The following is a 288,358-nucleotide window of genomic DNA, read 5'->3' on the forward strand; positions in this document are numbered from 1 at the left end:
CTGGATACTAAGCTGCCTGTACTACGAGACAAGAGGACTTCAGTCACCATCTTCCTGAACTCTTTAATCTCTTTTTTAGCTGCATCGATTTTATAAAAAAGAAGAAGAAACCCTCCGATTTGTAGACTGGATTTGACCTTGTCGTTTGGTGTCCAACTATCAACATGCTCAAAGATTCCTAGAGTCTCTTTTTGCTCACTGTTATCACCATGCCATGAGTTGGGCTCTTTCCTCCCCCTCTTTCCTTTATTTATGGTCTCTTTCAGCACAAGTTGAGGCTATCCAGAGGTGGGAGAGACTTTATCACAGAGGGGGGGGGGGAACAAGGCCAAGGGACTTCTGAAGGGGAGGCCCCCTCTCTTTTTGTTGTTCATGTTTCGGAGATCAGTGGCAAGATATATAGTTCTCGCGAGACTTCCAAACACCAGGACAAGAGCCTTCATTATTTTTGCTTCAAGACGTCACATAGGCCCATTTTGCACGGCCGCCGAAACAGCGATTTCGGGTAACATGGGAAAATGTGGAGGGGCAAGAAGCAAAGCAAACTGCTTACGCACGGGACAGGACGCAACGGTGGTAAAACCCAGAGTAACCGATTATGCACACGGCGACTCCTATGCCGCTTCTGGTTGCGCCCTGGTCACCCAGAAGCTCCGCTTTCTTCCGCGTTTCGCTAATGCGGCTTTTTCGGCGGCCTGCACTGAATCTGCGGCCGGTTGCAGCCGGCATCATGCGTTATCGGTGATTTTAGGTGACGCCAGTCCACCCCGAATGCAGACCTTTCCTTCCATGCATAATGGGCCTGAAAGGCGACCCAGAAACCTGAAAAGTCTACTCTTCTTGATTGGAACAAAATTCAACTATCGCTTTTGGAATAATTTACTGCCTGCTATCAATATGCCTGTGATAACAAGGTGTCATATCGTCCGTCTTTTGGAAAAACAAACTAAGGACTTGAAAGCCTTTATAGAAGATTTGTTCAAGGATACTTCTAAGGAAATCCAAAACAGCAAGGAAAAAATTCTAGGAAGAAGTGATGAATTAAAGATAACTACTGTCACAAGTCAGTTACAAGATCAGGGGATCAGAATTGAAGAACTGCAAGCAGAAGAGAAACTTAATGTTTTGGAGACAGGAAACGGAGTGTTAGAGACTTTTGAAAAACAAGACCGGCAACAAGAATTCATTATTTTTTCTGAACAGTATTTGCCAGACAAGGACATCAATGTTGAAAAGGCACATAGCCATTTCAAAGCTACAAGACATAAGAAATAATCAAAAGAAAGCAATCAAAAAAGAGTTTTCCAGGAGAAAAAAACGCGCTGGATTGGAGATCAGGTGGTGCGGGTATCTCAAGATTTACCAGTGGATATTTTGTGGAAAAGAGCACAATTTCATTTTTTACGTCAAAGTCTAATTGGCCAGAGTATAAGATATCCACAGAGGATACTGTTTGCCCTGGAATTAATTTTACCAATGGGAGGGAAAATCATCAAAACACCACAAAAATTGCAGGAGGTAGTTGATTTCTTATTTCAAGGATTTGCCTTGTTACATGGGGAACAACAATGTACAGTAAGCCTCGATATGAGACCCCCCTAAAAAGGAATAAATGGAACTTTCTGATATCATGGACAACAAATTTATACTTATGGCAAGTGAAGAATCTCGGTAGAAATGGAGCCTTTATTTGAATTAGGGCTTCAAGCAAGAACGAAAAGACTGGGGTGGGCGATGAAACTTTCTTAAGAAATTGGGGGGACGTAAGGAGGGAATGGATGGGGAAATGCAGTGTTTGATTTTTTTTCTATGCTTTTTCTGTATACTTTTACATAGATGGTATATAATATAATACCCCAAGTAACTGCAGAGATTTCAAAATGATCTGATTATAGGTGTTGAAAATGTCATGACAAAGTGGGTTTTCCCTTTTCTCCTTTCTTTTTATAGATACTGGGCTAAAGTTTATACTGTTTTGTTGTTTTACTTTTCATATGTGGTGAAGTATTAATTAAAATTGCTGAGCTATTTAAAAAGGTAAAATTGACATCTATAGGCATCAGAAAACCAACAGAAGAATTTCAAGAATAGTGGAAATCTTCTCTGGAACATCCAGCAAAATGAAACTTCAAGGAAATAGGGACTCAGGGGGTAGAGGGAGGGGTGATATTGTAACTAATAGTGTGTTTTTTTGTACTTTTTCTATATATCCATATAAAAATTAAAATTTATTAAAAAATAATTGGGGCTGCCTTGTGGTCAGCTGACCACAAAATAATTGGGGCTGCCTTGTGGTCAACTGACCACAAGAAGGCAACTTTTCACTTCCTTGCCAAGCCATTTCTCAAAATAATAAAACAGCTGTGGCCATTTACATGCCAAAAATAAAATAAATAAAAACAATCAATTAATTATCCTTATTTATCCGTGTCCTTCTTGAATTGCATGTTGATCTCATTTGTCCACTTTTCCTACAGGTTCAGATCTCATTAAACTCTATCTGTGTGAAAAAGTTTTTATTGATTGATTGATTTGTTTGTTTGTTTGTTTATTTATTTAGATTTTTATACCGCCTTTAAAGTTGCCTCTCTAATGTAAGTACAACATTCTAGGACAAGGGCTTGGTCAATGTTGGGCAGATTTATGCAAGATATTTCTCAGCTTCAAATTTCATATAGGGAGGCCAGTGCTTTGTTCATGTTGGTTTCCTGGCCTCATCCGTAGGCTTGGTGGAACAACTCTGGCTTACAAGTCCTCTGGAATTGTTTGAGATCCCAGAGGGCCCTGATGTCACTAAGCAAACCATTTCTCTAGTCTGGGGTCACAGTCAATTTCTGGCCCTGGTTGAGGCCAGTGTTACTTCACTGGGACCAGGGACCCTGAGCAGGTTCTGATCATACAATCTTAATGCTCTCTGGGGGGTATAGCAGAAGAGATGATCCCATAGATACAGAATTTCAGACTGTTTAGCATCTTGAACAGAAGGATCAAAATCATGAACCTGATTTGATTTGCAATCTGGAGCCAATGCATCTGGGAGAGCACAAATGCATTATGAACTCTCCATGGGGTCCCAGGAAAGACCCACACTGCCTCATTTTGGATGGAGTTTTCAGAGCAGTTTCAAGGACAGACCTGTGCAGAGTGAATTACAGAGGTCTAGTCTGGAAGTGACCATTGCGTGGATCACAATGGCTAGGTTGGGAGTCGAGAGGTAGGGTGCAAGTTGTCATACCTGATGAAGGTTATAAAATTTCTGGCACACAGTGTTTGTGACCTCTATAGATATGGAGATATCCAGGATCCTGCCAGTGGTCAAAGGTGTTAAATGGACCCCATCAAGAGCCAGAAGTTGCATCACCTTCCTCCCTCTCAGCACATCAGCCTAGCTGAAGGACCTCCATCTTATTTATCTGTACAACCTAAACATAATTTATGATTTATGAGCCTAGCTGAAGGACTTCCATCTTAGCTGGATTTAGCTTCAGCCAACTCCATTTGAACCAATCCACCACAATGTCAAAACAGTTGGCCAGAAAATCAGAATGTGTGGACAGAAAGAGTTGGATGTCATCAGCATACTGGTGGCAACTCAGTCTGAAACTCTGGACTGGCTGGTCAAAAGTGGTGAATGTAGATGGTAAAGAACACTGGGGAAAGAATAGCTCCCTACAGGACCCCACATATTAAGGCTTGCTGCTGTGAGGTTCTATTCCCTAACACCACCGTCTATCCCCCGACCTTTAAGGAAAGACTGCAGCCATTGTAAGGCTGTGCCTCAAATCCTTACATCCACTAGGCATTGGGTTAATAGCCCATGATCAACAGGGTCAAATGCTACTATCAGATGCAATAAAAACAACAGCACCAACCCACCTAGATCCAGCCACCTCCAGAGAAAATCTGTGAGGGCAACCAGTGCTGTCTCCCCTCATTTTTCCATTAATGATTTGGATGAGGGTATATTGATCAAAATTGGGTGGAATGCTAAATACCCTGGAGGAAAGGACAACTATTCAGGGAGATCTGGATAGATTAGGAAATTGGGTCTAGCTAGCCAACAAAATGAATTTTAATTGGGGGAAGTGTAAAGCATTACATTGGGTAATAATAATAGGATGCATAAATATAAGATGGGGGATACCTGGCTTTATACTAGAACATTGGTTAGACCTCATTTGGAATATTTTGTCCAGTTCTGGGCACTGCAGTTTGAGAAGAATATTGACCAGTTAGAACGTGTTCAAAAAAGGGCAACAAGTGTGCTTGAGGGGCTGGATTCTATGCCTTATGAAGAGAGTTGGGCATGTGTAGCTTGGAGAAGAGAAAGACAAGAGATTTGAACAGTATAAAGCCCGGATTCCTTTAACTGCTGTGTTTATGCCATGTCTCTTTTCCTCGACTCTCAAGTCTGATTGCTACCATTGTCTTCGAGAGAATCAATCATTTTTGCCATTAATTAGAGGTTAAGTGACCAACGTCATGTGTAATAGAATAGCTAAATGCAAAACCCAGGGATCAAATGGTGCCCAAGTGTAAACTGCTTTGTTCTTGCTCAGTTGGGTATTAAAGTGCCTTTTCCAGGTACATGTAATAAGGCGTGTGCCAGAACAGGGAGGCAGGAAAAACAAAATCCTGTCTTGCAACAAATAAAGGGGATCATATGATTTTTGAGGGAAATGCATCCCAACACAAAAATGTTGATTTCTTTTTTAGCAGTCAAGTACAGTGTTAGGGATTAACCAAAGATACACGGTCAAACAAAAAGTTTAAGTGGTAAAACAAAAAGTGTGGTTAAACAAAAAACTTAAATCCCCATCAGGCTTTAATAATAATCTAATTATCAGTGCCACTTTCTCCCAAAATGTGTTTATCAAACAGGTACTCTGCCCATCCAGTTCTTGGCACACCCATCTTGCACAGACCGGTCACATGATCACCCAGCTGCTTGATAGTTTTGACCTGCTCATTCAGATAGTGTGTTTCAATGAAGTTACATAAATGGGGATCTATTCAAATGGTTAGCCATGTTGGTCTGAAGTAGCACAATAAAATCAGAGTCCAGTAGCACCTTTAAGACCAACAAAGATTTATTCAAGGCGTGAGCTTTCGAGTGCAAGCACTCTTCTTCAGACTAAGAACTGACCATCATAGCAGTAGGAATATATAAGCAAAAGTTAATCTTTATTATTATTTTTTTATTTTTATTATATATTAAGTGTTTACAGAAAGATGAAAAAGAAAAGAACGACCAGCTAGCAAAATAATTATTGATACATATGAGAATATAGTCTGTTATTATCTTTTTTTTTATAGAGAGTTTTTATTTTATTTTCCAGAGTTGAAGACAGTGAGATACATGCAATCTACATTGTTAATACAGAAAAGGAGAGTTATGCTCTTCATTTGATACACTTGGTTCCCCATTTTAATCCCCTTTGTAAATAGTTCAGGTAAGGGCCCCATTGTTCTTGAAAGGCCTCTTCTATTCTTCCGTTAACTATTAGTGTCAGTTTGGCCATCTTGGCAAAATCAGCTAGTTTATTCAGCCAGTCTTCTGTCGAGGGTAGTTCTTACGTTTTCCATTTCTTGGCCAATTCTAGTCTTGCTGCCGTCGTCGCATAGAAGAAGAAGCTCTGTATGTGGGTTGGGAAGCACTGTGGAAAAACATTTTGGTTCCCCGTTTCAATCTTAAAAACCCTCTTCTCTTCATTTAAGATTATAAGACTGGCTACAATATTATGGACTTTTACCCAAAGCTTATAGACTTTTTATAGACTTTTTCACGTTTGCACCACATTTAAAAAGAGAAGTCTACTTTGTTACCATCATTTCAGCATTTGTTTGCATAGTTTCTGACAGTTTTAACAATCATAAACAGTTTATACTTAACGTGGTCCTAGAGCCCTCCACATTTCCACTAGGGAAAGGGAAAAAGGAAAAAAAACAAGCCTGCTTAGTTGTACGGAAAGAAGAGAAACAAATATATGTTTATGGGTTGCTAAGGTTATTAAGTTATATAAGTGTACATTGTTAATACCAGAAATAATAAAATGGAGTCTTCATTAATTAGTAGAATAAATTCTTCGTTAGTTACATTTACACCTCCTCAGTTAGGAGCCTCCTTTTAGTTATGCTTTAAGTTTAGGCTGAAAGTCACTACAGAGATATGTTAGATAATTCAAATTCAGCTATCATAGGAAATCTAAAACCCCACACTATAATGTAAGCCCATTCCATTAGGTGTCTCCTTTTAGTTATGCTTTAATTTTGGGCTGGTAGACACTACGAAATTAGATTTAATAATACAAATTCAGCTTACTTAGAAGATCTTAGACCCCAGATTAACTTCTTAACTAGTTATATTGCCTATATAGCTACGGAAATGAGGGAAAAGAGGAAAAGAATGTCAACCACTGTGTTACATTTCCATTCCCCAAGCTTATTAAGGGGGTCTCATATCGAGGCTTGTTACGTCTTGTGGCTCCCATTGACTAATGTTCTGTCCTGTTGGTCTTTGGCTGGGAAAGTACAGTTGTAGTCTTTCCCTCCGAGTATACATCGATAAATCTTGAAGCAGTTGTACCTCCTGGACTCCAATATCAGTACAGATGTTTTTCCATGAAGCTCCTTTCAATCGATTGCTTTCACCGCAAATCCATATGTCTTTTAATTGATTCTTGTGTACTGTTGCTTTGGAGTGGCTGTATATCTTCTCAGGTAGGATATGCAAATTTTTTAAGCGAAAACATGTTCCAGGCTTGGAATTTTGTTAGACTTAATCAATTATGCATATGTTGTTTCCAAAATATATTTGCAATTTTGCAAAAAACCAGTAGAGGTCCTACAGAGTCCTAATAAAAGCAACAGTCTGTTTTGATATTAAAGCAATGTCTCTGGAGCTTAGTTCTCGCGAGATTCCACGGCTCTAATCTCTCTTATCTCCGAAGACAAAAACAGATGCAATAAGAGCTGTTACTTATTAGTTTGAGTTAATTTAAGTCCTTCTTCTGCTTAGAAAAGAAAATTAGCCTGCCTCATAATGAGGTGGCATCAAGCAGAGCCAGAAACGGGGGAAAAAGTAGAGACGGAGAAGCGGAAGAGCACTTGCATCTCTGCGTTGATTAATGACTCAATATCTTGGAATTTGGCAGTGTCCACCCCCTCAGTTGTAATAAATCGTCTTCCTGTCACTCTAGCTTGTTTGGATTAGCGAAAGCAACTCTCCACGCCGAGAGTTAATTCCAGGGAAGAGGGTGCCGGGGGAAACCCCACTCACTGTTTGTAGGCTCGATCTGATGTCTGCCAGATGTTTTCACTCCGGAGTTGTGGTGAGTCGAAGGTCTTGCTGGGAGGTATCCAATTAGCTTTGTAGATTAAAATAAGCTTTGTAGATTGCAGAGTTGAAAAAGGAGGAAAAGGAGGAAAGGATATTAAAATGGCGGACGGCGCTTGCTGGACCCTATGCACACTGAGCTTACGTTCCAGTGGGATATTAATTTCCCTGCGGAACAGAGAGGCCCCAGAGATTCACAAGGAATTTCTGAGAAGATTATGGGTGGGTTAGCGTACCCAAAACCCGATTCTGTCAATCACAGCAGCGATTGACCCTCAGTGGAACAGGAGCTCGAAGTATTCGAGCTATCCAAGTGCCATGGCTCCGCCTTCTTCCTAGTCTGTTATTATCTTAAGAAGTATATAGTCAATTCCCATCGCATATTAGCGCTAACCTAAAAGTTGCTGCTGTCTTTCTTAGCAAAGTAATTATTGATACATATGAGAATATAGTCTGTTATTATCTTAAGTGGTATATAGTCAGTTCCCTTCACATATTAGCCCTAACCATATAAAGCATTTACAGAAAGATGAAAAAAGAGTAAAGAACGACCAGCTAGCCACTGTTCGTTATATTCTTCAGGTTGTCGCAAAGAATGGAATTGTACTCTTTTCCATAATGTATCTGCTGCTAAGTCTTGAAAGATTTGTGCTTCTTGATCCACCAATTTCAGCGGCGTCTCCCAATGCTTTTTGAGTGGATTGTTTCTTGCAGCCTTGCTGTCAAAGCTTACAAAAATGTCTCTTAGTTGTTTCTTGCGTGCGGCCACCTTTGAATAAACACTGTATACTTTGTCAATCTGGATCTCTTCCTCCTCTAAATAGTCTTCCAAGCTTTCAGTGATTTCCTTCCTCAGGTTTGTTTTCCCAAATTCTTCTGAAACGCCTTTGATTTTTAAGTTCCTAGCTTTAGATTCTACTTCCAGGACTTCGAATTTGTCTTCTGCCACTCTCTCCCGCTCCTGTTGATTAACTTCCAGACGTTGGATTCTCGTTTGGTGTGTTGCCAGCTGAGTTGTGTTTTCATCAGCTACTTTTTTCAAACCATCGATTCTGTCTGAGAGCTCTTTCTTGGTGTCTTGAATCTCCTTTTCAACCTTTTTGACTACTTCCAAAATCTCTGAGCTGCCCTTGCATTGGTTAGGTTTTCCGTTGCAGTATTCATCAACTCGACAGAATGCATACACCACCATATAATCACAGTTCACGGACAGGGCGTCTCGAGAGAGTTCAGGAGATCAGTAGTTATTAGTTAGACAATCTCCGTGTTCTGTCAACAACTCCCGCTGGGCTCTCCGTCATAAGATCTTAAGCTCTTTCTTTTGTATATTTTAACGAGTATATTTAGCTGGCTTGCCTCCCATCCGAAGAAAGAATTCCCATGTGAATTGCTTGGGGGGGGGGGAAAGGGGGTCTAGTGCCTGGCTTTAAAGAAAGAGAAAGCAAACAGAGAACTCACAGTCTTTATGTTGTTAATTCGCCAGACTGCCACTCCTTGTGTGTTGATTGGTCAAGCTGGGAAGAGATAGCCTGAGAAGAATGCAGGATTTTATGCATCTGGTCGTTTCAAGATTAGAAAGTTGTTTTCGACAACAGCGCCATTATGGCACCGGGCACAAGCAGCAGTGATACAGAGAACTTAGTCTCTGCAGATCTGTAGGACCCTCAGGATGCTGTTCCCGGCTCCTGGGGTGACCAGCAAATGAGATTTGTGCACCTCGCTCAGGTCTGCCATGTGCTTCTGCTCCTGGCGCTCTGCTTGACTCGGGAGCTTGTTACAAAATGGTCTAGTACAGTGCCATCTTCCTGTCGTCCTCAGGAAAACTTAATCTTGTTACATTAGTAAACTGTGTCACACCATCCAAACACAGCCATATGATAACTCTCTAGAGTTACCTTTTAACTTTATAACTTTTGCTTATATATTCCTACTGTTATGGTGATCAGTTCTTAGTCTCAGGAAGAATGCTTGCACTCGAAAGTTCACGCCTTGAATAAATCTTTGTTAGTCTTAAAGGTGCTACTGAACTCTAATTTTATAAATGGGGAACGTTGTTTTCGTTTGCCAGTTTATACAGTTCCAGAGTGATCAACCCAAATTAACATATAAATGTTCTAAATTTTCTCAATGAATAAATAAAATGTAAAAATGACTAAATAATATAGTCTGATTTTTCAAAATCAGACAAGGACATTCTGGTTCCTGTTATCTGTTTCACATAATATTTCTGGTAAGGGCTTGGAGGAGAAGCATGTCTCATGACTTGTGCCACTCAGCACTTAACACCCACTCAGGGCATCTGTCCTGCCCCTCAGTGCCTCCTCCTCCAACCAGCTTGCCTGTCTGTCCAGTGGCCAATCAATCACCTTCTGTTCCACACCCCTGACTACCCCCTCCTCCTTCCAATTCCCTGTGATCCTTGAAGGCTGCAGATCCCTGCCACATGCGAATAGCCCCTACTGGTGAGTTCCCTAACAGCTGCTTGCAGCCTTTCCAGGTCCTGGGGAGAGGGGGAGTTCTTCCACCCCACCCACCCCAATTTAGCACCCGTTGTATTCCTGAATGCAACAGGCTTGACCCCTAGTTATATATAATTGACAATACGCAGGATTTGCAGTACTCACCAACTGTCCTTTGCTGGAATGCTGTACTACAAAAGATATTGTGTCATGCCTTTGGAAATCTCCTATATATCTTTAAACTTTCAGATCCACGTGCAAAGAATATGTGTGTCCTTTTCAGCAGATGAAGCAAAGGGATGTTACTAAGTTTAAAGAGTTTGTTGTATATATTTTGTAGACATTAGTCTAAAAAAAGTTAGGAAAACTTTTAATATAATACATTAAAAATAAAAGAATGTGGAAAAGCAACCATGGCCATTAATGTTTTGGGATATTTAGCAACATTAGTGCCACCTGCTTTTACCTTAGTCAAGGAAGATGATGCCCCACCTCTTTAGTATTTGAGAGCTTGTCTCCATGGAAGACAAGTTCTTGTGCTATCTTATTAACCTTCAATAAGAACTTTGTCCAGCTCGTTGCTTCAGTAGATCTTGTCCATCTTCTCTAATTTACTATTAAACTACCTTTTGTAGAAACATTGCTCAAAGATGTACTGATTGCATATTATGATTCTGACAGCTCCCATTGCCGAGTTTATTTTGTTGCTCATAATTGAGGAGACTTTTTTAGTTGAAAGGCATTAACTTTGACTCATTTATTCTTACCCTTTGCCTTCTTATCAGACTTGATAAAGTCACTATGGAACAGAAGACTTAGCTTGCAGGTCTGTTGTCATCGACTGGCACGCTGGCATTTTACCCCAATTAGATGCAGCACTCCAGTCTGGCAATCAATGTGGCCACAATTTTATTATTATTGCACCCCCCCAGAGGGTGCCAGAGGGTTGACGTGGCACACAAAGGGAGCGAGCCTGAACCCACAGCAAGCCAGCAGCTAGATCCTAGAATTCCTTGGTGGGCTAACATTAGTATTACACACTCTGGCATGGTTCTGCCACTTTGGCAATCATCAAAGCCCAAGGCAGCCAGTGCTGCAGCATGGAGAGGAGGGGTGGTGGTGGCGCACAAACGCAGGTGCAAAGCTGCGGGTGGGCTCCATGTCACGCACTGCCGCCAGCGCTGCCCCTCCCCTCCATGCCCCAGTGCAGGCCACCTTGGGCTTTGATGATTGCCAAAGTGGCCAAATTCTGCTGGAGCGCACAACCATAACTCACATCCAAGTACTAACTAGTACCTGCTCTTCTTAGCTTCTGAGATCTGATGAGATCAGGCTAGCCTGGGTCATCCAGATCAGAGCATGCAACCTTCAACCAGTCTAAATCCACCCCCTCCAAGCCCTATGACAATGCACTACTGCTCTCAGGAGAGGTAGTCCCTGCCCAGATGTCTGGCACATGGACTTCTGCAGGTAGGGGCCAGATATTCCTTGGCCTGGCCTCAACCAAAGGCCTGGCAGAAGAGCTACATCTTACAGGTCCTGAGTAACGGTGACAGCTTTGTCAGGGTCCTGAGGTCTTCTGGGAGCTCATTCTACTAGGTGGGGGCCAGGACTGGAAAGGCCTTGGCACTCTTTGAGGCCAGGTGTACTCCCAAGGACTGGGGTCAACCAGCAGATTCAAACCTGCAGAGCAAACTGCCTTGAGGGCGGCATAAGGAGATCCTTTCAGATATGTGGGACCCATGCCAAATGTAAGAACCAAAACCTTGAACTTGATTCGGAAGCTAATTGGTAACCAATGCAGCTGCTTCAGCTCAGACTGGATATGGACCCTCCAAGATGACATTGAGAGGACCCTAGCAGCCACATTTTGCACCAACTGCAATTTCTGGATCAAAGACAAGGGAAGGCCTGTGTACAGCAAGTTACAGAATTTTTGTCTGGAAGTGACTATTTCATGGATCACTATGACCAAGTGTTCGGGGGACAAGTAGGGTACTAATAGCCTAGCTTGGCACAGATGGGAAAATGCCACTTGCACTACCTTTGTGATTTGTGCCTCCATAGATAAGGAGGCATCAAAGACCACCCCCAAATTCCTGGCAGTAGGTACAGTCATAAGCTGAACTCCACCCAGAAAGGGGAGACATACTTCCTGATCCTGATCACCTTCTTCCCAGCAAAAGGACCTCCGTCTTGGAGGTATTGATTTACAGCTGCCTCTGCCTAAGCCATCCAGACACTGCTTCCAAACATCTGGCAAATGTCCATCAGGAGTCAGAGCTGGATGTCCATTAAGAGGGCGTTGCTTCCTATGGGCAGCTGCTCCAGACTCTGGAAAAAAACTGGAGTGTACAAAAAAGAGTGGGGGGAGAGGAAGAGAATATTTCTCAGTTTTGGTTTATTGGACCAAACAAAAGATTAGTATTTCTGAAAAATCCTGGATCCCCTTACTGATACGGTAATTCAGGTCCAGGTTTTTTTTTTCTTTTTTTGGAAATCCCAATTTTGAGGAAGGGTCTAACAGACCCAAGAAGAAGAAAACTGATATTTTAAAAGCCAGCTCTGGGGATTTGTCCCCAGTGTAGGATGAACTCATTGCTTCATATTGTCCACTCTGAACAGACCTATAATCATACCCTGCTGTAGGGGTCCTGTGCCAGGTGAAAGTCATCATAGTGTAATAATTAGTGTAATAATTAGAGCTGGGGTCCTCATCCGTTATGCCCATGAGCACATCGGGAAGTTTGAGTGCAAGTTGGAGGGCATGACAAGCAAAGTGGTTCTGCGGAAGCTGGCACCAATCTCAAAATTTTGCAGATTTCCCCAGGGTAAGGAGGTTCCAAGCTGAGCATATTCCTGCCATAGAGGCAGCTGTTTCCAATCTAAAGCTCCCTATATGGACACAAAGTTGATGCCTCCTGGGCTATATTGGAAAATATTCTATGTCAGTTGAATGGGGAAAACACAGAACTGGCTTTTTGATTTGACAGGGGCACACTTTGGGGCAAGAGCAAATGAGCACCAAGAAGCACACCAGTAGATAATGCTGACTTTACTTTCTGTGACTTCTCATTGGCTAACTTCCACAACTGGAAAGGCACCTGTGTATTAATTTTTGATCTTGACATTTATATCCCCTTAACAATGTTCCTTTCATCCAGCATTGAACTAAAAAGAAAGAGGACCTTATGGCATGAGTTTGTTTTTCTTGTCATGTCTGTGTAACTGTCCATCATCTTCATTGCCCGGAACCACGGGGCAATCTACCTCCTCTGGGTTACATCATCAGGAATACTAATTGTGTCCTATACTGATGCCAGAACAACTGAAATGTTGTTGGGTGAGGAGCTATATGTTTTAACCACCATTGCTCTGTGTTTTGTATTTTGGGGATGTTGTATTTAGGGTGTTTTATCATGTTTTATTGAATGTAAACCGCCACAAGCCGGCTATGCTGGGAGTGGCAGTATAAAAATGGAATGAATGAATGAATGAATGAATGAATGAATGAATGAATGAATGAATCAATGAATCAGTCAGTCAGTCAATGAATCAGTCAATCAGTCAATCAATCAAATCAAACCTGGTTAAAATATGTAAAATTATGTAAAATCACAATTTAACATTGTAGCATCAAAATTTGGATTACTGAGGTCAGGTTGAAGCCAGCAGATGTAAGCTTGTAGGGAAGGAGTGGGGAAGGAAAGGAGGGCAGAGGGGCAAGAGGGAGGCCCAATACTTGTTGTTGCTATTATCTCGCTATTATCTAGTCAACCTCAACAATAGGCCCAGCAGAAGTCCTTGCAGGCCCTGCAGAACTCAGACAGTTCTGGCAGGGTCCTGACCTTGCTGGGGAGCTCATTCCACCAGGCAGGAGACAGGGCTGAATAGGCCCTGGCTCTTTTTGAGACCAGCTTTATTTCTTTGGTGCCAGGGATCCTCAGATGGTTGGTATTGCTCGACTGAAGAACTCTCCAGGGAACATATTCAGAGAGGCGATCCCTCAGATATGAAGGGCCCAGACTGCATAAGGCCTTGAAGGTCAAAACCAAAACCTCGAAATGGATTCAAAATTCAATCAGAAGCCAATGCAGCTGCCACAATACCGTTGCTATGTGGGCTCTCCACAGTGTCCATGTGACAAGCAGGGTAGCCGCATTTTGCACCAGTGGTGCAAGGGTAGGCCAACGTAAAGTGAGTTACAGTAATCAAGCCTGGATAAATGCTCCGGGGCCAGGTAGGCGTTAACAGCCTAGCCTGGCAAAGATCAAAAATGTCTACTGAAGGATCAGAGCTGAATTTCTTGTTTAGTACCATCGTAGCAACATCATTTCACCCTGGTAATTCAATGAGCTGAAGAAAGCAGCTGTTTAGATAGAAACTAAGAATCTTGGCACCCCTCTTGGTGATAAGACCACTGTTGGGGGGGGGAAGTTTTTTTTGAAGGAAAGGTGAGAGAAATAGATGTTGATGCTGTCTTAGGCTTGGGTGGATGTAGAGCTCTTTTTAATGCACATGCATGTATGGAAATTGTATGTTTGGGGAGTATAGGGAAAAGAATGTGAGCCTGGCCCAGGAACACCCTGGGAAGGACAGTTTGGATGGAATTTTCCTGGCAAACTGTATAAAAGACTTCTTTGGAATAGCAAGTTTTGAGTAAGGTCTTGGCTTTCACCAAAGAAGCTAAGCTTTGCTCCTGTTTGCCAAAACATAAACTGCCTTTCTTACTGAAATTTATTCGGCCTTACACTACTTGAGCCTTCAACATGAGAGAGGCATCAAAATCACACCCAGGTTTGTGCAGTTGGGAGCTGCACCCCATCCACCCTGGGTAGGTATGCTTCCTGCTCTGGTCCCTTCCTACCCAGCCAGTGGAACTCTGTCTTTGAAGGGTTCAGTTTAAGATGTCTTGCTTTAAGCCATTTCATCACTGCCTCCAAGCACTGGTCCAGTACAGTCAAAGGAGCATCCAGACGATCATCCATCTAGAGATAGAGCTGGGTGTGTTCTTCAAATTGATGACACCCAAGCCCAAAGCTCTGAACTAGCTGGGTGAGAGGGCTCATGAAGATGTTAAATAATGTCGGGAAGAGAATCGCACCCTGCAGAACCCCACAAAGAAGTTGGCGGCAGTGCAACTGATCCTTCCCAATCTCAATCCTCTGACCTCGACCGTGGAGAAAGGAGGTAGCCCACTGAAGGGTTATCCCTTGAACTGTGTACTTATTCATGACTGACTTTCTCCTTATGTTTGTGGCCTGGTTATTTCCATTTCAGTGTCTGATGAAGTGTGCTTGAAAGAATTTTATTGGTCTCAAGGGTGTTGTTGGGCTCAAAATTTGTTCTGCTCCTTCAGACCAACATGGCTGCGCACTCAAATCTTACCCCACCCAAGCAGTATTTGCTAAACAACCAAATCAGGGAAAGTTTTGATTTGAAGGCCAGCACTAACAAATTCATAATTCCACAATGCAAACAGCAGCATTTAGGATTGAGCTGATCTTGTTCACAGAGTGGTTAAAATTCTCCATTAGCAAATCATAAACACAAACGTAGCTGGTATTTTCTTTTATTTTCTTTCTGCCCATGAGACAAGAAGTGTGACTGCAATGAGCAATACCAGACAGATTCATATCATTTGTAGCGTGAGCGGTGTTCGTATGATTGTCTTCCAGTGGCATCAGAAGAGGGTCACGAGCAGGCAATTGATTTGGATGTGGTCCAGGATCTTCAATATATCATGCCATTGTGGGAACTAGTGGAAAGAAAAATAATTGCTGTTAGTAAGAACATCTCCAAAGAGAAAAAGACTGAATACATTCATCAGTAATTTAATACAGTTTAGAGAAGTTCCTTAAAAGGCTCGTTTTGAAGAAAGATTATGGTGGTTAGGGCCACAACCTCCCACCCCCTTTGAATTGCAGTGTAAGGAAATATATCATAAAGGACTCACATCACAATCGGAAGAGGAATCAGGAAATGAATCCAGAAGGTTATCAATCAAGGAGAAACAAGGAAGGTCATGGAGGAAAGAAAAACAAACATCTCACTCTACATTGCAAACTTGACTAGTGTATTAAACCTATCTCAACGAGTTTCTTCTGTGCTTTTCTAGAGACCAATCAGAATTGATTTACTAACTCTGAAATGTCTTGTATATTTTGACTTGCAGTGCCCAATCGTTATGCTGATCTAAATGATCACAAATAAATAAGCATATGTATGATTTACTATCACATTTCTTTTTATAGAATTCAGGCTCATTTGTGCATTTGGCTTACCCAAACCTTAAAAACATTTCCAATAATGTACTTTAATGGTATTGTCTTGATGCTTCTAAGCCAAACATAGATTCTCTAATCTGTTTCAGCTGCTGGTACAGCTGACCCAAATAAAAGATGCATTTTCAGGCTTTTATTTGGGCGTAGATATCTGGTCCCCCTACAGACACCCTCCTCCATGATTGAATATACCGACCCACCTAAGGATTTCAAAGTTACTTTCTGTTAAAGTATTGTTATGGTTGTTGTACTGTTATATTTGTTATATTGTTGTGATGTTCCATGTAATCACCTATGATGGTCCAGAGCTGTATGGAAGGGCAGTATAAAAATCTAAATAAACAAATGAATAAATAACCTATACAGATCAGCTGTCAGTTTCATTCCCTTCCTCCATTTCCAAACAGGAGGAGTAAAAGGGATCCCTGAAATGGCTGCTGTCCATTTAAATATAGCAGCTTAATGATTCCCCCTGTCAGCCGTTGAGCTTACATGGAAAAGGTGATACATCACAGGGGTATGCCAGTGGTTGAGCAGAGTGAGAGAAAAGCTCCCTCAGGTGTTCAGAAAACCATGAAAGGCACAGTGGATGAAGGTCAAGTGATCAGAGCAGGCCTATTCTGCCACACCCTATGAGCACCCTATACAGGACTTCTTTGGAGATGCAACGCATTCCTTTTCTGAATAATTTAACAAATATGTGTGATGATCAAAATCTGGAAGTATATTGCATCTAATACGGACAACAGACATTATTTGCAGTACTCACCTATTCATCATTACTTCTCTTTCCATACAAAGAAAGAAAGGTTTTGTTAAAGCTTTGTCATATGAATGAATTCAGGGCAGGGTCAAAGAAAAGTCTCTCCCTGTCTGAAAGCCCCAACCTCCTTCTCCTTTTGGTTGCCCTACTCCGTACTTTTCCCATCTCTACAACATCCTTTTTACAGTGACCAGAACTGCACATGCTATTCCAAATAAAGCTGTACCATAGATTTGTACAGGGGAATTATAACATGGTTTATTTTCATTTCAATCCCTCTCCAAATAATCCTAACATATATTTTGCCTTTTCATTGCTACAGACTACTGGGCTGATACTTTCATTGAGCTGTTCACTAAACCCGAGATCTATTATGCCTCTCAGTATGAGTGAGCTCAGACTCCATTAGCCTTTATCTGAAGTTGCAATTTTTTTGGTCCTAATGTGCATCACCCTCCAATTACCCAAACTGAACTTTGTTTTCCATGCTGCTGTCTACTTTCCCAGTATTGTGGAGATCCACTTGGAGTTCTTCACAGTCAGCGGTTTTCACCAGCATGAATCGTCTGTGAACCTGACCACTACACTGCTCACGTGTAGTTCTGTATCATTTATGAGCAAATGAAATGGTATTGATGCCAATGTGTGAGACCTCACTGATTCCTACTCTTGCTTCCTGTCATTTAATCAAACCTCTTAGCCTATGATTGCTAAGTTTACTAAGAAGACTTTAGCCTGATTGCTAAGTTTGCTCAGAAGAACCTCATCAAAAGTCTTTTGAAAGTCCAAGTACACAATATCTTCTGGGTCACCATTATCTACTTGCTTGTTGACTTTCTCAAAGAACTTCAAAAGTTTGGTGAGGCAGGTCTTCCCTATACTGAAGCTGTGTTGATATTCTCTCAGCAGATGTGTGCAACAGAGAGTTATGCATCTTGCTGTGCCTGACCTCTGAAGATGCCACCCACAGATGCAGGTGAAACATTAGGAACGAAAACTACCAGAAAAAGCAGCCATGATTTACCAGCGGCTGCTGGTTAACGCTGCAGATAGCAGACCACTGCGCCAGCATGTCTGGTGTGGGCTAGTTGGCAGCATTCAGGCATGCACAGTGGCACAATGTGGGGGTGAGGCCACAGGTGCCTTTATAAGGCGTCATGTAGAGAGGCCCCACCATTCCGCTTCAGATCTTTGCCATCTTTGCCCTCGCACCCTCCCTATACTTCAGGTTATATGTGTGGTTTGTTATTCCAATCGTTTGTAATTTGTCACAGCTGTGGGAAATAGCACAAGGAAGACCCTTGGTTCAGGGTTCCAGTCCACGCACGGTGGCCCTGAGGCTGGCAGATCTCAATAAGAGACCGGCTCACCAACGGGGGCAGCTACCTGGCTGGGTAGGCCAGGGGCCTGGATTCAGGTGGACTGGGTGGCAGAATGAGATGGGCTTCTGTCTGTCACCACATGCTCTCCTCCCTGTGAGGACTCTGGGGGCAAGGCATCTGCCTTTCTGACTATATGGTGATAGGTCCCAGAGACAGATACAGAACAGTTAGATGGCTGTGGACAGGTGGGTCTTTCCTCATGTCAATAATGGGGGCCAACCCTCCAGCTGGAAGTGTGTGCTTGGCAAAAAAAAAAACCCTGTAGCCTTGTTAACGCTAATCTGGAGTTGCGTCTTGTGTGGCCCATAGTCAACAGGGCCCCACATGCACATGAAAATTTCAAAAAACAGTTGATTCCAGCCATGAAAGCCTTTGACAATATGATGGGACATTTCTTGATTCTGTGAGACACAATCACATTACTAGTTGTGATATATTTTTGTTATTTTTAACATTTGTATTTTCATTAACTAGAAAATACTGTAGCTATCAACCATAGTAGATGCTTATGAGAAGAAGAAGAAGAAGAGTTGGTTCTTATATGCCGCTTTTCCCTACCCGAAGGAGGCTCAAAGCGGCTTACAGTCGCCTTCTCATTCCTCTCCCCACAACAGACACCCTGTGGGGTGGGTGAGGCTGAGGGAGCCCTGATATCACTGCCCGGTCAGAACAGTTTTATTAACAGTGCCGTGGCAAGCCCAAGGTCACCCAGTTGGTTGTATGTGGGGGAGTGCAGAATTGAACCCAGCATGCCAGATTAGAAGTCCGCACTCCTAACCACTACACCAAACTGGCTCTCTTATGCTTAGGTTTTTACATTTGGACACCAGTTTGTTTTTTCTGCTATCATTGTCTCTCTGGAGGAAGTGAAATCTTTTCTCTCATGTGACTTATTCTCTGAACTAGTCTTCTTCCCATGATTTTTAAAAAAATTGTTTTTAATTGAGGATAGCTTGAAACTTATTTTTATGGTTTTTATGGCTTACAATTTGGATAATCCTCATATGCAATGCAGGGTCATACAAAAATCCATTTTGGAAAAAATAACACACGTGAAAGAAAAAAAAGTAAATATGTTTTTTTTTTAATTTTGGGCAAACTTATTTTGTGGTTTTTATATCTTATAGGTTTGATGACCCTCATATGCAATGCAGGGTCATACAAAAAATGGAGAGCAGTAATCTTATGGTGGGACATGAGATACAAAAGGCTATGGAAACATTCCACCTGGTGCCTAAGAGACTGCAGATCTGTTACCTGCTGAGTCTATGGGGAAATATAGGCAGTTCTTGGTGTCACAGTAATCTTATACAAAAGGCTATAGCAGCAATCATATACAAAAGGCTATAGAAAATAATCCAGTAATAAGCAGTAATCCATACAAAAGGCTAAGGAAAATAGAAACATTTCACTGGGTGTCTAAGAGATTGCAGATCTGTTACCTGCTGAGTCTATGTGGAAATATATGCAGTTCTTGGTGTCACAACAGACTCTTATCCTCACTCATCTGCCAGTGAGGGGATACCACCAGGAAGGCTTGTGTAGGAGGTAAACCTGGCCCACAACCAAGGGGGAGCTGGGGCTCTTCTACAGTCTACTTTTCTTTGCTTGTGTGTCCATCCTGCTTCACGTTTTTAAAGAAAATTCCGCATATGTTTGGGTCCCTCTAGTGGCCAATTCAATATTACATCACTGTTGGTGTCGCATAAAAACCTGCACTAAATCTACAGGGAAATCTGCATCACATATAGAGGTGAAATATCAAAATGACCACTAGAAAGAGGAAACCACATGTGAGAAAGAAAATACCACTAACACAGCAGCAGGACAGCGTTTATCCACCTGTTTACTTTGAGAAACTCTGGGCTAGGGCAGATAGATGACACTCCATCATCCCCACCCCAATGCCAGAAATAGACCCAGAGTAGGCCTATGCAGTTAAATTAAAATTAGAGTACTTAACTCACTGGATTCCTAGCGCTATAACATGTGATTAGCCTTGACAACAAGGATTTGTACAGCTGGGGCTCCTCTCCTTCCTCCCCTCGCCAGGGCCATCATTGGACTTTAGGGGGGAACAGTCACAATGAACATATATGGCCATATCACCCGGCACTGAACAGAAATAAATTAAAAATACATTTTAAATATTTAATTGCCACCCAATCAACGAAACTCCAGGGTTTCGTGAAAACCTGTGTGAGAAAGCTCACAGTAGGGACACACAAGTGATGAAAATGATAATTCAGAAGAGCCCCTAGAGAAATTTGTCTTGACCATCTGCATTTAGGAGTAGTTCAACCCAAATATAATCTGTGGACAAATGAAACCTCTTTCATTGCCTCAAAAATGGGAGGTGCTCTCTCTCAAATTCCTCAATAAAAGAGTCTTTGGGGAATGCTACAGCATCTCTTTGACCAATTTGGTTGAACAGAGTTGAAGGATATCACCTACCCTAAGATTCCTCCTCAAATTCTGCCCTCCCTAGGTATCACCCCCTCTCCACCCATATTCAGAAACTTCCCATGCCTGGGTTAACAACACTAGCAATGTATAAAGATCTAAATGACCAAATAATAAAGTCTAATTATCAAACACTGACAAAGGCATACTGGTTCCCATAATTATAGATCACAGATAATAGGCAGGATTTGCAGTACTTACAGAGCCATGGTGTTGATGCTAGATTACAAAAGAAAAATATTCTGTCAAGCAGGCTTGAATATCCGTTCTCCCACAGGAGTTTGCTGGATGGCCTTGGGCCAGTCACAAACTCTGAAACTAAGTTACCTGGCAGGGTGGTTGTGAGACTAAAATGTCAAAATGGGAGACTATGGGAATGTATATGGTCTAGAATTCCTAAGTTTACAAATAGCCAAATACTTAAAGAAAATGGCTATAAAATGTTCTACAGATGATATGTGACCCCCAAAGTGATTGCAAAAATGGCAAAAGCATGTGATAATAGATGTTGGAAATGTGAAGAAAAAGTGGGTTTCTTTTTTCATATGTGGTGGAAAGGTTAAAAAAGTATATAAATTTTGGGCTAAGGTCCATACTATCCTGGAGAAAATTTTGGTTCTAAATTTCCCCTTAAAACCTGAATGTATGGTTTTAATCATACCACTGCAGTGTCTTCCAGTTCAAACCAGAACATTCTTATTTTATGCATCAGTGGCAGCAAAATTGGTATTGGCCAGGAAATGGAAGTTGCAAGAACTACCTTCAATAGATGATTGGTTAGATAAACTGGCGGACTTAGCCAAAATGGTACAACAAACATTGATTGTTATTGGAAAAACAGAAGATGCCTTTCGATAACAATGGGGCCCTTATCTGAGTTTACTAGCAAAATAAATTACAAAGGGTCATTATATTGTGGAGGGATAGTGTCTAACTTTCAGAATTTTGAAATTATAGCAATTGGATTTGTTTCACTGTCTTTGTACTTTTCTATCTTGTGTTAAACAAATTAAAAGCACATTATATAAAATGGGAGACTATTGTAAGACAGTTTGGACCACTCTTGAGCAGAAAGCTAGGTTTTACATGGTGTAAAGAAACATTATGAAAATCAACAATAATAATAATACAGCAAAGAAAGCTATATGAAAGTGCTCAGCAATCAAACAATCCATTTTGGAAAATATAACAAATGCGAAAGAAAAAAAGTAAATATGTTTTTTTTTAAACTTTGGGTACTTTGATACTTATTTTTGTGGTTTTTATGTCTTATATCTCATATGCAATGCAGGGTCATACAAAAACTGGAGAGCAGTAATCTTATACAAAAGGCTATAGAAAATAATCCAGTAATAAGCAGTAATCCATACAAAAGGCTATGGAAAATAGAAACATTTCACTGGGTGCCTAAGAGACTACAGATCTGTTACCTGCTGAGTCTATGTGGAAATATATGCAGTTCTTGGTGTCACAACAGACTCTTATCCTCACTCATCTGCCAGTGAGGGGATACCACCAGGAAGGCTTGTGTAGGAGGTAAACCTGGCCCACAACCAAGGGGGAGCTGGGGCTCTTCTACAGTCTACTTTTCTTTGCTTGTGTGTCTGTATTGCTTCAGGTTTTTAAAGAAAAATCCACATGTGTTTGCGTCCCTCTAGTGGCCAATTCATTATTACACCACTGTTGGTGTCTCATAAAAACCTGCACTAAATCTACAGGGAAATCTGCATCACATATATAGGTGAAATATCAAAATGACCACTAGAAAGAGGAAACCACATGTGAGAAAGAAAATACCACTAACACAGCAGTAGGACAGCGTTTATCCACCTATTTACTTTGAGAAACTCTGGGCTAGGGCAGATAGATGACACTCCATCATCCCCACCCCAATGCCAGAAATAGACCCAGAGTTGGCCTATGCAGTTAAATTAAAATTAGGGCAGATAGATGCGACAATTAAGAGAACTGATATTTGAAAAAGAGGCCTTAGGCAATAGTTTCCATGAAAGACTTTGGCCGACAGGAACGCAAAAACAAAAGACAAGTGGGAACTCTTGGATTGATGGATTGTTAAAAATCTGGACAAAGTATGGTAGAAGATTATCCCCGACACCATCTGTACTAAAATCGCCAATCGAAGCTCTTTTCAGCAAAACAGAACAAAAAAGACTGACTTGTTTGCGATATAAAGATCTCTTAACTAAATCCGGCAAGCTTAAAGAAAGACACGTTTTAGAAAAAGAAGGAGTAGAAATCCAATGGTTGGAATATAACCAACTTCTATCCAGGTTCAAAGCAGAATTTCAGCCTCCATTAAATCTAGAAGCTTCAATACCAGAATTTGAAAATCTACTAATTCAAGAAAAACCATACTTGCAAGGACAAATATATAAATATAAATTTTGAAATGCATGTGACCTTAGAACAATGGGAATATATATGGACTAGGATTCCAAAGCTTAATAACAGTCAAATTCTTAGAGAAAACTGGTATAAACTGGTATAAAATGTTTTATAGGTGGTATTTAACACCAAAACTGATTGCTGCAATTGCAAAAAGTTGTGATAATAAATGTTGGAAATGTGTAGATAAAGTTGGTTCTTTCTATGACATGTTGTGAAAATGTGAAAAAATGTATAAGTATTGGGTTAAGGTTCATACAATAATGCAGAAAATGTGGGATTTGAATTTTCTTCTGAAGCCTGAATATATGCTACTAAGTCTACCACTGCAGTGCCTCCCAACACATACAAGAAGTCTATTCTTTTATGCGACGATGGCAGCAAGATTAGTTCTGGCTTGAAAATGGAAAACGCAGGAGCTACTGTCAATAGAAGACTGGTTGAGCAAATTGGTGGATCTCACCAAGATGGCTAAACTGACATTGACTGTTAATGGAAAATCAGAAGAAGCTTTTCAAGAACAATGGGGTCCCTATTTTAACTATTTAAGAAAGTAAAACATGGGGAAAGGAGGGGGTTCTGATATGTTCAGACTCGAAATAATTGCTTCACAGATGTTTATTATATGTATCTACTTTGTTTCTATCTTTTTGGGGAAAAAATAATTTTTTAAATAAAAAAAATGTTAAAGTCCAATTCCATTTAATCAACATCAAGTCCCACTGTCACTTTAGAATCATATCCCGTTATTTGCATAGGTAAAGTACTTTCCAGAAGGCCACTGCCGGTTTCATCCCATGAAGATGACAAAAGTGGAAAAGCCCCACTTACTTTCTAAGGACACTCAGTGCATACCAGGAATGGTTCTGCAGGCACCTTGGCTTAGGCCACATCTAAAATTTGGTTGGAATAGAGTGGGTTTCTTGAACAGACAGGGGTAATAAGTAAACTCCCCAGAAGGTAGAATAAAGGGATTAGCACAGGACATTAAAATAACTCATGAAGAACCCTACTAGGGATGTAAGGCATAGATGGAGTAGTAGTCTGGAATGTGAAATTTAAATTTTAAATTTTGGTAGGAAATAAACCTGGCTGAGACTCACCTCGGCCGAACATTGACACAGCAGAGGGCTTGATGGGACGAAGAAACGACCACTCACACTGCTGGAATGTTTGGCTATCTCGGCAATCACCGAGGCCTGAGGCGGCCAGTGCCATGGTGTGGAAATGAGGGGCAGCGGTGGCACACCAGCAGGTGACCACATGCAGGTGCAGAGCCCTGTTGCCTGTGTGTGGCCACCAGCTGGTGTGCCGCAACACCTTCTCTCCACAGTGTTGGCCTCCTAAGCACTGCTTCGGGCTTCAGTGATTGCTGCGGTGGCCAAACTGTGACAAAGCGTACAACCCTAGTGGAAAGTAAACAAAAGCTGATGTGGTGATTATTGCATGTCTCTGAGCTTCATCCCACAACCGGGCCCTCCCCAGAATCCCCCTCACATCTCAATGAAGAAATAACATTTTTTAAAATGACTAAATTAGAAAGTCTAATTTTCAAAATTGGACAAGCACATATTTTACCCAGTTATTATATTTTATTGTAGTATGCAGGATATGTGGTACTCACCGAACCTTTTTCATTTTTACGGTTCTGTATTACAAAAGAAAGATATTCTTGTTAAGCATTCATGCCACAGGAACTTGATGCATGGCCTTAGGCCAGTCACAAACCCTCATACATAACTATGGGAGAGTATTACAAGCCAGTTTGGATCACTTGGGCAGAAAGGGGGTGTCTACATGGCATAAAGAATTTTTATGACGATTCAGCAATAATGGGAAAAAAACAATAAAACAAAGAAATCCATACAAACAGCCCAATGATAGCATTGTTTAGGTATTCATAACAAAAATGAAAGGAAATAAAACCAACTACCCTGCCCAAGTCTAGCAAAAGCTATTTGCATAGAATGGTGACAATGACACCGACCCATTGAAAACACATTCTGAAATCCAAGATCCATTGTAGATTTTGTTAGGGACATAATTACTGCAAAGTGAACAAAAGTTGATGTAGCAATATTCCATCTAAATTGTAAAATTTCAATGAAACTGGGGGGAGAACTTCAATAGGTTCACTTCAGTTAGGTTCACTGAGAGTTTTAATGTTGAAGTCCATTAAATGTGGATTATAAATTTTTTGCAAAAATACTAACAGAGAGACTGAAAAGATGTGTAGGGGACATAGTACATCAAGATCAAACAGGTTTTATGCCCACAAGGTTAATGAGGAACAGGTTTGTCCTGAAAGCTGCCGACTACATGCGGAAGAAAAAGTTGAAAATGGCTTTTATATTTTTAGATGCAGAGAAAACCTTTGATAATGTTTGTTGGGACTTTTTATTTAAAACTCTTAAACTGATAGACTGTGGTGATACTATTTTGATTTGATCAGGCATATATACTCCAAACAAGAATCAAGGATATTAGTAAATGGAATGTTTACGGAACAATCAATCAACATAAACAAAGGTATCAGGCAAGGCTGTCCATTATCTTCATTATTATTTAATCTGGTACTAGAAATGCTGGCATCTAAGATTTGAGCCATGAAAGAAATCAATGGAATAAGAACTGAATGGGAAGAATTCAAATTGAAATGCTATGCTGATGATGTAGTCTGTACTTTGGAAAACCTGACAAAACCCTAACCACTATTAGATTTATTAAGAAATTTTGTACCCTACTTAGGATACAAAATAAGGGCTTTTTTAAAAATGACTAAATTAGAAAGTCTGATTTTCAAAATTGGACAAGCACATATTTTACCCAGTTATTATATTTTATTGTAGTATGCAGGATATGTGGTACTCACCGAATTTTTTGTATTTTTATGGTTCTGTATTACAAAAGAAAGATATTCTTGTTAAGCATTCATGCCACAGGAACTTGATGCATGGCCTTAGGCCAGTCACAAACCCTCATACATAACTATGGGAGAGTATTACAAGCCAGTTTGGATCACTTGGGCAGAAAGGGGGTGTCTACATGGCATAAAGAATTATTATGACGATGCAACAATAATGGAAAAAAACAATAAAACAAAGAAATCCATACAAACAGCCCAATGATAGCATTGTTTAGGTATTCATAACAAAAATGAAAGGAAATAAAACCAACTCCCCTGCCCAAGTCTAGTAAATAAATAACCCATGCAGAACCCTACTAGGGATTTAAGGCATAGAGGGAGTAGTAGTCTGGAATGTGAAATTTAAATTTTAAATTTTGTAGGAAATAAACCTGGCCGAGACTCACCTCAGGCGAACATTGACACAGCAGAGGGCTTGATGGGTGGAAGAAACGACCACCCAGAAGCCCTCTAGTGTGCACACTGCTGGAATGCAGCACACACAGTGTTAAGGGGAGGGCAGGGCCTGTGTCAACTAAGTCTTGCCCTCTTCACCAGAGACACCATGGGAGCCGCTATCTTCCCACCCACCCTATGTAGTTGTATTCAGCGATGTTCAGAGTTTTGAGGTGGATGTTTTGAAGAAGAAGAAGAAGAGTTGGTTCTTATATGCCGCTTTCCCCTACCCAAAGGAGGCTCAAAGTGGCTTACAGTCGCCTTCCCATTCCTCTCCTCACAACAGACACCCTGTGTGGTGGGTGAGGCTGAGAGAGCCCTGATTTCACTGCTTGGTCAGAATAGTTTTATCAGGGCCGTGGCGAGCCCAAGGTCACCCAGCTGGTTGCATGTGGGGGAGTGCAGAATCGAACCTGGCATGCCAGATTAGAAGTCCGCACTCCTAACCACTACACAGCAGTGTGTTTGCATGGGATGGAGCCTGCTGGCAGGGAATTCGTTGTGCGATTGGACTCCCTGGGGTTTGGGGCTTCCCTAAGAGGGGGCATGTATACGAGCACGGCTTACCCAGCTGGGAGGCCAGGGGCTCATTTACCAGGTAGCCTGGGGGCAGTCAAATCATGTTGGCGCCTGGTGGATCCCACACTTAGGTCACTTCCCCTAGTGGCAGACTTTGGTAGGCAAGGAGATCTGCTCTCCCAGCTGGGAATGGTGCTGGTCTCCAGGACACCTTTGGACTCTGTGGGTCATTGGTGCAGTCTGCTGCTAGGTCAGCCTCTCTCCCCCATGCTGTGCCAACCCTCCCGTGGGGAGGTAATAAAGCTGTGGCCTTGTTCGTCCCAACATTGGTGTTGCATCTTATTCCAGCACATAATACCCTCCTGCAAGTCAGTGACCTCACTGGAAGGGGAAATTTGGGAGGAACTAATCTTTGACTCCATTATTTTCCAGTTAGTGTATTTTATTGTAATAATGCAGGATATGTGGTACTCACCGAATGGTTTTGATTATTCTGTTGCTATATTACAAAAAAAAGATATTGTTGTTAAGCATTCTGCCATAGGAACTTGACGTCTGGCCTTAGGCCAGTCACAAACTCTCAGCCTAAGCTACCTCACAGGTTGCTTGTGGGAAAATACATAACTATGGGAGAGTATTACAAGCCAGTTTGGATCACTTGGGCAGAAAGGGGGTGTCTACATGGCATAAAGAATTATTATGACGATGCAACAATAATGGAAAAAACACTAAAACAAAGAAAACCATACAAACAGCCAAATGATAACTTTGTTTAGGTATTCATGATAAAAAGGAAAGGAAACCAACTCCCCCGCCCAAGTCTAGTAAAATCAATTTGCATAGAATGGTGGCAATGACACCGATCCAGTGGAAACACATTCTGAAATCCAAGATCCATTGTAGAATTTTGTTAGGGACATAAATAATTACTACAAAGTGAACAAAAGTTGATATAGCGATATTCCATCCAAATAAAACTGAATAAAACTGGGGGTGGGGAGTGGGTGGTGGATCAATCAATACATTGTGCAGTTAGGTTCACTGAGAGTTTTAATGTTGAAGCCCCATCACATTTAATCAACATCAAGTTCCCGCTGTCACTTTCCAGAAGGCCACTGCCGACTTCCTACCATGGCGATGACAAAAATGGAAATGCCCCAGCTACTTTCGAAGGACAATCCCACCCTCTTCCAAAGTAAGCACCCCCCCGTACCCCGTGCTGCCACCTCCTGCATGTGAGAAACTTTCTGCTGCCACTGTGTCCCCTATGGGGACATAGTACACTGCAGAGCATGCAGTTCCATAGCAGTGCACTGCCGGCTGGTGCAGAATCCACCTTGGAGGGCTTTACACAGGACTGACCAATCCCAGAACAATCAAAGCTGCAGGAAGAAGAGATCTGCACCCATACACAGAATTTTCCATTCCCTCTTTACATTGTATTCGTTTGCAAAGCATGGAAAACAAAGGGACATCTTCGAAAAGGCCTCAACTCTTGAGGAGTAAGGGGAAAATTGTGCAGCCCAGTTGACATGCAGGGGAAGTTAAAATAAACAAGCGGGCCAGAACTAATTTGAGAGTCAGGAATAATTGAGTGAAACTCTGGTAGCCCATCTGTTTCCCTGATTGCAGCTCCCAGATTACAAAATTCATTATGCTAAATCTTTTCTTTAATCGTCTTATGTCTTCCACTGGGGCAAAGAAACAAAGATGTTCAGAAACTTTTCTTTTCTGTTTGGGGCACCTATTGGGAGAAATTCTTTGTAAAGATGGTATTTACTTGTGCTAAAGTATTTAGTTATAAAGTCAAAAACAGGCCAGAAATGACTGGTTCTCCTCCCCCCCCCCCCCCCCGAGGACATATTAGTTCATAATGAATATATACAGGATTTGTAATACTCACGGTCACATCCTTAATGGGAGAGAAAAGAGAAAAAAAGAAAGTCAAGCATTAGATTAGGGGGTTCCAAAGTGGGCAGCATTCCTCGCCTGGGGGCAGTGGAAGGCTTGAGGGGGGTTTTGAGAGTTTCTGACAATGGGGGGCAGCAGTCTTTAGTCTTCCTGTTGCACCTGCATTTTCCAGGCAAGAAAACCTGGACTTCTTTGGTGGACTCCCATCCCATTGCTGACCAGGGCCAATCCTGCTTAACTTCTTGAAGGACACGACAGCTTCAGAAGGTGGGCCGGAGGGGGGTGCTAATCCTGGTGAGCTCTTTCCCCACCTCCTGCTTGCTCCTAGTCATTTTTTTTATTTATTCATTCATTCATTCATTTATTTAGTTATTTAGTTATTTAGTTATTTAGTTATTTAGTTATTTAGTTATTTATACTTTTCCTTTTTATCCCGCCACTCTTGGCATTGCTGGCCCATGGTGGCTTACAACAACATAACACATCAATATTAAAATAGAGAATAAAATTCATAATGACACAATACAGCATCCTCTACAGAATTGAAAAAAATTGCAGTTGACTCCATGATGTTGTTCTCTGCTCAGTAAAGGAGTGCCTTGCCCTTGGGGAGGGGTTCCAGGTGACATTTGTATCCATAAGCTGGCCTGGTGGGAGAGCTCCATCTTACAGGCCCTACAGACCTGAGCTACCTCCATCAGGGTCCTGAGATCTTCGGGAAGCTCATTCCACCAGGTAGGAGCCAGGACCAAAAATGCCTTGATCCTGGTCTAGGCCAGGCAGATATCCTTCAGGCCAAGGAAAATCAAGTTGTTGGTATTTGAAGAGTGAAGTGCTCTCTGGGGAGGGGGGCATAGCCAGACACGTAGTCCCTCAGATCTGTTGTAATTGGACCATAAATGGCCTTAAAAGTTAAAACCAATACCTTGAACCAGATCTGGAATTCAACTGGTAATCAATGCTGCTTCATCAGAACTGGCTTGTTATGGGTGCTCCAAGGTATTCTAGTGAGGACCCTAGCAGCCACATTTTGTCCCAGTTGCAACTTCCAGGTCAGAGACAAGAGTAAGCCAGCGGGATGGTAAACCTCATATTTGCAGCCCTCCTCATGGGAAACCCCTCCTGCATTATCCCTATGCCCCAGCATGGCTTTTTGCCTACTGACAAGGCTGCAGGGAAAACAAAATGAACATCTCCCCCCCCTCAGGGCCCCAAGGGTCATAAGGGCCATCAGAACCCAAGGGGGGCAGCCAGTGGGGGCAGAGGGGGCAGTGGGGGCACAGGGGGTGCCAAGAACCGGGGTGGTCCCTTTCAACTGGCTCTGGGTCTAATGACCCATCATGCAGGAGATGGCACTAGAGGAGCAGGCCACATATTGAAGTGGGTATGCCAAAACCCTGTCACAGCTGTCTAGCTCTGGAACGTCAGGGACCCTGATCAGTAGCAGCACTGAATCCAGTGACTCGAGCAGTGGTGGCAGCCAGCCTTGAGGAGTCACCCAGTAGGGGACCTCACGGGACCCGACAAAGAAAAGGAGGAAGAAACGGGCTGGTCACAAACAGCACTTCCATGGGCTTTGCACCCATTCTCAGGTGAGTCCTTCTCGAGAGCAAGGACACTCATAAGGAGAGCTGCTACTGGCTGGACGGTGCATTCACTCCGGGGATGCTGGTCTGGCTGCATAGCCGATGGGTGGAAGTAAAGTAGCTGATTGAATAGGGGAGGGGGTGGGGGCAGTGTCTGAGCCCCCAGAGAAATACGCTAACATGGATGCCGCTCCGGGCATTCGTTTGCCCAGGAAGCTCAGGAAGAGGGCATTAGAAGGGTACTACATGGATTTGTTTGAGTTCATTAATATGGGTAAGGGTGGTCACATGGGGAGCAAGAACGATAAAAAAACAAGGCTCCGTATTGTGAACGCAGCTTTGCTAACTGGCTGCGTGGCTTTGCCAAATGTTTGGCCCTCATAGCAGCAGCCTATCTGAAGAGGGGATGAGATTTGGCCATGTACCTCTCCCATCTTTTGGAGGCTAAGGAGTATGTGTGTGTGGGGAGGGGTGGAGACAGCCCTGGACTATGATAAGGAGTTCAGGGAGCTGGCTTCTTATAGTTTGGCTGTGAGGTGGGACCTTAAAAACCATGATACATGGTTAGTGAATGTGGGTCCGAGCATCAGGCAGCAGAAGGAGAAGGACAAGAGGGCTTTGTTGGGTGTAAAGGGTCCCAGTTTGCCATGCTGGGAGTAAAACCACAAGGTGTGCAGGTGCCTGCAGTGCAGATACACGCATAATCTGTGAAGTGTGCAGTGTAGGACACACAATCCAAACCTGTCCAAAGACGGGAAGATCCCAGCAGCTCCTTCAAGGGGCCTGATTCTCCTCTAAGAAGGATGGGGGATCGGGTACCGGAGAGTCTTCTGCAGCAGCCAAGTATAATTGAGCACCCCCAGCCAAGCTATGTAGCCTAGCATTGCTGCCAGTGGGGGTGCTGCCAGGCTTCCTAGATTGCTATCTTAACAAGAGGGCCATGGCAGGTATGCTAGCAGGCTTCACTGATAGGTTTCACATTCTGTTTACTAGCCAACAGGTTGCCACGGACTGCACTAACCAGCCAGGGACCTACCTGGGGACATCCTGGAGCAGCAGGAAGATTTGCAAGAAACGGGCAGCAGGAAGGATGGCAGGGCCATACTTTGTAACCCCACTGCCTAACCTGTGGGTTTCGCTGTTGGGTGTGGTCCCCAAGAAGGCCCCTGGGCAGTACTGGTTCATCTACTATCTGTCCTACCCTGCAGGGTCATCGGTTAATGACTCTTTTGCACCAGAGCTGGGCTCGGTCAAGTATGCCTCGCTGGACCATGCAGTAGCCATGGTTAGTGATGGACCAGAACGAATGGGATGAAATTAATTTAAAAGAAATTCTGTCTAAACATCCGGAAGTAGTTCCTGACAGTTGTAGTGGTTTCTCAGTGGCTGAGAAACCACACAGTGGTCATGATTAGGGATTGTGGCCCCAGGGCCTAAATAGCAAAGTGCGGTATACAGTCTGCATTCTGCTTCCTGCCATTGCACCCAGGGGATTTTTGCCTGCTAGGGTTTAAATTCCAGGGATGCTGGTATGTTGACAAAGTAATGCTCATGGGCTGCTCAGTTGCCTGTGTTACATTTGAAACATTCAGCAGCACATTCATGGAATAGGTGTTGAAGGACAGGCTGAGGTGCAGAGAAGCAACCCATATCTAGATGACTTTCTTTTTGCAGGGAAGGGTGGCTCATAGGAGTGTGGGGCATAGCTGGAGGCCTTCCAGGCCTTGACTGAAGTTCTGGGGATTCCTTTGGCAGCAGAGAAGACCGAGGGTCCGGCCACCCAGCAATCACACTTGGGGATCCAGCTGGATTTAGTCCGGGGCACCTAGAGCTTGCTAGGGGACAGGCTGGAGACTCTTAGGGTGGTGCGGCCCGCGGCCCGCGCGCGGGCCATGGCCACGCATCGGCTGCACCCGCGGGCCACGCCCCCGCATCGGGCCACGCCCGCGGGCCACGTCCCCACATCGGGCCGCGCCCGCACATCGGGCCGCGCCCGCACATCGGGCCGCGCCCGCACATCGGGCCGCGCCAGCACATCGGGCCGCGCCCGCACATCGGGCTGCGCCCGCGAGCTGCACCCACACGGCCGCGGCTCGGCCCCGATTCCTTCTCCCCGCCATCCCGCAGTAAGAAGCTTCCCGGGCCGCAAGCTTGCGGCCTGGGAAGTTTTTTACTGCAGGGGGGGCAGGGAGAGGGAGCCGCGGCCCAGTGCCATGGCCTTTGCGGCCCGGCAGCAGGCCGCGGCCCGCAGGTTGGGGACCACTGTCTTAGGGGACTCCTGGATGACATGTTGGGGAAACAGAATTGCATGACTTGGGAGGTGCAGGTGCTGTTAGGGTATCTCAACTTTACATGTAAGGTAGTGAGTCCAGGTAGGGCTTTGTGTTCCTGGCTGGCCATGCCCATGGCTAGGCTGTCAAATCCATGGCACTGTATGAGGGTATCGCATAGCGATGGGTGCTTTGGCTTGGCTCAGGTACCTCAGAGATCTTCACGGTCTTGGAGATCTCCTAGGCAGTGCTTAGGAGGCCATGGCAAGGAGGGCAGGGGTGGCAGTGGCAGCAGCATGCCGGCCAGCAGCCATGTGCTGTAGCAGAGCCCAGCGGAGTCTCGATTTGTCAGTCATCTCTCCCACTGGCGGATGCATTACAGATCCATTCTGACACTGCAGGCGGTATGGGGTTTGGCCTATTCTATAATAACCAATGGTGTGCCTGTCAGTGGCCTGATGATTGGGACATGGCAGTTCTCCGTGACCTCATGTTCTTGGAGATATTCCCCATGTTGTTAAAAGGCTGCAGATTGGGGGGCTGACCCCATATGGAAATGGGAAATCCCCAGGGAGTTCTCCAGTAAAACTGGATGAAAGGGGGTGGGCTGAAGGAGATATACGCCTCCTGAAGCATTCCCTGGATTCTTTCTACTGGGAGAATGCCCAGTGGCAAGGGGACCCATAGACCTGGAGGGGGGACCAGGATGGGATTCTCAGGGTGCTACTAAGGCTGAGAATTACCCAGATATTGAGGGATGGGCTCCATCTTCCCTTGCCAGCCAACACACTGGCGGTTAATAAAGTTGTGGCCTGCTTGGCTAAAAGATTGTGTTTGAGACTTATTCCTAGCCCACATGTGTGGTGCAGGCCTAGTGTGTGTGTGTGTGTATGTGTGTGTGTTGCTAAAGTGAACTCCTGAACACCCTGTTATCGCAATGCCAGTAGAAAGCACAAAGAACAATAGCTGCTTGTACGCTTACATGCAAGAAGCTTCTGGGTTTGAGTACCGGCCTGAAGGCCAAAAGAGATACATGGATACATGTTATGTGCAAGTGACGTTAATAAAAGATGCTGTTCTTCGGGGGGAGCTCGGCTGAAAATGGGCAGACTTCCCTTACACTCAGATACCTACGTGTGTGTCTGAATCTCTCTCATCCCACCTGCAAGTCAAATATAATTTGCAATACTCACCGTATTACCAAGAATGCCAAGTGCAACCTATATTGAAAAAGAAAGACTTTTTTTGTGCATGCTTTGTCATATGATTGCATTCAGGAGACTTCAAAGAGCAATCCCTTAGAGTTCAGATTTTGCTGTCTGGATTCCCAACCTCCCCCTACCTTCAGATATGTCTTCTGTTACTTAGCCCTATTGTTATTCTGAGAGCCAAGCTTAGGCTAAAAGAGCCATGACTTAACTTTCAGGTTTAAAATAGAAAAAGCATCATAAAGGACCCATGTGTCAAGATGAAAAGAAATCAGGAGGGACAAGGAATAACATTAAACATATTAGTGAGGGGAAAAAGAAGTTGGGAGGGGGGAGCTTACAGTATATTTTGAATGAACCTGCATATAGAGAATTCAGAAGTAGGATTTTGCAGACCTACCTCCTCCCCCCCCCCCCGTTAGCATGCAGGGTAAGTTAAACCAAACGAGGGGGGCTTTAGGCAGAATTGAATAAAATCCTGGTAGCCAATTTGTTTCCCTGATTACAGCTCCAACTTTATACGTTTTACGATGCTAACTTTTTGTTTAATCATCTTGTGTCTTCCCTGGAGCAGGGAAAAAGGATATTCAGAAAGTTTTGGGTCTGTTTGGGACACCTGATGGGAACTCTCTCAAGAAAATATTTGGGAAAGTAGCATATGAATGTGCTACAGCATTTATTTACAAAATCAAAAACTGCCCAGAAAAGACTGGTTCCCCCCTTATAGAGGACATTATAAGGTAAAGGTAAAGGTATCCCCTGTGCAAGCACTGAGTCATGTCTGATCCTTGAGGTGACACCCTCTAGCGTTTTCTTGGCAGACTCAGTACAGGGTGGTTTGCCATTCCCTTCCCCAGTCATTACCGTTTTATCCTCCAGCAAGCTGGGTACTCATTTTACTGACCTCAGAAGGATAGAAGGCTGAGTCAACCTTGAGCCAGCTGCTGGGATCGAACTCCCAGCCTCATGATCAGAGATTCAGACAGTATTTTGGCTTCCTTACCACCATGCATCACGAGAGGCTCTTTAGAGCAGTGGTCCCCAACCTTTTTATCATCGGGGACCACTCAACGCTTGACAATTTTACTGAGGCCCGGTGGGGGGGGGTAGTTTACTCCTCTACTCTCAACCACTGCCCTAACGCTCTCTGATTAAACATCCCTTCAAAATAAGATACAGACATGCCACAACAATGAACATAAGGAACATTTTATTTTCCTGGAAATTTTAACTCATGACAATGACAAATCAATGGGAACCCTGAGCTTGTTTCTCTGCAACAAGATAGTCCCATCTGAGAGTGATGGGAGACAATGACACCCGAAGTGTGTTGTAAAGGGCCGGGGGGAGATGAAGTAAAGGGCCGGGGGGGGGGGAGAAGGCATCCTTCGGGGCCCACCTCCAATTAGTCGACGGACCACATGTGGTCCGCGGCCCACAGGTTGGGGATCGCTATTTTAGAGGACATTATAGGTCATAACAATATATATATATACACAATTTGTAATACTCACAGCCGTATTCTAAATGGGGAAAAAAAAGAAAGAAAGATAGTCAGATATTATTTCATGACTTGTGCGAAGGGATAGAGAGGATGCTCATTAAATTCAGAAAGTTTTTGGGTCTGTTTGGGACACCTGATGGGGACTCTCTCAAGAAAATCTTTGGGAAAGTAGCATATGAATGTGCTACAGCATTTATTTACAAAATCAAAAACTGCCCAGAAAAGACTGGTTCCCCCTTATAGAGGATATTATAAGGTAAAGGTATCCCCTGTGCAAGCACTGAGTCATGGCTGATCCTTGAAGTGACACCCTCTAGAGTTTTCATGGCAGACTCAATACGGGGTGGTTTGCCAGTGCCTTCCCCAGTCATTGCCGTTTTATCCCCCACCAAGCTGGGTACTCATTTTACCGACCTCGGAAGGATGGAAGGCTGAGTCAACCTTGAGCCAGCTGCTGGGATCGAACTCCCAGCCTCATGGTCAGAGCTTCAGACAGCATGTTGGCTTCCTTAATTCCCTGCACCACAAGTGGCTCTTTAGAGGACATTATAGGTCATAACAAATATATATATATATACACGATATGTAATACTCACAGTTGCATGCTAAATGGGGGGGAAAAAGAAAGAAAGATAGTCAGATATTATTTCATGACTTGCACGAATGGATAGAGAGAATGCTCATTAAATTTTCCATTGATACTAAATGGGGAAGGTTCAGGCTATGCATTAATGCCACAATACAGATGCATTTTTTTTAGTTTAAAAATTAACACTTCTGCATTGCCATGGAGAAACACCACCATTCCCCCCCCCTTTTGAAGGTTGGTGGTATTTTGGACTATTTATATCTGGGTGGTTTTGCGAGATACTGGAAATGGTGACTGGACCCCAAACAGTACTTGTGACCTATTATGCACAGCAGCAGCTACGCCAGGCTGCCGCCATTCTGTTGTGGTAGGACAAGAAGCCCTGCTGTTCTCTGCATGTGCACGGAGGAGGGGCTCCCCCAGCATATGTGGGCCGCCCTACTGCTCTCCCACCATGGTGGGGGTGAGGAGACGACTCTGTCAGTTCCGCAGAGCCACGGAGCTGGCAGGGGCAAGAGAAATCCCTGCAGGAACTCCATAGGTCGGGGGAAGATCCAGGCCCAAAAGCTTGGCTCCTCTGATTACGTGCTAGGCTAGCCTGACCTAGCCCTCACCAGCGCCCACAGCAGCCCTGGGAATGCAGAAGACTCCACATTCCCTTAAAGCGGGTGGGCCTTCTGGGGGCCTGGGCCAAACTAGGGCTCAGTGGCGGCTAGGATGGCAGCAACTTTGGGCATAATTGAGGATTTTTCCTGAAGCCCTGTTGCCGCCATCTTGGGCATTCTGCCCCATGCATAATTGTTCTGGGTGTTAACAGTGGGTTTAAAAACAAAGCACACAAACACCTGGATGATCAGGAAAAGGCTGCTTGATCATGTGCCCTCTCTTCCCCCCTCCTCTTCCCCCACCTCCAGAAAACACAAACAGGACTCTGCTTTGCCTGCCTGATCCCAAAAAGACTGTGGACAGTTTAAAAACGATTTTACTTCATCCTGAGGCAAATCTGGGCAAAACTGGAGTCAGCCCCTGAACAGTTTCAGGATGCAGACAACGCCACATGGAAGGGCCTCTAAAACCTGCCAGCAACCAGAGGCTATCAAGGGGCAGATTCCTTCTGCAGAAATGGTCTGATAGTCTATTTCTGCCCAGAATTAAACTAGTCCTCTGCCCCTTTACAGAGCACACTGCAGATCATAACAAAAATATACAGGATTTGCAATACTTACAACAAGAGCGCCCTTGATGAAAAAAGAAATACAAAAATAAAATCAGATAAAGTTTCATGAGTTGGATGAAGAAACAGAGGGGTTACTCAATAAACTTGCAGAAGATACTTAGTCATTAAGGGTTGTAAATGCAGCAGAAGACATAATCAAGATTCAGAATTATATTAAAAGGCGAAAGATTTATGCGATCTGAAGAGAAACCAGAGTAGATCACCCCTAGAGTGCTGGGTAAAATGAAGCCAAATGAAGATAGCAGATGCTGGAGGTGTAAAAAAACAGGAGGGTCGTATTATCATATGTGGTGGAGGTGTGAAGTTGTTCAAAAATTCTTGGTGAATGTGTACCAGGTGATGCAAAAAATGATGAAATATATGTTTCCTATGAATGCTAAATATATGCTGCTATGTTTCTTCCCTCCCAACCTACCGAAGCAGCTACAAAAAATATTATTTTATGCAACAGCTGCTGCAAGACTAATTGTGGCAAACAGATGGAGACAACCATCTCTACCAGGATCAGATGGACAGACAAACTGAATACATTGATATCAACAGTGAAACTGATGAGCATTTTAAATGAAGAATCATCAGAAGAATTTCAGCAACACTGGTAATGTCTACTAAAGTGTTAAGATTCATAAAGAATAATGTGGTGTAACTTAAAGCAAGACTGTAAAGAGAAAAAATCATGAACCTCCCCTCTACCTTCCGCCATCCATATTTGATATCCCTGTGTCCTCTACTTTCTTTTGTATAAAAAATAAAACAAATATAAATATATATTTAAAAAAGAAGGAACCTAGCCTGTAGTAATGAAAAATGTATGTGTGAAGAGATCTCCCTAATCAGATAAATGCTTGGGAGGCATGTTATTACCACAAAACATTAAATGAATTTTGCTTCATTTGACCTCCAGAACACTCTAAGTATGACGGTGGAAGTGCCTTGCAGAGCAATCCTAAATAAAGTAACACTTTCCTAAGCCATTGACTTCAATGGACTTGGAAGGGTATAAATCTGATTAGGATTTCACTATGAATCTTTCATGGGATGGTGTTTTATATTGTATAACCCTTGGTATTTTTTTTTTTTACCTCAGAATAATTCTCATTTGACTGAGTTGTATTCTAGGTAAAATATTCAAAACACTTTTGTAGATTCTCATTTATCTCTGCTTATCATATAATTTAGACAGCATGTAATCTATCACTAAGATATTTTAAATTGTAAGTTAAATTATCATTGATATATAATAAATGTTCCTATGCTTAGCTTTCTCATTCAAAAAAAAAAGATTCAGAATTATATTTTACAGGTTGGAAAACCGGGCTAAAATGAAGACAACAAATTTCAATTTACAGTTTTTTAGTCATGCTTTGTCATAGGATTGAATGGGGGGCAGTTCAAAGAATGATCTCTTAGAGCAGTGGTCCCCAACCTTTATGAGGCTGGGGACCAGCAGGGCATCGGGCTGCGCCCGCGGGGACCACGGCCGCACGGGCCACGCCCGCGGATCAGGCCACACCCGCGAGCCACGCCCGCGGATCGGGACGCACCCGCGGGCCGCGACCACGGATCGGGCCGCACCCGCGGGCCGCGACCACGGATTGGGCCGCACCCGCGGGCACAGCCCGCACGGGCGCGGCCTGGCCCTGATTCCCTCTCCCCGCCCTCCTGCAGTAAGAAGCTTCCCGGGCCGCAAGCTTGCGGCCTGGGAAGTTTTTTACTGCGGGGGGGGGCGGGGAGACGGAGCCGCGGCCCGGCGCCATGGCCTTGGTGGCCCGGCACCGGGCCGCAGCCCGCAGGTTGGGGACCACTGTCTTAGAGCTCAGATTTTACTGTCTGGATCCCTAACCTCCCCTAACCTCAGACATGTCTTCTGTTACTTACCCCTATTGTTATTCTGTGAGCAAGGCTTTGGATAAAAGAGCTTCAGGCTTAAAGTGGTGGAAAGTATCATAAAGGACCCATATCAAAAGATCAGGAGGGGTGAGGAATAACGTGACATATATTAGTGCAGGAAAAACTAGTTCAGGGAGGGAGGGAGGGAGATTACTGTATATTTTGACTGAACCTGCATATACTAAATTCAAGCCTATCACAAAGAACTCCTGCATTTCTGGAGAGAACCATTGGTTTCGGATTCATTGACAAATTTGATTATGTAGAATTCTGGCTGAGTTGTACTTGAAGATCTCATTCTTGAAAAAAAAAGTCTTAGTCAAGTATTTATTTACGGTCATAGACCAGCCAGTAAAAAACATAAAATTACAAATATAGAATCAATTATAAATGGGTGAAAACTAGAAAATAAGAACAATTGTATATGGATCCAGTATAAAAGCACTAGGGAACAGGGTTGGTCCAGCTCTGCCTTATTTTTATAGCTACCCAAGCAAATCTAGCAATAATTTTTGTTAGATCTTTATTTGTGTCTGAAAGTAGTAGCTTAAGACGCTGTTTCCTCAAACCTCTGGAGCATTCTGCGAGCAATGGGGCCAGTGAATTTGTACGGAGGTGACTTGCTTTCTGCTTTTAAAACTAGTATGTCATGTCAAGTTTTCAGAAATGGCCACCAACACAGCAGATGTTAGCCTAGTTTCTCATTGCAGCTCTGGAAGGCCAAAGAGGAATAGGGATGTAGAAAGCTACTGATCCACCAGCTTAAACTTGGTATTTCCTAGCAACTGAAAACAAGTAGACAGTTGCAATTGTGCCCTTTTAGGATTGTGTAAGGAAAGGAGATGAAGAAATGAAGAAGTAGAGGAGTCTTTGCCTTCACACGTAGGGCATCCTTTAACCAGGGAACCAATACTGAATGTTGTCTTGCTCCATTTCCTCCTATCTTAGTCCCTTAACTTACTGCACTATGTAATATACAACAGATCAAATACCCGACTATAGCCAATTATGCATGGACAGGGAAGGGCGGGCTGGTGCCTGCATGCTAGTGGGGCTGTTTCCACTTGCACATGACACCGGTGCCGTCCAGGCCCCCTCCCAGCCTTGGCCTGCATTAGGGCCTCTGGTAGCACACGGCAAGGGAATGTGGATTCTTCCACGTTCCATGTTTTGCCACAGTGGCCAGCAGAGGCCCGGCCGGGGCAGGCCCGTGCATAAGGGAAGAGGAACCAGCAGTGGCCTGGCACACCCAGCCACGAGCATAATCTGACTTTGTGATGTACAACAGATCAAATATCAAAACTTGTTACTCCCTGTTAGCTTGTATCCCAGGCCTTTTCAGACCTCTCCTTCCCAGGTCTTCTTTTGGATTCATAAATGAATAAGTTTTGGTGGAACCATAGTTTAAGTATGAAAGGGTTACAAAAATAGAGACCATAGACAAACTCTATGATGGCATCTGATACAGACAATTTACATGATTTTCAATACTATCAGGGGTCAGGTTAACCAATATTAAAACACAGTACATTTTGTTCCCCTTTGTCATTTGATTAAATTCCAGTCAGGAGTGACCTAACCAAGAATAATCAAATCTGCAGGAAGAAAAGATTTCCACCAATAATATTTAGTATTTGCATTAATTTTTCACATTCCGTTTCTTTATTATTATTATTATTATTATTATTATTATTATTATTATTATTATTATTATTATTATTATTATTATTAGATTTATAGCCCGCCACTCCCTTGCGGCTCGTGGCGGGTAACAATAACTGCCTTTACAAGGCAGTTAAAAGTTAGGAAAGTGTATTGAAGAGGTTTCATTCCTTGAGGAGCATATTCAGAAGTAGGGTAGAAAAATTCTCTTCTTCCTGAGTAATATCAGGGCTCTTCAGCCTCACTTCCCACAGAGGTTGTCTGTTGTGGGGACAGGAAAGGGAAGGCGACTGTAAGCCACTTTGAGACTCCTTTGGATAGAGAAAAGTGGCATATAAGAACCAATTCTCTTCTTCTTCAGTAATATCTCCCTTCCTCCCAGACCTGTGTCCTCCCCAGACATCCCCCTCACATCTCCAGAAACTTTTCATTTCAGACTTATCAACCCAAGGCAGGATAGAAAGGATCCCAATAAAGAAATAACATTTAAAAACGATGAAATAATAAAATTTTGTTTTTCAAAATTAGACAAGAACATTCTTGGTAAACAATATAGGCAAAATGCATGATTTGTCATACTCACCTTTCCAGAGGTGCTCTGCAATATTACAAAAGAAAGATATTGTGTCATATTTTTGGCAGTCTCCTATATCTCTTTATACTTTCATGCGCTAGGAATAAGCACTTGCTCTTTTCATCAGAATGCATCCAAGTGGCATCATTCGGAACCAAGAAGCCAGTGACTTGGGGTCATTGTAAGGAGACCGAACCCCAGGGCTTTTCTTGTGGCAGTACTCATTGACAGGAAGTAACAGCATGTTTTGATGGCCCCTCCAAATCATGACAGGGGTGTTGGTAGAAATCTAGTGCAACCATATATATGACTGGCAACACTGTTATGCCTCCTTAGGTCAGCAGTTCTCAACCTGGAAGTTGCGACCCCTAGGGGAGTCAATCCTTTTCCAGTACTGCCACCGCCTTCCTAATGGCATGAGGGTTGTGCGCTCTGGCACACTCCAGATGCTTTGGTGATCGTGGAAGCTTGAGGCAGCCAACATTGCGGCATGGAGGAGAGGAGTGGCACTGGCACAGCCAGCCAGTGTCCACACGCAGGCACAGAGCTCTGCACCTGTGTATGGGTGCTAGCTAGCATGCCGATGCCACCCCTCCACACCACGCCACGATGCTGGCTGCCTTGAGCTTCCATGATGACCAAAGTATATGGATCACCAGCATGCTGGAATGCACAACCCTATGACCCTCTTTGGGTTGCCGAGGCCACTGCCTCACCACTGCTGCCACCACCCTTGGCAACCCAAAGGGGGTCACGCCATGAGGTAGGTTGAGAACCACTGCCTTAGGTGGTAGAACAGGAAATCTCTAAATAGGTAAAAGTCCCTTTCATATGGGCTACTTTACCCACTTTGGGTCCCAAAGGCTAATTGAATTTTTTTTAAGTTCTCGCACATTTTAAGGAGAAAACACTGCCCTCCCATTGTCAATATAGCTTTCGTTTCACTTGTCCCTTTCCTGCTTTGATTCGGTTGTTGTGTTTTGGCCTTGAGCTGCATGGAAACTTAAAAAAAAGTTTACCTTCATAAGCCTAAATAGATTTAAAGAACCCAAGCAGAAGTGATCAAAGACAGACAGGAGCGCCCTGTGCAAATGTTTCTGTGCAGTGGCATAAACCAGCACATGGTTAGCACTTCTACCATTTCACATTGACTTGCCTAGGGGGCAGTTCCTGGTTCCAAGAAGACACGTACATCCAAATTATTTGTTGGCATATAACAGGCCTCAGTTTTATTAACCAAAACACATGGGAGGTGTGAGCATGGCAGGGGACATGGAGCTTCCAAGTAGCCATTTGGCTACTGGTGTGCCCTACTTAAGCATCTTCCATGGATCCCAGATGGGAACATGGGTCTCCCCTGCTATTGTAGCCCCTAACCAGGGAAGTATCCCTTGAAATGCCAGAGGGAGTGCAAACCACTTCTGGACCCATCCCTGAGCCACCCAAGCCTGCAAGTCCCCTTGCCTTCCCATCCAGATCAGCACCCTCTCACAGGTTACCGCCTCTTTAAGGAGGCCCCTTTGCTGGGGAGTCGGCCATGCAAGACGGACTCCCCTCCAAACCAGCTCCAGCCCCTGACAACCCGCCACCCCACAAGCTGTGACGCATCAAGCATATACAAAATCAACCATTCACAAACCCCTTGCAGCCATTTCCCACTGTCAACTTCTATCCCTTAAATGGAACAGAAGGAACACAAGTCCTTTGTTGGTTGTCAGAGTAGTATGGGCTTCCAAATAAGACGTCATGTCTCTCAAGGGCACTTGAGAGACATGACGTCTAATTTGGTAGCCCATACATAAACCTTTTTTGGCTGGAGAGTAAAGCCTTCCTATGACCTGTTTTTGGCTCTGACAACCAACAAAGGACTTGTCTTCCTTCTTCTACACCAATTATAACCCACTTCCTATTATAAGAAATTTTGGTCAGCTCTTTGCTCCCTGGCAGAAGCTGTTGCAAAACAGGCAGAGCTGTTGGGTCCTGTTGGGAGTATCCACAAAGTGGGAGTTACTTGTATGACACATTATCATTCCGTTTGTATAAAGAAAATAGAAGATTAATTGTGTACCTTTTGCTAATTGCAAGATTATCTGTATACCTATTATATTTGTATAATTAATTTGATATTTGATATTGCATTGTGGTGAGTTTATTCATTTCTTGTTGAATTTGCCACAAGGTCCCCTGTTCTTTTTGTTAAACTTCTATTCCTTGGCCTACTGAGTTGGATGGTGGGTACGCAGGCTGCTTTACATGGCGCAAGAGGCCGAGCAGAGCATGCAGCTCCTCATAAAGGAAACGGGCTGCTCCATCCCCCTCCCAAATGGTCGGGCACATGCTGTGCTTTGCACATGTTTCCAGTCGTCCCTTTCTGCACTCCTTCTCCCCCCCCCCCCCGCACCCTTGCCACATCAATGGCAGTCCCCAGTAAGTCCAGGCTGCTCTTTCTCTGAAGGATCTCTGAGGAGTCCTTTAGTGCAGTGGTCCCCAACCCGCGGGCCGTGGCCCGGTGCCGGGCCGCAAAGGCCATGGCGCCAGGCCGTGGCTCCCTCTCCCCGCCCCCCCCGCAGTAAAAAACTTTCCAGGCCACAAACTTGCGGCCTGGGAAGCTTCTTACTGTGGGAGGGGGGAGAGAGAATCAGGGCCGCACATGCACATCACACATGCGCGCCGGGCCACACATGCGCACATCCGCTATGCGGGACCAAAATCGCGCATGCGTGGCACTTTCGTGCATGCGTGCATGTGCAAAAGTGCTGTGCATGCGCGATTACGGTCACGCATAGTGCATGTGCGCATGAGCGGCCACCGCACGAGCGCGATACGCAGCCACAGCCGCGCATGCAGGGCATGTGTGGGTGGGCAGTTGCCCTGCCAGTCCCCAGCCTCAAAAACATTGGGGACCACTGCTTTAGTGCCTAAACATATTTACCTGGCATTCTCCATAAAATACATGTTAGCCAGTTATTATTCCTTTCACAGCCTTGTTATTCTAGCATATGGAAGTGATGGGCGTATTTTAGCCCGCCCATGGAAACTTAAGGATCCAATTGGCTTCCGGAATGCTCTGTTGGACCCGATGCCTCCTGGCGACTCACTAGTGGCCATGGTGGAGGACTGGTAGTCCCGCCTGACAGCTGCTATAGATGAAATCGCTCCTAAACGTCCACTCTGCCCTCAACTAAAATGGGCCCCCTGGTACACGGGGGAGCTCCATGAGAGGAAAAGGGAGGTGAGACGACTAGAGCGAGTGTGGGGGAAGACTCATGACGAAGCTACAAGAACATCTTATCGCACGCTTATGAGGGCATATGAGATGGCGGTGAAAGTGGCAAAACGAGGATTTTTTTGCCACAGAAATCGCGTCCGCAAGCTCTCGCCCGGCCCAATTATTTAGGGTAGTTAGGTCACTCACAGCCCTTGAGGGGCACCAAAATGTTAGTCAATTGGAACTTGGCTGTGAGGCATTAGTGAGCTATTTTGTGGATAAAGTCTTGTTGCTCCGCCGTGACCTTCCAGCCACAATTAATACAGTTAATAAACTGGAGATCCGCTGGCTGCTTTTGGTAGTGAGGTTTGATGGCTTTAGGCGGCTCTCTTCTTCTGAAGTGGCCAAGTTGCTGGGGTCGGGCAGGATCACCACCTGTCCCCTTGATCCCTGCCCCTCTTGGCTTCTCAAAGGAGGGGGCCAGGAGATAAGAGGCCAACTCAGGGACATCATCAACCTCTCCCTGGAGTCCAGGGAGTTCCTGAGTGGCTCAAAGAGGTGGTGGTTTGCCCTCTCCTGGCTTCCGTCCTGGCCATGGGGTGGAGACGACATTGTTTGCCCTATTGGATGATCTCCGTCACCAGCTGGATAGAGGCAGGTCAGCCGTATTGGTTCTTTTGGACCTATCGGCGGCCTTTGACATTGTGGATCATGACTTGCTGGTCCACTACCTGGCCGGCATGGGGAAAGGGGGCACAGCCTTGCGCTGGATACACTCCTTTCTCCAGAACCGGACCCAGAGAATAGCAGTGGGGGAGGAGTTCTCAAACCCTTATAGACTCTCTTGTGGGGTCCCACAGGGCGCGGTTTTCTCCCCTACATTGTTTAACATCTTCATGCGCCCTCTGGCACAGCCTGGTGTGGAGCTATGGACTGGGTTACCATCAGTACGCTGATGACACCCAGCTCTATCTCCTTATGGATGGCTGCGCGGACTCCCCCCTGGAACCATTTGCCAGAAGTTTGGAAGCAGTGTCTGAATGGTTCGAGCAGAGTCGCCTGAAACTCAACCCCTCCAAGACGGAGGTCCTGTGGCTGGGAAGTAGGGGGCAGGATAAGGAAACGTGCTTATCCACCTTGGCAGGAGTGCAACTTACCATTGTGCCCCAAGCCAGGAATTTGGGGGTGCATTGATGCCTCCCTGACTATGGAGGCACAGGTCAAAAGAGTAGCGGGACAGGCATTTTTCCATCTTTACCAGGCCCGGCTACTAGCTCCCTACCTGTCCCCCAAACACTTATCCACAGTGATCCATGCAACGGTCACCTCCAGAATAGATCACTGTAACTCGCTCTAGGCGAGTCTACCCTTGTCCTTAATCCAGAAACTTCAGCTAATGCAGAATGCAGCTCCTAGGGTCCTCCTAGGAGGGCCCACATCCAGGCTGTGCTGAGACAGCTGCACTGGTTGCCCATTGCTGTCCGGATTCAGTTCAAGGTGTTGGTTTTAACCTTCAAGGTTATACGCGGGTTGGGCCCCACATACCTGCAGGACCGGCTACTGTCCTATGTTCCCCACAGGGCCTTACGCTGCACGAGGGAAAACCTATTGGTCATTACCAGGGAAGTGCACCTGCACCAGGGAAGTGCACCTAGCCTCGACCAGGGCCAGGGCCTTTTCGGTCCTGGCCCCTACCTGGTGGAATGACTCCCAGGTGAGCTGCAGGCCCTGCGGGATTTGACATCTTTCCGCAGGACTTGCAAAATGGAGCTCTTCCACTGGGTTTATGGTTGAGGCTGGGACCAGCGGAGGAGATCGGCTGCCCTTCCCCTGGCAAAGGGAGGTTGTGGGCATATGGACATCACACCGCCCCATGCTCTCAATGCCTCTAGTTGGGATGGGGAAGTAGGTTGGGAGATTATCCGCCATGTTATGGGTTTTAAAGTCTTTTAATGCAGGGGTAGTCAACCTGTGGTCCTCCAGATGTCTATGGACTACAGTTCCCATGAGCCCCTGCCATGAGCCCCTCCTACCCCACTCCAACAACATCTTCCATCTGGTCAACAGTTAGCTACTGGCCGGTTAAAAATGGTCAGCCAAGAAGAAGTACATTCACAGTTAATTTATGGATGGACACCAAAAAGGGTTTTCAAGGTCACTGACAAAGACTTTGCAATTGCCTAATTCTGCAGAGGGATCCCAGAATTCCTTGGGGGGGATCTCCTATCCAAGCACTAATCAGGGCCAGCTCCTCTTTCTGAGATGTGGTTAGATCAAACTATCCTGGGCCATCCAGGAGGTATTCTGCATGGAGCCAAATAAAACAGTTGAAAAAACAACCCATTTATATCTATTATAATCCAATTGTTGTTCTGCATTGAATATAGTCTGTTGAAAAACTACGTTGCAATGCTCTCTGCATGAAACAATTTATACCCCTGCCCCCTGTAGTTTTGCCAAGTTTGCTTTGTTCTCTAATGCAGTCACTAATCTGCATAACCAAAAGAGCTTCTCTGCATGACTTATAGGGCGTCTCAGGCAGGCAGGAGAGAAATGAATCAGTGAAAAGCATCTTTTAGAAACAACGCTTAAAAGACACTTAAAGAACCGAAGTTATGGCAGTTCACCATACAGAGCAAAATCAGTTTTGCTGACTCTTCGGTGCAGAGATCAGAAAACCAAGGAAATATTTAGTGAGTTTTCATCATCTTATCCATCATGCAGAAGAGGTCCAGGTCAGGACATGCAATCTTAATCCAGTCCAAACCTATTGAATTCAGTGGGTTTAGAACATAGTAGGTTTGCAAAGGACATGGAAGGATCTAATTCTGCTTAGAATGCCACTGAAAACTGCTGAGCCTTCATTATGGGCTGAGGGCCCAAACTAGTCAACATTACCACTTAAAAAAAAAAAAAGAGTTGTGATTGGGGTTCCCTGTAGGCAGCCACTCTGCAGCTGCGTGGAATCAGAAGGAGCCCTTGGAATTCTGCTGGGAGTCCTTGGAACTCCCAGGAGCCCTGCAAGGAAACATGCAAGGAAACTCAGACCCCTCATGCCAAAAAAGAGATGTCTGTTTGGGACCTCATGTGATAATACACAATCAGACTTGCCATTAATCATAATAAAAGGCCCATTGTGATACATTCCATACAGAGTATTTTCCAACTCAGACTCCCCATCTTTCCCCCGACTCATTCCTGGATACCATGACCTTCTACTGACCAGCTCACCAGCTACAGAGATGAAGCAGCTAGGTAAAGAATTTGTCCAAATAAATGGAGGTTTGTCCTTGTCTACCAGCTGGTTTCACAACATAGCTATCGTTTAAATGTGTATAAATCTTTATTTTTTATTTCCTGCCCTCCCTAAATGCTCAGGATGGGAGGCAACGTGGAATAACATCAATAAAATATAAAATCACGTAATATACACAATGAAACATTTTATGATCCCATTTCATTTTCATAGCATCCTTCATAGCCCCCCCCCCCCCTAAAAAAAGAAGACAGCCTTATCGCTTCACTTACATATGGGCAAAGGAGAAAGACGAAAAGAAGGATAACCAGAACACTCTGCTTCATCTTGGCTTCTCTCTGAGATCGGTCAAGTCTGAAGTGAGCTGTTTGAATACTGGGTACCCTCAGATGCTCTATTTATACCATGCATCTTGTCCTGAAATCTCCAGCCTGGTTGGTCAAGACATGCTGCCTCCATTGTCAAGGAGATCAGTTGTTGTTGCCAAAAAGCAGAGTTCATGTGACCATTATTACATGTACCTAAATGGCATGAATCAAATGGTGCCAAAGAGTAAACTGTTTTGTTTTCCCCTAAACTAGGAGTTATAGAGTCTTTCCCAGGTAAGTGTAATGAGGCATGGACCAACGCACCTGGGAGGAAAAACAAGTCCTGTCATGCTACAATGACTTCATAGAAGCCAAAATTTGTTTTTGAGAGAAACATTCTCCAGCATGGCCTTCATTTAGACAGTGTCTGTGAGTATTACATATCGTGTATATATATATTTTTGTTATGACCTATAATGTCCTCTAAAGAGCCACTTGTGGTCCAGGGTGGTAAGGAAGCCAACATGCTGTCTGAAGCTCTGACCCTGAGGCTGGGAGTTCGATCCCAGCTGCTGGCTCAAGGTTGACTCAGCCTTCCATACTTCCGAGGTCGGTAAAATGAGTGCCCAGTTTGCTGGGGGGTAAATGGTAATGACTGGGGAAGGCACTGGCAAACCACCCCGTATTGAGTCGCTAGAGGGCATCACCCCAAGGGTCAGACATGACCCAGTGCTTGCACAGGTGATACCTTTACCTTTACCTTTAGGGGTGTGTTTGTGTGTGCGTTTGTTCCTTTGGCCTAATAGCTGAGCTGGCTGGAGGAAGTCAGAGAAAGAAAAACAACCAACCTGTTCTCCCTTGATCCTGACTCCCGAACCCTCTCTTTCCCTGTCCCTCCATAGTCCTGGGCCTGGTCTGCACACTAAAGATAATGCACTTTCAATGCACTTTCGAAGTAGATTTTCCTGTTCTGCACAGGAAAATCCAGTTGCGAAAGCACATTGAAAGTGCATTATCCTGTGCGTGCAGACTAGGCCCAGGAAGATTCATCTTTATTCCCCCCTCACTCATGACAGAGCTGCCCTTTCCTCAGAGAGACTGGCTTCCAATTGCCACCAACTGCCTCAGAGATTGAAAAAGAAAACACATCCCATGACTGGGGAACAGAACCTATTGAAAGGAATAGCAGCCTTTACGAAAGAACCCCCGCAGGTGTGGCATAACTCACAAACAGATTGAAAACAGGGAGATCCGCTCCTCCCCTCTTTTCTCTTTGTCCTCTCACTCACACCACATGACCTTCGATGGAGACACAGGTGTCTGCAGGTCTCTCCAATAGAGACAAGGCTCCTCATACTCCCCCACTCAGGATGTCAGATTAGCTGGCCATTTGTTATAGGGAAAGTACTCTTTAGATGTTTTTATTTGTTTGTTTGCTTGTTTATTTATTTGACTTGTATCCTTCCACTTTCCGTGGACACATTGAGGGTTGCATGAAAACAAATTAAAAACCCAGTAAAATCAATCCTAAATCCTCCAATACCGTAAATACCTGGAAAAACACATAAAACGGCAGCATAATCCCCTGTCCTTCCCAATCTACAGTCAACCATCACAGGTATAGGTTCGCAGAGCAGTGTAGCATTGGCCAGAGGAGTGGACCCATTTGTCCTGAATACCCAGCCTTATCCATAGACCCGATTATGCTTCCTCCTCATCTTTTGAGTGCAATCTGAATAATAAATATAAGTTTTTAGCAATATATTACTAGGGAGATTTCTTTACTGCACTCAGTTTCATGTAAACCTTCCCATATTACACACCATAAGGATAAACACTGTCCTTACACAGGCTTTCCAAAATCTGTTTTTATTTGTTTTATTGTTGCTGTTCTGCTTTATCCTTTTGGTATATGAAATGGTTAAAAAATATATCTTTCTCCCCATAACCCAAAACAGGTTTGCAGGGCTTGTATTATGGGGACCTACAAAGCAACCTCTTCTAATACCAGGAATACTGTGAAACAAAACATCCATGTCAGAAGATGGCCATGCTTCTGCTGACTGCTCCACTAGAGGGCAGTGTTTCCAGACCAAATTCCTGTATTCAGTTGAAAACATGTTGGATGATAAATAAATATTTTAATAGGTTGACGTTAATATTGTAGAGGCATTCTGTGATTCGAGAAGAAATCTGACAGGCTACTGAAAAACCTGTGAACTACTGACATCAGGCTGCCACTGTTTGACTATTGTTAATGTTGATGTGGAAAGATCAAAGGAAAAAATCAAGGTTAACGCTGAGTGACTAAATTACTGTTGATCATTAGTAATTATATTCCTTTGTTCCTTGTGACGCACATTTTTACACAGTTGAGTAGTCCCTCGAAAAACAATAAATGTTTATACATACTTAAAAATGCACATTTCCAAATCCAAAATTCATTCAATGATTAACACTCAAATTAGATGTTGCACACCCATTTTCAGGATAAGCTTCTACATAACATAAATCACTGGGGGTGCAAAGTGCAATCAAGTTGCAGCCAAATTATGGGAACCTCATAGGGTTTTCAGGGCAAGAGACTAACATAGGTGGTTTGCCATTAACTGTGTAGCTACCCTGGACCTCCTTGATGCTAACCAGAGTTGACCGTGCAACTTCTGGGCACTGAAGAGATTAGACCATCAAGGCCAGGGTATAACCCACATTCCCCAGTAAAATAATTGTTAAGCTTTTATTGAATTTACCATTTTGATACCATTCCATCAGGATTTCTGCAGAATAGACAATACACGGATGACATCCAGATCTTCCTCCTAATGGATGACTGCCCTGACTCTCCCCCAGAACCCTTAACCAGATATCTGGAAGCAGTGACAAATGGATCAAGCAGAATAATCTGAAGCTCAACCCTGCAAAGACGGAGGTCTTGTGGTTGAGTAGGAAGGGACCATGGGAGGAAGCCCGTCTGCCCACCCTGGATGGTATGCAGCTCTCAGCAATGCACCCCGCCAGGAACCTGGGTGTGATCCTGGATATTTTCCTTACAATGGAAGCCTAAGTCAAAAAGTAGTGTGGCTGGCATATTACCACCTCTGCCAAGCCAAGCTACTAGTGCCTTACCTGGACCCAGAGCACCTAGCCACAGTGATTCATACGATGGTCACCTCATTACTGGATTTTTGCAACTCACTCTACACAGGCCTACCCTTATCCTTGATATAGAAACTACAACTGGTGCAGAATGCTGTGGCCAGGATTCTCACTGAAACATCATGGATATCCCACATCTGGCCGGTACTTCAACAACGTGGCTGGCTCCCAGTTTAATTCCAGATTAAGCTTATGGTTTTGGTAATCACCTTTGAGGTCATACACAGTTTGGGCCCAGTGTGTCTGAGAGACTGCCTCCCTGCCTATACCCTCAAAAGAGCCATATACTCTGCCATCTCCCACTGGCTGCATATCCCTGGCCCCAGAGAAGTGTATCCGAGACATCACCTTCCTGCCTATATCCCCCTTCCAAAAGAGCCTTATGCTCCACCACCTCCAACTGGCTGAGGATCCCTAGCCCCAGAGAAGCATGTTAGACCTCAACAAGGGCCAGAGCCTTCCCAGTCCTGGCCCGCACCGGTTGGAAAAAGCTCCCTGAGGAAATCAGAGCCCTGCCTGAACTCCCACAGTTCCTCAGGGCCTGCAAAAGGGAACTCCTCCACCAGGCATTTGCTTGAGGCCGACCAACTTGGAACATCTGCTGGTCCCCCCTTAGACACCCTTCCATGACTGAACAATTTGATCTCCCCAGTGTTGTTGTTATTCATGTTGTGTTGTAATTGTTACTGTTAAATTGTGATGTTCTATTCAAAATCATATAATGTTGTAGATTGTTATAATATTCCACGAAAATTTATGCAGTGTTCCATGTAAACTGCCTAGAGCCGCAAAGAATGGGTAGTATAAAAATCCAAATAAATAAATAAACAAATAAACAAATAAACAAATAAACAAATAAACAAATAAACAAATAAACAAATAAACAAATAAATAAATAAATAAATAAATAAATAAAATACTGCACAAATATAAACAACTGAGGAATGCCTCATGGCAAAAGCCCATTTGGTCTGGTTTACATGTATTCTCTTTGGTCTCCTTCCTCCTCTTTTTCTTCACAAAGGTGTGAAATGGGATTAATATCCCTCAGACAAAAGCTTCAGTAGCATCCCATATTGTTGAGTTCTTAACATTTAGAATATTGTTGATTTGACAGAACTCTTGAAGATCTGCTTGCCATCCTTCTAAATTGGTCTTGTCATCCAAATATATGGTCATTCATCCTCCATCTTCTTTGTCCCAGTCTCTGATAATTGAATACTACTTCTAGAGGATTATGATCTGCAAATGTATTAGGTAGTATTTCCACATTAATCACCATAGGCATTATACTTCTTGATATCCAGCACTGATCAATTCTAGTATATTTATGCTTTTTTAAAATTCAGCTGATTTCAGTAAAGCCTTTGATAAGATTCCACATGATATTCTTCCTGACATGTTGGTAAAATGCGGTATGGATACTATTACTGGTAGGTGGATTGATCTGGTTGACAGATTGCACATAAAGGGTGCTTGTTAATGGTTCCTCATCCTCTTGGAGGAGTGACAAGTGGAGTGCCTCAAGGATCTGTCATGGACCCTGTGTTGTTCAATGTATTTATAAATGGTTTGGATGAAGGAATAGAGTGGTCCCTATTAAATCTGCAGATGATACTAAACTGGGAGGGGTAGCAAACACACCAGAAGACATAAACAGGATACAGAATGATCTTGACAAGCTGGAAAACTGGGCTCAAATGAATAAAATGAATTTCAATAGTGATTAATGTAAAGTTCTGCATTTAGGTAGGAAAAATCAAACGCATCATTATAGGATGGGAGAGGCCTGTCAGGGCAATAGTATGTGCAAAAATGATCTAGAGATCCTAGTAAACTATACACAACATGAGTCAGCAGTGTGACTTGGCAGCTAAAAAAGCAAATGGGATTTTGGGCTGTATCAAAAGTTGTATAGTGTCCAGATTGCACAAGATTATGGTACCTCTTTACTGTGCTCTGGTTAGAGCTTACTTAGAGTACAGTGTGCACTTTTGGGCCCCACAATTGAAGAAGGATGTAGACAAAATGGAGCATGTCCAGAGGAGGGCAATGAAAATGGTTAGGGGTGTGGAGACCAAGCTGTATGAGAAAAGGTTGAGGGAGCTTTGTCTGTTTAGCCTAGAGAGAACATGACTGATATGATAGCCATCTTTAAGTACTCGAAGGGCTGTCACATAGAGGATAGAGCACGATTGTTTTCTGTAGCCCCAGAGTGTCAAACCAGTTAGAGTGGTTCCTCAGTGGAACTGGTTTCCTCAGGAGGTGGTAGGTTCTCCTTAGTTGGACATTTTTAAGCAGAGGCTAGATAGTTATCTGACTGAAACGCTGATTTTATGAACTTAGGCAGATTGTGAGTGGGTGGGCAGGAAGGGATGTGTCAGTGTTTGTCTCATGTGGCCCTTCCTTGCATGCCCAGGATTGCCACTGTGGGATGTTCGGTGAATTTCCTTTAGGCCAGGCTGGATTCTGCAGATGCTAGCTAATTTACCTACCTTAAAAAAATTATTCTCAATTTTCCTTACCAATTACAATGTATTACTTTTTAGGGGTAGGTTAGGGGTAGTTTTTTTTTAAATTGACTTGCAGGGAGTTTATTGCGGGGTAATAATAGATACTCACATGTGCTTGAGGATTAATAACAGCCACAGATTTATTTAACATAACACCTTTAGGGTGTTGGCTTGGCAGGAGGTTTGTGGAAGGATGAGGTGACCAATTTTCCTCCCTCTCTTAAAGAGACCATAGTGTCCAAAAATGGCAATTTTAAAGAATCAAATTTTGCCGTGAACTTAATAATAGGATGTTGTTGATTACACCACTGCATAAATTGGTGTAATCAATTATTATTCCTCTATATAATGAAAATATCGTCTAAAAATCTGGTATAAAAATTATATCCTTAAAAAAAGGGTTATTATTCTCATTGTATAGCCAGCTATGTCCTAAATTCAACATTAATACGTTCGCTATAGAGGGCACCCCATCGATATGTCATGAGTTTGTAGGTCTAATACATCCTCAAATACAAAACTATTATGTTCCAAAACAATATCAAGTGGATAAAGTAAATAATGTGTAGGAAGGATGTTGAGTGAGCAACTATCTAATGCATTCTGAGCCAGTAATCTAGCTTCTTCAAGTGGAATATTCGTGTAAAGCGCTGTAACATCCATTTTTAATAATACTGCACCCTGTGGAGCTGTCAACCTGTCTAATAATGTAATAAAATGTGTAGTATCTTTAATTAAGGTGTCCGATTTAGGTAAGCCTTTCTGAATATGAAAATCCACAACCTTGGATAATGGTTAAAGAAAAGCCCCACATTGTTAAACGATAGGTCTACCAATAGGGAGATGTTCAGTTTTATGTATTTTTTGAATCATACACGACTGTGGTGTCCTAGGTAAAGGTAAAGGTATCCCCTGTGCAAGCACCGAGTCATGTCTGACCCTTGGGGTGACGCCCTCCAGCGTTTTCTTGGCAGACTCAATACGGGGTGGTTTGCCAGTGCCTTCCCCAGTCATGACCGTTTACCCCCCAGCAAGCTGGGTACTCATTTTACCGACCTCGGAAGGATGGAAGGCTGAGTCAACCTTGAGCCGGCTGCTGGGATCGAACTCCCAGCTCATGGGCAAAGGTTTCAGACAGCTGCCTTACCACTCTGCGCCACAAGAGGCTCTGTGGTGTCCTAAGGGAATCTATTTTCTAAATAATTTGCTTCATTCATATTTATGTAACCTAGTCCCAATCCCTCATGCACCACAATCCTTATCATTCTCATAGTGTTTTTATATAGCTATGATCTATTCTCTTGTAGTATTTAGTATCATTAAGTTATCTCATAGCTTCCAGCCTGTAATCATTCATATTCAAAATAATAATCCCACCCCCTTTATCTGCTAGTTTAATTATAATTTTTGGATCCATTTGTAATTCATTTAAACAAACAAATTGTTCTTGAGTCAAATTAGAGGGCACTTTATTTCTTTTGGTCTTTAACCTATACAGATCCTTCAACACAAGCCTTTTAAAGGTGGTAATTTCTGGAACATCATTAAGAGGTATAAAGGTGGACTTGGTTCTAATTGTTGAAGACTGGTTACTATTAGGAACTTGTCTAGTAAGTTTAAACAAATCAACTTCAGTACGAAAGGCATTATATTTGGCAACAGGTACAAAAGTTAATCTTTTATTCAAAACATCATTCTGCACTGGTGTCAAAACCTTATTAGATAAAGCAAACACTATGTTTTGCAATTTCTGTGTTGACCCCTCTGAAAATCCAGTTGATACCAGTCAGGTTGTCTTGAGTGCTTTTGCAGTCTCATTGCCCTTCTTGGCACTTGTGCCTCCTCACTCATTGAACTCATAGAGTCAGCCTCAGAACTGGAGAAAGTTTCTGGGTCCCAGGTGACATCTTTTGTTTAAATCTAGGGTGTTTTTGACATAGTCATGGGTACTGATAAAGCTGTTCTGACCAAGCAGTAATTTCAGGGCTCTCTCAGCCTCACCCACTTCATAGGGTGTCTGTTGTGGGGAGAGGAAAGGGAAGGTGACTGGAAGCCGCTTTGAGAATCCTTCGCGTAGAGAAAAGCGGCATATAAGAACCAACTCTTCTTTTTAAAGTTTGTTTTTGCCTCTAAAGACATTTTATCCTTCTTTTGCATATTAAATGCCAACATTTTAGATTTCTGATTATTTATTTTAAGCCCTGATACTAAGCTAAACTTCGGAAATGTTGTCAAAACTTTTGGGGAAGATGATATTGGATCTTCTAATAACATGATGATATTGGATCTTCTAATAACAGAATATAATCAGAAAAAGCCCTAATTTTAAATTCTTCTCCCTTAATTTTTATCTCCTTAACCTCATTATCATCCCTTATTTTGTTCATTAATATTTCCAAAACCAAAATAAATAATAATGGTGAAAGAGGGCATCCCTGACGTGTACCTTTTGGTAAATGACATATCTGTGAAAACTGTCCATTAATCTTAAAATTTGTTACTTGTTCCGAATATATCGCTCTTATACCTTTCATAAATTTCTCTCCTAATCCCATTTTTCTAAGCATTTCTGCATAAACTTCCAATTAACATTGTCAAACACCTTCTTATATCTAAGAAATTTAAGGCTGCTGGTTTATCTATATGTAAATTCAAATATTTTATCACATTTATCACAATTCTTATATTATCTTTAATTTGTCTTTTAGGAAGAAAACCTGATTGTTCTTTCTTAATATGGTCTTTTAAAACATTTTTCAACCTTTGTGCCAATATAATCATTATTTAACAAAGCAATAGGTCTGTAGCTTTTAACATCCAATACCTCCTGTTCCTCTTTGGGAATTAGAGTTATATATGACGGTTTCCATGAACCAGGGACTTCCATTCCTTCCAATATGTCATTCATAGTTATCTGCACAAGCAGTAGTAACTCATCTATACATGTTTTATAAAAAATATTTAAGATCCCGTCAGGTCCAGGAACTTTATTTAATTTACTTCTTCTTACACTCTCTCATTTACTGTAATAGGTCAATTTAAAAGTAATCTTTGATCATCTGTAATAGACATTACATTATGTTGACTTAAATAGCCTTCAATTATTTTTTCATCTATTTTCTGATCCCTATACAAATTTGAAAAAAAATTGTACAAAACTTTCTTGAATATTTTTCTTTCCTGTTAAAACTGCTTGTCCATCTTTTAGTTTTCTTCTTCTTTTTGCTTTTTCTTGTCTCAATTTATTAGTTAGCCATCTACTTTGTTTGTTAGCAAATTTGAAGTTATTTCTTTTAATACATTTCATTTTCCCCTCCATATCAGAAACCATTAACATAGAGAATTGCCATTGAAACTCTTTCTGATTTTGCCTTAACTCATCATTAAATGGATCTGCTTTAATTTCTTTTTCAATTGTTCTCAGTTCACCTAATAATTTATTCTCCTTTTCTTGCTGTTTTATTTTTAATCTTGCACTCAATTGTATAAAAATACCCCTCATAAATGCCTTAGCAGTGTCCAATACAATGTAGTTCTTAACTCCATTATTTAAATTAAATTTGAAAAATTCTTTTATTTGCTTTTTACATTGTTCTGCCATAACTTTGTTTTTAAATATTGCTTTGCTTACTCTCCACATCCTCCTCACACTGTTCATATTTTTGTGTACCATTTATACAGCATTATGATATGAGAATACTTTAGGCTCAATATCTAATTTTAGTGTTTTCAAAACAAAATCTCCTGAAACTCAGATCATATCAATTCTAGAGAACGACTTATGTCTATCAGAATAAAAGGTATAACCTTTTGAATTCCCATTTTTCAATCTCCATATATCCATCAGATTCAAATCTTCTGTCATATCAAAGAAAGGTTTAGGAAGCTTTCCTTTTGTATTCTTAACCAATTTACTTACTTTTTAAAAATCTAGTTCTAAGTTTACAACCCCATTGAAATATCCCATTAAACACCAACTTTCATATTCCAAAGATGAATTTTTTTAGTTAAATCATAGTAAAATTTCTGCTTTCTCTCATTTGGTGCATATATTGCTAACATCATATTGTTGCCTAGACAGCTAATTTCCACCCCTAAATATCTTCCTCTGTCATCATTGATAATTTTTTGTGGAGATAATAACAGATTAATATGCATCACAATGCCATTCCTTTAGACATTATTTGAAGCTATAAATTCATTACCAATGATTTATTAATTAGCAAATTACTATTATTTTTCCTAATATGTGTGTCTAACAAACAACCTACATCTATCTTTTGGTTCTCTAAGTAATGAAAAACTTTTTTCTTATCTGTGGTTTATTTAAACCATTAATGTTCCAAGACCAAATTTTATAACTCATCTTTAAACGTCCTCTTCTGCTTCTGCGAGGTTCCTACTATTTTGGTCCCTTATCATACCCATCTTTGCATGAAACGTTCTCTTCATATCTCCAATTTTCTTGAAAAGTTCTCTGGTCCTCCCCATTCTATTGTTTTCGTCTATTTGTTTGCATTCGTGTGTATCTTTCTCTTTCTCCCTTGCCTTTCACTTCCCTTCTTAGCTATTTGTAAAGCTTCCTCAGACAGCCATTTTGATTTCTTGCATTTCTTTTTATTTGGGATGGTTTTACTCGCTACCTCTTGTACAATGGTTCGAACATCCATCCATAGTTCTTCAGGCACTCTGTCTATCAGATCTAATTCCTTGAATCTATTTGGCACCTCTACTGTATATTCATCGGGGATATGATTTAGTTCTTACCTGAGTGGCCTAGTGCTTTTCCCTACTTTCTTCAATTTAAGCCTAAATTTTGCAACAAGAAGCTGATGATCTGAACCACAATCAGCTCCTGGTCTTGTTTTTACTGACTGTATAGAACTTCTTCATCCTTGGCTGCAGAGCACATAGTCAATCTGATTTCTGTGTTGACCGTCTGGTGATGTCCATGATGTCTCTTGGGTTGTTTGAAAAGAGTGTTTGCTATGACCATTGTATTCTCTTGATAAAATTCCGCCAGCCTGTGCCCTGCTTCATTTTGTACTCCAAGGCCAAACTTGCCTGTTATCCTGGTTATCCTTTGGTACCCTACTTTAGCATTCCAATCTCCCATGATGATAAGCACATCATTTTTTGGTGTTGCTTCTAGAAGGTGTTGTAGGGTTTCATAGAACTGGTCAACTTCATCCTCTTCAGCAGCAGTGGTTGGGGCATAGCCCTGGATTACTGTGATGTTGAATGGTTTGCCTTGGATTCGAACTGAGATCATTCTGTCATTTTGGGGATTGTATCCCAAGGCTGCTTTTCCTACTCTCTTATTGATTATGAAGGCTACTCCATTTCTTCTGCGAGATTCTTGTCCACAGTAGTATACCTGATGGTCATTGAATTAAGTTCACCCATTCCTGTCCATTTTAGTTCACTGATTCCTAAAACGTCAATGTTCAGTCTTGTCATCTCTTGTTTAACTACGTCCAGCTTACCTTGATTCATGGATCAACTGTCGTGTCCAACTGTAAATTGCCTTAGAACCCTGACAGAACTGGCAGGAGGCTGGTGAATGCGCTTCCTCCCCCTCCCTTCAGGCCTGCTGCGAAGAAGCCTCTGACAGCCCCTGACTGAGAGGGGGAGGCGTTTCCGAGAGCAACGCAGGGGAGTCTAAGGGCATGGGGTGGGCATTCCTTTTGAGGGGGGAGCTTTCCCCTTCTGCCAAACAGCTGGCTGACTGGGAGGCCACAGAATAGCCCCTTCTCACTTAAAATACTGCTGTGGCCGGCCATGCTGCTGGAGGGAAGAAACAGCCAAGCAACTCTGCAGATTTGAAACCTCCCACAGAGGGTTGTTCTGCAGGTGAAACTGGAACCTGTTGCAGAGGTTCTTTTGCCTCCTGTTTCATCTGCACAAGTACCCTGTGCAGTAGGCCTCAAGAGTTTCAACTCCAGAACAACCTGTGTGGGAGACCTTAAATGTTTCTTCTCAACTGTGTCCAAACTCCATAGGAGCCCTTTCTGCTTGGGAGCCCTCTCTGCAGATGAACTGTAATTCCAGGAGTTCTCCAGGCCCCACCTGGAGGTTGGCTAATCCCTGGTTTGGAGATATTCCTGAAGGTTTGGAGGAAGGCCTTAAGATCATACAAAGCCATTTTTGCCTGCAGAGCTGATCATTATAATCTAGAGATGAGCAGCAATCTAGAGATGATGGTAGAGGCTCACAGACTGTGGTTGGGGTAGAGTGGTTGCAGCTGTGTCCCTCCTGGGCTATGGGCTTTGGCCAGCCCTTACCAGCAACTGTTTGTATTTTGAGGTGCAGAGAGACAGACAGACAGACAGACAGACAGACCAATATCAATCCTATGAGTCTGGAAAGTTCAGGAAGATCTAAATAAAGACTATTTACAGCCTGAAACTGTAAATAGTGAACAAATAAATGGCTGGATAGACATGGGAACTAAAGTGACTTTTTTCAAGCTTGGCCTGGTAAATAAAAACACCTATGAACTCAAAGACATAAGTGGCCCAGAATTTAAAGTGTAGTTAGTTTTACTGGAATGTAGACAGTGAGACTTTGGGGAATACTAGGTGATCCACTTTTATTAGGTAACGACTTGGCCTTGCAGACAACAACAGGGATGGCAGTTGCCAGCAGTAGGTCACAGGCTTCAGAAAGGCAGACATCACCAGCTAAGCAACCAAGTGGATTCTGGGGCCACATGCATTCCTTTTGAAGGGATGCATGTGAGGGGAGAGTGCTTTCCCTTCAGCCTAACTGCCTAGAGCTGTACTTCCAGGGGATTCTCGAACCCCACCTGGAGGCTGGCATCCCTAAACAATGCTACACAGTCCCCCCTCCAAAGTAGCCATTTTTGCCTGCAGAGATGGTCTGTATATTCTTGAGATGAGCAGCAATTCCAGGCTTCACCTGGAGGTTGGCTGTCCCTGGTCTGAACATATTCCTTGAAGTTTGAAAGTGGGGCCTCAAAAGTGTGTGATGCCCGCACAGCTACCTAGCACCTCCTGACCAATTTTAGGTCAACAAAACATTGCAGATATTTGGTTGCAAGATTGATGTAGATTCACACTACCTAGGTGTGCATAAACCTGACTAAGGTCAAGACTGCTGTGCACAGAGGGACCTCCTCTTAGGGTTGCCATCTTCCAAGTGAGGCTCTTAACCTCACCACCCTCACGGAGAGTCTGCTATGGGGAGAGGAAAGGAAGGTGATTGGAAACTGCTTTGAACACCTGAAGCCTGCTGGGTCACTGCAGCCCATTCCCAGTTCTCTCAGACCTCTCACAGCCCCACATCCCTCATAGGTTGTCTATTTTGGAGATATTATTATTATTATTATTATTATTATTATTATTATTATTATTATTATTATTATTATTATTATTAATATCCCATCTCCCCCCCAGAGGCTCGAGGCATGTCACATAAAAACCAATCCCCTAAAACAATAAAAGAAGAAGAAGAAGAAGAGTTGGTTCTTATATGCCGCTTTTCCCTACCTGAAGGAGGCTCAAAGCGGCTTACAGTCGCCTTCCCATTCCTCTCCCCACAACAGACACCCTGTGGGGTGGGTGAGGCTGAGAGAGCGCTGATATCACTGCCCGGTCAGAGCAGTTTTATCAGTGCTGTGGCGAGCACAAGGTCACCCAGCTGGTTGCATGTGGGGGAGCGCAGAATCGAACCTGGCATGCCAGATTAGAAGTCGGCACTCCTAACCACTACACCAAACTGGCTCTCAAAAAAGCACTCATCAAAAGCACAAGAAAACATGATAAAATCAATACAAAATGTAAGACGAGAATGGCGGCAAAATTCAATATAACTAACCCAATTCCACACCCACTAAGAAGGGAAAGGGAGGGGGCAGATGACAGACATGTGTGAGGGGGGCTAGATCTTCTTGCTGCCCGGCCTTAACCGAAAGCCTGGTGGAAGAGCTCCGTCTTGCAGGCTCTGCAGAATGATGGCAATTCCCGCAAGGCCCGCAGCTCTTCCAGGAGCTCATTCCACCACGTTGGGGCCAGGACCGAAAAAGCCCTGGCTCTAGTCGAGGCCAGGCGAGCTTCCTCCAGACCAGGAATGACCAATAGGTTAGCCCCCACAGAACGTAAGGCCCTGCGGGGGGCATAGGGCAATAGGCAGTCCCTCATATACACTGGGCCCAGACCACAGATGGCTTTGAAGGTCAAAACCAAAACCTTGAACCTGATCCGGACAATAACCGGTAGCCAATGAAGCTGCCTCAGCCCTGGCTGGATATGTGCCTTCCAAGGTGTAGCCATGAGGACCCTAGCAGCCGCATTTTGGACCAGTTGCAGTTTCTGGATCAAGCACAAAGGCAGACCAATGTAGAGTGAGTTACAGAAATCTAATCTGGAGGTGACCTCCATGGATCACTGTGGCCAAGTGTTCAGAGGACAGATAGGGCACTAGTAGTTGAGCCTGGCAGAGATGGAAAAATGCCTGTCCAGCTCCCTGTTTGACCTGTGCCTCGAGTGTTAGTCAGGCATTCATGGTCACCCCCAGGTTTTTGGCCTGAGATGTGATCTTTTCCATCCCGGCCAGAGAGGGCAAGCACGCTTCCTGGTCTGCTCCCCTACGGCCCAACCACAGGACCTCCATCTTGAAGGGGTTGAGTTTCAGGCGACTCTGCTTGAGCCATCCAGCCACTGCTTCCAAACATCTGGTGAATGGTTCCGGGGATGAGTCCGGGTGGCCATCCATGAGGAGAAAGAGCTGAGTGTCATCAGCATAGTAATGGCAACCCAGCCCATAACTCCGCACCAGTTGAGCCAGAGGGCACATAAAGATGATGAATAATGTGGGAGAGAGCACCGAGCCCTGTGGGACCCCACAAGGGAGCCGGTAAGGGGCTGATAATTCATCTCCCACAGCTACACTCTGTGTCCGGTTTTGGAGGAAGGAGCGTATCCAGCGCAAGGCTGTACCCCTTATCCCCGTACTGGCGAGACGGCTCGCTAGCAGCTCGTGATCGACCACGTCAAATGTGGCCAACCACTTTGGATAGCGAGAACTGCCTGAAGCCATCAAATGTTGCCTCCAAAGGCGGCCAACGGGACTCCAGTTTATTAACTGCATTAACCGTGGTGGGAAGGGAGTGGCGGAGCAACAAGACTTTATCCGCAGAATGGCTCACAAATGCCTCACAGCTGATGGTCAATTTCCTACTATTTTGGTGCCCTTCTTCCAGGGTGGTAAGAAATCTAACAACCCTAAATAGTCGAGCTGGGCGAGAGCTAGTGGATGCAATTTCCGTGGCAAAGAAGTCACATTTAGCCGCTTTCACTGCCATCTCATACGCCCTCATAAGCGCGTGATGAGATGTTCTTGTAGCCTCGTCATCCTTCCGCCACTCTCGCTCTAGTCTTCTCAATTCCTTCTTCTTCTCCCAGAGCTCCCCGGTATACCAGGTGCCCATTTGAGTCGAGGGTAGAGAGGACATCTAGGAGCAATTTTGTCTATGGCGACTGACAGGCGGGACTGCCAGTCCTCCACCATGGCAGCCAATGAGATGCCGGGAGGTTTCGGGTCCCACAGAGCATTCTGGAAACCAATTGGATCCATAAGTCTCCTGGGGTGGGAAAAGCTGTTTGTAAATCACTTTGAGACTCCTTTGGGTAGTAAACAACAGGGTACAAAAATCCAGCTCTTCTTCTTCTGAGGGAAGGGAAAAGCTTTTTGTAAGCCACTTTGAGATTCCTTTGGGTAGTAAACAACACGGTACAAAAATCCAGCTCTTCTTCTAAGGAGCAACCATGAAAGAAGCATTTGGGCACATAACATTTTATCAACAGTGAAAGAATGGAGACTAAAGAAGCAGGTTGGACACCTGTGTACTGTGACTACCCCATGTGTATTAGAGCAGGGTGACAAGAAGGGAAATGATGTTGAATGCAGAACTGGGAGGAATTGGTTGCCATGTAATCTCCCCCTAAGAAGTGTCTCCAGTCTGATTTTCCCTTCACGTATCTGAAGACATGGGTCTGGAAAGCTCATCTGTAACCACTATGCCACAATTCCCAAAGGTCAGTCCTCTCCCACACTCAACGAACATTCCACACCACAGATTCTTGCCACCCATATCTCCACACCCATGCGCTCATTTGTCTCCACACCACCACAACTTCCCACACAACACACACATTCAACCCCATGCCCTTACAGACTGGACAACTCCTCCCCTTTCTCTTCCTACTGCCAAGCTCTAGTGCCCATTGTATTCCTGGATACAATGAGCTTTGCTTCTAGTACCATTAATAAAATGAACCACAATATCAGTTGTATTACATTTATTCCAAGCTTCTAACACATTCCCAGGCTGCAGTAGGACAGCTTTGATTGCTATCGGACCTTTATTACAAAAGCAATGCATTCAGTACATGTCGCCAATTTTTTTTCCCAACTGGACTAATATGATTTGTGAATCAAGGTGTTTGTTTGTTTGTTTGTTTGTTTATATTTCTATACCACCCATTTCTATGCACTTTGATTTTCATGGGGCAACAGCACAGAAGAGAAGAAAATTGACATCCACATAATATAGGATCTTCATGATCACCCACCGCCAATCAAGCCTAATGAGAAAATAATAGTTATTAGCACAAATATTCCCATAGAACAAAGACATCAGCTATAGTTCAAGATACTTTGCCACCTGAAGCAATATAGGTCCACTGGGGCAAACCCTGTTGCACTCAGGAATACGTCCTTGTTAATGTTTGAATATAATGAGGCAAATGCTCTTGTATAATGGAGAGTCAAGGCTGTGAGCTCTCGGACTCATTGCCACTGACGAAAGCCAGACTGAAAATGGAAAACAAATGAATCTAGAGACCGTTTTGGCAGAGTCAAAGTCTAAATAAATGACAAGAGACTTTTTATTTTCTTATACTTAATTAAGCCACTGGATAGATTCTGTCTCTCCTTTGTTACAATTTTTGGAATCGTCCACTTTTTTCGTGCAGCACTCAGGAATACAGCAGGCACTAGGATACATGCCTGCACTGTGTCTTTTGTGGGTATGTTCCTTCTCTACCTGATTCCTTCTCAGTCTTGGGATACAGCACAGTGCAGAGGTTAAAGAGTGGCAGACTCTAAGCTCAAATCTGATCCCCTACTGATATTCTATGTGCAGGTAGAGAGAGGCCTCTACAGAACAAATCAGGCCCCATAGGGCAGTGTGCAGCCATGTCCAGGCTTTCCAAGACCCCTCTGAACATGCATGGGCAGTGGAGGGGCCATTGTAGGAAACTCGCTGTATTCTCAAGTATCTCGGGCACCATATCCACATGAAAGATAAGTCAGAGAAGCTTCCCACAGCTGCCCCAGGTCCCATAGGGTCAGCAGGAGGCCTTTCCTGCTGGGGCTCTAACTCCCTTCCCCAGGTTCTTGCATGGGCAGGCAGCCATACAGACTGCACTGTGCTCCCTGGAGTTGACCTGTAGCCTGAATCTCTTCTTCCCAGCCACCTTGCTCTCTGTCCAATGTCAGGCCATTTCCAGGCCTTCTGTGACCCCCTGAACTTTAGCGGAGCATAGAGAGACCTCTACAGGCCACCCCACACCCCATAGGGCTGGTGGGCTGCCATTTCCAGGCCTTCTGTGACTCCCTCCAACTAGAGAAGACGACCCAAAACTAATTATTGATGTTTAAAATACATGCTCTCCTTTGACTTTTGGCATCCTCCCTCATCCAGGTCAAATGGCCCCATACATCAGCACCCTTACCCACCCAAATCTACGTAAAGGTATTTCACAAGCAAGGCTCAATGTAATAACATCTGCTCTCCTGGAAGGTAGATTTAAAGGGATACCCTCTGAAGACAGACTGTCCTTGAGGTGGTGGTGCCAGTGAGTCCCTAGCCCAGATGTTGTTATACTGTGCTTTTTATGACCGTCAATGTAAATCTTCCATGGAGAGTTTTTTAGCTGGTGAAAAGCGATGAAAACTTAGCAGCAGCTGCTATTGATGCAGAGAAGGAGTGGGTGATGAGAAGACATGCGGGGGAGGTTCTAGGGCAGCAGGAAGGCGTGCACTGCATGAGAGCATCGCGCTTGACCTGGACATGGGCTCAGGGCACCTTAGAAGGTGGGTAATCATGGCATTCCAAAAACAGAAGGGGGGGTTCACGATAGTCATAAATGTAATACTTACTAGGATTCTCAGCGATAGGAATCTACATGTGAAAAAAATCAAACAATTATTCCTTGATGTTCATGTTCATGTTCATGCTTATGCTCAGTCTCTTTCTTTCTTTCTTTCTTTCTTTCTTTCTTTCTTTCTTTCTTTCTTTCTTTCTTTCTTTCTTTCTTTCTTTCTTTCTCTCTCTCTCTTTCTTTCTTTCTGCCTGCCTGCCTGCCTGCCTGCCTGCCTGCCTGCCTGCCTGCCTGCCTGCCTCCTTCTGAGTTAGGGATTAATGGCAGACACTTTCACAGTTGTGAAAAGAAGCAATTAAAAGAGATATGTTGCTAACTCCATCCATATCCACCCAAGCATGGAAGCATAGTCATACATCACTAACCTTATAACATTTATATTCCCCTTATGCTTGGAGGAGCTGGGAGAAGGAGAGAATTATCTCAGGAGCTGACTCAGGAGCTGACTGCTAGCTCTGCCCTCTGCTGAGTAGGCCTTTGTGCTATAAAAGGCTCCTGCTGGCCAGAGGAAGGCAGTGCTTGGAGTAGCTGGGACAAGGAGAACATTAACTCAGGAGCTGACTACTAGGACCACCCACTGCTGAGTAGGCCTTTGTGCTATAAAAGGCTCTTGCTTGCCAGAGGAAGGCAGTGCTTGGAGGAGCTGGGAGAAGGAGAGCATTATCTCAGGAGCTGACTGCTAGCTCCGCCCGCTACTGAGTTGGCCTTTGTGCTATAAAAGGCTCTTGCTTGCCAAACAATACCCAAAGGACTCTTGGGGTCTGATTAAACCAGAATGGAGCCAAGAGCAAGAGCTAAAGGACTCTTTGCTGTTGACTTTTCGCCTTAGGATCAAGCCGAAGGTTTCACTGAAGTGTAGGACTATTTATGGAGCAGTTCAGATGAATCAAAGTGGCATGAAGACTGAAGAAGGTTGTGTAGTGACATGTACCATCTGTGGAATGTTTGTCTTTTTACGTCAGGGGGACAATTTTTACAAATGCAGCAAGTGCAAATTAGTGGCTCTGCTGGAGAAGAAGGTCCGGGGATTAGAGAAAATTGATTACACAGCAGGAGGAGGAAATCTATCAAAACAAAATCAGGAGGACCTAATACAGGAGGGTGATAATTGGAAGGATATTACACATAGGAGTAGAAGAATAAGTAGAAGTTCTGACCCACTGATGATCAGCAATCAGTTCTAAGATCTGCTTGAAGAGGTTGATTCAGAAACACAGGAGCATGTGCAATCCCCCATGAAGAATAAGCCCCAACATAGACCAGGAAAAAAGTCACAGGCCTCCACAGGTGAGAGTTCTAGGTCTTCTCTCCCAGCGAACCCAAAAAGCTCAGGAAACACTTCACAGTTCCCCACAAGAAAGAGTTTTAGTTATGCTCCCAATTGTAGGGGGAAATTGATACTGGTAATTGGGGATTCCTTGCTAAGAGGTGTAGAGGTGGAAGTGTGTAGATCTGACTTGTTGTCTCGAGAGGTCTGCTGCCTACCTGGTGCATGCATCAAGGATGTGACAGAATGTCTGGACAAGCTCATCAAGCCTACAGATCATTACCCCTTCCTTCTCATCCATGTAGGAACAAATAATACTGCCCAGCAGAACATAGAGCATATTAAAAAAGACTTCGTGGATCTGGGGGGAAAAGGTAAAGGATCTGGGATCACAGGTTGTGTTTTCATAAGTCCTTCCTGTAGGTGGCCAAGGCATAGGAAGAGAGAAATATTATGCAAGTAAATTACTGACTATATCAATGGTGTCGACGGGAACAGTTTGGATTTCTGGGTCATGGTCAACGGTGTCAATATGAGGGGCTATTATCAGTAGACAGCATGCACCTCACAAGGGATGGGGAAAGTATTTTGGTAGGACCCTTGCACACCTGATGAAGAGGGCTTTAAACTAGACACAAAGGGGGAGCGAGATGTAAATTCAGAACTTGGTGTGATGGCAGGATCTGAACATGAGAAGATCTCAAATCTACAGGGAATGTTACATAAGCAAGGAACTACTAGCTTACAAGGAAGTTCAAAAACCAAAACCATGAGGCACACAAAGGATGGATTACGACGTCTCTACACTAATGCACAGAGTAAGGGAAACAAGCAGGAGGAATTAGTAGTCTTAATAGAGGAAGTGGGCTATGACCTAATAAGAATCACAGAAACTTGGTGGGATAATATTCACAATTGGAATACTAAAATCAAGGGGTACAATCTATTCAGAAGGGATAGACAAGAAAAGAAGGGGAGAGGTATAGCAATATATGTTAGGAATCGTTATACTTGTGAAGAAATACAGGTACCCGAGCATGAAAGTTCATTTGAGTGTATTTGGGTAAATATCAAAGGAGTAGGAAATGAGAGTGGTATTATTGTGGGGATTTGCTATAGACCACCAAGCCAGTTAGAGGACTTGAATGAGATACTGCTAGACCAAATTACACAGTTTTCAAAAAAGGGGGATACAGTGGTCATGGGTGATTTCAATTACCCAGATATCTGTTGGAAGACCAACACTGCTAAAAATGCAAACTCCGTTAAATTCTTAACTTGTCTTGCTGACAGCTTCATTTCCCAGAAAGTAGAGAGGGGAACCAGGGGCTCTGCTATTTTAGACTTAATTCTCATCAATAGGGAAGAACTGGTAGATGAGGTGGAAGTAGTGGGCACACTTGGTATCAGTGACCATGTGCTTTTGGAATTTTCGATTATGGGAAAGAGAAAACCTTTATGTAGTTGTACATATAGACTGGACTTCACAGACTTAAAGGTATGTTTTGTAGAGTTCTGTGGTCAGAAGGACTTAAAGAGATGGGAGTCCAAGAGGGCTGGGAGTTTCTTAAAAGTGAAATACTGAAGGCTCAGTCACAAACAATTCCCTTGAGAAGAAAAGATGGAAGGAGCCTAAGGAATCCAGGTTGGCTCCATAAGCAATTGTCAAATGATTTGAGGAATAAAAAAGAGTAATTTAGGAAATGGAAGGAAGGCCTTATTACCAAGTATGAGTATAAATAAATAACCAATAATTGTAGGGGGAGTGTTATAAAAACTAAAGCTCAATAGGAGCTTAGGCTAGTAAGAAATGCTAAACATAACAAAAAAAGGCTTCTTTAGTTATATTTCAAGCAAGAAAAAGAATAGGGAAACCGTAGGACCACTGCAGGGACAAGAAACTGAAATTATAACAGATGATGAAGAGAGGGCTGAATGGCTTAACTCTTATTTCTCCTCAGTTTTGTCTTGTGAGGAAAATCATGATCAATGTTGTAAAAATGTAACACAACACAGGGGACGGGAATGGTGGCCTAGGATCACTGTTGGAGCAGTCCGTAAACACCTAGTTTCTTTAAATGAAACAAAGTCTTCTGGGCCAGATGAACTGCATCCAACTAAAAGAACTTGCAGATGTCATCTTTAAAATTCTGTCCATTATTTTTGACACTTCTTGGAGAACAGGTGAGGTGCCAGAAGATTGGATGTGGGAAATGTTGTTCCCATCTTCAGGAAAGGGAAAAAGGAGGATCCAGGTAATTATCGACACATCAACTTGACATCTGTCACTGGCAAAATTTTGGAACAAATAATCAAACACTGCTTCCTTGAGCAGCTGGAACTGAGAGCTGTGATTTCTAAGACTCAGCATGGGTTTTGCAAGACCAACCTTATCTCTTTTTTTTGAGAAACTGACTACCTTGCTGGATCAGGGGAATGCTGTGGACATAGTTTATCTGGATTTCAGTAAAGCTTTTGATAAGGTTCCACATGATATTCTTGTTCACAAGTTGGTAAAATGCAGTATGAGTCCTAATTCTGTCAGGTGGATCAATAACTTGTTGACAAATCATACCCAGAGGGTACTTGTTAATGGTTCAGCATCTTCTTGGAAAAGAGTGACAACTGGAGTACTCCAAGGATCTGTTCTGGGGGCTGTGTTGTTCAACATATTTATAAATGATTTGGATGAGGGATTAGAGGGGATACTGATTAAATTTGCAGATGATACTAAACTGGGAGAGGTAGCAAACACAACTGAAGACAGCAACAGAATACAAGATAATCTTGATAGGCTCGAGAAGTGGGCTAAACTGAATAAAATGAAGTACAATAGGGACAAATGTAAAGTTCTGCATTTAGGTAGAAAAAAACAAATATAAGATGGGAGAGATTTGTCTTGGCAGTAACATGTGCAAAAAGGCTCTAGGAGTCTTAGTAGACCATACATTGAACATGAGTCAGCAGTGGCTAAAAAGGCAAATGGGATTTTGTGCTGTATCAAACGGAGTATCATGTCCAGATCACAGGAGGTGATGGTACCGCTTTACTCTGCTATAGTTCGGCATCACTTGGAGTACTGTGTTCAGTTTTGGGCACTCCAGTTGATGAGGGATGTAGACAAACTGGAACGTGTCCAGAGGAGGGCAACAAAGATGGTGAGGGGTTTGGAAACCAAGACATGCAGAAAGGTTGGGGGAGCTTGATCTGTTTAGCCTAGAGAGGAGACGACTGAGAGGGGATTTAAAAGGGTGCCATATGGAGGATGGAGCAGAATTGTTCTCTCTTGCTCCAGAGGGACAGACCAGAACGAATGGGATGAAATTAATTCAAAAGAAATTCCATCTAAACATCTGGAAGAAATTCCTGACCGTTACAGCAGTTTCTCAGTGGAACAATCTTCCTTGGGATGTGGTGGGTTCTCCATCTTCGGAAATTTTTAAACAGAGGCTAAATAGCCATCTGACGGAGAGGCTGATTCTGTGAAGGCTCAAGGGGGTGGCAGGTTACAGTAGTTGAGCGATTGGGATGTGAGTGTCCTGCATAGTCTGGAGAGTTGGACTAGATGATCCATGAGGTACCTTCCATCTCTATGATTCTATGATTCTATGTTTTTCTGAATGGCAATTGTACCAAAAGGACTGATTTGTTATTTTAGCAAGGAATAATTCTACGATTCTATGATTCTAATTATCTGAACGTCATTATCATGATGCATATTCGTTGAATATCTTCATTATGTTCTTTACTAATTTACCACTAATTAACTCTCTCCATATATCTGTACTCCGATTATTCCCATTTTATTTTCTGAGGAAACATGCATGCACATGAAAGCTCTCACTTTTGTTGCCCCTGGACTCAAATTTTGTTCTGGTACTTCAGACCTACATGGCTACGCACCTGAAAACTCTGTTCATCAATGGTGATCAGGTAGTCAATTCATCATTAATTTTTGGGGCTATTTATAATTTGTTTGTGCGCATTCGCCAGAACAGGCTACTTACCAGTGACTCTACACTGAGCAGTGACAATCCTGGAGGTATTTTGCATTTTTATTTTTTATTTAAAAATAACCAGTTTAGACCACTTGATTATACTATAACTAGTAATTAAGCCCGCTGTAAAAAAAATACAGCGGGCGCTAGCCGTTCCCAACCACCCTGGCAGTGCTGCCCGGGCAGGTGGGAAGGACTGGGCCGCCCCCGAACCACCACCACCACCCCGCCGTGGAAAACGCCATGCCAGGGCCCAGGCAGCCCGATCGCGAGCTCGGTGAGGCTGCGATCGTGCCGTGTGGGCCCTGGGGAGCCATTTTCTTCCCTCCCCGGCACAGGAAAAGCCTCCCCAGGGACCAGGCAGCCCGATTGCGGCATCACTGAGGCCACGATCAGGCTGCCTGGGCCCTGGGGAGGCTTTTACTCACACCTGGCACAGGAAAAGGCTCCCCAGTGCCTGGGCAGCCCGATCGTGGCCTTGGCCCGGGCCCTAGGGAGGCTTTTTCTTCCCTCCGCTGCCCATCTTCTGTCCTTGGCCCGGCCACTCCCTACCTCTCTGCTCAGCGGTGAGGTAGGAAATGGTGGCGGTTGGGCCAATGCACCCAACGTTGAAGGGGGGCGGATTCATCAGTCTGGCAGCAAGGGACCAATCGCGAGCCGCACAGAGCGTGGCTCACGATTGGTCCCTTGCCGCCAGACTGACAATTGGAAGTCCAAATTGGCAGGTGCTTTGCACCTGCCGATAGGTCCCTACGATTGTCAGTACAGGGGAAGGGGCCAATAGGCACCCTTCCTCATCCCGGACAGGGCCCGCCCTCGGGGCCCTTCCTCTTTTATTCTTTCCACTCCACAGGAGTGGTTAAAGATAGTTGTTCTGCATTGAATATAGTCTGTTGAAAAATTACGCTGAAATGCTTTCTGTATGGAACAATTCATAGCCCTGCCACCTGTTATTTTGCCATCTCCACATGCTAGACTCAATTAGAAACTTAGTGACATGCTTTGTTCCCTAATGCTGTTACTAATCAGCATAACCAAGGAGCATCTCTGCATGACTAATAGAGCACCTGAGACAGGCAGGATAGAAATGAATCGGTGAAAATCTTCTTTCAGAAACAATGCTTAAAAGATGCTTCAAGTACCAAAGAGGCAGTTCATCATGCAGAGAAAAATCAGTTTCGCAGAGTAAATTCACTCTCCTGTGCAGAGATCAGAAAAATCACAATGGATTTAGTGAGTTTTCATCAGCTTTTCCATAATGCAGAAGAAGACTTGGAGTTGCCTTGTAAAGGAGAGTAATAAACTTTCCCTCTCTCCCATTTGGGATGGGGGGGGGGAATCAGAGGCATATTGGTTCATGAATTTACTTGGCAGATTTTTATGTCACCTCTCTAGGGACCTCTCTAGGGAGGGAGGGAACGAGCTGTGGGGAATCCTCCCTCACCTGCCTACCTTCCCCCTTCCTTCCTGGGCCTTCACCCACCACAGCTGTGAGGGCTGAAGTGTTGCTAGACAATTGTGTGGCCTAGTCAGAACAGAGCAGGATGAGGCAGTGGTCACTCCACCTGGATAGCATTTGGAGTGGAAGTCTTTTGTCAGCCTGACCCTCCAGCCCAACACCGTTGCTCTCCGCAGTGGAGGGGGGCTTCCCTCATGTACTGCGAGTTGAACCTTGCAAGTACTACTGCAACCATCTGTGGGGTGTGCTGGGATGGGGTGCTGGGATGGTCTGAAGCAGCAGAACAGCATTCAGGTACAGGGGCATGTTAAAGATTGACAACCTTTCATTCAAGTTACAAGCTTATCTGGCCATAACCTTTTGCCAAGAACACTTATGCATGCACACAAAAGCTTCTGCTCAGCCATTGATAGGTGGGAGGGAAGAAGAAACCCAAAGGGAAGGGAGAGGAGAGGAGGAGTGTTTGTAAGAAAGGGGGTAAGAGGATGGAGGAGAAAGAAAAATGGATTGGGGGAAAGAGGAAGGAGAGGAGGAGAGAGAAGGAAGGAGAGATAGAGGAATTAAGAATGAGAGGGAGGGAAGCGAGAAAGGAATGAAGTTGGAAGAAGCACGAGGAGGAGGGAGTGACTGGGAAGGATAGAAGACAGATGGGGATGGGAGGGGAGAGTATTTTATACAATAGTGATTTAAAAAATGTGATATTGGGTGGGCGGAGACATGGCACTTAGATAGCTCGAATACTTCGAGCTCCTGTTCCACTGAGGGTCAATCTCTGCTGTGATTGACAGAATCGGGTTTTGGGTATGCCAACCTACCTACCAGCTACTCAGGAATTTCTTGTGAATCTCTGGGGCTTCTCTGTTCCACAGGGAAATTAATATTCCCTGGAACGCAAGCTCAGTGTGCACAGGGTCCAGTAAGTGCCGTTCACCATTTTAAAACTTTCTCCTTTCCTTTCAACTCCGCAATCTACAAGCTCTTACTTTAATCTACCAAGCTAATTGGATTCCTCCCTGCAAGACTTTCGACTCATCACAACTCCGGAGTGAAAACAACTGGCAGACATCAGATCGAGCCTACAAACAGTGAGTGGGGTTTTCCCCCGGCACCTTCTCCCCTGGAACAAACTCTCGGCGTGGAAAGCTGCTTTCTTTAACTTAAGCAAGCTAGAGTGACAGGAAGATAAGGGAGAGAAGGTAAAGAAAGGGGTTAAGGCAGCCAGAACATCCCCGCGCCACTGATTATAAACCGGAGATTGAAAAGCAGATACAAGAATCTCGCGAGAGCGGTTTGCCAGATGAGAAATCAGGCTTGGAAAAGCTTCAACAGGTCATTAAAGCGACAGGCGACAGCTGATGAAGAAAATAGTTTTGGTTTCCCATTGACAGCTACAGGGACTAGAGTGTGCAAAGAGACAAAATTCTATCTGGAGTGCTATCCTTGGTTTTTTTTTTCTCTCTCTGTTTTGCTCTGTCCCGTTCTGTATCTCTTTTTTTTTCTTTTTTTTTTGGGCTGATCTCCCAGGACTCTAAGTTTTATAAGGAGAGACTGATAGATTATCAAGACTTTGCTGCCATCTAGTGGACAAAAGGGGTCACTGCTGGCCTTCTCCTTAAAAGTGGACAAAAGGACATACTTTTTTCTTTTTTTTTGTTTTCTCCCCCTCAGGTTGCTGTGATTTTTAGTATATTGCTTTTTTATCAGTATTTTTATTCTATTTTTTAATCACCTTTTTTCTATTATTATTCTTTTTCTTTTTAAACCTTCTTTTTGCCCTGGATTTACTTTTTCTTTTTTTTCCCCATGCTCTTTTCTCTCCCTTTTGCTCTCAAACCATATCTAACACACCTTTATTTTTTTATCTCCTTCTGCTTCTAGAGGCACCTGACAGGTTAAGGTGCAGGTGCAGATAACCTGAACAAGCTCCCCATCTGTTGCTGTTGAGATGTTGTAGACAAGAAGGGTTGAAGAAGTGAAGTGGAGTAAAGCCAGAACATCAAGGAGGCACTGCAGGATTGGAGGGTAGAACACTGGTGTAATTATTTTTTATAACTTGGCTATAAGGTATATTGGGTATACCGGTATATATGTTGATTTAATAGTGTTTTGTAATAATAGAGTTTTAAGAGCGATATATACCAGGTGATATAACCACTTGTTGATTAATATAACTTGTATTCAATGTATGTCTGGAAAAAAAGATAGACAACTCCCCAAAGCTGATAGATCACCAAAAAAGAAATTAAAGGTTGATGTGACAGCCTTCTGGAGAAGAAAGAAGGATATGTCAACAGCTGCCAAAGCAAAGAAAATCAAGGAAAAAGAAAAAGAACTAGAAAGATTGAAACGGCAACAACAAGACCTAGAAGAATTGGAAGAAACCTCAAAAGAAGAAAGCATAGATATGGAAAAAATAGCCCGCCTTCTGGAGAAACAAAGCAAGGAGATAAAAGCTTACACGGATGAAGCACTAAAAAAACAATCTAAAGAACTCTCCAAAGAAATACAAGACATTAAGAAAGAACTCACAGATAGTATAGACGGAATAAAAACACTTGTAGAAGGAAATATAAAACAACTAAAAGAACACAATGCTAAAATTGAAAAACTGGAAGGCTGGAGAGCAGGAGCAGATGACAAGTTTGAAATCTTGCAGTCAGAAGTGAGAAGTAGGAACGTGAAGATCAGAGGGGCCCCGGAATCTTTTGGCAAGGAAGATTTAAAGAAAGAACTTACTGAGGCGATCGGTGCATACTTGGAGGAAGAAGAGGTAAAAACTGAGAAAGCTTACAGAGTAAATTCTAGAGCAGCCAAGAGAAACAACCAGCCAAGAGACATTCTCGTTGGCTTCGAATCTAAGTCAGTAAAGAACGCACTCCAAGGAAAGCATAGAGAAGATCCATTCACCCTGGAAGACCAAGAAGTTAAGATCTTTCAAGACTTGCCATCGGAGATACTACAAAAAAGGGCACAATTTCACTTCCTACAGCAAATTCTGATTGGACAAAACATTAGATATTTCTGGAAAATTCCATTAGCATTGGAAGTTATCTTACCAACAGGAAGAAGGATCATAAAAACACTACAACAAGCACAAGAATTATCGGATACCCTAGCCGAAGGCTCTGCATTGGCAGACGTACAGAGAAAACAGTCAAGCCAACAAGAATACAAGGGAGTAGCAAGAAAAGGTGCTGGGACCAAAAAGTAAAAATGGAGCTTCTGAAGATAGTTTCTGTTGATGTTAATGGATTAAATTCACTGAATAAAAGATCGAAAGTTTTCAATCAATTACGGAAACTAAAATGTGATATAATATGTCTACAAGAAACCCATATTGCACAAAGACATCAAAACTTATTGAAAAACAAAAATCTGGGGAAAGAATGGATTGTATCAGCAAAGGAAAAGAAAAGAGGGGTGGTGACATATATTGTAAACCCCAATATAAATGCGAAGATTATATCCAAGGACCCAGATGGATGCTTTTCTATCCTAAGGATTAAGCTCCCTGATGGTCAAAACTTTGTCTTGGTGAATCTATATGCGCCAAATAATGCCAAAGAGACATTTTACAGGGATTTTTTCTTGTCCAATTCGGATTTATTGGAAAATGAGGTAATGATAATCGGAGACTTTAATGCAGTCCAAGATCCATATTGGGACAAATCTTCAAGGAAAACAGGCTCAACATTTCCACCCTCTGCAAGATCTAACTTCAAAGACCTGGCTCTAGTGGACATCTGGAGAGAACATCATCCAAAATCGCGCCAATATACTTTTTATTCAAACAGACATGATGCTTACTCAAGACTGGATCAATGTTGGGCGTCAAAACAAATGTTACACAAACTGAGAACTTCAGAGATACTACCAAACACCTTTGCAGACCACAACCCATTACAAATAGAGCTATGTGTGAAAAGAGTCAGAATAAGAAGGTGGAAAATGAATAATTATTTTCTGGAGGACCTAAAGGTCCAGCAGATTTGTGAAGCAAGTCTACAAGAGTTCTTCCAACTAAATGTCACCCCAGACTCTTCATTGGCCACGGTGTGGGACGCCAGTAAAGCATATATGAGAGGTATACTTTTGCGACTTAACACTACAATAAGAAAAAGAAAGGAAAAGACCCTGAGTGAAATAAAAGAAAAACTGCAACAGACAGAAAAGCAACACCAAGAACACCAAACCAGAGGATTAGCAAAACAAATAAAATTATTAAGAATACAGAGAGACAACCTAGAGGCGGAGGAAATGAGGAAGAAACTTGATCATCTCAAACAAAAAAACTTTGAATGGGCAGATAAACCCGGGAGATGGCTGGCTCAAAGATTGCGGGAGAGCTATCAGAAGCATAGCATCACAAAGTTATCACATGAAGGCCTGAATTATAATAATGAAGCAGAAATTCATTCATGTCTTACCCAATTTTTTCAGAACATATATACAAAAAAGGAACAAAATATAGACCCTGGAACATTCTGTCAAAAAATATCAATGAGCAAATTCACAGACCATCACAGAAAAATTCTCAATCAAAGAATTACAATGCAAGAAATAAATGATACAATAATGGCAACAAAAGCTCAAAAAGCCCCAGGGCCGGATGGATTGAGTGCAATATATTACAGGAAGATGAGCCACGTTGTCGCCCCACATTTATTTCAACTATTGAATGAGATTATAGACAATCCTGGAAAATCCGTCCCAAAATCATGGCAACAGGCCTCAATAACACTTATTCATAAAGAAGGAGGAGATATGAACTCACCCAACTCGTATAGACCAATCTCTCTGTTAAATGTGGACTATAAAATTTTGGCAAAAATTTTAGCAGAAAGACTGAAAAAATGTATCGGAGACGTTATACACCAAGATCAAACTGGATTTATGCCAAGAAGATTAATGAGGAACAACATAAGATTTGTTTTGAATGTGGCAGACTACGTGCATAAAGAAAAGTTGCAGGCCGCTTTTATATTCCTGGATGCGGAGAAAGCTTTTGACAACGTTAGTTGGGACTTTCTGTTTGAAACACTGAAAGCAACCGATTGTGGTGGTACTTTCCTGGAATTCATCAGACAAATATACTCTGAACAAGAAGCTAGAATTTTAGTAAATGGAATGCTCACAAAACAATCCATTAAAATAGGTAAAGGTACCAGACAAGGATGCCCTTTGTCTCCATTGTTATTCAATCTGGTACTAGAAATGCTGACAACTAAGATAAGAGCTACAGAGGAGATCATGGGAATTAAAATCAATGATCAGGAATTTAAATTAAAATGCTATGCTGATGATGTAGTGTGTACTGTCATGAACTCAAAAGCGTCAATTCCCCCCCTCCTGGAACTACTGAAAGACTTTGGGCATTATTCAGGATACAGAATAAATGATAAAACAAAAATCGTTTTACAGGGAACTACAGATCTTGATGTGCAAAATATCAACTGAAAAACCAGATGTGAGACAAATCCCAAATGGGTGAAATATCTGGGAATCTACCTAGACAAAGACTTCCAAGAACTCTTCACTGGTAACTATGAAAGACTATGGAAGACTATGCAACTGGATATCAAAAGATGGAACGAGTCAAAACTGTCCTGGTCGGCTCGAATGGCCACGGTCAAGATGAACTTGTTGCCCAAATTTAACTTTTTGTTCCAAATGTTACCAATAGTGATCCAGGAGAAAACACTAAGAAAATGGCAATCAGTGATCAACAAATTTATCTGGAGTGGAAAAAGGCCAAGAGTTGCTTTTAAAATACTTCAAGATGTGAAGGAGAGAGGAGGCCAAGGTGTTCCTAATCTAAAACTATACAAAAACGCAGCAGCACTTACATACATAGTGGAATGGATTCGGGAACCGCACTCAAGAGAATTGGTATTTGAAAGAAAAACCATGGGTAACAGTTTCCATGAAAGACTATGGCCAGCAGGAAAACAAAAACAAAAAGCAGTAGCAAACATCTGGATTAGTGGGCTCTTGAACGTATGGTCAAGATATAATAAGAGACTATCCCCAGCACCATCAATATTGAAATCGCCAATTGAGGCATACTTTGGGAAAGCTCAACAGAAAAGGTTGACTTGTCTCCAGTACAAATACTTAATATCAAAGACCGGCAAGTTCAAGGATATACAAACAATAAAGAAAGAAGGAGTAGAAATTCAATGGTTAGAGTACAACCAACTAATATCTAGATTCAAAGCAGAGTTTCAGCAACCGTTAAATCTAGAGGCTCCAATACCAGAGTTTGAAAACTTAGTAATCCAAGATAAAACACATTTACAGGGCCAAATATATAAATTGTTATTAAGGTATGAGACAGAAATGGAACGGGTTAAGCCATGTATGATCAAATGGATGCAAAATATTGAGACTAATGTGACAATGGAACAATGGGAGTTAGCATGGTCTAGAATACCAAAGTATACTAATAGTCAAATACTTAAAGAAAATTGGTATAAAATGTTTTATAGCTGGTATGTAACACCAAAAGTGATCGCTAAAATTGCCAAAAATTGTAATAACAAATGTTGGAAATGTGATGATAAAGTAGGCTCTTTTTTTCATATGTGGTGGAGATGTGAAAAAGTTTATAAGTTTTGGGCAAAAATACATATTATTATACAGAAAATGTGGGGTCTTAGATTTCCTATGAAAGCTGAAGCTATGTTATTAAGTGTTCCTCCGCAGTGCCTCCCAACCCATACACAAAGCTTTTTCTTCTATGCGACTACGGCAGCAAGACTAGAATTGGCCAAGAAATGGAAAACGCAAGAACTACCCTCGATAGAAGATTGGCTGAATAAACTAGCTGACTTTGCCAAGATGGCTAAACTGACACTAATAGTTAATGGAAGAACAGAAGAGGCCTTTCAAGAACAATGGGGCCCTTACCTGAACTGTTTAGGAAAATAATACAAAAGGGATTGAAACGTGGAACTAAATGTATTAAGTGAAGAGCATAACCCTTCTTTTTTCTGTGCTAACAATGTAGATTGCATGTATTTCACTATAATTCTGGAAAATAAAAATAAAAATCATAAAAAAAAATGTGATATTCACCACATCCGGATTTTCAATGAGAGTCTGCATAAAAAAACATAAAGCAATTATTCCTTCATGCTCAAGGTTTCCTCCCTTCCTTGCTCCCTCCCTCTCTCCCTCCCTCCCTCCCTCCCTTCCAGTTTTTAATTTTCCAACTTTTTATTTTACCAACTTTTTAAATGGTCTGTTTCTGTGTTATGGATAGCTTCCTGATGTTTGTATCTGATGGCTTTTTTTCAATGGCTTGTTTTTAGAAGGAGAGTTGGTTTATATGCTGCTTTTCTCTACCAGGAGTCTCAAAATAGCTTACAATCACCTTCCCTTTCCTCTGACCACAACAGACTTTCTTTGAGGTAGGTGAGGCTGAGAGCCGTGATATTACTGCTCATTCAGAAGAGCATTATCAGGACTGTGACTAGCCCAAGGTCAAAGAGCTGGCTGCATGTGGAGGAGTGGGGAATCAAACCCGGCTCGGTAGATTAGAAACTGGCTCTCAACTATACCAAGCTGGCTTTTATCATTCCAATCTGGCTTTCAGCAATTGTTCTGTTACACTACCAAGCTTGCAATTCTAACTCACACTCAAATATAATTCTAAACATTAATGACATCATAGCCACTGAGGGAGATGCCTGGGCTCACGGAGATGCTGCTGATGCCACCTCCACCCAGAGAGACTTTGTGACAGCCCCCTGGGCCTGCAGAGGCTGCATGGCCACAGCTGCAATCACAGCCACAGCCACAGCCTTCCCTGCCAGCCACCCCCTGACTCTTCTAGCATGTTCCCCATGGGGGGGACTACGGACGTCATGTCCGTATTCACATCCATTTTAGAGGGCGCGTCAGAAGATGTGTTCCACATTAATAACACGAGACTGTCCAAGGTGGTGTGAAATTGACAAAACTTTTTGTTTTGTTTTAGAAAATAGAACTGGATTCCATGGGTTGATACTTTTGCCATGGAACTTTCCTCCAGATTCAGGCTGGGAAATTCCTGGAGATTTTGTGGTGGGCCTCATGGAGTTATTGTGTTACCAAGTAAAGCAGCCATAGTTTTGTTTTCTACATAGAAGCTTCACAGCTGAAGTACAAACCTGATCCTTCAAAACACTTTTATGCAACACAGGCGTGATAGGCATTTGCAGTTTCCTCAGATTGTAGGGCTGTGTTCTGAGGGTTTTGCTCCTAACATTTCACCTGTATCTGTAGCTCGCATCTTCCGAGGTCTGTCACAGCAAGATGCATATCTCTCTGTGGCAATGCACATCTTGGTGTGACAGACCTCTGAAGATGCCATTCACAGATGCAGATGAAATGTTAGGAGCAAAACCTACCAGAACATGGCCTCACAACCTGAGAAAACAAACAAACAAAAAAACAGTTGATTCCAGCTGTGAAAGTCTTGGACAATAGATAGAAGCCATGCCTTAAATTTACCACCCTGACTCATGAGACTCCCTTCTTTTAGTTTCTCTCTCACTTTCCAAGACCAACAACATTCTCTTGATTTGTTATATCTTAGTTTCATACTAAATCCAGTACAAAACATTTCCCTTCATTCATCAACCTGTGTCTGACACTGTGAATTGATTGAAACACTACCTCAATACATGGGTAAATTGTTTTTCAACTTAAATCTTCAAAACAACGAACAACCATTGGGTAATTGTGGTAGCACTGAAAAACTGGAAGTGGAAGGGGGGGTATCTTTCACAATAGTAATAAAAGTTATGATACTCACACTTTCTTGAGCGTCAACTACAGGACTCTATACAAAAATATAAAGCAATTATTCCTTCATCCTCATAGATCCTTCCTTCCTTCCTTCCTTCCTTCCTTCCTTCCTTCCTTCCTTCCTTCCTTCCTTCCTTCCTTCCTTCCTTCCTTCCTTCCTTCCTTCCTTCCAAAGTTCATGACTGATCTACAAGCTATTTCAATAAAAACATGTATTCCTATTGGACACAATCTATACATCTTCTCCATTTTAGGGTTAGATTTCACGGCTAAATGAGTGCCCTTCATTGGTTTTCAAGGACAAAAAGTCATCTAGATTAGGTATGTCAAAGGAACTTTCACACACATTAAAAATGCAGTTTGAATCCACATTCAAAGCACTCTTTTTCATTTTTCTTTTTTTTTCTCCCTTTTCCTTTTTTGGGAAAAATGAATCTGAGTTTGGGGATTGGCTGGATATTTGGCTCTTCTGGAAACGCCAGTGCATTCCAAATTTGTGGAGATGCAAGAGATTATGGAATAGATAACTCCTCTTCTTAATAACTAAGGGTGTCAGCCTGGAGTGGGAAGAAGCACGATTTCCCCCCACCCAAACGCATAGCTAGGACTGCAAAGAACAGGAGCAGATTTCTATTGTCACAGATTAAAGAGATATAAACTTGTTTTCCTGCTCTCTTTTGGAATGAGGGGCTCAGATGGAATTCCCTAGTGTCATATACTTGGCAGATTTTTATGCTACATCTCTAGAGTCCTACTTGAGTATATATTCAAATAATTTTTATTTTAAAAATCCAATAACACAAACTGGGGGAAGGGTGACATCTCATGTCACCTTTGCAAACCTGGAGAAAAGAAGCAGATCATTTCAAATGCCATTTATTTATTTATAAATTTATTTATTTATTTATTTATTTATTTATTTACTTACTTACTTACTTACTTACTTACTTATTTATTTATTTATTTATTTATTTATTTATTTATTTATTTATTTATTTATTTATTTATTTATTTATAGATTTCTATACCGCCACTCCCCGATACTTCTCGCGGCGGGTTACATCATAAAATTCTAAAAACAGTATAACCCAAATAGAGGTTAATAAGATGGATCAAAATCACAGTGCCCCCTTGTTTTCTTTTGGTAAAAGGTATCCCCTGTGCAATCACCGGATCATGCCTGACCCTTGGGGTGACGCCCTCTAGCGTTTTCATGGCAGCCTCAATACGGGGTGATTTGCCAGTGCCTTCCCCAGTCATTACCGTTTACCCCCCACCAAGCTGGGTACTCATTTTACCGACCTCGGAAGGATGGAAGGCTGAGTCAACCTTGAGCCGGCTGCTGGGATAGAACTGCATGTCTGCTGCCTTACCACTCTGAGCCACTAGAGGCTCTTTTGGACAATAGGCCAAATCCTAGAGTTTTAACTGATGTATTAATTAGGGATTATATTTTACTGACTTTTCCAGTGGTCTGCTTCTATTGTATGGAGGGGTTGATGCTGTTTGTATCTGATGGCTTGTTTTCAAAAGCTTGATTATATTTTGCCATGTTGTTTTAACTGTAAGCCAACTTGAGCAGGACTCTGAAGAGGTGCCACTGAAATATCCAAAATTCATAAAAATGTCTACCATAATATTCATTCCCATCTTGATCCATTCAATTGTTTAAATTAAAAACTGCCTATATTCCTCAAGGCCACTTTCCTGTCTGGAGTTATTTGGTGGAGGAGAAAGCTCCCTTTTTGTAATAGTTTAAACTGGAGCAGGCTAGTAACTCTTACCCCCTTAAAGTCCTACTGTATTCCTCAACATGGTGAGGGGTGAACTGCAGAGGTCATAGCACACAGGGCAATTACATAGGCATGGAGAAGGACATAGCAACACACCCCATCTTTCTTGCCAGGAAAATTCTATGGAAAGTACGGCAACTATGGTATGCAGTGGTAGGCCCCTCAGGCCATGAAGTACTGAATAAGCCACTGGGGAAGGGCGACAGCTCTCTACCAGTAACCTGGGCATCTATGGACACTTAGCTGCCAATGTAGCCCATGGAGAATGCAAAGGCCTGAGCCAAAGGAAAATCAGAAAGATTGCAACATGGAATGTATGTGGAATGTCACAAGGAAAATTGGCTATTGTGAAATCAGAAATGACTCAACTTAACATCAGTCTGCTCGGCATCAGTGAACTACACTGGACAGACAATGGCCACTTTCCATCTGAAGATTTTGCAGTCTACTATTCTGGTCATGACAGTATCAGAAGAAATGGTGTGTCCTTTATTGCGGATGACAGCTCATGCAGCGGAAAGTTACACAGCAGTAAATGACCGAATTATGTCCATCCGAATTTGGGGAAAGCCAATGAACACAACGGTTGTACAAGTGGATGCACCAACCAAAGCTGCTGATGAAAATGAAATTGAAGATTTCTATGTGAAAGTGCATGAAACAATAAGACAGGGGCCTCAAAAGGACATGATATATGTTTTTGGGGATTTCAATGCCAAAGTTGGAAATCAACAAGAACAGGGCATCTGCGGTAGGCTTGGACTAGGTGAGCGAAACGAAGCTGGTGACAGACTTATCCAGTTCTGTCAAGAAAACACTAACTTCTTCTATGACCTACTGAAATTCCGTTTATACACCTGGACATCTCCAGATGGCATACACTGCAATCAGATTGATTTTATCCTTTACAGTCAGAAAAGACGGAGCTCCCTTCTAGCAGTAAAAACATTTCCGGGAGCAGATTGTGGCTCTGATCATTAACTGTTGGTGGCCAAGTTGAAAGTCAGATTACTTAATATCAAGAAAAATGTACCTCCAAGGACGTTTAATGTCACCAGGCTTCCACCAACATATGCCATAGAAGTGAAGAACAAATTTGAACGGTTTGATACTATTGAGAAGCTACCTGAGGAATTGTGGCAAGAATTTCAGTCTAATGTCATAGAAGCTGCTTTAGAACATATACCATACAAAAAGCCGGAAAGAAGATGCAAATGGTTAACATCTGACACCATCAAAATTGCTGAAAAATGAAGAGCAGCAAAAGCTGCTGGTAATAGAAACGAATTCAGAAGGCTAAATGCAGATTTTCAAAGTGCTGCCAAACAAGATAAAGAAGTGTATTGGAGGCAACTATCCAAGCGACTGGAAGAAGCCTCTTTTCTCAGGTGAAACAAGTCCGGAGCACCTTCATGGCTCATAAAGTGACCATCAAAGACAAGAATGGAAATACTTGACTGAGAAGCCAACATCAAGGATCGATGGCGACAATATGCCGAAGAATTATATGCAAACACCAAGGTGCTTCAGTCACCAGCCAAAAACACCCAACATGAATTGGAACTGCCTATACTTGAAGAAAGAGCCTCTTGTGGTGCAGGGTGGTAAGGCAGCAGAAATGCTGTCTGAAGCTGTCTGCCCATGAGGCTGGGAATTCAATCCCAGCAGCCGGCTCAAGGTTGACTCAGCCTTCCATCCTTCCGAGGTCGGTAAAATGAGTACCCAGCTTGCTGGGGGGTAAATGGTAATGACTGGAGAAGGCACTGGCAAACCACCCCGTACTGAGTCTGCCATGAAAAGACTAGAGGGCATCGCCTCAAAGGTCAGACATGACCCGGTGCTTGCACAGGGGATACCTTTACCTTTACCTTTATACTTGAAGAAGAAATGATCTGGGCCCTGAAACAGCTCCCAAATAATAAGGCAACTAATAAGGCAGTTCCCACTGTCATGATGGTCAGTCCATAGTCTGAGGAAGAGTGCTTGCACAAGAAAGCTCACGCCTTGAAGCAATCTTTGTTGGTCTTTAAGGTGTTACTGGACTCTGATTTTATTGTGCTACTTCAGACCAACACGGCTACTCATTTAAATCTACTTAAAAAATAAATGCTTCTCAAGACTCTGTCGTGTTGCGGAGCCTGGGGAAGCATTTTTAAAAATCTTTAGAAAGAGCCATAGTAGCAGAAGCAGGAGAGGAGTAGGTGGCCTGAGTGAGCAAGCTGCTGGCTTTCCCAGCTATTGAGGGAGAGGAAGGAGGCAGCCCTAGGGGTAAACTGCACGGAGCTTTTATTCCAATCCCAGGTCGATTCAGCCCCATCCTCCTTCCTTTGTTCCTTCATTCCTTACACACTTCCTACCCCTCTTTCATTTTTCTCCTTCTTCCCTCCCTCCCTCTCCTTCCTTCCCAACTCTTCTCCCTCCCTCACTACCTCATTGCATTCTTCATTGCTTTTCTGGGGCAAAAACTGATCTAGATATGGGTATAATGCCCTTAAACTTAAATCTTCAAAACAAAAGAAGCTCATGCATTTCATGCATTTTCATGCATTTCAGAAGCAACATTGGAATGGGAAGGGGAGAATTTTTCAAAATAGTCATGAAAGTTGTGATACTCACATTACTCTGAGAAGGACGTTCACCCTAGATGTTTAAAAACAAACAAACAAACAAAAAAACAACAAGCAATTATTCCTTCATGCTCATAGTCTTTCTTTCTTTCTTTCTTTCTTTCTTTCTTTCTTTCTTTCTTTCTTTCTTTCTTTCTTTCTTTCTTTCTTTCTTTCTTTCTTTCTTTCTTTCTTTCTTTCTGCCTGCCTGCCTGCCTGCCTGCCTGCCTGCCTGCCTGCCTACCTACCTGCCTACCTGCCTACCTGCCTGTCTACCCTTCTGATGGCTTCTTTTTCTTTTGACATGTTATTACTGCAAGCTACCTTGAGCAAGACTCGGAAGAGGTGGCATAGAAATATCCTGAATAAATAAAACTGCCTATTGCAAAGTTCAATCTCTTACTGAACATTTAATATTTTATATGAACAACTGCCTTTATTCTTTAAAGTTCTGTCCTGTCCACTCTTATTTCATGAAGGAAAAAGTCTTCATGTTTGTATAGTTTAGAGGGGAGTATGCAACAGGCCAAGAGCCTCTTGTGGCGCAGAGTGGTAAGGCAGCCATCTGAAAGCTTTGCCCATGAGGCTGGGAGTTCGATCCCAGCAGCCGGCTCAAGGTTGACTCAGCCTTCCATCCTTCCGAGGTCGGTAAAATGAGTACCCAGCTTGCTGGGGGGTAAACGGTAATGACTGGGGAAGGCACTGGCAAACCACCCCGTATTGAGTCTGCCATGAAAACGCTAGAGGGCGTCACCCCAAGGGTCAGACATGACTCGGTGCTTGCACAGGGGATACCTTTACCTTTACCTTTTATGCAACAGGCCAAAACTGAGGTCAAGGTCAGGCAACAGGCTGTGTTGAATAATACTATGAATAATGCATAGTATCACAAAGTTCATTCTTATGCCGAATGCATCATGTTTTATGGGGGAAACAGCCATTACCCCTTAATGTTCAGTCCTGTCCACTCGTATTTCGTGGAGGAAAAAGATTTCATGTTTGTAATAGTTTAGAGGGGAGTATGCTACCATGACTTATTTTTCCCCATTCTTCTACTCTTAGAATTCGTGACAGAAAATAAAAGAAGAAAATAAGAGAAGAAAATAAAAGTTGTGATACTCACCTGAAGTGGCCCAAGAGCTCCCTACATATAAACAGTAAATAATTATCCTGGTGTATTCATAGTATCTTCCCTCCCCTTCTTCCTTCCCTTCCACTCTTTCCACCTTTTATTCTGTTCCTTTTCTGGGAGAGAAAGAGAAGCTGAATTTCAATTTACCTGGGAGTGACTTTCACTGAGACACTGAGTTGGAACAACCATTTAGCCTTTATTAAAGCCTCCACTCTTAAAATAATTGGGGCCATACTAAGATTCTATGCATCTAAGGGAGGATCTATTATTGATCCAGCGATAAAACTATTCATGGCCAAGGCCTTACCCCATCTCCTTTATGGTATCAAAGTCTGGGGAAGGAGGGATCACCTGATTCTAGTTGGGAAGTGATTCAGAATCACTTCCTTAGACGTATTTTGGCCTTACCAAAAGGAACTCCTGCTGCACATATGCGTGCAGAGTTAGGGCTTCCATCAATCAAGGCTCAAGTCCACTTTAGTAAAATTTTGGACACAACATAGGAAAAATACTACCAATTTAATACTCAAGCAGTGTTTTGAGCTAACCTTGAATACTGATCCTTTCCGACTTGCCTGCTATGTTAAAATACAATTACGGCATTCCATCCCAGATAATTTATTAAGAGCACAATTTATTAAGAGCACTAGTCTAATCTGAGTGATTGGATCTTTAATACTGATGCCTTGTTCCAGCTCCATACCTGTCAGACCTAGAACTTATCACCCATAGAAGGGCCTTCGCCCAAGCAAGATGCTCAACTCTACCCACTGCTGTGCTGGAGGGGCGCTACCAAAAGAAACCCCTTGCTCAGAGACTCTGTCCTTGTGCCAGCGGATGGATAGAGTCAGATGAACATGTGTTTCTGTTCTGCCCCATTTATGACACTATCAGACGCACCTTTATCCAGCCAATTCTGAACACTTACACGAGATCTTCCACAAAGGAGAAAATCAAGGTACTGCTTCAAGACGCAGATAAGCAAACAACTCTCTGCACAGCTAAATTTTGCACTGCCGCCATGAAATTGCGTACTCGGTATATGGATCAAAAAAATTATTTATGATCCAACCCTATAAGTACAAAGCCATTTTTTTTTAAACTGGTAACTTAAAGTATGTTTTAAATACTGACTATGATGTCAGACTTTTAACATTTTTATAGCATTGGCAGTTTTCCTGCTTTTTGGATTGTCTTGGTTTTAACTGCATGTATTTGGGTTTTGGTCTGAATGACCGTGAATAAATATTGATTGATAATACTGATGCCATACTGGATAGACAAACAATAATAAAATCTACTTGATAGCAAGGATCCTGAGCAGATCGCCCGCATTGCAAAATTTTTAGCAAAGGTTTTTAGAATCAATTCCTTGTTTTTAACAAAATTGAGTAACTCTGTCTGATTCTTATAATTGTACTATTTTGTATTTCCATACCTGTATTGTTCTTTATGCTAATAAAGGCTTTTGTATCTCTAATAAAATCTAATTTTTCTCCTTTGTTTAAACTATTCAAAATATTCCATCTCAGATCAGACTATTTGGTCTTTTTATTATCGGATACCAACCCCCTAATTAGTTATAATGTTTCAGTATTTGCATTAGCAGCAAGGAAAATGCGAGCCAAATTTATGCCATCAGACAGCTAGAAACCTGAATTCTTATTGTCTTTTATTATCTATGGACTACTGCATGTATTGTTCTAATTCTTTTACTGTTTTTATATCAACTGATATGATATTGATTGTATTGTAATGGCCTACGGCTGGAAACAATGAAGTCTTACACTTTGAAGATTGGTTGGATGTCGGGCTCCTCTAAATTCCCATCCTGGAAACTTCAGTATATTCCAAATATGTGGAGATTCAGGAGATTACGGAAGAGATTCCTCCTGTTCTCAATAAGTAAGATTTCAGTCTGGAGTCTGAATCAGATCACGTCTATTCTCTGCTGATCAAATCTGTTCTTCTCTGCCCAACCTACCAGCTAGATCTGTAAAGAACAGGAGCAGATTTCTAGTGCTCCTGAATAAAGGAGAAAAACAAACTTTCCCCCTTTCTCTTTTGGAATGTGGGAATCAGACAGAAATTCCGTTTTCTTCCCGGTTTTTCAGATTAGAGTCTTCTGGCTCTAAAAGACAGTAAGCAAAGGGACCTAAAAACTTTCAAAGGTGTGAATCAGAAGTGTTCTGTAAACCACCATACCAACAGGCCCCTAGGTAGCAATAGCTTACCAAAAGCAGAATAATGATGGGATTTTTCACCTTAGTCATAAAAGTTGTGATACTCACCGAAAGTAAATCAACAGGAGCCTGCATATAAATAGTAAGTAATTATCCAGTTGTATTCATGGTTTCCTCCTTCCTTCCCTCCCTTCCTCTCCCCTTCCCTCCTCTCCCTCCCTTCCTGTATTCCTCAAAATGTCATGACTTATCTGCTGAGTTTTTCAATGAAAACATTAATTTCTGTCGAATACAAACTGTATTGGGCCCTTCTGATTTCCCATTCTGGAAATTTTAGTGTATTCCAAATATGTGGAGATGCAGGAGATTATGGAAGAGATTCCTCCTGTTCTCAATAAATAAGTTTTCAGTCTAGAGTGTAAATCAGATCACGTCTATTCCCCGCTGATCACATTGTTTTCTTTTGATCACAATAGTTTCAAAATCAGCCTTGATTTTGCTACTTTATTGTTTTTCCTGGGTAAAAAGGTCATTGTTAATTGGCATCTCAAGGGAGCTTTCCCTCATACTGAATATTGCACCTTCAATCCATTTTCTCTCCACTTGCAAACATATTTTCCTGTGTCATGACAAAATACACTTGCGTACCATTGCTAAGGTGACCATCCTAAGTATTTTGACCTTCATCCAGCTGCATCGGTCAGTATAAAATAAGTGGAAGACCGAAATAATATATATTTTTTCAGCTGAAGCAAGAGTAGCAAGAGAGAGATAAGAAATTGTGTATCTTTCTGTGTTTGAGACAGGAGGGACATAGATAGGAAGCAAAATTTAAAATCATGTGTTGTGTGTGTGTGTGTATGTGTGTGTGATGCGGGGGTTATTGGGGGATGAGTGAGTGTGTAGGTGTGTTTTAGGAGACATTGGGGATGCAGAAAGAAGGGGTTACAGAAAAGGTTAGGGGGAAAATAATGGGAGGAAGACCTGCATTGGGGAGGGAGACTGAAAGAGGGATGACTAAGAGAGACCCTTTATGCATGGCGGCAGCTACTCCATGCTTCCGTCATGCTGTTGTGGTGGGGCAGGATGCCCCACCGTTCCCCATGAACACACAGGGGCGGGGCACGCAGGGCTGCCTTGGCGTAGCGTGTGCACATGTGCTTTGCACCGTGGCTAGCAGGGTAAGTGGCAGCGGCTGAGGGGAGGTGGGGAGAAGCCAGGGGGACTGGGGAGGCGGGCCCCCTCCACATGCTTTGGCGAAGGCATGGGGATGCCCCTGCCGGCTCCATGGCTTCGCGGAGCCCGCAGGGGCGTGCAGTGTCCATACAGGGACAATGTAGGTTGGGGCCAGGCGGGCCAAAAGGCCCAGCGCTGGCAATTATGTACCGTGCCGGCCCCGCAGGATCCAGGAAGCTGCAGAAGTTCCCTCGTTTGCATAACACGGGCCTTCCATGGCCCTGCGTTGGACCATGCCCGCACTGGTGGCGGGAGCTTACATAATTGGGGATTTTCCCCAATGCCCTGGCACCGCCAGTATGCCTGTGCATAATGGGGTCACAGAGAAGAAAGGGAGAAAAAGGGTAGGGGAGGGAAGAAGCAAAAGCTGAGGAAATGCAGTGGCCTTTCCTTCCAAGTTCCCAGTTGTAGGTAAGTATGTACACATGCTTGTATATTCTGAAAGACTGCAAGTATAGATCATATGCTAGAATGAGATAAAGGATATGTGGAAACCCTGCATTTCACCATGATGGCTGCAATCCCAATGACACTTTCCAGGGATTAATAATAATATGGGACTTACTTCTGAGTAAACCTGATTAGGCTTGCTCCCTACAGCTTTCTTAGGAAAAGTGAATTTACTTCATCTATAGTTTCTTGGTGATTTATCTTACTCTAGTGCTGAGGGGGAAATAGGCAAGTGCACTTCACTTTTCCCAGTTTCTTTTCCCTCATGGGATTCCTTGTGTTGTGCATAGACCCATTATGCAAAGGCTGGAATGCCCAAAATGGTGGCGACAGGGCTTTGGGGAAAATCCCCAATTATGCCCGACGTCACCACCATTCAGAGCCCAGCCCGACCCAGACCCTTGGAAGACCCACATTAACAAAATCCGTGTTCTTCCGGAGTCCTGGGACTCCCGAGGGCGCAGAAGAGGGCTAGCCTCTCTGAGCCCTGTGCATAATTGTAACAGCCGGGCTTTTGGCCCGGCTCTTCCCCTGACCTCCCCTGACCTGCAGAGATGCCTCTCGCCCCTGCCAGCTGTGCAGAGTCTCCACTCTGGTGGGCAACCCCCGCGGGCAACCCCCGCCATGGTGGGAGAGCAGCATGCTGCTCCCCACCATCCTGCAGTGGGGGGGGGCCTGCCCCCAATCCACCCCCCAGCTGCTGCCGCCACTTAGAAGCACTCCCGGCTCTTCCGGCCCTGCGTTGCGTGCACAGGGCCATTGTGTGGGCACAGCCCCACCCCTGAGCGTACATTCTAACTCACACTAGAATATCATTATAAACATTAATTAAATGAGGGACCATCCAGAGCAAAAGGCAGCCTTACCGATATGGTTTCCTTTAGGCAAATGAGAAGGATGAAAATTTCAGCCACAAAGTACTGTCTCATCCTGTCTTCTTTTGGATGTCTTTGAGTGGCAAAGTGAACAGTGAACAGTGAATATCTTCTACCTGCTGTATTTATACCAAGAGTCAGGCTTGAAATCTCAGGCCTGTTTGCCAGATGTATTTGTTCCTTTGTCAAAAGGGACCAATCAGGAATAGTTAACAATATTTTTTTCATAGCCATAATTATGTGGAAGGTAAACACAGACTCCAAATGCCAGGAGCCAATTCTCTGGCCAACCACCTCTACCCTTTGTCTTAAATCAGAGGGCTCAACTTCATATATACGAAAGGGAAATTAATCATTGCAGGAGTTGACTGACCTCCTCATCACAGAACAAGTGAGAAGAAGGTAAACTCCATACAATTACGGACAGGCTCCTTAGGTTATCAGACTGCACTAACTTCTATGCATCAAAACCAGAGCTGAATCAAAACTGATACACGCACATTGCAGAAATATTACTTTATTCACAAAATGTCACAAGCAGGCTTAGAAGGAACAGGCTTCCTTTGGAGGTGGTGGGTTCTCTATTTTTGGAAATTTTAAAACATAGAATGGATAGCCATCTGACAGAGAGGCTGATTCTGTGAAGGTTCAAGGGGGTGGCAGGTTACAGTGGATGAGCAATAGGATTGTGAGTGTCCTGCTTTGTGCAGGCTCCCTTCCAACTCTGTTATTCAATGATTCTATGATTTTAAGGGACTCATGACATAGGATTGCACCATCAAAGGCTGGCGGAGGAGTTGCATGTTAAGTGCTTCTGCTTAGTAACACAACACAGGGGATGGGAATGGTGGCCTAGGAGCACTGTTGGAGCAGTCAACAAACACCTAGTTTCTTTAAATGAATCATAGAGTTGGAAGGGACTTTCCTCTGCAGCCAATGGGAACAGCATCCTGCCCCACTCCAAATGACAACCTTTCAAATACTTAAAGTGGTCTATCATGTCCCCTCTCAACCTCCTTTTCTACAGGCTGAACATTCCCAAGTCCCTCAACCTATCTTCATAGGGCTAGATCCCTTGGCCCCAGATCATCCTCGTCACTCTCCTCTGTACCCATTCAATTTTATCTAAGTCCTTCTTGAAATGAAACAAAGTCTTCTGGGCCAGATGAACTGCATCCAAGGTACTAAAAGAACTTGCAGATGTCATCTCTAAACCTCTGTCCATTATTTTGACACTTCTTGAAGAACAGGTGAGGTGCCAGACAATTGGAGGCAGGAAAATGTTGCCCCCATCTTCAATAAAGGAAAAAAGGAGGATCCAGGTAATTATCGACACATCAACTTGACATCTGTAGCTGTAGCTGGTAAACTAATCAAACACTTGTTCCTTGAGCAGCTGGAACTGAGAGCTGTGATTTCTAAGACTCAGTATGGGTTTTGCAAGTACAAGTCATGTTGGACTAACCTTATCTCTTTTTTCAAGAAAGTGACTACCTTGCTGGATCAGGGGAATGCCATGGACATAGTTTATCTGGATTTCAGTAAAGCGTTTGATAAGGTTCCACATGATATTCTTGTTCACAAGTTGGTAAAATGCGGTATGAGTCCTAATTCTGTCAGGTGGATCAATAACTTGTTGACAAATCGTACCCAGAGGGTACTTGTTAATGGTTCAGCATCTTCTTGGGAAAGAGTGACAAGTGGAGTACTCCAAGGATCTGTCCTGAGGCCTGTGTTGTTCAACATATTTATAAATGATTTGGATGAGGGATTAGAAGGGATACTTACTAAATTTGCAGACGATACTAAACTGGGAGGGGTAGCAAACACAACTGAAGACAGCAGCAGAATACAGGATGATCCTGATAGACTCGAGAAGTGGCCTATATTGAATAAAATGAAGTTCAATAGGGACAAATGTAAAGTTCTACATTTAGGTAGGAAAAACCAAATACACCAATATAAGATGGGGGACACTTGTCTTGGCAGTAGCATGTGTGAAAGGGATCTAGGAGTCTTAGTAGACCATACATTGAACATGAGTCAGCAGTGTGACTCAGTGGCTAAAAAGGCAAATGGGATTTGGGGCTGTATCAAACAGAGTATCGTGTCCAGATCATGGGAGGTGATGGTAGCTTTACTCTGCTCTAGTTCAGCCTCACTTGGAGTACTGCGTTCAGTTTTAGCCACCCCAGTTGAAGAGGGATGTTGACAAACTGGAAGGTGTCCAGAAGAGGGCAACAAAGATGGTGAAGGGTTTGGAGACCAAGACATGAAGAAAGTTTGGGGGAGCTTGGTCTGTTTAGCCTAGAGAGGAGACGACTGAGATGGGATCTGATAACCATCTTTAAGTATTTAAAAGGGTGCCATATGGAGGATGGAGCAGAATTGTTCTCTCTTGCTCCAGAGGGACAGACCAGAACCAATGGGATGAAATTAATTCAAAAGAAATTCCATCTAAACATCCGGAAGAAGTTCCTGACAGAGCAGAATCTCAGTGGAACAGGCTTCCTCGGGAGGTGGTGGGTTCTTCATCTTTGGAAATTTTTAAACAGAGGCTGGATAGCCATCTGACGGAGAGGATGATTCTGTGAAAGCTTAAGTGGGTGGCAGGTGACAGTAGATGAGCGATAGGTTTGTGAGTGTGCTGCATAGTGCAAGGGGTTGGACTAGATGACCCATGAGGGACCTTCCAACTCTATTATTTTATGACTAGGGACAAGAATACAATGGGTGCTAGAGCTTGGCAGTGGGAAGAGGAAGGGGAGGGGTTGTCCAGTCTGTACAGGCATGGGGTTGAATGTGGGTTCTTCATCTCTGGAAATTTTTAAACAGAGGCTAGATACCTATCTGATGGAGAGGCTGATTCTGTGAAGGCAAAGGAGTGGCAGGTTACAGTAGATGAGCATTTGGGATGTGAGTGTCCTGCATAGTGCAAGGGGTTGGACTAGATGACATATGAGGTTCCTTCCAACTGTATGATTCTATGATACTATGATTCTAGTAGTTCATCAAATACCCTGAGCCATCTGTAGATGTAGTTGTGAGTTTCCTGCATACTGCAGGGTGTTGTACTAGATGACACCAGAAGTCCCTTCCAACTCTGTGATTCTATGATGTTAAATAACCAAGCTAGACACTTTACTCTGACCAGTTCAAGGGTCTGGGGGTGGGGGTGGGGATTCATCAATAACTTTTTAACAGCATTTTTAACAGCATTTGGGCTGATAAGGTTTTGTACAGCTGCTTTATTCTCCAGGAACACAGATCTGTACAGATCTTACTCCTCAGTAAAGAGTCCTGTAATGTTAATGGGGCTTTCTTCTGGGAAAGTGTGTATAAGGTTACAGTCCTGGTAACACTTCATTTACTGAAGCAGAAATTATATGATATGTTTTTTAAATGCTGAAGCTATTTTGGGTGGGTGTTGATGTTTGATGTTGCATTTAATTAGTTGGGCACAGATTATCTGTTACATGGACCAAGGTTATAAAAATCATTGACTGCATTGTTTTGGACAAACATTAATTATGTCCAATTTCCTTTGTTCTTTGAATTTGCAGCCTCAGGGTTTGTTCTTCTGTGATTCACTCAGCAAACACTGAGAAGGACATAATCTTTGTTTACAAAGGATAGTTCCAGTTTTTGGAAAATAAGTGTCCCTGTTACGTCAGTCAGTATATTGTTATGGTCCTCGTCAGTACAAACACAATGTTTCACAATTGAAAGCATGCTAAAATCAAATACATAAAGGAGCAGAATGAAATAAAACTGCTTCTTTAGATTTGCCTTTAAAATTTTGTATTAAAAATACATGTAACACAATGCTAATAAAGGTATTTTATGAGTGTGTGTATATAGAATCATAGAATCTGTCCCTCTTAATAAAACAGTAAGGGCTCTTGGGGTGGGCTCAGTCCGGGATGGGGGGTCCAACAATTGGCCCCTTGGCCCCAGACTGACAAGAGGAGGGGACAATCGGAAGGCACGAATATGGCCCCTCACTAGGACAGACCAAAATTCCATCCAGTCAGCCCAGCCAGGGGCAATCTGGAGACATCGCTGCCAGTCTACCCCTGACCACCTCAGGGAGAGGAGATCAATAGGGCTGTCAAGGGGATGAGAACGGAGGCTTGGACAGGCTGTGCCAAAGGATAGGCTGTGCCCTTTTCACCCAAAGCTGTCCTAATTGTCATGTCCAACTGTAACTTTGCCTCAGAACCTTGACAGAGCTGGCAGGAGGCTGCAGAGTGCTCTCCTTCCCTCTTCCTTCAAGCCTGCTTCGAAGGAGCCTCTAACTGACTGAGGGGAGGGAGGCGTTTCCAAGAGCAATGCAGGGGAGCCTGAGGGCATTCCTTTTGAGGGTGGGGAACTTTCCTCTTCTGCCAAACAGTTGGCTGACAGGGAGGCCACAGAAAAGCCCCTTCTCATTTAAAATACTGCTCTGGCCGGGGGTTAGACACAGCCAAGCCATGTGTCTTCTTTGCAACTCTCTGCAGATTTGAGGCCACTGCACAGTGTTATTCTGCAGATTAAGCTGGTTCTTTTGTCTCCTGTTTCATCTGCACAAAACCCCTGTGCAGTAGGTCTCAAGTCTTTCAATTCAACAACAACCTGTGTGGGAAGCCTTAAATGTTTCTTCTCTACCACAACCCTGTCCAAAGTAGCCCTTTCTGCCTGGGGAGCTGATCTTTAAACTCTGCAGGTGAGCTGTAATTCCAGGAGCTCTCCAGGCCCCACCTGGTGGTTGGCTACCCCTTGGTTGGAAATATTCCTGTAGGTTTGGAGGTTGGACTTCAAAATCGTACAATGCCCCAGAGTCCAGCCTTCAAAGGAGCCATTTTTGCCTGCAGTTGGGAGGAAGTGCTGCAGGTGTGTCCCTCTTGGGCTATGGGCTATGCCCAGCCCTTACCAGCAACTGTCTGTATTCTGGGGCGCAGACAGGCAGACCAACATCTGTCCTGTGAGTCTGAAAAGTGCAGGAAGATCTAAATAAATATTTCCAGCCTGAAACTGTAAATAGTGAACAAGTAAATGGCTGAAGACACATGGGAATTGAAATGACATTTCATCTTAGGGTTGCCAGCTTCCATGTGAGGCTCTCTACCCTAGCGATCCCCAACCTGTGGGCTTCGGACCACATGTGGTCCTTCGACTAATTGGAGATGGGCCCCGAAGGACGCCTTCTCCCCCCCCCGCCCCTGGCCCTTTACTTCATCTCCCCTTTACAACACACTTCGGGTGTCATTGTCTCCCATCACTCCCAGATGGGACTATTTCGTTGCAGAGAAACAAGCTCAGGGTTCCCATTGATTTGTCATTGTCATAAGTTAAAATTTCGAAGAAAATAAAATGTTCCTTATGTTCATTGTTGTTGCGTGTCTGTATCTTATTTTGAAGGGATGTTTAAACATTACCATAGTGATCAGAGAGAGTTAGGGCAGTGGTTGAGAGTAGAGGAGTAATCTACCCCCCCCCCCACCGGGCCTCTGTAAAAGGCGTTGAGTGGTCCCCGGTGATAAAAAGGTTGGGGACCACTGCTCTACCCCACCTCCCTCATAGGGAGTCTGCTATAGGGAGAGAAAGGGAAGACGATTGGAAAATGCTTTGGGACACCTGAGGCCTGCTGGTTCACTGTGGCCCATTCCCAGTTCTCTCAGACCTCTCACAGCCCCACATACCTCACAGGTTGACTATTGTGGGGGGACTAATGGAAAAGGTGTTTGTAAACCACTTTGAGACTCCCTCAGGTAGAGAAAAGCGGCATATAAGAACCAACTCTTCTTCATCATCAACAGCAGCAATCTGAGCCTTTTGTTAACTGAAGATACCTGGGATTGAACCAGGTATCTTCATGCAAAGCAGATGCTCTACCCCCTGAGCCATTGCTAAAATCATCGATCTTAAAATTGAAAGGAGAGGACCGAGACAGCAACGATGCAGCTGAAGTTTTCTTTTATTATTTTCGCAAAGCCTTGGCCATCCTCCAGGGCAGTGACAGGACAGTTCTTATTGCCCACAGCTCTTTGTTACACAATCAACAAAATCAGTAAGCATGGCTGGATGTCTCTAGGATTTTACTAGGATGATTTTCATGTCATTGGCTGGAGGTGGGAGGGAAGCAAGCAGGTGGGCAGGAAGTCATCATCAACGGGCTCCGCCATCTTCTGATGGTCACCTCACTGTTTGGCCTAGGCAGCAAAGGACAGCGATGAGCACAAACATCTGCAAAGAACTACGGCTGGACACATTCAAGTCAATGGCTGTTTTGATCTGCATACAGCCAATCATTTTTAGTTCTCATTGCACTCAGGACACACCATGAACTCTCCCTCTGAAATAAATAGCCTGGAAACTGATAACTTTTCCTATCTTTCCCTCATTTGCTTCCTCATTTTCACCAGCAAATTACTTCTCCTATATCAGTTGCTCTATTGGGTACCCGGTAGAAATTAGACTAGATGGGACCTTTCTTCTGGGCTTTCAGTATGATAAAAGACAACAGGTACTTCTCCGAGGTCTTTAGGAGAAAGACAGGATAAAAAGTACTGGGTGAATAAGCATTTCTGTCTGTCTAATGCTCTGGAGTGATCTGGAAACCAGATGGCTGTGGGCAGTAGTTCTGTGAGTGAAGACGAGGGTGGATTTATACCTCAATATTTATTGGCTTGAACGCAAAAAGTCTAAAGTCCAGGTGTGCTCCGTGGTTTAAGACCCTTAAAAAAGATCACAGCAGAGCTCCGTATCTGGGTAATATAAATGTGAGCAAGCTAAGGGCAGCATTTTCAGCCCTGAGATTTCAGTCAATGCCCTCTTCTGTTCTGACTGGGAGATATGCTCAAATTCCTCTTTTACAACGTCTCTGTATTTGTGGGAACCCAGTAGTTGAAGATCTGCCACACTATCTATGGCAGTGGAATGTCCACTTTACACAGATCCAAGGAAGAAATTTCTATATAAAATCATTCCGGGGGCATTTTCTTCAGCTCATGATAAATTAAGGTATTTGCCTTCTGATATGGACCCATTTATGAAACAAAGGGTTGTCACCTTTGCTTTGGCTGCAAGAAAGAATTAAGCTGGCCTTGTGGCAAATACTGCGGGCTAATGAGCAGAAAGTATGGGTTAATGTATGTAATTTTTATTCTGCGTTTGTTTTTAACAATTTTATTGTATCTGATTTTGCTATGGCCTATAGCCTAGTGCAATGCAGTTTGACAATGACAATGGCAAAAAGACTAACTTTTTGACTAGAGGCCACAAACTTAAAATGACAAAATCTCTCACTGCATTGTATGGTTCACATAGCTGTGGTTTTAAATACCCCTAAGGGTATTCAGATATTTTGACTCCAAAACAGTGTCCAAAATTTATGCGGGACCTAAAATGATGCAATGCCTGAAATTCAGGGATGCCTGAAGTTAAACTCCCAAGATTTCAGGATTATTTGGGGTTTTGTTATTTTCAGAATTCTGTAGACCTGGCATCAAGAGACCCAGAAAAACCCTGTAGATTCCAAACACAAGTGGTTTCTCAAGGTCTGCCACTGTGTAGTGACCCCAGATTTCCTTGGCGGTGTCCCACCCAAGTACTAATCATTTCCAAGATCCAACAAGATTGGTCTAGCCTAGGCCTTCTTCATCAGGGATCAAAGGGCCTACCTAGGGCAAAGAGTCCAGGCAGTGGGAAAGAAACTCTTCCTTGTAAACAAGCCTAAATGTGTTTTTTTTAATGCAAAAAAAGAAAAAAAAACCTGAGCACATAAAAATATTTACAATACTTACTGGCTGCAATGACTTGATGATCTAAAACAGAAATGAAGAAGTCATTTATAGTCTATAGCTGTTAAAACCAGTTTCCCCAATATTTAATATCTTTAGTGGAAGTACAGAAGGGCAGAAAAGTTCTGTCCACTCCACTATAGACACCACTGTGGAAGGATTTCTGCTGTTGTGGTGTAATGATAATTGTATGAATTCTCCTTTCAAAAAAGAGCAAGGAGCTCGATATGAGAATTCTACCAATCCCAGTCTTTCTTTAAAGGTTTTGCTTCAGTACATCAAAATTCCCTTTTAAATTTAACAGCAGTTACAACAATATGGTTCTATTCAGGCTTTTCAAATTAGAGTACAGATTAGAGTAAATAGCAAAAGGAACCCGCTGATCCACCATGACAAATTCCATGTTTAAAACAATTAAAACTTTGGGGTACACAAAAAAGTTCTTACTTTCCATGCGGGGAGAAGGAGTAAAATACTACAGCTGTTCATTTTATGCTGCTATTGAGCAGCCTGAGAATTTTTTGAAAGTGGTTCTAGAGCCTGCAAGCCACTGAGAAGCCACTGAGGAGGAGATTTATATATATATATATATATATCAATCAGCCCAAACTCGTAGGATTTGCAATACTTACAGCTTGCAGATGACTGATAATTCCCTGTATCAAAAAAAGCAAACAAACAATCATTCCTTCATGCTCCTTGGTTCCTGATGAATATTGTTTCCTCACCATGACAAACAATAATTCTCAACAGCAGCGTTTACAATAACAATAACTGAATACTGGCAATAAGATGTAGGTTTTAAACCAGCATGTCTGAGATCTACAATTAAATTAATTTTTAGCAGACTGCACCAGGATGAGTTTTTTTTTTTACTTAGTAAAATATTGGTCCCTCTTGCTCAGTAACAAGGCCTTTCTAAGTGGCTTATGATAATTCCTCAGAAGAAAAATTTTAGGTAGATTTAGGCAGGGAGGTCAGCAAATCCCTGAAGTTATTCTAGGGCAGTGGGTCTCAGCCTGAGGGTCAGGACCCCTTTGGGGGTTGAACAGCCTTTTCACAGGGGTCGTGGCAGGACAAGCAGCTTGACCGAGGGGGGGGGCACCACTGTCGCCACGAGATCGGCATGGTGGAACAAGAGGCAGAACTGAACTGAGAAACCCCAGGAAAACAAAAAACAATTTATATACAATCCTGAACCATGGATCTTCACACCATTGGTCAGTTTCGGTTTAATTTCTGTGAAAGAACCCTTGCATAATTTTATGGCTGGGGTCACCACAACATGAGGTATTAAAGAGTTGAGGCATTAGGAAGGTTCTAGGGTGTCAACCATAGGCCCAATGGTACAGTTGCATGACCTGTCTAACATGACTTGCAGAACTGTTTAAGGTCCTGCAAGGTCCTGACATCATTGGACAGAATGTTCCACCAGGATGTGGCCAATGCCCCTTCCCCCACCGTGCTCCCATTGCAACTCAGAGCCTGTCTGGACACTCTAATTCTACATCCAGGGGCCTGTGAATCTGAATGGAAGTAGTGCCAGGACTGTACTTAGGAACGGCCCAAAGGATGGGAAGAACTTTAGAATGGCTAGTTTTCGTTCCTTGTAGGAACTTGTCTCGGAATCAGCCAGCAAAACGGGCAAGAAATGACTAGACCCCTGCAAGAAGGACCCTACAAGTCTTTCAGTCAGTACACAGACAATTCAAATCAATATACTCACATTAAAAACTTGAGCTGTCACTTTATCCTAAATATAAAAGCAAATGGTTATTTTTTAAATACTTCTTGATACCTTATTTGCAGAAAATCTTGCAAGGGGGAGGGGGGTTCCCAGGCTCATCTGGTATATACCAGGCAACCCTCATCTAGGAAAACTTGATCTCGGCATATCTCACTTGTATCTCATGCTCTCAGAATTAAGAGTTAATTGTAGAATGGAACAGAATTTATTACATGGTCAAAGACCAGCAAATCATAATAATCCAACAATCAAAAAATGTAAATTCTATTAAAATACATAGCAATTTAAGCCATGATTTAGTATAATAAAATCATAGGAACAACTTAAAATGGCAGGGTTTTTACATTAGCCTCAAGTCTATCCTAGCATTTATAAATGGCCAAATACAACAAGGTGTGGCCAAGGCTCTGCTCACGTTATAGCTGAGCCCCCTTTAGTGCAGAATTGCCCTGCGGATCACTTTAGCTATTAGAGAGACTGATTTAATAACTGACAGGCACTAATCGGATTGAAAACAAGAGACAGTGAAAAGAATACATTGTGGATCATCCACAGAGGACTTGAAATACTCACAACGTCTTGGCTGATTTTCTAAATTAAAAAAAGAAAGAAAGAAACATGCGTTTGTGACTGCCTTCTGCCAGGTTCAACTCAGGATCCAAGATGGGTAACATCAATAATGACAGGGACTATGAAACTGTTTGCAGACATACAATTAACCACTTTCAACATTAAAGGCAAATACAGCCATATGAAAACCACCGATCTCAAACACCTTGGGCACCGCTGGAAAAACATTCCCTTTCCTTTGGAGTCTGACTGCCCTCAAAGCTGGGTGGAATAATTCTGTGCTACTTTCTTGCCAGAAATCCAGGAGGCAATAGACCTTGGTAGAGAAAGCAAAGCAGCTGGATGGAACATGAAGCAGCAGTCGTGATTCTGTTGTGCCTTCTTACGGTTTCTGAAATTTTGCATGTTCTCAAGCTTGTTCTGTGGCTGAGAGTGGCCTAATTACTTCAGGGGGTGCTATGACTCAGTGGTTGTGCATCTGCTTGGCACACAGCAGGTTCCAGATTCCATCCTTGGCATCTCCAATTAGAAGGATTAGACCCCTACATGAGACCCTGAAAAACCACTGCCAGACTGGATAAGTATTTCTACCTTGATGGGGCAAAGATTCTATTCAGCAGTGGTCCCCAACCTTTTTATCACTGGGGAAAGGTCAACGCTTGACAATTTTACTGAGGCCTGGGGGGGGTAGTCTTTTGCAGAGGGACGTCGCTGCCACCGCCTGAGCCCCTGCTCCACTTGCATTCCCGACGGCGCCCCTGAATTCCCACCTCCTGCTGGGGGGCGCTGCCAGCAGCAGCTGTGTAGTGCCATGCCTAGGGGGAGCCCCAGCCATGGCGGCTGCTGGAGAGCACCAAGGGTGAGCCAGCGGCAGAGTGGCAGGGCAGCCCCCGAGGCAGCAGCCGGGGAGGAGGACGAGGAGGAGCCGTGGCCTGTTACCAACTGATCTACGGGCCAGTACAGATCCCCGGACCGGGGATTGTGGACCGCTGCAGGATTCAGTATAAGGCAGCTTTCTCTGTGTGTGTACTTTAAATTTACCCTTATCTAAATATTGGCTACATCAGCATGACATGACTTCACGATCCAGGCAGACCCAACTGCTATGGTGACTATTGACAGCTCATTGACAGCTTAGAATGATTCCCTAAGGAATTCTCCAAGGACAAAGAGAATATATATTCAGCTGCTGAATTCTGGCTGAATAGTGAAGCTTTTTGAGGCAAAGAGTCTTAACGTTCTAATACTGCTGCCCACAAAGCAGCCAATGGTGGTTTGAGAAAGCATGAACAACTATGGGAACATAGGCAAATAGCAACTGGAAAATACGAGGAAGCATGGAGAAAAAGTAATCCTGGGAACCACAGTGAAAACCGCACCCAAGGAAGACTAATGTCTCACTAATATTTTTGAAAAACATTAACATAATGCCCTAATTCAGAGAACGTTACCGATTATTTTGTCTGTGCACAGAGGAATTGTTATACTCACGTTAATTCCGTTCGCAATATTCTAAAACGGAGAGAGGGAAAAGGTAGTTATTGTTTCATGATTTTCGATGCTAGTTAAGAACTTTTCCTGCATCAGCGTTCATGATTGACAACAGATGGGGGGGGGCAGAAGACTGATCTATGATTAATATTAGGAGACGAAGAAGAATTGGGTTTCATAGTTCCACTTTTCACTGCCCGGAGGAGTCTCAAAGCAGCTTACAATCCGTTTCCCTTCTGACGGGACAGCTCATTGAGAACAGCTCTATCAGGACTGTGATGAGCCCAAGATCCCCCACATGGCTGCACGTGGAAGAACAGGGAATCTAACCTGGCTCAGCAGATTAGAAGCTGCTGCTCTTAACCACTACACCATGCTGGGAGAAGGCAGGGAATAACACTTCACTTCATCAATAAATTAGTTGTGTGATTGCATTATTCATTGGTTAAAGCATGCAGCCTCCTATTTCATGTACATTCTTAATGGAAAAATAGATGGGGATGTCATTTGACTGACCAAGTTCCTTCGTCAATCAAAATGACATTTAACAATAGTTCACACACACCGGCATGTGTGCACGCACCCCATTACAGAAAGGAAGAAAGGTAAAAGGTTTTGCCTTCTTTTCCCCTCCACAGGGTGTTGTGGCACTAAAGGGGTGTAAATATTTTTTCAGCACAATGGATTCCTTTCAAATGGCATGCTTTATTTGAAAAGCTTCTGCATTTCAAAGGAACTTGAAAGAAAATCCCCCAGATTTATGGAGTCACTCCATAAATCTATTAACACTTGAAAAATTCTATATTATACTAATAATGGCAGCAAGCTGTGTGCCTTAAAAACAAAACGACTCAGACATTTGCGTCCCGCCTTTTAGCGATGAGAACGATCAAAGTCGCTTGCAATATTCAAAAGCACTAAACACACAGAATGATAACCAGTGACCGGTGTAGTGTTTACAAACATGAAAATCGGCAAAACGGAAACCAGCCCGCCAATTCCACTATATTGCTTGAGCCACTCAAGTCAGCTGTCTGTAGCCAGATATCCAAAGGATGTGAAAATACAGAGGTTATCTTCCATTCAGACCTTTTGGGACAAGCCGGAAAAGGAAAACTGTGGCTTCTTCTCCTTAAAAGCTCTGTGGACTTCATTTTTTAATATTTATATGGTTGCGCATCTAGAGGAAGGCAAAACTCAAATTTGAAGGAGAGTGCCCATCAGGGGGCACTGTTCTCGACTTTTAACAATTGCAAAGCCTTTGGCAGGGGCCCCTTTCAAAATTAAAAGTCAGAATTTGGCAGGAGAAGACAGGCCTAATGGGCCGACAGTCTAGATCAATGAGATAGTACCCAGGATATGTGAAATACTTACGGTAAGCAGTTGTACGCTGACAGTCTAAATTAAAAAGAAAATTGGTCATTTCTTTGTTGCTTTTGGTAGCTGATCCACTTTCCCCCCCACAATGATACGTATTAATCCTACATACTTTAAGATCATTGCATTTATCTTAACTCACTGCAGGTTCTGTACAGAAGATTTCTTTAAGATTGCTTGAGTCATTGTTTCAATTAATGTTCAGTTTTCTATGCCAGAAGCTTTTAGTTAAGTTCCCCCCACCACCACCAACAAAGACTCCATCGCTCCCAATAATTCAATAGTGAGAAGACAGACCCCCCCCCTGAAACAGGACATGGTGGGTTTCATGTCAAAGTCTTCCTCTGTCATTTGACACTGCTTAAAGGCTCTACGTCAGGTGTCCTTTGGAATTCTGACAACACCAGGTGTTTACCCCAACTTGCTATACATCAAGAACATTGATCATTCAATGCCCCAGCATCAGTACTGCTTCCAATGGCAGATTGTAGTGAACAGTACTTATTACTCTTGTATGAAACTAGAGGCATATTTATGGCTGATGAGAATGCTAAACCTTGACGTCATGCAATTAAATTGATGCCTTGCTTTAGATGCAATTTAAATGCAATTCTACAGATGGCCTAATGACCCAGTTTCACAAATTCCCACGGACCTCACGGGGAGGGGTCCGGATCATCACCTCTTATTAAATTCTCTGATACCCAGTTTCAATCACATTTCCTGAGCTTTTCAGGAAGTATTTTGTTTGCATGGGAGAGGGGACTCCCAGGGGATGCTTCTAGGAACTGAAAGGGAAAACGGACCATGGAACACTGAATTCCTACTCACCTGCCCAACTTTGATTTCATTCTAAATAAAAGGGGGGAAAAAACAAGAAGTTATTTTGTGACATCTGAAAACCTTGCTTATTTCACAGGATTTACACAGACTTTTGCACAGCCTTCCTCATCAGGAAGATGGGTAAGGAATTCCTCTTCCTGCCAGCATTTATTGGGAAGGAAGAAAGCTAACTGGCAAACCTGTTCCTGCTGGTTTTCAGTCTCATGATAGTGGGAACCCTAACAATTTGGAACACCACATTCCAAGCAAATGTCTTGATCTTGTGTGTTTTTGCCCTTGAATGTTTCAAATCTGCATTCTTTGAAAAGGGCACTGTGTGTGTGTTTTGCTAGTAATTTTAATGTGGTAAATCATGCACCCACAATCTGTTGGATTGTTTGTCTGCCTTAAGTCCAAGGAGACAAGGTGGGATGGAAACGAGTTGGTTCTTACATGCTGTTTTCTCTAGGAGTCTCAAAGCAGCTTACATTCACCTTCCCTTTCCTCTCCCTACAACAGACACCCTGTGAGGTGGGTGAGGCTGAGAGAGTCCTGATATTACTGCTTGATCAACACATCTTTCTCAGTGCTGTGATGAGCCCAAGGTCACCCAGGTGGCTGCATGTGGGGGAGCAGGGAATCAAACCCAGCTTGCCGCACTCCTAACCACTACACCAAGCTGACTAATTCACAGAAGAGAGGCTCCCTCTTTGAAAAAGACGGACAGCTAACAAACTGCCCCTCCTCTGGTAAATGAAAGAATTTAATTCTTGGATAGAGTGAAAGCACCCATATTCTTTAGTGACCAAGAGGCTGCCATCCAATACAAAGCTCTTGGTATAGTGCTACTATTGTCTTAAAAATGATCTAGTTGTCTCTCAGGACGATTCTGCATGGTGGCATTTGCACCTGGCTGCTGGCAGTACATTGCAGCAGAGCAGCACACTACCTCACTTCCTGTGTCCCCCCAAGGGAAACATTTTGGTGACAGTCACTGTCCACCCCATATTTCTGCATCCCAATGGATGCAGCCAAGGCAGAAAGGTTCCCCAGCATGGGGAGGTGACATGGGGGTTGCAGGAGGTAGGACAGAGTGACACCACAGTCCCAACATCCTGCAAAAAAATTCCCCATTTGGCCCGTCAGTACCACGAAGTGCCGCAGAGCCAAGTGGGGGCATTTTCTGTTCCGTCCAAGCCTCCTTAGGAAAGGGAGGAGCTGGGCCTCAAAGGCCTGTCTCTTCCATGCCCACTCACACCTGTGGGTGGACAGGCCCTGTTGGCCTCCATGGTGAAAAACGGAATGTAGATACTTCTGGGGGCAACAGAGAGCTTGATCCATGTCAGGCCCGGGCTGGGCCTGGGATGGCAGCAATATTATGTGGCTACAGGGATTAGCCTCGCAGCCATATGGGCACTGACCTGGCATTTTCTGCCTGTGCAGAATTGGCCTCAGTAGTTACAGATGGAGTTCTAGAAAACGACCGGCACAACTGTGCAAGAAAAGTGACCTCTGAAAAACATTGTCTATCCTTCAGCATATACAGAAAGATTTGAAATACTCACTTTCCACTGGGTCAGCAATTGCTAAAGTAAAAAAAAAAAGATAGTTACTTTTTCATGCTCTTTAGTACATTTTGGAAAACCTGTTTTGGAAAGGTTTCTTAGCAGATTTGGTAAAAGCACTAATTGCTTGGACCCCCAACACCTCCTACTAAAGGAGTATCTATGTCACAGAATTGTATTGGCAACAAATGTGTATTGGTTTTATAGCAGTCCTGTTATCATTAATTGCCCCAAAGAATTTAGGAAATATAACTCATACAGTGGCCTTCCCATATCAGGATAGGAAATTAAATCAAATTTAATTCTGTAATGTAATTTAGGCTTCACTTTATCCATATTTTATTAACATCACAGATTACCTATCTCTGACATTATTATATTGCTTATCTGTGATGTTATTTAAAAATGGATAAAGTGAAGCCTAAATTACATTACATAATTAAATTTAATTTCCTAACCTGTAGAGGGAAAACTTTGTTCTTTGGCCAAGACTGGTAGGGACTTTAGGGCAAAAATAATCTACGGTAGAATCCTCCGATTAGTCAAATCAACTAGTTTTGCAGTTGTACCATTAATTCTCTTACAACAAGTAGGTCATATATACAATACTTCTGGATGAAGCAAAAATTGCTGATTATTCTCTCCTGCAAACCTATCGTGTACAGATAAATACTTGCTAGAATTCTTCTAACCATTATCCTATGCCTTAACAGAAGACTGGAAAAACAAATTTAGCTGTTGTAGATTTCCCCAAAAGGGGAAAGACAGTGATGGGTGCAGATAAATTTGCATCAATATATGCACAGTTTACTAAATATATTCAAACAGAAGGCATTACTGGAAAACCTCTGCACACAGGGGCAAATGGTCCATTTAAATTACAGGGAAATGTCCCAGTGGGCCTCACTGTCCTAGAAGACCACTGGTAGCCAAGAGCAAGTAGAACCAAGCTCTAGCTGCTCTTCTTTCAGGCCCTTCATTGACCACTTGTCTCAGACCTTTCTATTGGCTAAAGCCATGGGTGTCAGTTCACCAGTCGTCTTCCCTTCCCTCTCTGCTGTACATTTTCAGGAGCAAACAATGGGTAAGTACCTACAATAGTTAACTCTTGACTTTGTATCTCAGAAGCAGCAAATGCCAAAAAAAGGAAAAATCTGTGGACTATCAATAGCAGCATCAATGCCCCATTTCAGACCACCATTAAAACAGAAGGACAGGACATGTTGAGGGAGGGTGAGTTCCATAAGAACGAGAGTGACAACATCTCCTCTTTGAAGTCAACGGCAAGAGAGTTTTGTTAATTCCACATTGCCATTTCCATGTATATGGTCGTGAGCCATGAGAATGACTTTTTGCCTTGACTTCTCCATAGGGGCCCTTGTATAAAATTGACAGGAAGAACTATGCAGATTCCTCCCACCCCCATACCCAGAAAGTTCACAATACTCACTTCTGCACGGACTTTTGCTTGGCCTTCAAGCTAAATTTAAAAGGAAGGTGTTAGACTTTCAAGCTTTTTTTTCACACTTCCCCTAGATGAAAATCTTGTTTTATATTCCACCCTTCCCCTGGTTTATTCAGGAACCTGCCCTTTATGGTCAGCCCTAGTACTGTGACAGAGAGGCATTTAGGATACAGCCCAAAGGACACTTGTATGGAACGAGCCTCACTAAATACAGCGTGGCCTACCCCTGAGTAACAGTGCCTAGGATTGCATTGTTTCTACACTGGACGATATCATCTATTGAATAGTGCTGCAACTTGAATGGAGAGATGTAAGAGTGGCCACAGCCTAAAAATATATAGTAAAGACAGTTGGCTGTACTGTCAGCATTAAAACTGAATATATCAGAGGATTTGCAAGGCTCTTGATCTGATCCCAAAGGGATCTTCTTTATATCCTTATCTCTTATTACAGAAGCACTAAAAAGAAATCTGGAAGCTAAATGCTTGTCCACCCAGTCTGCAGTCTGATATTCCCAGCATGCCTCTCATTGTTGTTTCATGAAAGGGGACAAATTAGGGCATAAATCTGTTGATTCCCTGCTGTTGGTTTCACAGATTAACACTGAAATGTAGGAGAAGACAGTACTAAGCAACCAGATTAAAAGTATTTTCCCGAGGGAGACAGGCTTGTGTGGTTTACCAGTGCAGCAGCAAAATGGCTTCCACAAGGAAGGTTTCCCTGCCCCAGGCTCCCATGGCAACTATCCCCCGCATCAAAGGGCATCCAACAAAAATATCCAACTAATATTGCTGTAGTGTTATAAGATTCTAACCATGTGCCTATTGAGTTCTCTGAATGTCCAGCTTTTACTAGAAGCATACAGAGGGTTAAAGTTTTCCAGGCAGGCAGGAAGGAAGCTGGAACCCAATAAACATGCTGTTCTTATAACATTGAGTGATGGGCCGGGTTAGGTTCTGCCTCTCCCTAAGAGTGACCAGTGAGAACTAATTGGAAAACAGCAGGTGGGGGTTTGTAGCCAGAGAGGGAGGGGGGAAGTATGTCTGGCTGAGAGATGTAGTGGAAAAGAGCAGCTTAAAGCTAACTGAAAAAGAAAAGGGAAACAATTCAAAAACTTAAGAGAACATAAATGTTGTAACCTCTCAAGATGCCTGTCCACCTGGGTTCCAACCTGGCTTTTATGTGGCCTTTCTCAAAGTATCAATGCAAAGATGGTTGCAAACACAGGAAATCCTGAGAGGTCCAAAGAAGCACCGTGGTGCTGTGGGGAAGCAGGTAGTATGCTTTGGGCTGATCCTGCGTTGAGCAGGGGGTTGGACTAGATGGCCTGTATGGCCCCTTCCAACTCTATTATTCTATGATTCTATGAAAAAACACTGCATCCTACCTGCCATGGCAGGTAATCTATGTTTAAGTGACCAAACAGTGGTGACCATTAAAAGGTCAAAAGTTGATGGGACAAGCCTTCATTTAATTCCGTGAGGGAATCCCTTAGATATTTATGAAAATGGTATCTGACTATCGACCAATGTGAATCAAATGGTATATCCAGTCGGTACATTCAAAAAGGGCAGTAAAAAGGTAAAGGTAAAGGTATCCCCTGTGCAAGCACCGAGTCATGTCTGACCCTTGGGGTGACGCCCTCTAGCGTTTTCATGGCAGACTCAATACGGGGTGGTTTGCCAGTGCCTTCCCCAGTCATTACCGTTTACCCCCCAGCAAGCTGGGTACTCATTTTACCGACCTCGGAAGGATGGAAGGCTGAGTCAACCTTGAGCCGGCTGCTGGGATCGAACTCCCAACCTCATGGGCAAAGCTTTCAGGCAGCTGCCTTACCACTCTGCACCACAAGAGGCTCCAAAAAAAGGGCAGTAGGATGGCACATTAAAGCCCAAGAAGCAATAAAAATTATATTCTGCAGATCTCTACTGAGGGGCTCCTCTAGGAACCAGCAAGAATAATCTGGCAGTGAAAGATTAGACCCCAGTTAAAAGTACATTAGTGATTATTCACAAATGCCAGTATGATTTGCAATACTCACGTTTACAACGTATGCCTAAAAGTAAATAAAAACAAGGTTACTCTTCTGCTTTGATACTTCCTCAAAAGCCTTTATTGTTTCGTGATGCATACCTGTCTCTAGCTTTTTCCCTAGCAGAATTCAGCTCCCGGGTTTCTGATTTAACATTGTGCAATTAAATATATCTGCACTAAAAGTAGCATTGACAACCTCCAGGTGGAACTTGGAGATCTCACAATTGCAACTGTTCTCCAGACAACAACGGCTGCCTTGGAGGGTGGATTCTCCTACATCAGATCCTTGCTGAACTTCTTCCTCTCCCCAGACACTACCTTCCCTGGTCCCCACTTCCAAATTTCCCAGAATTTCCCAACCCAAAGTTGGCAAATCCCTTTGTCATTTTGGTTGAAGCACTATCACAATCACTGCTGTTGATAGTCCCCTTGCTGTAGTACCTGCTAGCCTACAACTTCATTCCCTTGTTGCCTTAATTTAACTGTTCCCAAGGATGAATGCTTTTCTGGGTCCTCCTGCCATCCTGACCCATCAGCTGGAGCTTCGCAACCGCCCTGGAGGCTCCTAGGCTGCATGCTAAATGAAAGAATGCTGCCTAATCATGATAACTCACATATGACAATTCATGGCTTGGTGGCTCTTTGGATCCTTGATTTAAAATGATGGACAATTCAATCGGTAACCCAAATCTCCATTGCCGAAATACACTGTTGCTTTCATTTCGCTTGCATCTACATTTTAAGAACAGTGAATCCATCATGGGTGTGTCTGTGGGCGTTGTGGAGATCTAAAACGCCATTCAGTTATAGAGGCATGGGCCATAGTGGTTAGGCTGCGAGACTTTAATGTGGGAGACCCAGGATTGAGTCCTCCCTCTGCCCTGGAAGCTTGCAAGGTAAACTTGGACAGATTCTGGTCTTTCAGCCTCACCTGTCTCATAGGGCTATTGGGAAAATTACAGGAAGATAGATTGGAACCAATTTGGTCCCCACTGGGATGAAAGGCAAGGGATTAAATAAATAAATACAGAGTGGAGTATTTTTCCTACATTTGTGTGAATAGTGATCATCCCCATTAACTGGAGGGATGTCAGTAGATCTTTGAAGGCAGACAATCAGTTCTCTGTCTGACTCACCTGGGAATATTTATATCCTGCAGCCTACAAAAAGGCAAAATCTATTGGAAGATAGTGCAAATCAGTTAGCAGAGAATAGTCCAAATACTCACCTGCACTTGGTTTAAATATCCCTAAATTTAAAAAAAAAGAAAGTAGATTATTTTTTAGCACTTCTTGAAACTATGTTAAAACCTATTGGATTAGGAAGTATAATCGGCACCCCTGGGAGTTTTGCCCTGAGGCGTTGGGAGGGGCGGGGAGGGAAGTAGGGAAGATTTGGGGTGGATTTTTATTTACTTTTTTTTTCTCGTCAAAGAAGTATGTTGTTTTAATGTTTTTAACTTATGGGGGTTTATTTTATTGTAGCCTGCCGTGAGATGATCTCAAGAGCAACAGGTAAAAAATCTAATAAATAAATAAAAATATTGCTGTATAGCTGTGGTAATAGTCCAAAGTCGAAATCAAAAGGCCAAAGTTATAAATCTCTCATTCCACTTTTATTGGATATATTAATCAATCAACTTCTCGACAACCAGAACAGGGTCCCAGGTACGTTCCTCCCATTTTCTGACTCTTCCTCAGTGATTGCCAATCCAATATCTATGTTCCATTTATCAGTTATCATAAATCAAATAAGGCGTATCTCTTGGCTCTTGGGGATGTTATCTCCTACGTGCTGTGGTAAGCAGGGATGAATAGTCTACCCTTGAACAACCAATTTTGAAAGAGTATCCCTGAGATTTTTGGAATTTATAGCAATTTGTTATCATTTGAGAAATGTAGTTGAAGAAGGGTACTGAAAATTCTCTCTGAAGGAAGTTTTCCCATTTCAGACAATTTGTCCCTTTTCAGCCTTCCTAGGGCCTTTGAGACAGGGGATAAGGCAAATGTTGTTCACTGACATTGCTACTTTTTTCATTGTTTTACATGGAAGATAGGTTTTGTTATCTTGATGCGTCAAAGATGTTTGTCTCAGAGCAAGGACCCCTTTGATCCACGGTGAAAAATGATATTGCTTTGAGTAGCCAAGTAATTGGTTAGACGGTTAAGACATTCCGATCCCCTTCAGTTTTGTGATTATCAATCTATGATTATTGTTTTGTTGGATACAGAAGTGGACCACCTTATGTGGACTTTGAACAACCTATTCTAAAAGAGTATTCCGGAACCCTTTGGAATAAATACAACTTTGTCATTCCTGCCATCTCCAAAACAACCCAGAACAAACAAAACAGTTGGTGACATTCCTGTTCAGTCTCTTCACAACTGGGTCTCACTAATCTATTTTATCAGTTAAATATAAATGGGATGTTGTAAATGCACTCGTGCCTTTTGTAGAGGATCCATTACTGGGACCAGAATATTAGGATCCACAGATAAAGGCAGGGAGAGGGGCTCCACTGCCCTCAGTAGCAAACACCCCATGTTGCTCCCAGAACCATCATGCTGTAATGGGAAAGGTGTGAGACTACAGTCTGGAAGACTCCAGCTTCAAATGGCTCCTCTGCCATGGAAACATGCCGGGTGACATTGGAGCAATCATATACTCTCAGCCTCACCTACCTCAAGGAGGTTCTTGTGAAGATTAAAGGGAGCTAGTCAGAAGCCCCATTGGGGAGCAGGGTGAGGTAAAAATACAGTAAATAAATAAACAGTTGAAAAAAATCCCACATATATGTGTAAATAGTGACAATTTCCTTTCTGGGAGAACTAAAAGGAGGCCCTGCAGAAGGCAATCAGTTTTCTGTTGTACTCAACTGGGAATGTTTATTTCCTGCATCTTATGGAAAAGGGGAAACCTGGTGGAAAGCTGTGCTCATAACTCCACAGAGAATAGCTGCAATACTCACCTCAACTTGGCTTAAAAGTCGCTAAATGGACAGGGGGAGAAAGGGAAGAAAGAGAACAGGTTACTTCTTGGCACTTCTTGAAACGTGCTCTATGAGCAGGGGCTAATAGGTGGACTTTGAACAACCTATTCTAAAAGAGTATTCCAAAAAACCTTTCGAGTAAATATTAGTTTGTCATCGACATGGGGCTTGGGGAAATATAGCTGATGAAGGTTGCTGAGAATGCTCTCTGGGAGAAAATTTCTCTTCCCACACAACCAAACTCCCCAAGGCTTTCTAGTCAGGGGACACTATTTCTATTTAATTTTTGTTTTTACATGGAAGGTAGATTGTGTCATCTTGACAATTGTTTGAGGACATGGCTCATTTGAGGCATGGTTGGGTTACCTAATAATCTCTTTTATGAAGGACTGGATGTGGAGCGTTCTGTATTCAAAGCATGTATCAGTCTCCCTGTTTTGCCTTGCCTAACTTTGTTGATGTTTACAGGAATTTCAGGAATGTTTTGGGTTCTTACAGCTGTTCAGTCAGGGGCAAATTCCTTGCCAAGTTACTACCAAACTCACACCCCACTTCTGATTTTGATAAAGTCGCCTATCTGTTATCAGATGTCGACCCCTATATTTCATATAGGATAGCACTTTTTGCTCTGGCTGCCAGGAAGATCCAAGCCAAAGCTGTTTTACAGGTGTCCCCACCTTGATACAGGTGTCCCCACCTTGTTTTACAGGTGTCCCCACCTTGATGGTGTGATTTCCCCCCCTCATAATAGCCCTAGGGGGTAAATAGGTCAGGCCATGGGAAAGAAACTGTTCCAAATTAAAGCACTGGCAACATCTGGGCACAAGATGTTCTCCTTGCCCCAAATCCAACAAACGAGCCACAACACAACGTTCTCTCTTCCCTTTCAACAAACTCCTGATGTAGGTAGCCCAGGCTAGCCTGATCTCATCAGATCTTGGAAGCTAAGCAAAGTCAGACCTGGCAAGTATTTGACGGAGAGACTTCCAAGGAATACCAGGGTCACAATTTGAAGGCAGGCCATGACAAACCATCTCTGAACATCTTCTGTCTTAAAAACCCTATGAGGTCACTGTAAATAAGCTTTGACTTTATGGCACTTTCTACCACCAAAGATAAAAAATGACTGACCACATTATTCACTATACTTACTTGTACTTCGGCATTGATGACCTAGAACAGAAAAGAAGAAGTCATTCACAGTCTGGATATAAAAAAACAGTTTCTTCCGCTCTTAATATCTTTTATGGAAGTAAAGAGCAGCAGAAAAGTCCTGGCTACTCCACTACAGTCTCCACTATGAAAAGATTTATAGTATTGTGTTTTCAAGTAAATTGTATGAGAGTTCTCCTTTCAAGACAGAACAAGGAGCTCAATATGAGGGTCTTAATTATTTCAGTCTTTCTTTAGCACATCAGCATTCACTTTTTCATTCATTCATTCATTCATTCATTAAAAAAAATCAAAAGCAATTACAACATCATTCTATCCAGTCTTTTCAGATTAGAGTGCAAATTAGAGTAAATAGCAAAATCTGCCATGATCCACCATGACAAGTTGGCACAGCAGTCCACTTCTTGGTCGTCTTTACTGCGAGTAAATCCGTCTCAACTAATTTCAGTACTTGGATCATCCATGCTTATGTGTAAAATATGGTAGTCAATTTCTAGTGACATGCAAAGGGAATCAATCCAAAATTCCAAACCAAAAGGCACGAAGAACCAGGTAATTCCGTGTTTAAAAATTAAAACTTTGGGCTACCCAAAAGGTTTTCATATTCAGTATAGTGGGAGGGGGTAAAGTACTACAGTTGTTAATGTTATTCTGTTATTGAGGGGTCCATGCATCTCTTAAAAATGGCTCCAGAAACTGCAAGCCATTGAGAAGCCACTGAGAAGGCGATTTTGATTAATCAGTCAATACTTTTAGGATTTGCAATACTCACAGTTTGCAGCTGCTGGTAAAATTTCTAAACAATAAAAAAGACACAAGAATTTCATCATGTTTCTTGGTTCCTGATTTCTTCACCATGACAAGCAGTAATTCTTAACAAAGTAGAAGATGACATCCCACTTTTCAGTACTCAAAGGAATCTCAAAGTGGCTTACAATCACCTTCCCTTCCTCTCTACATAACAGACACCTGTGAGGTAAGTGGGGACTAGCCCAAGGTCACCCAGCTAACTACATGTCAAGGAGGAGTGGGGAATCAAACCTGGTTCTCCAGATTAGAGGCCATTGCTTTGAGAACCACTACACCATGATGGCTCATTTAGAAGAAGAGGTGGTTCTTATATGCTGCTTTTCTCTACCCGAAGCAGCTTCCAATTGCCTTCCCTTTCCTTTCCCCACAACAGACACCCTGTGAGGTGGGTGAGGCTGGCAGATATCAATGCTCGTCCAGAACAGCTTTATCAGCACCATGGCAAGCCCAAGGTCACCCAGCTGGCTGCATGTGTGGGAGTGTAGAATCAAACCAGGCTCGCCAGATTAGAAGTCCGCATTCCTAACCACTACACCAAACTGGCTTTTACAATTACAATAACTAAATATTGGCAATAAGCTTTGGGTTGTCAGCAAACGTGTCCAAAATCTACAATTTAATTCATTTTTAGCAGCAGAATGGACAAGCACTGGACTAATTTATTTTTATGTAGCAAAATAGCAGCCCCTTCTCCTCAGTAGCAAGGACTTTCTAAGTGGCTAACAAGACTGAAAGAATTTAAAATGCAATCCTAAATCACTGTAATGATTGAGTCCTCCCACCAAAGATATCAAAATCACCATCAGCAGAGATCAGTGGCCCCTGGCTGAAACATTTTAGCCACCCAAAGTTTATGAAAACAACTAGGCTGTTCACAAGCAATGCCTAAATAATGCTATAAGAGTTCCTTTTTGCCTGCTTACACCAAGCAACCCCTCCTCCAGCATTCCTCATCCCACTGGTACTCAATGGAGAAATGACTGAACACCTGCAAGAAGGACTCTACAAGTCATTCCGTCAAGACATAGACAATTCAAAATACTTACTTTGAAAGCTTCAGCTGTTGCTCCAGTCTAAATAAAAAATAAATAAATTTGAAAAGCAATGTGTTATTATTTTATACTTTTGATATCTTATGTACAGGAATTATTTGGGGTGGGTGGCTCATAGTGGTATGCAGCAGCAGTTATCCTCTATCCAACCAAAGGCCAGGGAATATGAATAGATGGTAGGGGAGCTGCCTGGAACCTCAAGATTCCAGAGCATTGTATTGGTCTAGAAAACCCCCCAAAGGTGAACCCAGCGTGTGCATTAGCATTTCTCATTTTGTCCAAGGTTGAAATACTCACAAGTTTTTTAATGAGCCCCTAAAAGAAAAAAGAAGAACAGTGACAGTGAATCAGAATGTTATTCCATTCTTTATACTTCTTGATTGTGTTCACATGAACCCCAACCTTGTTCTATTATTGAATTTGGCCTGAGTAGTGGGGAAGGAGTCATGGGTTGGTGGTAGAGCATCTACTCAGCAGAAGGTCCCAGGTTCAATGCCTGGCATCTCTGCTTAAAGGGACTGAGTTGTAATCAATGTGAAATGTGAAAGCCACTGTCAGGCTTAACAGATATCCTGGACTTTTGATGAACCAGTCCTAGGGTTGCCTTGGACTGGAAAGACCCATTCCATCCCAGTTTTTTTTTACCACTCTAGACCCTGGAATTCTCCAAGGAGGAGGGGAATATATATTCAGCTTATGAATTCTGGTTGTAGAGTAAAGCTTTTTGAGGCCAAGAGTCTTGACAGGCTGCCATTAAACAGCCAAGAATGTCCACTCCTCTAGCAATCCTCAGTTGAGGAAGGAACAGGTGCAATTTGAAATATTCCATGGAGTTAATCAACCAGAGGGAAATATAGGGAAACCTGGAGAGGGGGAAATGATCAGCACTCAAACCACGAGAAAACGGGTCATAAACGGACCCAAGAAATCCATACACACTGGATAATGCACTTTCAATGCACTTGAGAAGTCGATTTTCCTGTTCCGCACAGGAAAATCCAGCTGCAAAGGCACATTGAAAGGGCATTATCCAATGCGAGTGGAATGAGCCAAGGACTAATGCCCCACTGTGAATAACACAACAGATTTTTCAGTCAATGGACAAAGCATTTGCTATACTCACAGGGAGTGCTGCTTCGATTTTCTAAAATATATAAAAAAAGAAAAGCAGTTATTGTTTCATGATTTTTTAATGATAGCTAAGAGCCTTTATCTGTTTTTCCCCCCACTATGGTAGGGAGGGTCCCCAATGCATTTGCTTTGATTACAGTACAATTGATCAGTTCTCCAACAATTTCATGCTCTTCTACTCCCTCTACACAGTGATTTTCAGTTGAAGGTGCTAAGAATTCTCTGGTTGAGATCCCAACTTCCCCCCGATACATTTTTATATGCATTAAGAAATGTGGTTGTGTACATATGGGGGTCATAAGTCGGGATGGGCACAAACCTTTCATAGGGAGCAGAAAGCAGTGGTTTAAATGGCTCAGCGCTGAACCAAAGAAAGCCTTTTTAAACAGTTGAGCTCCAAAACAGACTCAGCTGTTTAGAGCCAGAAACAACTGAACTTGGGACTGCCCCCACAGCTCAGTGGATTCTGATCCAAACCGTTGAGCAGCCAGGAGTAGCCTGCTTCCATAGCTCGGCTGTTTGGGTAGCTTTCATGGGGAGGAGAAAGCAGGAGTTTAAACACCTGTTTTTTGCTCCCCATGAACCCATAAGAAAAAGAAAAGTTGGTTTTATACCCCTCTTACAATTGTGTTCCCTTCCTGTCCCCACAACAGACACCCTGTGAAGTAGATGGGAATGAGAGAACTCTGACAGATCTGTTCATTGAGAACAGTTCTATCAGCACTGTAACTAGTCCAAGGTCACCCAGCTGGCTACATGTGGAGGAGTGGGGAATGAAACCTGGTTCACCAGATTAGAAACTGCCGCTCTTAACCACCAGACCCAGCTGGCTCCATGAACTTTTACAATTGCCTTAAAAGTTTGGAGATGCTACTAGCTGGGTTGCAGTTCACAAATTTTTGCAAGCGACAAATTTCCCAAAGTTCTTCCCAAAGGTTTTTGAGCTAGTGTGTGCCAACCCCTAGTCAGAAAACTGATCAATGGGACAGAAAACAGAAATGTTGAAATACTCACAGTCAGTTCTGCTATGGTGACAGTCTAAATTAAAAAGAAAAGGAATTATTTAAGTATTTATTTATTTAGATTTTTATACCGCCCCTCCATCTGGCTCTGGGCAGTTTACATAAAACCTCATGAGGTAATTACATGGAACAATTACATGGAATTATTCCTTAGTATATTTTAAAAATCTTCTGCTAGGTCTATGGTTAAAGCCGGGGTACTGAGGATCAGTTCCCTCCTCCCTCAGTATTAGGCAGCAGTTTAGGCCATTTGTTATCTTGGCCCCTCTTTCCCCCCTTATTAGAGGTTAGTTGGAGGACTGCGAGATTGTGGAATTACCACCATGTTTTCTCCAGTTTGTTCTTTGATTTTGTTGTCCTGTTTTAATTGGGGTTTTAATTGAGGATTTTATTGGACACTTGTAACCTGCCATGAACCAGTTTCAGGAGTGGTGGGAAATAAATTCAATATTTTAATAATAATAATAATAATAATAATAATAATAATAATAATAATAATAATAATAATAATAATAATAATAATAATAATAATAATAATAATAATAATAATAATAATAATATTTTCCATAGATTACACAGAGAGTGATATGTTGGGGTGTATGTGAAACCTATCCTGATACTCTGAGTCTATTTTGACTCATTTCTGGTCTTTTGCAGAAATGCCCAAAAGATTTATTGAGTCAAAGGTTTTCATTCAATTCAAACAGGGGAATATATATGAGCATATTTATTGCTGCTATGTTTTCAGGTCCTTTCCAAAAAAAAAATCGATTGGAATTGCAACACTGGGAGGAATCCATGGGTATAATTAAAATGTGGTTTTGAGCAATTTTTAGCATTCCAGGGGAAGTAAGAAAGCCATGTTCCACTGACTGGAAACCTGTCCATCCATGGAAATTGCTGCTGGATCCAAGCCATAAAAACCCAATACAAATCTTGGCTCCATTTCAGTTAAGTTCCCTTTGACTTCAATGGAGACCTCAAAATGTGCGACTATCAAATTGGCGACTACCAAAGAGAGGTAAAATGGTTTCTCTCAAAATGGAGAGGGAAAATGGGCCATGGAAAGGCTGTAGTCCTGTGAAAAGGATACTCACCGCTCCCTTTTGGAGTACAGTCTAAATAAAAGCAAAAACAGGAAGTTATTCTTCATGTTTAGTGAGACCTCCTGAAAATTCATGCTTATTTCACAGGGGATACATGTTCCCCTCTTATATCTAGGAAGATGAATCAGGCAGTAATTAGTGGGTGACTATGTTTGCTGCTGCTGTGTGTTTTAATTCTTGCAGGTTTCAATTTTGCATTTTTATAGTAATTTAAATTTGGTCATTTATAGAATCATAGAATCATAGAGTTGGAAGGGGCCATACAGGCCATCTAGTCCAACCCCCTGCTCAACGCAGGATCAGCCCTAAGCATCCTTATTCCATCGCAACATTCTAGCTACATTGTCCACCTGCCTTGAGTCCAAGGAGATAATGTAGGATGAAAATAATTTACAGAACAATCGCTTGGACACAGGGGCACACCTGATCATGAATGGGAATTGGGGAGACATTAAGGTCCCAAATTCCCATATCAGACTAATTTTCAGATGAGGGATTCCATGAAGAGGACAGCAGACAGGCAAGCTGACTTCAGGGAATAGTTAAACTTCTCTAGTAAATGAGATTATTGCATGTGACAAAAGCAGGCATTTCCCTTAAATTTATTTTATTTATTCATTCATTTGGCTTCTATATGGCCCCTCACTTGGCTTGCCAGCTTGGTGTATGGCTGCTTGGAAGGGTACTACTTGTGAGATAACCAAGGAACATCAGGGGTTTACTCTGCATGTATCAGAGGGGTGTTGAGGAAGCTTTGCTTGACTGGTGGGCATCATTGTTTGCCACAAAAGTTCTCAGCCCAGCTAACAGTGACTGAAAAGCACCATGGGTATCTCAGCAGTTACTGATGAGGTAAATTTTCTAGAAAACGACATGCACAATCTGGCAAGACAAGAGTTGGGGGGAGGGGGGGACATTGCAGATTTCTCAACTTATAGAGAGATTTTCAATACTCACTTGAATCTGGCTCAGCAGTTGCTAAAGGAAAAGAGAATAAGAGACCATTAGTCTTTTGTGTTCCTCCCTACATGTTGGCAAAGCTTGTTTTTAACAGAGGACAAGTAAGCAGAGAATGGGAGTGTGACAGCATTTCCCTCTTTGAAGCTCTGTCAAATCCACATCACCTCAGGCCATTTCATTGTAGTTGGTCTGAGAATCCATAGAAGGGTTAAGCTGAAAATTTCATGCCCATTCGCTAAGGATGGCCTTGAATTTTTCTTACGGATTGTTGTAGAAATTTTACGGGAAGAACTAGAAAAAGGAGTAATACCGATTCCTTTGCCCACACCCAGAGGGGTCACAATACTCACTTGTGCATCGGCTTTCACCTGGCCTTCAACCTAAATTTAAAAGGAAAGTGTTATTCTTTCAGGCATTTTTGATATTTCATCCTATGAAAAATCTAGCTTTACTTCCCCTCAGATTTATGTAGAAACCAGGACTCTATGACCGTTTACGCACTGGAGGTTTCATGCCGCCCTGCAGGCTGGAGTTTTAGTCATGGCAGGTTGCTCCACCTATTCCTGCACCCATATGGGGGAGCATTTGGCCTGGTGCACCTCATCCGGCCCGGATTTGTGCTCCTGCACAGGAGCTGGGGCAGTGAAGTTCCCAGTGCATAAACAGTCTATGACAATCCCATACTTTGACAGAGGATTATTTAGAGTGCAATTCTAGGCACGCTTGTACGGACTGAGCCCCAGTGGACATAGTGGGGCTTATCTCTGAGTAGATATGCCTAAGATTGCATTGCTTGTCCACTTCAAGAGACCATCTCAGCCAGGTAAGATCAACCTAAGCCCATAAATGCTCAGTAAAGGCAGAAGTCTGCAATAACAGCAATCAACAGTACTTGGCTACTTTAAAGAACTTTCAACTATTGTGATCTGACCTGACTGGAATCTTCTTACATTCTTATCTCTTACTGCAGAAGCACTCAAAGAAATCGAGAATCTAAAGGTTTGTCCACCCAATCTGCAGTCTGATATTCCCTGCCCACAACTTATTGGAGTTTCATGAAGGGGAACTGATTAGCTGCAGCACACGAAGTGCTAACTTTCATTCAAAGGAACGATGGGGACAAGGATATACTTTTTAAAAGCTGGGAATACAGAAAACCCAACAGACACATTGTTTTTATGAATGCTGTATGAATATTCAGTTGTTTTTGTTTTTGTTTTTTTAATCTACCCTGTGGCAGAGGGGAATGGTTTAACATTATTGAGTAGCACTGAGCTGGCTGATACCAAGAAAATCTGAGGAGCCCTGCCCACATGGGTGTCAACCTGCTTTTCTGCAATCTTTCTCAAAACATCCCTGCAAAGCATGTTTGGGAGAGATGGCTGGGAGGATGGGAAAACCTGGGAGGTGCAAAGAACCTTCATGATGCTGTGGGGGGAGCTGGGGGGGGGAGTTGCTTCTGGCCAGGTCAAATAGCCTTTGTTTAAGTGAACAAAGTCTCCTTGTGGTGGCTACTAAATGATCAAGGCTTGACAGGATACACCATCAAGTACTTCCTTAAAGGAGTCCCTCAGACAATGATGAAAATGCTTTCTAGCAACCAATGTGAAACAAATGGCATATCCAGTTGGTGCATTCAAAAAGGGCCATGGCTGGATATATTAGAGACTGGACAACACTGTTCACTGTGCAATGAAGTCATATTTTATAGACTTCAAGTCTTCTAGGAATCAACTAGCAAAATCCGGCAAAGGAACACTAGGCTCCAATCAAAAGGACAGTATTAATTATTCTCATTCATTCGTTCATTTGTCTGCTTGTGCATTTGTTCGTTCATTCTTTGATTCGTTTGTTCATTCATTCGCTTGCTCACTCACTTGCTATGCTGCCACTCCTAGCCAAGAGTTCGCAGCAGCTTGCAACATCCATTAAAATACAATAGAAATCAGTAAAACTAAGCAAAAACCCTAAACCCCATCCTCCCCAACCCCACCAAGCCTCCAACTTGTCTGTAACCAGGGATGATACAATATGCTATCGTAGCATTCAAAAAGGATATACAAAGAGGATTTGTAATACTCACGGTGGTTGTAAGAGCCTAAAGGTAAATTAAAATAAAGTTATTTTTTCCCCTGCTTTAAGACTTCTTCAAAAACAAAACTTTATTCTTTCAATATAAACATATAGGCCTGAGGCTTGCTCCCTAGCAGAATTCAATCCCGGTGCTTTTGATATGTGTGATTCTGAATTTAAGAGATCGATAATACAAAAACATTTGCCCAGCCTCCTAGTGGGTCCTGCAGATCTCCCCAAAATGGCCACTGCTCTCCACCCAACAGAGATAAATTCTCACAGAGAGAGTGGCTGCTTTAAGGATAAACTGGATGGCATTGGAAGCAACATGACAGCACTTAGCACACACAAACTATGGCATCATATTCCTGTGCCTCTCCCAGACTCCACCTCCAAATCATTTGTCATGTTTTGTCTTTTATTGTAGCAACAGTACTGCTGGTGGAGTTGTCCCATTCACTGTGACACTTGCTGGCCCCTGCTCCCTTATAATCTCCTTCCCTTGCTACGTCAATTAAGCTGTTCCAAATGACCCATCTTCATCTTGATCCTGCCACCCAGACCCATCATTCAGTGCCTCCCTGTTTGCCCATTGGATCCTAGGTTGAATGGTACATCGAAGAAAGTCGCCTGACCTAGATAATTATGGCCAACAAGGCCAGGTAGCCCAGGGGACATTTATTGCCTGTGCCCAACAAAATTGCAAAAACTGGTGGCAAAAAGCGGAGGAGAGTTGAAATACTCACCTGCAGTTGGGTTACATCACTCTATTTTTAAAGAAAGAAAGAAAGAAAAGAAAGAAAAAGCAGGTTATTCTTGCATGCTTCTTGGTACTTCCTGAAAACTAGCTATACAGCCTTCCTTAGGAGGTTGTGGGCTCTCCTTCTTTGGAATAGATCCCCTACCTCCTGTTTTATCTGTGGACCCCACTATTAGCAATGATTCTAGAAATGAATCCTCTGTAAATGGCAAGGGTCTATTTATCGCAATCCATTTACATTTAACTCATAAAGTAGATGAGTGAAACCCTGTTGAGGAGTGGTGAAACGGAAGGAAGTTTTCTAAGCCTTTCTTTAACATAATTGCCACAAACTGATTTCTTTGTTCTGGGTTACTGTTAAAGGCCCAGGGAGAAGGCGGGGAAAGGTGTCCAGTGTTGTATCTGAGGAAATCTAATAAAATAATTGCTGCCTTCGATAGCAAACGCCCCATATTTCTCCCAGATCTAGCATGGCTTAATAGTAAGAGTCAGAGTCAGAGTACCATCTGGGATAAGGTGACCAGATTGTCCCACTTTTGGAGGGACATCTGGGGGCACCTGGCAATTTGTACTGATGTTGCAGGTAAAAAATATATATTACAATACTATTTTTGCGTTCTATGCATTCTATGAAAATTTTTGTTGCTCCATATGGACCAAATTTTTAATCAAGAATACCCCCCCCCCCCCCGGTCAATGGGGTCCCGTTTTACAATTGTCAAAATCTGGTCACCTTAATCTGGGAGATTCTACTCTACCTCACAGAGTACTTGAGAGAGGTTCAAAGGTTTTAGACTATGCCCAAATTTTAGTGTGTATTATATAAAAACATATGAAGACTATCCTACAGGGGACACCAGAGGAGATGTGTATTTAGCATAGTTAGAATAGGAACTTCCTGATATTTTTCAAATACTCTCCTCCTATTTCCTGATTGGCTCAATGGGAGACTTCCTGCTCCTTTGAGCACACTCCCCCGTGCCCTGTCTCTAGAACAGACAGGATGTAGAACAACAGATAGACAGGACTCTCCTCTCTCTCCCTACACAAAGTTGTTTCCCTCCTCGATATTTTATTCATTTAAGCAGTTTGGTGCTCCACATTCTTTGCATATTTAATCTCTGCCAACAAAATGGCATCCCTATTGGGGATAACAGCAAGGTATAAATGAAGTGGATAAACAGCATATTTGAAATACTCACCTCCAGCTGGGTTAAATATTTCTAATTTTAAAAAAAGAAAGAAAATCAGGTTATTCTTGCATGCTTCTTGATACTTCTTGAAAAGTCAGTATATGACTGTGGTGAACAGGGGCTATTCAGAAAGAGTCTTTTGGAGTTTATACCAGTTTTTCATTGCTTCCTGTAAGGGACTTTGGGAAATGTAGTCCATGAAGGGAGCTGAGTATTCTCTCCAAAATAAGTTTCTCCTTTGCAAAGAACCACGCTTTATGGGAAGTGGGCAATTGTGCTGATAAACCATTTTGTTTCAGTATTTACATGGAAGGTCTTGATTTGACAAAACAAGGGCTGGGGCACTTTGATACTGCTTTGAATAATCAGCCAGATTGATTAGTATTGGTCAGTGAAGGCAATTTGGTCCACTTCAGTCTTATAGCCATATAGATTAAACCTACATCTATATAAACATACATCTATGTAGAAATACATATATCATTTCCTTTAGAAAAATGATTCCCACAATGATTGCCCTTCCTTTAATAATGAAATGAATTGAAACCTTTTTGTTCACCTAGACCTGGCTTTCTGGCTGATATGGCCCTATATGGTCATGTTGACCTGTTTCCCCCTCCCAAAATGGTCAATGATGGGTCTGGATGGGCTGGGAAGTGGGTCCTGGGTGGGCATGTACATAGCTATGCTTTCTGATCATATTTGGCACAATCACACCATTTCTGGGATTTCTTGAAGCTTGAAACACGTTTCAGGGGTTTCTCAATGGTATAAAGACTGACCTAGGCTGTCCAAAGGACTCACACAAATGTCTCCTTTATTCTTCTCACTAGCTCATATTTCTCCCTTCCTTCAAGGATCTTGGTGGCTGTAGGAAGTATCATGAAGTTGCAGCTGATTTATGGTAAATCCATAGGGTTTTCAAGACAAGGAATGAATATCTGTGAATTGCTATTGCCTGCCACAGTGTAGGAACACTGAATTTCCTTGGTGGTTTCCCATGGTTATCTTCCAAGATCTGAGGACATTAATCTAGCTTGGATCATCTTGGTTAGGGCTGAAGGCTCTTAGGGCGGTGCAAACGAATGGGGTGAATTTTTTTTTTTCACAACAGCCCTATGGACCAAGTAGGCAGAGGAAAAAAAGACTGACCTAAGTTAAACTGCTGAACGCAAACAGTTATCTGAAACCAGTTCAACACATTAACCATTCCACTGCATAATCTTCCCTTTCCACAAGGCACAGTGGGGGGGAAGCTGGCCACAAATAAAAATTATACACGATACTTACCAACAGTAGTGCCCTGGCGGCCTGAAAGAGAAAAAAAGTATTCATTGAGAGAGTACAGATATTCAAAACAGTCTTTGATATTTTTCATGGGGGTACAGAATGGCATAAAGGTCTCCACTATGAAAATATCTCTGATACTGTATAGGAAATACTGTGTAGGAATATGGACAGCATGTGAATTTTCTTTTCAGGAAGGATCAGGGCGATCTCAATGAGATTCCTACCAGTTCAGGTCTTTCCTTTGAAAAGCTCCATTTTATCACGTGAATTATTCACTGTTTTCCTCATTAAAAAGAGAATCAACAGGGATTTAGAGAGTACTGCACTGTCCAGTGGAGAATTCAGAGTGCAAATTAGAGTAAATAGCAATGGGGACATGTTTATTTATAAACAGGCCCAGCGTTCTATTTCTTGGTCACATCTTTGCTGTGAATAAATCCAACCCAATTCCAATAATTGTAATGCTTTGATCATCCATTTTTTGCATGAGGATATGATAGCTATTTTCTAGTAACATGGAAAGAGAATCAGCAAAAGATTCCAAACCAAAAGGCCAGAAGAACCAGTAAAAAAAATAAATTCAAACCTCAAGACCCACATTCACAGAAATATTCTCAGACTGGGGACTGTGATGTTTTTGGAGGTGGGTAGCACTATTTTTCATCCACCATCTTGAAGAAGAAGAAGAGTTGGTTCTTATATGCCGCTTTTCCCTACCCGAAGGAGGCTCAAAGCGGCTTACAGTCGCCTTCCCATTCCTCTCCCCACAATAGACACCCTGTGGGGTGGGTCAGGCTGAGAGAGCCCTGATATCACTGCCCGTTCAGAACAGTTTTATCAGTGCCGTAGAGAGCCCAAGGTCACCCAGCTAGCTGCATGTGGGGGAGCGCAGAATCGAACCTGGCATGCCAGATTAGAAGTCCACACTCCTAACCACTACACCAAACTGGCTCTTCTCACTCCTCCAAGGGGAGAGTTCTGCAGTACTTGCAGCCTACCAATACATTATGTGGAGGAATACCTGCGGCCTCCTTGTACATTCCAGTGACTCTCCAGCAGCCCAAGCTGAATGGGGCTTGATGTACTTCCCAACTCTAACACACACACCCATCTACTAGACCCCTAGAAGACTTTGAAGCTGGGACTGGCAATAGCGCAATGCCCGCCCACCTGGCTCCCTTTCCCCAGCACCTTCATAACCACCTTTTCCAAACATTCTGGTGCGGGATACTAACACAAGGTGTTTTTTAATGAGGAAATGAACCCAACCCACTAGCCCGACATGTTGTTTTTAAGACTTGTGAGGGATGCATTTGGCTCAGTATTAAGTCAGGGGGGTGAAGTGGAGCCATTTTGGCTTGAGAAAACGATGTGGAGAGGCATGAGGTCTTCCTTCTCCAGCAACATGGTACCTCTGGGCTTTAAAATAGACATTCCATGTGACTGATGTGTAGCTGTGGTGAGAATCATGGAAAAAGTTCATTTCTTTACTAATTTATATTACAATATTTATACCCTGTCTTTTTATTCTGAGAGGAGTGGCCAAGGAAAATGATGAATTTTAAACGAGTCTCTTAGCCGAAAACCGAGGCCTGTGAGTGAATTTCAACAGGCAAATGTCTATCCCATGACTGAGGTATCTGAGCTACTATTGAAAAGGATACAAAAATCCACAAGCAAAGACTGGGCCCCATTGCAGAGATTTTGATCATTCAGCCAATTTAAAAAGAAAAGAAAGAATTTGCAATACTCACAGCTTCCAGTTCCTTTTGAAGTTTCTAAATAAATTGGAGAGACAAACAACAGTCATTCTTCATGTTTCCTGGTTCCCTTTGTACACTAATCACTTAAGTATGATAAGCAGGGATTTTCAACACTGTGGCTCTTACAATGCACTTAATCTAGAAATGAATGTCAACTTTTATCCAGCTAACTGTCGGCATCAAAGGTATTGTGATTTGGGGGAGGTTTTGGAAATCCTTTGACCGAGCAGATGATAACACTTGGGGGTAATCAATGACTTGGCCGGTTGTGCCACCAAATCATGGCCAAACTGTGGCTTTCCAGATGTCCATGGTCTACAATTATCATGAGCCCTTGCCAGAAGCCCCTGTTGTAGATGAATATGAGGTGTTTCTAATAGAAATCCCCCTCCAAAAATGCTGTTAAAATATTTAATGATCTTCAAATTTAATCTACTGAACTACAATGTGATATATTACCAAAAAGCCACTGCAGCATGTTTTCAAATGTCCATACATATGAAAAGCAGTGCTATTTATTTTATTTCTTTAACATATTTATCTTCGGCAGCCAGAGTCAGCTTATAAAACCATAAAACCATAAATTCAGCTAAAATGGAATACTAATGATACTGTTACTATGATATAGATTGAAACTGCTATCAACACAGAGGAGTAGTTCCCTGACTGAAATTCAGCAACTCATTGCCTACAAAACCAACTGGGCTGTACGCTTATTAGGGAAATAAAGCAAAGCCTGTTAACATGATATATGGTTGCCCAATTATACCAGGCAAACCCCCATGAGAACTCCTCATCCTCCACTGGAACAGCAGGGAGGAAAGGCAGGTGACAACACAGCACACTACTGCATTGTTGGAAGTGAGGCTGGTGGTATTACGGTGACACTCCAGGAAATTTCCCAATCACTATGATTTTTGGCACAGAGAATGGAGGAATTCCTAGCTTCCAGGATCCTACAAAGCCACGCTGTTTTTGCATCTCTCCCCAGTGTTCCTCCTGCAACTTAGTGCTGGGCTGCCAAACCTAACTCTACATCAAGGGACCTTTGAAAGGTAGCCATGCCTGCATTGGGGTTGGGAAGGACTCAAAGGATGGGAACCACTTTTGATTGACTAGTTCAGGTTCCTCAGAGGAACAGGTTTTGAAATCAGTCAGCAAAATTGGCAGCACGTGACTAGACTGATGTGAAAAAAATCTTCAGATCATTCAATCAATATATAGACAATTCAAAAATACTCACTGTAACATATGCAGACACCTCTGAATCCTTAATTAGAAAAGAAAAATGTTATTTGTTTATCTTTTGATTATCTTACTTGCAGAAAAACTTGTGAGGGGGATGTTGACAGTGATATGTCGAGTTAATATAGGAGCTACCCTAGTACTTCAGAAGTCAAGAGAACCAGGTTACTCTAGCAAAAGCACCTTAAAGACTAACAAAATTTGTGGTAGGGCAGGTGCTTTTGAGAGCCACGCCTCACTTCTTCAGATAACCCTCAGAATGTGAAGCCAGTCTCTGGAATAGGGCTCCTTCCATCAACAGAGTTTCCAACAGCAGCTGATAGCCAACAGAGTAAAGTTGGTCTTCCAAGTTCAGGGTGCAGATGGTGAGGAAAGCTACTGCCTTCATAGCCTGCTTGTGAACTTCTGGATCAAAACTTAGAGGCCACTTTTGCAAACAGGGGTCTCATTTATATAACTTTGAGCCAGCTACTGGGATCAAACTCCCAACCTCATGGACAGACAGCTTCAAACAGCATTTCTGTCACTTACCACTCTGCGCCACAAGAGGCTCATATATATATCCCCTGTGCAAGCACTGAGTCATATCTGACCCTTGGGGTGACGCCCTCTAGTGTTTTCATGGCAGACTCAATATGGGGTGATTTGCTAGTGCCTTCCCCAGTCATTACCGTTTACCCCCCAGCAAGCTGGGTACTCATTTTACCAACCTCGGAAGGATGGAAGGCTGAGTCAACCTTGAGCCGGCTGCTGGGATTGAACTCCCAGCCTCATGGGCAGAGCTTTCAGACTGCATAACTGCTGCCTTACCACTCTGCGCCACAAGAGGCTCTTCCTTGGGCATAGTTAGCAAAGCCCAAATGAACAACAGTTCTGTCTCTTTTACTCCTGTGTTTTACCTCCTATTTAGAATAAGGCCTATACAACGGAATGAATCTAGGGGCAAGGGGCACTTTCACTTAGCAAGAGTGGAAAATCAGGAAAGATTTTTTTTTTAAGATAGCAAATTATGGATTGTTCAGTTAACACAGAGCTGCTTTGAAATACTCACAACTTTCACAGCCAGAACCTAAATTAAAACAAGAAACATTCATTTATTTCAAATGAATTCAACAATGTAAGATGCAATTAAACCATATGCAGTCATCCAATTAACACCATTAAACATGTATGATAAGAATCATATTAAAAGCACCAATTTAAAAAATACCTTGGACGCAGCTGGACAAATATTTCCTCAGACCACCCTGGCCAGGTTCTGTGGGACAAGTCTCCTTTGCCAGAAATCCAAGAGTGTAAAGACCCACTGGTCTTTTCTGAATGGCTGTTCCACAAGGATGGAGCAGACACTGGGGGCAAAACAGAACCTGGCCTATTGTAGAACACTTGAAAAAGGTGAGGGGCCACAAACCATAGACCCGGCTGGAAAAAGGAAAGGAGCTGCCTGGGGACATAGCAGCTGTTATTCAGGCCTCCAACTATTAATATGGACCCCAAACTAGTTCTATTGCCAAGTGGGACCATGTACTGGGGAAGAGCACCTGCTTGGTCCTGGATTCAATCCCAAACATCTCCAGTTAACAGGATCAGTCTGTAGATGATGTGAAAGACCCCTGCCTCAGACTCTGGAGAGCTATTTCCAGGGTGAATAGACATCATTGACCTTGATGGGCATATGGCCTGATTCAGTATAAGGTAGCTTCATGTGTGTGTACTTTTAATTTAACTTATCTGAATCAATATTTGCTACATCTACATCCGATGGAATCATGATTAAGTACTGGACAATTCCTATGATAATCTTGGACTGAAGTGACCATCTCAGTATTCCCAGGATACCCATTTCCACACTAGAGAAATTCCCTAAAGGATTCTCCAAACAGCGAGAAGATTTCCAGCTTTGTAAGCATTACTTGGTCATCATTGGTTATTGATAATCAATTTTCATGTATATGAGTTATCTTGACTATGGTCAAACCCAAGCTGCAGATGTACCAGGAACTGGTCCAGCTTTGATACAGCTTCCTGATACCTGCTATATTCAAACACCTGACCTAACAATTTTAGCATAATAGTTTTCATGTGATAGCTTTTTGGATTTACAGTCTCTATGCTCTACCTAAGTGTAAAATCAAGGAGGTATATCGAAAAGATTTTCAGATTCCTTGACTAGAAAGTCACTGTCCTATTCCGATCTCCAAAAATTCCTAAAATACTTTTAAATAATGTCTTAGAAAACTTAAGTAAAGAACAAAGGTGATCTTTCAGAAGTATAAAAAGCAGGACAAAATTTAGTATTGAGAAAATATAAACACCTGTTGCAAATACTTCCATTACACTCTTTGGGGATTTATGCTAATTTTGGAAATGATGCAAGATTTCTAACATGGAGGGCAGTGCGTTATCTGGGAACTTATGTATGGCCCTGATTGAACTGGGGTCATCTGTTGATGGTGTGGTGGGCTGGCCACAAAGGGCATGACTAAGGGCAGGCTCTAGAGCAGGGGTAGTCAAACTGCAGCCCTCTAGATGTCCGTGGACTACAATTCCCTCCAGATGTCCTGGGAATTGTCGTCCACGGACATCTGGAGGGCCGCAGTTTGACTACCCCTGCTCTAGAGAGTGTGCATGGCTGCAGAGGCATGCATGGCCCATCAGGCAGGTGTGCGGGTGCCTATTTAAGGTGCCACATGCCTTTGCTCACCCTCATTGCCTGCCACAGCCAACGGAGAAGCATCCCTCCCACCCTATCCCTACGGTTATACAATGTTGTACCATTATGGTTTCAGGTTATGCAGAACTTTAAATTATCACAGCTAGTTTAAAGGGGCATGAGACCAAGCCTGTTGGGCAGTAAGCCCCAGGGGGCATATTGGGGCTCCCTGGAAGATGGGGGTCTCCATAAGAGATCGGCCTATAGTGAGCTTGGCTTGGAGGCCAGGGACTTGGGCCAGGTGACTGGGATCACCAATAAGAGGTGAGCACCCATAGATCCCCAGGTGGAGGCGATTCTGGAAGGAAAGGAGCCTGCTCTCCCAGCTGGGAAAAGGGCCAGTCCCAGGGCACCTACGGCCCCCCAATTTGTTGCAGCCAGATGGCTGTGGGGTTTGGGCTTAAGGTCTTGTGCTGGGCTAACCTTCTGAGGGGTTGGGAGCTGTTAATAAAAGGCTGTGGCCATGTTAATGCCAGAGCATGGTGTCACATCATTTCTGCTGATATATACCTGCCTGACAGTCAATGGAAGTTTTTCTCCAAGCCTTCCCCCCATAGTTTGCCATCCCATGTCTTCAGAATCGTTTTTCCTGCACTTGGTCACGGATGGTTTGAGAAATCATGGGGAAACTGCGATGAAAACGTGGGAAAGCAAATGGAACTTGGGGGGGGGGGGGTTGGAGAAAAGATATTGCCGGTCAGCACTCAAATCACAGGAAAACATCAGTGAAAAAAAGGCCCCATTACAAATTATTTAGCCAGTGTACAAGACGATTTGCTATACTCACATTCACTTCTTTGAGGAGTTTCTAAAAAAGAAAAAAAGAAAGGTCATTATTCTTTTGCCATTTTGGATGCTTTTGACAATGGTTTTTTTCTATGGTAAGGAGGGTCTGCAACACAGTACACTATAATTGGTCAGTTTTGCAATTGCCCCCTACATGAGGATTTTAGGATGAAGGGGATAAGAATCCTCTGCAAAAGATCTGAGTTTCTCTTTTCCTGCAATCTTCAACATGCATGGACAAATGTGATTGACTACAGATGGGGCCAGAAGACGGATCAATGGTTGACATTTGGGGGGGAACAAGAACTAACACTTTACTTATTAATTAGTAGTGTTACTATATTATCCCTCAATTAAAATTGACACCTTCATATATCTTATAAAGTCTTAATATTAAACCATGGCTTTCTTGTTGGTCCCACTTGTACAGATTTATTACAAGAATTTATTTCTCCAGCATCTTTATTTTAATTTGAATGTTGTGTCTTATATTGTATATTCTGTATTTGTTTTGTACTATTAATGTTGGAGATTGTTACGGCCTATGGCCACACACAATAAATTCCTTCACTCATATAAAGCCTTAACGGAAAACTATATGGTAATGTGATTTGACTGATCATGTTCCCTCGTCAATCACAATGAAGTTTAATAATAGTTTGTTCACATCAGCTTAAAAATGAAGTAAGGGGAAAGACTTTCCAACCTTATTTCTCTTTCCCAGGCTGGAGTGGCGTTAAACCTATGTAAATCTACTTCAATATAACATGGTCCATTCAAAGGCCATGCTTTACTTTAAAAGCTTCTGCGTTTTAAAGAAACTTGGAGGAAAAGAATCTTTTTGTCCCCCTTCATGTATTTATTTATCAAGCTATATATCTAAAAACAAAGCTGATGAGAGGTTGGCATCTTGCCTTACAATGAAAAGAACCATTGAAATCACTTGACACATTTAAACAGCAAACATTCAGACACACAGTGGTAACCAGTAACTGTGATGAACCAGTAACACACATGAAATTGAGTAAAATGGAAACCTGGGCCTAGTCTGCACACAATAGATAAAGCACTTTCAATGCACTTTAGAAGTAGATTTTCCTGTTCTGAACAGGAAAATCCAGCTGCGAAAGCACATTGAAAGTGCATTAACCTATGTATGCAGAATGGGCCCAGGTCACATGTCAATTTCAAGACTAAAGTTTAGTTAGCAAAAGCGCGCGTGGGGGGGGGGGGCTTTGACTCAGTGGTATAGCATCTTCTTGGGATGTAAAAGGCCCCAGGTTTGATTCCCAGCATTTCCAGCTGTAAAGGACTAGGCAGCAGGTGATGTGACGTGCCCTGATAGCCTGGAGAATCACTTTCAAGTCTGAGTATTCAACTAGTGACCTTAATGGTCCAAAAGCCTGCTTGAGTTTCTTTTCCAATCAAGAGTTCTGTGAACTTCACATCTTCCTTTCTCTCCTTGTTTAAGTGACTGAATCTGAGCCAGGACTTGAAAGAGGAAAAAGCCCAGCAGGTAGCACTGTTCTCCACTTTTAAAATTTCATATTCTTTGGAGGGTCCCTTTTCAAACTCAGAGGTCGCAATTTGGCGGGAGAAGACAGACCTAATGGGAGGGCACTCCGAATCAAGGCTCTAGAGCACAGACAATGTGAAATACTCACTGTAATTTCTTGCAGGGTGAGTTGCTAAATTAAAGAGAAAAGAGATCATTCCTTAATACTTTTTATCTTATTCATTATCCCATTCTCTCTCTTCCCTCCTCCCCTCCCCCCCGGCGCACACACATGTGGGAGTTCCTACACCCCCACCCAGCAACCCCAGTGATATCAGTTTCTCTGTCATCCTGTCTGAGTCACGTGGAATATCCACTCAGTACAAGCAGCTTCCCTCCCACCCACCCTGTTTTGTTGGTTAATCTTATGTCTGTATGGCGCATCAGACTCCCCAGGTTGGGGACCTCCCTATGTGGTGGCAGGGCTGCGAGCAGGGCTGACCTGGCTGGGGAGGCTTGGGGCTCACAGTGGCAGGTAGCCCGGGTGGGACCAAGAAGGAGGTGGGCATCTCTCCTTGGAACCCCAGGGCTTACTATGCCGGGTGGCCAAGGGAAGTGTGCACTTCTTCCTGGAGCCCCAGGTGGACACTTCCCTATGGTGGGATCCCAGCAGCAAGACCTGAGTTCCCAGCACGGGATCCAGATGGGCTCCAGGGTGCTGGTAGGGGCTGGGTTCTTGTGGTCTTCAGACTGCAAGTCAGGCTCCCTCTCCTATGCTGTGCCAACACTCCTGTGGAGTATTAATAAAGCTGTGGCCTTGTTTAAGCCAATGGAAGCCAGTGTGCGTATCTTCCCTGAGCCCAAAAATGCCCTCCTGCAAGTCAAAAAGGAAGCTGCTGGTCATTCACAATACTCACCTCTTCCTTTTGGATCAGAGCCTAAATAAAAGCAAAAGCATGAAGTTATTCTTTGTGCTTAGTGACACCTCCTGGACAGTCTTGCTTATTTCACAAGGTAGAAGCAGATTTATTCACAGCCTGCCGGGCCAGGTGAGCAAGGCACCTCCCCCCGCTAAATTCAGGAAGCATTTAGCAAGCATTAAGCCTGCTGATCTCGTGTCCTTGTCCTCTGGCATGTTTCAAATCTGATTATTTATGTTTTTGTTTATTTGCTAGAATTATAGCCCACCACTCCCAGAACAGCTCACGGCAGGTAACAAAGGCCAGATAAAATCCCCAATAAAACCCCCAGTAAGGTCCAGCATACCAAAACCACAAGATTAGCAGCGAATAAAACTATCATCCCAGCCCAGTCCAGCAGCATGCCACCTGCCATGGGGAGTGAGTGAGGACTAAACTGATGGATTTACATAGTCTGTGAGCTGGTCCAGCCTGAGGAGGGACCTCTGATCTCATTTGCTCTGTCCTCAACCAAAGACCTGGTGGAAGAGCTCCATCTTACAGGCCCTGCAGATGTGCCTGCTCCATCAGGGCCCTGAGTTCACCCAGGAGCTCATTCCACCAGGTTGGGGCCAGGACCGAAAAGAACCCATATAGAACCCATATAGAGATTGGAAATACTCACTTTCACCTGGTTCACTACTTGCTACAATTTTAAAAAGAGAGAAAGAGAGAAAGGAAGTTAATCTTTCATGCTTCTTGGTACATTTTGGAAAAGCTTGTTTTTAGCACAGGGCAAGAAAGCACAGATTGCCTGAACCCCCAACACCTTACACCAGGGGTAGACAAACTGCGACCCTCCAGATGTCCATGGACTACAATTCCCATGAGCCCCTGCCAGCATTCGCTGGCAGGGGCTCATGGAAATTGTAGTCCATGGACATCTGGAGGGCTGCAGTTTGACTACCCCTGCCTTAAACTGAGAATGTCCAACACATAAATGTATTGGACACAGACTTGTATTTGTTTCATAGCAGTCCAGCTGTCATGAATTGTCCCAAAGAATCTGGGAGCTATAGTGCATGCAGCTGGCTTCCCATGTATTCCTGCAAGACAGGAAATTGCTGTTAAAATACTAGACATTACTGTTAACTTACTGTTAAAATAATACACATTGATGTTTAAGTTTAACCATTCAGTCATTCATAACATGTAAATCACGTACAGAATATTTCTTAATGGAATCTGATTCTGCACAGCTAAATACTTGCTAGAATCCCTCTAATAATTCACATGCTGCACGTCTTGGTCTAATCCCCTTAGTTTTAAGCACTTACTCGGGCTATTTTACTTTTCCCATTATTTTATTCTTTTTAGCATCCTAAAGACTATTTAATCACTAATTTTCTCACTATTCATTGTACTTAGATTGAAACTACAAATCTGTTTACTATCAATAACCACATCAGGTCTCCATTCCAGCTCCCTAAAGTTCCTTAAAACAAAAGGACTGGATATTTGGCTGCGGGGAAGCTCCAGAAGGAGGAGAATAGCAGCATCTCTATTTTGAAGTCACTGGCAAGAAAGGCCTCTCAATTCCACGTTGTTCCATTTCATTTTAGTTGGTATGGGAATCCATAGAGGGATCGAGTGGGAAATTTAATAGCTATTCACTAAGGACCACATTGAGTTTTCTTGGGAGCGCTTGTAGAAATTAGACAGGAAGAATAAGAAAGAGGAGTAATTCAGATTCCTATGCCCATGCCCAGAGGGTTCACAATACTCACTTGTGCATCGGATTTCACATGGCCTTCCAGCTAAATTTAAAAGGAAAGTGTTATTCTTTCAGGCATTTTTCATATTTTGCCACATGAAAATCTTGTTTTACTTCCCCACATGTTTATGCGGGAACCAGTAGTGTATGGTAAGCCCTAGGACTGTGATAAAGGAGTATTTAATATGCAGTTCCACACACACTTTTATGGAGTTAGCCCCACTATATCCAGTAGATATACCTAGGATTGTACTGCTTGTCCAGTTGAAGAGATCATCTCAGCCTTAGGTCTGGAAGAATACTCGTGTCTTACAGGCCCTGCAGAACTATGATAGTGCCCTAATGTCAGACAGCACTCATTCCACCAGGCTGGGCAAGGCCAGGCAGATCTCTTTGGAGCCAGGGATTACCAACAAATTGGCATTTGATGAACACAGTCCTCTCCAGGGGCATACAGAGAGAGACAATCTCTCAGATATACAAGACCGAGTCTGCATAGATGTTCACTTTACTTCCTTCAAAGCTATCCAGTGGCAAGGGGGAATGGTTGCCACCAGGGACTTGGACAAGGAAAATGGCATTCAGATGTCTGGTATCAAGATCGGAAGTTTACTGTCTACATGGATGATAATTTGGCTGCTCTGCGACTTTTCTCAAAATACCCCTGCAAAGCAAGTTTGGGGAAGATGTTTGCAAATATAGAAGATCCTGGGAAGTGCAAAGAAACACCCCGATGCTGTGAAGTAGCAGGGGGGCGGGGACAACAGACCCTGCTTTCTGCTATATCCAAGCCAGGGCAGATGACCTATGTTTAAGTGACCAAACTCAAACTGTGGTGGTCACTAAATGATCACATTTGACAGACAAGCTTTCATTTAATTCCTTGAGGGAATCCTGCAGGGCCTGTAAGACAGAGCTCTTCTGCTGGGCCTATGGTTGAGGCCAGCTAGGATAACAGAATAACATCAATTCCTCCAACTTGCTCCTCAAATTCATTTTATTTACCTCAGCACTTCATGTTGGTGCTAATATTGGCTAGCTGTGTTTTTTATTAATGAATATCCAATGTATCCAATTAGTTGTACACCACCCCAAGACAGCAAAATTGGTATCAGACTGTCTAGCAACCAAAGCGAATCAAATGGAATATCGAATCAGTATATTTGAAAAAGGGAGTCACTGGATGCATTACAAGTAATATATCTAGTAATGCACTCGAGTGATCTATCTAGACCTACTTCTCCAACATGGGCCTCCCCCATCCTCTCCCACCCTTCTCTTCCCTGAACAAGAGCATTTTGATGCTTTAGATTTTAAATGTTAATGTGTAATGCTTGTTTGAAATGATTATATAATTTACTGCTAATTTACAGTTTACACCAACTCGAGACGACCTGGCTAAGAGGGGGTGGTATATAAATTGAAATATAAATTAATAAAATTAAAGCCAAGGAAATTCTGTTTTCACTATAGTAAATTATATTGTGTAGATCTTTACTGAGAGATTCCTCTCAGAATCAAAAAGTATCACCTGACAATGAAAGACAAAGCCCCAGTTAACAGCAAATTCCAAACTATTCCCCAATACAATTTGAAATACTCACGTTTTTAATATGGGTCTAAATATAAATAAAAATATAAATAAAAACATAGTTATTATTTTGCTTTGGTATTTCCTCAAAAATATTTATTACATTACAATATATATATTGTATGTGTGTAGTGTGTGTGTGTGTATCTTGTTCCCTAGCAGAATTCATCCTCAGTGCTTCTGAATTAACACTGCATAATCTTGAATTAACCTATATTAAAATAGATCTGCAGTGAGAGGCAGAGATCTCCCAGAACTGCACAATCCATTAAGGATTTATTGATACATGCTGATTTGAAGACCGTGATAGTATTGCCTATTTTGAAGGGCCACTACAAGTACAATGGATATGCCAACTGGTCCCAGGCAGCTCAGCTCATGAGGTTTACGCATCCACCCAACAAAAAAGTTTTCACTAAAAATTATTTGTCCAACTCTTTATCTACTCGAGTAGTTTCCATTTTAATATGCCCATGTAATCCCTTGTGTGGGAGACTAACAGAACATCCTTTGAATAACATGTTGTCCAAACATTATAACAAAATTAGGAATTTCAGTTTTGAAGCTCCACTAGTAATGCTTTTCGTTGATGTATATCGACAACCTACTCATTTCAATTTCTTTTTACTGAGATTGAATCAAAAGTTCATTGATCTCATAATATTTATAAATTGTTTTTCAGAAGGGTACCTTTTGCATTTGCATGTTGGACATTTTATCTTCTAAAGGCCTTAATGTTCGTTTGTTATCCTTTTACATTTTTGGCTGCTCAGCTCACATATAGGTAGAGCTAATGGAAATCTCATTTACCTCGGCCTCTTTGTTATCAGATCACAGGTATCTTTAGAATTCTAAGTAGGAGCTTTTAAACTTCTTTTTGTTGCATCCTTCCTTTTCTTCCGTATACTTTTGTCTCAACAAATTTACATGCCCCCTTTTTTCTTCTATGATTGGTTGCTATAAAAAGTAACCATTGTTTTCTCCGCTATAATAAGTCTGCTTAGAGATTGTATCATACATGCAGATGTCTTGGCTCTTTATCTTTTATGGACAACATCTATATAAGACCCCACTCCAACAGGACTGTAGCACCAGAAACAGACGGTATTGAAACAGGGTCTTAATTAGACAGCTGTTATAATTTATTTATTTATTTTATATAAATAAATAAATAAATAATTTACTATATTTACTATATCATGCACTGTATATGGGGAATTTTTACACTGCATGCTCTATATTGTTTGTACTGTATATATTAACAATTTGGTTTGACACAGTTAAGGATAATTGCTTTTTTCCCATCATTTTTGCAGCCTCTGGTACTCAGTTCTTTATAGGGTATAAATGAACAAAATAAATTTAAGGTGCAGTATTTTCCCATATTAGTGTAAATGGGGATAATTCCCTTTTACTGCAAAGGTGTGGAGGAGCCCCTTGAGGTGGACAATCAGTTCCTTGCCTGACTCAGGAAGGAAGATATAATTCCTGCAGCCTACCCAAAGGCAAAATCTGGCAGTAAGGCCAATTCATAGAAAATAGTTGAAACACTCACTTCCAGGGAGTTCACAGTTTCCTAAATCCAGAGAAGAGAAAGAAAGCAGGTTAGTCTTGTGTGCTTCTTGGTACTTCTTGAAAACTTGCTAAATAGTTGGAATGAGCAGAGGCTAACCTTGAGCAACCTATTCTGAAAGAGTTATCTATACCTGAGATTTTGGGGGTTTATACCAATATCAATTTTCTCAAAAGACTTTGGGAAATGTAGTTCATGAATGGTGCTGAGAATTTCTCTGAGGCCAATTCTACATGGGCGGAAAAAACCCAGAGGATGCCTATCTCCCCACTTCCACATAACATCGCTGCCGGGTTGGCCCCTCCCAGGCACACCATAGGCTGCTGTTGCCCCACTTTAAGGGAGCACAGATATTTTCTGCATTCCCTTATGCGCTCCAGGGGTCAATGGGGCCAAGCCCCGCAGACGTCTGTATGAACAGGAAGAGCTGGGTCTTTCAGGCCCAGCTCCTCCCCATCCTATGGAGGCCCTTGGGGGTGCAAACAATGCCCCACTCAGCTCCGCAGTACTTTACAGTGAGGTTGGGCTGAATTTGGCCTTTTTTTTTTTTGCAGGAAGATTCAAATCCGTCCCTGGCCATGGAAATTTGCTGGCTGACCTTGGGCTAGTCACAGGCTCTCAACCTCATCCACCTCACAGGGTTCTTGGTGGGATTATAGGGAGACTGGTGTAAGCCACTCTGTATGGAGAATAGTGAGTAAATAAATTAAGAGTGCAATTTATAATTGAAATGCTCACCTTCACTTTGCTTATCAGGCCCTATTTTAGAAGGGGGGAAAAAAGAAATCTGGTTATTTTTACACATTTCTTGGAAATTTGCTATGCAACCGTAGTAAACTGGGATTAATAGCCTGAACCTGAACAATGAGTTCTGGAAGAGTATCTATATCTGAGACTCTGGAGGGTTATACCAGTTTGCCATTGCTTTCTTCAAAGGTCTCTGGGAAATGTAGTTCATGGTAGATGCTGAGAATTTTCTCAGAAAGAAGTTTCTTCTTTTCTCAGAACCACACTTCCCAGGACATTCTGGGCAGGAGGCATGATTGCTAAATCAATTTCATTCTCTGATATTTGTAAATCTATTTGTTTAACTTTTTTCTTACATAGTCAGTAGGCTGTGTCATCTTATTCATTCATCAGATTTTCTCAGATACAGAACTGGACTTCACTTGCCCTCTTCTGGTGTCATAGGCAACATCTCGGAATCAAGAAATCTGATTCACGATGTTTAAAAGTCCTTTACATTCTCCTCCTGTTTTGTCTTGGCAGATCTGGGTCTCGCTCATCTGTCCCATTGATTAAATGCAAATGAAATGCAGTTGAAGAGACCCTTGCCATTTATGTGGGATCAGTGCAGATAATAGAACCCAGATAACCGGGATGCCCCCTGTCTCCTGCCTTTCATCCAGCAACAACATGATATAATGGTAAGCATGTCAGATTAGGAGTTGAGAGATTGCAAATTCAAATCCCCACTCTGCCACGAATGCTTGCTGGGGAACTTCAGGCTCCTTACTCATTCTTATCCTAACCAACTTCACAGGGTGGTTGTAAAGGGGGGGGGTATAGGAGCAGGGGACAATAGGAGTCACTTTGCATCCCCATTGTTGGTAAAGGTAGGCTATAGTGATGGCCTCATGGGTGTAGAAACAGTCTGGAGGCAATGCAACAATACTGATAAAGTTCCAGCTCGCATTTGATTTCTACTTTTACATTGCTGACAATAGTTGAACAAGGTATTTTCAGAGGGAAAGAAATTGATGGTATTTTTGCTATTGTTATCTATGTAGGATTTTCAGGTGGAGTTGGTGTGTCTATTTTTCAACCCAATGTGACCAAAATTGCAGAGGAATGCAAGCTCTTGACCATTCAGGACCACCCAAGTTTCATGTAAAAAGGAGCAAGGGTTTCAATTCTAGACCCCCAAACCAAGGTATCCCCAACCATCCCCTTTGCAGGTGGAGAGAGGGCCCCAACCCCATAAATGAGGGAATGAAAAAGAATGGTGGAAACTCCCTGTGGATTATGATCCAAAGGGATCAGATGGAAATACTGTAGTCCCTTAAAACAGTGGTTCTCAACCTTCCTAATGCCGTGACCCTTGAATACAGTTCCTCATGTTGTGGTGACCCCCAACCATAAAATTAGGCAAGGGTTCTTTCATAGAAATTAAACCGAAACTGACCAATGGTGTGAAGATCCATGGTTCATGATTGTATATTAATTGGGTTCCCCCCCCCCGGGCTTTCTCAGTTCAGTTCTGCCTCTTGTCCCACCATGCCGATCATGCGCCACCACCTGAAGCATCTGGTGGGAGACTGCACCATGCTGGAGGTGCTGCTGGAGCGGCTGGCAGCCGAGCGTGGGCACCTGCAGGAGGAGTGGCAAATATGGCAGTGCCCCTCCAGCCAAGCTGCTCGTCCTGCCCCGACCCCTGTGAAAGGGTCATTCGACCCCCAAAGGGGTCCCGACCCCAGGTTGAGCACCACTGCCTTAAAAGGATCCAATCTTAAGGGAGAAGTGTCATTGTCTAGGAAATCAGTGGAATCAAAGAAAAAGGCAAATCCATATTGCATTGCTGATAAGCACCCAAACGTTAAAAAAATCAGAAAGATTCTTATATTGCTATTCTGGGAAATTGCGGTATCATCCGCAAACCAGACATTTCCATGTATATCTTTGGCCTTGGAATTTCATTAGGACACTGTGAGCTGAATAATACTCACGTGCAGGAAAGGCAGGGAAAATCCCTAAAATTAAAAGCAAACAGTTATTCCTTCATTACTTTTGATATCTTTGCATATTTATTTGATTTGATTACAATTGTATACCACACTCCCTTGCAGATCAGGGCAGTTTACAATGTAGATTTGTATTACAATGCAGAGAAAGCATTTATTAGGATGGACTTTACAACATTTCTACCATTATATCATTGTGACTTTAGAACTGCATAACCGATAACTGCACAACTGTAGTTCAATTTTTTCTGAGTATTGCAAGATCAGGAGTCACCCTGTACATCTGCTGGAAATAATGGTTTCTTCAGTTCTTCATCCACAAAACGTTGTCTAATGGTCTTGTTTCTAGGCTTTCCCTTCCTGAATTTATTTTATTCATTCGTTTGTTTGTTCATTCGTTTATTCATTCATTTGTTTATGCACTTATATCTTGCCCTTTCCTAAAGGCTCGGGGCAGCTTGCAAAAATTTAAAAATATTTTAAAAATGTGAAATAAGTTTTAAAGCTCTAAAATTCATAATTATAATCAAAATCATTTATTCAACCTTCAGGCCACCTCCTCTTTACAGGAGCTTAGATGGTCACAGAACGGGGGGGGGGGGAGCGTATAAGTTTTGAGAGAACCTGTTAAAAACTGGATTAAATTGGGCAAACTCAACAGGGATTCAAACCAACCAAGGCATTTATTCTGCACTTAGATTTCATGCCTTGTATATTGAAATTATATGCAGAGAAGAATTAACCTTCCTGCACCAATAACACCTCCCACCACTGGACAACAGTAGGATTCAAAATTATGAAGATCCACTCCTTGGGGGCGGGTCTCCCCCCCTAATCCCCCTGCTCGGTAAACCATGAGATGCCGAGTTGGAAATTGACACAGGTGGGAATTAGCATGAGTTTCTCAATATACAGAAGATTTGCTATACTCACATCAACCGGTTTCTGAACCTAAAAATTAAAAGAATAAAAGTAGTTATTTCTTCAATCTTTTCGGCATCTTGAAACTCTTGATTGCCCTCCCCACAAACACACGGTGATGTCTGAGACCTCGCAGGCAACCTGCCATCCTCTTAACCCTTTAAGCTTCTCTGTTCCCAGTGGAATGATCCCAATGCTCCATTTCACAACCATCCCCAACAATTAATTTTTTCACAACGTCCGCTAGAATTCTTTTCTCTCCCGATTGTTAGACAAGAATGTGTTCCAAGTTTGGTATATTTCCTTTTAGCGTTACTTTCAATTGTAAATCTTTGGCACTTGTTCCTCTGGTGGTTTTGGATGGAGTAATGGAATGCCACCACAGTGTCAAAGGCTGGAATGGCAACCCACATTTGCTAGGACTATTGAACACAATGTTCCTCCTCCACGGTTGATGTTACTACAGGACAATGGTTTTCAGCCTTTTGGGATGCCTCACCCTTATTTTTGTGTTGACCAATGACATGGAATGAGCTGTTTAATTCTCACTTTGAGAGGGAAGAGGTATTATGGGGCTTGAAAAGGGCAGATTGTATGGCAGAACAGCTGTCATCACAGTTATGCATACAGAAGGTGGATTCCTCTAATTTTAGTTCAATGTAAAAGGTAAAGGTAAAGGTATCCCCTGTGCAAGCACTGGGTCATGTCTGACCCTTGGGGTGACGCCCTCTAGCGTTTTCATGGCAGACCCATTATGGGGTGGTTTGCCAGTGCCTTCCCAGTCATTACCATTTACCCCCCAGCAAGCTGGGTACTCATTTTACTGACCTTGGAAGGATGGAAGGTGGAGTCAACCTTGAGCCGGCTGCTGGGATTGAACTCCCGGCCTCATGGGCAGAGCTTTCAGACTGCATGTCTGCTGCCTTACCACTCTGCGCCACAACAGGCTCATTTTTAGTTCAATGTATCTCCCAATAAATATTTCTAGTTCTAGATTACCATGGGTTAAGGAACTATATCACCTGTTAGCTTGGGGTAGTGGCTACTAATCTGGTGAACTGGGTTTGATTCCCCACTTCTCCACATGCAGCCAGCTGGGTGGCCTTGGGCAAGTCACAGTCATTTTAGAGAAGCAGTCTTTCTCAGAGCTCTCTCAGCCTCACCTACTTCACAGGGTGTCTGTTGCGGGGACAGGAAGGGAAGGCAATCATAAGCCACTTTGAGACTCCTTCAGGCAGTGAAAAGTGAGGTATAAAAACCAACTCTTCTTCATCTTCTTCTAATCATGTACAGAAAAAGTAGAAAAGTAGAGGCCCCTCATTTTGTCCAAATGTAAAATATTGATAAGTAAAGTTGGTGGTGGAAAGTGCTTCAACTGAGACCGCTGAGGGCATTCTAGGCAAGAGACAAACCACAGTGATTTACCATTGCCTGCCTCTGCTCTGCAACCCTGGCCTTCCTTGGTGGTCTCCCATCCAAGTGCTAATTACAGCCAACCCTCCAAAGCTTCCAAATCTGACCTGAGCAGTCTAGCTTGGGCCATCCTGGCTAAAGATAGTTATTCATCTAATATCTTGATCCTTGATGCCTTGCATAATGGATAATGGTCTTGCCTAAAGAAGTATTTTGAGTCCATAGAAATATTACAATCCTATATGCAAAGCTCACCCAAGAGCCTGCTCAGTATTAATGGAACACGAGATATGGCAGTTTTAAGAGAGAGAAATGCAGCCTTACCACTAGCCCGTTGACATTTGGGCAAACGAGAAGCGCAAGAAGAATAGCAGAAAGAGCCTGGAGTTTCATCTTGGCTTCTCTTCGGTGCTTCTCAGGAGTGAAATCACCAAGGTGAAGTCTGGGGACCTTCCTGGCTGTATTTATAGCAGGTGTCTGTCCATACGTTTCATGCTCAATCGGCAACGTGTCACGCCTCCATTGTCAATCACTTCTGCAAACAAGGCAAGGTTAACTTCTCACAATCTTTATCATGTGGAATATAATCACGGAGTCTAGCACCTGAAGCCAACTTTTCATAACTGTAATCTTTTGGAACGTTATCATGGAGTCCAGTGCCTGAAGCCAGCTTGAGCTATCACCACGTTGATTAGTTCCTCATTGGGACATTAAAGTGGATGGCTTTGATTTTTCCCAGGTACATGGGCTGAGACATCTTCAAGAGCAATAAGCAAGGAATGCAACCATTCTTCTTCACAATACTGCCAAAGGGTATTGTACAGCAGTTGTCCCCAACCTTTTTATCACCGGGGACCAGTCAACGCTTGACAATTTTACTGAGGCCGGGGGGGGGGGGGGTTCCCACCGGCACCCCTGACTTCCCGTTGCCTGCTGGGGGGCGCTGCCAGCAGCAGCTGTGCAGTGCCATGCTGAGGGGGAGCCCCAGCCATGGCGGCCACTGGTGGCAGAGTGGCAGGGCAGCCCCCAATGTATCAGCTGGGGAGGAGGAGCTGTGGCCCTATACCGACTGATCTACGGACCGAGACCGGTCCCTGGACCGGGGGTTGGGGACCACTGTCGTACAACACTGGAAAGGATGTTTAAGTTCTCAAAGGAGAACTCACCAGAATTTTAAAATAAATCAATGAATCAGATTTTTACAAATGTGGATTGTATTTTCCCATTTCCAAAAAAAAAGCAGAATTTCAAAAAGTGGTTTGATTTCAAATCTGTGTGAAATGTGAAGGTGAAATGTGATTGGTTGCTCATGTGTCATGTGCTCTGCATTGTCCCCAACACATGTCTGTTAAGATTAATCATTGCTCTGTGAACTCTCAGGTTGGTGATCCCTGGCCCACATGGGGTATGCTTGGCCCCTACCTAGTGGAATGAGCTCCCAGAAGAGCTGAGGGCCCTGTTGGAGCTACTACAGTTCTGCAGGGCCTACAAGGCAGAACACTTCTGCCAGGCGTTTGGTTGAGGCCAGGGCAAGGAAGATCTGTGTGGCCCCTTATCCAAATGTTTTAATCTCTTAGCATCTAAAAAAAAATTGTTAAACATCTACACCTACCTTGAGGCTGGAGCCAGGTCAATTTGGTGGAGACCAATAGGGTTGCTGGGGGGGGGGTCGGGGTTTTATTGATTGTGTTGTGATTTTACTGTGGTTTTATTACTTGGTTGTGAACTGCCACAAGCCGGTTAGCCTGAGAGTGGTGGTCAATAAGTTTAATAATAAAAAAGAATAATAGAATATATTACACAGCATAGAACCTGGGTTAGTCACTCTGTATGCACTGGACAGGGAGACACAAACGTTGTTCTACTTTGGATATGGATGTATTTCTAAGATATGTATATTAGTGAACACATTTTTATGACCCCCACTAGGTAGTCCTGAGACTGAGCCTCATCAGAACCAAGGAAGAAGAGGACAATCAGGGAAATCCCCACACTATAGCAGTACCTTCTACCCATCAGTTCCAGGAGCCAATCTCAAGAAGCATGCCAATCTCCTGTTACCCCACCTAGATGCTGGAACACTACATGTCATCCATAATGCACCAAGGCCCAGACTGCTAGAATATTCCCCCACCCAATAGGAACAGCAGAGGCAGAGGGCTGGTACAGATACAGCAGAGAAAAGACATCATGCCAGGTTGACAGCCCGTGCTCCAGCTGGTGGCTCAGACCAATGCATTAGCAGAATTGATCCATTGTAGGATTCAAGCTCCATTATGACCTGGGCAGAGTCTGCACTTACTTTCTTTATTCCATTGTCAATCCTGTTGAATTCAGATCACTTTGAACTCGGGTCTTCCTCTCCCCCACCTCCCCATTGAAACAGGAAAGTCTTCTGCACGTGGTTAAGGTAGTTCAGAAGGGGGGGGGGAGCCAAGCCTCTTTCTTTCTTTTCTTGAATGGGTGGGGGGGGGGGAGAAGCCAAGCAGGGAGCCTCTTTCTTTTCTTGGAGGGGTGGGGGAGAGGATCAAAAAAGGCAGAGGAGGGAAAATCCAGGACCGACAGAAGTTGAGAGAAATTAGGGGCTTCTCCTTTAAGGCAAGAATGTCACATGACCAGGTGTAGCCTATCAGAGGTTCTCTACCATGGAGCTTTCTTTCCCAATCCGGATATTGAGCATTAAAAGCACTCCAAGATATCGCACAATAAAGGTAGGGTCACTCCGGATCAATCCTTCTTGCTGCAGAAGGAAATTTTAAATCGCCCTAAATCCAAACAGAAATTGCATACGGTGTAGAGGGCAGGGACTGAATCGATCTGGGGTTGGAATAAAAGCTCCGTGCAGTTTACACCCTTGTTAGGCAAACCCAAGAAGCTTCCTTTGGTTGCTTTCCCCCCAGTCCACTGAACCTGAATGTGAGAAAAAGAGCTTTGCTGGCCACTAATGCAGCTCCAGACCATGCCTGCTCCTGTACCACAGATAGGGTCACCAGCCTCTAGATGACAGAAGTTATTACCCCTGGAGAAAATGGCCACTTTAGTGGGTGGACCCTATGGAATTTAGTCCCCATGAAGCACCCTCCCCTCCCCAAACTCCATCACCTGCAAGCTACATGCCAAGTTTCCAAGTATTTTCCAAGTCAGAGTTGGCAACCTTAGACCTGGTCCATGCCTGATCATCTGCCCCTACCAAGCTGCCACCAATTCTTAATGCCACCAATTCACATGTACACACGGGGGATGAAATCCCCTGGCACATATGGTCTGTCCTGGAGTTGTGCATGTGCCTACAAAACTCCAGGGTTGGAAGGGTCTGCCATGCTTCATGGCAGTGATAGCAACAGGGATTGAGGGGCATGGGGGTCCCACCGCACAATGGTAGGATAGTGGCATGCTGCTATCCCATCATCGTGGGGGATATACAAATGCCGCATTTGGCTCCGCAGCACTGTGAAGCCAAACGGAGAGTTTTGTGTCCCTGCAGGGACACCGTAGATGGGGGGGAAGAGCCAGGTCTCAAAGGCCCAGCTTGTCCCTTGTGCATAGGACTGCCCTGGCCAGGCCTTTGATGACCACTGCGGCAAGATAGGGAATGCGGAAGATTGTGCATTCCCTTGCCGTGGGCCATCAGACGCCCTAATATGGGCCAGGGCCAGACCAGGACTTGGATGGTACCAGCATCATACGTAAGTGTGGATTAGCCCCAGTGGCATGCAGGCACCAGCCCGCCTTTCCCAACTCATGCATAATCAGTTCTACTGAGTAATGTCCCCTCCCTGACCGTTTATGTACTGGAGGTTTCATGCTGGACTGCAGGCTCGAGTTTTAGTCGTGGCCGGTTGCCCCACCTCTTCCTGCACTCACACGGGGGAGCATTTGGCCTGGTGCACCTCATCCACCCCCTATTTGTGCTCCTGCACGAGAGCTGGGGCAGTGAAGTTCCCAGTGCATAAACGGTCCCTGGTATTCTAGACATTTGTCAAGTTAAAACTGGAATTCATGAGGAGTAGAACAGAGGGGAGAGCAAACGGAAGCAAGAGCTATGAAACGGAATGTGAGGTTGTTGGGGTCTGCCGCTGACAAAGTACATGACAACACATTTAGCATGCTCCGTAATTATTTATTTAATTAATTAATTTTGGGGAAGGGATAGATCCATGGTTGGTCAGTGTATGGGTACAAGAAGGGGGCACTCCAGAGTTGGATCATTGCATGTCAACGCACCAGGAAACAGCAGTAACACAAAGGTGCAGAAAACGTCAAGGAAGATTAAAAAACCATGGGGTAAGGGGGGGACGAAATTTACTCCTGGGGGACCCCCATTTTGTGCAGAAGGTTTGGCATTGTTCAGTTCTTTAAGAATGTTAATGAGGGGTTACCCTAATGCTGAAATGGTCTGATAATGGAACTTTAATCTTTCTTCTAGGAAATGTACCCTTTTCAATAAACAAACAAAAAATTGCCCTTCTAGCTAATAGGGGTTAAAAAAAACCAGATTAGATTTTGAGTGCGAAAACATGTTTGACAAGGAATGACGTGGGAACATTATCTTTTTTTGTCAGTATTAGAAAGGTGACATGCCAAGGGCAGACTCCACGTTACTGTTTACTTGGCAGGTAACAGGCAGGTGTTTCTTGAATGGGAGAACATCACATGTTCCTTTTCTTAAACCTTGATATCCTGACCCTCAACCAGAAAATCATTCCCTAGGGTAGCTAATGGCACTGCAAGACAATTAAAACTCTATACAATTCCAGTTGGAAATAAAAGATTTTTGAAAAATTGAGAAATACCAAAGTAGCTTTATCAAAGTTACTTTGGTATTTGGCGGGGGCATCATCTAGGCATCGAATTGGGGTCACTTTGGTTGGGCAGGTAGTTGTGCGTTTCCTGCATAATGCAGGGGGTTGGACTAGATCAGTGGTCCCCAACCCCCGGGCCCGGGATTGGTACTAGTACCTGTCCGTAGATCAGTCGGTACTGGGCCACGGCTCCTCCTTGTCCTCCTCCCTGGCTGCTGCCTCGGGGGCTACCCTGCCCCTCTGCCACTGGCTCACCTTTGGTGCTCTCCAGCAGCTGACATGGCTGGGGTTCCCCCTCGGTGTGGCACTGCGCAGCTGCTGCTGGCAGCGCCCCCCAGTGGGCAGCAGGAAGTCAGGGGTGCTGGTGGGAAAGCAAGTGGAGCAGGGACTCAGGCGGCAGCAGAGACATCCCTCATCAAAAGACTACCCCCCCATCCTGGGCCTCAGTAAAATTGTCAAGCATTGACTGGATCCTAGTGATAAAAAGGTTGGGGACCACTGGAATAGATGACCCTGGAGACCCTTTCCAACTCTATGATTCTATGATTCTAAATGAGCCAGCTGCTGGGATCGAACTCCAAGCCTCATTGGTCAGAACTTCAGACAGCATGTCTGCTGCCTTATCACCCTGCGCCACAAGAGGCTCTTATTCAGAGGTACATTTTTTTAAAAGGCAACTAATATTTACATATCATATTTGTGACTGTTGTACCCATGCCTGTTATATAATGGGCACTTGTGAATTCACTGGTGTTCCCTTATTGTTCAGTATACTGATTTTAACAATATCCTTTAAGGTAAAGCTTTTTGGTTTAGTTTAGTTTTCACTTGTGTTGTTGGTTGTTGGTTGGACCAACAATAGTGGCATGCAGCTATCCCATCATTTGTGGGGGATGTGCAAATGCCCCACTTGGCTTTGCAAGGAAGGATGGAAGGCTGAGTCGAACTTGAACTGGCTGCTGGGATCGAACTCCCAGCCTCATGGTCAGAGCTTCAGACAGTATGTTGGCTGCCTTACCACCCTGCGCCACAAAAGGCTCTTGTAGCATATAAATGCAATAAATAAATATTCTACACCCACCTGAACTTCCATTATGTGTTCTTAAGCAGCCCTGACCTAGATGCCCCCGGCTAGCCCAGTCTCATCAGATCTTGGAAGTTAAGCAGAATCAGACTTGGCTAGTATTTGGATGAGAGACCTCCAAGGAATTATCCTGCAATAGCAAACCATTTCTGAAACTTTCTTGCCTTGAAAACCCTATAGGCCCCCATATTTCAGCCTGGATTGATGGCCCAGACTCTGAAGACACTGAATGTTCAGTGGGAAGGCAGCATAGTATGCCTGATAGGATCAGATCTTGGAACTAAGCAGGATCAGTAGTTAGAAAGGACATCAACAGGGAAGATTCTGCAGAAGAAAGCAACAGAAAACTACTTTAGCCTCTCGGTTGTCTTGAAAACGCCTGCTGGGGTCGCCTTCCGTTTGTTTGTGGCGCAGAGTGGTAAGGCAGCAGACATGCTGTCTGAAGCTCTGACTATGATGCTGGGAGTTCAATCCCAGCAGCCGGCTCAAGGTTGACTCAGCCTTCCATCCTTCTGAGGTCGGTAAAATGAGTACCCAGCTTGCTGGGGGGGTAAACGGTAATGACTGGGGAAGGCACTGGCAAACCACCCGGTATTGAGTCTGCCATGAAAATGCTAGAGGCCGTCACCCCAAGGGTCAGACATGACCCAGTACTTGCACAGGGGATACCTTTACCTTTACCTTTATATTTATATGCCAGCCTCCCAGTACACTCAGGGCAGTTTACATAAAACATATAAAACAATAAAAGAAACAATCCATAACATTTGACTGGCAGGTGGTGACTTATCCCAATGAAAACACAACTCGTTGGCATATAAATAGGCCGCAGCCATTTATTAACTGAACAACCCCAACGGAGGGTTGGCCTGATGTAGGTAAGGGAGCCTGATCCCCCATCAGCCATCCGGCTGCATGATATGTACTGCTGCACTCTGGCTCCACGCCTCACTCCCAGCCGGGAGGATGGGACGCCTTCCACCGCGGCATCATCTGGGAAGTAACACCTAGGGACCTAAAGGGCATCCGCCTCCATTAGTGTCCCCTTGTCACTTGGCCCAAGCCCCTGGCCTCCCAGCCAGGTAGGCTGCGCCCGGTTAAGCCGGTCTCCTTATTGAGACCCCCAACCTCAGGCAGTCCTGTGCGCAGATGGGCCTCCCTCCCAACAGGCTCCCTACTGTGCATCACCCGCGGCTGCGACTATTAACAACAAACCAAAACCAAATGGGGTGGGCGGGCAGGTGGCTGTCTGGGCGGCGGCCAACACGAAAAGGACAGGGAACACATGCGCCCGGCCTATTTAAGGCTGGACGCCCCGCCCCTCTGTGCCGCTCCACGACATCGCAGGAGTCGCGCCTCGTTAGGGCACCCCCACGGCGTCAACAGCGGCTGCGCTATTAATACTATTAACTGATAATTGTAACAATGGCAACAGTGCAACAGGTCCAGGGGCAGAACACATTGATGGATTTCTGGGAGGGATGGAGAGAGGGAGGGAGGGAGGGAGTGAGCAGGGCCCCTGCAGATGTTGTTGGTTATACCTGGTCTCAACCAAATGCCTGGTGGAAGTGCTCCCATTTGCAGGCCCCGCGGAACTGTTTTAGCTCTGTCAGGGCCCTGATCTCCTCTGGGAGCTCGTTCCACCAGGTGGGGGCCAGGACAGAGAAGGCTCTGGCCCTGGTTGAGGCCAGGCGGGCTTCTTTAGGGCCAGGTATCATTAGCCAGTTGGTGGTGGCAGAGCGTAGAGCTCTTTTGGGGGCATAGGCAAGGAGGCGGTTCCTCAGGTACAAAAAAAAAAGTGATATATTTTAGGAGACCCCTGTCATGTCACCTTGTTCAAAATATAATCAATTTTATGGTGTTCATGGCAATTACCCTCAGTCACCATAGCTAGTACACACTGGTAGGCCTAAACTCCATGCATCTATCTAATACCCCTTTAAAGCCATTTATTCCTGTGGCCATGGCTATCAGCATCACATTTATTTGTGGTCAAAGACCAAAGATAAAATATGTTAACGAAAGATAAATATACAAAAGAATAGCATCAAAATTATCAACATCAGAATAAAATTCATAATTCTAATATCTAGAAATAGAATTAAAAGCAGTCATTTAATTGAAAAACCACAAATTCGTATAGTTTATTGGGTCCTTTATGAGCTTTGAATATGAAAGCACAAAACTTTGCAATTCATCTTGAAATTAAAGGAATTCATCAGCCAAAAGTTTTGAAAGACATATTCTATCAGAAAAATCTGAAAGTTTTGTTTAACAGTGACAAAATAGTTCTGTGCCATTATTCGTTACAGAGAGGGCAATGGGGAAAATGTGCTCCTTGGTATCAATTTCTCCAAGGGGCCAAGGGCAAATTATCTCAGGGATGGAATCCTATTATATTTGCCATCCATGACATAAAGACCCTTCGGAAGTTGTTTACTTTTAGAAAAATGAGGTAGGGAGCTGGAACCAAAAAGTATTTACATTCTGGAGGGGACAAAAAACAGGTGACCTTGCAAGATATAGCTACATCCTTTGTCAGGGAATTCTACATTTCAATCCCTCCCTGTGTAAAGAATAATTTTATTTTGTATGTCCTGAATCGGCTGCCACCCAACAACATCATTGGATGCCTTAAAGTTCGAGTATTTTTGGAAAGGGAGAATATTTTTATCAACTCTCTCTACCCCAGACATTATAAATTTCTATCATGTCCTTCCTTAGATGTCTCTTTTCTAAACTGGAAAGTCCCAGACTCTTCAGACTTCCCTCACAGTGAAGTGCTCCAACTCCCCCCCCCCCCCCCCGCAAACATCTAGGTTACCCTCTTCAGTACTTTTTATCTAAGAGTAATTACTGCAGGAGTGAAAAAGACTTCTATTGAAGCATACATTCTTGGAAAATTGTTCTATCACAGGGAATAACAGAGAGCCAATAATGCTCCAGGAAACTGATAAAAGAGGCAGGTATGTTTGCATGCCCTTTGGCTGGAGACTGGTATGTGAAAAACTTATGAAAGACCATGGCCTATTATGCACAGGTGTTCTCTCTTGCTTTCCCCATGTATGTCCATTGAGTTTTCTTTTTCTTTCTGCGTTGATTTTTCTCCCTTCCACACTCAATTCACTTTCTGGTTCATGTTTTCCTAAGTTTTCTGAGAGTGGTTTTGTGCTTTGTTTCCAAAGCCAAAGATAATTCAAGCAAGTATAGAACCGTGGATTCCTCAATGTGGACTCAGAAGAAAAAAGGAAATCCCGAGGCACAATGATATAGTAGTCTTCTCTATGTTTATAAGTGAAAAGGTTATAACATAAAGTCTAAATGGTCAAACATATGATCAAACATAAAGAGTCAACCAAAATGGGATCCTAGGTTAAGTGACCCGCTTTCTGTTTTATCTTCGTCAATGGTTGCTCTTCCAATATACTGTCATAGTAGTAGTTGTAGTATCACATTGGCAAAATGCTCATAATCATCTGGGGATTTCATAAAGTGCCATAAAGATAATTCAAGAGCATACAGATTCCTTTGGATTTTTTACCCGTCAATTTGTCCACCCGTCAGAGAACACTCCATCACCCACACTGAGGTCATTCTTCACACTCTGCATCTTCTACCATTCTCCCTCCTTCATCAGTGTACAAAATCCACTATTGCTTACTTTCCCCATCAAGTACAAATTTGGATGGGTTTGGCAAGCAGGATGAGTCTAGTGATATGCATTTATTGCTAAACTTGGATCGCAAAGGGGAGACCTTATGGACAGGAAAAGCTTTAAATGTTTTGCTAGAGGTGGCATTGTCCTGCAATTCTTTAGGTACATGTTCTCCAGCTATCCAAGGAGCTTCTCTGCAAGCTCTGAAAGGGAGGGAAGGGGGATCAAGACTGGCCTTGGGTCATATGCCATCAATTTAACCCAAAGTGAACACAGAGCCACAGTTAATGAATAATCAAGATTCAAAAAGCATTTGCAGAAACTGTGCAAGCTAAACAATTAAGAAATGACAAGAATATTTTTAAAACATTGTTAATAACCAGTTTCAGAGTAATTGGCTTATAATACAAGACTGAGTAACGATTGAATAAGTCACCTGTTTTAAGTTTGTTTTTGGCTGAAAGCCTTCTTCCAAGAATCATTTAGATATACAAACTAAATTGGAGCTCACACTGAGTGTAGTGACAGTCAAACTTCAGTGAGGGGTGTGTGCATCCACATACAGAATGGGCTAGTAAGCACTTTCCTACAAAAATTGGCATGATTCCCTCTTTCCCTCTCAGCAACTCCACAGTTCCCCCTTTCTTTCCACATTCCCATCAGTCTCCAGGAGCTTTTGCACTCTCTTGGCATTCAGCATGAATGCATTTTTTCATGTTCCCTTTCATGTAAGGGATTGAACAATGAGGATTTTAATGGAAGGGGGGAGGGAAGGAGACAGGAATGGCATCAGGTCATGTGGCACCAATCAAGCCATGCAGCGAACACAGTGGCCACCAATCCTCATCTGGTGATGGCCTTGAAGTATCCATAAATTAATGTGGTCTTGTAATGATAATTTAAGCAAGTTCTCAGAATGAGATTTGCATATGCCATGAGATAAAAAATCAATATTCCTGTGGAATCTTGGGGATTCCATTGGTTAGAGTGTTATAATAATTTACAACTCAGCAATTTCCCTTTCCAGTCTGTTCTTGAAGTTCCTTTGCAATAAAACTTTGTAATAAAATGTTCTGGGAGGGCATTCAATGGATGACCTCAAAGTAACCGTTTTATTGCAAAGGAATCTCAAGAACAGACTGGAAAGTGAAATTGTTGAGTTGAAAGTCATGACAGGCCTCACTATGACCCATTATGCACGGGCCAGAACAGAGCATCGGGGAAAATCCCCGATTATGCTAGACATCGCCACCATCCTGTGTGCCACCAAGCCCAGGCCCTCGGAAGACCTGTATTAAGGAAATGCAGATTCTTCTGTGTCCCTGGGTCTCCTGAGCGCGCAGGTGAGGGCTAGGTCAGGCTAGACCTGTGCATAATCAGAGGAGCTGGGCCTTTGGCATGCACACAAAAACTTGTACCTTGAATTAAACAGACATCACTTTATTTTGAAAAAGCCACCACGGGAGATCTAGTTCTTGGAGAAACTGTTTCCACACTATCAACATTGTTCAGATTTTCATTTTTAAATGGCTGAATTTTCCATCCGTTTCTGCACTAAAATATGCCTTTCCAGGTGCAGACCTGAATTGCCCTGTCACTTACTACACGGTTAAGGGAAGGGAGCAAAGCGTCATGGGAGGCTGCCTCCTTTCAACTCTCAATACAGAAAACACATGGTGAATTTCAGCCCGGGAAACGAAGGGAAGAAAGCCCAAATGCGGATAGCAAAGTGTCATCTTGCAGCATCCAATGGAAATCCAAAGCAAGGCTAAAAGAAGATATGTCTCAAATGCGGAAAAGGTCAGAATTGGCTTGGTCAGATAATTAGAATATTAACCTAACCCACTACAAGATACACCAGTTCGCACTTAAAAAAAAACTAACAATTTCCCAGTTATTTATTTTTTTTTGAAAAATGGAAATATTAATATTGAAAGAGGAAACATTCTTTGATTGGATTAATCATTGCTGTAAGTGTCCCACACTCCCACAACCCTGAAGATGGCTCAAGGCTCTCTTTGATACCTTTTGTACTCAGGTGAATATCCCTGAGCTGAAAACACACACACCAGAAACTGAGTCCACGTGTGCATAGCCTCAGGGTGCCTGTTAAAACCTGCTTATCAATTTGTAGCGGGGAAGGAGATGGAGGGAGAGTGTTTTTCCATTTACTATATCTGCAGTATGTTCATTATTGAAAATCTAGATGAGGCTATCAGAAACATGGGAAGTATGCCAAGCTTCCTCAAATATTTAAGTAATGTTGTTTCAACTTGTAACTTCTAACCAAGACCGATATAATTGAAAGAGCCTCACTTGAGGATGGAAAAACCTGATTTTGTCACTCGGAACACTTGGTTACATGGTTTTATATGTAGATATCTATATATTTAATTATTGCAAAGCTCACAGGGAGTCCCCATGCTCTCTACTTTAGAAACAGAACCAGAAACCAACAACAAATCACCATAGCTTCTGTTAGAAGAAAGTGAGAGTTCACATTCGGAATAGAATTGGCAAGATATCTGTGAGTGGAAAGCATCGGAGCAGACACTGTAGTTTCTTCTTCAGCATCATCGGTCAGTGATTCTATAAAAAGTAAGGGGAAAAAAGTTTATTCTCACAGCAATCAAGTGTGGTAAGTCTCATAGAAGACTTTCCACCTTCATTCTGAAGTTGGCACGGTTCCCCAAAAGATCTACTACATGATTTTTCTGAACAAGTGCAATCCCTCCACTAGAAAACCTGCAAAAGCTTTGGCCCTTACTTTAGCGTGTGTCTCAAGTGTGCAGGCTTATGATCCCTGGAGGGAAAATGGCACACAACCAGTTCTAAGTGTGTGCAAAACAACATGAAGGTTGATAATGCTGAACGCGTCAGAAGAAAGCTCATCATACAGTTGTTCACTTTCCATATATAATGCTTTGAAAAATTAGAGAGAAGAAGGTGCCCTAAGAAGTGTAGGCTGATCCCAATAATCAACAAGTGAAATCACCATCTTCACAGTGCAGATGGGAGTTTGGGTGTCTAACCACATGACATGCTGTTTATGGCTGCATTCCTTGTTCACTCTGTGTCCTGGCAAACAGGCTTGCCTTGGGAGATCAGCTTAATTCCCTGGAATGTGGAGTCCAATTCGGATTAACAAAACATCACACAGGTAGAAGGATCCAAAACTTCCCATCCTCTCTGGTGCCATTTTCCCAACTTCAAGCAGCACTATTTCCTCCCCCCCCCCCCCAATTGGAGAAACTATGTGTAGACAATTTTGTAATAGTAGTAGTGGTGGTGGCAGTAGAAGAGGTAGTGGTATATACCCAGGTCCATTCCACGCAAGGTAGCTGAATTGTAACACTTTGTAAATGCTACATTTTTGACATTTATGCACAATGTCATACACAAACCGCAACACTCCAGCAACACGCCCGCAACATTCGCTTTTTTGTAGCACTTTGGGAGGAATTGTAAAAGTGGATTCCCCTTTTATAAAGTGCTTGACTTCTGCAACACATCAGCAAGACATGTGTGCTCTCAAAATAGTATTAGAAAGTAGGTCCCTCCTCCGCTCCCATCCCCAAGCTCCTGGAAGACAGGAATGCCTTTTTTCCTCTACAATCCATATTAAGCAACGAACAAACGAGCATGCTTTTTGTTCAGCCGAAGGTAAAAAAAGGTAAAGGTAAAGGTATCCCCTGTGCAAGCACTGGGTCATGTCTGACCCTTGGGGTGACGCCCTCTAGCATTTTCATGGCAGACTCAATACAGGGTGGTTTGCCAGTGCCTTCCCCAGTCATTACCGTTTACCCCCCAGCAAGCTGGATACTCATTTTACCGACCACGGAGGGAGGGAAGGCTGAGTCAACCTTGAGCTGGCTGCTGGGATCGAACTCCCAGCCTCATGGGCTGAGTTTTCAGGCTGCATGTCTGCTGCCTTACCACTCTGTGCCACAAGAGGCTCAAGGTATTTAACTTTCAACTTTCAACTTTCAAAATTTAAATACCTCCCCCCTGGTTAAGCCTTGTGTAAAAAACATTTTGGGGGGGAATTACCATGAAATACAGTTCCGTGTGAAGCAAAGAAGAAATGAATTAACACATATTCGTTGCCACGTATGTTTTTGGATTTTTTAAAAATAAAATTTAAAGGAAAAGGGGCATTTCGGAGCCCCAAAGAGCTCTTTCATTGGTTCTTCAGTTTGATGGATGGGCAGAGGCAGTCAGAAGCGCCACAAATTTAGAGTACCTTGTTTGCAATTCCGGAAACATGTGCATTACCAAAAAAGCGCTATGGGTGCATGAATATTGCACTACAAACTGCACTGTGAGAAATGTCAGGGCCATTCCGCACCGGGATCCATGTAGCAAATCGGTTGCTGAACAAAAAGTCGCCATTTTAAATAGTGGAATTCGTCGTTATGCATACCTGCCTTTGTAGTGGAATCCAGTTGTGTTTCTATCGTTTTCCACAGGGTTCCGGTCTCGGCAAAAATTGCTAGAAAGGAAGCGCTATTGCTGAGCTGTGTCCCACCCCTGGCTGTCAAGCAGCCAATGGGTGGCCGTTATCATGCTCCCAAACAACCCCTTTCCCTTTAAGAAAGGTTTTTTTAAAAAAACACACACACACACACACGTTGCAACGAATATGCATTGATTCGTTGCAACGGAGAGACCCATCCAGCTAGCAGGTGATGTTTGAGCTGCCGTTTCATCGTTGCCACGCTCCCCCCCCCGAGTGAAAAAAAAATCCCCCCCCCTCACAGGCGCGATTTTCGGCCAAAAACAGTGTGAAAATAAACCAGCAAACGGGCCTCTGCGATGCTTGTGCTTGGTGACTTTAAACAGAGGGACTGCAGCCGGGGAAGCCTCACTGGGTAAAACAAAGGCTTGCCGGTTCGTTGATCTCCGCTCACTCGGAGAAAAAAAATGGCGATCGCTTCGCCGGAAGATCAGAGGAGAGAGCCAGGGGGAGGGACTTTGCAGAAACCGCAACAATGGTAACGCACAGAACTTTCCCGCTAGTGTTGCAGATTGGTTGCAGGAGTGTAGCGCTTTCCGGAGGGTGAATCCACTTTTTGGGATTTCCCTGAAAGCGCTACAACGAAGCACTTTTTGCAGATCGGTTTCAGGAGTGTTGCAGATTGTCAACAACATTGTGCATAACGGCAAAATTGTAGCGATTTCAATTAGTAACCATTGTGCTATTTTGGACGAATGCAAAACGGCCCTCAATATTCCACTACAAATTGTAGCGGTTTGGGCTTTCGTGGACATCCAGCAACATTGGCAGATGTGCAAAATTGCCCCCAGACATTCTCTACCAAGAGTCTCAAAGTGGCTTACAATCGCCTTCCCTTCCTCTCCCCACAACAGACACCCTGTGAGGGAGGTGGGACAGAGGGAGCTGTGAGAGAACTAGGATTGGACCAAGGTCACCCAGCTGGCCACATGTGAAGGAGGAGAGGGGAATCACACCTGATTCTCCAGATTAGAGGCCTTTGCTCTTAGCCTCACCACACAGGCTCTTGCACATGTTCAGCTCATGAGTGCACATAAACTAGTAGTTGTACGTGAACATGATACAAAAGACAAATGGAGAGCTGAAAAAGCCTCTGTCACATCTCAGGCTGTGAAGCTTCTTCCGTGTTCCCTCTTGTTTGGGTGTGGGGATGAAGCTGGGAGAAGACCACCATTTTGGGGAAGGTAATCTGGAGGTGGGGGAGTGAAAGGTTACTCCTTTGGCAGGGACAGATTATTAGCTGATAAGAGTGTAGACTTACTGCTTCCACCTTCTCCGCAGGAGGTTATAAGCCTGCAATGGTCTTCCCCAGGATCCCGAGAAGTCCTGCTGGTTTCCTATTGGCAACTGGGGATTTTCCTGCCTTGGCCGCTGCCGAAGCGGTTGAGGCCCTGATCAGTCTCTGAAAGAGGGAAATAGCCTGGGCTGTTGACACAATTGCCCATAAGCACTCTCTCCCTGAACGGACCCCAATGGTCTCCCTGGATTACCAGGGAACTGGTGGTGGTGGCATGAGAGGGACAATGGCTGGAGATGCTGATAGAAAATTTGGGAAATGATCAGGCAGGCTGTACAGCCCATAGTGGAATCTATTCCACAGTGGCAGCAAAAAGGGCAATGATTCTCCACCACCATTGTACAGTTTTGTGGGCCCAGGGGCTTCTACATCATATTCCCCCCATTGAGAACTAGATTCTGACCACATGACAGCCCATAATTATCAGTTCACTTCTTGTTTGGCAGACCATCTAGGTCAGATGCCACTGTGGTGATGTATATTTGGTTATTGTTAGTCTGATTTATATGGATACCTTCCGGAGGCCCCTAGACTTGGACAAGATCCTTGGAGAGGTGAGACTTACCTCCTGTGTTCTTGACCTTTGACTTTCCTGCCTGATATAAGTTGTAGGGTGGGGGGATGGCTGAGTGGGTCAGGGGAATGGCAAATGCTTCCTTGAGGGCAGGGGTAGTATCACCCACGCTCGAAGAAGAAGAAGAAGAAGAAGAAGAAGAAGAAGAAGAAGAAGAAGAAGAAGAAGAAGAAGAAGAAGAAGAAGAAGGAGGAGGAGGCGGAGGAGGAGAAGGAGGAGGAGGAGGAGGAGGAGGAGGAGGAGGAGGAGGAGGAGGAGGAGGAGAAGGAGAAGGAGAAGGAGAAGGAGAAGGAGAAGGAGAAGGAGAAGGAGAAGGAGAAGGAGAAGGAGAAGGAGAAGGAGAAGGAGAGTTGGTTCTTATATGCTGCCTTTCTCTATCTGCCTTCCCTTTCCATTCCCCACAAGGTGAGGCTGAGGCTGAGGCTGAGGCTGAGGCTGAGGGAGGTGAGGCTGCGGGAGCCCTGATATTACTGAAGAAGAATAAGAGAATTGGTTCTGATATGCTGTTTTCTCTCCCCGAAGGAGTCTCAAAGCAACTTACATTTGCCTTCCCTTTCCTCTCCCCACAACAGATACTCTATGAGGGAGGTGGGACTGAGAGAGCCCTAAAATTACTGCTCAGTCAGAACAGCGTTATCAGGGCTGTGGCAAGCCCAAGGTCACCCAGCTGGCTTCATATGGGAGAGCAGTGGGGAATCAAACTCGGCTCACCTGATTAGAAGTCCGTGCTCCTAACTACTACACTACAAGCTGTCTCTCTGTGTTTTTTGGGGAAACCATCCTGAGCCTTATTATTTTGGAGAACTTCCAGTCAGTCTCCAATCTCCCATTTTTGATCACATTGTTTTTGTAGGGAGTACTGCATACCTTCAGGAGCTCTTGGAAAAGGCTGGTTTTCTGGACCGGTTTCAAACTGGCTTCACCCCAGAGTTTGAAATACAGACTCTTTGGTCACCTGAGCTAGTGACATCTACCAAGATCTAGGCAGTAGGATGTGACCCTGCTTGTTCTGCTGGATCTCTCAATGGCCTTCAATACTATTGACAATAGTATCCTACTGAGCCACTTCACAGCACTGGGAATGGGGGAAGGGTGCCATGCTATGGTAGTTCTTGGATGAGAAGGTCCCAGATGATTGTAATTGAGTATTCTTGCTCTGCCCCAAAGCCTCTGACTTGTGGGCTTTCACAGGGTTCAGTCTCATTCCCCGTGCTATGGGAAGCCACTGGGAGAGATCATTAGGAGATTTAGGCTATGGTGTCACCAATATGCAGATAATTCCCAGCTCTGCTTCTCCATCTAATTCAAAGGATGCTTACTGAAGTTCTGGACTTGTGTTTGCAGTCAGTAATGGACTGGATGAAGGTGAACAAACTTAATCTAGACAAGGCAGAGGTTCACCAAGTTAATAGAAAGGCAGATGTGGGACTTGAGATCTCTCCTGCCTTGGATAGGGTTAGACTCTCCTTAAAAGGTCAAGTTTGCAATTTGGGAGTGCTTTTCGACCGATCAGTCACCTCAGAAAACTAGGTGGCTGTGTTGGTTCAGAGTGCTTTTGCCTGGCTTTGGCTGGTACGTCAACTGTGTCTGTTTCTGGGTTAGTCAGAACTAGTGACAATGATCTCTGCCTTAGTGATATCTAGACTGGACCACTGCAATGCACTCTACATGAGACCACCTTTGAAGACTATTCAAAAGCAGAGAATAGGACACAACACTGTAGTTAGATGGCTGGTTGGGAACAAGCTATTAGGAGCACGTGGCCCTGATATTACAGAAATTACACTGGTTACCAATCCACTCCTAAGATCAGTTCAAGGTGTTGGTTTTGACCTTTAAAGCCCTACATGGATTGTGACCAGGGTATCTCAAGGACTTGCATAATTTTGGATGCCAGGAATGGTGTTCATGGGCAACATGGACTTCATAGACACCATCCTGGGAACCCTGATCCAGTTTATAGCAGGGCTTCAAGGCTGCAGAGCCATTCAGGAACCCAGGAAAGCATCCTCTAGGCAGCTGCAAACATGGGGAACATTTCAAGAAAATGTTTTTAAAGACAAGTCCTATTCTTGGGGGAGAAATACTCACCAACTGAGGGGCTGGTGTTGCCTGTGGGTCCTAAAAGAAAACAGCAGGGATTATTTTGTATTTCCAGGTAATAGGGTAGATGCAAACTTCTTGGTAGGAAGGACAATCATACTGCCTGAAAAAGGCTAAAAAGAAATACAATTATTTATTTATCATATGGCCTGTACACAACAATCACAAGAGGATACATAGAAATATATACAAATATATGAACTAAAGTACAAATAGCCAGTGTATTTTATTTTATTTATTTTATTTATTATATTTATATACCGCCCTCCCTGAAGGCTCAGGGCGGGTTACAGGGAACAAGAAAAGATAGAGATAACAATGCAAATGGTATAATTTTCACCAAGCAGCAGAGGTACTGAAACAATTGTGCTGTAGAGGCTGTCCTCAAGCAGTATTAGACAGGCCAAGAAAAGGCCAAGTGAATGTCTAGGGAAGATGTATTTGAACAAAAATCTCCTTCCCCAATGAATAGGATAAGATAAATCCCATTGGTGAGGTTGAGGAGTTCTAAAGGTTTAGGTGAAATGATGAAATCAGACTACTATTATGAAACATCTAAGAGTGAATACAAGCGTCATTTTAAGTGTGGGGGATGTGCAGCTTGTAAGAATGCAATTACGATTAAGAGATTTGAAAGACCAGATGTACATTTTGTTAGGGAGTTGGGTAAGCTCTCAAATTGCAATACCAAGTGTGTAGTGTGTGTATTATTATGCCAATGTGATCTCATATATGTGGGACAAATGATGAGACCTGTGAAAATAAGCATAAGTGAACACAAATCTAAAATTAGGCAAAGCAAAGAAGATACTCCATTGATTTAACTTTTAAAGAAAGATGCCATTTAGCAGGGGAAATTAGATTTTTCATTAATGAGATGGTAAAGTATCATAGGTTTGACCATGTAGATTGTTGCCACAAAAGAAAGCAAAATTAATATTTGCATTAAAATCTCGGACACCATTTGGGATCAATGCCTCTATTGACTATGCATAAAGAGGTAAAGGTAAAGGTATCCCCTGTGCAAGCACCGAGTCATGTCTGCCCCTTGGGGTGACGCCCTCTAGCGTTTTCATGGCAGACTCAATACGGGGTGGTTTGCCAGTGCCTTCCCCAGTCATTACCGTTTACCCCCCAGCAAGCTGGGTACTCATTTTACCGACCTCGGAAGGATGGAAGGCTGAGTCAACCTTGAGCCGGCTGCTGGGATCAAACTCCCAACCTCATGGGCAGACAGCTTCAGACAGCATTTCTGCTGCCTTACCACTCTGCACCACAAGAGGCTCTTATGTTTCCTATAAATAAGAATAACATTTCTATAGAAAAGTTCATATAAAATGTTTCTGTGAATGGTAATTTTGCTTACTGTAGCAGTTTGAAGTTAGACTAGGAAGTTTGTATATGGTATCTTTCAAGACCACGACAGGGAGTAAAATGTGCAGGAATTAATTTCACCTCATTTTTGTAGTTTTTATAGTACGTGGAAGCTGAAGATTTGAAATCTTTTGCTTTTATATTTGGTTTCAAGCTTTAGAAACTGCTGTTTCCCCCTTTAAGAGCCTTTTCAGCAGGTACAGATTATCAACCATTGTTACAAGGGCAAATGTACATACAGTGATCTAGTGTAGATTACTTTCCAGCTTAAGGTATGAATTAAGATAAGGAGTTTGAGGCTCTATAAGTCAGCAGTTAATAACTCTGATTTTATAAACTTAGGCAGATTATGGGTTGTCAGGTAGTTGTGAGTTCCTGCATTGTGCAGGGAGTGGAACTAGATGACCCTGGGTGTCCCTTCCAACTCTATGATTCTATGATTCTTGGAAGGATGTATTTGTCATTAACAATTGTATTATATCTATGTAGCTGTAACAGCTAGATGTCATTATGTTGTATGTTACAGATCCTTTAGGACAGGGGTAGTCAATCTGTGGTCCTCCAGATGCCCATGGATTACAATTCCCATGAGCCTCTGCCAACACTTGTTGGCAGGGGCTCATGGGGATTGTAGTCCATGAACATCTAGGGCGGGATTTCCTGCTTTAGGAAAGTGAATTGTTAGACTTTAATGTTGCAATAAGGTAAGTTTTCTCTTTTAATTGCAATGCAATGGCATTCATATGGTGTTTCTATGGTGTTTGTATTCATTGGATGTTTTATGGTTGATAGACTCTGAAGAAGAATTTAATTTGAAACAAGAACAATCATCCAGGTAACGTAATTTGACCTAAACATCTGGAAATAAAGAACTGACCCTACTTCTGCTTCTAAGCCTCAATCTAAGTCACCGTTTGAATTATTCCATTTGCATTCGCCAGCCTTTTCCAAGTCTGTTGACCAGGGAGGAGCCCCTGAAATAATTTTTTCCGGGTTTGAGGAGCCCCAGAAATGATGTCAGCTGGCGTTCCTGCCACGCCCCCGGAAGAGACATGTCACCGGAAGTGACATCACCACCCACATTAATAGACAGGCTCAAGGAGGACTGAGGGGATGAGAGACAGGAGGCTGTTTAAGGCAGAAGTAGAAGGGCAGGCTCTTCCCCCTCCCAGGTTAAAAAAAAACATGAAAGAACACACTCATGATCAGGAGGGGGAGAAGGGGAGCAATGGAAGTGGCTGTTTCCCGAGCTTGTGGATGAGTCAAATAAAGCAGGAAGGGAAGAGCCGTGGATCCCCGTTGGAGATCTTGTGGACCCCTGGCGGTCCACGGACAAGAGAAAGCAAGAGACCTCAGAAGCGGTTTGCCATTGGCTTCCCCGCACCATGACTGGTATTCCTTGGAGGTCACCCTTCTCCGCTTAGTTCCTGAGATTTGATGAAAATCAGGATTGCCTGACTGATAAAAGGAATTACTTTGCTTCACGATAAAAGTTGCAGGCCCTGTTGGGATGGAGGAATCCTTACCTTCTGGGATTCACCTCCTGGTTCTCTCTGAGCAAACTAAAGAAGCAAAAAAACAAACAAACAAGAGCAGTTATTTGCATTCAGAGGGTAATACAGCCAATGAAAAACTGTTGTTAGGATGGTAGGCATACGACCTGAGGTTGATTTTCTGATGAAGGCTAAAAGAAGAAAGAATACAGAATTATTTTCCTTCAAGACTAAAGGGGCAAGTTTTCTGGAACGAAAGAATACTGACCGGTTGAGATTCCCTTTGTGGTTCTACCTGAGTGTTCTATCTAACACTCATCTAGGCTTACACTCTTGTTCTCTGAACTACCCCATTACATAAGAGCATAAGCCAAGATGATACTCTCTAATTTTGCTTCTGAAAAAAAAAAACGGCTCCAGAGAGGAGCAATCACTGAAACAGGCTCAGGAAAACAGGTAATTCAATACCTAGGACACTGTTTTGATTGCCTAATGATTAATAATTGTGAGAAATAAAATTATATTTTGAATTTTTGTGATTGAGGACCTAATTATATGCAGCCTCCAGATTTCCTTTGGATTTGGTCTACTTATTATTGGAGGAATTGACGGTTCAGCTTCATTGTATCTTTTTGATGGGGAGCAGAAAGAATAGACTTAAATGGTTCAGAGCCATTTAAACCTCTGCTTTCTGTTCCCCACCACTCAGCTGTTTTTCATGAAGGGCAGAAAGCAAGGGTCTAAATGACTCAGAACCATTTAAACCCCTGCTTTTTGCTCTTCATGAACTGCTACACACTGCCTTAAAATTTATAGAAGTTCATGGAGGCTCTTCAGTTTACAAGCTCCACTTCGCAAACCACAAACTGGCCAAAATTCATCACAAACTTTTGTTCATGAGCCAGTTTGTGCCCATTCCTAGTTCTGATGGCAATACAGCAAATGCAAAACTTTTACAAGGACAGTGTACATACTACCTGAGGTTGATTTTCTGGTGAAGAAGGCTAAAAGAGAAAATATATCCTTATCCCTGGTTCCTTTATATATTTGTGAAACAGCCTAGGGGGTGGAACGTGTCCGGCTGTCCAATTTGGAATAGGGCCAATCAGGGTGCAGCCAGAAACACTGGCTGCAGCCTGATTGGCCCTGTCCCTACAGCTCCCACCCTCCCTCCCTGGACGCTAGCCACGTTCCTCTCAGCCATACCAGGGACAGAGAAAGATACACAGAGCCCTGCTAGACTGAACATGAGCCCTCATTCCCTCCTATCACTCCTGCTGCAAGGGAGGCAGAGAGAGACACAGAGCTGCCCCAAACTGCTGACCAGCTCTGCTTCCCTCCTAAGAACAAGCCCTAATTACCTCCTATGGCTCCTGCTGGGAGGCACACCAAGACACACAAGGAGAGAGAGACACACAAGGAGAGAGATCTGCACCTCCCAGTGTCCCCTGGGTCCTAGCGCCCATTTCATTCTGGTTGCAATGGGCTTTCTTGCTAGTATATATATATAATATTACTTTATTTCAAAACCAAAGATGCATGTTTTCTTGGAAGAAAATACTACTGCTGCTGAGATTTCCTTCTTGGTTCTATCAGAGCAGTTGGGGGGGGGGTTATTTGCATTTTGAGTAGGGATGGGCATGAGGTGCATTGTTGTGATTTGGTTTGTGGCTTATGGTCAAACCATGAACCAATATGAACTGGGATGTTGGTTCATAAATCAAACTAGTTTATGTCAGTTTGTGATCCCTATATTCTGCTTCCTGTTGCTTCGCTGGAAAGAAGGAATACTGACCTGCTGAGATTCCCTTTCTGGCTCTCTCTGAGAAGGCTAAAGGCAGAAAAAGTTATTTGCACTTTGAGAGTAATACAGCAAATGTAAAATTCTTGGGGAGGGGGCGACACAGTATATATATTACTTGAGGTTGATTTTCTGCTGAAGAAGTCTAAAAGAGAAAAATTATACGAGATGCAAGTTTTTGTGGAAGGAAGGAAGGAAGGAAGGAAGGAAGGAAGGAAGGAAGGAAGGAAGGAAGGAAGGAAGGAAGGAAGGAAGGAAGGAAGGAAGGAAGGAAGGAAGGAAGGAAGGAATACTGACCTGCTGAGACTCATTTTGTGGTTCTCTTTGAGGGGGCTAAAGAGAGGAAAAGCAGACATTACTCGAATGTTATGGGTAATACAGAAAGGCAAATCTCTTGGTAGATAGGAATGTATACTCCTTGAGGTTTGTTTTCTAGAGATATGGAGAAGGCAAAGGGAGAAGAATTGAGAAATTACTTTTGTTCAGAATGGGAATTGCAAATATTCTTGGAAGCTAAGCAGGGAGGGCCATAGCTAGAATTTGGATGGGGGACCACCAAGGAAGTGCAGGGCTGTTCTGCAGAGGAAGGCAATGGCCAACCATTGCATGTCTCTTGCCTTGAAAACCACATGGGGTCGTCTTGACAGCCGGAAAGCTGTGTGCTCACCAGTCTTAAACAAACATGGCACTATACCAAACTGGACTGCAAGGAGAGCCAGGAGGCCTATACAAAAAATCTCCTTTCATTTTAATTGGGGCTTAGGGTGGCAGGGTTGCCAGCCTCCAGGTTGGGCCTGGAGCTCTCCAGGAATCACTGTTCTCCAGGTGACCTACATCATTCTCCCTAGCAAAAATGGCAGCTTCGGAAGGTGCACCATACAGTGTTAATTCCTGCTGGGGTCCTTCTGCCCTCCCCAATCTCTGAAGCCAGATATCCAGGCATTTCCCACGACTGCTTTTCTCTTTTTCTCAGACTGATATTTCTGTGCAGTTTGCACCATCCATTTCCCCTCATTTCCTAGACAGCCTCTGTTATCCCTCCCTTGTGGTTCTTTGTTCCTTTCACCACCCCAGTTAGTTATTCCTCTGCATTTGGAAGGGACGGTGCTTTTTATTATTAAAACGACTCTTGTGTTTTTGGCATATGTGGTGGAATTGTACTAGAACAGTCCTTTGGGGAGCTGATAATAGCCTGGTGGTGATCATTGTGTAGGTCATTATGGCTAGGGCAAGTGTGGACAGATAGGGTGCTAGTTGCCCTGCCTGTGAACAAAGAGGGCTATGGCACAATCAGCCAAACCAAATGTCTTGTACTCACCTGGCCACCGTAGCCCTCACCATTGTAGCCAGAAGGGTCAGAACCTGAGCCACCGTCATAGCCAGAACTCCCAGAAGCACTTCCATTGCCTTGGTCGCCCTATTGAATTGATTTTAAGAGACAACACTTTGTTAATCCTGTTTGTTTCTTCAAATATCATTTTAAATATCCCAGAAGGCTAAGTTACTATGTCAAAGCAAAAACCAAAAGGGCTTCTTATGTGTCATGATGATCATGGGTAGAATTATTATTACATAACTTTTCAGGAAGGAAAGGATGCATCAGACCAGATTTGAGTTTTAAAATGTCCTTGAAATTTACACAGAATCTTCATCTGAATAAAGCTTGATCTCAACATAGCCAGATTGAAGGTGAGACGCCCCTGTTTTTCTCCTAGAAATCTGGAATATCAGTGGCTGGTGGGAACTTCAGGGTGAAAGGTTTTCCCTAAGGTCTTAAGAAAGGGGTAGCAGCCAAGCTGTGGAAAAGCACTACTGTTCCCCAAGCCCTGTGGATTGATTCCCCCAATCCTTGTCATGCCAGAGATTTAAGGCTACAATGCTGAATACTCTTTCCTGAGAGTAATCTGAACAGAATTCGGAGTAGATTGGCTGCTCCCCTTGTCAATCTGGGGCCAAGGGGCCAATCGGGAGCCGCACACAGTGCAGCTCCCAATTGGTCCCCTGAGCCCTGGACTGCTATTCCAACCAGTCGGGAGGTGCACAGCGCCTCCCTACCAGCCCACGAAGTCGCCCGCCTGCAGCCGCCTGCTACCATTACAATGCTCGCTAGGCCAGCCACTGCGCCACCCTCAGAGTCCCCACGAGTGTGACACCACCAGCCGCAAGAAGACCCGGACAGCCCGTTGACACCATCCCAGCACGAGTTGGCCAGGAGGGGCCCGGAGTGAGGGCTTCGGGGCAGCAACAGGGGCAGCCATGCCATGTTGCAGATGCAGCGGGGCTGCTCCTTTGTCTTCCCTAAAACCGGAGAGTTGGACAGGAGGGGAGCGGGGGGAAGCCCTTCTAGCGCCCATTGTATTCACTCATACAATGGGTTTTACATCTAGTTCTATGATAATCCTTTAGGATGAGAAGCTGTGCTGGACTGCATTGGTGGAGGAAGGAATTGTCCCTGAGGCTTACGCAGAAACATCAGTTGGATACAGTCTTTCCAGATAGCCACAATCCAGTCAGAACCAGGCTGCCTTGAAACAACAGCCCTGGAATTGAGGCAGATATGGCCACAAATGTTGCCCATCTCACCTGGCCACGGAACCATGGCCATTGTAGCCAGAAGGACCTGAACTGCCACCATAGTGTTGGCCAGCTTATACAATAATAAAAGGGGGGGGGGGGAACCCATTTCATCAATCCTGGCTGTTTCATCAAATATAGTTGTAATTCTTTCAGAGGGGTTGTCATGTTACTGCATTCCAACTCCCCCCCCCCCAGGATCTTGCAATACCTATTCATTAATATATTTAATATGACATAACCTTTCAAGATACCACCATGAAGAGATCTGGGCTCTGGCTTAACTCCCATAATTCCACAGGGCATGCAAAATGGAGCTCTTCCGCCAGGCATTTGGTTGAGGCCAACCGTTTCAACAAAATCCACTGGGCACCCAGACATTCCCCCCCCCCCACACACACACACACAATCTGAAGCCTAACCTACCAACCTACAGGATAATCATTAGAAAGTTACTGTTCTTATGAGAAATTTAACAATACTTGTTGCTTTCAGTTATGGAACCTACTACTATTGTTGATGATGTTACAAATTGCGCTGTATTATGCCTGTGTTTTGTGTAAACTGGCCTGAGCCTCATGGGAGGGTGGTATAGAAAGATAAGAAATAAATGAATAAATAAGAAATAAGATCTTGCTTCATCATGAAGCTTGAGACCCATGTGGAGCATTCATTTGCACAGCGTTTGTCCTCAATAGCTGATCCTAGATGCTATACATACAACATAAGCCATGCAATTCTTCTTTTCCATTATTTGAAGAGATAAAATTCTCTAAAGATGTTTTATCCCTCAGAGGTCTGCGTTTTCACAGCTCTCTCCCCCACCCATGCTGGGTTGTAAATCATGGGAAACAAAGCAAATATAATCTCTCGTTAAATGCTTTCATTCAGAAAATGGGGTGATACCCCAGCCCTGACTATCACAGATAGAACTATAGAAACATAGCCCTGATCATGCTTTGTCCGCTCTCTACAGCACTAGAACAGAAGTGTCTTTCTTGGATGCATCCAAAGGGGGCTATGGTACAATCCACCAAAGCAATCATCTCTTACATAGCACAATCAGTCAAAAGGAATGTCTCAAACTCACCTGGCCACCATAAGCCTGATCTTTGAAACTGGAAGAACCAGAACCAGCAGAACTCCCAGAACCATTTCCATAACTTTGGTCACCCTTTTGAATTGATTAAAAGACAAACACTTAATTGGTTGGGTTTGCTCCTTCAGATAACTTTTTTAATATTCCAGAAGGTGGGTTCTTGTTTTTTTTTTTAAGCAGATGCTAGATAGCCATCTGACAGAAATGCAGATTCTGTGAATTTAGGGAGACTGTGAGTGGGTGGGAAGAAGGGACTATGTAGGTGCTTGTTTCTTGTGGTCCTTTTTTGCATGCCCAGGGAAACGCTGATCACCAATTTGTGATCAGGAGGCAAATTACTTCCTGGCCTGACTGGTCAAGGATTCCTTTTTTGGGGGGGAGGGGGGCTTCATCTGGGTATGGAATTGGAGTCAATGAGGTGGACAGGTATTTGTGAGCTTCCTGCATTCTGTGGAGGGGTTGGACTAGATGACTCTGAAGATCCCTTCCAATTGTATAATTGATAATCCTTCAGGATGAGAAGCTGTGCTGGATTGGATTGAGGGGAGGGGGGAATTGTCTCTGAGGCATTTGCAGAAACATCATTTGGATACAGTCTTTCACCCTAACCACAACTCAGTCAGAACCAGGCTGCTTTGAAATCAACAACCCTGGAACTGAGGTCTCCATCGGTGTTCCTCAAAAGGCACAGATAAATGTTGCCAAACTCACCTGGCCCCCAGAGCCTTGGCCGTTGTAGCCAGAAGGACCTGAACCACCACTGTAGCCTTGGCCAGCCTATACAATAATTGAAAGGGGGGAACATATTTCATCAATCCTGGCTGTTTCGTCAACTATAGTAGTAAATATTTCAGAGGGGTTACCATATTACTACTTTCCAACCTCTCCCCCCCCCCCGGCATCTTGCAACACTTATTCATTAGTATCTTTATTATGACATAACCTTTCAGGTTCCCCCTTGATGGGATGAGCTCCCTGAAGAGATCAGGGCCCTGCCTGAACTCCCACAATTCCACAGGGCCTGGAAAAGGGAGCTCTTCTGCCAGGCATTTGGTTGAATCCAACCAACTCAACAACATCCACTAAGCACCCAGACACACACACCCCACCCCATGCTCTGAACCCTAGCTGACCAACCTATGGGATCACAGTTAGAAAGTTATTGTTCTTATGAGAACTGTTACAATATTTGTTGCCTTCAGTAATGGAACCTGCTACTATTGTTGTAGAACTATAACCTTGATCATGCTTTGTCCACTGTCTACGGTGCTAGGATAGAGGCGTCCATCTTGGATGCATCCAAAGGGGGTTATGGCACAATCCACCAAAGCAAACATCTCACCTGGCCTCCGTAGCCCTCACCATCATAGCCAGAAGATCCACCAGAACCACTTCCATAACTTTGGTCACCCTATTGAATTGATTAAAAGATGAACACTTTATTGATTTGGTTTTTTCTTTAAATATCATTTTAAATATTCCAGAAGGCTAGGTTATTTCAGTATTTCACAGCAACTCCCCCCTCAAAGTCATCTTTTCCCCCATTAATCATAATTGATGTAGTCTATTAATTGATTTAGACTGATCCAGTTCCTTATTCAAATCTTTGCAATATAAGATTCTTGGAGAAACCCAAACAAATCCAAACAACTATCTTTAAGTATTTGAAAGGCTGTCACAAAGAGAATGGAGTTGTTTTCTTTTGCCCCAGAGAGGGTCAAAAAAGAACCAATGGGTTGAAATTAATTCAAAGCATTTTCAGCTAAACATCCAGAAATTCCTGATAGAACGGTTACTCGGTGGAACAGGCTTCATCGCGTGGTGGAGAGTTCTCTTTTGGAAGTTTTTAAGCTAGATAGCTACCTACAGTCTTTCTGCTTAGCCACAACCCAGTCAGAACCAGGCTGCTTTGAAATCAACAGTCCTGGAATTGAGGTCTACATCGGTGTTTCTCAAAAGGCACATATAAATGTTGCCAAACTCACCTGGCCCCCAGAGCCTTGCCCGTTATAGCCAGAAGGACCTGAATTGCCACCATAGCCTTGGCCAGCCTATACAATAATTGAAAGGGGGGGGACCCATTTCATCAATCCTGGCTGTATTGTCAAATACAGTATGAAATATTTCATAAGGGTTACCATGTTATTGCATTCCAACCTTCCCGCCCCCCAGCATCTTGCAACACTTATTCATTAATATATTTATTATGACATAACCTTTCAGGCCCCACCTGATGGAATGAGCTCCCTGAAGAGATCAGGGCCATGCCTGAACTCCCACAATTCCACAGGGCCTGCAAAAGGGAGCTCTTCTGCCAGGCATTTAGTTGAGGCCGACTGATTCAACAACATCCACTGGGCCCCTGTCAGGATCAGTCCCTGTTCTCTGCCATGATTTCTGTCCAGCCAACCTGTCTGACTCCATCTTGCTGGTTGCCTATATGCTGTGTCCTTGTGCCCCTTGTATTCTCACAATTCCCATGTAACCAGCCCTTGTAGTTTTCCCCTTTGATATGCCTGCTTTGATCCCAGCTAGTTCACACTGCATATTCTCCCCCTTACTGTGAAACATTGTTACAAGGATCCTGCGGTTCCTGCAAAGGCTTATCAGCTAGCCTGTGGCGCCAGCTTGACCAAGGCCGTGTGAGTTTCAACATCTCTGGCAGGAAGCCTGGGATAGCACCTGGGAAAGGGTCCCCCCCTTCCCATGGGAACACTCAAGTTTTGGGCAGGAGGAAAGTATTGATAAGTGCCTGTGTTGCTTGTATCGGGCAGATTGTAGTGACTAGATCTAACTTCCATTAAAGCTTTCTTTCTACAGAAGTTTTGTTGTGAGTTTTGTCAGCACTTGACAGCCCCCAGACACACACACACACCATGATCTGAACCCTAACTGACTAACTTACGGGATCAGGATTTGAACGTTATTGTTCTTATGAGAAATGTTACAATACTTGTTGCCTTCAGTTACAGAACCTGCTACTATTGTTGTTGATGTTACAAATTGTACTGTATTATCCCAATGTTTTGTGTTAACCGCCCTGAGCCTCATGAGAGGGTGGTATAGAAAGATGAGAAATAAACGAATAAATAAGAAATAAGAACTTGCTTCATCATGGATTTATGGCTCCCTGAGAGCCATGTCATGTGTTCATTTGCACAGCGTTTGACCTCTAGAGCTCACCCTAGATGCTGTACATACAGCATAAGTCGTGCATATCTTCTTTTCTGTTATTTGAAGAGATTATATTTTCTAAAGAAGTTTTATCCCTCAGCTGTCTGTGTATTCACAGCTCTCTCCACCAACCATGCTGGGTTGGAAATCATGGAAAACAGAGCAAATATAATCTTCTCTTTAAATGCTTCCTTTCAGAATATGGGGTCATACCCCGGTCCTGACCATCACTACAGAACCATGATCATGCTTTGCCCACCGTCTACGGCATGAGAACAGAGGTGTCCAATGGGAGCTATTGTACAATCCGCCAAAGCTAAAATCTACTTACCTGGCCCTCGTAGCCCTCACCATCGTATCCAGAAGGGCCAGAACCTGAGCCACGTCCATAGCCTTGGCCGCCCTAAAGAATTAATTAAAAAATAAATGTCATTGATCGTGTTGTATCTTCAAATTTCATTTTAATTATTCCAGAAGACCTAATGTTGTGTCAGAACCCAAAAAGTCATTTCGGGAATGGGAGACCTTTTTTGTAGTGTGCCTCATCATAGCAAACTATCAGTGACCCACGTTTCCCCCCCCCAGGAATCCCCAAGGGTTTTTCCCCCCTGGCTTTGGGCTGTGGATCTTACACACACACGGTTAGAATCAGGCTGTCCTGAAATGCCTCTGGGATTAGAGTGGAGGTGTTCATTTTGGAGGCATCAAAAGCTGGACAGCACAGTCTGTCAAACAGAATGTCTCAAACTCACCTGGCCACCATAAGCCTGATCTTTGACACTGGAAGAACCAGAATCAGAACCAGAACCAGCAGAACTCCCAGAATCGCTTCCATAACTTTGGTCACCCTATTGAATTGATTAAAAGACAAACACTTAATTGATTGGGTTTGCTCCATCAAATATCATTTTAAATATTCCAGTAGGCTAGTTTATTTCATATTTCACAGCAACTCTCTCCCTCCATTGTCTTTGTCCCATTAATCATTATTTGATCTAATATGACATGAATTGATTTAGTCTGATCCAGTTCCTTATTCAAATCTTTGCAATATAGGATCCTTGGAGAAACCCATACGAACAAATCCAAACAAACCATCTTCAAGTACTTGAAAGGCTGTCACATAGAGAATGAAGTCATTGTTTTCTATTGAACTAGAACTAATGGGTTGAAATTAATTCAAAACAATTTTCCGCTTAACATCCAGAAGAAGTTCGTGACAGAACAATTTCTCGGTGGAACAGGCTTCCTTGGGAGGTGGTGGGCTCTCCTTCTTTGGAAGTTCTTAAGTAGAGGCTAGATAGCCATCTGACAGAAAAGCTGATTCTGTGAAATTAGGCAGTTTGTGAGTGGGAGGGCAGAAGGGATCGTGTCCATGCTTGGCTCTTGTGGCCCTTTCTTGCACGTCCAGGATAATGCTGATCACCAATCTGGGATCAGAAGGCAAATTCCTTCCAGGCCAGACTGGTAAAGGATTCTGTTTTTTGGGGCGGAGGGCATCATCTGGGCATGGAATTTAAATCACTGAGGTGGACACTTAGTTGTGAGCATTGTGCCTGCTGCAAAGGTTGGACTAGATGACCCTGGAAATCCCTTCTGACTCTATAATTCTATGATAATTCTTTAGGATAAGAAGCTGTGCTGGATTGGATTGAGGGGAGGGGAGAATGGTCTCTGAGGTGTCTACAGAATCTTCATTTGGATACAGTCTTTCTCCTTGGCCCAGTCAGAACCAAGGCTGCTTTGAAATCATCAGTCCTGGAATTGAGGTCTTCATCTGGTGTTCCTCAAAAGACACAGATAAATGTTGCCATACTCACTTGACCCCCGGAGCCTTGGACATTGTGGCCAGAAGGAATTGAACCGCCATTGTAGCCTTGGCCAGCCTATACAATAATTGAAAGGGGGGGGGCATTTCATCAATCCTGGCTGTTTCGTCAAATATACTTGTAAATATTTCAGTGGGGTTGCCATTCCAACCCTGCCCCCAGCATCTTGCAACACTTATTCATTAATATATTTATTATGACATAACCCTACAAGATGGAAAAGTTCTATCCAGTCAATAAAAACAAGACCAGGAGCTGATTGTGGTTCAGATCATGAGCTTCTTGTTGCAAAATTTAGGCTTAAATTGAAGAAAGTAGGGAAAAGCACTAGGCCACTCAGGTATGAACTAAATCATATCCCCGACGAATACACAGTAGAGGTGACAAATAGATTTAAGGAATTAGATCTGATAGACAGAGTGCCTGAAGAACTATGGACGGAGGTTCGCAACATTGTACAAGAGGTAGCAACTAAAACCATCCCAAAGAAAAAGAAAGGCAAGAAATCAAAATGGCTGTCTGAGGAAGCTTTACAAATAGCTAAGGAGAGAAGGGAAGTGAAAGGCAAGGGAGAAAGAGAAAGATACACCCAACTGAATGCAGAATTCCAGAGAAAAGCTAGAAGAGATAAGAATGCCTTCTTAAATGAACAGTGCAAACAAATAGAAGAAAACAATAGAATGGGGAGGACCAGAGATCTTTTCAAGAAAATTGGAAATATGAAGAGAACGTTTCATGCAAAGTTGGGTATGATAAGGGACCAAAATGGTAGGGACCTCACAGAAGCAGAAGAGATTAAACAAAGGTGGCAAAATTATACAGAACAACTATACAAGAGCGAGCTTAACATCCCTGATGACCACAGTGGGGTAGATACTGACCTGGAGCCAGACATCCTGGAATGTGAAGTCAAATGGGCCTTAGGAAGTCTGAGCAACAATAAAGCTAGTGGTGGTGACAGCATTCCAGTTGAACTATTCAAAATCTTAAAAGACGATGCAGTAAAAGTGCTACACTCAATATGCCAGCAAATTTGGAAAACTCAACAATGGCCACAGGATTGGAAAAGGTCAGTTTACATTCCAATCCCAAAGAAGGGCAATGCCAAAGAATGTTCAAACTACCGCACCATTGCACTAATTTCTCATGCTAGCAAAGTTATGCTCAAAATCCTACAAGCTAGGCTCCAGCAATATGTGGACCGAGAACTTCCAGAAGTACAGGCAGGATTTCGAAGAGGCAGAGGAACTAGAGATCAAATTGCCAACATACGCTGGATCATGGAGAAAGCTAGGGAGTACCAGAAGAACGTCTACTTCTGCTTCATTGACTATGCTAAAGCCTTTGATTGTGTGGAGCACAACAAATTGTGGCAAGTTCTTAAAGAGATGGGAATACCAGAGCATCTTATTTGTCTCTTGAGAAATTTATATGCAGGTCAAGAAGCAACAGTGAGAACTGAACATGGAATCACTGACTGGTTCAAAATTGAGAAAGGAGTTCGGCAAGGCTGTATACTGTCGCCTTGCCTATTTAACTTGTATGCAGAGCACATCATGAGAAATGCGGGATTAGAGGAGTCACAAATTGGGATCAAGATTGCAGGAAGAAATATCAACAACCTCAGATATGCAGATGATACCACTCTAATGGCAGAAAGTGAAGAGGAACTAAAGAGCCTGTTGATACGGGTGAAGGAGGAGAGTGCAAAAGTTGGCTTGAAACTCAACATCAAGAAAACAAAGATCATGGCATCCGGCCCTCTCAATTCCTGGCAAATAGATGGGGAAGAAATGGAGATAGTGACAGATTTTATTTTCCTGGGCTCCAAGATCACTGCAGATGGGGACTGCAGCAAAGAAATTAAAAGACGCTTGCTCCTGGGGAGGAAAGCTATGGCAAATCTAGACAGCATCCTAAAAAGCAGAGACATCACCCTGCCAACAAAAGTGCGTTTAGTCAAGGCTATGGTATTCCCAGTTGCAATGTATGGCTGCGAAAGTTGGACCATAAGGAAGGCCGAGCGTCAAAGAATTGAGGCTTTTGAACTCTGGTGCTGGAGAAGACTCTTGCGAGTCCCTTGGACTGCAAGGCGAACAAACCGGTCAGTCCTAGAGGAGATCAACCCTGACTGCTCTTTAGAAGGCCAGATCCTGAAGATGAAACTCAAATACTTTGGCCACCTCATGAGAAGGAAGGACTCCCTGGAGAAGAGCCTAATGCTGGGAGCGATCAAGGGCAAAAGAAGAAGGGGACGACAGAGAATGAGGTGGCTGGATGGAGTCACTGAAGCAGTAGGTGCAGACTTGAATGGACTCCGGGGAATGGTAGAGGACAGGAAGGCCTGGAGGATCATTGTCCATGGGGTCGCGATGGGTCGGACACGACTTCGCACATAACAACAACAAACCCTACAAGTTCCCATCTAGTAGAATGAGCTCTCTGAAGAGATCATGGCATTGCATGAACTCCCACAATTCCACAGGGCCTGCAAAAGGGAGCTCTTCTGCCAGGCATTTGGTTGAGACTGACCGATTCAACAACATCCACTGGGCAGACACCCTCCCCCCTGCAATCTGAATCCTAACGGACCAACCTACAGGATCAAGCTTAGAAAGTTACTGTTCTTATGAGAAATGTTAGAATACTTGTTGCCTTCAGTTATGGAACCTACAATTACTGTTGTTGGTGTTACGAATAGTGCTGTATTATCCCTACGTTTTGTATAAACTGCCCTGAGTCTCATGGGAGGGTGATATAGAAATATAAGTAATAAATCATTGAATAAAAAATAAGATCTTGCTTCATCATGGATTTGTGTCTCCCTGAGACCCATGTTCATTTGCACAGTGTTTGACCTCAATAGCTTATCCAAGATGCTGTACCTACAACATAACTCGTGCAATTCTTCTTTTCCATTATTTGAAGAGATTAAATTCTCTAAAGATGTTTTATCCCTCAGCGGTCTGTGTTCTCACAGCTCTCTCTGCCAACCATGCTGGGTTGAAAATCCGGGAAAACAGAGCAAATATAATCTCTCTCTTTAAATGCTTCCATTCAGAAAACGGGGTGATACTCCAGCCCTGACCATCGCAGCCAGAACTACAGAACCATAACCTTGATCACGCTTTGTGTACTGTCTATGGCACTAGAACAGAGGTGTCCATCTTAGATGCATCCAAAGGGGTCTATGGTACGATCTGCCAAAGCAAACATCCCATACTCACTTGGCTCCTGTAACCCTCACCATCATAGCCAGAAGGGCCAGAACTTGAGTCACGTCCATAGCCTTGGCCACCCTATTGAAATAATTTAAAAATAAATGTCATTGATCCTGTTTTTATCTTCATATTTCATTTAAGTATTCCAGAAGGCTAAATTACTATGTGGTGTCAAAACCTTTAAAAAGTCATTTTGGGAATGGGCACCCTTCTCAAAGTGTACCTCAGCATGGCAAGATGTCCATGTCCCAGGCTGACCGATTCAACAACATCCACTGGGCATATAGACACACACACATACATACCTCTGATCTGAACCCTAACCCACCAACTTACAGGATCACAGTTAGAAAGTTATTGTTCTTATGAGAAATGTTACAATACTTGTTATGGAACCTACTACTTTTTTTTTTAATGTTACGAATTGCGCTGTATTATCCCTACGTTTTGTGCAAACCGCTCAGAGCCTTATGGAAGGGTGGTATAGAAATTGAAGTAATAAAAAACGAACAAACAAACAAGAAATAAGAACTTGCTTCATTATGTATTTATGTCTCTCTGAGGCCCATGTGGGGCATTCATGTGGGGCGTTCATTTGCACAGGTTTGACCTTAGTAGCTGATCCTAAATGCTTTACATACAACATGTCATGCACTTCTTTTCTTTTATTTGAAGAGATTATATTTTCTAAAGAAGTTTTATCCCTTAGCGGTCTGTGTTTTCACAGCTCTCACTCTCACTATTCAGAATATGGGGTGATACTCCAGCCCTGACCATCGCAGAAACCTTAGTCTTGATCACACTTCATCCACTGTCTATGGCACTAAAACAGAGGTTTCTATTTTGGGCTAGGGCCCAATCTGCCAAAGCAAACATCTCATACTCACCTGACCACTATAGCCCTCACCATCATAGGCAGAAGGACCAGAACCTGAGCCATGTCCATAGCCTTGGCCACCCTAGATAATTAATTTTAAAATAAATATCATTGTTCCTGTTTGTACCTTCAAATTTCATTTTAATTATTCTAGAAGGTGGTGTCAAAACCCAAAAAAGTCAACATGGGAATGGGAACTCTTATTGTAATGTACCTCAGTATATCAAGATATCAGTATCCCAGGATTTCCCCCCAGGAATCCCCAAGGTTTTTCCCCTGGCTTTGGGGTGTCGATCTTCGCCACACATATGGTTAGAATCAGGCTGTCCTGAAATGCCTCTGGCATTACAATGGGGGTGTTCATTTTGGAAGCGTCCAAAGCTGGACATAGCACAATCAGTTAAATGGAATGTCTCAAACTCACCTGGCCACCATAAGCCTGATCTTTGAAATCAGAAGAACCAGAACCAGCAGAACTCTCAGAACCCCTTCCATAACTTTGGTCACCCTGTTGAATTGATTAAAAGACAAACAATTGATCTGGTTTGCTCCTTAAAATATAATTTTAAATATTCCAGGAGGCTTGGTTATTTCACTATTTTACAGCAACACACCCCACTCCAATCACCTTATGTCCTGTTAATCATTAATCAATTTAGTTATTATCTTTTGGGATGAGAAACCATTTAGTATGGATCGTGGGGGGGGAATTATCCTAGAGAACTATACAGAAACTTCATTTGGATGTTGTTTCTTCTCAGTACACTGAAATTGAAGGACAGATAACAGTTCCCCATTTCCTCTAGAAATCGGGGGGTGTCCCCCTGGTTTGGGGCAGTGAATCATAGCCACACCCAGTTAGAACCAGGCTGCCTTGATATCAACAGCCCTAACAATGAGGTCTTCATTAGGTGTTCATCAAAAGGCAGGTATGGCACAAATAAATGTTGCCAAACTCACCTGGCCACCAGAGCGTTGGCCGTTGTAACCAGAAGGACCTGAACCACCATTGTAGCTTTGGCCAACCTATACAATAATTGAAAGGGGGGATCCACTTCATCAATCCTGACTGTTTCAGAAAATACAGTTGTAAATATTTCAGACGGGCAGCCATGTTACTGCTTTCCAACCCCACATCCCACTCCAAGACATCTTGCAACACTTATTCTTTAATACATTTATCATGACATAACCTTTCAGGGGCAAGAACCTGTTTCATCCTGGATTTATGTCCCTCTTAGACTCATACAGACTGGTCTTTCAGACATTATTTGACCTCAATAGCTGCTCCTTAATGTCATACAAACAATTTAAGTCATGCAAGTCCTGTTTTCAGTTATTCAAAGAGGTTAAATTCTCTAAAGAAGTCTTATCCCATCTTGGATGGTACTTTCACAGCTCTCTCTGCCAACCATGCTGGATTGGAAATTGTGGAAAACAGAGCAAATGTAATCTCTCTCTTTAAAAGTTTCCATTCAGAATATGGAGTGATACCCCAGTCCTGACCATCACAACGGAATTAAGAAACCTAGCCTTGGCCATGTTTGGTCCATTGTCTATGGCAGGGGTAGTCAACCTGTGGTCCTCCAGATGTCCATGGACTACAATTCCCATGAGCCCCTGCTAGTATTTGGACCACAGGTTGACTGTGGACCACAGGTTGACTGCCCCTGGTCTATGGCTTTAGAACAGAGGTGTCCATCTTGGATATATCCAAAGGGGGATAGGGCACAATCGACCAAAGCAAAGGTCTCATACTTACCTGGCCACCATAGCCCTCACCATCATATCGAGAAGAGCCAGAACCTGAGCCAGGTCGATAGCCTTGGTTACCCTATAGAATTAATTTAAAAATAAATGCCATTGATCCTGTTTGTTTCTTCAAATATCATTTTGAATACTCCAGAAGGCTGGGTCATTTCACTTTTTCACAGCAAATCTCCCCCCCCCCCATCATCTTTGCCCCTTCAATCATTAATTGATTTAGTATGACATATTTCAATGATAAGAACCTGTTTTGTATTGGGTGGGGGTGGGGGTGGGAATTGTTGCTGCAGCTTATACAAATACTCCAGAAGGCTAAGTTACTATGTTATGTCAAAATCTCAACAAAGTTATTTCCTATCACTTTAATAATTGATAGTTTTTTTTTTAAAGATATAATCTTTTGAGGATGGGAGCCTCTTTTCAACTGCACTTCATCATAGCTGGAGATCGGTGTCTCAGGTTTTCCGCCCCAGGAAACCCCAGATATTGGTGCCCCATTTTTCCTCTAGATATCTCCAGGTATTTTGGAGGTTTTCCCCCCCTTGGCTTTTGGCTGTGGATCATAGCCACACCCATTCAGAGCCAGGCTGCCTTGAAATCAACAGCCCTGGAATTGCGGTCTCCATCTAGTGTTCCTCAAAAGGTAGGTATGGGAGAAACAAATGTTACCAAATGTACCTGGCCCCAAGAACCTTGGCTGTTGTAGCGAGAAGGAACTGAACCACCACCGTAGCCTTGGCTAGCCTATACAATTGCCGTCATCCAGGGGAAATTATTGGGGGGGGGGCAGGGATTCTGGGTTTTTTTTGGGGGGGGCATCATCTGGGCATGGAATTGGAGTCACTGAGTGGACAGGTAGTTGTGAGCTTCCTGCAATCTGGAGATCCCTTCTGACTGTATCATTTTATGATAATCCTTCAGCACGAGAAACTGTGCTGGATTGGATTGAGGGGGAGGGGAGAATTGTCTCTGAGGCTAATACAGAATCTTCATTTGGATACAGTCTTTCTCCTTAGCCACAACCCAGTCAGAACCAGGCTACTTTGAAATCAACAGCCCTAGAATTGAAGTCTCCATCTGGTGTTCCTCAAAAGGAACAAATAAATGTTGCCAAACTCACCTGGACCCCAGAGCCTTGCCCTTTGTAGCCAGAAGGACCTGAACCGCCACTATAGCCTTGGCCAGCCTATACAATAATAAAAAACAAAACACCACTTCATCAATCCCATTTGTTTCTTCAAAATATCAGTTTTAAATATTTCTGAGAGGTAGCCATTCCTCCCCGTAAAAGCCATCTTGCAACACTTATTCATTAATACATTTATTCTGACAAAACCTTTCAGGGCCAAGAACCTGCTTTGTCCTGCATCTACATCCCCTTGAGACTCATACGGACTGATCATTGGGACATTGTTTGGCCTCATATGCTGAACATACAACAGGATTTGTCTGTTATTTGTCTGTTATTGTGTTGGAAGTGAAGGACTTTGTGATGTCTCCTTGCCTCAGACTCTGAAGGGGGCTATCAGAGAGTGAGATTGGAACTCTCCACTAGCCTATGTAGAAATAACCCATCCGAGACTCACTGTGGCTGAACATTGAAGCAGTGGAGGGCATGATGGAAGGCAGATGCGACCGCCCAAAAAGGCCCACTAGTGTGCATGCTGCCATAATGCAGCAGGCACATGATGATGATGATGATGATGATGATGATGATGATTTGATTTATTTCTCGACACTTCCTAAACTGGCTTGTGGCGGGTTACAATGTCTGATAAAATCCATTAAAATGCCCAATAAAAGACATACAATCACAGAACGTGGTGGAAAAGAACATTATGTTATGGGTAGCTTTTAGCCATTGTGCACTCTGCTAATTAGGGGACTGTCCCTCTTAACGTTGCAAAATCTGAAGAGGTTAAAATCTCTTTTAAAAGTTTCATCCCCTAGTGGTCTGTATTTTCATTGCCATCTCTGCCAACCATGCTGGGTTGGAAATCATGGAAGACAGCGCAACTATAATCTCTCTCTTTAAATGCTTCCATTCAGAATATGGGGAGATAGCCCAGCCCTGACCATCACAGCCAGAACTACAGAAACATAGCCTTGATCATGCTTCGTCTTGGATGCATCCAATGGGGGCTATGGCACAATCCACCAAAGCAAACGTCTCCTACTCACCTGGCCTCCGTAGCCCTCACCATCATAGCCTGAAGGGCCAGAACTTGAGCCACGTCCATAGCCTTGGTTACCCTATAGAATTAATTTAAAAATAAATGTCACTGGGTTTTTTTCTTGAGATATCATTTGAAATATTACAGACAGGTGGATCATTTCACTATTTCATAGCAAATTCCCTTCCCTATCACGTTTTGCACCCCAAGCAAATTTAGACTGCCAGATCCTGGAGTTCCTTGGGGGGGGATACAAAATATGGGTTGATACCATTCAGCATATAGTCTGATACCATAGTCCCGACCATTGCAGCCAGATCTTGGGGAAATGGCGATGGCCCATCTCATACTCACCTGGCCCCCGTAGGCCTGACCATTGTAGCCAGAAGGACCAGAACCAGAGCCCCTTCCATAGCCTTGGCCACCCTGTGGAATTGATTTACAAATTAAACTTCAATGATCCTATTTGTTTCTTCCAATGGTTTTTCAAATATGGCAGAAGGCTAAGTTGCTAGGTTGTGCCCCAACCCAAAAAGTCATGTTCTATCACTATCTGGCATTCCGCAGGGCCTGCAAAATGGAGCGCTTCTGCCAGGTCTATGGTTGAGGCTGCCGTGGCAAGGAAGATCTGTATGCCCTCCCACCTCCAGGATAGAGCAATGTGTATGGCAGCTGCAGGTTCCATCTGCCCCTCTCTTCTCACCTCCCTCTAGGAGGTTCTCCTAATGCCGCAACCCTTTAATACAATTCCTCATGCTATGCTGACCCCAACCATAAAATTATGCAAGCGTTCTTTCACAGAAATTAAACCAAAACCGACCAATGGCATGAAGATCCATGGTTCATGATTGTGTACAAATTGCTTTTTTCCCGGGGTTTCTCAGTTCAGTTCTGCTTTTTGTCCCACCATGCCAATCTTGCTCTTTTCCGCTGCTCCAGACAAATGCTCTATCTCGATCTACTCCACAAGGCTATTGTGTGGATGTCGCCCCCCCCCCCACTCCATACAAGCTGCATGCCCTGCTGCGACCCCTTTGAAAGGGTTGTTCGACCCCCAAAGTGATCCCAACCCCCAGGTTGAGAACCACTGCTCTATGAGATTTCTAGTGTGTGTGTGGGGGGGGGGGGTGGATAGTTTTCAATTGTTCTTTTCTGCTGTATCTCTTTTGTTTTGTGATTATGGATCTACTAGAGGCAAAGCTCCGCGTGACTGCCAGGAGCTCCCTTGGGCGGCAGCCTGATGTGTTGGAGGCGCTCCGCGCGGCTCGCAATTGCTCCCTTGTCGGCAGGGCAGGAATCGGCCGGGCCAAACGGCAGGCGCAAAGCGCCTGCCGATTGGCCCGGCCGATGGTCTGTCTGGAGGAAGGGGCCAATCGGCACCCTTCCTCATCCTGGACAGAGCCCGCCCTAACTCCTCCCACAAAGCCCTTACGGCTTTATTTAGTCCGCGGCGCCACGGGCAGTGTTAAGATGTGCTTTTACGTCCGGAGTTTTAATGGGGATTTTATTCAAACTACTGTAACCCGCCACGAGCTACTTGGGAGTGGCGGGTAATAAATTGAATTTAAAAAAAATAAAAATAAAAATAATAAAAATAAATAGATTTTAAAAGACATCGCCTTTCAGAGATGGGAGAATCTTTTGTAGTGCACCTTAGCATACCTAGAGGTCAGTGTCCTAGTCCTGCCCCTGCCACAAAATCCCCGAGTTCCTCCCCCAGGCTTTGGGCTATGAATCTTAGCCACACAGAGATATAAGCAGGCTGCCTTGAAATCACTGGCCTCGGATGGAACTGAGGTCCCCGTCTGGTGGATGCAGCACAGTCAGCTACAGAAATACCTTTAATACTCACCTGGACCCTGGAGCCCTGAACGTTATAGCCAGAAGCACCAGACCCGTAGCCACTGTTGTAGCCGGAAGCACCTGCATTGCCCTTGCCGCCCTGTAAAATTAATTTTAAAGAACAGCTTCATTGATCCTGTGTGTTTCTCCAAATATCATTTTACATATCCCAGAAGACTAGCCCTGTTGCTTCATTTTGGCAAAAACTGGGAACAAAACAAAAACCCGACTCTTATTATCTTCTGGCCTACTGCTAGTAGGTGCTGCCACCTAGTGGCCACTTGTAAAATTGCAATATAAACTTCAGAATCCGAGCAGAGGGGGAATAGCTTCTTACGTATTTTAATTGAAAAGCAGAACTGACCATGAGCTGCTTTGTGGTTTTTAAGGCACAACTCTCTCCAGGGAAATATTTTGCAAGGTAGACTTCTTAAGCAATACTTTATTGGGTACCATGATGTCCAAAAAAGAGTCAAAAATAAAGCACAGGGTTCCAGAGTTCTAGTGTGTGTGGAAGGGGGGATTCAATTTAACTTCCCCAAAAGAGTTTCCTTGGCTCACGCCCCTTTCCCTTACAGAGGTGGAGAGGTGGCTCAGTGGTCGAGCTCCTGGCCAATCCCCATCCTCCCCAGGACAGTAAAGATCAGGGTTGGAGGCATGACCCCCCTCAGAGACCCCGGAGAGCCAGTCAGAGCAGACAATACTGAACATGAGAGACCAGTACTCTGACTCAGGATACAGCAGCTTCATGTGGAGCAATCAACAGCATTATAGTTTCAGTGGGTCCCTCTGGCTTGTCCAGCAAGCCAGAGGGGCCCCCTGAAAGTATAATGCTGTCCATGCATACTAATGACCATGCTGGACTGTGGTCCTTAGCAAGATACAACTGGCCAGTCCATTATCCATGGCATCAGGCAAGAAGAGCTCATCTTGGATGCATCCTTAAGGAATTACAGCCTCATCAGCCAAACCAAACACCTCATACTCACCTGGCCCCCAGAGCCCGGTCCATGGTAGCCAGAAGCACTGGAACCACCATTGTAGCCAGAAATACTACCATAGCCTTGGCCACCCTGTACAAAATTTAAAAAAAAATACTTAATTGATCCTGTTTGTTTCCTCAAATATTATCATTATCATTATCAAATTTATTCCCTGCCACTCCTGTGGCCGGCACGTGGTGGGTTACAATAGTCCTTTGTTAAAAATCCTGGATAAAACCATATTGAAATACAGGACATAACAACAATACAGTACAAAAAAAAAGGTAAAGGTATCCCCTGTGCAAGCACCGAGTCACGTCTGACCCTTGGGGTGACGCCCTCTAGTGGTTTTCATGGCAGACTCAATACGGGGTGGTTTGCCATTCCCTTCCCCAGTCATTACCGTTTACCCCCCAGCAAGCTGGGTACTCATTTTACCGACCTCGGAAGGATGGAAGGCTGAGTCAACCTTGAGCCGGCTGCTGGGATTGAACTCCCAGCCTCATGGGCAGAGCTTTCAGGCGGCTGCCTTACCACTGTGTGCCACAAGAAGCTCTTATACAGTACAAAACATGGCAATATTTAACAAATACACATCCCCCCCCCCAGACGTCTAATAATAGGGGTTGGAAGAGGGCCATCGATATCCCTTGGTCCAGGTGCTGCCTGCCACCGGGTGCAGCTTCAGGTTTAATAAAGGCATGGGGAAAGGGGTGGCAGTCAGGCTGAGAGCACAGGGGAAGCACTTGCGACGCTCCTTTCAGGAAGTTAGCTTAAAGCTGTAATCTTCAGAAGCCATTCCTGGGGACAAGGCTCACGGAACAGAGCTAAATTCCTGCCTGAGGATTCCATCGGCTCTTCTCATTCTCTCAAGTCATTTGAAGAGTTGAAATCCTCATAGTTGACTCTCTCTATGGAACATATGGTTTCTTGGGGCTGGGCGGTATCCAAATGTCATAATAAATAAAATAAACGCCTGTGTTCCTGCCTGGAGAGATTCCAGAAGGGCTGTCATTTACTCACAGTCCTCCTCATAGATCTGGCTTGCATTCCAGGCAGAATGGTCTCTTCACCCTGTAGCAGAGGAGGCCAAATGGTGGCTCTCCAGATGCCCATGGACTACAATAGTGGCAGGAGTTCAGAAGAAGAAGAAGAAGAAGAAGAAGAAGAAGAAGAAGAAGAAGAAGAAGAAGAAGAAGAGGAGGAGGAGGAGGAGGAGGAGGAGGAGGAGGAGGAGGAGGAGTTGGTTATTATATGCCACTTTTCTCTACATAAAGGAGTCTCAAAGTGCCTTACAGTTGCCTTCCCTTTCCTCTCCCCACAACAGGCCCCCTGTGGGGGACGTGAGGCTGATACAGCCCAGATATTCCTGCTCGGTCAGAACAGCTTTATCAGTGCAATGGCAAGCTCAAGGTCACCCATCTGGCTGCATGTGAGAGCGGAGTGGGAATCAAACCCGGCTCGCCAGATTAGAAGTTCCTACTCCTAACTTAGGTCTTCCTCTGAGGTTCACCAAAAGGGGATTTGGAACAATCAGCTCAATAAACAGCGAGATACTCACTTGGCCACCCTGACGGTCGTAGCCTGAGCCCCTAGAAGCGAAACCATTCGGACCTTGGCCAGCCTGCAGCATTGACAAAACAAACCAACAAACAAAAACAGTTATTGATCTTATGTTATCTCAAGTACGCATTTCCATATGCCAGATGGGTAGCCAAGATAGCATGTCACAGCAAAAATTAAAAGTAGCCCTATAGCACCGTAAAGACTTATGGAATTCCTGCAGTGCAAACTTTCATGGATTAGAACCCGTTATATACCTGTTTGATTTTTAGAAATATATCCGTGCCTTGGCATTAATACATAATGCTTATTTGGCTGTTTTGGTTTGGCTTTACATGATTTGTTTCCCATGCCTTTCACCAGTCCCTCTTTCTCCCCCCCCCCTCTATTTACTAGCCTTTGGACATGCTTCTCAAAAGTTCTGTGCAAGATGCCCAAAGAGAGGCACAATAAGAACAGAACCCCCCAAAATTAAATGGTGTCAGGGAGGGGGGTGGAATTGTGTCTTTGCTGATTTTGTCCTTTGCCTGCCTTCATCTTGTGGAGTATGCCCCGCAATCTCTCAACTTCTCTGTATCTCAATATCTCAAGTATACAATATCTTTCCCCTGATATTCTCTTTATTTCATTTTTCTCTCTCTCCTGCCTATTTTGAAGGAATGCTGCTGCTTACTGGCCCTCTGTCTAATTACAATATCAACATTTGAAACGGAAAAGGAGCCAAGGACCAGGCGTTACAAGGCCCAGGACTGCCACCTGCTGCCCAATGTTTGAATTGCACCATGCATATTTTTCTTGTAAAGCGGAGGAAAGGTGCCCATAGACCAGGGGTAGTCAAACTGCAGTCCTCCAGATGTCCATGGACTACAATTCCCAGGAGCCCCTGCCAGCATTTGCTGGCAGGGGCTTCTGGGAATTGTAGTCCATGGACATCTGGAGGGCCACAGTTTGACTACCCCTGCCATAGACTATTTTCATTGCAGCAGAATGATGCAGCTCCCTCACAGACAAGGTAAATTTGTGTATCCCTTGTGGGGTACAATGGCTTTCAGGCACTCCAAATGTCAAAGGAAACATGTTGAAGCAAGAATAATGTAAGGACCAACTTCAACAATAAATGTAAGGACCAACTTCAACTTATTAAGAGTATGTCATACAATAGCTAAACTTAGTTTGTGGCATTTCAGACGCCACAAGTCTGAAACGCCACAAGCTAAGTTTAGCTATTATATGACCTTACTAGATATATAGCCCATTGTACTGTAAATACAATGGGCGCTAGCAGGCACTACCCCTCCCTGGGGAGGCTTGGGGCTCTCCCCGAGTGGGTACAAAGGAAGAGGATGGCAGATGTGCCAGTGCGGAAGCGGCGCGCAGCATGGCAGGGGCGGCCGGGCGTTTTGAGGGGTGGGGGCTGGGTGGATGGCGGGGAGTAAAGAGTCGGGATGCGGCAGAGCGATGAAGAGGCGAGGGTAACGCAAGGCAGGAGAGCGTACCAGCGTGAGGAGGACCGGAGAAGACAGGAGGTGGCATCTTGCGTCAGTCAGTCTTGTGGGCAGGGGCGGGCCGCGAGGAGGAATCTGAATGTCCGTTCAGTGGTGGAGATCCTCGGCTCTTGCGGCGGCGCGAGAAGCAGGAAGTAGGTTGGTTGATGAGTGCAGGCGGTGCATGACTGGAGGTTGGGGGGGCGGAGCAAGGGGAGGAAATGGGGGATATGAACCACGCATGTGCGGAGCTCGGCGCATGCGTGGTTCATTGTGAGTGAGGGCTGGCTGGCGTGCGGGTCGGACAGGCTGTCGGCGGGCGTGTCGGAGTGCGGCGGGGACGTCCGGCAAAGGGGTAGGCAAGAGGACGGGCAATTAGGAGGGAGGGGGCGGGCGAGGGGGATGTGGGGCGCGGAGGGTCGGGGTGTGGGTTTGCGAGCCATGGGAATGTATGTTGGGGGGGATGTGAGGAGGGTTGGAATCGGCAGGGAGCGGGGTGGTGGGGGTGTCGCGGGTGTGTTCGGTGGGTAGGCTTACCAGTAGTCGGTGGGTAGGCTTCCCGGCAGGCGGCTGGTGGTGGCGGCGCGAGCAGGAAGGGCGTCCTGGGGAGGAGGGCCGCGGGGAGGCTTTTCAAGGGCCCCCGGGCGGCGCAGTCGGTTGTGCGAGCCGTCTGTGTCGAAAGGAGCAGGGCCTGGGCGTTGGCGGGGCAGCGGGTGAGCTCCTTTTCGGGCCGCGGTCTCCATAGTGAAGGGCGATGGTTCGGCGCCGGGAAAGGAGCAGGGCCGCCGCGTCGAAGACGCGGCGGCCCTGCTCCTTTCCTGGCGCCGAACCATCTGGGCAGCCATTCCAGGGCGGGCACAGTGTCGAAGGGCAGCTGCCGGGGGCTCCCTCAGGAGGGCCGCGGGGAGGCTTTTCAAGGCCTGTGCGTTGGCGGGGCGGCGGGTGAGCTCCTTTTCGGGCCGCGGTCTCCATAGTGAAGGGCGATGGTTCGGCGCCGGGAAAGGAGCAGGGCCGCCGCGTCGAAGACGCGGCGGCCCTGCTCCTTTCCCGGCGCCGAACCATCTGAGCAGCCATTCCAGGGCGGGCACAGTGGCGAAGGGTGACTGCCGGGGGCTTCCTGAGGCGGCGGCCTGACGCGGCGAGAAACGCAAAGCGCCTCTCGCCGCATCTGGCCGGGAGCAACTGCGAGCCGGCTCGCAGTTGCTGGGAATCGGAGGGACCAATCGGCAGGCGCTGCGCACCTGCCGATTGGTCCCTCCGATTGTCTGTCATGAGGAAGGGTCCAATCCAGACCCTTCCTCATCCCGGACACATCCCGCCCCAGGAGGGCTTACAGTTTTATTTAGTCCGTGGCGCCCGCGGCGCCACGGGCGGTGTACAGATACTCTGTCAAGAGATTTCCTAATAAGTTGAAGATGGTCCTTAAATACAAAAAACGTCCCTTGAAAAAGCTGTAGGCGAAACGCGTGGGGACTTGTGTGAAATAAGAATTAAAAAATTACTGAAACTGAAGAGAGACGACTCTAAATAAGTCCAATTTGGATATTTATTCTTGCCATATTGGCTTCCCATTGTGTCTGTACTATTCTGTAAAGGAAACATGTTCCATTCCTATAAAGGAAACATCAAAACTCATTTGATCTCTCTGGGATGCAGGAATGCAGAAGACCTGGCTCCCAGGGGAATGCATGTAAAGGACGGAGAAACGGTGCTCCAGCTGGGTCACTGAGCAAGTGCCTGAGGAAGAAGCCTGGCTCGTTCAGGAAGTCATTCCAGGGCTGTAAAGTAACCCCATGGTTTCACAAAACCCTGGTTGAGAAAACCAGGACTATGGCATCAGAATGGAGTTACCCAACTTGGATCCATCCAGAGGGGCCTATGGCACACTAATCCAAAACAAATGCCTCACCTGGCCACCATAGCCCGGACCGTTATAGCTAGAATAACCAGAACCGGTACCCCCGTTGTAGCTGGAACTGCCACCATCGCCTCGGCTATCCTATACAACAGATTTAAGGGGAAAACTACTGAACTGATGGTATTGGCAAAAACCTGACACATTGGAAGTGAGGTCTTCATCAAAAGAGGCTACAGCACAATCAGCTACATAAATACCATCATCCTCACCTGGCCACCGTAGCCCGGACCGTTGTAGCCAGAAGAACCAGAACCTGAAACGCCACCATCGCCTCGGCTATCCTATAAAATAGATTTAAGAAAAAACTGATGGAATTGGCAAAACCTGACACATTGGAAGTAAGGTCTTCATAAAAAGAGGCTACAGCACAATCAGCTACATAAATACCACCGTCCTCACCTGGCCACCATAGCCCGGACCATTGTAGCCAGAAGAACCAGAACCTGAAACGCCATTGTAGCCAGAACCGCCACCATAGCCTTGGCCGCCCTATAAAATTAATTAGGATGCATGTTGTGGATCCCGTTTCTTCCTTTAAATATAATTTTGTATATTCCAGAAGCCCAGGCATATTACTGTGTTACAGCAAAAACCAACTACAAATAAAGGTATCTTAGGCTACATCAGTCATTAAAACAGTCCTTGCAACGTAGCCTTTCAGGGACATAAACCTGTTTGCACTGGATTTGAATTTTAAAATAAGTCTGAGATTGAAACAGACACTTCATTTGGTTGCCGTTTGACCTCAGCAGAGCCACACTACAGGACAGGTGTCAATGTCCCAATGTTCCACTCCAGGAACCCCAAAGATTTTTTCCTGGCTTTGAAGAAGAGAAGAAGAAGAGTTGGTTCATATATGCTTCTTTTCTCTAGCCTTCCCTTCCCTCTCCCCACAACAGACACCCTGTGAGGGAGGTGGGGCTGAGAGAGCCCTGCTATTACTGCTCGGTCAGAACAGCTTTTATCAGGGCAGTGACATGCCCAAGGTCAGCAACATGGTTGCATGTGGGAGAATCAACCTGGCTTGCCAGATTAGACGTCTGCCCGCCTAACCACTACACCAAGCTGGCTATAAGTAGGCAGGCAGGCAGCCTTGAAATGGATGGCATTGGAGCTGAGGTCTTCACCAGGAGTTTCTCAAAAGAGGGGTACGGCTCAAGAAATGACATAAATACCATCACACTCACCTGGCCATTGTAGCGCTGACTGCCGTAGCCAGAAGGACCACCATAGCCTTGACCAGCCTATTGAATGGATTTGTTAAGAAGTTAATTGATCCTGTTTGTTTCTCTATATATACTTTTAAGGACTCCAGAAGGCTAGCCGTGCTACTATTTCATAGCAAAAAAGAAAGAAAAGGGAGGAGGGGGCGGTGTCTTGTGCATAGTACATCTGGTGTGACAGATGTGAGCCTGGAGGAATTAAGTTAGTAGATGCATCAGAAAATTAGAACCACTGATCGATTTATGGGATAATTGTTGGTTTTTGCTGCCATCTGTGGTCTTGATAGCTTTATTGTAAGGAATTGTATGTTTTATGGGTTTTTATGAGGTGTGCTTTTATTGTTGTAAGCCGCCTTGAATCGACATAGTCAAGAGGGATATAGATTTGGGTATAAATAAATAAAATAAATAAATAACCTTTCAGGGACAAGATCCCATTTCATAATCTGTCTGGTTTTGTTTTGTGCCTTTTTAAATATCGCCTTGATACTCATACCGAATCTTCATTGGGATACACTGTGAGCTTGGTAGCTGACCCAAGAGCTAGAGGTTGTGCAATACTCCTCTGGTGACTTTGAAGGGACTAAACATGGCCAAACTGTGGCTCTCCAGATGTCCATGGACTACAATTCCCATAAGCCCTTGTTGGTGCCTACTTTGTCATAACAGGCAAATAAAACAGCCAATCTCAATTTTAATTGGGCAATGTCTACCAGGAAGCAAATTAATTTTTTTTCCCCACTTGCCATTTTCTTGATGGTGCGATATAAAACAGATCAGAAATTTCTGTCTGGGCACCCTCCTTTACTTTTATTTACTTTCATCCCAACACTTCAATCTGGCCTATACCCACAGCAAAACAAAGACACAGACTTCCATATCCATAAAGGTTACAGGTAAAGGTATCCCCTGTGCAAGCACCGAGTCATGTCTGACCCTTGGGGTGACGCCCTCCAGTGTTTTCATGGCAGACTCAATACGGGGTGGTTTGCCAGTGCCTTCCCCAGTCATTACCGTTTACCCCCGAGCAAGCTGGGTATTCATTTTACCAACCTCAGAAGGATGGAAGGCTGAGTCAACCTTGAGCCGGCTGTTGGGATCGAACTCCCAACCTCATGGGCAGACAGCTTCAGCCAGCATGTTGCTGCCTTACCACTCTGCGCCACAAGAGGCTCTCCGTATCCATATCACTATATAAAAGGCGATGATGAAATGGATGAGATACATTTCTGGTGTACAAATTTACAGTTGAATTATTGAAGGCTTTCACGGCCAGGGTCTACTGGTGGTTGTGGGTTTTCCAGGCAGTGTGGTCATGGTCTGGTAATTTTAGTCCCTGAAATTTTGCCACTAACTGAGGTTGGCATTGTCAGATGTAGAAAATAGCAAGATGGGAATCTCACCCTGACGAAGTGTAGAGCGTCCTACCTCTGAAGATTCCAACCTCAGTTACCGGTAAAAATTACCAGACCACGCAGCCCAGAAAATCGAAAACAGCCAAAGGGGTAAGTTATTTTTGCTACAGGTCTCTCCTCCTCTTGACCAAATTAGTGTTTGGCCTTTAGTGTCTTCCCAGCTTCACATCTTTAGTCTACGATCCTTAGGACTACACAGGTTGCTTTGAAATGAGTGGCATTAGAAGGGAGGAGTTCATTGAGTACTCATCAATGGCTGCTCTTTAGTTTGCCTGATTATGAGTACCCATAAACCTACTCACCGGGCCACCGTTGCCTTGCCAACCATAGCCTTGGCCAGCCTGTAGAGATAAAAACAAACATCTATCAATCTGTCATGTAGAGACACAGGACTCCTTGATGAGGGGTAGAGACACAGGTCTCCCCTTGATGAGGAAAGTGGCATTCCTGGCCAAGAGGACACAAATGCCTCTGGACCAAGCCTGGGTGTCCTAGCTACTGCCAGCATTATGAGAAGATGGCCAAAGCCAGGGATACCAAGATCAGATGAAGAATCTCAGTGGAGGAAGCAGGTCTGGGAGAAAGCAGGTGGAGATAACCAGGGACAAACCAGCCAAGCTGCAGGACAACTGCTAATCTTGGGACAGCAGATTGGAACTCATCTAATCAATGAAACAGGCAACTTCAGCATCTCTTGAATGAAGAGTCATCTTGGAGGATGTGGGTAAACCATGGTACATCCTTCAGGGGATGAGGGCCTTGGTTTTATGAGAAACATTTTAATCCCTGAGGCATTTAAAATCTCCTTCAAGAAGGGCAAAAGAAGCCCGAGAAGTCTACCCTTCAGATCTAAGCACAAAGTTAGCCCAAGGACAAATTTAGCATGGGTTTGAGAAATGTAAAGAAAGACCAGGATGCACAGAATCAACATTTGGAAGGGTCCAATCCCTAGAATTTGTGCCTAAACAACAGATCTTGGTTCTCCTGCCATCACAGCATCCAAACCAATGGCCCATTGAGAAGACCCATCTGTGGTCATGGCAAGGTGGGTTGATTATGAGACTCAACTTTGACTGGATGCTATATCTCTGGAGAAGGGGCTTCCTGGCCGTGGACACAGGACATCATACCACCCAATTGGGTTTCTCAAATATATACATCAATAAAATACATTTCTGGCTTGCAACCTGATTGCTATTTTTTGCTAGAACTCTTCCCTTGCCATCTCAAAATCCATGGCATTCAAATGAAGGGGTTCATTCGGTACTCTCCAAAGGCAGATATGGCACAGTCTGCCAAACAAAATACTCACGGGGCCACCACTGCCTTGCCAACCATAGCCAGACCCTTGGCCAGCCTACAAAGTTAAAGAATATATATACACATCAGTCCCATGGGTTTCCTCAGGTATAAAAAGTCAAAAGTCAACATGGAGCAAGAAGAAAAGAAAAACTTTTTATACTCACTGGGACCCCATAGCCAGGACCACCCTACAAAAATAAACAAATACACTTGTTGCTTCCAGGAGTTGTTTCCCATAGCCCAGGTCATGTATTCAGTTCAAACAGCAATTGTTATAAACAAGACTCTCGTCTTTCTGAAACAATGGTGTTCCACCTTCCGTTCAAAGGATCAGGCTGCAGGCAATATGAAAGACCTCTGGCTAGGGCCCAGAGAGATGCTGTCAGTCAGATTAGACATAATAACCCGGATAGACCCAGCTGTCGGTCCCCACTATGAGACAGCATCAGGTTTTTAAGTTTCTGAATTTCCAGCTGCTTCTGTTGAAACTCTTTCTTTCTAAAGACTGATGCACAGTGAAATTCTGTGGGTTTCCCTGGGCCCCTTTCTTGGGAGCAAGCTTGGTGTAGTGGTTAAGAGTGATGGCCTCAAATCTAGAGAACCAGGTTCAATTCCCCATGAAGCCCTGCTGGGTGAGCTCAGGCTGGCTAGAGCTTTTTGAGCTCTCTCACCCACAGGATTGGTGATTGTAAGGTGTGTTGAAACTACATTGAATGGTCCAAAAGCAGCATGCAAAAACCAGCTCTTCTTGCTGGGCCGGAAAGGGGGGTGTCCTGTAAATCTAAATATAATTAAATAAACAATATAAGGTTCTGCCTACTTATTTTTATTGATTTTATGTGCAGTCCCTCTGCCTTGTTCGGGCTCAAGGTGGGTGACAGGATATCGGCAGGGCCAGTTGGTTGCTTTGTAAACAATGGGTTGGATCTGGTGCGACATTTCTACTCATGCTAGAGCCCCTCGCACAGGCAGAAATGAAAGAAATAAACCACAGTAGCCAATTGTGTCAAACCCATTGTGTCTGGTGCAACTCATTCCTGGGCACTGTGATATATAGGGAGAGAAGCACCAGGTGTTGGATAAGATCTTGAGCAAAAAGAACTGTGCTAAGCCCATTTGTGTTTCTGCTCTGGTGGACCCAAGCGACTGCTCTCAAATCAAATGCTTGCCTGGTATCGAAGACAGAGTCCTCAACCTTTTGGAAGCTGCAGGCACCACTGGAGTTTTGAGATGGGTTGCTGAAGAGCACTCTAAAATGGCTTCCATTTTAGAGCCAAATGCCAAATGGCTGCCTCAGGAGGTGGAGCCAAATGGCATATTCATCTCCACATATCTCCTGGGAAGAAGGAAATCCTGAAGGGGGGATGAAATGACACACAGACTGACTAAGGAAGCCCGGTTGTTTACCACTCCCCTGGTAGAAGACTCCATTATTTGAATGAGGGAAGCCAAAAACAAATAAAAAACAAACACACCCTTGCCTTACAATCATCCTACCCACTTTCTGAAAAGTTCAGTAGGTGCTATGAGACATATTGGTATGTACCTTGGGTGAGTCCTGATCTAAAAGCATATATAGTACACAAAGACACATTGCATGTTTAATACTCACTTGGCCACCGAAGCCATAGGTGCCCTACAGGAAACATAGCAAAAAACCTTGTTGAAACCGTTCGCTTATAGGTGCATGTTATAAATCGTCCTGAGCCTGCTTGTGATGATAAGCAGCCTATAAAGTCATACTAATAATAACAAGCATGGAAATCGAGAGTGTCACTGGAGTTTTGTAGTGTTTTTTCCTTAATTCCTTATGAGCAAGGGCTGAATTTTCTTCTGCACCAGCTCGGGGTGCCAGTCCCCAGATGGAGCCTGCGATCTCCTGGAATTACAGGTCATCTCCAGGCAACAGAGATCAGATTCCTTGAAGAAAATGGCTCTTTTGGAGGGTGGACTCCATAACATTATACTCCACTGAAGTCCCTCCCTGCCCCAAATCCTGCCCACCCCCAGCTCCACCCCCAAAGTCTCCAGGTATTTCCCTACCCAGAGCCGGCAACTCTAGGCCTGGCTAAATGGAAAAAAAGAGCCTCTTGTGGTGCAGAAATGCTGTCTGAAGCTGTCTGTCCATGAGGTTGGGAGTTCAATCCCAACCTCAACCTTCCATCCTTCCAAGGTCGGTAAAATGAGGACCCAGCTTGCTGGGGGGTAAACGATAATGACTGGGGAAGGCTCTGGCAAACCACCCCGCATTGAGTCTGCCATGAAAACGCTAGAGGGCGTCACCCCAAGGGTCAGACATGACCCGGTGCTTGCACAGGGGATACCTTTACCTTTAAATGGAAAAAAGGCCTGGCTCAGCACAATTTCAAGAGTCAAGATTACATCACTGCTCCCCCACCCCATGTTGAGATACTCACCACTTGTGGTTTCAAAGTTTCAAGAACCCTTGTCAAGACCTAAAATGGCAAAAGCAGGAGTGATTTCTGGTTGCATTTCATCATAATGGACTGTATAGCTATGGTTCAGGTGCATCCCTTATTTCTTTATGGAAGAGATTCTCCCTTCAGCCTTTCTGGGCATGAGCACCACCCAGTGAATTAACAAAGAGCCCAAATAGCTCAAATCAAAAGCAGACATCAATACAGTGTCAGTAGGGTTGCCAGCCTCCAGTTGGATCCTGGAGATCTTCTGAAATTCCAATTTGCCTCCAGACTAGAGATTTCAGTTCTTCCAGGAGAAAATGGCTGCCGTGAATGGTGGTGTAGGTGGCATTATAATTTGTTGAAATCCCGCCGTAGGCCGTCTCTCCCCAGACCCCTCCTTATTGATAGCCATGGATTTAAAAGAATTTAACAGTTTGTGAATGAACCAAAGTCACCCAGGAAATTTACAAGGCAGAATGGGAATTCGAATCTGGATTTCTCAAACCCTAGTACAGCCTTTCTCAACTTTTTTACCATTGAGAAACCCCTGAAATAGTCTTCAGGCTTCAAGAAATTCCAGAAGTGGTGTAGTCATGCAGGATATGGCTGGGAAGCAGAGGTGTGGACATGCCCACCTGGAGCCCCTCCCCTTCCCACTCCATCCTGGCACCTCATTGGTCATTTTGGGCATTTTGAGCAGACTGGCATGACCATACATGGTCATATCACCCAATAAATGTTTAACAAATTTTAAAAATATATTAAAAAATTAATTAACTCCCACCTATTCAGGAAACCCTTCTAGGGTCATCAAGAAACTCCAGGGTTTCACAGAACCCTGGTTGAGAAAGCTTGCCTTAGTGTGACACTACCCACTACATCACACTGGCTTTCTGTACTCAGGCTCACTGCTTTTAATTATGGGAACCTCAATGGCACAGCCAACAAGGGAAAAGCTTTTTAGCATTTTGTTTTTTATTTATAATTTAATTCCCACTCTGTCATGAATGATTGCTGGGCTGTTTGGGAGGAGCCCATTTTGAAAAGTGAAATACCCTGGGAGAGGTTCACCCCTTGCATTCTGCCCTCTGTGGTACTACAAATGTTCCTTTCCATGTACATACACACCATCTTGCTGCGTGGTTTCATATCAGAGAAGGAGGTGGTCCTTGTTATCTGTTAAAAGGGCAATTAGCAAAGAAATAACCTGGTCTTACTCACCTGAAGAGCATAACCTTCAGGGCCAGCCTATGGGAACAGACCAAAATACTTGTGTCGGTTTTGGTTGTTTCCACAAATGTAACATCAAGACAAAATGTTAATGGGAACAAGCACTGACTATAGGCATGTATGAACCTTCCAATTTATTTGAGGCAGTGTTCTGGAGAATGCTAGCTTTTGTCATTTTTTCAGGTTGTGGGGCTGTGTTCTCATAGTTTTTGCTCCTACCATTTCATTTTGCCTGCATCTGTGGCTGGTATTTTCAGAGATCTGTCACAGCAAGATATGTATCTCTCTGTGGCAATTCACATCTTGCTGTGATAGACCTCTGAAGATGCCAGCCACAGATGCAGGTGAAACGTTAGGAGCAGAAACTACCAGAACATAGCCCCACAACCTGAAAAAACAACAAAAAACAGTTGATTCCAGCCGTGAAAGCCTTCGACAATACATTTTCTGGGAAATAGTTTCCTGTAGAACAATAAAATCAGAGTCCAGGAGCACCTTTAAGACCAACAAAGATTTATTCAAGGCATGAGCTTTCGAGTACAAGCACTCTTCCTCAGAGTTGCACTCAAAACTCACGCCTTGAATAAATCTTTGTTGGTCTTAAAGGTGCTCCTAGGCCTAGTCTGCACACAATAGACAATTCACTTTCAATGCACTTTAGAAGTAGATTTTCCTGTTCCACACAGGAAAATCCAGCTGCCAAAGCACATTGAAAGCGCATTATCCTATATGTGCAGAATGGGCCCTGGGCTCTGATTTTATTGTACTACTTCAGACCAACAAGGCTACTCATTTGAATCCTTCCTGTAGACCATTAGAGGAGTCTATGCAGTAAAGCAGAGCACAAGATGAGGAAGAACAAACTTTTAAAGAACAGAACAAGCTTTATAGGGAAGAGCAAAGATACAGAAACCCATCTGTCTAATCTAGCTGGGAGTGAGAGGAAATGAACCCACAGTTCTCAGAAGAATGGGGAAAACCTTCTTCCTTAACAAGCCAACCAAGTGCCAAGAAAAGAACAATTTGAACAGGCTAGCTAGCCTCCCCTTTACTGCCCTTACAGGATATTCTAGTTATCTTTCTGTGTTGATGCACAGTAGATCTTGCAGATTCCAACCTAAACTTCACCACAATAAGCTTTGGTTGCTTTTCTAAGCGAAGTTATGCATACTCACTGGGCTGCCATAGCTTTGAGGTCCATAGGGCTGAGGAGGCCTGTTGACATAGGGTGGAGGAGTGTTGATGTGATGCACATACAATGGAGGACCAAAGTGCGGTGGTGGACCATTGGGTGGGAAACCATAGCGCGGAGGACCACCCTATAGATTTTATTTTAGAAAAATACACATTTGTTCCCTCCTATAGAATTAAACATTTGAAATGTTATGGAAACCTAGGCCTATTCTGCACACAATAGATAATGCACTTTCAATGCACTTTAGAAGTAGATTTTCCTGTTTCACACAGGACAATCCAGCTTACAAGGCACATTGAAAGGGCCTTATCCTATGTGTGCAGAATGGGCCCAGATCAATAAATGAATACATTAAACTAGTATAAAGGTCTTTTCAGGATATGTGTGATTCATTTGTTTATAGACATCTTCAGTTGTGTAGACAGTCTTGCCTTTGGCCAAAAATCTGTGTAAGGCTGCCTTGCCTGTTCACTTAAAAGTGGAGTGATAGTGCACAATATGTTTGGGAAGTACAGCTGTGGACACACCCATCGTAGGCCCCTCCCCTTCCCAACGCCTCCAGGCCCATCACTGGCCATTTTGGGAGGGGGGGAAGGTCAACATATATGGTCATGTCATCCAACAAGTGTTTAACAATTTTAAAAAATATATAAAAATTAATTATCTCCCAGCCCTTCAGGAAACCCTTCTAGGGCCTTCAAGACACCCCAGGATTTCATGAAACTCTGGTTGAGAAAGCCTGATATAAAGGGAAATATGCAGTAGCATATGCAGAGAAACAAAACTTGTGATACTTACCAAATCCCCAAAGGACTGAGGACCATAGGGCTGTGGAGTGTTGTCTTGAAACCCATGGCTTTGAGGGTTGTGACCCTGCTGACCACAATCAAGAGGATTGCCCTATAGACATTTTTTTTAAATACACTAGTTGAGCCTGTTTATTTCACCAATATTAATTTAAGAACATAAATGTTACAGAGATGTGTATCTTTGTTAGTGTATTAAAAATGCCATAATTCATGACAGGTTAATGATGTTTACAAGTCAGGTCCTATTTTCACGTATGCATAATCAAAGACATGAAACTCTGTTTCAAAATCCCTACTCTTATATATGGATTCTTCTTTAAGGATGTGCATTAATAAAGCAACAAAGGTGAAATGGTTGTGTATTCGTACGGAGCACTCGGACTTCCTCACTGAAAGATGCACCATATTGTTTCATTTCTGAGGTAATCATCGAAAGACCTGAATGCCAACGTCTTCTGTGAGTGAACTGGAATAATAGTCCCAAGACCCTCAGTTTGCTTTTAATGAAGACTCATCATTTCCCACCAGAGATGCAGACCACAAAACACGTGGAGAGCATTTATGGAGCACAATTCAGGTTGTACACTCATATGAATATCCATGATTGTGAGGTAAAACAGGTGGTATGGACAGGACACGACCAAAAGATACAGGAGCTACTAAATGGACATGTACAAACTAGGGGCCCATGAGGATATCTCGAGTTTCTCCCCTTCCAGGATTTTTTATGAACTCAGGAACATAAGCCAGGATGATTTCTTCTCCTACTTCTTCTTTCCTTTTAGTGACACTCAACTATTGTCAACATTCTGGTACATGGCCATCTCTCTCTCTCTCTCTCATTTAACTATTGCTGCATTCCTGGAGATGCTCCAAACAGGTAGAGTTTTATAACTTTCCTCTCCCACAGAAGAACCAGGGGTTTACTATAGGGCCACTGGGTCTGGTAAGGTACCAGTCAAATGACCAGCCTAAGAGGCAAACAGCACTATCAAATTGAACAAAAGTTGTTATACTCACTGGTCTGAAGTTGCTGGGTCCACGCTACAACATAAACAAAGAGTTTTTTTTTTTTATACATGACTCTTTCAGCATTTGTGGCATACTTGGCCAGTGTTACTACTACTAGACTTATCTTAGTCTACACAAAGAAGAGGGCCAAGATGTGCTACAGCTCACCCTCCTCCCTCAAAAGTCTACTCCAACAACTAAAGGCTTAGTTGATATATCTTGGCACAGGGGCCTTGTTATTTACCCTCTGAAAGCAAATGAACTCCCACCCTTGGCTTCTCCCTCCTACCCTTGAGAAACGGAGAACAGCAGAAAAAGTGGTTTCCATGGTGACTCTCTAGGAATTACCCAATGTCTCTATTGTTCTTACCAAAGCTATCACAGATAGAATCTTGATGAAATATACTTCCTCAAATCTATTCAGGCTTCAAAATTTTAGTTGGATTAAATGTTGGGTTCCCCCATTCCCTCCTTCATCCTTGTGTGCTGTTCACCATATTTGAAGACAGAAGCTTTCAACTAACTCACTCTGAACTAATCACAGTTCATTTCCTTCCCAATAACTGAACTTTGAAAACCGCAATTTAATCCTTGTTGGTCCTGATATCTGTCAACAGGGGGCATCTAATGTTTTGTTTATGTTTTATTCTATTGATTATTAAATTTTTATATTGCCCCACTTTGTGGACAAGCTCACAACATGTTAGAATTATATTTTTTGTTTGTTTATTAACATTTCTATACTGCCCTCCCAGCACACCTGCTCAGGGCAGCGTAGGTCATAATAAAACATCCTAATTACCAAACAAAATGTTTAACATTAAATAAAGTTTCTCAACATTTAACATTTAAAATTGTAGAGGGAATCTCAGCGGCGTCCGAAAGGAATTGCAGAGTTCAAAGGAAGACATTTTGACCCCAAATGCATCTTTTTTTGGTTCAATTAATCAAAAATACAATAAAAACTATAAAACAAATACGCTGAGCATTTCGATATGCCTGCTACTTCCGTACAGTCAGTATTAAGAGGTGGGATTTTATTCTGGAGAGGGAAGGAGGGAGGTCCGTATGATTTATTTGTCAACATAGGGGTATGTAGACATAAGGATTTTATCTTTTATGTATTTTATCTTTAATAGTTTATTTAATCATTTTAAGATCTGTTTGGTTATGTAACCCCATGGCCTATTTTATTATTTTGTTGAAATTTTAAACCCTGTTTTTATATGTCTTATACATATTTTATGCCAATAAAAGGTTACTGACTGACTGACATAAGGAGACAAACAAATGGATGATACTCACTGGGCCACTGCAAGCCTAAATAAATGTAAAGAAAAAAAGTCAGCTGTTTTATCTTGTTTCCATATGCATTGTTTATGAAATAAAGCAGCATGTAAGCCCAAGTTTTTGTGGATACCACCACCACGGTTTCTTGACAGGATTACATTCCTTTTATTAATTTACTCGGAGAAAGCCTGCTGCAGAGGCTGAAATGCAACATGGCGCCAACGGGACGGCGGTTGCAGGGAAGGCAGCAATGTGGAGGGGCAGAGAGGGTTGGCAGGTTGGCCTCGGGGCTTGTGGGCCCCAGTCCAGCTGCCGCCGCCTGCTCCATTAACTAGAGCACGGCACCTCCCCTGCCGCCACATCCCCTGTGGCGTGTTTGGGGGCTCCTCACAGGGCTCTCAATTCCCACCACGTGCTCTGTGCAGTCAACATCACAGCCTCATATGCTGCCTGCACAATGGCACCGGCCGCTCTCCAGCAGCGCCGCTGTCACTGCCCCCTCCCTGGCAGCTCCATGGCCACCTCCCTGGTTGCTCCACAGCTGTTGTCTCCTGGCCGCCGCCAGGCGCTGTGGCTCCCCCATGGAACTGGTTTCAAGGCCTTTTCAGAAGATCCATTTTATATAACTACAGATGCCCTGTCATTGTTGGAATTTGAAAGATCTGCAGTGTGCACAACTGAGCGGAATTTAAAGGGTGTCCTGCATGGAACATCGGAGGAGATGTATATTTGGCTTACGTAGGATAGGAACTTCCTGAGGATTTACAAATTATCCCGTCTAGTGTCCTGGTTGGCTCAAAAGTAGACTTCCTGCTTTTTGAGCCCACTTACTTCCTGCTTGCCTCCAGGACAGGAGCTTGAACAGGAGAATACCTGCAGAAACAGATTGGCCCCTTCCCCCTCTCTCTTTACATAGTTGTTTCTCTTCATAAAAAATAAAACTATTTTGTTCCTTAAGCAGCTTGGCTCTTCTCTGCATACTGAAACTCTGCCAACAGTCATTGGGATACAGATTTGGTTGCTCATTGCAATAAAACTGTACCACACAGTCCAGATCCTCCCAGGGTGTTTAAATACTTTAAGGCATGTCCTCTTAGAAAAAGGAAAGGTACAGCCCCATTTCTAGAAGCCAACTCACTGGCCATTCCCTGGGAGAAAGGTTTCTGTTATCAGTGCTCATGTGTGCAAGTTGATTCTAGCTCAAGCCCACTGAAAGCTATAGGTTTAGACTGGAGACCCCCTGTGCAGGATAGCGCAATATGAAAACCGAAGGACCCGTCAGCCAAGAAAAGTGGAATCTCCCATTTCTCAGATGGACTTGGAGGGGAAAGAAAGAACACACCAATGGTCATCCCTTGATCCCCATTGAATAAACAATCCTTGAACCTCTGTGGTCTATGTCAGGGGTAGTCAACCTGTGGTCCTCCAGATGTCAATGGACTACAATTCCCATGAGCCCCTGGCAGCATTTGCTGGCAGGGGCTCATGGGAGTTGTAGTCCATGAACATCTGGAGGTCCACAGGTTGACTACCCCTGGTCTATGTGATACTATTAGAAGTAAATACAGAAAATAGAACAACGAGGCAACTGGCCCAGGGCTTGGGCAGGATTTCAACCCAGCTCTGCCAGGCCTAGGCAAGACTTCTCAAATACAGAAAATGATGGGTGTGTTCACTGTCTCAGTTTTGTGTTTCCTACAGACACTGATGAAGACAACGATTGTTGTTGAAAATGAGTTGTATTCCTCCGGGGCTTGTTTTGGCCCCAATTCATATCCTTATTAAAAGTTGCCTACATGCCATCATCAGCTTGGTGTGTTTCTTCACTTGCAGATTGTACGACATGTCAGTTAAATCCCAAGAAAATACAGAGACAAAAGACTTCCCCCTCCTGGACATGGACTACATTCGGACCTAAGGCTTGTTATTACAGGTAGGGGCCCTGTACGTTTTGGGGCCATGTGTTCTTTTTCTGCCTCCTTCTTTTGCAGATATTCCTTTATTCTGTCTTTTCGACCTCCACACATCAGGTGGCGCTGTCACCTCTGCCTCTTGGGGTTGCCCTTTCCGGTTGGGCATTATCATGTAGTTCTGTGTCTTTCCCCTCGAATTACATCTTAGAAATGAGAGATTCCGCACTTGCAACCACTTCATCTGGACTTGATGGTTAGCTCTTTTACGTATGAACAAGGATTCCAAATAGCAATGCCAGCCTCCAGGTGGGACCGGGGGATCCCCCAGAATTACAGTTCATCTCAGGACTAAAAAGTTCCATTTCCTTGGAGAAAATGGACACTTTGGAAGGTGAACTCCATGGCATTGCACATTACTGAAGCTCCTGTCCTCCCCAGGTTCCAACGCTAAATTTCCAAAAGTTTCCTTGCCTAGATACGGCAATCCTACCCACTCCCCTCCCCTGCTGATAGCAACCATAATTCTGCCATAGAGTTGGACCACAGCTTCCTGGCCAGTAGTGTAGAAGTCATTTGTTGCAAATGGAGACTTTTCAGTATCTGAGCCACAGGTGGCAGGAAGTCAGGAAGAGAACGAGGCTGGTGAGACTGAGGATTCCCATGGTTTGCCATTATATCAGAATGCAGCCAGAAGGCACTACCTGTTTCTTAGGTATTTCAGGGTTCTTCAATAGACAAGATCATGTGGATATTATTTCCCCTGGCAATACTCACACTTTTTCCTCCTCCTCCTCCTCCTAGAAAAGGTGCAACAAGCTAAAAAGGAAAAGACTGACATGATTAGTTGCGTGGGGGTCTTTTTGAATTTTGACTTCAAGAAATAATAGGAAGACTTAGAAAATTAAATTTCAACTTCTGTTTTGTGAAGGGAACAGTTCTTTGTTTGGGTTTGTGGCATGAAGCACTCATCTGGATTACTTAGCCATGACCTCATGCTAACTCATGCAGGGGCGGCTTCCTTCTCTGTGAATTGGAATTCTCCATCCGGGTAGAAGGAATTGCACCTTTCAAAGGAAGACGTGAATGGCTTTGTCTGGGGGGAAAGTGATAGTCCACCATCTAAGGAAGCCCATCGTGGTACGGTAATGAGAGCAAAAATGGCAGGGGCAATGTCATACGATGCGCCAATATCACTTCCAGGAAAGACCCACAAGTGACGTCACCATATTTTATCTATCTGTCATCTGTCTATTTATCAGTCTATCTGTCCGTCCATTATCTATCCATCCATCCATCCATCCGTTCATCTATCTATCTGTCTGTCTGTCTGTCCCTCCATCCGTCCGTCCGTCCTTCCATCCGTCCGTCCACTATCCATCCATCCATCCATCCATCCATCCATCCATCCATCCATCCATCCATCCATCCATCCATCCATCTATTTGTTCATCTATCTAGCTGTCTGTCTGTCTTTTTGTATTTATTTACCACTCTCCCTTGTGGTTCAGGGTGGTTTACATGGAACATCAAGAAATACTCTAGGAATTCCCCCCCCCCCAATTTCTATATTATCTGCTATAGGGATTGGGGAAATTCCTAGTGCGATACTTGACACAGTCTTTACCTGGAAGTGACATTGCTTTCCTCCTTATGCCTTGTCCTTTGAATGTTCCCACTTGAAATCCTCAGAGCTTTCCTGTTTCTCATGTAATTTTGAATGATTTCTGCCTTTCTCGATCTTTAAGCTTTTTAAATTTATAGCTGTAGGCTATGAATAAACCTCTCATATAAGCTTTACTGGTCTCCCACAATGTTTTTATGTCCTCCTGTATATTTAATTCAAGGAAGTGTTTTAATTTCACTCTACAGTCTTTCACAATTTCTTCATGTAATAACAGACTATCCATCATTCTCTGCCTTTGACTACTTTTCCTTCTCTTTGACTTCAAGTTCATTACTACAGGTCTATGATCTGGTAGTCATCCAGGTAGTATCTCAGTTCTACATATATCCTTTGTAATCCAAATCATATCTAATCTGGACCATGAACTATGTTTTTCAGGAAAAAAAGGTTAAGTGTTTTGTAGTTATATTGCTATTTCTCCACATACTCCCCATTCCCCATTTATCAACCAAATCCAAAGAACTCAATGGTAACTTCCCTCGTTCTCTTCTAAAACTTTGTTGGTTTAAAGGTGCCACTAAAATCTAGATTTTTAATATTGCAAAGTGTTGAATTATGCAACCCTCCCACAACTGACAGACTGAATGTTCCTTCCCCTCCCTCCATGTGGCTCAGGACAGCAGAATAGCCTCCCCCTCCTCCAAGTCTTGTCTTCACAACCACCCTGTGGAGTAGGCTTGGCTGAAAGACAGGCATGGTGATCTGGACCCAGGTCTCCTCATCAGCCAGATTTATCCACCAATTTCCAATGACTGCAGACCTTTCCAGTGGCCAGCCTTCATTCAATCACACCTGAGATTCTCTGCTCGAACGAGAGATTATGCAAAGCAGCTCAGGAAACAGAATCCCTTCCCATCTCCTCACCTTGTTAATGATTTCAAACTGCAAGAGGAAAAAGGCAGATATTAGAAGAGGCTCTTTATTTCCCCTTGCTCAGCCCCATTTCCTTTGAGGCTTGTGGGAAGGAAAACAAACACAAACAAATGCCTGGGGGAAAACCATAGCAGATTATTTCTTTTAAGCAAAAGAAGTTTGGGAGACAGTTGCTATCCGGGGATAGGGAAGTTGGGCTCTGACCTGGGCTGCTCCTGTAGAACAATACACTTTCCATGTGTTTTTACAGCGGGATTTTCCTGTGCAGAACAGGAAAATCTACTTTGAAAGTGCATTGAAAGTGCATTAACCATTGGGTGCAGAATGTGGATAGCCCAGGCTAGCCTGAAGTTTGCTGATCTCAGAAGCTAAGCAGAGCAGCCCTGGCCCACATTCAGATGGGAGACATCCCAGGAGCACCAGGGTTGTGACATGGAGGCAGCCAAAGGAAAACCATCCCTGAAGGTCGCTTGCCTTGGGAACCCTATGGGGTGGCAATCAATCAACAGGGGAAAGTGGCACAGCATAGCCTGATCTCGGAAGCTAAGGAGCATTGGTAGTTGGAAGGGAGACTACCAAGAAAGGCTGATCAGAGGAAGGCCATGGGCAACCACCTCTGCTTTCTGATTTCCTTAAAAGCCCCTTGCTGGGGTCACCGTATGTCCATGGTCTAGCCCAGTCTCATCAGATCATGGAAGCTATGCAGTGTCAGTACTTGGATGGGAGTCCACCCAGGAAGGCTCTTTAGAGGAAAGCTATGGGCAACCCCCCCCCCTGCTTCCTGCTTTCATTAAAATCCCACTGTTGGGATCACCATAAGTCCGTGGTCTAGCCCAGCCTCCTCAGATCATGGAAGCTATACAGGGTCAGTACTTGGATGGGAGTCCACCCAGGAAGGCTCTGCAGACGAAAGCTATGGGCAACCCCCTCTGCTTCCTGCTTCCCTTAAAAGCCCCTTGCTGGGGTCACCATAAGTCTGTGGTCTAGCCCAGCCTCCTCAGATCATGGAAGCTATGCAGGGTCCACCCAGGAAGACTGGGCAGAGGAAGGCCAAGGCCAACCTGCCCTGCTTCTCCAAGGCCTTGAAAACCCCTTGCTGGGGACTCTGTGCAGCAACTGAGACTTCGTGACGCTTACATACATAATTCTGAGAGACCGCCACAGTGTTCTGCAGGGCTTCCAGCTCTCCCCATCCATCTTTTCTCCTAGCTGGATTTCTGACCAGTGCTGTTGTCAGGACTAGACTTGAGGGACGGGAGGGAGTTTCGGACCCTCGTTTGTGGGCTCAACCAGGGAAGGAGCAACTTAACAGGCCACAGCCTTGCCTTTGAAGCACACATTACCTTCTTCTCAACAACCCACTCAGACCATTCAATCTAGAGTCTGAAATGACCACATGACCAGAGGCCAAGGGAGACACAGGGAGGGCTGTGATCCAGTCTTCTCAGCATTTTTAACAACGGAAGAAGACACCTGGAGCTGTCATTAAGAGCCCAGCTGGGAGCCGCAGCATCCCCAATTTTGCCTCAGCAGTGACACCACCATTTTAGAGATGAAATGCGAAAACGATGGGAGCCCAATCCTGATTTCTCTCTTCTGTTGGCCTTTCTTATAACAGGCAGGATAATTGGGGTAGTGATACTCACTGGGGAAAAGCCTCCTCCATTGGGACCTTCTCCGCCTCCTAAAAGAGGCCCAAATAACTAAAACAGAAAAGGCAGATGAGATTAGATACCCTGCATCTCTGAGGTTCTTCACTCGTCCCTAATCCCTGGCTTGAACCCAGAATTCCCAAAGCGACACTGTTGACTGGAGTCCCCCAGATGATGTCTATAGGCACCATGGGCCTTGCAAGCACTTTTCCTGGTACCCTCCAAGTTGTTTTTTCAAAGTGGGTCGTGCCAGGTGGGGCACTTGCCCAACAAGGTTTCTTATTGGCCATTGGCTGTGTGGATTATAATAATGTTTTGGTAGCAACTGCCATCACGGCATTGGTTTTATTGTTTCATTCCTCTTCTCCACTGTATTAAAAAAAATTACTCCTCATCTACTGCACTTTGTCATCCCCTGAATGTTGGTGGTCTGGGGTGGGAGAGGTCGTTCCATTTCCCATGGTGGCCATTGTGTAGTCAGCTGCACCTTCCTTGGTAGCCATTTTGTGGTTACGTCCACAACCCTGTATAGGAATTTTCTAAGGTCCTCACAGGCTCAAAAAGGTGGGAGACCCCTTCTGTAACTATGGCATCATACTAAAATTATTTTTTTATTTATATGACATTCCCTGGATTTGTAGCACCTCACAGGCTGTTTGGAAATCAACCAACATATACCATTGAAAAGCTTCAAATCTAAAAGAACAGTGGGGTCAATGGGAGGAAAATTTGTGTGTGAGGGAGGGGAGCTCTGTAAAGCAGGGGTAGTCAACCTGTGGTCCTCCAGATGTGCATGGACTACAATTCCCATGATCCCCTGCCAGCAATTGCAATTGCTGGCAGGGGATCATGGGAATTGTAGTCCATGCACATCTGGAGGACCACAGGTTGACTACCCCTGCTGTAAAGGATGCCTATTGCTTTTGGAATATATGTCTACCCCAAGCCCAATTATGAAAAGCAAAAAAATGACATTTTGGGTGCAAGATATTAGATGATGATGATGATTTATCGTATGGCAGAGTTACACACAAAAAAGCAAATAATAATACAAAACATGTAGTCAAATAGGTACAACGGTTATGCAGACTGATTGTGCATTTTCCCGAAATGTTTAAGTTTTCAATCCACTCAGTTACAGCTGGAGAGAAACTGTTCTACACTCAGAGTAGTTCAGCAGTGGAATCAGCTGCCTGGGGAGGTTGAGCTCCGCCTGACTGGTAGAATTCAAGCAGCAACTGGACAGATATTTATCCTTAGGCTGATCCTACATTGAGCAGGGGGTAGAACCAGATGCCCCATGTGTCCCCTTCTAACTCTAGGATTCCCAGAGCAGGTATGCACTCCACATACCTTGTGAGTCAGACGGTCGCTGATTTTTTCCCTACAATAGCTTTTGTTTTCTGCTACAATTTCCCTCTCCTTGTTTGTGCATAACTCTGCTGCCACCCAGTGGCAATTCATGTGCAAGGCTTTGTTTTTTAAAGGGAAAACAAGAAATCTTCCTTGCCTCCCCTTTTGTGGGAAAGGTTTTGACCAAGATCCGTGGGCCTTATCCTATCATCCCGCTGCCATCCATCTCAATATGATCCTGTAAGCTGAACATGTAAAGCTGAGACTTTCTTATTCTTGCCCTAATTAGGCTGAGGCTGTGGCTCAGTAATACAGCTGTTTGGCATGCAAAACATCCCAGGTTCAATCCATGGCATCTCAGGAGGTAGGTGATAAGAAAGACCACCGCTTGAGACTCTTGAAAGCCCCTGGCAGCCTGAGTGGACAAAACTAGGCTTGAAGGAATGGCACTCTGAATCAGCACAAGTTGGTGTGAAGAAGAAGAAGAAGAAGAAGAAGAAGAAGAAGAAGAAGAAGAAGAAGAAGAAGAAGAAGAAGAAGAAGAAGAAGAAGAAGAAGAGTTATATGCCGCTTTACTCTATCCGAAGGAGTCTCAAAGTGGCTTACATTCACCTTCCCTTTCCTCTCCCCACAACAGACACCCTGTGAGGTGGGTGAGGCTGAGAGAGCCCTGATATTATTGAAGAAGAAGAAGAGTTGGTTCTTATATGTCGCTTTTCTCCACCCAAAGGAGTCTCAAAGCGGCTTCCTATTGCCTCCCCTTTCCTCTCCCCACAACAGACACCCTGTGAGGTGGGTGAAGCTGAGAGAGCCCTGATATTACTGCTCGGTCAGAACAGTTTTATCAGTGCTGTGGTGAGCCCAAGGTCACCCAGCTGGCTGCATGTGGGGGAGCGCGGAATCAAACCTGGCTCGCCAGATTAGAGGTCCGCTCTCCTAACCACTGCACCAAGCTGGCTATGCTGGGCCTCAAGAGGTGGATGTGCTCCTCACCTGAGACTCTGTTTCCTTCGGGCCGAGCACGAAGACAAAGAGAACGGCAGCGGCTGCCTGGAGTCTCATGCTGGTCAGCTGTGATGCGTCCTCCCCAGGTGTGGAAATACCCAAGTGAGGGGGGGAGGGCATTGAGACACCTTTATTTATCAACAGCATTGCAAGCCCCACTGCCCAAACTGAAAGCCTTCCCTTATTCAATCAGTTAGGATTAAGAAAGGTCAGAGGGATTAAGTTATCGCAGAGCCATTCTGGTGGAAAGAACATTGGTGGAGGTGAACAAGGGCTTCCAAGACCAAGAGGTAACAGCAGTGGGAATGCCACAACCGTTTCTGCACTAGAAATATCATCCAGATTTGCATTTTTAATGGGCCAGCTTTTCTGCCTGTTTCCACACAAAAATTTGCCTGTCCAGTTGCAGTCCCAAATTGCCTCTGGAGTTATTGCACATTTTGTGGTTTCCCAGTTACAGCAATTTCATCAGTCAAGGCAGGGTCTAATTTGGGGGCTGCCCAATTTGGAAATGTGTGCAATTGTTTCCCCCACACACACCCACCATTGTGAGTCATTGGGGCATGCCCCTGTCCTTGTCACCACCCTCCCTGCCCCTTCCCTTCTTCCTCTTCCCTCCCTCTGGGGTGATTGCGTTACAACGTTGTTTCTAAGTTTAAGAAAAGCAGTCTTGCATAGCAGAATTATAATATTATAACCCAGGACTTTAAAAAATAAAATTGCATTCAGGACACTTCAGGATGGGAAAGGGGAGGTCATCATGGGCACAGTGAGACACAATGAAACAAAGAGGCAAGCAATCTCCTTTTTGCAAATGACACATTTTTTAAAAGGGGAAAGCACCATGGGAGGCTGCCTCTGTTGGATTCAGTGCAGGAAGCATATTGCGAATTTCAGCCTGGGAAATAAGGGGAGGAAAGCCCAAATGCGGAAAGTCTGGAGTTGACTCACAGCATTCAAAGGAAATCCAAAGAGAGGCTAAAAAAAGGTATGTCTCCTAATGCAGAAATGGTCCACGTTTTCCCTATACACTGTCTTTTTTGCAGAAAGGGCAGGTAGCTTTTCCCCGTCCATCCCCGCTGCTGCATTCAACCGAGAAGAGAATTTCAGAATTCACATCTGGAATATTTTTAATACTTGAAAACTTTGAGGAGTAACCAAGGCTGTCAACATTGCCATTTCAATATTAGTGTTCAATAATTTGTAAATCAGTTTGATTTAAACTGTTAACTTCTCAGGATAGAGGGAGAAGGAAGGTCTTTACCTCTTCTGATATTAAAGCTTATCATGCCATTTAAGGGGGCTGATAAAGCAGCATAAAATGAAGGAAGCACTAAAATAGAACCACCAAAGTCAAAGGGCCTGCTCCTGCTGGAAACCAACCAAACAGCAGAGACCTCTGTACAATGTCTGTGCTGTAGGTATGGTTGGGGGGAAGGGGAAGAAAGCCCATAGGCAGGACATCTGCACCCCAAAGAAAGTGTCATGGGCTCGCATTTCTTTGATGAAGTGGAGAAAAGCCACACTTGGAGATGCCGGCGAATAAGTAGTGTGACTGCAGAGTCAATGCTAAACCTTGCAGACTGGAGAAAACAAACAGACCAGGATCAGAGTGGAGATTGGGGTCATGTGCAGATGGCTTTTGTTTAACTAAACCCAACCAGCTTTAAAAGCCCAGTGCAGATAAGTCCCAAGACTCAGTAGCTTTAATCTGGCCCTTTTGCAGAGGATTGGACCAAACACTGTTTAACTTTGCCTGCATTGTGCCTCTAAGGAAACTCAAGTATCTCTGACCATGTGCAGAGAGCATTTTGCACACCATTAAGTAACTACTGTCCACATGATTAAGCAGCAGGATTGTTCAGAAGCATTAAGCTGGAGGTTTCTCTGTCTGTGATGTTGTTTTGAGATTCAGTGCCAGTAATTGAGTGATCTCCAGTGGTGGCATTCAAGACAGATACAAGGTTCTTCTGGGACATTCCGGGCAGTATAGAGGGTGGCCCATGAATGTGTTCTAAAGGGCTCAGAAAGTATGTTTTGTGGAGAGATTTTCCTTTTCTTCTGGGGTGCTGGGGGAGCCCATGTTTCGATCCTTATTTACTATGCAGGGGGGCTAAACAGCCAAGGCCAGAGCATCAGGCTTTTTCTATACCCTCCCCAGTTCCAGTGCTTTTCCCCCCTTTCCCTCTTGTCCCAGGGCAATCACACTTTTTAATTTATGCCTGTTGCATCTTGTTTACAACAGCTAAATTGGAACTTGTGGCCCCTCCCCAAAATTTGAGCTTTTCAGTGTTGTGAGGGTCCATCTTCATTATATTGTCCACCTTGAGGCTCACTATTACTACTCAGCTAATTATAAGTGTTCACAATACTGAGATTGGATAAAGCACTCAAAACGGGGAAGGTGGCAGGTGGAAATGTATACGAATTCAATGCTCATCTATTTCTTTGGTCTATGCATAAGAGATAGGTAAGTCTGTAACTGCCACCTAGTGGACATACTGAGAATTTGTGACATGATATGTTAGAAACAAGAATCCCATGTAATGTGACTGCCACCTAGTGGACATAATGCAAATTTGTGAAATGATATTAGAGAAATGATATTATAGAAAACACTAGAGGGCGTCACCCCAAGGGTCAGACATGACCCAGTGCTTGCACAGGGGATACCTTTACCTTTACCTTATTATAGAAATTAGAAACCCATGTAGTAAAAAGCAACATAAAAACAACAGCCTTTATCCTTTTTATTAAAACATCTTCTTGAAAAATTCAATTCCTGCAGGGCCCATTTGCAAGGACTGCAGCATGACCATTTGCCCCAAAGGTATCTCCTATACTTCATAATGTTATCCGTTCAGTCGTGTCCGACCCTCGGCGATATGGTATGTTTCCCAGCTACTTCAAACAAGTGGTCGCAATGTCAAATCTCATTTTAAATACTTCTGTCATTTAAACTGTGATAATTGCTGCTATCTAGGAATATTCTTACCCTCCCAATCCCAAGAGGACATTTTCAGCAATTGGTTTACAAAAAGCCAAAACAGGATGGACACAAAAATAGGACATGTCCTCTAAAAACAGGACATCTGGCAACCCCACCTTACCTTGGATGAAGGATTCAAAGAAGGTGGGTAGTATAAAGTGGAACAACATGCATTGCTGTCTAATCCTATGTCCAGTGCCAGGAAATGTTTTGATAATTAGAGCAAACTTCTGTGCTTGCTCACGTGCGAAGTTCTCCCTTTATCCACAGCAAAATGCACCACTCTCAGAGCCCATCTCTGCCTTGGCCTGCTCATGCATTGATAAGAGCTAACAAGGTCCTTTGATCCCGGTTCTTCCTAAACATCAGATGAATGGCTTCTTTGATAGGCCATCTGGACCGGCCCTGGAAGAGGAAGTCAAGTCATGCAGCTAGCTGAGTGTCACCCAGACACAAAACTGGCTTTGTGCTCTCTCGTCCTTTGTTACATAAGAAACACGGTCCATGAGGGCTACCTGATTCCCCCACTCTTGAGAGCTATTTGGTTGGGTGAAGATGGACAGATCATCGGAGGGGGGCGGTTGTCCTCTTTACCTTGAAAACAAATTTGTCATAATGTAGTAAATGTGTTTTCTCTTTCCCACAGTTGAAAATTCCAAAAGCACATGATCTGCTTCCACCTTACCCACCTACCTGCTTCCACCTTACCCACCAGTTCTTCCCTACTGATGACAATCAAGTCTAAAATAGCAGACCCCCTGGTTCCCCTCTCTACTTTCTAGGAAATTAAGCTGTCAGCAAGACAATTAATCTCTTAATTAGCACGGTTTGTATTTTTAGCAGAATTGGTCTTCTAACACAGGGGTAGTCAACCTGTGGTCCTCCAGATGTCCGTGGACTACAATTCCCATGAGCCCCTGCCAGTGTTTGCAGGCAGGGGGTCATGGGAATTGTAGTCCATTGACATCTGGAGGACCATAGGTTGACTACCCCTGTTCTAACAGATATCTGGGTAATTGAAGTCACCCATGACCGCTGTTTCCCCCCTCTTTGAGAATTGTGTAATTTGGTTTAGGAGTATTGCATCCAAGTCCTCTGACTGGCTTGGTGGTCTACAGCAGACCCCCATAATAATACCACTCTCCTTTCCTACTCCTTTTATATTTACCCAAATACACTCAACTGAACTTTCATGCTCAGGTACCTGTATTTCTTCACAAGTATAAAGATTCCTAACATATATTGCTATACCTCCCTACTTCTTTACTTGTCTGTCCCTCTAGAGCAGGCATTTTATCCTGAGGAACTGATCCTGGTCACCTGGAGATGAGGTATAATTCTCAGGTCCCATATCTGGGGACTAGCACCCCAAGTGCTTACCTGGTCTCCATTGCAAGACCAATGTGTGGGATCCAGCCAATTTTTCCAATGGTGAAACAGGAGGTGTCTTTGATGGCCTAAAAAGGCTCAAATAGGCATCATGCCCTTCTAGCATTTTCATGGCAGACTCAATAGGGGGTGATTTGCCAGTGCCTTCCCCAGTCATTACCGTTTACCCCCCAGCAAGCTGGGTCCTCATTTTACCGACCTCAGAAGGATGGAAGGCTGAGTCAACCTTGAGCCGGCTGCTGGGATGGAACTCCCAGCCTCATGGGCAGAGCTTTCAGACTGCATGTCTGCTGCCTTACCACTCTGTGCCACAAGGGTCAGACATGACCCAGTGCTTGCACAGGGGATACCTTTACCTTTAGGCATCGTGAGACCTGTGTGGAGAAATGCCATGTGGACTTGAGGGGGAGGAGTGTACTAATAGAGGAAGAAATGGCCAAGTTTGAGCAAAAAAATCTTGGTTGGATCCTGCCCAATCTCTAGAAAACTTGGTAAGGAAGAAGTGCAAAAGTTCCATATGGTAATGGGAAGAACCACACTGCTCAGGGACAAAGCCCTATTCTGGTTGCAGAAAGCCCTACAATTTCAACCCCTGGCATCTCTCACTGAAAAGATCCCACATGGCAAACCTCTACCAAGGGAGGGCCATGACTAGCATGATAGTCTCTACTTGGCTTTGTAGACAGCATCTAAGGCAGCTTCATGGGGTGCCTCCTTGGGGTGGTTTTCCTCAACACTGCAGGGAAATGAAATGTTGTGCTCCCCTTTCAAGAATGTTCTGACTGTCCCCCTTTCTCCCCATTCATCTTCTGTGATGTCATCACAGAGCCATTGCAGTTTCCTCGGCGACCACAGTCAACAATTGTCCTCCACTTCCCCTCTGCCATGGCAACCTCAGACAATGGCCTCTTTAGCCTCAGAGACCTTGGAGAACTTACCACAACTTCCAGGTGAAAAGGACTGGGTAGTTCAACACCAAGGCTGGGGATAGGGAACACTCACTAGCCACTGGAGGGGCAAGAGGAAATGTCAAGGGGGGATATCAAGGAGGGATCAACCTCAGAAAGCCCCAGGACCAAAGGCAAACCCTTGAAGGGGGTGCCAGCTGCAATCACAGAAGCAAGAGAAGGGTAGAGAAAGGGGTGGGTGTCCCAGTGGAACTTGTGGGGGAGGGTTAGTTCATTCTGGGCCTGGAAGAGGGTTGACTGAATGTCCCTCCCTCAAAGCTGCTGCTATGTCAGACCAGTTATTGACCATGAGTTTGGAGACCTTATCCGGAATCTATACCATTTCTGAATGAGGTGGATGCAGGACAAGTTCTATCTGACATCTCCACCCACTGCCTCCATCCCTCCCACCTGAACCTCTGCTCATCCAATCCTTGGAAAATGCATTTATCCATCATTTCAGGACACTGTCAGACCTGTCCCCTCCCTTGGCCATTGGCCTCCTGCCGGAACCTTTTTTCCTGGTCTTGCCTCTCCTCTCTTTAGAGGTCCTCTCTGAAGTGGGCATCTCGGTGGGCTTGTTTCTTGAGGGACAGACTATTGGCTGCTTTCCATGCAAACAGGTCTCAGTGGCACGGGAAAGTTTTTAAATGAAAACACATATGGACCCACAATTTGCTAAGTGGCCTTGGCCCAGTCACACACACACACTCAGCCTAACCAGCATCATAGGGTTGTTGTGAGGGGAAAACAGAGGGGAACGTTGTCCTTTAGGTTCTCCTTGGAAAGGAAGGTGGCGTATAAATGAACAAAATAAAGAAACAAGAATTAAAAGTCAAGAATTGTGCATGCGCCTGTTGTTTTGCTCCCCAATGGGGATCCAAAGCAGCTGGCATCATCTCCCCCCTCTATTTATACTCACAACAGCCCTGTCAGGTATGCTTGGCTGAAAGATTAACTAGCTCAAGATCATTCAAAGAGTTCCTGTTTGAATTTGAACCTGGTACCTAAGATCCTAGTCCGAAATACTGTAACCAGCCCACCACATAAGCTCTCTTTGGCCCTCTAAACATCCAGAAGAAGTTCCTGACAGTCAGACCAGTTTCTCAGTGGAATAGGCTCCCCTGGGAGGTGGTGGGTTCTCCATCTTTGGAAATTTTTAAATAGATAGCCATCTGATGGAGAGGCTGATTCTGTAAAGGCTCAAGGGGGTGGCAGCTTACAGGGGATGAGCCATAAGGTTGTGAGTGTCCTGCATGGTTCAGGGAGTTGGACTAGATGACCCAGGAGGACCCTTCAAACTCTATGATTCTAGAAGGCAACCAAGAAAAGCACCTGGAATTAATTGGCAAATGTCCCCAAGGAATGGATGCCATGAATTGACAGGTGCTGTCTTCCCATGGAAGGCTTTTACCCCAATTGAATTAAGTCTACACAAGCCTTGGTTAGGCTTACTTATCAGCCATTGCTTATGATCACTATTAACTCTCTTCTCTTAGTCCTCTGACCTGTGTTGGAGAGAGCCAGAGAATTTCTCTCATTTGCATTAAAGGGTAAAGGTATCCCCTCTGCAACCACCGAGTCGTGTCTGACCCTTGGGGTGACACCCTCTAGCATTTGCTTGGCAGACTCAATATGGGTTGGTTTGCCATTGCCTTCCCCAGTCATTACCCTTTACCCCCCAGCAAGCTGGGTACTCATTTTACCGACCTTGGAAGGATGGAAGGCTGAGTCAACCTTGAGCTGGCTGCTGGGATCGAACTCCCAACCTCATGGGCAGACAGCTTCAGACACTATGTCACTGCCTTACCACTCTGTGCCACAAGAGGCTCTTCTCATTTGTATTAGCATATATATATAGTAAAAAGGAAAGTAGAGGTCTCTTCTACTCTTTGGGAAAGGATCCATCTGCTGACCATCCTACTCATAAAGGGGATTTGGCTGGCAAATTTCTCAGTGAAAGATTCTAACCCCTGCCACCTTTGGGTTATGTTCTCACAGGGGATGGAGGAAAACCTGCTCTTCCACCCCCCTTGCAACCGGGGAAGCCCCTCCCCCTTACAGGAAGTGGCTCCAAGCCTGGGGGAGGGGCCGGAAGCAACTCCCAAGACTTCCTGCTGCCGCTGCTGCCGCCTCCCCTGTTCAACCAGATGGCCCCGCCCAGCGACCCGATGGGAGTGGTCTACAGCGTGTCAGGCCCCGCCGCTTCCTCTTCACCCCCAAGGCAGGTCCAGACCCTTCCCGGCTCCTTCCCAGACATTTACGACGGGGACATGAAGAAATGGGAGGAACACTTCCGTAGCATCCAGAGGGCGTACAAAGAATTCGGCAAAGAAGACGACTTTGCGATCCGCATCCTCACCGAGGACTTCACGCTCCCGTTCCCTTTCGCCTGGCCCAGCGAGGGTGAAGCGGGCCAGCAAGTGGCCTACGATCCGGCCGACTGCGCTGGCTTCGACTTCTTCCTGCACCCGGGGCAGCCCGTCCCCCGTCTTCTCCAGCCCCTGCATGCCACCACCCAGGCGTTCTTCAAGAAGAGACGCTTGGAGCAGCTGGCGCTCAGTTACGCCGGCAAGGCGACCCTCATCGGTACCCCCGGGCTACCCTCGCAAGAAACGAGCCCTCCCTTGCAGCCGGACATCATGGTCATTACCAACATGCCGTGTGTGGCCACCGCCATGCTTCCTGGGGAGCCGTCTTTTCTCGTCCAGGACGGCAAAGGCCACCGGAACATCCAGCCTGCCCCCCTGGCCATCCCGAATTCTGCACCGATGCAGCCGCTCAACCTTCAGTTCATGAGCCCCACCAACCACGGCCCGTTTTAGCTTTTTTTCATAGTTCCAGATTTCACAAAGTGGAGTTATTTTTATGACTTTAACGCTGCCGTCTACGGCTTTCCCATTAAACCTCTGGTATCCTCGCCTTTGTTCCAGTTCTTGCAAGCATTACCTGATGCTCAGGAGCATTTAAGGCCAAGAGGTTACTCCACTAATGCTTCCTATAGTTGCAGAGGTCCACCTCGCAGCTCGAGTCTGGGTCGCCATGGCAGCAAGAAGTTGTGTCATCGGCATAATTAGGATGAAGATGTTCAATTGTCACTTTAGTTTTGTCGGCAAAAGCGTGACGCCTGGATGACCGCAGTGCTCTCTAGTGACAACGGGTGGATTGGAACCACACCTGGTACCAAATTCTGTGGCCTGTTGACCAAGAGGGGTTGATTCAGTGCAATAGAGGTATTTGCAGCTTCCAGAGTCAAATCTACATCTTCATTATGTTACAGAGCCAAGGTGGTGGTGTGGTTCAGAGCGGCGGCTTCTAATCTGACAAGCCAGATTTGATTCCCCGCTCCTCCACATGCAGCCAGCTGGTTGACCTTGGGCTAGTCGCAGCCCTGATAGATCTGTTCTCACAGAGCAGTCTTCTCAGTCTCAGTGCTCTCTCAGCCTCATGTACCTCACAGGGTGTCTTTTTGAGGGGAGGAGGGGAAGAAAAATGGAAGCCACTGAGACTCCTTCAGGCTGTGAAAAGCAGGGTATAAAAACCAATTCTTCTCTTTACAGGGGCTGCCATTCAATTAAAGACCTTCCAGTCCATTAAACCAGTGGTCTCCAACCTGCGGGCCGCGGCCCAGTGCCGGGCCGCGAAGGCCATGGCGCCGGGCCGCCGCTCCCTCTCCCCGCCCCCGCCCCGCAGTAAAAAACTTCCCAGGCTGCAAGCTTGCGGCCCAGGAAGCTTCTTACTGCGGGAGGGCGGGGAGAAGGAATCAGGGCCGGGCCGCGCCCGATGCCTTGCCTGTCCCCAGCCACAGAAAGGCTGGGGACCACTGCATTAAACTAGTCCAGAAATCAAATCATTACAGGTTGACATACTTTGTTCTTAGATGGAAGGAGAGCTTTTTCGGATGCTCTGCTTTTTAGTACCCAAAGGAGTCCCAAAGTGGTTTCCAATCATCTTCCTTTTCCCATGACATCCTGTGGGGGAGGTGGGGCTGAGAGAGCTCTGATTGTACTGTGACTGGCACAAGGTCACCCACCTGACTGCACGTGGAGGAGGAGGAGGAGCGGGGAATCAAACCCAGTTCTCCAGATTAGAGTCCACTGCTCTTAAGCACTACCCCATGCTGGCTCTCAGAGGAGAATGCCTGTGGCATGGCAACAGCTTAGAAGAACCATTCCCACCCATACATAAATGAGGAATGCCTCTTCAGCATGACAAACCTACCTGCAGTTTCCATAGGCACTTGCTTGATTAATTGGCAGGGTCACCTGTTGGGAGATTCCTCAAGGTTTGAGGGATGGAGCCTGAAAAGGGAGGGGAGGGTCTGGGGAGGGGTGGGGCTTCATGCCACCCTCTAAAGCTGCCATTTTCTCCAGGGAAACTGACCTGTCACCTGGAGATCAGTTGTAACCCCAGATTGGCAACCCTCTTTTTCTGGGGAATCGTTCTGAGTTAACCTAAACCATTGAAAAAACAAAACAGTAACCCAATGGCTTGATTAAAGCATTGAATTATCAAATTTTCTGAAACAGCACCCATTTCTAGTTACTATACTATTCAGGACGGCCCTTGCAAAGTAATTCCATGCGCCTTCCTCCCCTCCCCAACATAAAAATCAGGTATTTTGCAACAGTTTACACAGAACAAGTTGCTATTTTATTGTTTCATGTTGAGTATCGACAGCAGCCAGCTGTATCTCATGAACATTTCCCACATCATACAGATTTCTACCCCAGATTTCTACCATTGAGACCTTCAGAGACATCCCTCCCAGCTCAAAAAGTTACGACTCGCATTGGGGTCCTGACCCAGTTCAAGAACTGCTGGGTCAGACCTTAAAGACTTAAAGAGCCTCTTGTGGTGCAGAGTGGTAAGGCAGCTGTCTGAAAGCTTTGCCCATGAGGCTGGGAGTTCAATCCCAGCAGCCGGCTCAAGGTTGACTCAGCCTTCCATCCTTCCGAGGTCAGTAAAATGAGTACCCAGCTTGCTGGGGGGTAAAACGGTCATGACTGGGGAAGGCACTGGCAAACCACCCCGTATTGAGTCTGCCATGAAAACGCTAGAGGGCGTCACCCCAAGGGTCAGACATGACTCGGTGCTTGCACAGGGGATACCTTTACCTTTACCTTTATTACGTGAACAAAGGTTGAATCTATGTGTGTACACACGTCTTCAGATACCAACACTTATTCCCAGAATTAAACGTAAAGTTACCACTGGGCTCAACCTTTCTTCTGTGGCTTCAGACCAACACAGCTACCTACCTGAATCTAGTTATCACTGATAAACTCTAAACCTCCTAGCTTTGCCAACCTTAGACAATATTTCCTACCACATGATCCTCAGGTCCAAGGAGGAGATGCTAGTCTCTGTGTTACTCTTTATCTTGTATCCATAAATGGAACAGGAATGGACAGGTTGTTGAAACCTGCACGGCAGAAGGTTCTTCCTAGAGATGGTTACCTGGTCCCTCTGCTGCTTACACATCACCGGTGGGTAATAACCTGTTTCAAAGCCTTCAAGTTTAGTCTTTGTCTTTTCGTTGCTTTGGCTTTTGAAGTACTGGTTTGTTGTCGATCTCATATCCTTTAATCATGTTAATTGGCAATTCTATATTTGTTGACTGTGATTATACAAGTGTGTGTGTGTGTTTTACTTTGAATGTTTTGTTGAAAGAATACAAGCCAAAAGGAGAACTTCAGATGATCCAGGGGTATGGGGCAGTGGATCCTCTTCGCTCACTCTTCTGTAAACTGCCCAGGGCCATATGGGAAGGCAGTATAAAAATCTAAAATAAATAAATGTATACATACATCTGTTCCACATAATATATTTCTGGTAAGGGCTTGGAGGAGGAGCTGGTCTCATGGCTTAAGTGTCACTCAACGCTTATCATCCACTCAGGGTGGCTGTCCCACCCCTGAGTGCCTCCTCCTCCAACCGGCTTGCCTGTCTATCCAGCGGCCAGCCAATCGCCTTCCTTCCCCCACCCCTGACCACCCTCCTCCTTCCACTTCCTTCCAAAGCTCAGAGGCTGCAGATCCCTGCTGTGTGAGAGCTGCCCCTGCCAGTGAGTTCCCTTCCTGGGGGGCCTCCAGCCTGCAGCCTTTCCAGGTCCTGGAGGGAGGGAGAGGCCATCTGCAGACATTCTTCCACCCTCCACCCCCCATCTAGCACCCATTGTATTCCTGATTGCAACGGGCTTGGCCCCTAGTAAATAAGGTGGAGATCCAAACTCACTCAGAGAAGTGGTTGTGTGGCTCTTGGCCAAGTGAACACATGTGAATGGGACATTTGGAACAGCCACCCTTTCTTCTTTGTATCCAAGAATTTCTCTGTCTGTTTAGTTCTTCCAGTGCCACCTTGCCTGTGCAGTTTAAGAGTGAGAGTAGCCATCCTGACCTGGAGAGGCCAACATTGTTAGATCTTGGAAGCTGAGCAGGACTTGCCCTTCTTAGTACTTGTATGAGAGACCACCAAGAAGTCCAGGGTTGACACAGAGGCAGGCAACAGCAACCCCCCCACTGAACATTTCTTGCCTTGAAAAACCTCCAGGGGCACCACCATTCAGAAGTGACTTAATGGTCCTTTCGATCAGCAGGGTAGCTGTGTGGCTTTGCCAGTTGTTTATAATTTGTCTGGCTATCAGCTGGCCCAGTTTTCATAGAATAATAGAATTGGAAGGGGTGATCGGGGACATCTAGTCCAACCCCATGTTCCATGCAGGATCAGCCTAAAGCATCCAGAAGTATCTGTCCAGCCACTGCTTGAAGACCTCCAGGGTAAGGGAGCTCACCACCTCCTTAGGCAGCCCATTTCACTGCTGAGCCACTTTGAATGTGAACATTTATTTCCTGATATCTAGCTAGTACAGTTCTCCATGTAGTTTAAAGCCATTACTGCGGGGCCTATCCTCTGCTGCCAATAGGAACCTTTCCCTGCCCTCCTCTAAGTGACCACCTTTCAAATACTTAAAAGAGAACAATCAGGTCCCCTCTCAACTTCCTCTTCTCCAGGCTGAATATTCCCAAGTCCCTCAGCCTTCCCTCATCTGGTCCCAGATCATCCTTGTTGCTCTCCTCTGCCCCCTCTCAATTTTGCCCAAGTCCTTTTTGAAGGGAGGTCTGCAGAGGCCTCTTCCACCTTCCTCTTCAAGGAGGGGACATTTGTGACCGCCGGGACAAGAACCTTCTCTATGGGGGACTCCTAGTTCCAGAACAGGATGTCAATTTGAAGTGAGGGTTTTCACTGATCCAACGGAGAAGGCATCACAAGGCTGTATCATTTAGATCAGGGGAAGTCAACCCGTGGTCCTCCAGATGTCCATGGACTACAATTCCCATGAGCCCCTGCCAGCAGGGGCTCATGGGAATTGTAGTCCATGGACATCTGGAGGACCACGGGTTGACTTCCCCTGATTTAGATCATTCCTCCCCCCCCACACACACTTCCTAGCTTGGTTTTAATGTTTCGTTGTGTTAATATTTAATTTGCTTGTTTTATTGCGAGCCGCTTTGAAGCAATGAGGACAAGCAGTACAGAAATATAATTAAGGAAATCGGAGAACGTCTGCAGGCTAGGAGGATAAACAGAGACGAAATTCAGCTTGCGTCTGGAGGTCAGGAGAGCTCCCAGTCTCCCAGCCTTCTGGAAACTAGGCAGAACTGAACTATCGAGAGAGCGTTTCTGCACAGGACACAGGCTTACACAGTTCAAAACGCTGCACAAACGTACTTGGATCAATGAGCTCATTTTAAATAGGATCTTTATGTAATTGCAGTGTCACTTCATGTCATGTTAATGCTTAAACCAGGCTTTCTCAACCAGGATTTTGTGAAAACCCCGTGGTTTCTTGAATAGGAGGGAGTAAATTTTTTCAAAAAACGTTAAACATTGATTGGGTAATATAACCATAGTAGGCACCAAGCCCGTTGCATTCAGGAATAGAGGAATACAATACACCCAATTGGGGCTGGGGGTGGAAGAACTCTGCAGACAGCCTCCCCCTCCCCCCAGGACTGCAGGCAGCTGGAAAGGCTGCAGGCAGCTTTTAAGGAACTCACTGGCAGGGGCAGATCTCACTCAGCAGGGATCTGCAGCCTCCGAGCCTCAGAGGGAAGTGGAAGGAGGAGAGGGTGGTCAGGGGTGGGGGATGGAAGGCAATTGGCTGGCCGCTGGACAGACAGGCAAGCTGGTTGGAGGAGGAGGCACTCAGGGGCAGGACAGCTTATCTGAGTGGGTGTTAAGCGCTGAGTGGCACTTAAGCCATGAGGCCAGCTCCTCCTCCAAGCCCTTATCAGAAATATATTATGTAGAACACTTATGATCATGTTGACCCATCCTCCCCTCCCAAAATGGCCAATGATGGGGTGGGAAGGGGAGACACCCACCTTCTCTCAGTAAGTTCTAGGGGAACATGCTGATGAAGAATCCTTGGAAGAGAACTGTTCATCTCTCCCTCCCCAGGACCAAACACAGCATAGAGCTAGAAGATGGGACCAGAGGAAGAGGCATGTGGCTAAAAGATTGACACATGATGCATCCTGCACTCCAGTCTCACGTCAGAGGACAGCTCCTTCTCTAGACCCCTGCAGGATCCAGGAACGAACTTCTGCTACAGGAAGGGGAAGGATTAAGAAGTCTCTATATAAACATTCATTTGAACTCTAGCTTGCCCTGGCTCAACTGTTCTTCAGTCTAGCTTATGTTCCCCCAGGACAGCTCCCTGTAGAAGAGTTGGTTTTTATACCCTGCTTTTCACTGCCCAAAGGAATCTCAAAGTGGCTTACAATTGCCTTTCCTTCCTCTCCCCAGAACAGGCACCCTGTGAGGTAGGTGGGGCCGAGAGAGCTCTGAGAGGACTGCTGCGCCAGAACACTACTATCAGAGCTGTGACAGGCCCAAGGTCACCCAGCTGGCTGCATGTGGAAGAGGCGCGGGGAATCAGACTCGCCAGATTAGAAGTTGCCACTCTTAACCACTACACAAGGCTGGCAAGGAGCTCGTTTCATCTAGCCCTGATCTTGCTGTCTGGAGACCCTGGGCCTTTTCTTCCGGTTGTCCAGGGAAAGAACAGGACAAGATGCTAACAAGTGGACTCTTGTGGTACCCCACAGGCTAACTCGCATGTGGTACAACAGGGATCCCTGTGGCCAGGTGTTCTGGGGACAGATAGGGCACTAGTAGTCAGACGTGGCAAAGGTGGAAGAATGCCAGTGGGGCTACTCTTGTGACTTGTGCCTTTATTGACAAGAAGCCGTCAAAGGTCACCCCCAGATTCCTGGGTGAGGGCGAGATCTCTAATTGCACTCCGTCCAGGCTAGGGAGACATGCTTCCTGGTCTGTCCCAATAAGATCAGTGGCAAATCAGAAGGTCGGCTGAACAAGAAGGTAGGATTCCTTGTAGCTGCTGCATCTCGGACTTGGCGCACATTAACCAGAGAAGTCCTCATCTAGGTAAACTGTCCAAGAGTTATTGCCTAAAGGAGTGGTCCTCAACCTTCCTAATGCCATGACCCTTTAATACCTTTCCTCCTGTTGTGGTGACCCCCAACCATAAAACTAGGCAAGGGTTCTTTCATAGAAATCAAACCGAAACTGACCAAATGGCATGAAGATCCATTGCTCATGATTGTATTTAAATTGGTTTTTCCCCGGGGTTTCTCAGTTCAGTTCTGCCTCTTGTCCCACCATGCCGATCTCGCTCTTTTTCACTGCTCCAGACGCCTGCAGGAGGAGCAACAGTGGTGGCCCCCCCAGCCAAGCTGCTTGCCCTGCTGTGACCCCTGTGAAAGGGTCATTCGGCCCCCAAATGGGTCCCGACTCCAGGTTGAGCACCACTGACCTAAAGGATGTAGACGGGATTCTTAAGGACACCAAGGCTAATTTCTTATTCCCTGGATCCTCATCTGTTGTGTCTTGGGAAACCAGCTTGGGTTGTACATGCTTGTGGTGAAGAGACTTTTAGAAGGCTCCTCAGCCTCTAAAGGAAGCCTGGATCTCCCCCCTCTTTAAAAGAAGTCGCTTTTCGACCTGACTAGCTCTCAGGTGTGTTTTAAATGTGCCTTCCATGGAGCAATATAAAAAGATTTTCTGGTTCTCTGGAAGGTTACCATGCAAGAATGAAAAATCTTTGGCCACTTCTTGTTCTACTTCTAATGAAATATACTGGTGCCTGCAGGCCACATCATGGAATTGTTGCTGTGTTGCAGGGGTCCCCCAACATGGTGACCATGGACACTAGTCAATATTTTTCTTGGTGCTCACCTAGTGTTTCCAGAAGGTGGATGGGGCTCTGGTTCCTACTCGGACATCCTCAGCCACCTTTCAACCAGGCTCCTTTGCCATCATGAGGGTGTGGAGGCGCTAGATGTGCTCAGAGTCAGTAGGGGCACGGCCAGGTCGGCTCCAGGTACGGCTTCAAGTGGGGCAGCTGCGCGGGCCGAGCCTCCTCGCTGGTGTCTAGGACCACGGAGCAGGCTGTGCTGGACACTCTTGTGCTTGGCCAGGTTGTTAAAACAGAGCCAGGTACGGCAGAGGTATGTGCTCCGAGTACAGCACCAGCGGTGAGTCAAAGCACTGTGAGCTCAGGCCCATGTGGTCCGGGCTAGGTGACTGTTCAGAGCTGTGGTCACCACCTGAGCGGCAGTGGTGGTACCTTGGTCTGGCACCAGCCTCCTCTATTGCTCCTGTCTCGCCCTGGCCTTGCTGGGAAAGGCACTCCCAGGGACACCCCAGCCTCACAATAGCATATTCACAGCAGGCCTGAAGGGAAGGGGGACATGGAATTCAGGGCAAAAGTCACAATTGACACTGAGTGGGAAATATTGCATGAAGGAGAAAAATTGGTTCTTATATGGTGCTTTACTCTACTCAAAGGAGTCCCAAAGCGGCTTCCAATCACCTTCCCTTTCCTCTCCCCACAACAGACACCCTGTGAGGTAGGTAGGGCTATGGGAGCGCTGATATTACTGCTCGGTCAGAACAGCTTTATTGGTGCTGTAGCGAGCCCAAGTCACCCAGATGGTTGCATGGAGCATGGAATCAAACCCGGCTCGCCAGATTACCAGTCTGCACTCCTAAACACTACACCAAGTTGGCACTCTTTTCCAATAGGGAAAAGGCAGCCTCGTTTTGTCAGCAGTTGCTAGGCAGATCCCTCGGACTGCCTTTTTCCTATTGTTGGAATATGCTCCACTTGGGGGCGATTGCCGCCTCCTTCAAGAAGTGAGTCATCACCACCACATCTTTCATTTTATGTATATGTAATAATAAAGAGTAATGACAGGTCATGACGAGTTCTAAAACAAATTTCCAGCGAGACAGCCACATCCGTCACCTACACGCAACCGCCAAAGACTGCCGTGCCACCCTTGAAGACTAACACACTGAGTGTGGCCTACATTTTCATGAGCTGGAACCCACACAGTCACATGCTGTGCCAAGCTTCCCTGAGGGAAATCAGAGGCAATCTCAAAGTGAGTTATTGCTGGCTCATTTTGTCCCAGGTGCCCCAAGCCCTTGTTCTTAGAAATTAACCCTGGCTATTCGAGCCAAATGCAGGGAAAGCAGCACTGTACAGGGTGATCTTTGAAGATATGCAGGGCTCAACACGGGAATGGTAGGCCACCATGACACACAAAGGAAGGCAAAAGCCTCTGCATTTCTTCTGCCTTGAAAGCCCCTTGCTGGGATTGCCAAACGTCAGCTGCGATTTGACAGCATTCTAACCAGTGTCACGCCCCATCCCACCTTATTTTATTTATTTTAGATTTTTATACCGCCCTTCCATACGGCTCTGGGCGGTTTACGTATAGCATCATATATGACCTATAACATAATTAAACAGAACATTGCAACAAATATAATATTTATATAACAATGTATAACAATCATAACATATCAACCAGAAAAATATTTAACAGGAACAGGAATACTGACACAGCTTTGGGGGTTGGTCAGATTCTCTGGCCATGGGAGGGGGTGCCTGGGGTGGGCAGTGGGTTTTTTGGGACTGGTCGGCCTCACAAATGCCTGGTAGAGGAACTCCATTTTGCAGGCCCTGTGAAATTGTGAGAGTTCAGGCAGGGCCCTGATCTCTTTAGCAAGCTCGTTCCACCAGATGGGGATCAGGGCCGAGAGGGCTCTGGCCCTTGTTGAGGTCCAACATGCTTTTCTGGGGCCAAGGATCCGCAACCAATTGGAGGTGGTGGAGCATAAGGCTCTTTGGGGGTATTGGCAGGGAGGCAGTCTCTCCGATACAGTGGGCCCAGACTGCATATGGCCTTAAAGGTGATTACCAAAACCTTAAGCTTAATCCGGAATTCTACTGGGAGCCAGCCGAGTTGCTGGAGTATAGGATGGATGTGATATCTCCATGGTGTATTGGTGAGAATCCTAGCTGCAGCATTCCATACCAGCTGTAGTTTCCAGATCAAGGATAAGGGCAGGCCAGCGTAGAGCGATGTACAGAAGCCCAGTCTAGAGGTGACCCTCATATGGATCACTGTAACTAGGTGTTCTGGAGCCATGCAGGGTGCTAGTAGCCAAGTATCAGTTTAATTTAGCACACTCTCCTTCAACCCCAGCTCACCAAAACCTGAAGTTGTTCTACCACCACCCACTCAACTGCCTTCCTCCAAAGAAGGTCCGATGTATAATTTGCTACATCCTTCTCAAGCACGGAAGGCTTCTCACCCGCAGGAGTCTAGAAAATCTACCTCCTTCAGGATTTTAAATAACCTTCAATTGGACACACATTCATTATCCTGGCCAAGGGAGCCTCCACCTTTCTCATAATGCCATATAATTAACCATGAGGGGGAAAGGCTCAAGTTTATATGTTTGCATGACACCTAGAAACCTGTCAACTTTGACACGGGGAGTCTAAAGTCAAGTCAGAAGGGACAGACTCTATCAGAAATGGATCTTGAAACTGTCAGGACTGAGAAGATGGAATCTGGTCTTCCGGGGAATCCGGCCCAGGATTGTGAAGACTTTTTCAATTTTAGATAGTTCAGCGGGATGAACGTTGGCAAGCAACATGAATGATGGAGAAGAATGCATGCTCTTTGCCACCATCTTCCTGTTGCCATGATACTCCTGTTTCCAGAAACGGCTGGGTTACAAGAGCTCTAAGTTTCCAGTCCAGAGATGGAGAAACTTGGCAACTTGCACAACATCGATTTACTGTTCAGCAGAACCCTCCCCCTTGGACACCATTTTGTTTTTCAGCTGTTTCACGGGGACACTCAGGCCTGGCCACATGCAGAAAACATGCAACGCCCTGAGCAACTGAGTCACTCCTTGACTTTGCAGCATGTATGGCCTGATATGTCTGATTTGGGAAAGAAATACTTTTATTCCTTTCTTTTTCAACATATAGTTGTCAACTTTTTAAAGATGTCTCTCTGGCAGTCCCTTTAGTATAAGTCTCTTTAATGGCAGTCCCTTTAATATCTGCAGCAAACAACAGGCAACCTTCCACATAGGGTTGCCGACCTCCAGCTTGGTGTAGTAGTTAGGAGTGCGGACTTCTAATCTGGTGAGACGGGTTTGATTACACGTTCCCCAACTGCAGCAAGCTGGGTGACCTTGGGCTCGTCACAGCACTGATAAAACTGTTCTGACTGAGCAGGAATATCAGGGCTCTCCTCACAGGGTGTCTGTTGTGGGGAGAGAAAAAGGAAAGGCTTCTTGGGGTAGAGAAAAGCGGCATATAAGAACCAACTCTTCTTCTTCTTCAGTAATATCAGGGCTCTCTCAGCCGCACCTATCTCACAGGGTGTCTGTTGTGGGGAGAGGAAAGGGAAGATGAATGTAAGCTGCTTTGAGACTCCTTCGGGTAGAGAAAAGCGGCATATAAGAACCAATTCTCTTCTTCATGTAGCGCTTGGACATCTCCCACTATTGTTGATTGCCAGACAGCAGATTCCCACGGGAAATGGTGGCTTTGGAGGGGGAAGATTATGGCATTATACCCCTCTCTTCCCCAAATTCCAAATATTTGGGGGGTGGAGCCTGAGGAGGGAGGGAGGGGCTTGGGAAGGAATGGGACAGTGAGTGACGCCATGGAGCCATAAGGACACAAGCAAAGACATGTCGGATCGGGCCAATGGTCCATCCTCTGTGGTCAAAACTCAAATGCTGTCAGGAGATTCACCAGCAGGGCCAGACCCCTTGAAGCCCTCCCACTGTTGCCCTCCAAGTACCAAGAACACAGAGCAGCACTGCCCCAGACAGAGTGATGCATCTGTGCCTTGTAGCTAAGAGCCACTGATGCATCTCTGCTCCATGTGTTTCTCCAATCCCCCTTTGAAGGTGTCTACACTTGGTGCCACCACCAATTCTTGCAGCAGTGAATTCCACATGTCAATTACTCTTGGGGTGGATCAGGACTGCCTTTTATCTTATGGAGGCCCCCTGCTCCTTAATGTCCATGGAATTCTTGTATCGTGAGAAAGGGAGAAAAAGTACTTCTTTCTCTCCCTCCTCTACCTTGCAGAATCCTACAAATCTTCCTTACCCATCTCTCTCCGCCCCCTAAAGCAGCCATTTTCTCCATGGGGATCGACCTCAGCTGCTTGGAGATCAGTTCTAATTCTGTCAGATCTCCAGGGCCCACCTGGAGGCTGGCAGCCCTACAAATCAGCCCTAAACATAAGTCTTCATTGGACAAGCCTTACCACATGACCAGCTCTGGCCTATCACCATTCAAGAAAACACTGGCTTGCTCAGAATAGAATCGTTAAGTTGGGGGAACGGGACACAGGACTGAATTAGAATTAGTTGCTCTTACTTCTGAGTAAACGTATGTGGGCTTGAGCAGCCCCCAGTGTCACCTCCCCATGTCATAAATACATACATTTTATAACCAGATCCTCTCCTCAATTGCTCAGAGGGAGGAAATAACTTTTCGAGAGACAAACCAAGGCTACAAAGCGCCACTGAGCATATTCCCTCCTTATCAGCCCTACAATTCCTAATTTTTCTATTCTTTTAACCCTTCTTTTAAGAAGCTACATTCCCCCTCCCACCCTACAAGCTTTGGCCTTCTCCAGTTCTAACAAACAGGCTGGCCAATTCACACTCCCTTTTCTCCTTAAAAAGAACTTTAAAAAATCCTTCTAGTTTGTATTCTGGTTAAGGGACAGACATGGGATTATGAAGGAAGGGAACATGATGTTTCTATTGATGCTCCGGGCTAAAAGGACGATCATGGAAGTCTTTTAAATCACGAATGGCCTGGAGCAACTGAACAAAATCTTTCCCTCCCTTTAATATAAACACACAAATGGGGTGGGGGGGGAGGGTTAGGGTGTGGAAAACAGCTCTCTCTCTCTCTCTCTCTGTTTCTAGACTGGACAGCGACACCCTTAAGATAAAGTTTTATTCAAGGTGTGAGCTTTCGCAGTGTGCCGGTCCCGCCGCCCCTCCCAATGCACACTTTCTCAGTTACCTGCTCAGGAAAGCTTAAACCACACTTTCTCAACTTTTTTTGCCATTGAGAAACGCCAGAAGTGTCACAATCGTGCAGGATATTATTGGGAAGCGTAGCTGTGCTTCCCCTTCTCACCCCCTCCAGGCCCATCACTGGCCACTGGGGTAAGGGGTCAACATGGTTTAGGATGCTTAGGGCTGATCCTGCGTTGAGCAGGGGGTTGGACTAGATGGCCTGTATGGCCCCTTCCAACTCTTCTATGATTCTATGGCTTATCTATAGTCACATCAAATATATACAAAACTGATTTAACTCCCACCCATTCAGGACACCCTGCTAGGGCCGTCAGGGCACCCCAGGGTTTCACAAAACCCTGGTTGAGAAAGCCTGGCTTATACCCTGAATCCCACCGCACTGCAACTTTTTAGAATCATAGAGTTGGAAGGGACCTCCTGGGCCATCTAGTCCAGCCCCCTGCACTATGCAGGACACTCACATCCCAATCGCTCATCCACTGTCACCTGCCACCCCCATGAACCTTCACAGAATCAGCCTCTCCTCACATGGCTATCCTGCCTCTGTTTAAAAATTTCCAAAGAAGGAGAACCCACCACCTCCCGAGGAAGCCTGTTCTCTTCTCTTGCTCCAGACCAACCCAGCGACCCACCTGAATCTCTCCAGACTGGACAGTCCTCTATTCAGAGAAAGCAAGGGTGCCATTGTGAAATGCTGGAATCGAAGGGGAGGGGGGAACCCCCCAGGAGGGGGTTCTGCTCAGGGGGAACAGGGTTCCGATCCTCGGGGCCAAACTCCACGCAATGTTACAGGAAGTTTACTCGGTTGGCCTCCAAGGTGTCCCTGGACTCAAAAATCTGTTCCGCTGCTTCAGACCCACAGAGTGAACCGCTTGAAGCTACTTCGGAGCAGGCACAAGAGTGTGATGTTCAAACAAATCCAACCGCTCTCGGCCCCACAAGCCAGTTCCGAAGCTGTCGGGAAGGAAGCGCAGCCCGATCCTCGGCGGAGGGGACTGCGATCCGAGGCACCATTCAGCCTTGCCGCATTGACTACTAATCCCCAATTGGCAGCAGGGTCGATCCGGTGGCAACAAAAACAAACCCACCGGATTTAGGGAACACCCTAAAAAACAGCGCTGTATTCCAGAAATAAGCATTCGTGGACACCCTTTCCCCCCCTTTCACGTGTACATTGCACGTGAAGAATGAAACCTCCGAGTCTTTACGGCGCCCTTAGCCATTTCCGTTTCCTAGCCACAGTCGTGCTCAGGATCGCAGCCTCCCGGGAACCGCTTTTGTGCCCCTGCCCGGTCTCCCCTCCCTCTCCGTGCGGGGGACTCCCGTTTCCTTCCGAACTGTCAACACTCCTCCATAACTGGGCCCGACCAGCCACTGTCTAGACCAGGGAGCCTGCGCGCATGCGCCCTGGGGACCACAAAAGGGGGGGTGCAGAAGAAGAACGGGCTGGGGGGGGGGAGAGAGAAAGAGAGCGAAACGAGACTGTCGAGCCCCCGATCGCGCGCGCGGCTCCGCTCCCCGCCGCTCTTTCATCCCGGGTTGCAACGTTCGATCCGGGCGCCCCGCGTTCCATCCGCAACGTTCCATTCCGCCCTCCTCCTTTTCCTCCTCCCGCGGCTGCTTGCTGCTGCTACTGCTGCTGCGGCGGCCGCTTTTCCCCCGCCCCGGATCGTCGCAACGTTCTATCCCCTCCCCCTCCCCGCTCGGGCTGTTGCAACGTTCCATCCGCCGCCGAACGTTCCAAGGCAGGCCGCCGCCGCGCTCCGCCTGCCTGCAGCCCCGCCGCGTCCTCCGGCCTCGGGCTCCCGCGGCTCGCCCCGTCTCTTCCCCCTCACGTGTCCCGGGCTCCCAGCTGGGGAAGGCGGGGAGGGAGAGGATCGCTCGCTCGCTCTCCTCCTCACATGACCCGAGTGTTTGTCCCCGTGATCAGCGCCTCGGCTCCCGTGTCTCCTCCGCGTCCCCTCTACCTCCATCCGGCGTGAGATTTCGACTCGCTCCCCCCTTCTCTCCTTCCTCCCTTCCCCCCCACCCCTCCCTCCCCCCCCCCTGGTCGCCTTCTCTCCCCCCCCCCCTCTCCCTTCCCCCCTTCCCTTCCCTTCCCCCCCTTCCCTCTCCCCCCATGGACATGCTGGATCCCGGCCTGGACACAGCCACTGCCTCTGCCGCCGCCGCTGCCGCCGCCAGGTAAGAGGAGCGCCCCCCCCCTTTCCACCTTCCCACCCCGCAGGCTCTCTTTGAAGGCCTCGATCCTCGCCGTCGCGGCCGGGCCTAGGCAGCGTGGGGGGAGGGGAGAGGAAACCGGCCATGAGCCGCCGCCGCCGCCTCCTCCTCCTGCGGCTGCAGCAGCAGCACAGAGAAGGGGGAGAACAAAATGGAGGACGAGGCGCTGCTCGGGAGACGAGCGCTTGGGGGGCTAAGGGGGCGCCCCGGCCACTTCGGTCCCGGCTGGCGGGGACAAGGGACGGCCGCTTGCTTGCTCGCTTGCTGGCTTCTTTTTTGGGGGGGTCTGCGAAGGGGTATTGTCAGAGGGCCAGGGCGGGGCTGGGGGGCGAGCCTTGCATGGGGGGCAGGGCAGGCCCCTGGTGGTGGGTTCGGGGGGGTTGGGGGTCTGCCTGGGGCAGGGGCCGAGGGACCGTGGAGCCCGGGGGTGGGGGGGGAGCCCGGGGGAAGGAGAGCGGCTTGCGAAGAAGGAAGGCGGCGTTGTCTGGGGCGGAATCGCCGGGCAGAGAAGGAGGCGGGGGGGGGGGGGGGAAGAAGTGGAGTCCTGGGGGCGCGATCCTACAGTTTTGGGGGTTTTCCAATGGGGGGTGCGGGAGAGAGTTGAAGCCTAAGAACGCAGGACTCGGGACTCTGCGCGCACCGCCTGCGCACTAGTCGAGAAGCTGGGGATAGTAGCCCTGCGCATTGCCCTGGGCTCAGTGGCCCCGACGGGGCAAAACAACTATTGAGTGTCATAAAGCCCCCCCTCTCCCCGGGTGTCCCATGCTCCCTGGTTGTGGCAACTTGGCAGGCCTAGCCCATTGAAAAGTGTACCATAAGGATCGTGTGAATGCTCCATGCGCTTACCCTGGGCCCCGAAGTGTCACATCTGATTCTCCAGGCCTTTGTTCGAGGAGCTCAGAGCAATGTTTTCCTTTTCCTCGTTTCATCCTCACAACGACCCTGCAAGGTGGATCAGGCCGAGAGAGAATTGCCAGCGCCACAAGCCGATAAGGTTGATCAGGCGCACAGAAGACAGCTGGCGCGACAACCCTGTGAGGTGGATCAGGCCGAGAGAAAATGAGTTTCAAATAATCATAACAATAATCATTTTATCTCGCACAATGTGAGGATCCAAAGCACTTTGTGTACATGTTCTCCATTCTCTCTCCGTAATTTGGACAACAGCCACCTTTATAAAATAAACCTTTTATTACCTTTGTTAGGTTATAATAGTGAGCGTCCTGTGGGGAGGGCGAAGGTGACAGAGGGATGGAATCCTGGCGTGCCTGTGGTTTATAGCTGTCTGACTTGAACCTGGATCTGTGCCTTGCCAGGGCTAGGGTTGTCAAATTTCAGGTGGGGCCCAGAGACCTCCTGGAATTCCTGTTGGCCCCCCAGGGCAGTAAAGATCTTTTCCCTTGGAGAAAAATGGCTGGTTTGGAGAGGGGACTCTATGGCAGCATACTGGGCTGAAGTCATTGTCCTCCCCAAACCCCGCCCACTCCAGGCTCCACCCCCAAATAGGCAGCTGTATGTGCCACTGCTTTACTGGCATGGAATGTAGCTGGGCCAGGATTGCAACTTTTTCTGTGGAATATGTACGCGTGTGTGTGTGTGTATTTCAGAAGCTAAGCAAGATCAGCTCTTGGATGGGAGACCACCCAGGAAGCCCCTAAGGCTGTCTGGGGGTGAGTCGGGGATTCGAACCTGAGTTTCGCACATATTTGTCCAGCTCACTAACTGCTCTACTCAGCTGGCTGTGCATGTAGCAAAGGATTTATTTATTTACTTTATTTCTCCCCTATCAGGACCCCAATAAGCTTACCTGTATTCCCTTCTCCATTTTATCCTCATGACAACCCTGTGCGGTTGGTTGGGCCGAGAGAGTTTTTACTGCCCTGAGGTCACACAGCCAGCTCCCGGGACGGGAGTGGGGATTCGAACCTGGGTCTTCCAGGTTCTAGTTGAACACTCTTAATGACTACACCACACTGGCAAGATTCCCTGCATCTGTCATCCTTCCTTTTCTTGGTCTGATCCCTGGAAGTGTTTTTTTGGAATTGGGGAATGGCAATGATATTCTTCTCTAGGAAGGGGCCTTTGATGACCTTGACATTTATGGGGGCAAGTTAGGGGCAGGAAGGAAGCAAAAGGGGGGCAGCATTTCCTTAATGTGAATGGCAGCCAGTCCCCGTGGGTGAGATACTCTCTCCCAGAAGCATTAGCCAGCTGCCTGGAAGCAGTGATGGGGTGGCTCAAGCAGAGTCACCTGAAGCTCAACCCTTCAAAGATGGAGGTCCTGTGGCTGGGCAGGAAAGGTCCAAGCGAGGAAGCGTGCCTGCCCACCCTGGATGGAGTGCAGCTATCAGTGACCTTCTCCGCCAGGAACCTGGGGGTGATCCTTGATGCCTCCCTCTCAGTGGAGGCTCAGATCACGAAGGTAACGCGGCTGGAATGTTACCACCTTCGACAGGCCAAATTACTAGCACCCTACTTGGCCCTGGAACACCTAGTCACAGTGATCCTTGCGACGGTCACCTCTAGTTCGGACTTCTGCAACTCGCTCTACGCTGACTTGTCCTTATCCTTGACCTGGAAACAACAATTGATCCAGAACGCTGCCGCCAGGGTCCTCACAGCAACACCTCGGAGGTCCCACATCCAGCCCATCCTCCAGCAGCTGCATTGGCTCCTGGTTGAATTCCAGATCAGGCTTAAGGTTCTGGTTATCATCTTTAAGGCCATATGTGGTCTGGGCCCAGTGTACCTGAGGGATCGTCTCTCGGCCTACACCCAACAACGAACCTTGCGCTCCACCGCTTCCAACTTCCTGGTGGTCCCTGGCCCCAGGGAAGCTCACTTGACCTCAACCAGGGCCAGAGCTTTCTCCATCCTGGCCCCCTACCTGGTGGAACGAGCTCCCGGAGGAGATCATGGCCCTGATGGAACTCGAAGAGTTCCGCAGGGCCTGCAAAAGGGAGCTCCTCCGCCAGGCATTTGGTTGAGGTCGAGCCAAACCACCACTTCCCATCTCTCTCCACTCCCCCCGAGCCTCCCTCCTACAGCCATCACTGCAGATTCACCCATCACACTGGGCCATCAGTACAGGTTGACTTGTTCTCCCCAGTGTTCTATTGTCCCATAACATTTTCCACTGTTATTGTATTGTTAGAAACTGAGTCACTTGTATCGCTCCTGTTTGATGTAAACCGCCCTGAGCCTTCGGGGACAGCGGTATATAAATATAATAAATCCAGATCTGTACTTAGGGCAGGCTTTCTCAACTATTTTACCTTTGAGAAACCCCTGAAACATTCTTCAGGCTTTGAGAAACTCCAGAAGTGGTATGATGGTGCAGAATAGGGTTGGGAGAAGCATAGCTGTGGACAGGCCCCATCCCTTTTCCAGGCCCAACATTTGCCATTTTGGGAGAGAGGGCCAGGTCGACATGATCACATATGGTTCTGTCACCAAATAATTCAGGGGTAGTCAAACTGCGGCCCTCCAGATGTCCATGGACTACAATTCCCAGAAGCCCCCTGCCAGCAAACGCTGGCAGGGGGCTTCTGGGAATTGTAGTCCATGGACATCTGGAGGGCCGCAGTTTGACTACCCCTGAAATAATTGTTTAACAATTTTTTAAAAAAAATCTGAACAATTAATTCACTTCCACCCACTCAAGAAACTCTTCCAGGGCTGTCAAAATACAAGAAGGGCTGACTTGGGGAATAAATTTGTGTGTGTGTGTGGGGGGGGGGGTAGTAATTATAAGTCTTAAGCTGGATGGTTCCACCTAGGCTGCTCTCCTTAGATCTCCTTAGATCTTTTCTTGATTTGCGATTATGGATCTCTGTGTTTATGTCTGTGGTTTTAAGGGGAGTAGTATTGGGGATTTTATTCAGACTATTGTAACCCGCCACGAGCCACTTGGGAGTGGCGGGTAATAAATTGAAATAAATAAATAAATGATAATAAGCAAGGTTGGCCTTGTTCAGGGCTTGGATGAGAGACCACCCAGGAAGTCCAGGGTCACCACGCCAAGGGGGGGGGATGGCAGGCCCCCTCAGAACATCTCTTGCCTTAGAAACCCCTTGAGAGGTCGCCATAAATCAGCTACAAGTTCATCACTGGGATTGCATCACTGAGCTTCCCCGACAGGTCCTTAGGCCAGGCATGCACTCAGCCTTGACTACCTCCCAGGGTTGTTGTGAGGATGGGATGAGAGAAGAGAGAATGTGCCCAGTAGATTCAGGGGTGGGGAATTTCTGGTCGTTCTCCCGTGTGTCACTCTATTTCTGTTCTCCTGATGCAGTGAAACTCAAGCCGTGGAACTCAGGGTACAAACTGAAGCAGCTTTGCTTCTTGGTTTCCTTTTCTCCTCTTTGCTTTTTCCTACCCCCATTTGCATGAATGAAAACTATTCCTTATGGGGAAAGAGTTAAGGAGCCAAGGCTTGGGGGAAACTCTCCAACCTGACTTTATGTACCCTATCTCACATGGAGAGGGGATACCTTTGGGGGGGGGTCCTCGTGGACTGTAAGTTAAATATGAGCAGACATTGTGATGCAGCGATAAAGAAGGCAGATGCAGTCTTGGGCTGTATCAACAGAGGCATCACATCAAAACCGCAAGATGTCATAGTCCTGCTGTCTACCGCATTGGTCAGGCCCCACCTGGAATCCTGTGTGCAGTTCTGGAGGCCTCACTTCACAAAGGATGTGGACAGAATTGAGAAGGGTGCGGAGGAGAGTGACGAGGATGATCCGGGGCAAGGAGACCAAGCCCTAGGAGGAAAGGCTGAGGGACCTGGGAATGTTCAGCCTGGAGAAGAGGAGGTTGAGAGGGGACAGGATTGCTCTCTTTAAGTATTTGAAAGGTCGTCACTTGGAGGAGGGCAGAGGAAGGTTCCTATTGGCAGCAGAGGATAGGACAGTAATGGCTTTAAACTAAGTGTAGAATGGTGCCTGCTACGTAGGAGGAAAATATTTTCATAATCCGAGTCGCTGAGCAGTGGCATCGGCTGCTTAAGGAGGTGGGGAGCTCCCCCTCACTGGCAGTCTTCAGGCAGCGGCTGGACAGCAGGGCTCCTGTGTTTGCCCTAGATTCAGCACAGTGGCCTTTTGGCCACTTCTGACTTCATCCAGAAGTTCGAAATATTTTCAGGGGCGCTTTGGGGAAGCCCCCATACTCCTTAAGCCAGGGGTAGTCAAACTGCGGCCCTCCAGGTGTCCATGGACTACAATTCCCATGAGCCCCTGCCAGCATTTGCTGGCAGGGGCTCATGGGAATTGTAGTCCATGGACACCTGGAGGGCCGCAGTTTGACTACCCCTGCCTTAAGCAGACCCCACTTCTAGGATGTGGAGTTTCCTGTCTGTGCATTCATACAAGTCAGTGGGGTCATTTGGGGTCAAGGCAGAAATGTGATCTGCGTGATGGAAGTACTCAGGCACCGAAGCTTGCTTAAAGCATGTACTTCTATGCTGGTTCCGGAGAATCACACACATGTAACGCAGGGAGATTTAGGGTCTGATGCAGTTCATGTAGCCGTGTTTGCTTTATTTACTTTATTTCTATTTATTTATCTCTCACCATCCATCCCAATGGGGACCCAATGAGACACCCGGTAATTTCAGCTTCGGATAAGATACGGGACTCGGAAGACATCGCTATAATTTCAAAGTCTTTGGCTGGGCCAGAGGAAACCCTGGTGCTAGCCTCGGCCAGAGGGTCTCCGACTGTCTCAGGGTGGAGTGGCACGCTGGGTGATGGGTTCGAAACAGGCTTGAAGGAGTTAAGCTGTGTGAGTGGTGTCCATCTGTCTGTGGGAGCCGTGAAAGAGCATTGATCCTTCGCCACAAAGCCAGGGCATCATCAATAGGACAGCAGATTTTACGAGGCCAAGCCACAGCTGAGGGGCAGGGGAGAGATCCTAGAAATATTTCTCCTGTCCCTGCCTGGCCAAAGGAAAAACTGGATCTGGCGTCGCAGGGGAGGAGGGCGCTCCCAGGAAAGTCTTCCAGTTGTTCCGGTAACCGTCTAAGAAAAGATGGCATAGCTTTTTTTGGGGTTGCGGGGCAAAAGCTGTTGGAGATCGATACAGAGCTGGAGGAAGTCAAAAATTGGGGCATGGAACGGCAAAACCAGCTCCTATCCGAGAGATTCCTAAGATTGCTTTGATTTTAAGGGCCTGGCCGTTTAGGAGCTCTGCTGGCCGGCATCCTCTCCTCTCCATCAGGCATTTTGGCCTGTCTGCCGTTTGGCGGCCTGGCAGCCTTTCTGCCGTGGTCGTGTCAAGATAGATACAGAGCCTTATCTTTCCCTGCCAGTGTGAAGGATTAAGGCTGTTTAATGCGTTCCCTCGCCTCTCTGTAGGCGGATGCGTGCCCGCCTCCATCCTGTCTCTATGAAAGCAAAGGATATTAATTTTACCCGCCATGCAGACATCAGCAACAAGATCTCCGGCTTCCAGGAGCGCTACGGCGGAGTAGTGAGAGCCGCGTAGCGGAGCTTTAGAACCCCTCCTCTGATGCAAGCACACGGCTGTGCTAATCTGGGGTGCTGCATGGTGAGAGATCGTATGGAGTGATACGAATTCCGCACCAATTTGGCAACCTGCAGATAAAACAGCAGTGGACGGTAGAGATTCTCTGTGTTTTGACCAATTCTGCATTGATTTAAGTTTTGCTCTGTCTCTCTGTCTTTCTCTCTCTCTGTCTCTGTCTCTCTCTGGAAATATTCTGTTTTTGCTAATCACGATAGGGTGCATAGCTCATCCCATGGATCTCTGAAAACCTAACAACTACTCCCTTTGCTTCTGAAACAGCAGGAGTTGTAACCCAATAGCTTTCAGATATCTCTCAGCCTCAGTGAGGACTAGAAACTTGCTTCTTTTAAAGAAAGGGAGAATTCGGTTTCCTCGATAACCTGAGAGTCCTCTCATCTGTTGAGGTTTTGTCCCGCCCTTTCCCAGCATGGCATATGCTCTCCTCCATTTATCCTTGCGCTACTCCTGCAGAGTAGGCCGGGCTGAAAGAAAGCATGACCACCGTGGCGGCTCTCAGTGAGCTGTGTGGCCTGGAGCCATCGGGACAAGGGGTCTACGTTCCGGTATTTATGGATCGCAGCAGTGACCCCAGTTCTCTGCTGACTTTTGGCTCAGAATGGCCCAGGCTAACTTGATCTGGTCAGATATCAGAAACTTAGAAGAGCCGGCCCTGGTGTGTATGGATGAGAGCCAGTCGAGGAATTCCAAGGTTGCTGAGCAGAGGAAAGCCCCGTTTGCCTTGAAAAACTCACAGGGTCATCAGAAGTCAGTTGTGACTTGATGGCACTTTAAACAAGCACACATTTTGAGCACCGTTTGGGCATGGAAATCCCCAAACGCACGTCTCTAATTTGAACATATGTGTTCTCAATCCTCCTTTGGCACTAGCCGCTCCATAACACCAGCTCCATATTTTTCTGGAGTTTTTGTTTGTTTTATTTGTTGTCTTATGTCAGTGATTCTCAACCTTCCTAATGCCATGACCCTTTAATACAGTTCCTCATGTTGTGGTGACCCCCCAACCATAAAATGATGCAAGGGTTCTTTCACAGAAATTAAACCGAAACTGACCAATGGTGTGAAGGTCCATTGTTCATGATTGTAGATAAATTGCTTTTTCTCCAGGATTTCTCAGTTCAGTTCTGCCTCTTGTTCCACCATGCCGATCTTGCTCTTTTCCACTGCTCTGGACAGGCGAACCGCAAGGCTGTTGTGTAGATGGCGCCCCTCCGGGCAAGCTGCTTGCCCTGCCGAGACCCCTGTGAAAGGGCCGTTCGACCCCAAAGGGGTCCCAACCTCCAGGTTGAAAACCACTGTCTTATACCCTGTTTGTAGTGTTGGTGCACAGGGCAGCTTCCGAGTGAACAGTTCAGGATAGATCTTGCAAGCAAAAGGTGCATGCAAACATGCTTGCTGTCTCATGTACTCAAGAGACCTCAGGCCTGTCGAGCATACATTTGTCTTCCCCCCAGCCTGACTTACACCACAGGCTTTCTGGGTGACCCTGGACCCCTCCCTTTCTTACAGCCTGCTCCTACCTTAAAGGGGTGTTGAGAAGGTAAAGATTCTGTGTGTGAGCAGCCCTGATGCTCTCCTTAGTCTAGCAGCAAGAAGGAAAGGTGTCAGCGTGTCATATGTTTGGGGCATGCCTGAATGCCAGAGTGGATAAGGATTCTGGGGTTTTTGGAGGGGGCATCATCTGGTCATGGAAATGGGGTCACTGTGTGTAGGTCAGCAGTTGTGAATTTCCTGCATTCTGCAGAGGTTAGACTAGATGACCCTGGAGGGACCTTCGAAGACTATGATTCTAATGGGAGCAGCAAAGAGAAGAGGTGTGTTGGTGGATATTCTGTAGCCACACCGTGTAAGGCCAGATAACATCCTTATGGGCATGAATTAGTATGCTAAGAATGGCAGCATTTATTCTGTTTGTTTATTTATTTATTTAATTATTTATTTATTTGTGGCTTTAATTCTGTCATATCTCAGCACACACCAGGCAGAATCACAGCGTGAATCAAATCACATAATAAAAATTATAGGATACAAAAAACCCAGAAATCTGATTAGTTTAAAATTAATGCTTAAAACATCATACAATTAATTACTGGTCTTGCCCATAGAGACTTGTCTTTTGTTTGGGATGGGGAGAGCGGCAGCGAAATCCCTCTCTACGGGGCATAATTTGGTGGGTGCAGACAGAAATCGGCAAATTTAGATGTCAAACGGCAGGCTTCCACCATAGGCCTGGCGGAACAACTCTGTTTTTTCAAGCCCTGCGGAACTGTCTTAAGGCAGCCTAAAGACCATTCTGACCATGGAAGAATCTCTGAAATATTTGTCAGGCTTTGAAGAACCCCCTGGAAGTGGTGATCTTGGCAATGGAAGTAAGATGCAGGAGCCAGCCAATCGATTGATCGATCATTGACCACTTCCATTGTGGAGAGAGGGGCTAGGTCTGTAGGCCAACAGGGGAAATGGGCTCCAGTGACATCTAGCGATGCCAATGGCCATTAGGACTTTAGGGAAGGGCCCTGCAAGCCCTGGGACCTCTCATTCAGGGCTCTGATCTCATGCAAAAAGAGTAGCCTCTCTTCTAGATGGGCGGAATTCTGAAGTGCGCAGAATTATGAAGTTTGCAGGCAAGCCCTCCCTCTCCTCCTGTGGTTTGCAGAGTTCAGCTTCTCTCGGCCCAGGAGCTGTTTGGGCTGACGTGGGGTTTGCGCGTCTCAGCCGACGATATAATTGTGGTTTTTCAGGATGTATTCTGGGGAAACTGTTCTTAGAAATGTTAACAAAGAAGGAGAAGATATAGGACAGTGAGCGACCCTCCAGGGAAGGCAGGCTGGCCTGCTACTACAGATCTTTCCTGGCCACAGGGGAGCATTGAGAATGCAGTGTGGCAATGAGTTGAGGCTCTAGATCGGTGCACAAGAAGAGGGTTCTTTGCAAGTACAAAGTTTGTGAGCTGCTGCCGGAGACTGTGGGGTCTTGTAACGTAGAGCAAAGCAGCCGTCTGATGCAGCGGTCTGCATACTCATTGTGGCCAGATCCTCTGTGCATGTAACGGGTGGGTGGGTGGAAAGCGTGTCTCTTTTCTGCCCCTTGATAGATCTCTCTTCTGTGCTCCCATAAGCAGGGGGAAAGAGTGGGAAGCAAACCTTGAACTCCTTTCTCCAGGAAACTCTGAAGAAGAGTCCATGTTTCGTAGGACAGCAAGGATTTGAACCCAGGACTCGTAATCTGACTACTACGTCACACTGGTTGTTCCTATGGCGGAAGCTCCGATAAAGGTTGCAGTGAATCCCCAGAGTTCTCCTTCCCATTCAGTGATTCCATAGTTATCTCGGCCTGGAATGCCACAGTCAGGGTCACGGAGAGAATTGGGGGGGGGGGAACCCCCATACAAACCTTAATGTGTTCCATGGAGTTCTATGACCCTTGAGCAGGGATGGTCAAACCGTGCCTCTCTAGATGTCCATGGACTACAATTCCCATGAGTCCCTGCCAACATATGGAATTGTAGTCCCCTGCCCTCAAGCATTTGTTCCACACAAGCAGCAGGCACACACACAAGTAGGCATGGGGGAAGCACTTGACACCCTTGCCTGGCTCTATGATTTGCCATGCCGGATCATCACTCATGCTTGTGGACATCGGTTCCGAGATTGTGCAGTTCCTCTGTCCCCAAATGCCTGGCCTTTAGAAAGGGAGTTGGTTGTGTTGTTGTTATTGTTGATATTTATTTTCCGCCCTAGCCCATGTGACTCAGGGCAGAGTCCATCCATGAGATCGCAGTAAAATCACATCGAGGTAAAATGCAGCGGGAAAATAGGAACTATTAGATGATCGAATGCATTAAAACCTCAAACAAATTCAGTTGCCTATCTGGTAGTTCTTGTCCTACTAAGAAAGAGAGAGACAGGAGCTGGGAGGATCTTTTCAGCCCTAGGTGGTGTGTAAATAAGGCTTCGGTGGAGAGGTGAGCATCATTCAGATGTTACTGTGGGCTTCAGCCATAGGCCTGGTGGAGCTGTTGTGTTCGGCAAGCCCCATGGAGCCATTCTGCCAGGCAAAATTAGGCAAAATTGCCTGACAGTCCCTCTAAGTTGGAGGTCCTGTGGCCAGCTAGAAGGGGGCAGGACCAGGAAGTACACCTCCCCTCCCTGGGCGGGATGCAGCTGGAGGAACGTGGGGGTGATATTCAACGCCTTCCTATCTATGGATCACCAGAGTAGCCCAGGTGGCATTTTTCCATCTGTGCCAAGCCAGGATACTAGCACCCTACCTGTCTCTGGAACACCTGGTCACAGTGATCCATGCAACCTTCAGTTCCAGACTTCTGTAACTCGCTCTATGTGGGCCTTCCCTTGTCCTTGACCCGGAAATTACAGTTGGTGCCAGGTCATCTTGCAGGGCCCGTATCCAGCTTGCGCTGAGGCAGCTGTGTTGGTTGCATTCTGGAGCAAGTTCAAGGTTTTGGTATTAAGCTTTTAAGGCCATCTGTCTGGGTCCTGCATATTAGAGGAACAGCCTGTCTCCTTATGCCCCCCACAAGGCTCTTCCCTCTGTGAATTTGAATCTGTTGATGGTTCTCAGGCCACGGGAGGTGTGCCTGGCCTCAACCTGGTCCAGGGCTTTTTGGATCCTGGACCCGACCTGGTGGAATGAGCTCCCAGTAGAGCTGAGGGCCATGATGGAGCTATCACAGTTCTGAAGAGCTTGCAAGATGGAGCTCTTCCACCAGGTATTTGGTTGAGGTCAGGTTGTGGAAAATCTGGGGTGTCTCCTCAAGATGCCCTGAACATGTAGGGCAGGAAGCCCCCCACCCCCATCCCTACCCCAAGGCTGATCAGCAATGGATGCAGAGGAAGGACCATCAGCCTGTGCTGGACCAGTAAGGGAGGAGGGAGTAAAATGGGATAATGCTGCTTGGGAATGCTGTAATTTTATCAGTGTTTTTACCGTAAACCGCCACGAGTCAGCTTGGTCCAAAAGTGGTAGTCAATAAATTTAAAAATAAATAACTTTAAAGCATAGGAAGGGGCTCAACCAACACAGATTCTTTCTCAGGTTTTTAAGTGACTTGTCTCTTTCCCCTCCCCACCCCATTTCTTGTTTGTCTGTTTACAGCCACGAAAAACCTCAAGAAGGAGAGGAGGGAGTCGAGCTGCAAGAAGGTGAGGAGGGGTCCAGGGCTGGCCCAGAACCCACCCAATAATATAAGACATGCGAAATGTCTGTATTATGGGAAAAAGGTGAGCGTTTAGTCTTCTTCCGACAGGACCCCTCTGGGCCTACATCTGCCCGGACCGCAGCGGGCATCACAATCCCCACACGCCCCTTCCAGAGTGGCGGTCCCATCCCATGCAAAATACTGTTCATCTTGTAGAGAGCCAGTGTGGTGGCGTAGTTAAAGAGCTATGGATTCTAATTCAGACAACCGAGTTTGGTTTCCACTTCTCCACATGCAGCCAGCTGGGTGACCTTGGGCTCACCACAGCACTGATAAAACTCTTCTGACCGAGCAGTAATATCAGGGTTCTCTCAGCCTCACCCACCTCACAGGGTGTCTGTTGTGGGGAGAAGAAAGGGAAGGTGAATGTAAGCCCCTCTGAGACTCCTTCGGGTAGAGAAAAGCGGCATATAAGAACCAACTCTTCTTCTTCAGTAATATCAGGGCTCTCTCAGCCTCACCTCCCTCACAGGGTGTCTGTTTTGGGGAGAGGAAAGGGAAGGCGAATGTAAGCAGCTTTGAGACTCCTTCGGGCAGAGAAAAGCGGCATATAAGAACCGACTCTTCTTCCTCTTCTTCAAGAGTAGGGTTGTCTCCCCGGGGATGGGGAATTCCTTGACATTTGGGAAGTGATTCCCTGGGAGGGGAGGGACCTTGTGTCATAGAATCTACCTTCCAAAGCAGCCATTTCATCTTCTTTGAGGATCAGGTGTGATTCCGGGAGATCTTCAGCCCCAATCCCCCGTCGGAGGTGCTATAGAAAGTTGGCCCCACGGTCAAAAAGAAATTAAGAAACAATCCGGTGTAAGGCAAAAGCTCAATATTTGTTTCTCAAAGTACTAGCAGAAAGCTTCTTTACTGAGTAGCTGCATATCAAGTAGTTTCATCAAAATAGAACAGGGGTTCATCACAAAGTACTTGAAAACAAAACTTCACCGTAATGATGACAATTGCTTAACAAAGGAAACTTCACAGAGTGCGTAAAAAATGTGCGTGGTACTTGATAAGACAAAGATGAGACAATTGGGGGGGAAATAAACACTGAAATAGCGAACGGATACTCTTATTTTCAATTCTTTCATCAGAAGTGCATTATTGACTTGCCACGCCAAAGAGCTGAATTTTCCTTTCTCTCAATAAGACATCTTTCTATTTTAAGAAAGCACTTAAGAAAATATATATATTCAGTCAGTAAGTAAAGAAGCTTGCTGCTAATACTTGGAGATTTTTTTCTTCTTTTTCTTTTTGCCTTACACGGGATTGTTTCTTAATTTCCAACCTGGAGGTTGGCAATCGAGGCAGGAACAACTTTTGGCAAGTGTATCCTCACTAGCAAAATAGCCTCTTGTCATTTAAAATACAACAAGCGCTAGCCTTGTCTCCCCCTGCCCTGGGCAGGCCTGCAGAGACCAGGAGAAGCCACGTCGGTCCTTCTTGGGGCGGTGGGGAGCACTGCTGGGGACTTGCCTCCTGCCTTCCCCCCCCCTCCCACCCCGGGTAGGCCTGCCAAAGCCTGAAGAGGCCACGGTGGACCTTCTCGGGGCAGGGGGGAGCACTGCCTACCCGGGGCAGGGGGGAGCACTGCCTACTCTCCCCCCCCCCCGCAGGCCCATCAAAGGTCCCAGGGGAGATTGCTGGCAAGGGTTGTGGCCTTCCCCACCCTACCCACCCCCCATGCTCCAACAAGGCCAAGTTTTGGCTCCCTTCCCTCACAAACCCTGGTACCGGCTGCAGTTCTAGTCCCACCCCCGTCCTTCCACTTCGCACTTGCTGGCTGCCTTATCCCTCTCAGGCAGTCAAGTGAAGCGGGCTGACAGTGGACGCGGATGTGGCCAGGGGTGGGACAGCTTATCTGATTGGCCGTTCGTTGGATGGGCGGTCAATCGGGTGGCACAGCCTACCTGATTGGTCGTTCGTTGGACGGACAGCCAATCAAGTAGGCAATGAGTCCCAACTCCTCCCACCATTTCTGTCCGGCTTTATTTATGATACAGATAGGTATACTGGAAGAGGTAAGTTTAGGGCCAGATGAATTGAGGAAGTGATAGTAGTGCATTGTGGGAGACATAGGCTAGCTGGGGGAACGACACCGGCTTCCTGGTCCTCTGTAGGGATGCCATGGTCTCCCACAACTTTGCATCACATGCAACGTGAATTTGTCATGAGTTCGAGATTGTGCAATCCGTCCCCCTTAAATCCCAAAAGGACCACTCATGTGCAGAGGCCAATAATGGCAGGCTTCATGGAGCTCGGTTCTAGCCCACCCTCATTCCCCTGTTCTGACCCTCACCCCCTCCCCCACTCCCATAAGCCAGGCCATCTCTTGGACCCAGCAGAGTTCCAGATGTCGCTCCCACCCCCACCTCTGATGCCCGTTATAGGTAATCGGATGTCCCTGCTTTTCCCAGGAGACGGCACGAACGCGGATGAGCAGACTGCAGTGGCTATCGCCAGCGTCCAGCAAGCGGCCTTCACAGACCATAATATCCAATACCAGTTCCGCACAGAGAACAATGGAGGACAGGTAACTTTGAGGAAGGATTGGGCCTGCCATTGCGGCTTGAGGCGGATGAGAGAGGAAAGGGCCTGGGGTATACAATGGTGCCCTCTGGCCAGCTCCCCTCTGAGTGAACCCTGGCATAGAGCAAGGGTCCCCAGCCTTTGTGTTCCTGCAGCCATTTTTGGAATTCTGACACCGCTTGGTGAGGGCAGCCACAAAATGGCCGCCTCTTCAGACAGAGCCAAATGGCTTCCCCACACTATGAAGAAGCTTGTGTCACGGTGGCCGATGCTGCCAAAGCAGCGTTCTTAAAAAACTGCACAGTCATTCAGACCTCCAGAGGCCAATCGGGAGCCTCGCTGGGCAAATGCCACCCTTGTTTTCTTGGCGGGTGCCAGGGAAGGTCCCAAAGTGCCCATGGGCTGTGCGTTGAGGCTTAGGGGCTTGTTTGTGGACTGCACTCTTTTGCAATTTGACCAGCGGCGCTGTCATGTGATGGCACACGTGTCCCCCAAAAACTCCCTGCATGTAGAAAGGTTGTGGGCCAGCCGCTTCCAGGTCTCTCTGTGGAATTGGTGGTCTTCAGCAGCAGTCTTTATAAATATGAATACCAGTCACTTTTTAATTCTCTTCCAAAAAGGCACTGATTGGCGGACTAGTGGGTTTTTGTTTCCAAGCGTGTGTGGTTTTGTGTGGTGTTTTTAAGCGCATGTGTGGATTTTTTTGGTAAGGTTTCCAATCAGGGTTGTGTCTTTTAGAGCGCGTGTTTTCCTTGAACATCAGCAATTTCATTTTCATGTTTTCTATTAGCACCCCCCCCTCCTGTTCCTTCCAGACAGGCATTACCAACCAAGAAAAACATCTCTCCCCCCCCCCCCCCCCCGGCCAAGAGTGACTCTTCTGTGCCTCTTCTCCCCCCAGGTAACATACAGAGTAGTCCAGGTGACGGACAGTCAGCTGGACGGACAGACGGACGCAACGGGGGCCGTCAGCGTGGTCTCGACCGCGGCGTTCACCAGCGGCCAACAGGCTGTTGCCCAGGTAAGGGGGTGGCTTCTTGGCCCCGGAATTTGGTGCCACTTCCTCTGTGGATTCTTCAGCTGTACTGAGAAAGCCCATCCCTTGGTAGAGAGGGCCCAAGATCACCTTGAGAGCTTTGTGACAATGTGGGGATTTGGAGTTCTCACTGCTCCATCATTTCGGCTGTCACACCGCTGAGGTTTCTATTCCGCTACCTGCAGAGTGTTTTATTTTTAGCTTTCAGGTTGTGAATTGGTGGTGTCCCTTGGAGAACTACGCCACCAGGATGTGGTTACTGGCTTCTGCTTATGCAGTGCTCTCATGCCCTCTCCTCTCTCTCCCCCACCCCACCGTGAGGTCATTTGAACCTTGTCCTGGAAAAACTTGCACAAGTTTTGAAATCCCTGGAAAGAGAATGGCGGTAGAACGCAAAGTTTGCCTTCAGCCAGCGTTGAATTCAGATTTTGAGGTCTCCAGTTAGTCTCTCCATTTCTGGTGGAAGCCTTTCTCTTCATGTGACCCCAAAGAGCCAATGAGAGGACTGAATTAGAGGATCCTTGGATATCATGTGGCTTCTGGAGCTTCTTTTGTTGTTACGCCTGCTTTTTTCTGTGCAGCCAGAAGGACCAGCTGCCTCATTTCCAGCTGGCAAAGGTTCCCTGAAGTGCAAACTCTGTAGCCCTGGATTCCTGGCTGTGCACACTCACTCTATTGGCTTGTGGTTTGCTCCAGCGTGAACTGGCGGATTCTATTCAGGCCTGTGCCAAAATAGTCACAACTGGCTCTTTGTAAAGAGTGCCCTGTCGACAAAGATGTCTCCTGGCAGACACAGCCAGAGTAGAGACAGAGCCATCTCAAATGGTAAAATAAGGATGGTATTATTATTATTATTATTATTATTATTATTATTATTATTATTATTATTATTATTATTATTATTATTATTATTATTATTATTATTATGCCTTCCCATGCGGTTCAGGGCAGTGTACTGCATCCATTAGCATTGATAAAACGTAGGTTTTAAAAACAATAAATAATAAAGAACTGTTTTTGGCACCCCACTTTTTACTACCTGGAGGCATCTCAAAGTGCCTTACAATTGCCCTTCCCTTTCTCTCTTCACAACAGACACCCCGTGAGAAAAGTGGGGCTGAGAGAGGGCTAAGAGGACGGTGTCTGGCCCAAGCTCACCCAGCTGGTTGCACATGCAGGAGGAGTGGGGGAATCAAACCCAGTTCTCCAGATTAGATGCTGCCGCTCTTAACCACTGCAACACAACGGCTCTCAGCACCAAGCTGGCTTCAAATGAGGCCAGATGAGGATCCCCTATTGCAGGGATCCTCAACCTGTGGTCCTCCAGATGTTCATGGACTACAATTCCCATGAGCCCCTGCCAGCGAATGCTGGCAGGGGCTCAAGGGAATTGTAGTCCATGAACATCTGGAGGACCACAGGTTGAGGATCCCTGTCCTATTGGATAGCATGCTGGGGGACTGGAGGGATTAACTAGTTACCCACAGACTCTTGAGTTTTCTGATGCCGATGCCTTCTGCCCCCCACTCCTTGTGAGCAAATAGCAGCTGCTGGGGTGGGGGTGAAACCCCTTTCCCTTAGCCCTCCCAGCAGGGCTATCTTACCTTCTCCAGTTTTGAGCCTTTTTGAAAGATATAAACAATTTTGATCACTGATCTCATGGGTAATACCCAGGTTGGGTCGTGTGGCTGTTTGTGTGTGTGCATGCAGAGCATTGACCTGTAAGCAGAGTTTTCCAAGAAGACCTATTTCACGGAGACTGCTGCAGTAATGCTGGTCTGCCTTACAGGGTAATTGTCAGGATTCCCAATGCAGGTGAAGGGCATAGGGAGTCCTTTAAGGAAAAGGATGCATAAATGTTGGGGCATGCCGGTAGGCATGCGCATTACAAAAAATACATACAATTTATGAATTGGTCTGAACCAATTCGGGCTGAATTAGAATCATAGAACCATAGAGTTGGAAGGGGCCATACAGGCCATCTAGTCCAACCCCCTGCTCAACGCAGGATCAGCCCTAAGCATCCTAAAGCATCCAAGAAAAGTGTGTATCCAACCTTTGCTTGAAGACTGCCAGTGAGGGGGAGCTCACCACCTCCTTAGGCAGCCTATTCCACTGCTGAACTACTCTGACTGTGAACATTTTTTCCTGAGATCTAGCCTATCATATCACACAATTCATATCACAGAAATGACCTTTCAAATTTGGCTGAATCCGAAAAGGATTGGGGGCTTTTTGAGCATGTGCATCTCTAAGAGCATCTCTGCTGCCTAAGAAGGAGGGAAAGAACAGCCACCAAACAGCAGATCTGTCATTATCAAAAGTTTGGCATGGTGCCTTTTAAATGCCTCCTTGCCTGTGAAAGCGGGGGGGGGGGGGGAATTAAACTGACCAAATCACAATTTGGCCACCGCTGTCCCCACACACACACACACACACACTTAAATCGCAGGGTTGGGTGATTTGGCTCAGATAGGTCTGAAAAATATTTTTCGGCTCATCCAAACCGAATCACCCATTCCCTGTTTGCCAGTTTCAGCCAGCAGATCAATTGGCTGTAAAGCAGAGGGTTTCGAACACTGATCCTCAGAAGAGAAGCCCCTCTCTTGCCATAACTTACCAAACAGTAGCCAAAATTTCCCATACTTCCACTGTCTCATCGCGAAGGCTCATCCTCCAAGATGGACCAGAGCGGTTTGTGCAATAGATTTTTATTTGCTTTATTTACATCCCGCCTTCCTCCCCAGTGGTGACCGGCCCAAGGTTACCCAGTGAGCTTCCAGGTAGAGCAGGGATTCGAATCTGGATCTCCTACTCCAGCGTGTAGGCCTTAATTCCCCCCCCCCCTCCCCGTTCGTGCTGAGTGATGCTTGGGGCTATTCAGGCACGGCCAATGCCCTGTCTGCACCTTCTCAGAATCCTCTGAAACACCCACTTGGGGATGACTTTGCAAAACATGTCCCCAAAACAGGAAGTCTGGAAAACCTGTCAATCAATTCCGTTTGGGGGGGGGCAGTTTTAATGAGCTGGGCTGTGATTAATTAGTACCTCAACAATTTGGAAGAGATTGCCTGTGGTAGCTGTCTTGTAACAGGCCTGGGATACAGAAAATATTAACAGGCACTCCCTTTTTTAGAGAAGACCTTCTTAAAGAAAAAAAATCTTCTTTCATGTGGATGAGAAACAATTCCCCCCTTTGGCTAGTTGTGGATTAAAAGGGGGCTGGATAAGGAGCTGTTTAATTCCTTGTCAGCATTGAGGGAGCCAGTGTATTCTCGTGGTTGACGTGTCGGGCCAGGATCGGAGGGGGCCGCAGGTTCGAACCCCTACTTGGCCATGGAAGCTTGCGGGGCGACTGTAATGCAAGCAAATCCCACTCTTTCAGCCTCACTTCTTCAGAGCGTTGTCTGGAGAATAAAATGGAGAAGATGAAAATGACGTAAGCTGCCCCGGTCCCGCTGGGGAGAAAAGTGGAGCATAAATGAATTTAAAAAATAAGTTCCAAATGATTGCATTTTTCACATTCGATTCCGGCAAGGTTTCCCATTTTAACCACAGGGGGGCAGTGTGCTCTCGGAACATCTTCATTGCAAGGCTGCTGGGAAATGTTAAGGAATCCGGCCTCCTCCTTGCCAGCAACCCCAGCAGCTTCCGTTCCCTCCCTGGCCCTGGCGATCGGACCCCAACCCCACATGCTTGAGCCTCCTTGTGCTGTTTTCTAGGCCGTGATCCAGAACCCGTTCAGCAATGGCGGAAGCCCGGCAACAGACGCCGTCAGCGGGGAGGCTCGCTTCGCGTACTTCCCGGCCTCGACGGTGGGGGACGCCACGGCAGTGTCGGTGCAGACGACGGATCAGTCACTAGCCCAAGCCGGAGGTAGGAACTGTGACGTGTCTTCAAGGCAGGTGACAATGGGTGGGCGATAGGGTTGTGAGTGTCCTGCATCATGCAGGGGGTTGGACTAGATGACCCAGGAGGTCCCTTCCAACTCTATGATTCTATATGTCCAGTGCATCTTCTGTTGTTCTCTCTAGCATGTCCTCACATGGTTTATGTTATTCTTAGTTATACTTAGGCAGGTTATGATCATCGCCCCCCCCCCCCCCCCCGGTGGATAGTGGGCGAGCTTAGTCAGATTTAGTCTGCCGCTTCTGGACATCTTGGGATTGTTGTAGTTTGGTCTTAGTGGAATTTTATTGGGGTATTTTATTGGGGTTTTTATATATGCTGTAACCCGCCACGAGGCATTGGGAGTGACGGGCTAGAAATCTAATCTAAGTATAATAATATAATAATAATAATGTTGATACCCATAGATATGAATGCTGAATTCCGCACGTATATACATAATGTGTTTACCTTATTGAGTATAATTTGCAGGGTTGTCTCATTGCTCGTTGGCAATTTGAGTCATGTCAGCCGTAAGGTTCCCATATGTGCAAATCTGATGCCCTCTCCTCCTTTCGACAGGAAAGGGCATTCAGCCTCCTCCTTGCCCTGCAGAATTGCAAGCTGCTATACGAGGAGGTCTCAGAAGTTGTGAGAACTTGCTCACTCTTCCATCCGGAAATCAGAAACAGTGATCCACAAGAAGCATAAACCCATTTGGCGCACTTTTGTAGAATCGCAGCATGTGTGCAGATCTACCTATTGGCACCTTGCAGCCCCTAGTGGTCCCCCACGTGAAGTTTCTACTTCCCGCAGGCAAGGTTTTCCTTGCGCCCTAGCTCGCTCGGACTTCCCACGTTAACACGGGCCCCTCCTCTGCTTGGTTCCTCCTTAGGCCAGTTCTACGTAATGATGACCCCTCAAGACGTACTGCAGACGGGAACGCAACGCACCATCGCCCCCCGTACTCACCCCTATTCTCCGTACGTATGGCTCCGGGAGCAGAGGGAACCATAGGGCGGAGGCTGGCTGGCTACCGTACTTCTACCTGGTAACCAAGACCCCCCCCGGGTATTGCTCAGATGTACTGTCTGCTCAGGTTCTCCTCTTCGGGGGAAGACGCTGCCAAGGATAGCAATATGGCAGAGATTCTCATTGCAGGCAGTAAATGCAGCCGGAACTGCCCTGAATCAGAATGTAAATCCCTCACGGCTATCCTCATGTGACCCTTTCCGACAGGGGATATAATTTATGTTCTCCTGGTGGCTGTTTGGGGGCAGGGCCTGAGTGGGGAAAGCATCACTGATGCACTGATGTCACTTCCAGGTGTGATGTCACTGCGTGCATGCCCACACACAGTCTTAAGAGTCCCACAAACACTGGTAAACACCAATGAGATTTGATCAGCTCCTAAATCAGTGGTTCTCAACCTTCCTAATGCCGCGACCCTTTAACACAGTTCCTCATATTGTGGTGACCCCAACCATAAAATTACACAAGTGTTCTTTCCCAGAAATTAAACTGAAACTGACCAAGGGTGTGAAGATCCATTGTTCATGATTGTATATAAATTGGTTTCTTTCCGGGGTTTCTCAGTTCAGTTCTGCCTCTTGTCCCACCATGCTGATCCCGCTCTTTTCCGCTGCTCTAGAAAGACGTACGCTCTATCTCAATCTACCCGACAAGGCTGTTGTGTGATGGTGCCCCCCCCCACCCTGCCAAGCTGCTCGCCCTGCCACGACCCCTGTGAAAGGGGTCCCGACCCCCAGGTTGAGAACCACTGTCCTAAAGAGTCTTTGGGGGTGTCTGTGACATTTAAACATTGTGCCTTTGTCATTGTTCACCCCCCTCCCCATTTTCCTTCTACTGCTCCCTTGAGAAATGGAGGGAGGAAACAGGATTTCCCCCAATGGGCACTATTAATACCCCTTTCTTCCCTTCTCATTTTAGGGTGGGAAGGGCGTGTTCAACACCTGTTTCCAGGATGGTGGCAGAATACTAGATTGAGATCTTGCGACCCCATCTTTAAATTTAAGAGGGGTGCGTGTGTGTGATTTTACCGCTTCCTGCTTCAGGTGGTGAATGGAGCAATGAAGTTGATCTATTCCAGGGGTAGTCAAATTGCGGCCCTCCAGATGTCCACGGACTACAGTTCCCATGAGCCCCTGACATCTGGAGGACTGCAGTGTTCGCTGGCAGGGGCTCATGGGAATGGTAGTCCATGGACATCTGGAGGGCCGCAGTGTTTGCTGGCAGGGGCTCATGGAAATTGTAGTCCATGGACATCTGGAGGGCCGCAGTGTTCGCTGGCAGGGGCTCATGGGAATTGTAGTCCATGGACATCTGGAGGGCCGCAGTGTTCTCTGGCAAGGGCTCATGGGAATTGTAGTCCATGGACATCTGGAAGGCCGCAGTGTTCGCTGGCAGGGGCTCATGGGAATTGTAGTCCAGTCCCCCAGCATGCTATCCAATAGGGCCGCAGTTTGACTACCCCTGATCTATTCTTTGGGTGACCTTTTTCTTTTCCTTGAAAACCTAGGAAAATGGACGGGACGCGGACGCCGCGAGACGAGAGGAGGAGAGCTCAGCACAACGAAGGTGGGCAAGCGGAACTGGATCTCCATTTTTCTATAAATATGATTTTATTCTTGCATTCTGCTCCTCCCTGGCTGGGTCTAGGATTTTTTTTTCCTTTTGGCCACACTGACTCACTGCTGTCCCCAGACCCCTCCAAAGGGGCTTGGATGGCTGTCGAAGAAGTCAGGTGCCCATGCCGCACCTCCGGAGGTCATTTGCCTTGCTAATCTTTTGAAACTGGCTCCTGTTTAGTGTTCCTAGGAAGCGTAAACCCACCATGAGGATGGACTCAGGTGCTAATCTGAAGTAGCGGAACAAAATGGGAGTCTAGCGGCACCTTTAAGAGCAACAAAGCTTTACTGTCATGCTGCATATCAGTTGTGATGCTGTTTACTAATTTGCTCCTAATTTATTCTCTCTTTCTGTACTTTGATGTTTCTTGTTACATTGTCTGAGAAAGCGGGCATTCACACAAAAGCTCACACCTTGAATATATCTTGGTTGGTCTTAAAGGTGCCGCTGGACTCAATTTTTGTTCCACCATGAGGAGCACACATAAAAGTGCTGCATTAACCGCAACATAAAAAGCACATGAATAGATGTTCAGCCATACGCTCCAAACCATCGTATCTGCACTATGGTACTTTTCAGAGTTACGTATTTAAACCAGAATATGGATGTTATTGCAATAACGGATCATAACCACCGAGAGACAAATTATTAAAGAGGCCCACTTGAGCTTCTCTGGTCTTAAGACACCTCCTGCCACCCATGGGCTTTCACCTGGCTGCAGTGCCAGCTGGTCCTTTCCCCCTTTTCTGGTTTATATTGAAGAAACATTGCATGGCTTTAGCATGCACTGGTTGTGTGCAGTGGTGCAGTCGTTAGGACTGGAGGCTTCTAATCTGGGAAGCCGGGTTTAATTCCCTGCACCTCCACGTGCAACCAGCTGGGTGACCTTGGGCTAGTCACAGCCCTGATAACACTGTTCTGAACAAGGTGGGATTTGCCCTCGTCTGGCATTTCCAACAGCAGGGTTATGCTGCTTTCATTCTCTCCCCTCTTTGTCCCCAGTGGAGCGGAGGAGGCGGGACAAGATCAACAATTGGATCGTTCAGCTGTCAAAAATCATTCCAGACTGCAACACCGACAACAGCAAGACTGGAGCGGTGAGGGTCTCCGCAGGGCAGGGCAGGGGTAGCAGGGAGGAGGCCTTGGCCGCCGTCTGGAGGAGGTGGTCCCAAAGGGAGGCAGAGAGCTATCTTGCCCATTCTTGACTGCTGTGTTGCAGGGGAGGTTCTTGAATTCAGTTGGGGGAGGGCTGAGCTCTTTTTGAAGAGCCAGCTTGGGGTAGTGGTTGGGAGTGTGGACTTCTAATCTGGCAAGCCGGGTTTGATTCCCTGCTCCCCCACATGCAGCCAGCTAGGTGACCTTGGGCTTGTCACAGCACTGATAAAGCTGTTCTGACTGAGCAGCAATATTAGGGCTCTCTCAGCCTCCCCTCCCTCACAGGGTGTCTGTTGTGGGGAGAGGAAAGGGAAGGCAATTGTAAGCCGCTTTGAGCCTCCTTTGGGTAGAGAAAAGCAGCATAGAAGAACCTTCTTCTTCTTCAGTAATATCAGGGCTCTCTCAGCCTCACCCACCTCACAGGGTGTTCGTTGTAGGGAGAGGAAAAGGAAGGCGACTGTAAGCCGCTTTGAGACTCCTTCGGGCAGAGAAAAGTGGCATATAAGAACCAACAGTTCTTCTTCAGTAATATCAGGGCTCCCTCAGCCTCTTCCAACTCACAGGGTATCTGTTGTGGGGAGAAGAAAGGGAAGGCAATTTCAAGCTGTTTTGAGACTTCTTTGGCTAGAGAAAAGTGGCATATAAGAACCAATTCTTCTTTGATTCCCCGCTCCTCCACTTGCAGCCAGCTGGGTGTCCTCAGGCTAGTCACAGTTTGTTTAGAGCTGTTCTCAAACAGCAGTTCTCTTAGAGCACTCTCAACCCCAATGCTGTAGAGAAAGCAAGGGGAAGATGTAAGCTGCTTTGTGACTCCTTCATGTAGTAAAAAGCAGGGTATAAAGAAATAAGCTCTTCCTTGTTCTCCTTTCCCACCATCCCCACTCCTCATGCTAAATTCATGGCCACTGCTTCTCCCCATGTACTTGATGTAGGTGCAGCTTTGGACACCCAACTTTGTGCCAAGGGATCTGTGGCAAAAAGTAGTGCCTGGAGATTGCAGGGCAGAAGGGGAAGCTTGAGAGAAGGACCCCGAGGATCGGGGGGGGCACCTCAGTGGGGAGCAATGGGGAGGCCCCCAGGAACCGTGGGATGTGGATACTTTGGGGCGTATATTGTTTGCCACTCCCATCTCTTATGAGGGAAGAGGGGACCGTCTGGCCCTTCTCCGGAGAGGGCTGCGGCTCAGCGATGGAGCCGTTGTGGGGTCCAAGACAACTTCTGCTCCCCCCTCAGAGTAAAGGCGGCATCCTCTCCAAAGCCTGTGACTACATCCGGGAGCTACGCCAGACGAATCAGCGCATGCAGGAAACCTTCAAGGAGGCCGAGAGGCTGCAGATGGATAACGACTTACTACGGCAGCAGGTGGGCCTTGGTGGTCGTGGGCCGCATCCTCTCCCTGCAGGGTCAGGGAGCTAAGTAGATCAGGGGTAATCAAACTGTGGCCCTCCAGATGTCCATGAACTACAATTCCCAGGAGCCCCTGCCAGCGAACGCTGGCAGGGGCTCCTGGGAATTGTAGTCCATGGACATCTGGAGGGCCGCAGTTTGACTACCCCTGAAGTAGATAGAGGCCCATCCGTTGCCACGGGGACCAAACAGAACCTCCATATTTCAGAGCCCCTGAACGCCGGCCGCTGGGGAGCTGTAATGTCGGGGAGGCCTCAGCCTCCGTACCCCACGTATATTGTTATTGTTGTTACTATTATTATTATTATTACCGTTATTACTATTAGTGCTATTAATTAGGTTTGTTGACAGCTGCTCTCCGGCCAGCCGTCTCGCAGCGGTTGGCAACCAAATAAGTCAAACAACAATAAAATAGCCATGGTCGTGGTCAGGAATGAAAGCCGGTAGCATCCGGTTGGCCACTGCAGGCGAGCAAGACGCCAGACGCGGAGGCCCGTTCAGCAGACCTCGCCGAGCGTAGCTTACCCACAGGCCCTCGCCCGCAGCCTGTCGAGCGTTACGGCTCTGTGGAGCGGTGCAGCCCTCGTAGGCCTCGGACTTGGCAGCAGCCACTAACTTCTCTTTCTCTCCCTCTCGTTCTCCCCCCCCCCCTGCTCCTGCCAAGATCGAAGAACTGAAGAACGAAAATGCACTTCTGAGAGCCCAGCTGCAGCAGCACGGGATCGAGATCGTGGGAGACACCCCGGGGCAGTAACACCCCCCCCTCCAAATGACACATGCACACTGCCTCCCCCCCCCCCCCCACACACACACGGGATCTCCACCTCCACTTCCCTTTTATATAGCGCAAAGAGACCCTTTCCCCCTCCTCTGAGTGAACCTTGCCTCAGCCCCTCCTCCCCCAAGGTGGGGAACTCAGAGGGGAGGGGGGAATTGAGGGAGGGGGAAGGAAATCCAGCCATGTGACGTATTAGCCACGCCGGCCCAGCCCTTCTTCTTTTCCCAAAAGGATCCTCCAACGTCCGTGTCCTTTTTCTTTCCTGATTTCTTCTCCTCCCCACCCCCCCGGCCCTTCTCTCATCCTTTACTTAGGATGCGGTAAGATTAAAGAGATGACAGCTGCATTTTTTTTTAAATAGTAGACTCTTAACACTTCTTTTCCTACTCTGCTGGATCTCTGGAGCAAGGACCCTTCAAAACGGGGCCCTTCAAGCTGTCCGGTTGCGTCTTCTCTTCTTCCCTGGCCCTTCAAGCTGTCCGGTTGTGTCTTCTCTTCTTTCCTGGCCCTTCAAGCTGTCCGGTTGTGTCTTCTCTTCTTCCCTGGCCCTTTGAGGATTTCTCCGCCTGGCGGGAAGCAGGCACCTAGTGAGGCTGGGCTTCTGGCCACCGAACTGAGCGGCCGGGAGCTTGGGCAGCTGTACGGCCCCCGCATCTTGTGGGTGATTCTTCAAGAGAGGGTCTCGGACACTACACCCTCTTTGGCTCACTTCCCTTGTCGGAGGCGCCCACGTGCAAAAACAAGCCCTGCTCACGTTTCCTCGCTCTCTTTGCGTGCTAGTGGACACCCGTGGATGGTTGTGTAAAATCCAACTGCCCTGCTTGCATGGTCAGGACCGGTCAACTGCGACCGAGACGACCTCGTGCGTGCCAGCAGGAGAACAAAGCAGCGGGCTGCAGAGATGTTTGACCAGGCAAGATCGCGGAAGGCTCCAAGCGGTGATTCTCAGCCTTTGCATAAAACCTCGGTGCAAGTAGAAAGCTAGCTCTGCAGAGAGAAAACTTCTCACTCCTTTGCTGGCTACGCTGGCTTTCAAGTTGCAGGGAGGGTTGGACATAGGCTAACACTGCCACTGGTGATCCTCCGCTGGATGGCACAGTCAGCATTTCTCGTCTGTCTCAGTCTCTCGCACGTGTAAACCGAGCATGTCTGGATAGGCCTAAAGCAAGGGAATGAAGCAATAGAATAAGCTGCCCCACTTGGGATTGTATTTGAAGGATCCCATTTTGGAATAAAACTCCCTGCAGGTAGAAAACCAGTAAACAAGGCATGTTCTATTTTCTGCTTGCGGGGAGTGTTTTATGCAAAGGCAATACTTGTCGCTCGGAAGCCTCCCCTGCTTGTTTGAAATGGTGCAGTCCCTTCTGCCACCCCAATTCCACTACATTCCCCTTTACGTGTGAACCTGACCCGCCTCCCTTTCTGTCCTTTTTCTGTAGGGCTCTGGCCACAACTAGATGTTGCTGGATTGTGATCCTGGGGGCTCAGATACACAAAACTTTCTTCTGTCTTTTTAAACTTTTTCCTCCCTTTTTATTTTCTCACTTGAAAGCACTGCTTCTGATCAGCTGTTATCTATTTTTTTTTGGGGGGGTGCAGGTATAAGTTTGATTTTACTCCCATTTTGGGGGGGAAAGTGCACATAGCCTGTATTTGTTTTTTGGGGGAATTTTTTCTCCCTACTGAGGGTAAAAGCAGTTCAGGGGCAGGTTTTCCGGAGAATATGCAGGTGGAGGAGGGGTTAAAATCACCCCACATCTTCTCTAATGCTTAATCAAGCAATCTTCCAGGCTACATATGAGTAACAGTCAAGAAAAGGTCAAGACAGTGTGAGTCCGTCATTGTGTCTTTTCCCCCTAACTCAAACCACTCTTGTTTCCACATTTCCCCTGCATTTTGTAACATTTGTTTAGCGCACTGGAAAAGCAATTCCCCAAAAGCTTCTATCCCCTTTCCTTTTTTGTTTTAATTAGTTTTTGGGGCGCATTTTTTTTTTTTGTATAGAGGTACGTTGTTTGTAAAATAGCTGAAACCCGGCCGAACGACAGAAAGTTTTTAGTGGTGGATTGAATTGACAGCAGGGTTGCTTTGTTTTTCTTGTGTTTTTGATATTATAATTTTTTTAATTAAACGTCAGCAGTGTTTTAGGACTTCAGGTTAAAAAAGGAAAGAAAAAAAAATAAATCCAGAGATGAATTTTTAAAAGACGCAATTACGGATCTCTGCGGGTGAGGTGGTCACCCTCTCCCCCTCCCTGGTTCCAAGCAGATTTTTTTTTTAAAGGAAATATGAAAAGAATGGCTCTAGACAAACTTTGTAATATAGCAAGGCTCTTAGGTTTCTTTTTTTATATATATGCATAAATCTATATATCAGACACCCCCCCCCCCCCGAAAACAAAACCAGGATCGCAACCGGAATTGGGAAAATCTATGGATCGCTTGGACCCCCTCTGACCCCGGGGAATGTGAGCTGGAAGGAAGAGACTTCAAATCACAGGAAAGAAAAGCAAAAAAAAAAAAAATTAAGATGGTTTTTTGTCAAAAATGAAGGTGTGAGTTGGCTTGAAGAGTTTTGATTGTTGGAAAGTAGGAGATAATTCTGTTTATATATAAAAGAGAAAAAAAACCTGCACAGAAAGAATATTGCTGCCTGTGATCATTTTTGGGAGGGGACAGCATCAGCTGGAGGTAGGGATTGGGAAGGAATAGAATTGTTCTGTACATTCTGTTTCCACCAGTGCTACTCCTGCAGATGCAGTTGCAAGGGTCCAGATACACATAAAATCATGGAGTTGGAAAGGGACCTCTGGGGTCATCTAGTCCAACCCCCTGCAAAATGCAGGACACTCACAACCCTATCGCTCATCCCCTGTCACCTGCTACCCCCTTGACCCTTCACAGAATCAGCCTCTCTGTCAGATGGCTATCCAGCCTCTGCTTAAAAATTTCCTAAGATGGAGAACCCACCACTTCCCGAGGAAGCCTGTTCCACTGAGAAACCGCTCTGACTGTCAGGAACTTCTTCCGGATGTTTAGACAAAATTTCTTTTGAATTAATATCACCCATTGGTTCTGGTCTGTCCCTCCAGGGCTCATCCCATCCTGTCTCCTCTCTTGCTGCCTATATTCATAACGCAATTTCATTCTGGAAAACGAAAGTTCTGTTCCATTCCGAAGCCCCACATGCGCTCTGACAGTGGCTGAAAACGCCCTCCCGCGGGCCTCAGCAAACCAGCCTAAGGATTTCTGAGCTAAGGAAGGTGAAGGGTGCGAACCAGAAGTGAGGCATCTTGGCCTACTCATCAATGAGCTTTCGATTGCTCATGATGCCTGGATACATCTCAGGTTCCTGGCAGTAGTCTTGTGTGACCGAGAGGAGGGGAGAGATGAAGGAACGTCCATATGTCCTCTGTCCTGCCTGTTTCCCCATCTCACGTCCAGTTTGGGGCCTGTTTCCAGCGATGGATTCGGCCCTTCCCCGCCTTCCTCAGTTGTGACCCTCCAGGCCAGGGGTAGTCAAACTGCGGCCCTCCAGATGTCCATGGACTACAATTCCCAGAAGCCCCTGCCAGCAAATGCTGGCAGGGGCTTCTGGGAATTGTAGTCCATGGACATCTGGAGGGCCGCAGTTTGACTACCCCTGCTCCAGGCCATCACAGCCACACAGAGGGGTCCTGGAAGGCTTCACACCTTCCCCTAATCCTACCTGTCCAAGCGATGCTGCAGCTCTAGGCCTATTTCCCCCTTGCAAAGCATGCAGGGAAGAGTCAGTCCAGTAATGTCTTAAGAGATGAACCAAATCTGGGGACTGTAAGCTTGCTTTGGAGTGTCAGCAAAGTACGCAGGGAAGGATACTATTTGCAGTGTTCAGTTTCATCCACTCAGCTTCAGATGGGGGAACGGCAGCCTTTTTGAAGAAACTCAAGCTGGTGTATCCCTTTTCTGCAACTTCTGCTTTTTATATTTGTATGTTTCCAGCCCTCTTTCACACGGAGTCGAGGGAGATCACCCAGTCGACTGATGGACATTCAAGGAATAATGCAGCAGGATTAGGGCTGGGGAGTCAAAGAGGAGTGTGGGTTTGGGACAGAAGCAAAGCAGAAGTATTAACACGACGCCTGAAATGTCGCAAAATTCCACAGCCAGATCCTGGCAAGCAATATGGAGTGGTACAGACCACAGTCCCTAACTTTGTGAATCATTCAGTAGAATGCAACTCTCATGCCTTTACAGAAAAATTCATAACTCCTGGCCATGTGCCCTGGACAGCTGGCAGATGTGCTGAAGATCCACCTTGTGGTCAAACCACCTGCTGGCAGGTCTAAATTTGGGAAGGTCCAGCAAACCAGGATCTGCTGGTTGGTGCCAAATCTCTCAGATCATGGATTGTTTCTTCAGTAACGTGTGATCTGGAATAGGCTTGTTAAGCAGGGGCCCGATTCGGCTTCGGTGTCCATTAAAGTCAATGGCGCCATTGATTTTAATGGGAATTCCAGTGTTCCTGCCTTTCCCGGGGCTTGGGAGGGTGGGAGTTCCGGTTACAGCCTCCAAACCTTCAGGGTTGCTCCGAGAGGCTCTTTTCTGATGCCCCTCCAAATTCCCCGATGATAGGACCATGGAGCCCTCGTCCAGGGGCTCCAAAAGAGGGTGCCCCCATATCTCCTTCCTATCCAATGAAGATTCTGTCCCATTGGATAAAATGGAGCAACAGGATTTTCCTATGTGGACCATCCGTTTGTGAATCATTGCTGAAGGACAGTGTGTTGCAATACCAATCTAAGACCTGAGGGCAGTGGTGATGTGTCTTCTGTTTTTACTCTGTCACTTTAAAACTTCCTTAAAGAATTCTGGTCCTCTGTACCCACCTCCATCAGCAGCAGGACTGACATCAGCATACATTGAGGCTTCCGATGGGGCTCATGGACCCCACACCTCCCCAGCATCTCCAGGGAAGAGGCAGCTGCAAGCGCAGGTGATAAGAGGGAGGGGTGGGGGAAAGGAATGGGGGCCAGGAAGTGGAAGGGGGTCTGGTGGTAGACAGAGGACAGTCAGGGGGCCTCAACATTATCTGCCCAGCCCCCTCCCAATAATACCCCTAGAACAGGCCTTGGACAGCAGGGTGGATGTTAGACTTTAATTTCCTCCCATCCTTCGATGCCTGCCCCTCACTCCTTTCTGGCATTGCCACCTCCCTCTGGACTCAGGCCCTGTAATAATAGTGCCCTTGAACTGCTCAGACAATGCATGAGGGGCACCCTGGCACACACACCCCAGGGAGGGGGCAGCAGGACAGGCTGTCCACAGGATGGAGGTCAATGGCAAAGGGCGTGGCCAGTCTGCCTGCCCCCTTCTGTGTCCGGGGCCAACTGCAACCTGTGATCCTTGGTGTCTCAGATGGGAAGAGGGGGGCAAAGAAGGTTTGTATTGCAGCCCTCTCTGGCTGGTTTGCAGGCAGTCAGGCAAAGAGGTCTGAGTTGACAGAGATTCCTCAGGGATCCCACACTGTGGCAAACTTGGACCTTGGATGTCCTTTTTGTTTTCTTCCATGGAGTGTTTCAGGGTGGGGTCTCAAAAGCAGGGGAAGCCAGTTGGAGTCTGTTGAGAGCCGGCTTGGTGAGGTGTCTAAGAGCAGTGAGCTCTAATCTGGGGTACCAGGTTTGATTCTCTGCTTCTCCACACAAAGCCAGTTGCTTGGCCTTTGATCAGTTACAATTCTCTCAGAGCTCTCTCAGCCCATCTGCCTCACAGGAGAGGGAATTAGCCCCCGAATACTGTATGAATGGGAATAAGAATAGCCCTGAATACTATGAATGGTGTGGCAAGTTGCCCCCCACCTTTTCTATTTCAAAAAAACTTGGCTGGTGGCCAGGGACTTTGCAGGTGCTTTCACCTGTCCTGGCCATTTGGGTACCAAAGTGCCTTAGCCCAAAACCAGCCAGGTTTTTTTCCTCTGCTGTGAAGAGAAAAGAGAGTCACTAATCCCTTGCTCACCCTCCCTTTCAAATGTTGATTGGCCTGACCAGGAAACAGGCACCTGGAGTTGGGAGGAGGGAGAGTTCCTTCCTCTCAGACTTCCTAGGAAAGGAGCTGTCCATGGGAGGGGACAGGAAACTATTTCTACGGCTGACCAGAGTAAAATGTGGTATTTTTGCCTGCTGACCATGGGAGCAGGAGGTTGCTCTAATGAGAAGAAGTGAGCAGCCATCTTGGACATGTGGCTGCAGGTGAGCTGATAATGCAATGAAAACTTTGGAAACTTCAGGAAAGGCACCTGTCCTGTATTTAACATCAGATAGGGCGAGTTTAGCAGTGAGTTGGCCCCATGGCGTTCACATGCTGGGGTTGCGGGACACACGGAGGTGAGACTTCAGGAAGAAAGGGGCACCTAGAAGTCCTGGTTTCCCAGCTTGCGGCCCTGTATTGCAGCCAGGTGGTGGCAGTGTGTGTTACCCAGAGGGAGTCCCTTTTGCCGCTCTTCTGGAATTGGCCACCAGCCAGAAGAGGGGGTGAGCAAGTCGGAACAGGCTTTGCAAGGCAAAAGTGGGCCGGTTCTGCTACAAATGCCATGCAGGGGAAAAAAACGGCTGCAGAGCACAATCATGTAGTCCATAAGGTCCCCTGAACCAGTGGTCACATTCCTCCCCACAGCAAGAAAAATTTTGCCTACTGATCAGTTGTTAAGGACCCAGATGTGAGCCAAGCTGGGTTTTTTCTTGACCAGTTGGTAACCCTCATCTGTTGCTGGTGTTAAAGACACAGCATGAGTTTATCAGTTACTCCCAATAAGCAGACTTTGTTGCAAGAAAATTGCTTTATTGAAATAATCATGAACTGATCGTTATGGGGTCCTTGCTAAGACAAAAGATCCTGCCTTCACAGTTTTGGGCTCAGGTACTTTGGTACCCAAATGGCCAGGACAGATGAAAACACCCGTGAAGTCTATCATCATTCCAATAGCAAGCTCAGAACTGTCAAAAGCAATTAACTGCCCAATATCCTAGCTTGAATGAGCTGATTAAACTGCCAATTAACACACCTGCTGTTCTCAAAGTACTTTAATGATATATTGAGCTGTGAGTAATAAGAAATTCTGTAATGTCTAAATATGCTAGTAAAGCTATCAATTATAAATCACAACTATTATTCTCAAAGTCTAAAAAGTTCCTTAGTTCCCTAGCTTGTGTGCTGAACTATAAAGTACAATGAATTATTGAAAAATTACAAAATACAGAATACACAATATTAGAAATGCAGACATATACAGGAAAACACGTCGAGTTCAGAATTTAAACCATTTGGAATTAAAAGGTTACACCTAAATATATATATATATATATCTGGTTTCTAGCTGCAATAAAGCCCTCTGAATATTAGTAACATTATGATGTTTTTTTTAATTGATCACAATTTAAAAAAAAATCTTCCAAAGAATGGCTGAAACCAAAGGTGCTGTAAGTATTTTAGGATTAATTTTTGAGTGGTGTTCAATAATTCTTTGACGTACTGGTCTCTTGGACATCCATATGTACATTTTAGAACATGAACAGGTGACCCAATATATTGTATTTTTAGTAGAACAGGAAGGAAAGAAGGAAGGAAGGAGGTGGAGGAGGAGGTGGTGGTGGTTCTTATATGCTGCTTTTCCTCTCCCCAGAACAGAGCACTGTGAGGTGGGTGAGGCTGAGAGAGCCCTGATATTCCTGCTGGGTCAGGAAAGCTTTATCCTTGCTGTGGTAAGTCCAATGTCACCCAGCTGGCTGCATGTGGAGGAGCGGGGAATTGACCTCGGCATGCCAGATTAGAAGTCCGCACTCCTAACCGCTACACCCAACTGGCTTGAGAATTCCTGCTGTACGTTTTGCAAGACAAGAAATGTTCTTCAGAGGTGGTTTGTCACGGCCTGCCTCTGCGTAGTGACCCTGGGCTTCCTTGGTGATCTCTCATCCAAGTACTAATCAGGGTTGACCTGGCTTAGTTTCCAAGATCAGCATAGCCTGGGCTGTCCTGCTCAGGGCCTGCAACAGATATAGAACACGGAGTCCGCATGAGAATCACCAGCCACTAACTCTGGGGTGTGCTGGACTAAAACGAACATTAACTAGAAAGGCAAGTTGGAAAAAAATATCGCACAGTGCTTGAATATGAAAACGGTTTGTTGAAACATATTGGGCAGGCTTGCAGTCCCGGCGATGAGTGAAGGGTTACGGCACATTGTGCACAACTGGCTCCGTGTCTGGGAAATAACCTGGAAACCAGGGTTCCCTCTGAACTGTGTGTGTAAGTGGCCGCCTATTGACGCAGGAAGCCCCGCTGGACAGCAATCTGGAAGGTCTTGCATTGCCTCTTGTCCATTTTAAGATGACAGCAGAAAAAAAAGTTAAAAATTGGCTCTCTGTTTGCAGTGTGGCCTCAGGACATGAGATGAACATGCAGTCGCTTAACTAAGAAAGAGAGCCAGTTTGATGCAGTGGTTAGGAGTGCAGACTTCTAATCTGGCAAGCTGGGTTAGATTCTACATTCCCTCACATGCAGCCAGCTGGGTGACCTTGGGCTCGCCACGGCACTGATACAGTCTTTCTGACTGAGCAGTGATATCAGGGCTCTCTCATCCTCACCCACCTCACAGGGGGGAGAGGAAAGGGAAGGCGACTGTAAGTCGCTTTGTGACTCCTTCGGGTAGAGAATAGCAACATAGAATCATAGAATCATAGAGTTGGAAGGGGCCATACAGGCCATCTAGTCCAACCCCCTGCTCAACGCAGGATCAGCCCAAAACATCCTAAAGCCCAAAGCATCCTAAGAACCGGTTCTTCTTCTTCAGTAATATCAGGGCGCTCTCAGCCTAACCAACCTCACAGGGTATCTGTTGTGAAGAGGGGAAAGGAAAGGAGATTATAAGCTGCTTTGAGACTTTTTCGGGAAAAGAAAAGTGGCATATAAGAACCAACTCTTCTTCAGTAATCTTAGGGCCCTCTCAGCCTCACCTCTCTCACAGGGTGTCTCTTGTGGGGAGAGGAAAGGGAAGGTGACTATAAGCCGCTTTGAGACTCCTTTGGGTGGAGAAAAGTGTCATATAAAGACCTTCTTCATCTTCTTCTTCACAGTTCTTTGTGTGCTGAGGATTTTGGGGTTGTGGTTTCCCGCTCCTTTTTTCTAAAAATTGTATGTAGCTTTATGCATATTTGAATTTTATTACTGAATTGTCTCTTGTTTGTACAAATTCATTTGTGATCTTCTGAATACTATTGTTGATGCTCATACACAGTGGCTCTTGCCTCATTTTTTCTGTAACTATGAGCTGCAGCTGTTTTTTCCACAACTGTGGTTCCCACAGTTTTGAAGGGCAGAATTCATGATGTTGTACACCTCTTGAGGTGTTATCCCTCCTCCCTCTTGGGCTATTTCCACAAACCCCAAATCTCCAGGGGTTTCCCAACCCAGAGTTGGCAAGCCAACCATCAACAAAGTAGAAAGTGGGTAGTCACACTGTGAAATAAAACAGCATATTAAACTGGTGTGTGTTCAGCTCCTGGTTAGGGGGATGGACCCTCACCAGGGGTCCTGCCTATGAGCTAAGTTCTGTCCAGAGCTAGTAAAGGGCTTGGTATCCAATCCCTGGTAAGCACTGTCCTCAAACATTCAGAGTTTGCCAGTCTCTAATGCAGGGATGGCTAGAATGTGGTTCTCCAGATGTCCATTTACTACAATGACCATGAGCCCCTGCCACGCTTGTAATTGTAGTCCATGAACATCTGGAGAGCCACCGTTTGATTAGAGCAGGGGTAGTCAACCTGTGGTCCTCCAGATGTGCATGGACTACAATTCCCATGAGCAACTGCCAGCAAACACTGGCAGGGATCATGGGAATTGTAGTCCATGCACATCTGGAGGACCACAGGTTGACTACCCCTGCTCTAGTGGATACCTGTCTTTCTTGCAGAAGTACACGCTTCGCAATAAGAAAATGGCAGATTCAGAGGGTGGGCTCTATGACATCACATCCTGGCGGAGCTTTCTCCCCAACTCTGCCTGCTACAAATCTCTAGAAAATTCCCAACCCAGAGTTGGCAACCAGTACGTCCTAGTTAGGAATAAAAGGTAGGTAGAAAAAGGGGACTGGGAAAGGAAGGGGTCGAAACAAGAGAAACAAAAGGATAAGAGTCAGAGCTGAATGGGTGGACGTTTTCTTTTTCAGTCATCGGCAGAAGGCCACTGTATACTCAGTATCAAATTCTGCTCTTCTGCAGATTTATGATACAAGCCAGCAAACGACCTAAAGAATGAAGAGGGCTCCTGGGTCTCTCCTGCAGATTTATGGAAATAGGAGCATTTAGGGACCTCCTTTTGCAAGAAGCCAGGCTCAGCTACTCAGGCCTGATTCTGTCCATCTTTTGGGAGTCAAGTAAATGCCCTTCTGCTCTAAGCAATTGGATTACGTTCAAGAACCTTTTGAGAATTTGTTCCTGACATAGTTCACATTTACCTTAAATTTGTCCAGTGTTTGATCTTTGGATCTCAAAAGGTACACACAAGCCTACTTTGATGCATCGTCGATTATTTGAGGCTGAATCTTAAATGTTCAGCTAGTGCAGTCATAGGGCCAATCTAGTCTGCATGGATTCTCTCCATAGGCTTACGGCCTTTGTGCTGAGAGTTTCTAGAATGGCTAGACATGCTGGGCCTTGTCCCTTTAGCCCTGAGACGGACTTCACAACCATTTCTGGCCATTTCACAATCTGTAGTCTTATAACCAACATCAAACAAAAACTTCTTAAAAGATTCAAAGTTTCTATGTATCAATGTTATAATTGATCTCTGGGTGACAGAGATCAGCTGGTAGCCAATTTCAGTCCCTCCCCTCCCGAAACCCCACCCTTCTCATGCTCCACCCCCCAAATATCCAAGTATTTCCCAAGGCAAAGCTGGCCACCCTAACTTGAATGAAGGAGAACATATTTGTGTGTGTGTCCGCACGCTAATTGGAAAATCACAGTCAAAGTCATGAGGTCAACATGTTTTTAATTCCAAGGAAAAGAAGGAAAAAAAACAAGACACAAAGTGAAACGCTGAAGAAATAAACCAGTAGACATCGAGGGAAGAGGGGAGCAGCTTGGAGGACCGTGTGGGCAGGCTGAGGTTCGTGTGTGGGGCTGGAACGGGGAGCTGTCAGAAATGGCAGCAGAAACCGCATCCTTTTAGGTCACAGCAGAAGCAGCACAACTCACAGTCTATGGAGGAGCTGGTGGAGCGCTTGGACCTCTGTAGAAAAGCCTGTAGTGGGAAGAGGAAAGCTTTGAACACCCCGGTGCCTCCTTGTCTGAGATAAAGAGGGCCCAACCCTATCCAATCAGAATAACATCTGGAAAAGGAGGGAATGTAAAATGCGATGAAATCATGAACAGCCTCTATTGTTAGGGGGCTAGCTATTTTCTGGCCCAAACAGGGATGCCAGCCTCCAGGTGGGACCTGGGGATCCAGTTCGGTCACCCATACAGCGCTTTAAACCTGCCAGTGCACAGACCCTGCCAAGGACTATTTATGGTGTAGGGTGGCCATATTCCCTCTTGGGCCAGGAAAAACTGACCTGACCTAATGGGTCATTCTCTGAAACTTGCCACTTTTTGTTTTTGAAACATTTTGCTTCTTAGAGCCTCTAAATACGTGCAGAGAGCCAGTTCTAAAGGAAGTATTTATCTGAGGAGTACACAGGCAGTCAAAGCTGTACCCATTCTCCTCCTTGCAGTTTCAGTACCATCAAACAAATTTTAAAAACCTGGGAGAATTCCCACCCTCTGAAAGACTGGAAACCTTCTTCCCTAACTATTTCTCTTAGGGCCACATTGCCCCCCCCCCTTGCGTCCACAGTAGAATATATCAATCCAGCCTCAGGACCGATCTTACCTGCAGGCCAGAAGTCTCAGCTACGCCCTCTTCTGCATTGTGTGTTTCCGAGCTCGCTAGTTCTTTGTTGACTTGGGTCTGCAAACAGAAAGAAACACAGAGATCTGTTTTAGCTGCTCTGTTTTGGCCAAGGGAAAATCCTGTAAATTTCAAAGAATAGTTCAGAAGTGGATTTGGCTGCCTAAGGATGTGGTGAGCTCCGCCTCAATGGCAGTCCTTAAGCACCACTGGACAGTTACTTATCTTGGATGCTTGAGGCTGATCCTGCATTGAGCAGGAGGTGGGACTACATGGCCTATGTGGCCCCTTCCCACTCTAGGATTCTGAGTTTAGTTCAGCAGTGGGGTGGGATGCCTAAGGGAGCTCCCCCTCCCTGGTGGTCTTCAGGCAGCAGCTGGGCAGATACTTATCCTGGATGCTTTAGGTTGATCCTGCATTGAGCAGGGGGATGGACTAGATGGCCTGCATCATGGAACCATAGAATCATAAAGTTGGAAGGGGCCACACAGGCCATATAGTCCAACCCCCTGCTCAATGCAGAATCAGCCCAGAGCATCCAAAAGCATCCAAGAAAAGTGTGTATCCAACCTTTGCTTGAAGACTGCCAGTGAGGGGGAGCTCACCACCTCCTTAGGCAGCCTATTCCACTACTGATCTACTCTGACGGTGAAAAATATTTTTTCCTGATATCTAGCCTATATTGTTGTACTTGTAGTTTAAACCCATTACTGCACGTCCTTTCCTCTGCAGCCAAAGGAAACAGCATTCTGCCCTCCTCCAAATGACAACCTTTCAAATGCTTAAAGAGGGATATCATGTCCCCTCTCAACCTCTTTTCTGCCGGCTGAACATTCCCAAATCCCTCAACCTATCTTCATAGGGCTTGGTTCCTTGGCCCCAGATCATCCTCGCTGCTCTCCTCTGTACCCTTTCAATTTTATCCACGTCCTTCTTGAAGTGAGGCCTCCAGAACTGCACACAGTACTCCAGGTGTGGTCTGACCAGTGCCGTATACAATGGGACTATGACATCTTGTGATTTTGATGTGATGTCCTGTTGATACAGCCCAACATGGCATTCACCTTTTTTCCCGCTGCATCACACTGCCTGCTCATATTTAGCTTACAATCCACAAGTACCCCAAGGTCTCGTTCACACACAGTGTTACCTAGAAGCGTATCCCCCATCCAGTAGGCATGCTTTTCATTTTTCTGACCCAGATGTAGAACTTTACACTTATCTTTATTAAATAGCCCTGTCCAATTCTGTGGTTCTATGAGATCTCCCGCCACCTCCTGGCAACCCCATCTAAATTGCTAGATTCTTCTCACCTTAAAGAAGAAGGCATGGAGGCTTTGGGTGGTCATGCTGAGAAGAACGAAGATCAGGCAGGTAAGGTGCAGCTTCATGGTCCTCTCTGTAGTTGGCCTTGATTTGGGTTTTATGTCCTGTTTTGGGTCTATCTTGTTCTTAATTTTCCTCTGGAGAAATTCTGTGATGCTCGAGTGAACAAGAGGTCTGCTTTTATGGACCAGAGAGCCCCTCCCTAGGTTGGAACCGGCCAAATGCACCGTGGTCCAAGAAAGAAAACTTTTGGGAAAGATCACCCTTGAATAAACAGGTCAATACGCTGATGGTATTCTCATATTCTTCAAACATACATAGAAAATCAGGCCAGATTTCCCAATAGGTGTAAATTCAAGTTCCTTAGTCAGTTTTTCCTGGACTTTTACATCATATTCCTGAATGTTTGGCTGGACATGCTTCATGACATTGTTTTGTGGTTCTTAATCTTTAATCCTTCCTGGGGTTTCCCTGAACAGTTTAGAATATTTACTGTAATTTTCTGAGACTAATCACAAAAAAAACCCCTTGGGAACAGAAATGTCCCAGGTTTTGCAAATCTTCTCCCAACTTTTTTGCGACAGGCTGACTCTTGAGGTCCAAAAACCAAGCTTCTTACTCTCAAGACTAGTTACTGAAATGACAGTTACTACTAAATATTGAAGGGACTGAAATAGGAAAACAGGCATGCAGACTTTCATTTCATTTTTAAAAAGGTACTTTTACTTATCTGGTAAATTTGGAGATAACTGTCAGTTAACCTATCGGTATATTCAGCAATGAAAGGAAAAGGCCGATTGGTCTGAGGGAATTTCTCCACAAGTAGGGATTTTAACCTGGGTCTCACACATACTAGTTCAGGGGTAGTCAAACTGCGGCCCCCCAGATGTCCATGGACTACAATTCCCAGGAGCCCCTGCCAGCAAATGCTGGCAGGGGCTCCTGGGAATTGTAGTCCATGGACATCTGGAGGGCCGCAGTTTAACTACCCCTGGACTAGTCCAATGCTTTACCCATTAGACCCCGGTGGCAAATCTTTTCCCTTCATCCGTTGATGAATTTCTGTTCCTGATGAATACCTAACATTACTTGGATTGATCCAGTTCAAAATACACAAACCTGATCCTATGAATAAAACACATTTGCCAGTTTCTGTTAAGTTCTGTACTAGGGGCGATTCCACCATTTTTCATGTCCCCACAGGGGACCTTTTAGTGTGGTGGACCTGGTCCACCATTTTTTGCATCCTTTCGGAGGACTCTATCACAGCAGACCCGATCCAAACCAGATTTGTGTGTTTTGGGGGACGCAGCCAGGGCACAAATGCTCCTCCTTGTGAGGGGGGGGTACAGTAAGGTGGGATTGTGTGAGAATGCAACCCCAACTTCCTGCAAATAAAATTAAAAAAAAAAAGCATTCTACTCCATAGGACTATGAAGTGCTGCAGAGGCGACTGGAGAATTTGTGTGTGTGTGTGTGTCCTCCTGGCTTCCATAGGATGGGGAGGATCTGGTCCTGGATCCTTCCTGTTCACCCGGGTCTGTACTTGGCTAGACCCCTGTTGCCCATAAAGCGCTTAAGGGAATGCAGAAAATATTTGTGTTCCCTTAAAGCAGGGCAATGGCAAGTTAATGGACGCCAGGCCTAGAAGAGGAGAACATTTCTTTGAGCCTAGATCTCTAGCTTTGGTCCAGTGCCCCAATAAGGGGTCAAATTCTTAGATGAGCCGGGGTCAGATTCGGGGAGGGCGGGTTTCCATGTTGCTCCATTAGAAAACAAAGCCCCTTAGTGATGTTGGAGTGTGACACCTTTTCACTGGAACCAGCAAACATCCTGATGCAGCTAACCAGTTTTTGAGTTCCACAGAATTCTTCATCCTGTTGGTTGTTTAATAAACTCACATTGAGAGTTGGGGGAAATCAAACACTGGGGGAAACCTCGCAAACACTCTGCAAACAAAAGTGGCTTGGGGAAGGGGTCTCTCTGCATTTGGCCCCGTTTTCCATAGGGAAGTTCCCCTGCTGTGTTTTCATTTGTGCCAAACAACTAAAGCACCACCACCATGGGTCTTACAGGCAAAAGGGAAAAAAAACTCATGTTTTTCAACCATGGACATTCACATTGGGATACTATTTGGGCTTACTGGCAAAAAAACCCTCCCTCTGGCCCTACTCCAATGAGTTCGGAGACAGGCATTCCCCTTCCAGGCAGCAGGTGAGATTCCCCTGAGTTAATGTTTGATCACTGCCAAGAACCACTCTGTGGAGGTGTTTGCTCAAAGTCCAGGGCACACAGTCTGTTTGGCGCTCCTCCACTTGGCCTCACATCTTCGAAGGGCCTGGCTGGGCACCAGACAAACCTGGATTTGATGGGGTAGCCTGAAAAATCCGTGTGTCATGGGACCAAGGTGGTCAGAGCTCTTTTTTCCTCCACCAAGTGCTCAAATGCATCCTGGGTGGACTTCCAGTGCATGCTCATGTCACCGAGTAAGCTGTCCTCTGGCACAGTGGTCCCCAACTCCCGGTCCAGGGACCAGTACCGGTCCATGGATCAGTCAGTACCGGGCAGTGGCTCTTCCTCATCCTCCTCCCCGGCTGTTGCCTCGGGGGCTGCCCTGCCACTATGCCGCCAGCTCACCTTTGATACTCTCCAGCGGCTGCCGTGGGGTTGGGGCTCCCCCTCGGCAGTGCCCCCCAGCGGGCGTCAGGAAGTCAGGGGCACCGGTGGGAAAGCAAGTGGAGCAGGGGCTCAGGCGGCAGCAACGTCCCTCAGCAAAAGACTACCCCCCCCTCCGGGCCTCAGTAAAATTGTCAAGCGTTGACCGATCCCTGGTGACAAAAAGGTTGGGGACCACTGCTCTGGCACATCCATCGGTCCCATCCTCTCCCACAGACAATGGCAGTTCCTCAGCCTGCGAGAGAAGTGACCCATGATGTCATGGCCTTTCATGATGAGAAGCCAGAACTGGCAGGTCTCGGCATGTAACCTGCTGTTCCTTTCAGAAACCAGCCCCAGGGCCTTCATAACCACAAGGTGGAGAAGGTGGGCCACACAGGAGATGTGCTGAAGGCCCGTGCCCTGGGCCACCACCTTCATGTTCATACCACCATCTGGTGGATCCCTGGGTGACTCTCGCATTGCCGACCCACCCCTCTAGCTGACTCTTGATGGTAGCCCATGTTGTCTGCCATGGGCTGCTCACCAAAGGCCTTGATGTACAGCAAGCCTTGGCGATATCCAGGCCAGCAGCCTTTCCCCCTCCTAGCACTGGTCGGCCCACCCCCACCCAGGGGCTTGCGAATGTCCCACCAATGAACAGCCGGAGAAAGATGCATGTTGTGCACATGATATACCATCCAGCTATTTGACATGAAGTACCCCCCCCCCAAGTACGAAATGCATGTAGACAAACTCTAACGGAGGATGCGGAGAAAGCAGAAAGGCAGAAAGGCTCAACGCTTATTTTGCATCTGTTTTTTTCCCCACAGGTCAAAGGATTTAGGCACATCTAGAGATGGCCGTAGCCAAAGGATAGTGTCTGGGTGGCAGGTTGACATGGACAGAGAGGTTGTCGAGAGGCATTTAGCTGCACTGCATGAGTTCAAATCCCCTGGTTGTCACTTGGAGGAGGGCAGGATGCTGTTTCCGTTGGCTGCAGAGGAGAGGACGCGCGGTAATGGGCTTAAACTACAAGTACTACGATATAGGCTAGATATCAGGGGAAAAAATTTCACAGAGTAGTTCAGCAGTGGAATAGGCTGCCTAAGGAGGTGGTGAGCTCCCCCTCACTGGCAGTCTTCAAGCAAAGGTTGGATACACACTTTTCTTGGATGCTTGAGGATGCTTTGGGCTGATACTGCGTTGCACAGGGGGTTGGACTATGGCTCCCTACTTGGTTGTTCTTATTTTCATAGAATCATAGAATCATAGAGTTGGAAGGGGCCACACAGGCCATCTAGTCCAACCCCCTGCTCAACGCCTGTGTGGCCCCTTCCAACTCTATGATTCTATGAAAATAAGAACAACCAAGTAGGGAGCCAGCGTGGAGTTTTGGTTAAAGAGTGGCAGACTCTAATCTGGAGAAATGAGGTTGATCCTATAGTCCTCCACATGCAGCCTGCTGGGTGACAATGAGCTAGTCCCAGTTCTCTTAGGGCTCATCTCACATAGCACTTCTGTTTGGGCTCTCTCAGCTCCTACCTACCTCACAGGGAGTCTGTTGTGGGTTGAGGAATGGGAGGGTGTTTGTTAGCTGCTCTGGGACTCCTTTGAGTAGTGAAAAGCAGGGCACAAAAGGAACAATGCTTCTTCTTCTCCTGCGATATTTAATGGCCTGCTGTCTACCAAGAACACTGCCCACAGCTGCTGCCACCAGATTCATCGCCTGAATCCAGCGGCCTTCCCGGCCTATCGTGTTTCAGCGTCCTTCAATGGTGGCACCTCTACCCTCTCCTTTGCTCAGAGGGCTCACTGGGCCTGATGCTGCCAAGGTCCAGGGCAGAGTGCGTGGAAGGGATGGGTTTTTGCCTGGCCTCATTTAGGCAACCAGGAAGAGCCAGGTAGGCTTGCCAAATCCGATTGAGGATGCAGGGCCAAGTGGAGGAACGCCAAACAGACTGTGTGCCCTGGACTCTGAGCAAACACCTCCACCGAGTGGTTCTCGGCAGTGACTACACGTTAACTCCGGGGAGCCTCACCCGCTGCCTGGAAGGGGAATGCCTGTCTCCGAACTCATAGAAGCAGGGCCAGAGGGAGGGGATTTTTGCCAGTAAGCCCCAATAGTATCCTAATGGGAATGCCCATGGTTGCAAAACAAGAGGTATTTTTTCCTGTAAGACCCATGGTGGTGCTCTGATTGTTTTGCATAAGGTTTACCTATTAGAAGAAGAAGAGTTGGTTCTTATATGCCGCTTTTCTCTACCCAAAAGAGTCTTAAAGCGGCTTACAATCTCCTTCCCTTTCCTCTCCCCACAACAGACCCCCTGTGAGGGAAGTGAGGCTGAGAGAGCGCTGATATTCCTGCTCAGTCAGAACAGCTTTATCAGTGCTGTGGCGAACCCAAAGTCACCCAGCTGGCTGCATGTGGGGGAGTGCAGAATCAAACCCAGCTTGCCAGATTAGAAGTCCGCACTCCTAACCACTGCACCAAGCTGGCTCTTGAGAGAAGGCTAATTGGGTGGAAATGACCTGGTTGGCATCAGATCACTACCAACTCACTACCAACCCTCTTATCATGTCCATGGCCACAGCTTTCACACCAAACATCATGGATCCATGGCTTCCTGGTGACACCACAGAGAAAACAGTATTTGAAAGCATGGATCCTCATGGATCCTTCAGGGTTTTGCATTGGGCCACCCCAATATCAGCAACAAATCACGTATCATGTCCATGGCCTCAGCTCCTACCACAAAAATCATGGAGCAAGAACCTTTGTGGAGCAAGAACTTCATTTGTGGAGCAAGAACATCATTTCAAAGCATGGCTCCTCATGGATCCTTAGGGGGTTTGCATCAAGTCACCCCAAACTCACCACCAAATCACATGACATGTACATTGCTACAGCTCCCACCACAAAAATAATGGATCCATGCCTTTGTGGCAACACCAAAGAGCAAAAACATAGTTCAGAAGCACAGATTCCCATGGAACCTCAAGGCTTTTGCATCTGGTTACCTCAAACTCTCCAACAAATTACATAACATGTCCATACCATGTTTGGAGAGCCAGTTTGTGGTTAGGAGTGCGGACTTCTAATCTGGCATGCCGGGTTCGATTCTGCGCTCCCCCACATGCAGCCAGCTGGGTGACCTTGGGCTTGCCACGGCACTGATAAAGCTGCTATGACCGAGCAGTGATATCAGGGCTCTCTCAGCCTCACCCACCTCACAGGGTGTCTGTTGTGGGGAGAGGAAAGGGAAGGTGACTGTAAGCTGCATTGAGACTCATTCGGGTACAGAAAAGCAGCATATAAGAACCAACACCTCTTCATCTTCGTCTTCTTCTTCTGCACGCAAAACAATGCTGGGATTTTTAAAAAAACCTTTGCAATAGTGGAGTCAGGTGTTTCTGTATGCATGTCTGAATGAACCGATCAATCTTTAAGACAACAAGTCCTCTGAAAAGCTACCCTTGGAGGATCAGGACAATTTACAGCAACAGCCTCAATATTCCACTTTTTCGGAATTAGTAAAAAGCGGCTGAGACTTACCACGGCTGCTTGTTGACACCCGCTGAGGGCTGGCTGGAGGTGAATGCAACTGCCCCAGCATCCCGTGGGCCAGGCGTGCTGCTGTCATGCAGCATGCATGCCGTCAGGGTGAGCCGGGACCTGTGGCGCCTATATAAAGCGCCACGTGTGCGGGTCCCAGGCTAATTACCCAGGACACCACAGAGAGCAGCTTCCCTCTCACCCGCCCCATGTTAATGTGCATACAGCCTGATTGTGTGTCTTGAGGGGTCGTTTCATGTTCAATAACTAGTCAAAGCTGCAGGTTTGCATGGGATGGAGCCTGTTGGCAGGGAGTCCCGTGGGCGATCGGACTCCCTGAAGTGTCTACCTAAGAGGCGGCATGTAAACAAGTGTGGCTGACCCTGCTGGGCGGCCAGGGGCTCGTTTGCCAGGCGGCCGGGGGATAGCCAAATGAGATGGGCACCTGTTGGCTCCCCCACATAGGTCGCTTCCAGTAGGGAAGATTACAGAAGGCAGGGGGAGCTGCTCTCCCGACTGGGAAAGGTGCGGATCTCCAGGGTGCCTCTGGACTCTTTGGGCTTTGGTGCAGTCCACTGACTGCTAGGTCAGGCTCCCTCTCCCATGCTGCGCCAACCCTCCCATGGGGAGGTAATAAAGCTGTGGCCATGTTTATACCCAACGTTGGTGTGTCATGTCTTATTCCAGTACATAATGCTCTCCTGCAAGTCAATAGACTTTAGCATGGAAGTATATTCACAGAAGCAGGTAACCAAGATTCTGAGGACCTTTAGCTTTGTCAGCTGTTCTTCAAAGAGTATCTCTGGGCCTTTCTGAAACTCTGCGTTCAGCTCCCTCAATTATGGAGGGAGCTAGGTCTTTGGTTGTGGTCAGAGCCAGAAATAATGGGGGGGGCCTTCTCAGGTTACACAATAATATCCAGCGAACCCCACCCTGGGAGGTAGATGGCTGCAGGATTGGGGGGGGGAGGGATTCTACCGCCAATCTTTTTTGACCCTTTTGATGTTTTGTTGTTTTATGAGATGGCTTTCTATCATGTTTGTATTGTACCCCACCATGAGTCCCCAGAGAGTCGCTACAAAACTAAGGAATGAATGAATGAATGAATGAACCAACCAACCAACCAACCAACCAACCAACCAACCAACCAACCAACCAACAAACAAACAAACAAATCTTTCCATTGCCCCCATTACCATCTCATCATGAAAGGAGTGCTCTACCCCCAGCATGCCATTCAGGAGGTCTTCCTACAGCTGCCAGAATATGCCAGGAGCCACACTGACCCCAAATTGTACTCAGTTCACATGGAAGGCACCCTTTTGTGTAGCGATCCCCTGAGCCTCACCTGAGGCAGCCTCAACTGACAGTCGCTGGCAAGTCAGAAGTTTAGTCTTGCAGCCTTAATCCATAACAACCGTAATGAAAAAAGTAAAACAAACAAGTGTGCTCAGACACAGCAATTCAATTTAAATTCAGACTAAACACTAATAAACAGAAAACCTTAGAACATTACTGAAAAACCTTAGAACATTATTAAACAACCTTAGAACATTAATGAAACACAATATTGCAACTATTTACAGGGCTATTGACGAAAAGCAATTTAGCAGAATTATGTACAAATTGAACGTCAATCTTTGGTTGTTGCAGGGCTGCCACTTGAGCACGCAGGGCACGCACTTCCCGGCTAAGAGCACGCCAGCCCTGCGTGTTTCCCAGCATGCGGTTCTCCATGGCTGAGACTGCAAAGGAAGGGAAAACAGGAATGCTTGAGACTCCTCTGGGCCAATCAAATGGCCCATGGAACACAGAGGGCGGCATGGGGAGCCACTTACCTCTGCCCAGCAAACGCTGCTCCACTGAGCCCAGCGTGGAGATCAGCTGCAGGAGGTCCTCTTTTGTCACTGCCTCCATCTCAGGCCCTGCAGGGGAGGACACTGAAATGAGGACACTGGGCCCATCTGTGCACGGAGCACTTTGCTTGCTCACACATGCTGGGTGCTTTTCATGGGAGTGGAGATGGAGTCACTTACTAAAGCCTCCAGCCTGGTCCTGAGGTCCTGTAGGCTCCTCTGCAGCTGGGACAGGAATCCCTGTGGTGGATGAAAGTGGCCAGAGTCAGTTGGACAATCCACAACCCACTGCAAAGAGCCCCTGGGGAGTTGGGAGGGAGCAGGGAAGGGGCTAAATCTGCGGGTGACACGAGGTTGTTCGGGGAGGACTGTGAGGTGCTCCAGAGATCTCCAGAGATGGAGTCAGAAGTGGGACGGAAGGATCTTGGAGTCTTGATAGAGAACTCCGTGGAAAGGTGTGACAGTAACTAAAGGAAGGCCAGTGTGGTCCAGGGGATTATTCGGAAGGACACTGAAAACAAATTTCCCCCCTGTCCTAATCTGTGGCCTAGCCTCATTTGGAGCACCACGTACAGTTTTGGTGACCGGACCTCAGGAAAGGTATTCTAGCTTTGAAAAAGGGGGCAGGAAAGGGCAGGTGGAACGATGGAGGGGAAGGAACACTCTCCCTAGGAAGAAAGGTGAAAGAGGTCAGGGCTCCTTCCCTTGGAGAAACAAGGATTGAGGGTCACGGGACAGAGGGGGACAGAGGGAGGCATGGGACAGAGAAGGGAGAGAAAGAAGTTCTTTTCCCCCACTCTCACTATCCTCCTGGGCATCCAATGAAATCGCAGAGCAGCAGGAAGTCCTTCTTTACCCAAAGAGGTGGAATTTCCTGCCACAGGAAGTGGGAGCGGCTCTAAGCATCGTCAGCTTCGAGAGAGATTGAAGTAGAGGCCCAGGAGTGGCTCTTCCCCCCAAGGCATGAGTGGAATGCTCTACCTGGGGAAGGGATGCTCTGCCTCCTTGGTGTTTGGTGGGCCACAGTGGGAGGGCTTCTGGAGGTCCTGCCCCACTGGAGGACCTCCTGATGGCATCTAGAGTTTGGCCACTGCCACCATGAGCTTTGGATCAGAGGGGCCATGGGCCCGATCCACCATGCCTTCTCTGATGTTCTCTTCTTCCAAAGCTCTGTTCAATGAACTTTCAAAACTGGATAGTTTTGTGGTTGGTACCCCCCTAAGGCACAGGTGCATTTCGCAGGAGGCTTGTTCTGTCGGAGACTAAAAAGAGCATCCTTTTTCACTTGGGCCAGTCTCCAACTTAGAGAGTGCACTTTTACTGGGTTGTTAATAAAGCCCAATGTGCCTTGGGGTGCATGAACACTCAGGCTTCCTCCTTTACTCTCCCATTCCCCGAAATTACAACAGATCATGAGGTGTCTGTCCGCCTGATGTGAAAGGTGTTGCTTTAAATTCTAGATTTCCTTTGGGGCTGGCTTCAAAAGGAAGGCGAGTTCTTTGGAGGGTGGGCAGTGGGTTGGCCTTCCTGGTTGGCTGCATCTCTTACCAGCGTCCTCAGGTGCGGGGCCTCCCTGATCAATCTCCGGGGCCAGTTGCTCTGGTTTGTCTTCATGCTGAACAGCCCCGTTGCTCTGGCCGATGCCCTCGATGTTTTGTGGCTGTGAGGGAGAAGCAAAGAGGGTAAAGTTTTCAGTGCCACAAAACTCTTAGCACTACAAGCCCAAATGGGCCCCAAAGGAGGGGAAGCGACTGGAGAATCAGAACCCCACAGAGCTCCAAGAGACCGCAGAGGGCCATCTGTATCAGCCCCCCACATTCTGGGGGAATTAAATTCACACAAGCCAGTCTCTCCCTAAACAGTCTGCCACCCTCCGAGGCAGCCCCTTCCGTCTATGAACAACCATTCCTGTCAGAAAATGGTTCCTGATACTGAAGTGGAAACTCCTTTCCCGCTATTTGAAGCCCCCGTTCCCAGTGCAGGACTCCTAGTCCACACACGTTGGAGAACGCGCCTTCCAGGAGTTTCTGCCCCTGAATTTTCCTGTGCAAAACACACAGACTTATCTAGAAAGTGCAGTGAAAGTGCTTTATCCAAGGTGTGCAGAATTGGTGCTTGACTCTACAGCTGCAGCAGACAAGTGCCCCCCCCCTCCTTCAACATGTCTCCCTTTCACGTAGTTGAACCCAGCGATCCTATCAGTCACCGACCTCTGTTAAGGGCAGCTGCACCCCCTGTGGCTGAGCCCAAGGATGGCCCTGGAGACCCTCTCTTGGAAGCCCGGGGGGGGAACATGGCCACCATGACAGGGACCCTTCAGGGCACAGCCTTAAATTCAATGAGCCACAGCCAGACATCTCTGCCAAGGTGAGTGGGGTCGTGGCTGCCTGTGCGGTCTGGCTGCCCTTCTCTCCAGTACCCTACCTTCACTCCTCCTCCACACTCCTCCTTCACTCCTCCTCCACACTCCTCCTCCACAAGGAGGGTCCCCTTTGGCTAGTCACAGTCCTATCACAGAACTGTTCTAATAGAGAACAGATGGAATCCTTGGGGGGGGGGGAGCCTGAATGTGGCACACAACCTTAGACTATACCAGTGACTGGAGACAGGAGAGAATCCTTAGTGGGAAAGGGCGGCGGGGGGGGGGCTCCCCTAAGCCATCTTTGTGTCAAGATTAAGAACGGTGCCCTCTAATTGCTGGGATTGATTCCTCACTGCTCTTCCACATACTGGGTGTCCTTGGGGTAGTCGCAGTGCTGTCAGAGCTGTTTTCACATGGCTCGCTCAGCCCTACCTACCTCAAAGGGTTTCTGTATTGGGGAGAGGATGGGAAGGGGATGGCAAGCTCCCAGCAGTCTGTGCAAATGTCAGCCCTAGTTTGGCCCTTAGATTTGGTTTGAATAGGTGAGGTGACATTCAGGGGAAAACACTGCCTAGTAGTATCCCTTTGACCCAAATAACCATCCATTATGGATGCAGGTTCTGTTTGAACCTGGGTCCTTGGTTTGTTTTCTCTAAGGAATAGGGGATCTTTCAAGGTGTTACCCACTTCCACATGTTGGCTGCTTGGCCCTGGAGTGTCCTCCGATGGTGATGGAGTCCTTCCATCTGCTTCTAAATTGGGCCTGGGTGGATCGGGCCACAGTTGATCAATCTGTGAAGGAAAGTTTCCACTTGTGGTTGGGAACGGAGTCTTTGGACTACTCCAAAGACAAATTCAACCCGTCTGCTCCCAATTCTTCCCCCGGCTTTCAAAGGAATGTAATAATTTCAGAAGATCTACGTATGTGGAATGGGGGATCTTTCGAGGTGTTACCCACATCCACATGTTGACTGCTTGGCCCTGGAGTGGCCTCCGATGGTGATGGAGTCCGTCTATCTGCTTCTAATATGGGCCTGGATGGATCGGGCCACAGTTGATCAATCTGTGAAGGAAAGTTTCCACTTGTGGTCAGGAACAGAGTCTTTGGACTACTCCAAACACAAATTCAACCTGTCTGCTCCCAATTCTTCCCCCGGCTTTCAAAGGAACGTAATAATTTCAGAAGATCTACATGTGTGGAATGGGGGATCTTTCGAGGTGTTACCCACATCCACAGGTTGGCTCCTTGGCCCTGGAGTGTCCTCCAATAGTGATGGAAATCTTTTTCCTTCAAATCTGGGCTTGGGTAGACTGGGCCACAGTTGATCAATCTGTGAAAGAAAGTTTCCACTTGTGGTCGGGAATGGAGTCTTTGGAGTCTTGTTCCCTCAGTGTGATTCCTTCAATGACCAGCCTGTAGACCATTTCAGCTGTCTTGCCATTGGCCGAATTCTGGAACTCTTGGCCCCTGATATGGGTCTCACCCCATGAATATTTAGCATGTTTAAAAATGGAACACAAATAAGGTAACTCCCACTCATTTTGGAATCCGAGGCCTGTCATGAGACCCCAGGGTTTCCTGAAACCTGGTTGAGAAACCTGCTCTCTTTCAGAGGGAGAGCCATCAAGTGGAGGCAGAAGGGTCTTCGGGGAATGGCCTGTCTATCCCTAGAACTCTCTCATAGAGAGAGGCCCCCTTTCAAGTCTGAGACTAGGAGAAACCACAAAGCCCTTTTCTCCCAACAATCAAGGTAGCATTCATCCCCGGAGGGTGGGGGCGGCAACCTCTGGCTCTCTGGATGTCCATGGAGTGCATGGCAGGGGCTCATGGTAATCGTAGTCCATAGACATGTGGAGAGCCTCAGCTTGGCCACCCCCTGCAGGATGCCGCTGCCTGCCTCTGTGCAGAGCCCCTGGCCTTCCTAGGAAGTCTCCCATCTGGGTCCTAATCAGGGCTGTGCTTTAGAGGTCAGATGTGGTCAGGCTAGCCTGCCCCTCCACAACAGAGTCTGGTCACCCTACTAAAAAAAAACATCTTACCCACTCTGACAGCTCCTACCTCTAGTCCTAGGTTATAGGGTTTTTTAGGTTAACCGTGGTCTGTATTTCATCCTGAATAAACTATTGCCATGATGAATTTCTAGCCTGACTGCCTATGACGGTCTAGTCCTTCCTATCCCCAGTCCCTTGAGAGGTCTGATCCTTGATAACGGAGTGACTTCTTTGCAGCAGGAAGACGCTCAGATAACGGGACTCTGAGGCACCAGCCCCTGTTCAGTTGGACATTTCCACACCCGGGAGCTCCTCAAATTCCTTAGGAAACTCTGTTTAATCCAGTGGTTCTCAACCGGCCTAATGCCGCGACCCTTTAATACAGTTCCTCCTGTTGTGGTGAGCCCCAAACATTAAATTATGCAAGGGTTCTTTCACAGAAATTAAATCGAAAGTGACTGATGCCGTGAAGATCCATTGTTCATGATGGTATATAAATGTGGGTTTTTCCCAGGGTTTCTCAGTTCAGTTCTGCCTCTTGCCCCGCCGAGCTGTGCCGCAACCTGGATCTCCTGGAATGGTTGGTGGCCGAGCGTGGGCGACTGCAGGAGGAGTGGCAACAGTGCCAGCCCCTCCCCCCCCCCCGGCCAAGTGGCTTGCCCTGCCGCGGCCCCTGTGAAAGGGTTGTTTGACCCACAAAGGGGTCCCTTCCCCCAGGTTGAGAACCACTGGTTTAATCTATCTCCCAACTACCGGTCCCCAACCACGGCCACCTCCCATGGCTTATGGGAAATCAGTGGCCGGATTGGAGGCTTCTGTAGGCTTTGATTCCTGCTTTTGATATCTCTGCGCCCAAAAGGAACTTTGTAGAAGTTACCAATAAATCAGATTCCCTGAGTCTTTCCAGAAGTTGCTGGCCCTCTTTCATCCTCTTTTGACGCTCCAGCTTCTCCATTGTTTGTCGCTCCTGAATCTGAAAGAGTTATCATGGGTCAGGAATTAGAGCATTCAGATCCTGACTTCTATACACATTTGAAACAGTTTTATCGCTTTTTACCAAGGGCCTAAAAACTCCTGAGAAGAAGTAGCCCTCAGGGAAAGTTCTGAAAAGTCTGCTTCCTAGAATGTGTAACACTTCTTCAGTCACCCCACACCAAACCACAGAGTGCTCTTTGTTCTTTGACTTTCTTCATGCATAGTTTGCCAGACGCAAGGTGGATCTTGCATGTTCTCTTTTGCCACTGGTGACCCAAGTGCTTCAGTTGCCATTGAGAAGTCTCCATGTTCTGGACCCTGGTTCCCCCCTGACCCCTTCTCCATCCCTTGCCCTGTTTTCTCCCCATTGAAATTGTGTCTCTCTGAAGGCCTAGCTTGGTCATCCTCCCTGGTTCTTGTCATTCTTCAGACTGTCCTGGTCTGTGAATGGGTATTTTCTCTCCCCTGAATGAGTCTAAGCGTGTTTACATGGAGACTGAGGCACCAGGAGGTGTAGGTTGTGCTGTTCCGAAATTCAATCTGCTCTACTATTAAAACACAGTGTAAGATAGTGATGTTGTTACAGGGGGAACAGATGGTCGCACTCTTGATTGTGTTATTCCTTGTTTGGGTTGACCTACACTGGCTTTCCCAAGAGTTTTGCAAGAGCTACCTGTGCCCCTGTTTTCATACATGTGTTTATGTTCCGTGCTGTGCCAAGACTGGCCATCCAACCTGCTTCCCAGGGTTGTGAGGGGGCCCGAAATCAG

At 45.3% G+C, this 288,358-nt stretch overlaps 4 protein-coding genes and 7 long non-coding RNA genes across 14 annotated transcripts in view; 2 read left to right on the forward strand and 9 right to left on the reverse strand.

The window, feature by feature from the left end:
• Positions 1 to 15,351: 15,351 nt before the first annotated feature.
• On the reverse strand, positions 15,352 to 33,948 carry LOC143836995 (uncharacterized). Its single transcript, XR_013230881.1, has 7 exons — positions 33,934 to 33,948; positions 27,449 to 28,885; positions 25,966 to 25,989; positions 24,718 to 24,741; positions 20,889 to 20,906; positions 16,849 to 16,866; positions 15,352 to 15,526 (listed from the first exon to the last, which is right to left on the reverse strand). It is a non-coding gene; the product is annotated as an uncharacterized LOC143836995 (long non-coding RNA).
• A 3,319-nt stretch (positions 33,949 to 37,267) lies between these two features.
• On the reverse strand, positions 37,268 to 48,364 carry LOC143836996 (uncharacterized). The gene is made up of 3 exons (XR_013230882.1): positions 48,141 to 48,364; positions 41,414 to 41,428; positions 37,268 to 37,279 (listed from the first exon to the last, which is right to left on the reverse strand). It is a non-coding gene; the product is annotated as an uncharacterized LOC143836996 (long non-coding RNA).
• Positions 48,365 to 64,152: 15,788 nt separating this feature from the next.
• On the reverse strand, positions 64,153 to 91,941 carry LOC143836993 (uncharacterized). Its single transcript, XR_013230880.1, has 8 exons — positions 91,817 to 91,941; positions 89,373 to 89,393; positions 87,073 to 87,093; positions 85,960 to 85,983; positions 81,558 to 81,584; positions 79,835 to 79,858; positions 66,032 to 66,053; positions 64,153 to 64,452 (listed from the first exon to the last, which is right to left on the reverse strand). It is a non-coding gene; the product is annotated as an uncharacterized LOC143836993 (long non-coding RNA).
• A 5,822-nt stretch (positions 91,942 to 97,763) lies between these two features.
• Positions 97,764 to 138,173, reverse strand: LOC143838824 (uncharacterized). The gene is made up of 35 exons (XM_077340731.1): positions 138,150 to 138,173; positions 136,925 to 136,954; positions 135,823 to 135,843; positions 135,156 to 135,176; positions 134,408 to 134,431; positions 132,745 to 132,765; positions 130,296 to 130,313; positions 129,243 to 129,269; positions 127,991 to 128,014; positions 126,237 to 126,257; positions 124,956 to 124,976; positions 123,740 to 123,760; positions 123,004 to 123,018; positions 121,271 to 121,300; positions 120,918 to 120,938; positions 119,952 to 119,972; positions 118,847 to 118,870; positions 117,825 to 117,845; positions 116,999 to 117,016; positions 116,696 to 116,722; positions 115,612 to 115,635; positions 114,819 to 114,839; positions 113,646 to 113,666; positions 111,906 to 111,926; positions 110,685 to 110,699; positions 108,629 to 108,658; positions 107,179 to 107,199; positions 105,623 to 105,643; positions 104,789 to 104,812; positions 103,415 to 103,435; positions 101,927 to 101,944; positions 101,333 to 101,359; positions 100,239 to 100,262; positions 99,610 to 99,630; positions 97,764 to 98,016 (listed from the first exon to the last, which is right to left on the reverse strand). Exons 1-35 carry the CDS (start codon positions 138,171 to 138,173, stop codon positions 98,005 to 98,007), a joined length of 771 nt encoding a protein of 256 aa, XP_077196846.1. The 3' UTR covers positions 97,764 to 98,004.
• Positions 138,174 to 140,048: 1,875 nt separating this feature from the next.
• LOC143838916 (uncharacterized) lies at positions 140,049 to 145,621 on the reverse strand. Its single transcript, XR_013231476.1, has 5 exons — positions 145,475 to 145,621; positions 143,750 to 143,767; positions 142,802 to 142,825; positions 140,814 to 140,834; positions 140,049 to 140,078 (listed from the first exon to the last, which is right to left on the reverse strand). It is a non-coding gene; the product is annotated as an uncharacterized LOC143838916 (long non-coding RNA).
• A 20,196-nt stretch (positions 145,622 to 165,817) lies between these two features.
• On the reverse strand, positions 165,818 to 195,327 carry LOC143838825 (uncharacterized). The gene is made up of 26 exons (XM_077340732.1): positions 195,295 to 195,327; positions 193,542 to 193,598; positions 192,754 to 192,843; positions 192,564 to 192,635; positions 192,346 to 192,435; positions 188,951 to 189,013; positions 187,396 to 187,479; positions 186,417 to 186,506; positions 184,919 to 184,990; positions 184,572 to 184,643; positions 183,511 to 183,576; positions 182,386 to 182,457; positions 181,584 to 181,649; positions 181,048 to 181,131; positions 180,634 to 180,705; positions 179,753 to 179,824; positions 176,517 to 176,582; positions 175,449 to 175,544; positions 175,028 to 175,099; positions 173,508 to 173,573; positions 172,865 to 172,933; positions 172,234 to 172,299; positions 171,514 to 171,597; positions 169,168 to 169,266; positions 167,968 to 168,182; positions 165,818 to 165,873 (listed from the first exon to the last, which is right to left on the reverse strand). Exons 1-26 carry the CDS (start codon positions 195,318 to 195,320, stop codon positions 165,818 to 165,820), a joined length of 2,037 nt encoding a protein of 678 aa, XP_077196847.1. The 5' UTR covers positions 195,321 to 195,327.
• A 3,383-nt stretch (positions 195,328 to 198,710) lies between these two features.
• Positions 198,711 to 202,033, reverse strand: LOC143838918 (uncharacterized). Its single transcript, XR_013231477.1, has 4 exons — positions 201,941 to 202,033; positions 201,123 to 201,266; positions 199,939 to 199,965; positions 198,711 to 198,750 (listed from the first exon to the last, which is right to left on the reverse strand). It is a non-coding gene; the product is annotated as an uncharacterized LOC143838918 (long non-coding RNA).
• A 15,903-nt stretch (positions 202,034 to 217,936) lies between these two features.
• Positions 217,937 to 220,977, forward strand: LOC143836994 (uncharacterized). The gene is made up of 2 exons (XM_077336382.1): positions 217,937 to 218,060; positions 220,059 to 220,977. The coding sequence occupies exons 1-2, from the start codon at positions 218,012 to 218,014 to the stop codon at positions 220,880 to 220,882; spliced, it is 873 nt and encodes a 290-aa protein (XP_077192497.1). The 5' UTR covers positions 217,937 to 218,011; the 3' UTR covers positions 220,883 to 220,977.
• A 14,283-nt stretch (positions 220,978 to 235,260) lies between these two features.
• On the forward strand, positions 235,261 to 263,588 carry LOC143837003 (upstream stimulatory factor 2-like). Of its 4 annotated transcripts, none has more exons than XM_077336389.1 (10): positions 235,261 to 235,712; positions 247,410 to 247,456; positions 249,894 to 250,036; positions 250,934 to 251,053; positions 254,791 to 254,944; positions 255,852 to 255,939; positions 257,496 to 257,554; positions 258,608 to 258,702; positions 259,994 to 260,122; positions 260,832 to 263,588. In XM_077336389.1, the coding sequence occupies exons 1-10, from the start codon at positions 235,648 to 235,650 to the stop codon at positions 260,919 to 260,921; spliced, it is 990 nt and encodes a 329-aa protein (XP_077192504.1). In that variant the 5' UTR covers positions 235,261 to 235,647; the 3' UTR covers positions 260,922 to 263,588. The 4 variants fall into 4 exon arrangements, with proteins under 4 accessions (XP_077192504.1, XP_077192505.1, XP_077192507.1 ...); XM_077336390.1 differs by having other exon boundaries at positions 235,264 to 235,712; positions 249,921 to 250,036; XM_077336392.1 differs by having other exon boundaries at positions 235,265 to 235,712; positions 247,410 to 247,534; positions 249,921 to 250,036.
• Positions 263,589 to 271,949: 8,361 nt separating this feature from the next.
• On the reverse strand, positions 271,950 to 274,364 carry LOC143838919 (uncharacterized). Its single transcript, XR_013231478.1, has 3 exons — positions 274,180 to 274,364; positions 272,849 to 272,926; positions 271,950 to 272,218 (listed from the first exon to the last, which is right to left on the reverse strand). It is a non-coding gene; the product is annotated as an uncharacterized LOC143838919 (long non-coding RNA).
• Positions 274,365 to 285,851: 11,487 nt separating this feature from the next.
• The window catches only part of LOC143838920 (uncharacterized), a 3,842-nt gene continuing 1,335 nt past the window's right edge, over positions 285,852 to 288,358 (reverse strand). The window contains exons 3-4 of the long non-coding RNA XR_013231479.1: positions 287,491 to 287,586; positions 285,852 to 285,952 (exon numbers count right to left, since the gene is read on the reverse strand). This is a non-coding gene — a long non-coding RNA (uncharacterized LOC143838920). The remainder of the gene's footprint in view (positions 285,953 to 287,490; positions 287,587 to 288,358) is intronic.

This window comes from Paroedura picta, chromosome 5, assembly GCF_049243985.1.
Source record: "Paroedura picta isolate Pp20150507F chromosome 5, Ppicta_v3.0, whole genome shotgun sequence".
Classification (NCBI taxonomy): domain Eukaryota; kingdom Metazoa; phylum Chordata; class Lepidosauria; order Squamata; family Gekkonidae; genus Paroedura; species Paroedura picta.

Bases quoted from the DNA above. Each gene is read 5' to 3' on its own strand.
- LOC143837003 (XM_077336389.1), top strand. From the start codon at position 235,648: ATGGACATGCTGGATCCCGGCCTGGACACAGCCACTGCCTCTGCCGCC. The intron at 251,054-254,790 runs GTAAGGGGGTGG...GCTGTTTTCTAG, and splicing joins GCCAACAGGCTGTTGCCCAG to GCCGTGATCCAGAACCCGTT. The intron at 257,555-258,607 runs GTGGGCAAGCGG...CTTTGTCCCCAG, and splicing joins GAGAGCTCAGCACAACGAAG to TGGAGCGGAGGAGGCGGGAC.
- LOC143838824 (XM_077340731.1), bottom strand. From the start codon at position 138,173: ATGGGGGAGGCCCATGTTGGAGAA. The intron at 123,761-124,955 runs GTGAGTATTTCA...CTTTAAAAATAG, and splicing joins AATATTTAACCCAGCTGGAG to AGTGATGTAACCCAACTGCA. The intron at 114,840-115,611 runs GTGAGTATTGCA...TTTCTGTTCTAG, and splicing joins TTTACCAGCAGCTGCAAACT to GTCATCAATGCCGAAGTACA.
- LOC143836994 (XM_077336382.1), top strand. From the start codon at position 218,012: ATGGCCTCTTTAGCCTCAGAGACCTTGGAGAACTTACCACAACTTCCA. The intron at 218,061-220,058 runs GTGAAAAGGACT...ATGTTCTCACAG, and splicing joins GAACTTACCACAACTTCCAG to GGGATGGAGGAAAACCTGCT.
- LOC143838825 (XM_077340732.1), bottom strand. From the start codon at position 195,320: ATGGTTGGCAAGGCAACGGTGGCCCG. The intron at 184,644-184,918 runs GTGAGTATGAGA...TTAATTCTATAG, and splicing joins GTCAGGCCTACGGGGGCCAG to GGTAACCAAGGCTATGGACG. The intron at 182,458-183,510 runs GTGAGTTTGGCA...TTAATTCTATAG, and splicing joins GGCAAGGCTCTGGGGTCCAG to GGTAACCAAGGCTATCGACC.